Here is a 287,059-nt window from a genome sequence, read left to right as displayed (position 1 = left end):
CCTGCTCACCTTAGCTCTGAAGATTGTTTGGGGGTGTCGCCATTTGGAAGATAAGGGTACTGTGCAACAGACAAAGTGAACGACATGAGGGTTACAAAAAGTGTGTGGGATTGGGGAAATGCTCATCATCAGGTGACCTGAAGTGAGGTGGGAGTGATGATGGAATGTACTGATAAGACGGGAAAAGTCCATTTAGAGTCAGTCTTTGAAAGGTCGCAGATGCAAAGTCAAGGAGTTCTGCTGTTACTCCTCAGGGATTAAGTATAATGCTCGAAAAATATTATTATTATCACATCAACAGGACACACAAAGAGATAAAAAAGCATATAATCATATTAATAGATGGTTAAAAAAAGGTATTTTATAAAGTCCACTATCTACTACTAACAAAAAAAAATACTCTGTGAACTGAGATTAGAATACTTTCATATAATAAAATATCTATCCCCAAATACCAATCGATATTAACCTTATCAGAGAAATACTGCAGTTAGAAAATATGATGGGAAAAGTATCCTCTACACACTTTCAATATAAATACGTAACATGCACACATATATGCATGTACATGTATGGATATTTGAAAATAAACTTAACAAGGAATACGTTAAGGTGTAGGAGAAAAAATGCTAACATTCATTGGGAAACATTTAGAAGACTAACGATAGAGCATTTTCCTGAGACAGAGATAACAGTATAAAGACATCCAGTCCCCCAAAAATTATAACCAAATTTATAAGTTTTTTATTTAAAAATTTTCTGAAACAATAAATGCATGGGGAAAAAAATGAGATAACTCTGAAAAAGAAAAGCAGGGAGAGGGAATTGGTCCTACCAAATGTCAATATCCCCTGCAAAGCTACAATACTTAATACAGTGTACTACACCTGCAAGAAACGACAAATCCATGGAAAGTCCTGAAAGGGCTGACTGTACATTAAGTGACCAGGGTGAAAATAGGATTTTCTGTTCAACTTTGGTGGGACTTGTGAAAGCTAGAAAATTCCTCAAATGGCATGCAGCTCTCTGCCTCCAAAGGATGGAGACTTGAACCTGACCACTATTTTAGGGCTGCCAGTTTGTTTCCTTCTGGTAAAACTTCCTGAATGATCCTTCAGTAAAGCAAGAACCAAGTCAGTGTTGGGAGATTGACTGTGAGAAAAAAACACCAACAAACTGCTCATCGAATACCCCCCAGCCCTGTGGCCCCTCCCCCAAGTTGCTAGCCGCTGGGTGGGATCATGTGACCAGCTCTGGCCAATGGGCTTCTAGAGAAAACGACATGTGCTATTTCCAGCCCCAGACAGAGAAGAGCCTGGCCTGACCTTCCAGCTGTCTTCTCCTGCCATAGCAACCGAGGAAACCAACTGTTTAAGATGGTGTCCTCACAAATAAGGATGCCTCCGTCAGAACGCTGCCTGCAGGGAGCAGAGTCTCCCACTAACACTTACTGGACATGCAGTGTGATTGAAAAACCAAACTTTGTCATGAGAAGCCACTAAAATACTGGGATTCATTAGTTACTGTGGGATACCCCAGCCTCTCCTGACGAATAAGACCAGTCACCTCCATGTCAGCATTTCAAAGTAGTGGTTCTTAACTCAGGTTACACATTAGAATCATCTGGGAACTCTGGGGACAATGCCAGCTCCCAGACCCCTCTGAGAGCTTCTGACTTTATCGCTCCAGAGCGTGGCTCAGGCAGCAGTAGTTTTCAGAGTTTCCCAGACAAGTGTACTGTGCAGCTCCAGTGAAAAACCACTGCTTTCAGTTAAGATGCTAAGAATTCTGTAAGATAAGATCACATGTAGTTCACGGTCAGGTCAGCATCTGCTCTACAGACTTGGTTCTTCCCACGAGCCTGTTTTTCACTATGGATTTCTGCCGCCCTGAGCTTGCATACCGTTGCTGACTTTTTTTTTTTTTTAATTTATTTTTGGCTGCGTTGGGTCTTCGTTGCTGCGCGCGGGCTTTCTCTAGTTGCGGCGAGCAGGGGCTACTCTTCGTTGTGGTGCGCGGGCTTCTCATTGCGGTGGCTTCTCTTGTTGCAGAGCACGGGCTCTAGGCGTGCAGGCTTCAGTAGCTGTGGTGTGCAGGGCTCGGTAGTTGTGGCGCATCGTCCTAGTTGTTCCGCAGCATGTGGGATCTTCCCAGACCAGGGCTCGAACCCATGTCCCCTGCATTGGCAGGCGGATTCCTAACCACTGAGCCACCAGGGAAGTCCCCCATTACTGATTCTTGAGAAGCGCATGTGTGCTTCTGTGAAGATTTGGTATCAGGCATTCTGAGGCTGAGATCCAGGGGGAAAACACCACCTTTGCCCCATGTTAGAGGCACCTCTATAAATAGGAAAGTAGGGCCTGATATGGGAAAATTCAACCTGGAGTGTCCAGTCACGTGTTCTGCACAGAAAGCTATTCAGAACTAAGACCCTCACGGCATTTGGAGGCGTGCAGATCCTGCACTGCTGTGTTCTGATGTCATCTGCCTGTTGGGGTCATGAGGGAAGCTGAGACTGGGTGGGGTTTCTGATGCAGGGAGTGAACATTTCTGCTGTCATCAGCCTGGGACCAGGTTTCTGGTAGCGCAGGCAGGCTCACAACCCTCTCAGAGAGGTGTAAGTGGGCCCCACTGCATGAGGCAGGCTGAGAGATGGGCAGGGAGACTGTTCTATCAAATCACGACTCTCCCAAATGTTTAGTAAAGTCTCATTAGAGGCACAGACTGGTTTCTGCACCACTTGGGAAATTAGGGGTCCTGGTCCTAATAAATATGTCTCCTCTCCTGTTTCCCCACATTCCACAACCTCGAAGCCTGTGTTCTTCGTAATCCCCCTCACTCTCCCCAACATGGAGCTGCCCCGCAGATCTGCAAATACCTAGCCTGCACCTGCTACCCTCCCTTCCTGGACCAGCAGCAGATACCACGACACAATCCCAGCGTCCTTTGCCGCCAAGCCTGCCCGAGGCCTTGACCTTCTGATCACAGGAACCCAGGCAGCATCCGCCTGCTGGTCATTGTTGGGAACGGCCACCCGACACGTGCTTTGATTTCAGGAACGTGGTGATGCCAGCTAGACGCAGCAGGCTCACCTGTGTAAACATCGTCTAGGGCCGCTTTCGTGTTGCAAAAGCAGAGTTCACAGTTGCAGTGGAGATTCTATGGCCCACAAAGCCTAAGATAGTTACCATCCAGCTCTTTGCAGAAAAAGTATGGCGACCCCGCGTAGGTAGAGGCAAGGCATGTTCAAATTTTTTTCTCCCAGAATAATAAAGTTGTCAATAAACTTATAGAGTATATGTTTCTATTCACAAAAAAGAAGTGTAAATAGAGTCATCTGAAATTTAAAAATAAGGGACTAGAGATATCTAGTGATTGTGAGAGTCAAATAGGACTAACCTCAAGGGTTACTATACCTAGTTAACTCAACCTTGGTTGGAAAACTTACTTTAGCTCTCTTCCTAGAGCCTCCTTGGGCTGTGTTTCTCTGGTGTCCGGTCTTCAAGGCTACAGGGAGTCCGTGCTGGGGACGCTAGCCCTCCGCAGGAGGATGCCAGCACAGGGGGTTGCTAAGAGCCCTTCCAGATGGGCACTGTGACATCACACCTCATCTTTCCCTCCCTGGGCTCAGGGTGGGAAAGATGGAGAAAGATCCAGCAGCTTTGCCTTCTCCATCTGCCCCCTGACTCCCACCTTCCCATTAGGATGTGGTTACCAGGGACGCTCAGTCCTCTCAGCTCCCAGCCCCTCTAGGTCTGGCCCCTGTCCTAATGAAGAGCTAAGTAACATCAAAAGCATTGGCTCAGCCCACCGCTGCTTTTCATAATCACTGCCCGTCCCCAGCAGCAGCTTCAAAGCTGCCTCACCCTTCAGAACACATTACTCACATGAAGCTACACCCTCCCCGTGTTTTTCAACGGTGATCTGCAATGCAGATCTCCTGCCTTGTCTGTCACCCACACAGGCACCCCCTCTCACTGCCTGCAAGGGGGAACTCTGATGCAGCTGGTAACTATTAGCCCTCACCTGTGTGATCAGGAGACTGGGTTAGGAATCAGGAACCCCATCCCGCTTCACAAACAAGTTGCAAGAACTGTTAGGAGATCAAGGCTGGTCCTCTTCTTATCAGACAAGTAGCTCAAAGCCTCGCCGTGGGAAGGGGAGGTCCCACCTTGAAGGAAGAGGCCTCCACCCCCAGCCCCATGGCCTGGCGAGCCTGGAGAACCTGCACAGATTTGAGTTCCTCATCCCAATTGATGACCATTCCTTCCCCTGATCGCCACGTGGGGTCAGACCCCAGACGACTCGAAAGCAAGACCGGCAGATTTGGGCTGTGTCTCGGCAGGGTCCTGGGGTGGAGGGGTGTTGCAGACTCTTCGTTTCTGCAAATTGATCTTTAACATCCGCAAAATGGCCACGAGCTGTCCCCAAGTAAATCCTGGCTCACCCCAAAACACCTGCAGACTTTAGATAGTCTCACACCCCATGCTCTGATAGTCACAGCGAACATGAACTTCACGGGGTCGCCACTTTCAACCAGAGCCAATCGCAAGCTTGCTCACCCTGCCTGGCCTCTCACTCCTTCCCAAGGAAACCACCATAAAGGTACTTGCCCACAGCTCCGGTCTCTCCCTCTGCCTCATAACCAACCCCGTGCTTCCTTTGGGTGGCCCTATGTGGCATGCAGTGTTCTCCTCAGGGAACTGGGTATAAAATTATAAAGCTGTACACCTCTTTCTGGTTTCTTTTGCTCTGCATCAGGCCTCACCATACCCCACCCAAATTCATATGGTTTGAGCAAGTGCAGACCAAGATTCTCAACCTGTGACAGCCAAGGGGTCATTAACAGAGGGACAGGAGTGGAGGAAGTGAATTGGAAGTCAGGAGAAAATTCCAAGAAAGAAGAGGATCTTACTGAAAAGAGATGATCACAGACTCAATTCCTTCCCTTGATTTAATAGGCTTAATAGATTAGTTGGGAATTGGCTGGAGATGCTTTTCACCCAGATTTCAGGGAGGCACATAATGTGACAACCTTATGAAGATGTTGGGGCGATGTACATCCTTCCAGGTGAACTGGAAACCAACTGACACTCTAATAACCAAAGACTATTGATGACAGGCAGTTGTCACCTGGAAGGCGGTCAGAGACACTCACCAGACTGCAGCCGCAACTTGGGGGAAGGGGTGGAAGGTAAGCTGACCTAATTTGCAAACGCCATGAAGTTGAGTACAGAACTCAACAAGCTGGACGACGAAGTCGGGATCCATGAGCCTCTGACCTGGACAACAGCACAGCCTCGTGATGGAGCACAGATTCCCCGAACTGAGTCTCCCTGGGCTCAAATCCCAGCTCCGTCACTTACCAGCTAGCTATCTTTGGCAAATCGCTTGGGCTCCAACCGTCACTAAGTGAGTATCTCCCTCATTAAATCAATGGGTGGGAGGGGAAGTGGGGGGCGCAGGGACGGGCAGTCTCTGTTGAAGTGCTGGAAAGCCGACACGGAGGCCCTGTTCTAGACAGGAAAGCAAGGCATCCACGTGACTCTGAGTCCCTCAGGCTTTGTCTATAAAGAGAAGCGTGACGTCTGAAAGTCTGATGGTTTTCCGTGTTGGCCAGGAAGCCCCCAGGTGCAGAAGCCTGGCTTGGAGAGTGAGCCAGGTGAGGGGTGGCAGCCGTCACCGCTCGTGGGGCTGGGAGCACAGAGAGAGCCGGCGTCAGGCAGGTGTGGCCTGTTGCAGGGAGGGGCAGTCTGAAAGCCCCAGAGGGAGCGAAGAGGAGGTGTGGGCTTCTGCATGGGTGGACTCCCAAACCCAGCAGTGGAGCAGAGCAGGGTGTGGTCTGGGGAATGTCTGGGTCAGATCCTCCGTCACCATCACAATCCCAGGAAATGAGACATCCCAGCAGAGTCAGTGGGCAATTCTAGGCTGACGTGTTGGCAGCTGGTCCTGGGAGCTGGGCCAGTGCTTAATCTCACTGCCGGGCAGCCCCACCAGCACCCTAGCTCTAAGTGAGGCATGAGTCACTTTCGAGAATGCCACTCCCCTTCAGTCCTAAAAGCCCAGCGTGTGCTGACCACAAGACGTGATTAAGACCCCAGCCCATCTACTAGTTGTATGATTTGGGACAAGTCACTTAATACTGGGCTGGCCAAAAAGTTTGTTCGGGTTTTTCCGTAACATCTTACGGAAAAACCTGAACGATCTTTTTGGCCAAGCTCAAAGTGTGCGACTGTGTAACGGGAATATCCTACTTCCCAGGGCCACTGTGAGGATCAGATGAACTCATTATAGTAAAATACTTAGCACAGTGCCGGCCACAGAGCACACTCAACAGTAAATGCCTTCCACCTCCTGCTTCATATTTTGCAGAAGGAGCCAGAGTGGGACACGTAGCAGGGAGTTATTGCTTGTACACAATTCATTCTTCACAGCTAATTAAGCTGAAGAAGCCTGGGAATAAAGTTTGAAACAAAGGTGAATAAAGTTCTTTGCCCAGTCATAAAAGGGGGCTTTGGGGGTGAAGGGAGTTGAGTGAAACCTGAGACAAGAAGCCCATCACCATGGCCTAGAAAGAGCTGGACCGTTAGGACTACAGTCCTCCAGTTGTACTAGTTGTCAATCCCTACCTTTGAAGTTGCCCAGGGACCACGGAGGTCCCATCAGGGGTGGGAAAGCCCAGACAGTGCCCCTAGCTAGCAGAGGTTTGCAGAGCTCCAAAGCTCAGCTCCCAACCTCAGGCCACTGGGGCCAGAGCTGCCTATCCTTGGTTGCTGGGACTTACCTAGGGGGCTTTTGCTTTCCATTTGTCTTTGGCTTCCTTAGTATTGCTCCACATAAACTGGTAAACGGGATGCGTCTGCCGAATGTCAGCCATCTAAGTTGTTTGAACGTGTGTACCTTCCAAAGGGGGAGATCCCGGAATTCCTGAACCCTGGGTGCCCTTGGAGTTCATCTAGACCTAAGAGATTCCTTCAGAAAGCAGTTAAAGAACTAGACCCTCACTCACACATAACTGCCTATTCATACGAAATTTTCTTTACATTTCACAAAATCCCCCACCACAGATCCATAGATCCCACATTAAGAACTTCATTCGAGCCCTTCGGGTTGCAGATTGGGCAGCCAAGGTCACACAGGGTATAGTGGCAGAACCAGGGAGCAGATTTCTCGCCGTGCCTCTTAATACTTGTATCCAGAGAGGTGCCATCCTGGCCAAAAGGTGGGGTCATCTGCATACAACCTCACCTATGCCTCCTACACCTGGGAAAACAGCTGGGCATCTCGCCAGCTGCCAGAGCCCTTCCTCACCACTAGGTGGCGCCTGTGCCATGTGTTAGACTGGAGTTACAGACAAACACCCTGGAAAATCAGAGATGCTCCACCTACCTACCCCTCCTGATTACAGATGGGTAAACTGAGGCCAAGAGAAAGCAAAGGACTCCTCGAGTTATTCTGAGACATTATCTTCCTCCTTTATGATATACAGTCTTCCCCTTCCAGTCCCAAAAGGCATTTCGACTAGAATCAGTTTCCACGATGGAACCTTGGGTTTCATGCGGAACAGGATTGGGGGAACAAGGCTGTCCCCAGACCTCCAGACTAAGCGAGCAGGGCACAGGCCTCTGAGCCCCTCGCCTTGTGCTGCCACCAGACCAGCCCCATTGTACCTGTTTCATATACTGGGCTACTACATAAAATGTCATGTGAACAAAGGGTTCTGTGGCTAAAACAGTTTGCAAAGCCCTGGTTTCGGTGGACGCTGAGGATGGCTACGGCCCAGGAATTCCACAACTTCACTCCAAGAATCTATGTGGCTTCAGACCTTTAATAGTTTCCAAACTGGCAAAGGCATGCGGCCCTCTGATAATCTGGAAAAATTCTGGGGAGGCACCCAGCCAGCCGGGGCAGAGCTGGGACTCAGAGCAGGCAGGTGTCCTGACCTGAGGCCAGTGCTGGGTCAACAGCATCCGCAATGCAGGTTACATGAGCACCTGCTACGCCCCAGGGCTTGTCACTGTGCTTACTCAGCGTCGTCATGTCTCTTCTTTAATCTGCTTCTCCCAAGGTTCAGCACTGTAAGAATTACCTCCCCGTGTTACAGATGAGGAAACTGAGGCTCAAATGATCTGTTTAAGAGAGAAAAAATAAGGCACATATACTCAGGGATGGAATTGCTTTGGACTCCCAGTTTCTCCAGAGGAACTCGAGAAATGGAAGGCTTATACCTGTGGTCCAGTAACTGCCCTGCCCCGTGAGGATGTCTCTCCACCCCTCCGCACGTGCTCAGTTCTTCCTTCCCTCCCTCCCACCTGGCCATCCCCAGCCATACTCTTTTGTTTGTTTGTTTTTTGGGCCGTGCTGCACAGCATGCAGGATTTTAGTTCCCGGACCAGGGATTGAACCCGTGTCCCCTGCAATGGAAGCACAGAGTCCTAACCACTGGACCGCCAGGGAAGTCCCAGCCATGCTCTTCTTTACATCAGTCAACCACTAACAGACATGGACTCCCGGAAGCTTGAGGCCTGAATCGGGCAGAAAGCTACCCAAGCCCCACACGCCTCCCCAACTCACCATGCCTGCAAGTTCACCACTAAGAGTGTCAGTACTTGGGGCTAAAGTCTCTGGAAAGGCACACGTTTTAATCTAAAGTCAGACATCAGTCAGATATTTGAATCCCAGAGTGAACGAGTATCCAATCCTTTCCAGAGAGCAAGGAGAGAAGAGAAAAACTGTATGAAAGTTCCTGGAAAACCAGAGGGGGTCCCTCCTTAAGGAGGAAGTGTGCAGGGTGCAGATGCTCTGAGCACCAAGAACTATCCCCATTGACTCAGAGGGGCGCCCTCACCCCCCAACGCTCACATTTTTAAATGTCTGTTCAGGGCCAGGCCCTGTGCTGGGTGCAGCTAGAAACACCTATAAGATGCAGCTCTTGCCCTTGGGGAAGGGAGAAGCACATAAATACTAAACTAGGTGAGGGGCAATAATAGAGGGTCCTCCGTGGTCCTGTGGAAACCCAGAGCAGAGGGCATTTCCTCTCCTGGGGACTCAGGGAAGACCTAGAGACTGGCGTGGAATCAGGAAGGATAAGTTTAGGCACTTCCAGTTTTCATGGGACCTGAAGATCATACAGGTGTGTGTGTGTGTGTGTGTTTCTGGCAGGGGGAAGTGGGAAGCCTCTTAAGTAGAAGAATACAAAACCAAATTTGAGTAAAAAATCTAACATTGATTTAGAACGAGAAAAGTAATCACAACAAATTATGATTTTTTGAAGCTGGAATATATTACCAACTTCACAAAAATCAAAACATAGTATTTTTATTAACAGAATGTCTGACATCTTTAAAATACTTCTGCCTGCATAATCTTTGACAGCCTCTGCATAGGACAATAAGTTGATAAGATCAATTTTTTTGGTAGGGAGAATATAGAGATAAATCAGTCTTTCCTCCAGCATGGTGGATAAGAACAAAAGTTTTTTGTCGTTTGATAATGTCACAACTTATTATTTGCAAAGTCAAATAAAATTTTAGGATTGTTACCTATTTGGGAAAACTATCAAGGATAGCAGGGAAGTCCCTTAAATTCTCTTTATTATTTTATTTTATTTTTTTAACATCTTTATTGGAGTATAATTGCTTTACAGTGTTGTGTTAGTTTCTGTGAATCAAGTGAATCAGCTATATGCATACATATATCCCCATATCCCCTCCCTCTTGTGTCTCCCACCCCTCTAGGTGGTCACAAAGCACCGAGCTGATCTCCCTGTGCTATGCGGCTGCTTCCCACTAGCTATCAATTTTACATTTGGTAGTGTATATATGTCCATATTATTCTCTCACTTCGTCCCATCTTACCCTTCCCCCTCCCCGTGTCCTCAAGTCCATTCTCTACGTCTGTGTCTTTATTCCTTGTCCTGCTCCTAGGTTCATCAGAACCTTTTTTCTTTTTAGATTCCATATATATGTGTTAGCATATGGTATTTGTTTTTCTCTTCTGACTTACTTCACTCTGTATGACAGACTCTAGGTCCATCCACCTCATTACAAATAATTCAGTTTCATTTCTTTTTATGGCTGAGTAATATTCCATTGTATATATGTGCCACATAATCTTTATCCATTCATCTGTCGACGGACACTTAGATTGCTTCCGTGTCCTGGCTATTGTAAATAGAGCTGCAATGAACATTGTGGTACATGTCTCTTTTTGAATTACGGTTTTCTCAGTGTATGTGCCCAGTAGTGGGATTGCTGGGTCATATGGTAGTTCTATTTGTAGTTTTTTAAGGAACCTCCATACTGTTCTCCATAGTGGCTGTATCAATTTACATTCCCACCAACAGTGTAACAGGGTTCCCTTTTCTCCACACCCTCTCCAGCATTTATTGTTTGTAGATTTTTTTGATGATGGCCATTCTGACCGGTGTGAGGTGATATCTCATTGTAGTTTTGATTTGCATTTCTCTAATCATTAGTGATGTTGAGCACCTTTTCATGTGTTTGTTGGCAGTCTGTATATCTTCTTTGGAGAAATGTCTGTTTAGGTCTTCTGCCCATTTTTGGATTGGATTGTTTGTTTTTTTGATACTGAGCTGCATGAGCTGCTTGTATATTTTGGAGATTAATCCTTTGTCAGTTACTTTGTTTGCAAATATTTTCTCCCATTCTGAGGGTTGTCTTTTTGTCTCTTTCATGGTTTCCCTTGCTGTGCAAAAGCTTTTCAGTTTCATTAGGTCCCATTTGTTTATTTTTGTTTTTATTTCCGTTTCTCTAGGAGGTGGGTCAAAAAGGATCTTGCTGTGATTTCTGTCATAGAGTGTTCTGCCTATGTTTTCCTCTGAGAGTTTGATAGTGTCTGGCCTTACAGTTAGGTCTTTAATCCATTTTGAGCTTATTTTTGTATATGGTGTTAGGGAGTGTTCTAATTTCATTCTTTTACGTGTAGCTGTCCAGTTTTCCCAGCACCACTTATTGAAGAGGCTGTCTTTTCTCCATTCTATACTCTTGCCTCCTTTGTCATAGATTAGTTGACCCCATGTGCGTGGGTTTGTCTCTGGGCGTTCTGTCCTGTTCCATTGATGTATCTTTCTGTTTTTGTGCCAGTACCGTACTGTCTTGATTACTGTAGCTTTGTAGCATAGTCTGAAGTCAGGGAGCCTGATTCCTCCAGCTCCGTTTTTCGTTCTCAAGATTGCTTTGGCTATTCGGGGTCTTTTGTGTTTCCATACACATTGTGGAATTTTTTGTTCTAGTTCTCTGGAAAATGCCAGTGGTAGTTTGATAGGGATTGCATTGAATCTGTAGATTGTATTGGGTAGTAGGGTCATTTTCACAATGTTGATTCTTCCAAACCAAGAACATGGTATATCTCTCCATCTGTTTATATCATCTATAATTTCTTTCATCAGTGTCTTAGAGTTTTCCACAGGTCTTTTGTCTCCTTAGGTAGGTTTATTCCTAGGTACTTTATTCTTTTTGTTGCAATGATAAATGGGAGTGTTGCCTTAATTTCTCTTTCACATTTTTCATCATTAGTGTATAGGAATGCAAGAGATTTCTGTGCACTAATTTTGTATCCTGCTACTCTACCAAATTCATTGATTAGCTCTAGTAGTTTTCTGGTAGCATCTTTAGGATTCTCTATGTATAGTATCATGTCATCTGCAAACAGTGACAGTTTTACTTCTTCTTTTCTGATTTAGATTCCTTTTATTTCTTTTTCTTCTCAGATTGCTGTGGCTAAAACTTCCAAAACTATGTTGAATAATAGTGGTGAGAGTGGGCAACCTTGTCTTGTTCCTGATCTTAGAGGATATGGTTTCAGGGTTTTTTTTGTTTTTTAAATTTATTTACTTATTTATTTATTTATTTATGGCCGTGTTGGGTCTTCGTTGCTGCGTGTGGGCTTTCTCTAGTTGTGGCGAGTGGGGGCCACTCTTTCATTGCAGAGCACGGGCTTCCCATTGCAGTGGCTTCTCTTGTTGCAGAGCACGGGCTCTAGGCACGTGGGCTTCAGTAGTTGTGGCTTGTGGGCTCTAGAGCGCAGGCTCTGTATTTGTGGCTCACGGGCCTAGTTGCTCCACGGCATGTGGGATCTTCCCGGACCAGGGCTCGAACCCTTGTCCCCTGCATTGGCCGGTGGATTCTTAACCACTGCGCCACCAGGGAAGCCCAATAGTCTTTAAAGTCTATTTTGTTTGATATGAGAATTGCTACTCCAGCTTTCTTTTGATTTCCATTTGCATGGAATATCTTTTTCCATCCCCTCACTTTCAGTCTGTATGTGTTCCCTAGGTCTGAAGTGGGTCTCTTATAAACAGCATATGATATGTATGGACCTTAAATTCTCTTTAAATTGATGGCTCCCATTAACAACTTTGTTACCGATAGATTTTGGTAACAGCATATTGTAAGGTTCACATTATCTTTGTCAATGTCACTATTTATTCCAAATCAGAAAGAAATTTAAATCTTTCCCACATATTTTCATAGGACTGCTCCTCTTCATTAATTGGATGATCAAAACATCCAAGAACTAATTCATGGCCTGTGCTGAAAATTCATCTCTTCATCTTAATGAATTATATGCTTTAATTCACTCCCCAATGCCAGAATGATTTCTGTTAATTTTGTTGTTCATCTTTAAAGCTTTTGTTCCATATTCCATTTATTTTTATTTGAATATTCTCTCTGTTCTTTAATTAACTAATTGAATGATGTCAAAAGAAGGATACCTTCCTATATGTACAAATCAGGAGTCTGTGATTTCTCATTTGTTTTATGGAAACATTCCAAAATGTCTTTTCAAACTACAGTTAAAATGGTGTATTTGAGTTTTATTAAATTGTTTTTTTTTGTTTGTTTGTTTTTGTTTGTTTTGTGGTACGCAGGCCTCTCACTGTTGTGGCCTCTCCCGTTGCGGAACACAGGCTCCGGACGCGCAGGCTCAGCGGCCATGGCTCACTGGCCCAGCCGCTCTGCGGCACGTGGGATCCTCCCGGACCGGGGCACGAACCCGTGTCCCCTGCATCGGCAGGCGGACTCTCAACCACTGCGCCACCAGGGAAGCCCTATTAAATTGTTAAATAAAACTTTTGTATCTTGTATCAGTGTTTGAGTTCCTCTTCCAAATCTTAAAAAATATGTTTAGATTCCTCAAAACATCCCGAGCCCACCTTGCAAGGACTGAAGCGTACATTTGGGGGTTCAAACCAAGGAGAACTTGAGTTGGGGGTACATGTAGTTTGTGCTAGTAAGGTTCACTATCAATCTGATGTAGAATTAAGTCACTGCAAGCTGTCTCCGTGTCGGGGGCCTTCCAGGAATATCCCCCTGGCAGCTGTGCCTGTGCTCTCGGTTTCCTGACCCCAGAGTACAGGGCCAGGGGATGCATCACAATGGGAATGTGTCAGGTGGCTCCTCCGATGCCATGAGGACTGGAAAATAACCGCTCTTTGACAGCAGAATTTGAGAAGTGTTCTGAATCCAACACCATCTCGAGTTATTTCTGCTCTCCCCCTCTTTAGGCATGGGAAGCGACCCCCACTTGGGCAGCGCTGCTCTCACGGGCAATGGCTCGGCCAACAGGAAGCAGAGAACCTGCTGGCGGCACGAAGCGACACCATGTTATGTGGGGAGGGTGCTTTATGGTCCAGCAGACACTTCGCCACGTTTGGCTCTTGGATTCAGCCCTCACATCCCTGGGAGGCAGTCAGATGACTCATGTAAACTGGTTAACAAGGCCCAGATGCCACGAGTCACCCTCCAGGGCCATAAGAGCTGGGCCCAGTGCCGTCTAGACGATCCTATCAGTTGTCATGGGACCCCTGCGTTGAGACAGTTTCAGAGGATCGGTACCACCCACCCTCAGGGGGCCCCCCTCAACTGTGGGGCCGCTGTCCTTCCCTCCCCCAACCCCCCCAGTGCTCTCCACCTTCAGGCCACAGGGCCCTTTCAGAACATTGTGCAATCTCAGTCGACAAAAATATCTTGACTTCTGGTTCTCTGCTAAACCCAAGAGGACGTCGCCTACTAGAAACCACTGGGGTCACACAATGAGTAAGTTATCAGCATTAAAGAAAATGGATGGTGAGGGCTTCCCTGGTGGCGCAGTGGTTGAGAGTCCGCCTGCCGATGCAGGGGGCACGGGTTCGTGCCCCGGTCCGGGAAGATCCCACATGCCGCGGAGCGGCGGGGCCCCTGAGCCATGGCCACTGAGCCTGTGCGTCCAGAGCCTGTGCTCCGCAACGGGAGAGGCCACAACAGTGAGAGGTCCGCATATCGCAAAAAAAAAAAAAAAGAAAGAAAAGAAAATGGATGGTGAAAAAGACTTCAATCATGTATACCTTGAGACCATTCGTCCCATGTATTCAAAATTATCTGAGGCTCAGGGGCACAGCAGCACAATTCATCTCTAGCGGGGTCCCCTTTGACATCTCCCAGCTTAAGAGACACCCCTTTCCAGGTGCTGGGCTGCGTAGGGGAAGGGGAGAGGGCTAGTGTGTCCTTTGGGAAGCACGCATCTTAAGCTTTGTGAGCCATGAAATTAGACGTGCTCAGCTCTCTGGGGACCTCATCCCAGAAGCTTCTATCCCCGCCCCATGAGAAAGTATAGGAAGAGCATTACTGACAACTAATTAATTTCCCTGGGTGGGGGTGGGAGGGGGAGTCACCATGTGGTGCTCAGTCAGGAGGGGTGTCTCCAGGTTGGGGGTCTGGTGTGGGGAATTGATTGGGTCAGATCACAGGAGGCCGTGTGATCAGGGGCCCTGTGTGAAGTTCCAGTTGCCATGATTTTTAACCCATCTGAAGCAAGAGAATGTGGAATTCACCCCAGGTTGAGGGCTTCTCAGATGGTAACGTGCACACACATCCCTTGGAATTTTGTGAAGCAGATTCCGATTCAGTAGGTCTGGGGCAGCCTGAGATTCTGCATTTCTCTCCAGCCCTTAACAGCATCATCTAACAGGCAATGCTGACACTGTTCTGGTCCAAAGAACACACCCTGGATCTCGAGCCTTGGTATCACCCTTAGCCCTCCTTCAGATTTCAGAAACGAAGACCCAACGCAGCAATACATAAATAAAGAAACAAAAAAATAGATAAATAACATTAAAAAATGGGGGTAATCACAGAGTTGTAGTAAAGAGTGAATGAGATATGTATAAAGCTGCGGCGAATAACAAGTACCCAACAAATGTCAGTTATCATAAATAGTATTATAATTTAGTACTAGAATCAGAAGCTATACTAAAATTCAATCTGCCATAAAACTGTTCTCCAGCTCCAGGAAGCTGTTTTGGACCCCAAGGTTCATTGCACTCCTGTATCCCTCTGCCCTTTGATATGGGTACTGTTATTATTATCCCCATTTTACAAATGAGACCACTGAGGCTCAGAGTGGTTGATGACTTGCCCCAAGGTCACACAGCTAGTAGATGATGGTACCAGAACTGAACTCAGGCAGGCTGGCCCCAAAGCCCATCCCTCTCTCACACTTATCACCTGTTGACTCTTCAGAAGCTCTGTCAATTGGGATTTGTTCTCCCCATTTTATACGTGGAGAAACAGGCTCAGAGAAGTACAGCGAATTCCCCAAGACGGCACAGCAAGGGAGAGCAAGGGAGATGGGGCTCAGAATCAAGGCTGACTCCAAAGTCAGTGTTTTTCTACTCAAGGTGGGGCCTCAGACCCAGGGCGCTTTGCATCTTCACAAAGCTAGTGTAAGTTGTTTACAAAGAAATGGAGCCTTTTGGAGCGCAGCCCACAAAAGGAAATAAGGTTTGTGCCTTTGTCATCCAACCGTGGTTGCCATGGTCTCTGCGTGCTCTTAGCAATTAATTACCACTATTAATTTCCACCATTACCCGGCTTATTGGATTTCTTCTTTTATGTCTGTTGCTGGCTCTGTGGCCGGGCTATAGTTTAGAGAAAGGGCAGCTGACCCGTTGCAGAGGTGAGTCCCAGCACAGTCACCTGCCTGCCCCACACAGTGCCAGAGGAAACAGCCCAAGGCTGGGCACTAGGACAGCTCGGAGAATTGAAATCTCCCTGTAGCCACGCCTGGGGTGGACTTGATGAAGATTTGCCGGATACAGCCAGCTATCGGTCACTTCCAAACAGTGCTTGTGGTGCAGTGTGGGAGAGCCCTGGGCAGGGAGTCAGAAGACCTTGGGCGTCTCCACTGCTGATGAGCTGAGATTGTGTTCTCAGCGCAAACTCCCTGCCACGTCAGCTTCTGCCCCCACCCTCTGCTGCCCGGCCTGGGGATCTGACACCTGCTTACACACAACTTTAGGGGAAGGAGTGGGCAGTGAGGCTTACCTTGACCCCAGCCTTGCACGGCCTCCGGGCTGGGGGTTGCCGTCCGGGCTCAGCGGCTTCACTCGGCGCTGCAGAACCCGGGAGGACGTGTGGCCTCCATGTCACCCCCACCTTCCTGCCAACGCCCTGGTGTGGCGGGATGAGCTGACACCACAGGTGCTGGTGGAAGTGCCTTCCTGGGACCAGAGCTGGGCCTGGCTGGTGGCACCCAATCCTGAACAGCTAAAGGGAGGAGCGTGAAGGAGCAGAGGCTGCCTGGAGTGAAGGGAAAAGCCAAGGCCAAAGCCAGCCGCTGGGACGGGGGCTGGCGGCTTCCCCTGTCCCCAAGTCCGCCCTGTGGAGCCCTGTGGGCTCAGGGCCGGGGAGGGGCTCGGGGGAAAGGCATGCCAGGCCCATGGCAGCCCACAGCCGGAGACCAAGGAGGGAAAATGGGGGGCAGTGGAGATCGACCTTTGGCAAGGGAGCAGTGAACCCCTCCAAGGTGGTCCCAGGAGAGAGGGGTCACCTGCCAGCCCAGCACGGTGCCAGGGGAAGCAAAACCACGTCTGCCTAATTCCAGAAGAGGTGGTTCCTGTCCTCAGGAGCCCACGGGGCAGCCGGCTGGCAGAAGAGGGTGCGGCGCTAGGGGTCCAGGGCAGGGTGTAATCCCAGAGGAACCCAGAGGCAGAGTGAGGGGCCCAAACTGAGACGGGGGATCCAAAAGTCGAACCTCAGGCCTGTGAGCTGGTCCACGTGGGGTCCAGGGCTCTGAGGTCAGTGTGATCCCAGGAACGACTCAAGTCTGGGGCACCCACAGCCAGGGCGGCGCGCTAAGGGGTGTCTGGTGCTGAGTTGGTTCAGAAATGCAGCAGGCCGGAGTGAACAGGAGCTGGGGAGAGAGAAGGGTGGGCTGCCCCCTCCTTCCCCCCAGACACAATAGCCCTCCTACACAAGGAGAGAAGGGTCAGTAGCGATGGCCTGGAAAGAAACACCTCGAAACACAGTGGACGTGGGCACCTTCCATGGAGAGGCTCGGCTCTGGGGCCCAGAGAGGGCAAGGAACCCACCCAAGGTCACCCAGCAGGTAAGTGGCCGAGTTAAAGTCAGATCCCACAACACTTGGCCCCCTTCCCCGTAATAATCTGGGATGGGGAGGGCTGCCCTTTCTCTCACACACAGGCAGCAGCGCTGATAAACCCTTACGTTTTAGCCTCGCTGCCTTGCACAGAACCTTTCCCTATCCTACTGCTCGTGATCTGTCTTCTGACCTTTATTATTAATATTCATTACCTGGAGCAGCCTCTAGCCTCGATCTCAGGTAATGGAGGCCCCTCTCAATTCTGTGAGGTATTTTGTATCCCTCTTTTGTAGATATGGAAACTGAGGCTCAGATATTTATGGTAACTTACTCAAGGTCCCAGAGCCAACAAGTAGCAGAGCCAAGCTTCAAACCCTCCGCTGAGACTCCGCCAAAGCAAGTCAGCATATCTACATACCTTCTGCCACCGAGGAGAGACCTGTGACTGCCCTGCTCTGGTCCCGTCCTGGCAGTGCACACAACCAGAACGCAGACTTTCAATCTCTGCTTTTAAAAATTGCTAACCTCGGTGTGAAAAGGCAAACACTCTGATGCCAACCTGCGTGAATGCTGAAAATCCTGGGGATCGGGGAGAGGCGTGGCCCCTCTGCTCTGGAGGTCCCCCCAAAACAGAACACTGGCTAGACCTCCCTCAGGTCCAAGGGGAGATAATCCCCCGAAACAGGAAGCATCACCTCCCACCAGTCCACTCTTCAAATTTTCTCTGGAGTGGGGACAGGGGTGGCCAGCCCAGGGGTCTGCACAGCAGAGGGTCTTTCCTCAGAAAGGCTGCGTGTATGGCAGGCACGTAAGGCTTCAGGAAGCCTGCGTTCAGTCTGGCCTTCGTGAGGAGGCAGGGTGGCCGAGAGTCACGCTCTGAACCTGCCTTGCTTGCATGTCCGAGGGCAAGAGAAAGACCTGCCTCAGAGAACTGAAACAGGTGTGAGTCAGATGCTGCACGCAAAGGCCCCGGGACAGAGGCTGCACTGCCTCATGTGTGAAATGAGAAGAGGCATGGGAAACAGCCTCAGGGCGAGGTTGCAGATGAGCCCAGTCGAAACCGTCAAAGATAATAGAGGTGTGCCTCCTCCTGAAAAGGGTTTTCAATATCTCTTCTTAAATTTTGAAAATTTATTTCCAATTCCAAAACAACCCATCTTTTTTTTTTTTTTTTTTTTTTTTGCTGTACGCGGGCCTCTCACTGCTGTGGCCTCTCCCGTTGCGGAGCACAGGCTCCAGACGCGCAGGCTCAGCGGCCATGGCTCACGGGCCCAGCCGCTCCGCGGCATGTGGGATCTTCCCGGACCGGGGCACGAACCCGTGTCCCCTGCATCGGCAGGCGGACTCTCAACCACTGCGCCACCAGGGAAGCCCCCCCCCTTTTTTTTTTTAATTTTTAAACGTAAAGCATACAGAAGAACACTCACTCAAACGACGTTAGTAAACAACGTTGCTAACCCCGCCCCTTCCTTCTGTGTATGAAGCAGGAGGTGCTCCGTCCACCCCCACTCGCTGCCCCAGAGGTAACAACTCTTACACTCTGGGGGTTCTTTCCAGACCTTCTTCTGTGTTTAAATCAACATGTGTTGACATGTGCAGTAGATCAGTAATGGTCAGAGCATTCTAAGTACCTGCTGTCTCTTAGAATAACAACCGATACGCATGTTAAATAAAAAACAAATTCTAGGGATTCCTTGGTGGTGCAGTGGTTAAGAATCTGCCTGCCAATGCAGGGGACACGGGTTCGAGCCCTGGTCCGGGAAGATCCCAAGTGCCGCGGAGCAACTAAGCCCGTGCGCCACAACTACCGAGCCTGCGCTCTAGAGCCCACGAGCCACAACTACTGAGCCCGCGAGCCGCGACTACTAAGCCCGCGCACCTAGAGCCCGTGCTCCGCAACAAGAGAAGCCACTGCAATGAGAAGCCTGCGCACCGCAGCCAAGAGTAGCCCCCGCTCACTGCAACTAAAGAAAGCCTGCGCACAGCAACGGAGCCTAAATAAATAAATAATTTTTTTAAAAACGTCTAAAGTTTTAGAATATAAATGTAGAGAAAGAGTTGCCTATCAGTGGGTTGACTCTGTCCAGCTTCCTCCTCCTCTGCGCCCCGGGGCAGTGGGCAGCCGGGACCTGCCGGGAGGGGCTGTGACTCAGTCTGACCACTGACCCAGGTGGGTGGGGGAAGGCTCTCCGGAAATGTCAGGAGTGCATCAGGGGAATGTGGCTCATCTATGTGGCATCTGCACCTGCCTCTGGGGAGCTCCAAGAAGTGCTCTGAACTGAGCTGACAGGTCCATTAGTTACCGGCTCTGGCCGCATCTTATGGGGCTGGCAACCCAGCCCACAGCCAGCAGGAAGACACACCCAGATCTGCGAGGATCCTGCAGGGTGAAACAGGATACTGTACCTATGCTGACGATCACAATAAATACCAATTGCTGAGGACTGATACCAGGCCAGGCATTTTGGGGCAGGATTTCTTTTAACCCCACAAGCTCCCTGTTAGACACCTATGACTGAGCGCATTTAGAGCTAGGAAAATTGAGGCTCAGAGGAGTGAAGGCACCAGCCCAAGGTCACATGAATAGGGAGACAGCCCACATTCCCATCACACTCTCTGTGGTCGGAAGGCACAGTGTGCTGTCTTTTCACATCACCCCATAAGGAAGATACTTTTCTCCCCCACTTGACAGATGAGAAAACTGAGGCCCAGAGACGTCAAAATCCACACCCTCCCATCCCGAAAAGCCCTATTCCTCCTTCCTGAACCCCAGAGTGGGATGGTGCTGGGGAAGTTCAGAGACGGGCAGGTTGCATAACATCCCTCGTTCTCCGCCAAAAGCTACAAACACCCACTTTCCCCATTCACGAATCTGGGCAATGAGTGGTGGGAGCTGGGAAGGATATTTTAAAAAGTTGTCTTCAGTCAGGGAATCTCACAGGATAATTATATAGTGAGGACACCAAATTAGCAGAGACAGGGGACCACCAGCTGCGGCAACCACGCACCACTGCCTACGTCCCCACATTCGTAGCCAGCTCCCGGCTGGGCCAGGCAACTCTCCCTCTAGATCCTAAGTACACACAGGACACGCAGAGACCGCTGACCACGAAACTGAGGCCCCAGAGGAGGAGTTCCATCTAGAGGTCACACAAGGACAGGCACAGGACCGAGGGTGGGACCCCCAACCCCAGGCCTCCAGACCCACCCAGCCTCTCCGAAGCCAAGAGCCAGAAATAGACTCTGCTTGGGCTTCAACAGTCCAAAATAAATGTGTGTACAGCTCTTTGAGTTGTTACCATGGTTATAGATAACAAGGGCCAAGGCAAAGCACAGCAAATTAGTTAATGATGAGAGAGAAACTTCCAACAGTGGCACATTCTGCACAGATTGCTTTCCTATTTCGGTGGCAAGCCAGACCCCGGTGGCAGGGCAAGTGTTGGGAGTGAGCGGGAGAGTAATTATGGTGGGGGTGAGAGCAGGCCTAGCGAGTTATTCCCCGCGGTCCCCACCCCTCCCAGCTCCCTCCATCACCCAAACAGCATGTGAAAAACCGGAAGGCTCACATGATCTCTTTCAGCCCTGCTTCCCAGGCCAGCCGGAAAGGTGGTGGCTGTGTTCTCTCCAGGACCCACAGGGTGGCAGCAGGTGGCCCTTGGCAGGGTGGGTGGTCAGGTCTGAGTAAGAGGTAGGAAAGGTTAAAAGACTTAAGCCTCCCGGGAGGCCTGGGTTGATCACTGGGGGAATTTTCTCTGTGTCCTCAAGCTCCTGTATCACCTGCTTCCTGTCATTATTGTGGCAGTTGTCTAGAAAACCAGCTGCAGTGACTCCCCTCCTGCTACCCAGGCCTCTTTGCAACTGATTTTGCAGCTCCTCCCACTAGGAGGAGGAGTCCCTCTTCCCTCCCCTTGAATCTGGACTGTCCTATTGACTGGTCTCGACCAATGGAACGTGTTGCTGGTTCGTGAGTACTAAAGTCTTTGTCTCTGACCCAGGAGTCTCGTGTCTTCTGCAGGCATTCCCTGAAATGATAACAGGTTAACTTATTAGCATGTGCATAGGGTCAAATCAAATCCTGCCTCAGGGCCACTGACAGCCTCCATTCCTTCAGCCTGGAACACTTTTCCCTCAGCCGTCACTTGGCTTTTACTCTCTAACTTCCTCCAAACCTGTGTGACTCCTGGTCTTCTAAGAAGCAAATGCTGAGATGGGGTTAATCATGTGAGGTTTTTATTGAGGGAAATGCCTTTATGATGGGAAATAAGGATGGAGCAGGGAAAGACTGGGGTTGTGGCCTGATGGTGACACAAGTCTGACCCCAAGGGAAGGACAGGAGAGAAGAAAGAAGGCAGAATGGAAGGGTCCTAGAGTTTGGCATACTCTCAGGAAGTTTCGGCAAAATCCCTGAGCCAAGGTTTGCTGACCGTGGGTCCCTGCCTCCCAGGAGAGGGCAGTCATTGGCAGGAAGCAGCTGTGGGAGACGTAACCTTCACACAAATGCAGCAGTGGATTTCAAAGCTTAGATAACTGTGACCCTCAGTCAGGGATGCTCTCTGTAGTAGAAAGCCTGCAAGAGTCATTCTATAGCCATTAAACCTGTTCCAATGCCCCTTTCCAACAGGCCTTCCTTGATCATTCCATAAAAAGAGCAAATCTCCCTCTACCATCCCTGTCCTTCTCCCCCACCTTATGCTTTTCTGATTGCACTTGTCACCCACCCACCCATCACATAATTACTTGCTTACTTATTAACTTTCCCATCTCTTGCCACTAATAAGGTAAGCTTCATGGCACGGGAATTTCTGTCTGTTTTTTTCACTACTCTATCCCTAGGACATTGAATAGTGTCCGGCACTCAAAAAAAAATATTGAATGAATGAATGAAAAAAATAAATGTTTCCTTTTAGGTATTGAAGGGTCACTTTCGATTTGTGTAACCCCACATTACGAACTGAATGCTTGTATCTTCCCCAAATTCACTTGTGGTAGCTCCAAAGCCAAATGTAATAGTATTTGGAGCTGTGGTCACAGGGTTAGATGAGGTCATGAGGGTAGAACCCTCGTGGTGGGACTAGTGTCCTAAGAAGGAGATACACCAGAGAGCTCGCTCCTTCTCCCTTCACACACACCGAGGAAAGGCCGTGTGTGCACACTGCGAGGAGGTGGTCATCTGCAAGCCACGAGAAACTGAATCAGCCAGCACCTTGATCTTGGACTTCCCCGTCTCCAGAGAAATCAATGTTTATTTATTTTTTATTTTAAAGCCACCCAGTCTGTGGTATTTTGTTATGGCAGCCTGAGATGACTAAGCCATTCCCAAGTCCAATGTTAGGTCACAGGGTGGAGCCGCGGTAAATTTTTCAGACCGCTCTGAATAATGTTCTGAAACAAACATACTTTATTCTCCATAACTCTGTGTGTCAACAGGAAGTGGGGTTGCCTTTCTGGTGGCTGCTGCGAGTTGACGAGGAGACGCGAAACTGCATTTGTGGCTGGTCGTGGCAGGTATATATGAGGAAGGGAATGGGGAAAATATTTTTTGGTCAAACATCCCATCCACGTAACTTTCCTCTCAGAAAATTCCTGGGTCATCCTGGACACTTTCACACGACAGTGCCCCGGAAGACATGAGGATAGAGGGAAGTAGGCTGGTTCTGTGGTCTAATCAGCCCCTGAGCTCTGGGGCAGTTTTCCCTACTTAGTTGCTATGGCAACAGAATCCAGCTACAGGTGCCCCCCTGTCACCAACACTAGGGCTAGATTTCCACTGCATCTGAACACGCCTGTCAGAGTGGGCAAGGCGGAAACAAACATGGAAAGGCTTTGTGTGGTCTCAGGAAATTCCAGGTGGCGGTTAGGAAGCAAGTCCAGGCTGCAGATCTGTGGACTTTCCCTGCTGGATGCCCAGATCCCTGGGTGTGTGCACAAAACCGCAATGCTGCCCTCTCCTGGCGGCAGGCACTGCTGTGCACGCTAGAGGTACCATGACTCCCCTACTGGCAAGCACTGGTGGGTGCAAAATGCAGGCGGGACACTTCCTGCAGACCCCGCCCACCACTGCCACCACCACCCCTGCTTCCAGCAGAAACTCACCACTTGCCGCAGACCTAAGGCCCATCTCCCGGATCTGTTACTTGTTCCCACGTCCACCTCCAAACCAAGGGCGGGAGTCAGGGCTCTGTCCTGCTCCCGGGTCTGCTGGCCCATGTGACACCTCCCACGACCCACTCTGGCCCCAGCAACCTGACGTCGCCAAGGAGCCAAAGGGCATGTCGGGATGTGTCACTCCCAGCTTGCCGAGTGCGGGATCCAGGCTCTGTGGTCACTCACCGCTGAGGCCCTTGGTGAGCTCTTCTCTCCTCCTCCCTTCCCACAGGAAGAGCCAGCCAGCCCCCTCCTTGCCCCCCAGCCACTGTCCTGGGCCAGGCCTCTTTCTGCTCCCCACCTGGACTCCTGCAGAGCCTCCTAACCCATCCCCCCTGCTACCACTTTTCCCTGCCTGCTGGGCCCTGAAGCAGCTTGCCCTCAGGGTTTCCCAACATCCTTCATGAACATGACTTCCAGCTCCTGGTCCCACACTCTCTCCAGCAAGGCCCCCAGCAAACAGATCTTTGGAGAACAAGGTGTCCCCAGTGCCAGGGGTAGCCACGTGGCAGCTCTGCCCCAGCCAGGCCACCTGTTATATCAATAGATGTCATCGTGGTATTTTTTTTAGCAGTGAGACCACTTATGGCTGCAAGTCACAGAAATCCAATACAGAACATTCCACACGTTTACTCTCTCATGGAAGAAGCCCAGAGGCAGGGAAATTGAACTTGATTCGTTCAGCAGTTCAACATTATCATGCACCCAGATTCTTTCCCTTTTTCCTTTCTGCCATCAACAGCTTGAGGTGGCTTTTCTCTCTCCCATCCTGGTCTCAAAATGTCTGTCACAGCTCCAGGCATCACATGCAGACCAGCAGCAGAACAGCACTTCTTATCGCTCACCTTTCAGAGCAAGAAAATCTTTCCCAGAATTCCCCTGGTAGTCTTCTTGTCACATCTCATTAGCCAGAATTGTGTCCCAGGCCCATTCCTAAGCCAATCACCGATGACAAGGGGTATGGAATTACCATCACCACGATTGGCTTAAAATTGTAAAGAGCCACGCCCCTGGGGTATAACCTGGCCCTGTCCACCTGCTACTGCACTAAACTGAGGTCTGTAAGCAGGGGAAAAGGGGGCGGCTGCTGGGAATGCAATCGCATGGTCTCCCTCCATATTCATATTTAACTGGTTCCAAGCAGGTGTGGCCAGTGCCCTTCCACAGACAAGCCAGGGCCCAGGTTCTTCCCATCTATCTGGGGGAAGAAAAGGACCAGTGACAAGCAGACACTGAGAACAACCATTTTGAGCCAAGAAATGATGAATGCAGAACGATGGCAGTGATGGTTAAAGTAGAAAAGAGAAGACACATGCAAGAGAAATTTTAGAAATTTTAGAATTTAGAATTTAGAAATTTTAGAAATTAGAATCAAAGAGTCTTGGCAACTCCTTGGATGTCGACGAGGTGGGGAAAAGGGAGTGAAAGATGACTTGGAGTTTTCCAGCCAGGATACTTTTGAGGATGGTGGAGCTGTTGGTGTTGATCCGGCTGGACATATTTTTCCTGGATAACTAAGGAGGGCAATGTGCCTGTATAACGGACTTGACAGCTTTGAGGGTCTTTTCATGCTCATCCGTCTCACTTGTTTTGCACAGCCACCCAGCAAGGCAGGCAAGGTGGGACAGGTAATGACGTTCCCATTTTACAGGTAAAGATGCTGACACTTGTTGGCAACATGGGCCTCAGGTCCTCAGTGTGAGGGAGCCTGGAACTGGGGCAAAATCTGGGCACCTGTACGGGGGAGTCAGGCTAATCTTGGCTGGGATCTCTGGATTGCTGCGTACCGTCTTTGCCCAGACTGCACCCGCCTCCATGTTCTGGCTTTAAAAGTTGAAATTTCTCTTTTCTCTGTCATTCATACCAGAGGTCCTTTTGTTGGTCAATTTCAAAGAAACTGACTTCCTTGTGCCGTATTAACCTGACATTTCTGAAGCATAGTAATGGGGAATTTTTGTTATTATCTCAGAATGGGAAAGGACTTTCTAAGTATAACAAACTCAGAAGCTGGGAAGGAGGCGGGGAGGGAGAAAGGGGAAAGCAAGGGAGGGAAAGTCTAATAACTTGGTAGTAAAAGTAACATTGCAAACATCACCATAAACAAAATCAAAATGCAATCTAGGAAAAATACAGTATTTGCAACACGTATTACAGACAAAGGGCTAATTATCCCAATGGATAAAGAGCTCTACAAATCAGTCTGGGATAAAAAAAGACCAGCAAACAAATAAGAAAGTGGACAAAGGATATAAACAGATTTCAGAAAACACAAATGTTTCTTGAACCTATGAAAATATACTTAACCTCAAATTAAATGCACATGATAAACCATTTTTTTGCCAAGAAGCAAAATGATTGATACTGTCTTGGTGAGGGTAAGAGAAACAGGAGTTCTCCTAAATTGCTGACAGAAGAATGAATCGTAATGAATTCTGGAAGAGAGGCGATATCCATCACTAGTATAAAGATATACACCCTTTCAGCCTAAAATTCCACTTCTAGGACGTTCTCCCGCAGAAATACTTACACACGTGCCAAATTACAAAAGTACAAAGTCATGTTGTTGTCTGTAAGAACAAAAGATGGAACACTTCTTAGAAGTCCATCAATTGGAGAATGTTTTTTCTTTTTTTTTTTTTTCTTAATTGGAGTAGAGTTGATTTACAATGTTGTGTTAGTTTCAGGTGTACAGCAAAGTGAATCAGTTATACATATACATATATATACTCTTTTTAAGATTCTTTTCCCAAATAGGCCATTACAGGGTATTGAGTAGACTTTCCTGTGCTATACAGTAGATCCTTATTACTTATGTATTTTATATATAGTAGTGTGTATATGTCAATCCCAATCTCCCAATTTATCCCTCCCGCTCCTTCCCCCCCAGTAACCATAAGTTTGTTTTCTACATCTGTGACTCTATTTCTGTTTTGTAAAGACGTTATTAAATGACGATACATCCATCTAAAAAAGAAAGAGCTTTGACTGTGCTGATACAGAATAATCTCCCGGACACACTAACTGAAGAACAAGGTGCAAAACAGTATATACGGTAGAATCCAGCCATGCAAAATAAGAAAGCATATGTAGTGGATTTGCACAGAGATATGTACAACTTCCCTTGAAGGATAAACAAGAAACTGGTAACACAGGTTGTCCCTGGGGAAGGAAACAGAGTGATTGGGAACAGGGAAGCAAGAGAAGACTTTTTAAAAGAGTTTATAGTAAAAAGTGAGTTGCCCCCACTGCCCATGGCACAGTGGGCTGTGAGGGTGCTACTCCATTTCTCCCCCTCCCTCGGCCTGGACTGTCCGGATGCCCAGGACTCCACTGCTGACTCGCCCAGGGCTGCCAGGTGGGCAGAACAGTGCCTTAAAGACCCGCCTCTGAAAGGCTGCTGTTCTTTTGGGGCAGGGATATGGGGCGGGGGGATAAAATCCTTCACGGAGCTCAGTTTCCAAGGCCTGCCAGGTGCCACTCCCCGCCCCCATAGCCCCATCACTGCCCTGACCCTGCAGTCCCCCTAACGCCCCCAACCCAGGGCCTGAGCTGAGCCCTATGTAGGGTGGGGCCTCCACCCTGTTCCATCTCAATGCTCCGGCTGCGGGGAGGTCCAGAGGCTGGGCAAGGTTGACTCCTTCCCCACCATCCAGCCCAAAAGCTTCTCCTCCAAGGGTGAGTGCTGCAGGTGTGCACAGCTCTCGACTAGCAGACTGTAAACAGCCTCCCCGAGTCCTTGATCATCTCCCTTCATCCTCACAAAAACCCTGTGAGGTAGGTACTATGTTGAACCCATTTTGCAGACTGCAGAGGTTAATTAACTTGCCCGACATTATACAGGTGGGTCAGCACAATACCAGACCCCCGCTCTGAAGGGCCGCACTCCACACCACGTATATCTGTGCACAGGGACTTCCCCTGAACCCCAGCTGCTGGAGCTGGAGCTGGAACTCTGCCCAGCTGTTTCTACCGCTGACTCCCCACAGCCTGCAAGCTAGAGCCTGGGTTAGGATGAGGCTCAACAGCCACGATGTCACAGGGACCCTTGCTGGCCATGCGGGCCTGGGCGTGGACCACAGTTACCACATCCGTGAAACGGGTTAGTCTTGCTAGAGGTCAAGGAACTGGTCTACGTGGCATCCTTGTCCCCTAATCCTCTAGATCTTTGTTTCAAAACAAACAAGAAAAGAAGAGGCAGCTACAGAGAAGGCCTTTTAAGAATTGAGGTATGATCCAGTCTACAGGGTCGGTGCTCCCTTTATGGGGTGCCTGGCGCTGGCCTTTCCAGGCACTGTCCTTTGGACAAGGTCAGTTGTGAGTTTGTGCCTACACCAGGAATACCTAGGAAAGCCCTTCGGCAGGCTGAAATGCTAGAGATGAATAGAAACCATTAGAACTGCAAGGGAAGGCGTGTGCCCAGGACCTGCCTCGTCACCTGGGAGAAGAAAGGATGAAAATGCCCATGATTCGTAGCCTCCCCACGTGCTGGGCCGAGCACCAAGGGCTTCACATGCACCGTGTCATTTTACCCAATAATGGAATAATGCACAGTCACTAAAAATGAGACACATGTGTGAACTTGGAGAGATCGTGTATTTCTTTACTGATTTGCATTTTCTAATTTTTTACGACATACAGCAAAAAAGTACTATAGAAACTTAAAGTGGAAAATACATGATTGTCAAGGAAGCTATATTTCTCTCGGTGGGAAGGGGCGACTATGCTCTGAATTCAGGGCTCAACCGAGCATAACCCTGAAGGGCCCTAAATTAATGCAAAGTTAGGCAGTTACTGCACCTGCTGTGTCACACAGGGACTGTGATTGCCCCTGTTGCCACGTGTTTGATTTCAACTTTGATTAACAGAAAACAGGCTTGGCTGGAGGCACAGAGACCAGTCCGGAGGCTACTGCAATGGGAAAAGAGTAAACGCGCTATTAGACCCTGTTGCCATAGCGACAGCACAGCAAAGCTATTTTGTTGTTAACTCCTGAGAGAAAAGGCAGGACAAAAATTAATGTGAAGTTATAGTACAATTGGGACTGTGGGTGTTTAACCTCTTTCCCCTACTCCTATGAGTACAGTCAGCGTGTCCCCAGCAGCTGTAGCTACGCCCTCTCTCTTCTAGTCCAGAAACCATATCTGAACGAGCGACAATGCAGTATTTGGGGATGATCCCTAGAACAGCGCTTTCAAACCATACTAAGAATGCCCTGGGGACTTTGTTAAAATGCCGAGTCTGACACAAAGGCAGGTCTGGGATGAGGTCCAAGATGCTGCATTTCTAACAGGCTCCCAGATGATGCTAATGCTTTTGGTCCACGGCCCACACTTTGAGTGGCAAAACCCTAGCTGAGAGGGTTAAACCTTTATAAAGGAAGAAACCAGAACATGCATGTCTTATTACCTGCTGTCTCCTCCGGGTCTAGCATGGTATCTGGTACAGAAGCATGGAGGAGAAGGATCAGAAGCTCAATACATGCTATATGAATGGACAGGTGGATGAACAGATGAATATTGGATTCATTCACAGGTTGATACTGGCCATCTTAATTGAAAAGTTAGCACATACCCATGGCAAAACGTTAAACGTTATGAAAGAGCAAATCTTCCTCCATGGCTGAGCTTCTGGTCACCTGTTAATAGGGTTTTACTTATTTTATTTTATCCTTCCAGAAATTACTGTTAATATATCGTTTCTTTTCTTGGCACAAATGGGAGCGCACTACGGGCGTTGCTCAATCTCTCATGGGTTTTTTCTCTTAAAATATATATTGGAGATCGTTCAATATCTGTACCCGTAGATCTACTTTATTCTTTTCAACAGCCATATAGTATTCTATTCCAAATATATTTAATCACTGCCCCTTTGCTGGAAACTCCTGACCTTACAAATCTTTTGGCATCTCACACCATGCTAAAATAAACACCCTTGTATATATGTATTTGTGCATATGTGTATATGAAAGTTATATGTTGGATAAATTCCTAGATGTGGAATAGTTGGGTCAAAGGGTGTGTATATTTTTATGATGCTAGATAACGTTTAATTGCCTACAAAAGAAGTTGCACCAATTTTACACTGTCACCAATATTGTATTAGAATGTCTAATTCCCTGCACTTTTAAACACGATCCATTTTTTAACCTTATCAACCTGATAAATGAAAAAAGTCCTTGTTTTCATTCGATTTCATTAAATATGAATGTGATTGTGCATATATTCATGTTTCTATGCCATTATATTAACTAGTAAAGTGTTATTTTATTTAAGAAAGTTACCAATTTTTGTATATTGAGTTGGGAACCAGCAGCCTTACTGAATTCTCATACTGTTTCTAGTAGTTTTTTTCAGTTGATTCCTTGGGTTTTCCAGTTACATAACCATAGCATTTGGAAATAATATCAATGTTGTCTCTTCCTTTACAATTTTTAAAATCATCTTTATTAGAGTATAATTGTTTTACAATGGTGTGTTAGCTTCTGCTGTATAACAAAGTGAATCAGTTATACGTATACATATATCCCCATATCTCCTCCCTCTTACGTCTCCCTCCCACCCTCCCTATCCCACCCCTCTAGGTGGACACAAAGCACCAAGCTGATCTCCCTGTGCCACGCAGCTGCTTCCCACTAGCTATCTATTTTACATTTGGTAGTGTATATAAGTCCATGCCACTCTCTCACTTCGTCCCAGTTTATCCTTCCCCCTCCCCTACAATTTTTATACTCATTTCTTTTCTTAATGGTTCATACTCTGGAAAAACTATCAGATAACAGTGGTGACCGTGGACATCCTTATCTTGTTCCTGACTTTAATCATGTTAATGGGTTTCCATCAGGGACTTCCCTGGTGGTCCAGTGGTTAGGATTCGGTACTCTCACTGCCAGGACCTGGGTTCGATCCCTGCTTGGGGAACTAAGATCCCGCATGCTGTTCAGTGTGGCCAAATTAATAAAACAAAACAACAAAAAAAATGGGTTTTCTTCATTAAGAATAATACTGACTTTGGCATGAGATATATATTTGTTTTATTGAGGAAATACCTGTATTGTTAAGAGTTTTCCCAGTTCCCATTTCATAAATCTGTTTTAAAAATCAAGAATGATAATAAATGAAGTACAAGAAAACACTGTCTACTATTGAATTATTTTTAACTTCTGGAGTGAGCCCCTCTTGGTTATGGTTCTTTTTCTTTTTTTAAAGATTTTTTTGATGTGGACCTTTTTTCTTTTAAAGTCTTTATTGAATTTGTTACAATACTGCTTCTGTTTTATGTTTTGGTTTTTTGACTGCCAGGCATGAGGGATCTTAACTCCCAGACCAGGGATCGAACCCACACCCCCTGCATTGGAAAGCGAAGTCTTAACCATTGGACCACCAGGGAAGTCCCCTTTCTTTTCATTGTTTCCATTTGCTATTATTTGATTAGGATTTTGTATTGCTCTTCATATGTGAAGTTCATCTCTATTGTTCTTTTTTATGCTTCTTTGGATTTGAAATCCATATCATGCTGGCTTAAAGCAAAAGCTGTAACGCTTCTTTTGAAGTCCTCAAACTTTGTATGAAAAACACTTGCAAAGTCATAAATGCCCAGCAATGGGGGGGTGATTAAATTTCTTTGACTAGAATGCTATGAGGCTGTTTAACTGTCTCAGCTGGGCAGACCGGGGAGGGGGCAGCTCTTTGGCAAATTTCTCACTTCATTCCTTGACAATCCATTGGTTGGCTTCAGTTCTATCTATAACACAACCAATTTTGGAAATTTACGCTGTCCAAGAGAATAATCCAGTTTTTTCATATTTGTTTACATAAAGTAAAGCATTTTCTTAAAACTTATTTAATTTCCTCCGTATCTATGATTATTTTTCCATTCTTATTTCCAAATTTATATATTTGTGCTCTCTCCTCCTTCTTGTCTTGTGTAGGTTAGCTAGTGATTTACCAATTTCATTATGTGTATATTTTTATTTCAATTTATCTAGCTCTTGGATTTATGTTCTGGTGTCCTATTTTCTGAGCCAGTAATTGGTTTTCATTTTTATAAATCTCTCATTTCTTTTCCTTACATTTGTTTTTTCATTATTTTTCCAACTTCTTGGGTTGTCATAACTACTTCTCACCCCTTCGTGTTTAGGAATGTAGGACTCCGAGAAGAGCTTTAGCTGTGTCCTCAAGATCTATGCTGTCCAATACAGTACCTACTAGCTATTTACATTTTAATTTATTAAACTGAAATAAAACGAAAACTTCGGTTCCCCAGGGCATTAGGCACATTTTAATGAGTCAATAGCCTCACGTGGCTAGTGGCTCCTGTATCAGACATCCCAGATGCAGAACGGTTCCTTCTATGGGACACCGAGACTACAGAATGTAACATATAGTTGTACAGGTTCAAACGCCTCCAGTTACAAGTGCCATAAACCCAACTCAAACTCACTGAAAGCCCTAACGAGAAGCATGCGCTCAGTACCTGCGAAGCCCTGAAGTACAGCTGGCTTCAACACAGCTGGATTTCCTGCTTCATTTCTCTCCATCTGCTGGTTCTCTTTGTCCTGGCTTCCTCAAATCATATCATCAGGGTTCTTTTGCCCTCTCCCTCTCCCGGTTCTTTCTCTCTGCTTGGCTTTTCTCTGCTTATCTTAGCCATGCAGTACAGCATAACAATGTAGCATAGCGGCTAAAGCCTCGAGCTACAAAGTCAGACTTCCTGAATAGGAACCCTTGTTCCACCATGAATGTAAGTGATACGTTACTTAACCCCTCTTTGTCTCAACGTTCTCAAAATGAGGACATAGTAAAACCTATTTCATAGAGTTGTCGCATAGATTAAATGAGAGAAAGTATATCCAGCACTTCGAGCAGCACCTGGTACATAGTAAGTACTCACCGAATACTAGCTGTTGTACGAGTGAGTCATGTTCTCTGCATGTGGCAGGCTGTTTGGCCACTGGCATCTGCAGGCTCACATCATCCATGCCTCGTAGAAAAGAGACAGTCTTCTCCATTAGCTGAAAGATCTCAGCTGGGGCTCTGGTAGCCCAATTTGTGTCAAACGCTCATCTTTAAAACAGTCACCGTGGTCCAGAGCATGGTTACTCTTCATGGTAGAGGCCTGGCTCATGTGCCCCAACTCTGCAGCCAAAATAATATTAGTCACCATGATTAACAATCCCATCAGGGATTTCCCTGGCGGTTCAGTGGTTAGGACCCCATGCTTTCACTGCCATGGCCTGAGTTCAATCCCTGGTCGGGGAACTAACATCCCGCAAGCCGTGTGGCACAGCCGAAAAAACAATCCCATAAAAACAACAAAGTTTGAGGCAGAGATAGTTTCCCAAAGAAAAAGTGAACTACTTTTATCAGAGAAAGGATGTGGAAAATTGTGCTGAGTAGTCAGAAACTCAAGCAGTCTCCTACCTACACCCCTTGAACGCCCAACAGGTGTACACACACATACGTGCACATATACACACATTTCTTCCTCTGCATATTGTCTTTAAATGCCCACCTAACACGATGCAACTATCCTACATACATCAAATATATATCAACGCTTGTGCATTTCTCGCAGTCAGATCTGGATGTGGCTCCTAATGGTCACACAACCTATGATTAAATGATACATTTAACCATCCCTAAACACAGTATACAATGGTGGAGAAATAGTGGTACACACACACACACACACACACACGTACACCTGTTGAGAAAAGGAAAAAGGGGAAACCAAGAAGCACAGTCCCCAAACAATAGTGTAGGCCACACCCTCTATACAAGGGTTACAAGGGCTCCAATGTCTAGCCATGGGGTGAATTTCTTGGTCTATCACTATGGGTGCCCCCAATTTTGCACACTGAGAAAATCTCTTGTCCATTATTCTCCATGACATCAGAGATTGGGGAGATATTTCCCTTCTGAAGAATATACTGCCCTAGAAGCCTATTTCCTGTTGGATGACTAAGGGGTCCTGGGAGTTTCCTTTGGGTTTAAGCCATCACAGACCCACTTTGCCAGTTTGTGGGTATTAAATTACACAAACTCGTTTAAATTTCTGATCTTCTGCCAGAAAAATTGTTTTCTAGTGTCTCCTTTGAGCTGGCATTCCCACAATAGAAATCCTGCCAAGTTATGGTCTTTGAATCTGAAGCCCTCTCTTGTCATTTCTGTCACTTAAAAATAATCCTTCCAGAAAACTTGGACTGAACTGACCTTTAGTAAATAGACTTCTGGTGCATTCTCATGTTGAATCTGAATTCCTTCTGAAATTTTTAAAGAACAACTTGATTTAAGTGCACTTGAAAATAATACAATGAAAACATTTTCTAAGATATCCAAACCTCAGTTCCTTCATAATCACATGGAAGCAGGAAAACCCACCCACACTCCAGAAGTTCAATGAGGAATAAAGATCTACTTTTTGTACAATATAAGATGACTGAGAGGCACAATCAATAATTATATTGTCAGCCATTCCTGCCATAATAAGTCAGAGTCAAAGTTAGTTAGCACTCTGTTTGAAAACCAAATAAAATGTCAGCGTATTAAACTTTGGGGCACTGTCTCTAAAACTGGAGTTCAAACTTCATTCATGTCTGTAAGAGACCAATTTCCCCACCCACCCTTAATCATACATGGGTGTCTGTACAAAACAAATACGTTCATAAGTACATAAATTAACCATACTTCTGTTGGATGGATATACTCTCATTTGACAGAGCAGTCTGGCAGCTACCTGGTTCTTTTGATCAGCACGGACAACCGTAGTGATCAGGGTTCCTGGCTGCAAGCAACAGAGACTGTGTGTAGCTGATTGAATAGCAAAGGAGTTCATCAAAGGATGGTGCATTGCTCTCTGACCTGTTGGGAAAGCTGAGCCTGGAGCCTAAGATTTCCAGATCAATGAACAAAACCACACCACAAAGCTGTCTTGTGGATGAAGCCTCCCTCACTGCTGCCACCTCCACTGTCCCACTGTGGACACTCCACCCTGCAGTCACCCCACCTCCGAAAGTCAGGTGTCTCGCCAGCACCTGCATCGGCAAAATGGATACCCAGAGCCCCTTCCTCACCTTCCTCTCTTTCCAAATAGAGCCTCAAGTAGACGAGTCTGATTAATATATATGAGGTCATGTGTGTGTGTGTCAGACACCAAGCAAGCCGGGGAAATAAGTTTTCAAGGTTCTCATTTAGGGAAGAAGATGGGACTTGTAAGGATGGAAATTCTCTGAATGTAGCAACGTGGCTCAAAAGGTTACAAGAATCCATAAAATGTGGTCAATGCCCACTACCATCATCAAACTGCATTTTTAGCCAAGAAATCCACATCTGGAAATTTAATCGGACAACTGCCAAAATCCTATTATCTTTAGGAGTTATAGAGATCAACTCCCAGAAGCCTAGAGACTATTTCATGGATAAATGCAATCAAGACCAAGAAATCTCTCTTCCTTCTTCTCCCAAATCTCTCTCTTTTTTTTTTTTTTCGTGGTACGTAGGCCTCTCACTATTGTGGCCTCTCCCGTTGCGGAGCACAGGCTCCAGACGCGCAGGCTCAGCGGCCATGGCTCACGGGCCCAGCCGCTCCGCGGCATGTGGGATCTTCCCGGACCGGGACACAAACCCGTGTCCCCTGCATCAGCAGGCGGACTCTCAACCACTGTGCCACCAGGGAAGCCCCTTCCCCCAAATCTTAAGTTGGCTCTAAATAAACCACTATTGAATGAACTCCATGATGAACACGTTTGGTTTAGAGAGTCCCTGCTCTTTACAAAATGATAACGGGACATTTCTTCCAGTCAGAGAATTTGAGACTTTTTTGGCATTCAGGCCTCCATTTACATCTGGTACACCAGGTTGGTTATTCTTAATGTGGTCGGTCACCTGACTTAGAATCGCCCTCTTTTGGTTAGAAGGGGTCCCTTAAAGCCTGCTTCCTTGGTGCCTTTCTTCCCCCTTCTGAATATCAGAAGCTGCAGCTAAATCTCAGTTTTGATTCCAGTGCTCGATCTGATGCACTGGCTTTTCTTTAGCATCTGGATCGATCTTCCAATGCATTCACCAAGATGGTGGCAGGTGACAGATCAAGACTTTTCTCAGAGTCTCTCCTTGGGAGTCATGGTCACCACGGAAGCCACTGTAAGAGGGAACGCTGTCTTCTACCCCATTTCACCTCTGACTACTGGTACCTCCACAGCCCTCCACTGAAAGCAGATTAAGTTATGGTTGATAATAGAGAAGATTTGTCAGTCCTCCTACGGAGATAGGATTCAATATGGAAGAACAATGTTATGTGGAAAAGGGTGGGTTTTCATTTGCATACCATGATCAGTGAAGGCTCTTCTGGCGCATTGTGGTCCAAATTCGATATGTAGGTTGAAAGAGACCAGACCAGATTCTAATTTCTACCTCCCCTAACTCAATATCGCAAACACAAGACAAGAATGAATGAGGTCGATTTGATCATGTATATTGGTGGCCTGGACCACACAAACCTATTTATTTCTTTTTCTTTTGTCCTTCAATTGATTTTAAAACACAGTTAATAAAGGCAACAATCTCCTGCCTTTCCTCTTCCCATCTCTATATTTTTAGCTGATCTGGCATTTAACTCCATTTCGCGATATAATCGGTTTCCACCACTATTTCTTGATTTATCAATGGATTGCACGGTTGAGTTTTTGCTATATTAGATGAGGATGTGGCTGTCTAAAACCTCTCCCTTCCCTTCACCCTTCCCCAACGTCTCGATAGCCACAGCACTAGTTAGGGATCCTCTTTTGGTTACTTTTGTAAATGTGAGCGACAAAAGGATGCTGTATTTCCTTTTCCATCAGTTCCTTCCCCTTTCTAAGATGAGACGCTCAGTAACCCTTGCTTCCCTTCAGCTACTGATATTTTCCCCTCCCTCTGTGTTTCTATTTTTGCCAGCTGTACTTTTACCTTTGCGTTTTAACACCAGTAGCAGGAGCATCCTGTTCTGAAACAAAAATTAAGTCGTCTTTACTTTGTCTACAGGATGTAACTAAGTGCTGAAATTCAATAAGCAGTGTTTGCCTACCAAATTAAAATAGCTAGTGGGAAGCAGCTGCGTAGCACAGGGAGATCAGCTCGGTGCTTTGTGACCACCTAGAGGGGTGGGATAGGGAGGGCGGGAGGGAGATGCAAGAGGGAGGAGATATGGGGATATACGTATACGTATAGCTGATTCACTTTGTTATACAGCAGAAACTAACACACCATTGTAAAGCAATTATACTCCAATAAAGAGGTAAAAAAAAAAAAAAGCAGTGTTTGCATTCTTGTGGTTCTAGGACAATCATTCACTGCTGAGTGAGGATTACTGCTCACTCTTTCACACCTATTTGTTTCTCCTGAAGTTTATCAGTTTATATTATTCTCCATTTTCTATTATCAATATTTCCATTTTTTCCACATGCTCCATAATATCACCTATCCTATCAAGTCACCCTTTTCCCCAAGGATCTGTCTCACAGAGCAGTCTGTGCAACCTCCCTCTGACTTTCTCTTCACTGCTTTTCTGGGTTGATTTCCTAAGTTTCCTGAACCCCAGGTCTTTGCATTCTTTGGTTTACTCTTTGGCTTTGCTGAAGCACATTCTCAAATAGCTTCCCCCCAAAAAAATGGATGTAGGAAGTAACATTTCAGGGTCCCTGATTGTCTGAAAATATCTTAATATTACCTTCTAATTTCAGTTTGGCTGGGTATAGAACTCTAGGTTAAAATCGTTTCCCTCAACCGAAACAAGAAATCACACAGACTGACGGCAGAAGCAGATATGAGACTCCAGCTGTCTTCTACTAAACCAGACATTAAAAAGAGTTCAAAAATGTTATTTTTAATTAAAATGTCATTTATGTTAACATATAATGGGTTTATTATTTTTAAATGGATTAATACATTTTAAAATGTTTAATAATAGTAATTTTCCCTCAAAACTTGGAAGGCGTTGTTCTATTTGTCCAGAATCCAGTGCTGTAGATGAGAAAGCCACTGCTAATCTAACTCTTGTTCTTCTTGAGATAACATGCATTATTTCTGGAGTTTTTTAAGCTCTTCTTAGTGGCCTGACATGTCACAACAGTATGGCTAGGTAGTGGTCTTCTTTCCTTGTTCTTGTCACTTGGTGTGCCCTCAGCTCAGGGAAATAATCTTGCATTATTTTTTATTATTTCTGTCTCTCTGTTTTCTCTGTTCTAGGTTTCTGGAATTCCAATTATTCAGATATTGACCCTCCTCAATTGATTCCCTCATCTTTTCCTTCTATTTGTCTTTTTATTCAACCTCCTAAAGTATTTCTTCATGTTTATCTTCCATCTCTTCTTTTGAACTTTCTTTTGGTGATATCATTCTTAATTTCTAAGTGCTTTCTTTTTCCCTAACCATTACTTTTTCATGGGATTCTGTTCTTGGTTAATGAATATATCTTCTAGAGTCTCTATGGATTCTAATTCAAGGTGTGTGTTGTTTTTTTTTAAGTTCCCTTTTGTTCCCCCAAATTAATCTATTTTTTTCTAGGGTCATTTTTTTCTGTTTCTTTGGTCTCTCTCTTTCATTCTGGAGGATTTCTTCAAATGCATGATGGTCCTTATTTTTCATATGCAAAGATGAAACAATAAGAAAGCTGAGAGAGAGTTCTATGCATTCCGGTGGCCTTGTTAGCTTAGGGTAACAAGCAGGAAACCAGTTGGTGATCTACAAGGGTGACTCCTACACACACCAGATGGGATGTTCTTGGCTCAGAGCCACTCAATTTCTTTAGAGAGAGCCCTCCAGTGTATTTTTCTTTTTTCTTTCTTTTTTTTTTTTTTGATGGTAGAAAGTGAGATTTATTGAGTACACTGCAAGGGAGCAGCTGGCGAGATCAAAAGAGGGTTTGTGCCTGGGGGAGAGACACTGGGCTTCTTTTATGGTCCCTTCTGGTCACCCTTGGGTTAATGTTCCACCCATACGGTAGTTAGGTCTGGGTGTGTCGTTGCTCAATCTTCCTGGCATGCTGACTGTTTGTAACTGCTGGTAATTTTCCATTAGGGGAGGGTGGGATTGTCTTATCTCGAAAGGACCTCCCCAGCCTAAGATGGCTGTTCTATTGTTAAGCTCCACATTTCTCCCCTGACAGATCAGCAAAGTCAAATCATTGACATCTAGGTGATGACATCATCTTGGGCTACTTCCTGCTGAGAAGCAGCGACATGGGGTCCCGGTTAGCTTTGCTGATTAGCCGTGGGGCTATGTGAGTGTGTGTGAATAGAAATTTTGGGAGCACTGTTCAAGAGTAGCCAGCTGTGTTGATGCTAGGGGTTGGAATCCTTATCTTGTCACCATTTGTAGCTTGATGGAATGAAGTCAGTTTTGTGGCAACTCATTTGAAGTATTAATATCTGGAGATGTTGGCGGATCAGGATGGATGGTCCTCAAGGGAGGGTGGAAAGAGAAAGGGGATCTCACAGTGTGACTGGATTCGCCCTGGACAAGCTGCTGCTGCCTACTGCGCCAGGTGTGGAAGTTAGGAGTCCCAAGGCCAGGGCCAAAGGACACTGCCACCCCATTAGGCAGGGACGGTTGGTCGGTATGGGACCAGGTTTCAGGTCTGCCAAAGAGTCGCCTAGTCCAGGACGCACAATCCCTAGTCTCCAGGGACCTCAGGCCGTGGGCAGTGTTGGAGAGGAGAAAAGACCATTTCCAGAATGTACCCCTTAGGGAGTCGGAGTCCTATCCGGAGGCCTTTGGGTCCCACCAAGGAGTACCTTCAATTGACTCGGGGACCTTCAATTGCCCTGAGTCAGCAGGCCGATCGCTACGTGTTGGAAGATGGATCGGAAAGGGCAGAGAGAGGAGAGAGAGGCCTCCCCGTATGGACCACCAAAATGCCACAGAGTTCGGCAATGGCGTCAGCAACGCGTGTGGTAAAAGAATTTACCAAGCCAGAAGTGAGGGTAGAAAGCGAGGGTTATTGAGTCCACTGCAAGGGAGCAGCAAGTGAGACCAAGAGGGGGTTGCCCCTCCACTGTATTCCTTTTTCCCCTGAAGGACAGACTCCTGAATGTGTGTATACAGTCTGGGGTGATAGAAAAAGGGGGATCACTTCTTATAAATAAATATGTTCACCCACTGAAGCTTACCCCCCTCTGTCATGGCCCTCCCTGCCCCTGCCACTCTTCCGCCCCCCCCATGAGCTTGGTGTTGGCCCCTTAGCTCCAAAAGGGGATTGTACCAGGAGGTGGCACTCAACAGATGACCGTCTCTTCACGCAAACTGTGTCTGCTCCATGAAAAATCAAGTCTCTACTTAAAGTACCTTCTGTTGACAGTGTAATGACTTTTATCAAAAGAAAAAAATAGATTCTCTTCTGCCCCCTCTCCATATTATTTTCTTCTCTTTATCCTGTTTCTCCTCCTCCTCGCCCTCCTCCTCATTCCCTCTTTCTTCTCTGAGCCGTAAGCTGGCCAAGAGCAACCGTTGGCACTTGCTTCATTCCTTCTCAGGCCTTCAGAGATTGTTAAAAATAATAAACTCCCAGCTATTGCTGATGGTGGCACTTGCGTGTTCACAATCCATCAGGTGGCATCATTTAACACTGCGACAGCTTCATCATAATTACCAAAACCAAGGATTTTATTATACGTTGAGTGTGCTCCTGCCATATGGTTTTGAAAGACAAGTCATTTCTCAGAAGAAAGACTAGTTTAGGAAATGTGAATGTTTAAAATTCCCCCACAGCGTTATAGCTTTTCGAAGTTCTTTTGCTTCCTAATATGAGTTTCTGGCATCTTACTTCTCTTGCCTGAGGATGCATTTGGACTGCAATCCTGTATGTTCAAAACCTCTCAACCCCGCTCTCTCCAGTCTTTGGGCAGGCCTGTAACTTGGGGTCTGGGCCAGGCTCTGACATCAGCCCAGGTGCATATCCCTGCTTCTGGACTCTCCTTGCCGCCCCTTCTCTGCTTTTTGTCTAAATGTCAACAGCTCAGGGCAGCTCAGTTCTCAATACATCCCTTGGGAAAAGCCTCACTGGCTTAAGTTCCTGGTTCCATAATGTCACAGGTCCTCAAGTTTCCCAAAGCTTGAGAAAAGATGCTTCCACCAGGAGACATCTGAAAAGTGGGAAACGTGGGAAATCTGAAACATGAGATTACCTTAGATTAGATATTTTTTTTCAAAGATTTAATGTAATTCTATTCAGTGTTTATAAAAGTCAGAATGGACCAACAGCTCAATGTGAAAAGACTCCACCTGAAATATCTGAGGGGCTTGGAGGCCAGGCAGGAAGCTGAGCTCAGAAATACAAAAGTCTCTTTCAAAACTTTGAGAAGATAGTGCTAAATGCCAAGGAAACAAGAAAACAAGCGTGCTGGTCTCGCCTGTTGAGGGTCTATTGCATGCCAAGCACTGCTGCATGCTGGGGGCTCAGGAGTAAACAGTAAGAGGAAGCTGCTCTTTAAGATCTTGTATTCTACCAGAGAGAGGTTAGGAAAAGAAAGGAAGGAAAGAAGAGAAGAAAAATGTCAGCTGGAGACAAAAGAAGCAGAATCAATTCTTGGGATGTTGGAGTTTTCTGTCTGGACTTCTCCCTGGATCCTTCTCAGGCAGTGGCAGTAGGCGGTTATAGATGAACTGAACCCAGGGTTTCTGAAATAAACTCTTTAAGGGACATGGCCACAATATAGAGAGGTGCAGGCTGGCACCGCAAGACCCCAGGGGTGTCATCCACACAGGTGACAGTGGGAATGGCGCCCCCTGGAGTTGTGACTGGTACCTAGGTGTTCCCTAACTTGTGAGATGGGTTGCAGACTTAGCATCTCAGGTCTAGGTGTTGATTCTTTGTTTTCCTAAAAAAGCAAAGGAAAAGACCCTCCACTATTATCTGGTCCAGAACTCCAGAATCTCCCAAGGCTGTTATCGGAGGACCGCTTCCAGGGCTGATTCTGAACGGAAGCCTCACCTTCCTTGGGGCAGAGTAAATAAAGGGAAAGCTGGATACAGTTTCCTTCTCCTCCTATAATTCCCTGGCAACTTCCTCCAGAGCTTTTAACAAAACCTCATAATGATATACTTCATGAGTGCTGTTTTAAATGTTTGGTTCTGGTGGGCGTTGGGGAAATAGAATTAAAAACAAATTCTCCTCCCAACCCAGGAAACCTCTCCATCGAGGTAGAAAAGAAAGAAAACAATTTTATTATTGAATAAGCATTAAACCAGAATGCGATGCGCCTCTCAGGCAATCCGCTAGGAGATAGCAAAGACAGAAAGGAATCTCGTCCTTTTATACGGCCGAGTAGATACAACCAATTACATACACGGTCTGAAGATAAACAATAACTAGCCCTCAAGTAAAAAAGACTTCACAGCATCATTGGTCACACATAATTCATCTTAACTTAAGATGAATTCACTTGGTAGTTGGGGTAACCCCCTGTGTTAGCTAAGTGGATTTATCCAAAGGAAAAATTAACTTCTCCTACCTTTATGACAGGAGGTAGTTTTGCAGCTTGGAGGCTTCTGTCCTCCCAGAGAAACAGGGAGATAAGGGCACCATCTTCCTCAAGCCTGGCATTTCAAAGAGATGGTTCCCAGATCCCTGAGAAAGACATTCCTGCTCATAAACCTGGCAAGAGGCTTATTTAGCTTTTTAAAAAGATTTGCATACATTTCAAAGAGACAGAGGAACAATTACAAGTTTCCAAAGTAAATGCTCTAAGAAAAGGGAAGGGGAGAAGTCTCCTCTTGCTTCAACAGGGAGGCGTAAGCCTCTTATTTTTAATTTGTATTTGTCTTTACAAGGGCATGAAGAAACTATTGGCAAAACTTTGGTTTAAAATGGTTCTTTTAAAACTAAATTATGAAATTCTTCTGAGGGGGAAAATTTTCAATTTCTTAAAGAAGACTCTCAAGGGGAAAGGAAAGCCACTACTCTTGGTGATGTAAATCCACTTTATGCAAAATAGTTTGAGCATTTTTAAGTAGCTTTGAAAAGTCGGCTATTGCGCAACCAACAGCAGTTGCTATGGTAGCAAAAGTTAGTGTTATTCTAATCTACTTGGTGATGAAGTGTCTGGAGCTGCTGCTCAGTGCGGGAAGCCATGTTCTGTGTGTGGAGTTGTTCGTTTTTGCACCATATTATGGGAGGAATAAGCTGAGGAGACTGTGGCAATCAGGGTGGAAAAGGAGGGCAGACACAACGTGAGGTCTGAGCAACCGTGAGTCAGAAATGAGAGAAACCCTGAAAATTAGAAGCGCTTGGGTTCCGTCTCTCTAACCAGTCCTTACTGAGGACTGGACTAGGGTTGGGATGGGGAGAACGACTGAAGGGTCCCCGTGTGTTGCACAGAAATGTGGTGATTGTACACACAGGGCCTCCTCCAGCCCCTCCAGCCGCTCAGCAGGCTACACCTCGTTGCACCCATTAGGACCTGAGGACTTGTGAAAGCGAAAGGGACATGTCCGAGGTCACAGAGCTGGTGGCTGAGTGAGGAACAGAATCTAGGATCTCGCTCTCAGAATGGGAGGAGCTGGCATACTGATGTGAGAGTAAATTCGGAGAAGAAACCCGTTCCACTGGAGTGTCGTTGGTGAATTTAGGTTCACGTTATCTAGAGAGAGACGGACAAAACAAAGAGAGAAAGCCAATAGCACAGATGAGGGCTTCACTAGAATGTAAGTCACAAGGGGGTGAGGATTTTGTCTGTTTCAGTTAGTCCTGGCCTTAGAAGAGCGCTGGGCACACAGAAGGGCCTCAGTAAACGGTGGCTGAGTGACCGCTACAGGAATTCTTGCAGCAACAGATGGCTGAGGGAAGAACACAGTGGGAGTTTAACTAGGTGGATTTAGGGTCTCGGTAAAGACTAAAACAGCACACATCAAGAGCCGTGAAGAACTGCCTAAGATTTGATCCTACTTGCAATCTACCCAGTTAGCCTGTCACGGTTCCATGGGTGCTGACACAAGACACAGGTCTCCTGGGTCAGAGCAAAGGACTTTGGGACTCATAGTAATAGCAACAGCCAGAGAGACAGTGGGGGTTTTTGCTTGGTTGGATTTTTTGCTTCCACAGGATGACATAAAGAGGTCTAGGTGACAGAAAGAATGCCACGTGACACCTGCATTTGAGGACAGGAACCCTGAACTTAGGGAACCCGAATCTTTTTTAATTGGCAGTAAATATGCCTGCCCTTTGCTCCAGAGGCAAACACAGTCTTTATCTTCCAAGGCCATTCACTGTGTAGATATCATTGAAAAACAACAGCCTGGAGCAAACAGAGAAGCCTCAGCTTGTAAGACAGGCAGAAATGTCAAAGTCCCACAGAGAATTAACTGTGAACAATAAACTAGCACTATTTTCCCTCGCTGGAGGATCACCGCTCTACGTAATGATATTGAGAACACCCATGTGCAGAGGAATGTCAGGGTAAACAATGATGGAGCCGCAAAGTGGACAGCTTGCCTGAGGTCTGGGGAGGAGTTTGGGAAGATATTAAGTTTTGATGTTGTAACCATTCATCAATCAGATTCATATGGATAAAAGGAAGGAACACAGAAATGACCTGTGATGGAAGCTTAATTCCATAAGTGCACGGGACCTTAAGTATCTTAGCCTGGATTCCCCCCAAAGCTTCCATGAAGACAGTCTATTTGGGAATTAATCCCAAAAAACAGAAGTGAAGGAAGGTGGAAGTAAAATGGGGGAGAGGGGAGAGCTGATCCAAGGATGTGTTATCAAGCTGGCCACCTATGTGGGCAACAGCGCTCAGTCCCATGGGGCCTTCTGAGGAGCCGATGAAATGCATCCAGAACGATCTTCCTCGGAGATCAGAGAAGCCTGTATCCATTGGCTCTGTCCCCCACTGATCGTGAGAGACAACTTGCCTTGATCACCCAGGTTACACACGTATGAGTCCCGAGCAGGATCCTTGGGTTTCCTGGGCCTGAGGCAGGAAGCAAGAAGCAAGAAGCTTCCAGATTCACTTCTCACTCTCACAGTCTAGTCTCAAGAGTCTGCTTGGTGGGGAACCCAAACTAGGATGTTCGGCACCAGAAGTAGCCCTAGGAAGCAGACCCTCAGGCTGGGATCCTGGAGTTGGACCTCTCACTGGGCGGGGGGCAACAAGGACCTGAATTCTGGTGCTAAGCATGGTGGTGAGACGCCCTGGCGAGCTGCAGCATCCCAGCGCTACATAGGAGGAAGGGGACGCACAGGCTGCAGTGCTGGCTCCGGCACTTGTGAAAACAAGGAATGACAGTCCTTATAAAGATAATGGCAATGACAGTGTCCACAGCCATGGAAACCACAAAGAAAGAAAACAGCAGCCTCTCCTTTCCTGCCAGACCTGTGTATTCTAGCTACTGGCGACACAGCTCTGCAAACAGCTCATCGGTTCATGTTGCATCCTGGAGCTCGTCCTGCCAGCACTGCAGGGTGTTGTCCCAGAGCCAGCACTTTGGCTAAGACTTGGACAGAGCGCTCCACTGTTACGTTAGGCTGGCTCCTTCCAGCTTATGGGGTGTGGAGGAAGACCAGTGGAACCCATTGTGTGTGCCACTGTCAACCCTCCTTTCTTCCGAAAAATGAGTCACTCACGCTGAGCCCATGTCATTCAGAATATCATGCCAGTTCTGCCAGTCCACAGACGGGAGTGCTGGCAGACATACTGTAGACAGGGCAGGCAAACCCTTATCCGCCGTAGGTAAAAATCTAAAAAGCACAAATTGCTGTCCCTTTAGGCGAAGAAGGGGTCTGATGTGATCAACATATTACCAGGCCGCTGGCAACTTTCCTCAAGCAATGGTGTCTTCTCTGGGGCTCATCATCCGTCTCATTTTTATTCCTATTGGTCTGTGACAATTCTTACTATACTGATATTAACAACTTGGCGTATATGCTATAAATATTTCCCCCAGTTCTATTTTGCCTTTAAGTTTTCTTTTCTTTTTTTTTTTACGGTACGCGGGCCTCTCACTGTTGTGGCCTCTCCCGTTGCGGAGCACAGGCTCCGGACGCACAGGCTCAGCGGCCATGGTTCCTGGGCCCAGCCGCTGCGTGGCATGTGGGAGCTTCCTGGACCGGGGCATGAACCCGTGTCCCCTGCATCAGCAGGCGGATTCTCAACCACTGTGCCACCAGGGAAGCCCTTGCCTTTAAGTTTTGTTTTTGATGGGTTTATAGACAGAAAAGTGTCTCCTTTTTGCTTTTGGTGAAATCTATCAATATTTCCTGTACGGTGTTTGCCTTTGTTGCTGTGCTTATAGAACTTTCCTTATTCTGGGGTTGTATAAATAGTCGCCAGTATTCTCTAATCTACTGATGACTTCTTTCTCCTACCCTCTTTCTTTTTTAAAAAAAAATAAATTTATTTATTTTATTTTATTATTTATTTTTGGCCGCATTGGGTCTTCGTTGCTGCGCGCGGGCTTTCTCTAGTTGTGGTGAGCGGGGGCTACTCTTTGTTGCGGTGCACGGGCTTCTCATTGCAGTGGCTTCTCTTGTTGCAGAGCAGGGGCTCTAGGCACGTGGGCTTCAGTAGTTGTGGCGCATGGGATTTGCTGCTCTGTGGCATGTGGGATCTTCCCGGACCAGGGCTCAAACCCGTGTCCCCTGTGTTGGCAGGTGGATTCTTATCCACTGCACCATCAGGGAAGCCCCCTCTTTCTATTTTTTTAACATTTAGATGTTTCATCTTCTGGTGTGAGGTAGGGATCTAACTTTTTTTTCCCCAAAAAATGATTAACCAGGACTCCTAACACTGTGTCTTGGATCACCCAATCTTTCGTCACTGGTCTGAGATGCTGTCATCTTCATATGCTAAGTTCCTCCAGGTTCTTGCTCTATGTCGAGACTTTCTCTTCCATTCTACTCATGTACCATTCTGTGTGCCAGGTCTAAACTGTTTCAGCTGTCACAACTTGATGCACTTTAGTGACTGGGTGGGAAAGCTTCCTTCTTTATTAACCATCCCTAAAGTTTCCTGACTATCCTTGCACATCTGTTTAAAAGAGGATTCGAGGGTCTTCACGTGCACTGAGAGGCAAGACGGGTGACCAAACCACAGCTTAGATTATTCACTCTCCCAGCAGTTATGGAGGGCTCAGGAACCTCCGAAAAGCTATTTTTGCCGAAGTCTGTAACTGCGGGAGTCACAAAGTCTCCATGTGCAAAGGGGAGCTGGAGAAGGATTCATTCACAGAGAAGGATTCAAGATATGCAAGTCCCTTGCCCCACTGGACTCCCAGAACAAACAGAGACCCGCTAAACTTGAGGGAAAAAACTGTCCACCCATGGAGATGACCAGGAAATGGCCACCAACTCACAAGCAGGCAGGTCTCCAGCTTGGGCTGCGAACTGCCACTAAGTAGGGAGCTACCAGATCCGAAGGGGAATATGGACCAAAAATGTCAGGCCTGGACAAGATGGAAGAGTATGTTGAAAAATCCATCTTTTGAATCGGTTGGACATTTTGACATGTAAGAGATATTCACAGTGTAAGAGTTGTAACTTCCCAGAGGGACAGAGGGCAGGTTGAGACCCCTGCTGCATCTAGAGACGTGTCTGACTTTTTCCCTGTCAAGTAGGAGTTAAAATTGAAAAGAGGACAAGAATGCTGTTGTCACAGAAGCAGGCTGTGCAGAAACAGAGACCACGTGCACCTGTCTCATCCATTTGCTTGTGATTTAGCAGCACTTCCGAAAAACTGTAATACTGCTCAACTGGAAAAAAGTGGACTCACTGTACAAATCTTGGGAGATTTTACTGTGAGCGTGTGTTTGCTTTAAATGAATACAACAGATCTGATTTTTTTTAACGTGCTTTGTTTTTCTTCACAGGCTATTACTGATCAGGAAATAATTTGTTTCTAAAGAGATTCTTTGTGGGACTTCCCAGGCGGTCCAATGGTTAGGACTCCACGCTTCCACTGCAGGAGGCCCGGGTTCAGTCCCTGGTCGGGGAACTGTAAGCCATCGATGTGGCCAAAAAAATAAAAAATAAATTTAAGAACAAGTGATTCTTTATGGTCTCAAAGTCATAATGTTAACAGCTTTTTGAACATTTTCATTATGAAAATAAAGAAAGAATTTAGGAAATCTAAATTCAGCTTTATAAATCTGGATGTTTACTGGATTCTTTTTGCACCTCATTTAAAGGCATGTGGACATACACGGCGATTTGTGAATAGGATGCGTGAACGTTCGTTTTATAAAGTCTGTAAAGGGACATGAACAAGGATGCTTAGTATAGTGTTGTTTAAAGTGGCCAGGGGTTGGAGGCCAACAAGGTGTCCATCCCTGGCAGAATGAAAAGGTGGAATGTGGCGGATGCACATCATGGAATGTTCTACAGCAGTTAAAATCGAAAGGTCAGTTGTTCATATAACTACATAGATAGATCTTAGAAACACAGAGCGAATGAAAATAAGAAAGAAACAAACACCAGTAACGACAATTAAAAATACATAGGTAGGACTTCCCTGGTGGCACAGTGGTTGGGAGTCCGCCTGCCGATGCAGGGGACGCGGGTTCGTGCCCCGGTCCGGGAGGATCCCACATGCCGCGGAGCGGTTGGGCCCGTGAGCCATGGCCGCTGGGCCTGCGTGTCCGGAGCCTGTGCTCCGCGGCGGGAGAGGCCACAACAGTGAGAGGCCCGCGTACCGCAAAAAAAAAAAACAACAAAAAACAAAAAAAACATATGTACCCAACGACAGTGCACATTTACAAGATACATACATAAAAAGCAATGCACATTAAATATACTAGAATGGTCTCCTGTGGGGAAGAAGGTAATGAGAGTGGGGAATGGGGATAAAAAGGGAATAAAAGAAAAAAAGACTATTTTATAATAATTTTCTCATTTCTTTTTCCTTTATGTATACTTCATATTTAAATTGTGGTTTTTTTCCCCCTTCTAAATCAGGAAGAAAGCTTCCCACCCACAAGATTCTAGGCAGAGAGATGAATATTCACCATCTAACTTTTGAAATTGACATTTATTTTGTGATTCAAGAAGAAAAGGTGGTGGGAATAAATAACATAACTGGGGAATTTAATCCATAAAATTGGGGAAACAAATTAGGTTTTATTAATAAAATTTGAACTGGGTACATTCATCAGTTGGGGGGATTTATTTCGTTGATGATTTTAATTTGGATAGGGAGAGATTTTCATTAGTGACTTTGCTCGTTTTTATGGGAATTAAGTTTTTTTTCCTTGTACTTTGGGTATGCCTTCACCACTGGATGCAAAACCCGTCACTCAGACATGACATTTCCATTTGGTGGTGATTTTTGCACACCAATAACAAAGGAACTCACTGAGAAATCCCACAGGATGATTAGCCTCTAATACTGCATTCTGCTTCTGTTGCGACGCAGCCCTGGGATTTCAGCGGCGCCTGTGTCTTTTCTGAGCTGGCTCTGAGACAAGATTGTTAGCAGCACCTGGGTCCAGCCGAGCCTCCTGAAGAGGTGGGGTTTCCAGCTCAGACAGGTTGGGGGAGGGATCTTGAGCTGGCCTATGACTCAGGGCTCCCTGTGCCCTGGCCTGGGCCAGGCTCACAGAGTTGGGCATCCCATTCTCGTTCTTGGGTGAGAAGTCAGCACTCCAGAGCGAGGCAGAGAACTCACCTCACTGCTTGCTGAGACACTCGGTGGCATCTGTGGGTGGCGCTGCAGGGCAGCACCATCAGACATGCTGCTACAAGGCTTGCCGGGGCCTTTCAGCAGGGCAATGCCCTCCCAGGGGAGAGGCACTTACCTCTCTGCCACCCCTACCAAGCCCCGAAACAGGCGGTGTTGGTTGCCCTCATTCCCCACTTCCTCGAGCTGAGTGTTGAGTGTCTTTGGGTAAGTATCCCCGCGACTTACGGAGGAAGGGGGGACAGAGTCAGTAAATTTCAGAAGCCATAAAGATGCTTATGGTATGCGGTGCGGTACGCCGCTAAGTTTTATGCCAAAACTTGGTGGCGTAAAACAAAAACATCTTTGTTTGCTTGCGATTCTGAGGGTCAGGGATTCAGATACAGCATAGATGGGTGGTTCTTCTGCTCATGTACTATCCTTGCATTGGTGACTGGGCTGACTAGGAAAGTACAAAAAGGCCTCACTCACCTGTCCAATGGCCCAGTGCTACTCCGGGTGGCTCTTTTCTCTCTCCATGTGCTGGTTTCTTCATATGATCTCTCTCTCCAGCAGGATGGCTTGGACTTCCTTACAGCATTGCAGCTGGGCTGCAAGAAGAAAAGCACTTACTTATCAAGCCTCTGTGTGCACCACGGTTGCTGATGTCCCACTGGCTAAAGCAAGTGACACAACCAAGCTCAGAATCGACGTGGGAAGGGACCACACCAGGATATGAGTACAGTAAGTCTCCTACGTATGAACCTTCAAGTTGCAAACTTTCAAAGACGCAAATGTGCCCAGAGAAAGGACAAAGAGAGACAAGAGGAAGAAGTAACTGAAGAACCGAAGAGATTCACGACACAGGAAATGGCAAGGGGATTTTCTGTATTTGAGGAGGCACCATTAATTTTTGAGGCACAGGACCTGAACGCAGAATGGTATACAAAGGTTGCAGCAGCCATTCAGAATGCAATCCAGTGCTACCGCGTCATCTATGATGAGAACAAAAGAGCTGCTATCCAGACATCACTGGATCGTTTGTTTTCAAGAGGGTAGATAGAACTGAATCCAGTGAGGAACCAGAACCTGTGCCATCCACGTCAGGCGTGAGTGACGTCGCAGCTCGCCCTCCGTCTCCTGTTGCTGACGATCCTTCAGCTCTACCATCTCCCACCTCCTCTCCCTCCTCCAGTCAGTAACGCTTCTTGCCTGTTCACTCCATGCCAGCCCCTGGATGCCAGCTGTTGTACTCTACTACCGTACGTTTCAAGGTACTGCACTGTAAGAGTCAAATTGTTTATTTTGTGTGTGTGTTTCTTTGTGTTTTATGTAGTATTTGTGTGCAAAATATTTTAAACCTATTACGGTACGGTACTATAGAGCCGATTGTGTTAGTTGGGGACCTAGGCTAACTTTGTCGGACTTACAAACAAATTGGACTTACAAATGTGCTTTCGGAATGGAACTCATCCGTATGTAGGGGACTTTCTGTACTGGGAGGCATAGTTCTTCGGCAGCCACCAAAGTACCAGTCTACCACAAGTTCTAATTATAGATCTTACAGCCAGGCAAGGACAGCCCAGGGATACAAGCAGAAGGAACTCCTTGTTATCCCGGAAAAGTCTGGAGTTTTATCATCTGCTAAAGAGCTCAGCCAGCTTGTGGCATGTGGCTCCAGGGTAAGCACCAGTATGGCCTCTCTAGCCAATAAGAAGCCTCTAGAACTGGGAGTGAATGAAGGTGTCCTGAACCAGCCCCAAAGCACCAGTTCCATGAGTCTGGGGTGAGATCTAGGCACCAGAGTAGGCAATGGGAGGATGAATGCCCCAGCTTCCTGCCCCTTAGGGGCGCTCCACACCACCTCCCAGAAGTCCCCCGGAAAGATTGAGCTCTAGATGCCACAATGTCATCTGTTTATTTAATGGTTCCCATCCTTTCCCCGTCTTACTCCTCCACTTACCTAGCAGAGCTTCTTCCCAAATAAGCCACTGATACTCAAATTGGGCCTCAGGGTGTGCTTCTGAGGAACCCCAGGTTAAGACATTGAGGGCTGTGGGCCACTGCATGATCTCAAGAGTCATTCCCAGCTGGAAAAGTCCATGATCTGATCAGGGATGTGGAGAGGTGGACCTGGCATTATACAGGCATAGGCTTGAGCCCCTGCTCTCCGGCTCACCAATTCGGTATAAAGAGCTTTTGTTTTCCAAGACGGTCACCAACAATCTATCTCATCCTTGTGTGCACACGCCATTCCTCCCATCAAGAGATGAAGTCTATTTCTCCTCTCCTTTGATTCTGGGCTGGCCTTATGCCTTGCTTTGACCGGGAGCGGGGCGGGGGAGGGATATTCCAGAACTTCTGGACCAGACTTTAAAAAGCTTGTACCTTCTACTCTTTTGTCCTCTTGGAAGCCAGCCGTCATGTAAAAAGCCCTGCCACCCTGCTGGAAAGACCAGCATGGAGAAACAGGGGCCCAGTCAGTCCCCAGCTATTCCAGCGGCTGGGCACTGGGGGATTTTGAGACGTCCAGTTGAAGATGTAAAAAGGGTAGTAAGATACAGTTAACTCCTCTGTATTTCTCTGAATAAGAACCAGGCCTTTCCTTCGTTGCTCGGGCAAAGAGGAGGAGTTTACGATTGTAAACGGCAAAGCCGTGTGCGTGTACGGGTATGCGCGTGTGTGGTGTGTGGGCTGAGTGAAACAGGCCGTGCAGTTTCCCGCGCCCTCACAGCCTCCCTCCTACAGACCAGGCCTCAGCCACACCTGCCCTCTCGATGCCCAGACTGCTAAGTCATCAAGCCTCCAGCACGGCCAGGACCTCACTGTGCCAGCGGCTAATGTAGCACTGGAGCCCAGCAGGGGAAGCCTTTCTTCCCTCCGGAACCATCCTAGGATGCTACCCGCTCCTCTAATGCAGTTAAGGTTCTCCTGGAAGATGCCCTTCCCTGAACCCCCTGGAGGGGTCGCTGCTTAACCTTGCACGCACGCACACACACACACACACACACACACACACACACACACACACACACCTTAAGGTCTGGAAGTTGGGTCCCTGTCCTCCGTGACTGGGTATCCACGGCTCCACCGCACCACCCGCTGCAGGGCCGGTAAACTGGAGTGGTGAGTCTAAGCCAATCACAGAGCTCCCAGTCTCTTGCTAGTGATTGGTGTAGGAGTGAGCATGTGAGCCAATTCTGGCCAATGAGATGTGAGGGGAGGTCTGCTCAGGGAGTTCTGGGAAAGGAGTCTTTGCTCCTGGGAAGGAGACTCTCAGAAGGCGTGGCTCTTCTCTACCAATGAGCACTGATGGGCCTGGGTGATTCCTGGAGCTGCTGCAGCCGTCTTGGAATCATAAGGGTCAACAATGATTGGAGGAGGCTGAGGCAGAGAGATGGGAGGAACCTCAATAATATGATTATATTTTTGAGTCGTATTAACCTGAAAGCTCTCTTGCTTATGGACGTTTTATCAACCGAGATAATACAAGGCAGTATTGTTTGTTTGTTATCTAGACTCAAAGACACCCTAGTGAGGCAGCCCTGGGCTTCTCCCACCTCCAGGAGGCGCTTCCCTGGGACCCTCCCCTGTGCACTCAGGCACCTATGTAGATCCAGAGGGTCAGAGGCCCCCTGTGTGTCCCGCTGCCAAAATCTGCCTGCCAGATTGAATACCCGCTGCAGAACAGGTGTGACTCTGACCCTGAGGTCGTCCTCCAGCCAAAATGGGTGAGGGCTGCTGATGCCTGTCTTCCAGACCCCCTTGCGTGGCACTACAAGCCCTGGCATTTCTCTTTAGCCTCATTTTCAAACCCGCTTCACCGCACTGTCTCTGCTTCAGACACACGGTTCATTCATTCACTTAACAAAACCTTTCTCCAACCCTTGACCTGTGCCTGGCATTGTGTGAGAGGAGAGGACACATAGGAGAAGCAGGAGTTGCCTCAGCGCCCAGGGAGTTCAGGCTCTAGTGAGAGAGCAGGGGTGTACATGACTGCAGTATGAGATGCCAGGTGCTACAAGAGACGAGTGTGTGCACGTCAGAAACGTAAGGGAAGCGTCTCAGGGAAGCAAAGGAAGGTATCACAGAAAAGGTGACACTGAGATGGGTGAGTTGGGTGGGTGGGAGAAGGACATTTACTGCATCCTTAGCAGCCTCTGTTCCTCAGCCCCGTCATGCAGACTCAGGGCACTGTGCCTTTGCACTGGCTCTTCCCCTACCTGGAATGCCTCTCCCTTGCTTCGCTGGCCTGGAAACCCCTCCAAGGTCCAAGTCATACAGTATGTTCAGTGAGAAGCTGTTCATGACTCCTGTGGGAGTGTCATGTGCTCCCCTCTGCTCCCACATCTTTGCACTCATTTCATTGTGAGAATTTGTTCCTGTTTTATTTGCTTGTCTGTTCCTTTCATCAGACTGTGAGGAAGGAACCAGTTTGTACTCACCTTTATATACCCAGCACCTGGCCCAGTGGCTGGCGCATACTAGACATCTGAAAAACAGTTGCTTTCTGCCTATGCCCTTTGTCCCCTCCCAGCCATGTTTTCCAAAGGGCTGAGCAGGCTCTAATATGATTGAGAGAAGCAATGACAGACTATAGGAAGTCCTGTCTGCTGGGCAGGCCCTAAAGGAAGCAGTCCAACTACCAAGGCAAGAGGAACAGCCTTCAAGACCTTTCCATTCAGGGCCACCATGTACAGTGGTTCAGGTTGTTTACTGCACAAAGACATTGAACCAAGGGGTTGAGGTGGGGGTGGGGGATTGAAATACAGCCAACTCTCCATTTGCCAACCTTTTTGCCTTTGCACAGTGTTGCATCCACCCAAAAGGGCACCTTTTCTTAATATCCACAAAAGTCCTATGCAGAATAGCCATAGCCCTTGTCCGCTCGTGGCAGAACCCTCACTTGTCACAGGGCTCCCCTGCCAGCCCCGAGCCTCTAGGGTATCAGGGCGTAACCTGAGAGTTCTTGCTGAAGGACAGTTCCGATGAAGAGAAAACACCATTTGCCATAGCGCTATTGCTCTTGTTTATACTGTTCTGTTTTCTGGAAATTATACAAAGATAATGTTGCCTAGCCTGCAATGTACATCGTGTTTGCTTTCAATCATGAGGGAAAGTGTGATTCTTACCATAAATGATAAGCATCAGTTACATGGGTCAATACAAAAAAGATCCACTGAGGGAGGTGAAGTCAGATACAAAAAAAATAAGCACGCAGAAATGCTCATCTTAAGGACCCAGACAGTTACTAAAGCTGCATTACAAATTTAGCTCTGAATTTCCTGGAAGCCAAAGTTCAAGGGCAATCTTGATCAGTTACATAATCTTTCATTCAATCAACCAAACATCGTACCAATACTGATGGCTATCTACTTTTTGCCAGGCACTGGGGTGGGTGGAGGAGGAAAGGCAATGGTGACAAGACAAGCATGAGTCTTGTCCTCATGGAGCTTACAATCTACTGGGGAAAATAAATTTTTGAAAATACAAGTAAACAGACAAATAAGTAAAATGATTACAAATTCTAATACATATAATGAAAGCAACAAATAAGGGTCTGAGAAAGAGAATAAGGGATATGGGGATTTCTGTTTATAATAGAGTGGTCACAGAAAGCCCCTCTAAGGAAAGACAAATAAGCTGAGGCCAATTGGACAAAAAAGGAGCCAATCATCAGAAAAAAGGAAAGGGGGGGCAGAGATGGGAATAGCATGTGCAAAGGTCCTGTGACAGGAAAGGAATTGGAGAAAAACCTACCATTTACTCTAGGTCACACATTTGATAGCACTGATCCACTTCATCATTCTCCTTACCATCAGTAAGAGTCTGATTCCCTGGCTGCTCACACTTTAAGGCATCCTGCCCTAACAGGATATATTCAAGAAGCCTCATGTCAGTGTAATCACCCCATATCCCCTTCTGCAGATTCAGCCAAGCCATGCCCCAGGCACTGGCCCAGTTCAGATTGGAGGCAAGGGAGTCTCAAATAGCTCGGATCCCCACGGGGTGAGCTTAGATATGCAATCACCATTCCCGTCAGTCTAAGCCAGTGTCCAATCTTTTTTCTAAATTATTTTTTATTGGAGTATGGTTGCTTTACAATGTCGTGTTAGCCTCCACTGCACAACAAAATGAATCAGCCGTACAGGTACAGATATCCCCTCCCTTTTGGACTTCCCTCACTTTTAGGTCACCACAGTGCATTAGGTAGAGTTGCCTGTGTGATACAGTATGTTCCCATCAGTTGTCTATTCTATATAGTATCAATCATGTATATGTCAATCCCAGTCTCCCAGTTCCTCCCACCCCACCCCTAAGCCAGCGTCCAATCTTTGACCCCTGGGATCCCAAGTGACCCAGGCCCAGAGCCCAGGAGTTCTCCTAATTAGGATAACGGAATATTTATAAATAATACATGGGGGTTTCCCTGGTGGCGCAGTGGTTAAGAATCTGCCTGACAATGCAGGGGACACGGATTCGAGCCCTGGTCTGGGAAGATCCCACATGCCGCAGAGCAACTAAGCCTGTGAGCCACAACTACGGACCCTGCGCTCTAGAGCCCGCGAGCCACAACTACTGAGCGCACGTGCCATAACTACTGAAGCCCGCGCACCTAGAGCCCGTGCTCCACAACAAGAGAAGCCACTGCAATGAGAAGCCCGCACACCACAACAAAGAGTAGCCCCCACTCCCTGCAACTAGAGAAAGCCCACACACAGCAACCAAGACACAACGCGGCCAAAAATAAATAAATGAGTTAAAAATAAATAAATAATACATAATGCCTGGGGGCCCCTTGTACGTTCTCTGCATTCTTGCCCCTCAAACCATGTATGCTTGAGCCGATAACACCCACACCAGCCATGCAAAGAAGCTAATTGGAACAGAGAACCCTGAACAGAGTTTGCTGTGACTTTCCTTCCTTCCTTTCTTCCCTCCTTCCTTCCATCAATCATTATATGCTACCTACTCTGTGTAAGGTCCTGTGCTTTCCATACTGAGAGGGTGTGGATAGGGTGAACACTCAGCCCGGACCTTTCTCCCACCCAGGCTCGCCTCTCCATCTGGAGTGGCTGCCACCCATCTCCTCTGGACCAAATTCCATTCCTCTTCCAAATGGAAGCTGTCGTCTTTGGCTCAGCGACCTCTATGTGCCAGCCATCACTCTAAGCACTGGGGTAAATCAGAGAGACATGGTCTGCCTTCAGGGAGCTTAAAGTCCAGTGAGGAAGGCGTTACACTCATCACTCCACAAAGCGTGAAGTCACTCCACCCGTGGTGCGGGCTGCGCAAGGACACCACAGGGGCCTCTGAGAGTATAGTGAGGTGTCTCAGCCCCTCTGGGGGGTGCAGGGAAGGCTGTGCAGAGTCTTCAGTAGGTACCAGCACATGGGGGTTTAATGTTCCCATACTGGGTCAAAAAATAGAAAATATAACAAATAGAAACAAAAACAGAGGGGACAAACCCAGACCTGCCTCGTTAGCTTTGTTCCCCCACAGCTGAAACTTTGCAAGACGCAGACCCCAGGGCTTCACAATGTGCCTCTGTAGAAACGATCCCACCATTAGCAGCAGGTTCCTGGGTTCGGGTCCTGGTGTCATCCCCTTCCTCACTGTACTGCCCTGACTTGTCTGTTATCATCCTCTCTGAGCCTCAGTTTCTCTGTCTACAGAATGGGGGCAACAACTCCCCCACGGGGTTGGCAGGAGAATCAAATGAGAGAGGCTTTCTACACGGTACAGGGTACGGGACTGGGCTTCACTCCTCCCAAGGTTCTGATCGCTGTGACAGCCACGTGTTCTCTCTTGTCATTAAAGGCACTCTCTTTCAGAAAGTCCCAGAGTGTCGGTTCTGTCGACCCCCGGACGTGCTGGTGCACAGCAGTGCTCTGAATGTGCCCCTCACAAAGCTACAAGATTCCTGCCTCAGTACGAATCTCCTGTCCTCTCTGTCCAATTCTGATTTGACAGCCTGCTCCAAGTATCTATTTGATACTGTTGACAACCAAAATAGAAATCCCATCTCCAGCTACCCTGGATACAGCTCGTCACAGTCTTTAGAAGACAAACTTGGTGATGGGCTTGCTTAGAATTCTTTCTAGTAAAGGAAGGAGTCACAGAAGCTAGACGTTGTGTCCCTTCATCCAGGTGTGCGGCAGAGGGAGGCATGTTAATAGACTGGGGGACAGGTGGAATGGCCCCTTTTGCCAGGCAGAAAGCTATTCGCTAGTCATGCCTGTACTGTGCTCCGGCATAATTTTGCTCAGATGAAGAGAAGCCGTCATTTAAGACAAATCTACTCTGCGCCAGGCCCTGTGCTAGGCCTCCGTGTCCAACACCGCTCGTGTTCACAGCCACCCTGCAAAGTCAAGACTGTCGTGTCCATTCTATGGATGAGGAAACCGAAGCTTCAGAGAGGGTTAATAATTTGTCCAGGGACTTCTCTGGTGGTCCAGTGGGTAAGACTCTGCGCTCCCAACACAGGGGGCCCAGATTTGACCCCCGGTCAGGGAACTAGACCCCACATGCTGCAACTAAAGATCCTGCGTGCCACAACTAAGACCCGGCGCAGCCAAAATAAATAAATATTTTTAAAAAATAATAATTTTCCAAAAAGTCACCCAACTGCAGAGTGCTAGGGCTGGGGTTTGAGCTCAGGTGTCTGGCTGTCCCTGCCCCAAGTTCTGCTCGCAACACCACTCTCTCTCTGCCTCAGTCATGGGCATTTCCCATCCCTCCCTACTGTCCTTGGCCTCTTTGGATCCTGGCAGGCGCAGCTGGTACCCGACCCCTGTGAGACCCATCGTTGTTAGACAGACTCAGGGAATGCTGGGCTGAATGTCCCCAGGGCCCCTGTGTCTGTGCTGACCCAGTCCCTGCTTTGATGCCGACTTCTTAGCCTGACCTTTGCCCTGCTGAAAAAATCAGGAAGCCTCTGGAACCCACAAGCTGGAGTCTGCCCCAGGCCACCTGCTGATCTCCTTCTGCCAGTCACCATCCCTCAAGCCCTTTAACTGGCCTACACTTTCAGTCGCCCTGCCACCAGGATGGCCTCCAGCATCGGGGCATGAGCTAGACCACCCTTTGGACCCTGGAGCTCAGGCAGCCCTTCTGTCTTGTTTCAAGTCCCAGACTCGTGTTAGCAGAGGTCCCCCTTTAGAATACCCTGCCTTTACTGACATTTCTCTCTGCCTATATCCAGCCCCCAGGTGTAAAGGCAGGAACCATCGCCTGGCAGGTGCTCTGCAAGGAACAGTACTCAACTAGACTGCTGATGCAAGAAGGGTCTTTACACCCATCCTGTCTACCCCTACACTGCAGAGAGGAGACTGAGGTCCAGGGAGGGGAAGAAGCACAGGGACAGGGTAAAATTATAGACAGAGTAAAATCTAGAACCCAGATCAGGTGGTTGCTGTTGATTATCAGGACATCTAGTTACGATTAGCATCTGGAATGGTTTACAGAAGATAATGCTATAAAAATGTGGGGCTAGGGTCCTGTGGCCAGACCAGGGCTTACCTATATATGTTTTTCACCACTAGAAAAATGTACCCCTTCTTCAGTCAGACCCAGCTCCTCACGAGGGCAAAGGCCCAGCAAGCAGACCAAGGACTAGATTTCAGGTCCTACTTGCCCCTTCAGCTGAGCATGTTTGTGCAGTGAAGCACCTGAACAACCGTACATGGCGGCCTTGCACATATAACACTGAAATAATTTGCTTAACTGCTTCTTCTACCAGAATAAGGGCTCTTTGATAGTGGAGTCCTGTTTCATTAACTGTTGTATCTGTCTCCATCTTGGTAAAAAGCCTAGCACATAGGTGCTCATGGAAGCCTGCTGAATAAATGAACGGATGAATAAATGATTCACTACTTCCCTTTGTAAATATTCACTTAAGCGACTCTCATTTATATATTACTTAATTTTCTTTAAGTTTTAATAATGTCCTCCATCTCAGGGTACCCATGCAACATGAAAGCACTCCTCCATCACAGGAGTGCTGAGAAGGTAGTTGGAAGCAACAATAGTTTTCTTATCTCCTTGGAGAAGGATACCAGCTATTACTGGGGTTTTATAGATGAGATCCCCACTGTTCTCCATAAATTCATGTGTCTGAGCTTCTGTCTCCCTGGTTATGCATTGCTGGCTGGCTGAAGTTATTCTGGGCATTTCTTCAAGTGTCACTGGTAACTTAGAACTCACCAGTGACAAGCTGGCAGATTCACTTACAGAATGCAGCTCTTGAAAACTACTAATGATGCCGTGAAGAGACAGGAGACAGGAACCAGCAATATTTGGTCTTCGGTTTAAAGCATAAATATCTGAAAATGAGAAATTCCTTGGAGCCAGCCTCCCAGATGGAACATTTAGTACTTGCTTACATAAAGAGCTACAGAAGCCAAGAGGTCAGGGCAGAGCTGCAGCAAGGGGAGTGCCTAGGACCCAGGGGGAGTGTGCACTGCGGGGGTGGGGAGGTGTCAAGAGCATTGCCCAGCTGACCGTGAGCGATGAAGGTTGAACTTCCCTCCATCCACTATCCGTTCACTCGGCTCAGATCAGAGCACAGTGCCAGGCACTGTGGGGAGGACTTCGAATGTGGCAGGATTTTTAAAATGAGCAAATTGGTGGTGTTTTATGAGATTGCAGACTCATCTGAAAGAGGAAGCTGCAGAAAACAAAATGAGAGGAATCTCCCCTTTCTTCTCTCAAGAGAGCCAGAAGAGCTCTCCATGAGGTCTGCCCCAGGGGAACGAAGAGAGGCTTTTAATTTGTCAAGACTAGGCTCTGGGCACAAAGAGCTGGCTTGTCTGGCATGGGCAGGGGGTCTGGGATGGACAGGAAGAGGCTCAACCCTCTGAGAGACCCAGGTCTCCCTGAGATAGGGAGCCAAGGGGTGTTGGGAGGGGTAGTGCTATGCTGGTGAAGCTAACGACCTGCCTTAGGGCAGTGGGGATGGGTCTTGATTTGCACTGTTGACCGATTTCTGTGGTGTAAATATTTCCACCATGACTGACGTCAGGCCACCAGCTTCATGTCACTGCATAGGAAGCTGGGAAGAGGGGAGCAAACAGTCGGCTCTCACAAGCCAGTACAAGCCTTCTACAGCACACCAATGACACGGCAACATGTGCCCACCTCCACGCAAGTCCCCAGGAGGGGGCGAGACCCTTTACAGGGTGGCCCATGGGTGCCAGGGATTGAAATCCAAGCTCTAAAGACCTCGTGAACTATTGAAAAGATCTCAGAGCCTGGCTCGGCCTGAAGGAAGAGGAGCCACCCTTCCTTGGAATGAAACATTTGGACTTGAACTTGAGACTCCAACAGTGACCATATGGGACTGAAGAGCACAAGCTTTGCTGAAGTTTCTGGTTTGTGTAAACCGTCCTTGCTCACCCTAAGGAGGGGGTGCTCCAGGCAATGACTCAACCATGGTGACTGGGAGCTCACAGCCATATTTAATTTGATTTACAAAAATAAAATAGCCGGATGGTTCTCACATATGACCGAGGGGATACAAATTCATACAGCAACAAAGAGATGGCTGAGTCCTTCTGACTCTCAAGGGCTTATACCTTCACGTTTCTCAGCTTACGAGAGAAAATGAAACAAGTATTCAAATACGCCCAATAGAATGTGGTGTGGACCACAAGAAGGATACCAATATAGTAAAGAAGACTGTCACACATTTCTATCTGACTGCATTGGCAAAGAGTTATACACACAAGATCTCCTTTCATCCTTCTCAGGACCTTCAAGATTTTGCAAGAAAATCATTTTCAATCTAAAAGTCTATTCCCAGCCAAATGATCAAGACACTTTGAGCCACCCAATACCTCACATGTTACACCTCCCACACACCTTTTGTTTAGGTAGCAAATGTAAAACAAGAAAGAGGAACACACAGGATCCAGAAAGCAAGGGATTCAATCCAGAAGAGCAATAAGGAGAAGGCCCAGGAAACTGTATCCAGTTGTCCTAAAGAGCAACCAGGAGAGAGAGCGTATGAGAAACCTGTAGACATTGGTAGGGAGAAAAGCAGGCAAATGAAAGACAAGGCAATTGTTAACTCCAGGACAAACAATGGGAGGGTTGTAGGAGAGCTCGGTACACATCTACCACAACCAAACATGAACCAATGTCTATAACTGATAAATGATATGATATCCATGTAAACGTATGATTTAGAGACATGGTAAATGTAGAGGAACGGAGTCAGAGGATTTGAGGGTAGTTGCCTCGGGGGAATGGAACTAAGGACCTGGAGAGAGGTGGGATACTACTAACTTTTTAAACTATGTACATTCATTATATCATTAAACAGAAATAACAGCTTTGAAAAACCTATAGTAAAAAAAGTATCATGCAATTTGTAATATGTTACACAACAAATTTTAACACACTAGAGAGAAGCAATATAACCTCTGTATCTGTAATCCGTAATAAGAAAATGTTATAAATTTGAATTTATAAAATAAAATTTTAATCAATTTTTTAAAGCCAAGGCCCTAAAGGCATAAACAACAGACTTAGAAACATTTATGATGGGTCAGAGACTGTTTTTCTCTTGTATGTAAATATTTTACATTTTTTATTTCAAAATAATTATAGACTCACAGGAAGTTGAAAAATATTAATAGTATGAAGAGGTCTGGTATAGCCTTCACCCAGTTTCCCCCAATGGTTATATCCTGCATAACTATCTTACGATATCAAAACCAGGAAACTGACATTGGTATAGTGTGTGTATAGTTCTGTGCCATTTAACACACGTGTAGATTTGTGTCACCACCACTATAATCAAGACATAGAACTATTTCACCACCACAAAGACTTCTCTCCTGCTACCTCTTATTCATAAAACATGGCAAACACTAATCTGATTTCTATCTCTATAGTTTTGTTACTTTGAGAGCATTATATAATGAAATCATATAGCATGCGACTTTTGAGATTGGCTTTTTCCATTCAGCATAGTGTCCTTGAAGTTCATTTGAGTTGTTGGCTACATCCATAGTTTATTGCTTTTCTTTCTGAGTAGTACTCCATGGTACGAATTTATCACAGCTAGTTATTCACCTATTGAAGAACGTTCCACGTGTTTCCTGTTTTTGGCTATTGCAATAAAGCTACCATAAGCATCTCTGTACAGTTTATGTGGACATACGTTTTCATTTCTGGGGTTAAGTGTCCAGGAGTGTGGTTTCTGGGTTGTCGGGTGAGCACATGTATAGTTTTGTAAGAAACCGGCAAATTCTTTTCCAGAGTAGCTGTAACATTGTACGTTCCCACCAGCAATGTATGAAAGATCCAGTTTCTCCACATCCTTGCGGGCATTTGGTATTGTTCCTCTTTTTTCTTTTACCTCTTCTAATGGATGTGTTGTGATAGCTCATCAAGGTTTTAATTTGCATTTCCCTAATGGCTAGTGACTTTAAACATCTTTTCATGTGCTTATTTGTCATCCGTATGCCCTCCTCCGTCTTCAGTGAACTATCTCTTCATGGTTTTTGTCTATTTTCTAATTGTATTGTTTGTTGTTTTACTACTGAGTTTTGAGAGGTTTTTTGAAATACATATTCTAGATATGAATCATCTGTCAGATATGTGGTTTGCAAATATTTTCTCCCCGTCTGGCATTTATCTTTTATTTTCTTGACAGAGCCATTTTCAATTTTGATGCAGTCCAATTTATTGACTTTTTTTTCTTTAACAGATCATTCTTTTCTTGTCATAGGTAAGAACTCTCTACCAAGCCCTATACCTTATTTTATCCTATGTTTTCTTTTAAAAGTTTCATAGGTTTATATTTTACAATTATCTATGATCCATTTTGAGTTAAACTTTTATACACAGTGTGAGGTTTAAATTGAGGTGTATATTTTTGCCTATGGATATACAATTGCCCCAGCACCTTTGTTGAAAAGACGATTCTTCTTCCATTGAATTGCTTTGACATCTTCCTCAAAAATCAGTTGATTGTACTTGTTTGGGTCTGTTTCTGGATTCTTCTGTTTCAGTAGTCTATGTGACTATCTCACCACCAATATCACTCAGTTATATAATGTCTTGAAATTGGGTGGACTGATTCCTCTCACTCTCTTCCCCTTCATCCTCCTCTTCTCCCCCTCCCCCTCCCCCTCCTTCTTCTTTTGAATTGTTTTAGCTATTCTAGGTCCTTTGTCTTTCTGTATAAATTTTAGAATGATCTTGTCTCTACTACAAAAAGTCTTGCTGGAGCTTTGATAGGAATTGTGTTAAACCTGTATATCAATCTGGGGAGAACTGACAGCTTAATAATGCTAAAACTTCCAACCCAGGAATATAGCATGTCTTCATTTATTGATATTTAGATATTCTTTGATTTCTTTCATCAGCTTCTGCTGTTTTAAGTATACAAGTCCTGTACATATTTTGTTAGACTTATACCTAAGTGTGATGTGTCAACTTGACTGGGCTAAGGGATGCCCAGATAGCCGGGGAAACATTGTTTCTGGCTGTGTCTGTGAGAGTGTTTCTGGAAGAGCTTAGCATTTTGAACCAGTAGACTGAGTGAAGAAGATAGACTGCCCTCACCAGTGCTGGCGGGTGTCATCCAATCTATTGAGGGCCTGAATAGAACAAAAAGGTAGAGGAAAGGCAAATTTGATCTCTGCCTGAGCTTGGACATCCGTCTTCTCCTGCTCTTGGACATTGGCTCCCCTGGTTCTCAGGCCTTTGAATTCGGACTGAATTATACCACCAGCTTTCCTGGTTCTCCAGGCTAATACACTAAGCATCTCTCTTTTTTGGAGCAATTGTAAATGACACTGTATTTTTTAATTTTGTTTTTCATGTATTTATTGCTATTTTATAGAAATACAGTTGATTTTTTTTTTCAGTTGATTTTTTTAAGTTGCTCTTGTATCCTGTGACCTTGATGCCCTCACTTATTCTGAGATTTTTTTCTTTGTAGATTCCTTGGGACAGTCCATGTAGACCATCATGTCATCTGCAAATAGGTATAGTTTTAGTTTTTCCTTTCTGATCTGTATGCCTTTTATTTCCTTTTCTTGCCTTTGAGCGATCTAGGACTTCCAGTACTATGTTGAATTGTTCAAATAAGAATTAACACCAGTTCTATACAATCTCTTCTAAAAAACAGAACACTTCCCAATTCATTTTCTAAGACCAAAATTACCCTTATACCAGAGTCAGACAAATACAATTCAGAGAATGAAAACTACAGATCTCCTTCATGAATAGAGATACAAAAATTCTTAAAATATTAACAACGAAAATTCAGCAGTATATAACAATAATTACATGCCAGGACTAAAAAGGGTTTCTTCCAATGACGCAAGGTAGTTCAATACTTGAAAGTCAACCAACCATATTAATAATCTAGCTTATCAATAATCTATCATATTAACATGCTAAGGAGAAAAATCCCATTTTAATATCAACTGATAGCAAAAAAGCACTTATTTGAATGTATATTTGCCTTTTTCACTTGCCAACCTATTGTAGAATGACCAATAAAGAAACCTAGAGAGCTCGATTTTGAGATGTCAGAATCTTTTGACCCACTTGGGTGACCCTGGGGATGGGTAGAAGGAGGAGGGAAGGGTAAATGCTCTGGCTAAAAGCAAGATAGATGGTGGGAAGACCCTTACGTGCTGGACATAACAAGAACCCAGTGCCATTCTGGACTTGAGTCCTAGGGGTCCATAAAGCTTGGAGGAAAGTGTTGGTTCCTAAAAGGAGCGCAAAGCTCGCCTCTGCCCACTCTCTCCTACCTCAGTGCTCAGAATTGCTGGAATCCAGTCCCCGGCAAGAGAAAGTCCACACTTTTCCTTAAGAGGCCGTGCACCAGAATTCATCCCAGGAAACATCAATAGGATGTGAAGGGTTTGAACAGTCTGAAGCAAAAGCCTCTTATCTCCCACGGGCCTGTGACTGATTCAGTAGCTGCTTCAAGACTGAGAGGTCCCAAGTCTCAGGCAAACATCAACACACCACAGCTAAGAAAAGTCCCCTCGCAGGTTCCACCTTCTTCCCTGACAGATGGCAGACGGCAACCAGTGACCCAGAAAAAAGACAACTGTATCCAAAGCTCAGAGTTTGTTTTGACACAACTCTGGGTCCTGCCATCGGGTTCATGGCCCTTCGCATACCTCTGTCATATCTGTCATCCAGGTCAGACAAAGCATCCCACGGTGAGGCTCTGAAACCCCATCCCAGGGATCAACAGCATTTTTTCCCACGATACGTCACACCCCCTGGGTGTGGAGGAGGGACACAGCAGGGAAGCCATCAGCACCCGGCACAGAAGCTCTGTGGACACCTTGAAGTTGCCGTGTTTGGACATCACCTGCCACACACTCGCATGTGGGCTGTCTCAAGCAGTCACTTCCCCCTTTCTGAGCCTCCATTGCTTTATCTGTCAAGTGCGTTGGCAGGAAGAGGGATCTCCAAGGGAGCCTGCAGCTTCACCGCTGCAGTTTGAGCCACGCACGGCACATACAGAAGGCAAAGCCATTCCGTTCACATCCCTGGTACTAAGGCGACTCTGGACTATTACATGAGCAAGAAACAAATGTCTACTGTGTTTGAACCAAAATCTTTTGGATTCACTTGTTACGGAGCTCAGTCTATACCAACGCAGGCTCTGAAGCTGACCTGGGGATTCATTCTCAGTGCCTCTGGGCCGTGAGAAAAGGTTCCTCTGATATCGCCCAGGGTTCTTGGCCTTCCCCAATTAATAGAAATTGACTGGAGTCCAGACAAGAAATTCAGGCAAGGTTTTATTGGGGCCCCTGCTGCAGCGTTGGGGGGGGGGGTTCGTGAACAGCAGCTTCCCTTGCTTGTTCGCTCCCTCAGTGGGAGTGGGGAGCTTGCTCCTTATATGGGATGAGGGTAGGGGTGTGTCCAGGGGTCGGGCCAGAGGGGTGGCTTAGGTGTTTTGCCCACCCCTTAGGTGGCGTTGTGTGCAGGGGGCATGCGCAATACCCTGCTTTTGCTCCCAACACCCTGTTTTTACTTCCGGTTCTTCAAAAGTGGCAGTTGGGATTTTTGGCCTCTTTGTATCTTTTGTCCAGAATTTGACCCAACTGCGTATGCACGCAGGTATTTTCAGTCCCTTATGGTTTCGTTATATTCTGTTGCTGGAGGAGAGGTGTGTCCAGGTGCAAGCACTGCAGCAAAGGGTCCCAGGTCCCAGCCTGTCTCACCTCCTCCTTCCCCATGTGCTCCAGGAATTGTACAAAGTGTAAGGTTCGAAAGGGTGGGGACATCCTGAAAAGTTATCAAATGATTATCCAATTTGGTTGCCTCAGTTATAACAAGGAATTCCCTCCTTTGTTTTTCTTTCTTTAATTAAAATACGAAAAGAGCCTAATGACACTAGATTGATTTTTAAACCACTCTGACTTCCATTTCTTAAAATCCTCTCCTACTTTGGACTCTGCACAAAGCTACCCCAAAGAATCAATAATGGAAGCTTGGAACAATTTCTCATCTAATAACTCAGTAAAATCTCTCTTCCAGAACAATCTAGAACATTCTAGAACTGTAGCACATGGAAAGATACACTCTCTAAATAGCAGAAGATATGCCTACTCTTTTAAGCACCAGTTTTTAACCGAAGGCATTTCTCAAACCTCTTTTCCTGTCCCTTTCTTATTTCTTTACTATAGAAACTTTTTTATTACAAAAAGTAGAAAATTAAGATTTTTAAAAAAAGACTATTGAAAGAAAATTGGATCAAAATGAGAAGCAGAGCACATATGCCTCCTCCCCTCCCACTCCTCCAAAATGATTCAATCAAAAGATCAGATTAGCTGGGCCTGATTCCAATGCAGGGGGTGGTGAATCTTTGACTTATTGTTCATACTCCTCCATGGTTATAAGTCAGTCCTAGCCCTCTGTATGTCACAAAATTTGATCCAAAGAAAGAATACTGGAGAGGCGAGAATGGTAAACTAAGATCCCAGAGACCTGGATTCTGGTTCTAGCCAGCCATGGACTATCCGTGTGATCTTGAGCATGTCACTCTCCCAATCAAAAGATGAGGCAGGGCTTCCCTGGTGGTGCGGTGGTTGAGAGTCCACCTGCCGATGCATGGGACGCAGGTTCGTGCCCCGGTCCAGGAAGATCCCACATGCCGCGGAGCGGCTGGGTCCATGGGCCATGGCCGCTGAGCCTGCGCATCCGGAGCCTGTGCTCCGCAACGGGAGAGGCCACAACAGTGAGAGGCCCGCGTACCGCAAAAAAAAAAAAAAAAAAAAAGATGAGGAGGTTGGATTGAATTCTTCTTAGGTTTCCTATCAGCTCTGAATCAGTTAGGGTCCAGCAGGAAACAGAGCGAACATTCAAATTGGGTAATTTGAGAGAGGATATAAAAGGGACTCTTTTATATAAAAGGGACTCTGTCCAAAGGTTTGGGCTGGGAGGAGGGAAACCAGAGAGAAAGCGCCATCCTGGAGTAAGTGCCACCCCAGGTCCTGAGCAGCTGGGAGGGGAGGGAGCTGTCGCTGGAACCCAGAGGCAGGGCTGAGTGGAGAGCACCACTGACAGCAGGGCTGCTACACCAACCTCACTCCCCACTGCAACCAAACCAGAAGCCCTTGACGGGACTGAGACCAAAGACTGATGCCAGCCTCCCGGGGCACAGAGCAGGCCGAGGAAGAGTGGAGAGCAGGTGTGAAGTGGCAAATGGGAGATGCCCGGCACGAGCTTCTTACACTGGTGGTCGGACTGCCGCACTGTACTCTGTGCTCGTGGAGGGCTGAGATCTGCTTTACTTAATGGATGGACAACCATATGCTCAGCTCACACACAGGCCGAATTTTTGCTCCTGATTCTCGATGGGCTAAGAAGCCTAACAGCCAAGTTCACCAGAAGGCAGTATACAGCATATATGCAGAGATGATGGACGATGGCCCAGGGGGCTTGTCTCTGGTTAAATCAGAGTCTTGGAGCTGTGGTTTTCCCTTTGGCTACTCAGAGGCCCTTGATGTTTGCTTCCTGGCCTGCTACTGAGCTCTGGATGTTAGCAAGTCCCTGAGCCACAGGGACACTGGACTGAGTTAGAAAGGAATATTGGCTTTTTCAGCCCTGGTGCTCACAACCGTGCCAACAGCTGTAACTTCTGTGCACAGCTGCCAGTTGCCCTGAACAGAGACCAGAATTAGAGATTTGTCCTGAAATATAACTTATTAAATTAAGCTGCTAGATATTTGTCAAACTCCATACTCTGTGAACAGAATACGTATCTTCTTTCCCAGGGGCCATAGAACAATCACTAAATTGACCATATACAGGGCACAATAAAAACAGTGAGAAACTTCAAAATGTAGAAATAATACTGACCACGTTCTCTAAGTACGATATAATAGAACCAGAAATATGCCAAAGCAAGCAAAAAATCTACTTGGAAGTTCAGAGAGTCTTCAATTAAACTTTGAAAAGTATCTGCCTAAAAAATAAACTAACTTCAGAATATTTTAATAGAGTGATAATCAGGAATTTATATAGCAATCCTAGTGGATCCAGAAAAAGTCTGCACTTGAAAGAAAAGGCGTGGGCTTCCCTGGTGGTGCAGTGGTTAAGAATCCGCCTGCCAATGCAGGGGACACAGGTTCAAGCCCTGGTCCAGGAAGATCCCACATGCCACGGAGCAACAAAGCCCGTGCGCCACAACTACCGAGCCTGTGCTCTAGAGCCCGCGAGCCACAACTATTGAGCTCACGTGCTGCAACTACTGAAGCCCACGTGCCTAAAGCCTGTGCTCCACAACAAGAGAAGCCACAACAATGAGAAGCCCTCGCACCACAACGAAGAGTAGCTCCTGCTCGCCGCAACTAGAGAAAAGCCCGCGCACAGCAACGAAGACCCAACGCAGCCAAAAATAAATAAAATAAAATAAATTTAAATATAAATATATATATATAAAGAAAAGGCGCAATCTTAAATAGCTACTAAGCAAGAAATAATAAAAATAAATAAATTAAGCATTCAAATAAATTAAGCATTCAAGAAGTTAGGAGAAAACAACAAATCTAAAGAAAGTGGGAGGATAAATTTAATAAAGATATAAGTGTATATTAATGAGCCAGAAAAGGATAGAATTAACAAATAAATTTAAAGTCTTAATAATAAAATAGTTAAAACATTTGCAAGAAAAATCAGATAATATACAAACACAAAATCAGCACCTATAATAGAGAAGTAACATAGATGGAGAAAATTAGCAAACTTGTAAGCAAATGTTTGGTTCAGATCTATGTAATAAATTGGAAAATATAAATAAATGGTCTTGGAAGCTTAAATTACCAAGATTAACTCAGGAGAGATAAACAAGCCAAGTAAACCAGTGATAATGTAAAAATCCACCATGGCCAAGTGGGTTTTATCTAAGAAATACAAGAATGCCTAAATATTGGGAAATCTATTCCAATTGTCTTCTAGTTTAAAAATTAAATTTTTGAAAACGAGAAGAATTCAGGACAGCAGCCTACAAAATAAATAAATAGCAATAGCTTTCTTATATACCAACAATGTCTTTTTTAAAAATAGGAAAAAAAGTTCATATTTTCATTAGCAACCAAAAAATATAAAATACCCACAAATAAATTAAACAAGAAATGTGCAAGATATATACATAAAAAAGAAACACATAAAATTCTATCCGAAGATTTTGAAGGACAAAAAATTGGAGTGATGTACCTTTTTCTTGAATAAGAAGACAAAACACTGTAAAAGTATTTATTCTTCCTAAATGAATAGATATTTTCAATGTCATTCCAGTCAAAATCTCAAAGAGACTTTTCTGGAACTTGACAAAATGAGTAGTAAATTAATCTTGAAGAATAAATACAAAAGAATATTTAGGAACACTGTAAAAAAGAAACATGAGGAGGGTGTTTCTCTATGGCCAGATTTCAAAATGGTTGGTAAAGCAGTAACAAACAAAAATCACTGGTATTAAGAACAGACAGACAGAACAATGGGACAAAAAGCAGCATCTTGAAATAGTCCCAAGTATTGACAAGAATTTGGTATATGATAAAGATGCTACTTCCTATCAGTGGTAGAGTTTGGATTATCCAATCAAGGGTATTAGATCAACTTGCCAGATATGTGGGAAAAATTAATAATAAGCCGATCCCAACCTCACTCAAACACCAAATGAGTTAAAAGTATAAATGGAAAAAAATAAAATTATAAAACTGAAGAAGAAAATATGGGCAAATATGTTTCAATCTTGAAGGAACTGGCACAAGAGGGCAGGGAATCTAAAATCAGAAACCATAAAGAAAAAGATGTTTACACCCAAGTTTTAAAATTTCTTACAATCCATATAAAGACATATACAATATATAGATATAGAGCATTAAAGACAAGCAACAGACTGTGAAAATTATTTGCAACACATAAAAACTGCTGGTTAATATCCCTCATACATAAAGCACTGTGATAAATGTACATGAAAAATATAAACACAACTGAAAAAAATATATATTAAGAAGAAATTCCCAAAAGGAATGTAAATAATTATAAACATTAAAAAAGTCTAACCTCACAGCAATTTAAAAAATGAAAATCAATACAAGAAAGGAATATCATTTCTGTTCTTTCAAAACAGGCAAATATTTAGGAGATGGATAATATCAATATCCAAGATTGACAAAGAAATGGAGAAATGGACAGTCTCATCCCTAGGGACAGCCATGTAAAGAATAAAAGCTCTCTTTGGAAATCTACTAATAGGTACTAATGTTTCAAACATATGTCCTTTTAACCTAGAAATGTCACTTTCAGGAATTTAGCCTAAGGGAGGGAAATGTATATACAAAGATATTAATTGCAGCATTATTCCAAAAACTATGACTTGAAAACAACCTAAATGCCCAATCATAAAGACTCTGTTGATTACAATTTGTAGTAATATGAGATGTCCTCACATACTGTTAAGTAAATAGAGAGTAAGAGAGAGATTGAGATTATAAAATAGCGTGTGTTATAGAAGCCTATTGTGGTAAATATATTAGCAAAGAGAAAAGTCAAGGACATTAAATAGCAAAAAAGAAAAATCAATGGAGGAGTTCTCTCTTTATTTTCTATAATGCCTTAATACTTTACAAAAAGCCTGCATTACACTTATAATCCGACGGTATAATATGGCTATTTTCACTGGCCAGAAAGTAAAGGTATAAACCCCTGACATCTGCATGTGGATCCTGGGGCAAAGCTAACCAATTAAGCCCAAAGTTGGAGTAGTGAGCCCCTACCGACAAAGCTTCCATTTCCAAAAGTCCTCTGACTCCACAAACTTAATGCTTCATTGTTTTAAGTGATGCGAAAGCTACATTTTTCTTTCAGAGTATGTTGTCAAAAAATCAAAGGTCCTCTAAATGTTACACACACACCATACATACACCTCTCACGTGCACATCACACCACTCAGATATTTCCACACACACAACAGACACACACGCACACACCGCCCGGAGATCCTCTCTTCCCAGGGCCTAAAGGCAGGTCAGACCCACACAACACCCATGTCAACAAATGCCCAAGCTGACCTCTAGTCTGAAGGCTGGCGGAAATCCCCCCATGAAGACTTCTTAGGATTTCCTAACCATTTAAGTCACCACAGAGCACTGAGTAGAGTTCCCTGGGTTATACAGTAGGTTCTCATTAGTTATCTATTTTACACATAGTAGTGTATATATGTCGATCCCAATCTCCCAATTCATCCATAGCTGATTCAATTTGCAGTGCGGCAGAAACTAACACAACACTGTAAAGCAACTATACTCCAATAAAAGTTAAAAAAAGAAAAAAGACTTAATAGGAATTTGGACTAAGTGATGTCCTTGTCATTAGCTGGCCATTTCTAAATGCAGATATCAAACCCACCAAAATACTCCTTAATCCTCCTTCTTGTTTCCTTATCTGCAGAGACCTCAGCCCAGAGAGCTGGAAGTTGGGAGACCCAGAGAGGAAAGTCCTCTGGTCGAGCAGTCAGGACACCCCATCACAGCTCCTCCCTGTAAGACTCTGCGAACGTTGCTTCCACTCTTTTTTTTTAAGCATTTACAAATATTTACTACATACTGGGCCATAAGACAAGTCTCGAGAAATATCCAGGAAATGATATTACATCCACATTTATAGATTTGTACAAAGCTATGATTCAGGGGAAAAACAAGCTAACCCTATCAGTAACAGGTAGCATTTGGCCTATGATGATCAGTTTTTTTCATTTTTAAATTAATTTTTGTTGGTGTATAGTTTCTTTACAATGTTGTGTTAGTTTCTGCTGTACAGCAAAGTGAATCAGCTATACGTGTACATATATCCCCTCTTTTTTAGATTTCCTTCCCATTTAAGTCGCCACAGAGCACTGAGTAGAGTTCGCTGTACTATACAGTAGGTTCTCATTAGTTATCTATTTTACACATAGTATCAATAGTGTATATATGTCAATCCCAATCTCTCAGTTCCTCCCACTCCCACCTCCCCCCTTGGTAACCATAGGTTTGTTCTCTACGTCTGTGTCTCTACATCTGTTTTGCAAATAGGTTCATCTGTACCATTTTTCTAGATTCCACACACATACGTTAATATACGGTATTTGTTTTTCTCTTTCTGACTTACTTCACTCTGTATGACAGACTCTAGGTCCATCCACGTCTCTACAAATGACCCAATTTCGTTCCTTTCTACGGCTGGGTAATATTCCATTGTATATAGGTACCACATCTTTATCCATTCCTCTGTTGATGGACATTTAGGTTGCTTCCATGTCCTGGCTATTGTAAATAGTGCTGCAATGAACATTGGGGTGCATGTGTCTTTTTTTTAAATTTTATTTTATTTTTATTTTTGGCTGCATTGGGTCTTCATTGCTGCGTGTGGGCTTTTTTCTGGTTGCAGCGAGTGGGGGCTACTCTTCATTGCTGTGCACGGGCTTCTCATTGTGGTGGCTTCTCTTGTTGCGGAGCACAGGCTCTAGGCACACGGGCTTCAGTAGTTGTGGCTCACGGGCTCAGTATCTGTGGCACATGGGCTTAGTTGCTCCGCAGCATGTGGGATCTTCCCGGACCAGAGCTTGAACCCGTGTCCCCTGCATTGGCTGGCGGATTCTTAACCACTGCGCCACCAGGGAAGCCCCACATGTGTCTTTTTGAATTATGGTTTTCTCTGGGTATATGCCCAGCAATGGGATTGCTGGATCATATGGTAGTTCTATTTTTAGTTTTCTAAGGAACCTCCATACTATTCTCCATATTGGCTGTATCAATTTACGTTCCCACCAACAGTGCAGGAGGGTTCTCTTTTCTCCACACCCTCTCTAGCATTTATTGTTTATAGAGTTTTTTGATGATGGCCATTCTGACCAGTATGAGGTGATACCTCATTGTAGTTTTGATTTGCATTTCTTTAATAATTAGTGATGTTAAGCATCTTTCCATGTGTTGTCCAGGACCAGATGGCTTCCACTCTCCAGCCTCAGTTTCTCCATCTGTGAAATGGGGTTATTAACCCTTGTCCAAAAGCCTTATTGGGAGGATGCAGTGAAACAAGGCAAAGCCCAGATGCACTTTGTGATGCTCACATGGACCTCTTCTCCACCTTCGGGGAAGAGTTGGGCTCTGGCCTGGTAGACAACACACATGATAGCTAGACGTGCCCACCTCTGCCCGCTATGGCAAGACATGCCTACCTGCTTCCTGGCACCCCCACTCCAACACAAGCTGGAGCCAGCCTGGTAAATGATGTCTCCTTAACCAACTCCCCTGAGGGCCTTCCAAGGGCCCTCTGGCTGGAGACCAGGGCAATGACCAGAGGGCCCATTCACAGGCTCTGCTCAGGCTTCTGCTGACAGAGATTGGAGAGAAAGCAATATGAATGGAGCTCAGATGGACATAATCAAAGTGCCAGGGCTGCTGTCCCCTCCTCTCTCTGACCTGGATACTTTGAGCCAAGCCCAACCACCCAGCATGGTCCGACCCACCAGGAATTCCTGGAGTTCCCACCAGGAACTCCAAAACCAGCAAGAGGGGGCCATTTGGCCGACTCAGTGCCAGCCGTGGGGAGGGAGGAGGGGTTGAGAGGGGATTTTCTTCATCCAAGCTTCAGATCCGTGGTTCTCAGCCTTGGCTGTGCGTTCGAATCACCTGGGGAGCCTTCTAAGTACTGATGCCCATGTCCCACCCTCAGAGGTTCTGACTTACCCATCTGGGGTGCAGCCTGAACAAAGATATTTAACAAACCTTTCCAGGGGCTCTAAGTGCACCAAGGTTGAGGCCCACGGAAGTGGATTCAGTTCTTTTCCTGATTTACACCTCTTCCCCAAACCCAGGGGAAAATGGTTTCCCTCCTGCCAAGGGCCCTATACGGAAGGAACCCTTGGGCTGGTCTAAGCTCCAGAAAGCAGGGACTGTGTTTTGTTTATCACCATGTCCCCAGTGGCCCAGCCTAAGCCCTGGCACAGACTAGGGGCTCAGTGAACACTGGCGGGATGAGGTGTATGTAACTGAATGAGTGAAGTAATGAATGAATTCCAGTGGGGACAGGCTACCAAGTTCAAATCCCGCCCCTGCCACTTTCCAGCTGAATGACTCTGCACAAGTCACTCAACCCCTCCACACCTCCGTTTCCCGTTTCTGTACAATGGAGCTGATGAGGGGTCGGGGGGGGAGGGGTGGACACTACTCCATAGAATTGTGTGAGGATTAAACAACTTAGCGGATCTGAAGCACTTAGAACAGTGTCCCTTCCCTGACGCTTCCTTGGCCTCTGTATCAGGCTTCCTAATAGAAAAGTTTACACGAAGAGAGCCTGGATTAGGAACCTCACTTCTGGAAACTCTGCTTCCATAAAGAGGGCAAAAGAGAAGTAAAGGTGGTCACAGTATAGGGACCTTCTTGGGAAAATCGAGACTAAATAAAGAAGCTTAGCCATCTCCCTTCTTTGCTTTCATTATTCGCGAAGAAAAATCAGCCTCACCGCGTCCTTAGACAGTTCCCAAGCCCGGAGCGTGGGAACCGAGAGGGAAGAGTAAGGTTAACACTGTCAATCTCTTCCTCGGTACTGTCCCCACCTAAAAAAGGCAGGCTTGCACCGTCGTGCCCAGGACCGGGGCAGGTCCAGTTCAGCCACAGCCGGGTGTCTCTCCGTGGACTTCCCTGGGCCTTCCCAGGGCTACCTGATTCCCAGGCCCTTCCCTCGCTCCAGACCAGGGTGTGTGCATGTTGCCCGTGGGGGAGGAGGGGGCCCCGCAGGTTCTGAAAAATGGTGTCCTTTCTTCCTTCCTCTTGAGGGCTACGCGGCCGCCTATCCTCGCTGCAAACAGGCCAGGCCGGGCTGGGCGCCGCTCCCGGCCCGGGCGAGGCCGCTGCCCTCTGCGGCAGACGGCGGTGCGCGCTCCCCGCTCCAGCGCCCCGGCTGCCCGGCGGCCCGCGCGCCCTCCCGGTGCAGCAGGCGGGCGCTGTGACGTTCTCGGATAAATGCCGTGTAACTGTGTAGGCGAATGGGAGCTAAAAATAAGAACGGAAAATCTATCATTAAGGTATCATTGCGCCAGCGCAGCTATTTGAAGGCTCCCATGGTCCCTGGCGCCTGCGTTTGAAGCCCGCCTTCAGGCTTTGGAGGGTATTTGCAGAAAACTCCCAGCAGCGGCTCGCCGGCCAGACCTCAGGGCGCAGGGGGTGGCGCCCGTAATTATGGCAACACTCAAAATAAAATAAAATAAACGCTCACCTCCCCCTCCACATCTCCGTCTGTATTGTCCTTAGGTCGCTGGGGAAGCCACCAGAAGTGGGGCTGGATGCTGAAATGAATGTGACCTGGCCGATTACGCAAATATTAGAACTGAAAGCTCTTTCAGCTCTGTTTCGCCATCCACCTTCCTCCATCCACCACGGATTAGAAAAATAAAGTACCAGGAGGAAGCCTTTGGAGGAGAAAATGACAAATGGGACTTAACCCCAGGTCTACAGTGCGCCGCGGCGGGGCGCAAAGACGCAAACTCCCGGGATGGCGAGCCTCTGGTGTTCCACTGGGTTAAACGAAAATTGATCCGATTTGCTTTTTAACACCCGAAGGGGAGAAGAGGATATCAGGGGAGGGAGGACAGGATTTGTTTATGCGTGTGCGTCTGTGTGTCCGGGGAGGGGGAGGAGGCGCCAAGGTGCAGCCTGCGCGCGGCTCTGCGCCTCGGCGGGCTGCGTGCGTGTGTCCCTGTCCGCGCTGCTAAAGCGGGCTCTTCGAGGGATCGGCGTCACATGACTCCGCCTGCCCCTCGCCAGCGCGCAGCTCGCCAGTCCCTCAGTTTGCCCGGCGCCAGGGGAGGGTCGGGAAGCATCTCCAGGGCCCGGGGGCTCTGCGAAGCGGGGAAGAGGTTCTGGAGGGGAATGGTACATCTGGATTCCAGCAGCCGCGGCTCGGCGCCAGATCCCGGACTGTAGAAATTTGGGGGGAGGGGAGAGCGAGAAGGAGCGAGCGAGCGCCTGAGAGAGGCAGCGCGCCGCACGGACAGGGGCTGCCGGGTGCCGCGCGGAGAAAATGTAAGCGCGTGGAGTCTAGCTGGCCTCCGAGCACCATGCAGAAGGGGATCCGGCTGAACGATGGCCACGTCGCGTCCCTGGGACTGCTGGCGCGCAAGGACGGCACGCGCAAGGGCTACCTGAGCAAGCGGAGTTCGGACAACACAAAATGGCAAACCAAGTGGTTCGCGCTGCTGCAGAACCTGCTCTTCTACTTCGAGAGCGACTCGAGCTCGCGGCCCTCGGGGCTCTACCTGCTGGAGGGCTGCGTCTGCGACCGCGCGCCCTCCCCCAAGCCTACGCTCTCGGCCAAGGAGCCTCTGGAGAAACAGGTGAGGCCAGCGCCGCGTCTGACCTCCCAGCGCCCGGGCCGCGGCCCTCGGGGCGCAGGCCCTTCCGCCGGCCGAAGGCGCCCGAACTTTAGTCCTTCTACTCGGCGCCCTCGGCGAGAAGGGAGGGTTGGCCTAAGCGGGCAGTGACCCCGCGGTGGCCAGAGGGGGCAGGGACTGCGGACAGGGAGCGAGTGTGGGCTGCGGCTGCCCTTCACCCGGCGAGCTCGGTGGGAGGCGGGCGCAGAGCGGCCGAGACGCGGAGACGCGGAGGGGGATGAGGCGCGGAGAGAGATGGGCTCCCGCGGGAGACGTAAGCAATGAATGTAGACCCACATCCAGCCAGAAATGGTGCTCCCACCTCCACTCCCACCCGGGAGAGCCCCGGACCGGGGAGGTGTAATTCCCCGCGCTTAGGCACGGGAAGGGCGAGACGGAGGCGTGCGAGCGCCGCGGCCCCTACCTCACCGCGGCTGGGAGCGAAGAGGAGCCTGCGCGCTCTCTGCCAAGTTGGGAGGCTGCGAGGCCGCAGGGGTCGGTTAGGTGCCATCGACCGGTGGCGCACTCCCAGCCGGCCCCGGGCGCAAGCGACAAACCGAAGGGTTCCAGGGACCTTTCTGATGCGCCGGGGCTGGCGCCAGGGCCGCTGCGGAGGCCGCGGGACAAGTGGGCGCATCTCTCCTCCTCCGCCCCCTGCGCCTCCGCCACCGCCGCAGTCGCGGCTCTAGCGCTGCTCTAGCGTTTCCGGAGTTGCGAGGCTAAAAGGCCAGGCTCGGATCTACCGGGGGGCCTGGGCGGGGCGCGGGTGTGCCTTTGGTGTGGAGGGATGGGTTAGCACCTGCGGGTGCCGAGCGAGAGCACCAGACAGCGGGAGTGCAATTTTTAAGCTTGATGCGCTCTCCAAAGGCATCTAGTCTGTCCCCCTCCTCTGGGAAGGTAAAGTCAAAGATAGTGGATGCTAACATGTCACCGCTGGGAGGACCTGCGATCCATGGGGACCCAACCAGCTGGTTATTGCCTACATGAGGTCACTGAGTCCAAAAGAGAGAAATTTACTTGCCCAGTGTCATGCCAGGAGTTGAGGCCACCTTAAGGTTCTGAGAAGATAACCGGGGGCTCAAAAGCCATTACTGCAGGCAGACTGGTGGTGATTGAATTGGCTGAAATAAAAGCATCCTTGAAGTCGCCCTCCTAATGGTCGAGACAGATCTGAGCTCAGTCCCCGCAGCACATCTCTTCCTTCCCTGCCCTCAGCCCAGAGGTACTGTGAGATGATTTCGAAGGCTGAGAAAGGTGGACAGGAATATGTGAGGGTGGGTCTCTGGGGATGGCAAGCCGTGTGGCAGGTAGGGGCTCCCAGATGGAAAAGCAAAGCAAAGAGAAGGCAGCTTCTTAAGCTAAAGGCACAAACGGGGCCTGGAAGACACCTGGGAGACCCAGACCCAGGCTAGGCCAGAGATGCCCTCTCAGCCCTTGATAACCTGCCCTTTGCCAGCCTTCCAGAACATTATCAACACTTGTTGGCCAAAGTCCACCTGTACTACCAGTGGCCTATAGCCCCAGCTGGCGCCCATCCTCGGCCCCCTACCCCAGAGCACAGAGCTGAGCTCCCGGGCAGGCAGGGAGAGAGGGCTGAAGGAAGCTGAGTTGTTGGGCACACAGTGTGTGCTCTCAGCCCCTTGGACGCAAAGCCAGAAACAGGCCTGAGACTGAATCACAGCTCTGCAACTTCCTGGCTGTGTGACCTCAGTTAACACACTAAACTTCTCTGAGCCGCTGTTTTGTAAGCAAAATGGAGGTAATAACACCTATATTTCTGGGGTTTTAAGAACACAAATAACATGTATGGAAGTGTGCTCACGGTCCATTTTAGTTTGACATGATAAATGTTAATTGAATCTGAATTATACCCACCTGAACAAGGAATAGAGGTCTGACATAAAATGTTGAAGCTGAAAGGAACCTCAGAGAGATTGTACAGCCCACTCCCATTTTACAGACAGGGAAACTGAAGAGCAGATTGGGAAGAAATTACCTACCTGTTTCTGATTCAGTGGCAGAGTCAGACCTAGAATTCACCCAATGTCTAAGAATTCCTGAAAATGAGATCTTAACGTTGATTCCAGATCATTCACCTCTTGGCTCGGGTGTTGAATCTTGCTAACAGTGGATTATGGGAGGGACAGGAGTGCAAAACCACTTGACCATGTGCACATGTGGTCTGAGCTGTTTCCCCAGAACACCAACAGTCAGAGATCCTCAAATGTGGTCCCAAGAGTAGCCCTCCTGGCACAAGAGAACAGAAGAGGGTTGGGAATAATAGGGGATGGTCTGGTGCTGCCCAGCTCAGGTGCAAATTTCTGTTAAAGATGTGTGCTTTGCTTCGTACACTTATAGAGATGTTCCATTTGACTCCAGACCAAGAGTTTGGCTCGTATGGAAAAGTAGATCCCGTTCCTTTGGTCTGCACGTGTCTATAAAAACTTCTCTCTTTTTCTTTTCTAAACCTTTGAGTAAAATTGACGGCCTCTGCAGCTGCTCCATGTTTCTCCTTGAGGGGGAGCCCCCGTAGCACCCACAGAGCACCCTCATGAGAGGCCCAGCTCCAAGCCATTCTGTGACTGGGTTTGCCTTGTAAACCGCAGGAAACCTTGATTCAAAACCTGCTGGGCATGTGGCAGAGAACCCATGTTAGGAGGCCTCAAAGAGGCTATCAGTTTGGACTGGCCAACATCTAGTGAAGACTTGGTTTTAGCAGGATGTCATTTTTATCCAGGCCTGAGCAGGCAGCTTCCATCTGGAGGGGCCTGAGATGGTTTCTCAAGAAATAGAAACCAGGTTTTGGCTGGGAACCACCCGAATGACAGGGATGAGTCAGGGACAAAGCACACAGTATGTGCTCAGGAGACTAATTGAGCTGAACTTACTGGTGTCGCTTGTCAATTCCACATTTCATGTCCTGAGGACTGACTGTGTACCAGTCCAGGCCCAGCGTGGGGTCATAGGCCCAGGAAGCTGGATGTCACAGTCCCTGGCCCCCAGGGAAGATGAACACAGATAAAGATGGTACCTTACACCGTGAAGAGGCTCTAATAGGATAGGATGCTCACCTTACACTGTGAAGATGCTGTAATAGGAAGGGCTCTCAGGGTGCTCTGGGAGCCCAGGCCCATCCTAACGTGATGTGCTATCCTCTGGCTGCTTCTACACTGCTCTGACGGCGTCTGTGGTAGCTCTGGCCTGGAATCCCGAGGCCTCCTGAGATCGGAGGGGCACAGCCGCGCTCCTGTGCTGACTGACAGTTGCAAGCACCCCTCCACACGCTGGCCTGAGCCCTGCTTGCTCAGCCCTGACCTCCTCACCTCTGACCCTACAGCCCACACACTGAAGGCCCAGAGGCCCTGGACTTCGAATTTGGGTTCAGAGATTGACCCTTGGGGTTCTTGCCCTGCTTAGGCATGGAGTCACCCCACACTGGCTTTTCCCACCCTCACTCCCAGCCCCCCGAAACAGAGCTTCCAGACGCAGCTTCTCAGTGGTGGACTTGACCAAACCAACCCCAGCACTCCCCTTACCGCCCCCCCCCCCCAGACTCTTCCTGATTCCTGTCAAACAGAAGAGACACAGATCCCTTCAGCCGGAACCTCAGCACTGATGTGGGCAGAGGCTCCGGAAGCTGGCGGTGCCCATTAGCACCTGTTATCCACCCAGTAGGTGGCTTTCCCTGGAGACAAGAGGAAGTCCCTCTCCTGGTCCTCATTCACAGGACACATTTCTGGTTGGCCTCGTGGATACCTGTTCACAACAGCCCTAAAGCCATGAGTGTGCCCGGTTTACAGATGAGGAAACAATCTCACCAGCGCCACCCAGCAAGGCAGCCACTGAAAGGCTCTCTGGCTTTCTGTGCAGTTGCGCTGTCTTCACCACAAAGCCTGCCTGCCTGTTGCTGTAGCACGTTCAGCCCTCTGGGCCAATCAGAAAAACACAAACGTGAATGTAGGGGAGTAAGTGTACTCGAAAAGCAACCCCCCCGCAGACACAGGGACACAGGGACGTCATGCACACACGTGGTACCAGCAACTCAGCCCACGATCCTTGCACCTATGGAAGGGCCAGCAGGGCTGCCCCACGGTTCCAGACCAGGCCCAGCCCGGCAGGTGTGGGACCCCAGGGGTAAGTGTGTGGGGTGCCCATCTCCCCACCCCAGCCCCCAGATATTTCTAGCACTGAAATGAGGTTGAAGCAGCTCAGTAAGGACACCTTAATTGGGACAAGGAAGTACCAGGTCCCTGCCCCTCTGCTTGGCGACAGTGGGATGAAGGTCAGAAGCAGACTGTACACACACAAGCCTACACTAAAATCTCACTGCCATTTGTGCGTGCCGTAAACATTTTGGCTCTCGGTGTGAAGCCCATGCTGGGTCTTGTGGACACAGAGAAAAATCAAACTTAATCCTTGTCTTCAAAGGGCTCACGGTGGAGTAGGGCACTCTCCCTAGACTCACTCCCGCAGTAAACACCAAGTGCGAGGAATTCTCCATCCTAAGGAGTCCGGACTCTCCCCCTGCCCCTGCCTTGGTTCAGGAGCTCACAGTGTCAGGGTTGATGTGTTGAACTCGCTCACATGGTCCCATCTCGCCCCACGCCAGTCCCCTGCCACACAGCAAGCCACCAGAGTGAGCTTCTAAAGGGCACACCTGACCATGTGCTAAGCCACTGAAAGTGTCACTGGCTCTCACTGCCTTTAGGAAAAACTGCAGATTCTCCAACATGACCTGGAGGAGCCAGCGGGCTCCGGCCTCTGCCTGCCTTGCTAACTCTGCCCCATCCTCCCATCCCCCTCCTTCCTCACCTTACACCTGCCTCCTCTTTCCCACCTCAAGGCTTCTGCAGCAGCTGCTCCCTGTGCCTGGAATGATCCCTGACTCCCCCCAGCCTTTAGTGACCAACTTCTCCTCCTCCTAAGACCTCCCTTTAGGTCTTAGCCTAAAAGTCACCTCCTGAGGGGCTCCCCTCACCGCAGGAGCTAGAGGAGCCCCAGGTCCCCCATCACAGGCAGGGACAACCCTCTCTCCTTCATCCACATCGCTCATCAGGTTGGGATTAATTGATGTATTTGGCTGGTGGTTTGTGAAGGGTCTTCCTTCCCCTTAGAAGTAAGGGTCAGAGTGCATGTTTTACGTACAATACCTCCCCTAATCGTCCCAACAGCCCTGTGAGGTTATACCTGGTAACCCATTTTTGAGATGACCAAACTGAGGCTCAGAGATGGTAAGCAACTTGTTCAAGGTTACGGAGAGCATATGTGGCAAAGCTGGCATGTGAACCCAGGTCTACCTGACTCTAAAACCTGAGCTCTCCAGGCACAAGCACAGCATAAAGACTTGGGCTGAGGGACTGTGTGAGTTTACCATCCTCTGCCGAGATAAATGAAAAATGAGGGAGAGAGAGAATTAACAGCAAGCGGAATGATGCGACTGCCTCTCTGGTGACATCTGTGAAGCAGCTTTTGTTTCTGCTTGGGTTGGAACCTTGCACCTCGAATCCCAGGAGTCAAGGATAAACACCCCAAGGCAGGCATCCACACCCTGCAGTCCCGTTTCCCTGGAATCCGTGGGAGCCTGGAGCCGGCGCCCATGTGTACAGAGCCAAGAACAGGACTCAGCCCCCGATGTTTATGCAGGAGAGTTGGTGACGCGTGCACTTGAGGGGGGCCCAGAACACTGCCAACGCCCAAACACCTCCGTAAAGGCGGCTGTCGTGCAGGGAGCAGCTGGGAGCCTCGGACTCCCCCACTGCCCATCATCCGCTGCTCGGAGAGGAGGGCGCAGCCTCGACTCCCAGCTCATTCACTGAGGGGTTTCTCTGTCTCTGGCAATGACGCAGCCTTAGGTAAAAGTTGTGGGTTTCGAGCCACACAGACTGGCTTTGGATCCTGGCTCTGTCACCTCCTACCTAGGGAAGGTCTTATTGCTCTCTGAGCATCAGTTTCCCCATCTGTGAGGTGGAAACCGTAACACAGCCTCCCCGGCAGCCCTGTTCTGAGTGTGGTACTTGATGCTATTGGTAAAGCCCTAGCGTAGCACCGTAGGTCCGATCAATTCACGGTAGCTGTTGTGGCTTCAGCTTTCACCTTTAGGACAAGGCTGCTTCTGCATGAAGCAATTACCCAGATCACCTGGGTCTCTGGCAGGTTTGAAGCGAGTCAACACGGAGCCCTGACCCTGGATCTAAAAGTAGGATGGTAAATCTTATCTCAAATGGCCTATGGGTTTCTGAGAATGTCTGAGCAAGCATGCCCCTGAAAGAGAAAAAATGGCTGCAGGAGTTTCCTTCAACCCTGGCAGCCACACCTTCACCCAGCCCCATGGATTTCACCTCCTAAATCTCTCTCAGACCATCCACTCTTGTCCCTCTCTTCCTCCAAGGCTCTAGTCCAGACAGCCATCATCTCTTGTCTGGACTTAGGTGGGGGCCTCCTAACAGGTGTACTGGTCAGCATGAGTGGCATCATGCTGCAGTAACAACCCAGCCCCAGATCTCCATGAACACGACAGAGGCTTATTTCTTGCTCATGCTTTAGGTCCCATGCGGTTGGCAGGAGGGCACTGCTCATTGTGATCGCTCAGGGACCCAGCCTGATGGAGATTCATCCTGACACTTGCCTCCACAGTCACCACAGCCAAGGGCAGAGAATGCGGCAGATCTCTCCCTGACTCTTAAAGCGCCCCCCGGAAGTGACCCATGCTGACCACATGACCACAAGGCAGGTCATGTGGCTTCAGTTCAGTGGTGGTGGGGACGTGCAGACCCACCACGTGCCTGAAAGCAGGGCTCTAGAGATGCTGGGAGAACCGTCTCCCTACATCCGCTGCGTCCCGCCATCCCCGTGCCTCTCCGCAGCCAGACCACTTTCCAAAATGCAGATCTGATCACACACACACACACACACACACACACACACACACACACTCGAGTAGCTGAGGAGAAAGGCAAAGGTGCCGTCTTGATGGGTTTAATGACAGAAAGCAGAATCGGTGCTCACGCTTACAGGGGCATCTCCTTCCAGCCTGGGGGCATCAGGGAGACTCCGCCAAGAAAGGGACAAGTAGGACAGGAGATGTAGGTTGCAGGGTAGGCAGAGCTGGCCCCTAAAGCCTGTGTGCAGGCTACAGAGCGCAGAGGGGGGCCAGCACAGGTCTCTCCGCTAGAGACGAACTGCTGTGATCTCTGTGCTGGAGAGATCACGGCAGGGTGAGAAGAGACAGAAGGACGACCCATCTGGAGGCAGGAGGTCAGGTCAGAGGAGGCTGTGGAACTGAGCAGTAAAAGAGGCCTGAATTTGGGGAGTGCCGAGCACTGAAGGTCCCCCCTCCACTCCCATCCCAGCCGGTCACTGCGGCACCATGTCACTGAAACCTGGGCTTGCGCTGTGCTACAAAAACCATCCCAGGATGCACCCCACAGCCTCTGGGGCTTCCCACCTCCCGGACTCGGTGGGCAACGGCAGGGAGTGTCAAGTTCTCATCCCGTGAAAGCACCAGGTGCTGTCCTACCATACCTTCTCCTCCCGCCACCACTCAGATAGAGCACCTTTGCAGCTTACAGAGTCCTTTTCAGGCTTAGCATTTCCGGTAACCACCAAAGTAACGCTGCTGTTACTGCAGTTCTACACAGGGGAGAGAGAATCCCCATTTGGCAGATGAAGCTCAGATAGAGGGAGCTCATCTCCCAACAGATACCTGAGTGTCCGTTGTGCCAGACCCCGAGCTGTCACTGCTAATAAACGTCAGCCCTCCTCGTTCTAGATTGTTCAGGTCAGTGGACATCCAGGCCGACTGTTAAATTCAGCAATTTATACTTAAAGACCAGATCTTACTAATCCAGCAAGGCTAATGCAACTTCTTTGCCCTGAAAAAAAGAGAGAATTATTTTCCAGAAGATACTTCCTAGTTGAATTTTGATTTTTTTTTCAACTTGGAAAATCTAACTCAGACCTTAAAATAAAATTCATTTTAGAAGAGTGAATGAATGAATTTTTAGCAAGCTTAGCCAGTATTCCAGAAACCCATCTAGAAATTCAGACAAGCTTGATCTAGATTGACTTTTCCTCTGTCAGACTATATGAATAAAATATAACCAACTTTATTTAATTCTCTTAGACTCTTAGCCACACTCAAGAAATGAGTGAAGTAGTTTGGAAGCACCTAGTCAATCATGCAGCATTCTCTGCGTGCCCACTCACCTTGCCCCGAGCCTGCCGCTGCCCTTCTACCCTCTTTCTCCCGCAAGGGACCTTACCTGCCCTCCGGCCACACTGGTTGTCACCTGGGCTCCCCACACCTCTGGTCAGATCCACAGGCTTTGGGGACCTGGGGGAAGGGCTGGTGTTCCAAAAGGAGAGCCCGTACGGTGTGAGCACAGGTGAGGAGAGGCAAGTAAGTAATTACATCTGAGAACTTCCTGGTAGCCTGGACAGAAAAGGGAAACAAGCTGGTTATGGGACACCCATTGCCTCCTGGAAAGACGTGGTGCAGTTCCTCAAGCATGAGCACTTGTATGTCCAGGGGCTTTCATAAGGGGGACCAGTGGGGAAGTGATGACGATCTCCAGGGCAGAATCACTGCAAGAACAGGGGCCCACCCCATCGGTGGCTCCCGTGGGCTCTCAGGGCAGGCTAAGCATGTTTGGTGGAGATCACTCTCCAGTACGCTGGACCGCTGGGGTCCGAAAGAGGAGTGTCCTGGTGACCAGGAGTGCAGGGTGCAGGTTGGAGAACCTGGGGAGTGGATGGCCGGCTGGGCCTCTCAAACAGCCACTGCCTTTTATTTTAAAATTTTAGAATTGGGACTTCCTTGGAGGTCCAGTGTTTAAAACTCCATGCTGTCAATGCCAGGGGCACAGGTTTGATCCCTGGTCAGGGAACTAAGATCCCCACATGCCACGTGGCATGGCCAAAAATAAATAAGTAGGTAGATAAAATTTTAGAATTGGTAATATATTACCATGGTTCGACATTGAGAAGTTACAAAGAAGTGTACGTTGACAATGCTCGTTTCTGCTGCTGACCCCAGCAATCCAGTTCTCCTCTCCAAAGGATTTTGATGTTACCAGTTGCTTATGCATTCTTCCAGAGACATTATATATGCAAATGTATGCATTATATATGCAAATATATGCAAAGATGTATAGCTCTATGGCCATATATATGCACATCTGTATAATTATACAAGTGGTAGCATACTACAAACACTATTCTACACCTGTTTTTCTCACTATGTTGTGGAGATCGTTCGTTCTCTATAAGTATATGGATCGTCCTCATCCTCTTTTACAGCTGCATAGTATTCCACTGTGTGGATGTGCTGTAGTTTATTTAGCTAATCTCTCGAGGGACATTTGGGTAATTTATAGTCTTTTTTTAATTACAAACAGAGCTGCAATTAATAAACACCTTTGTGCATAGGTCATTTCTAACAGAAGGTGAAAGGCAGACATGTCCAGACTGGAATTCATTCCTTCTTTCAGCAAACGTCTAGAGAGGCTGTTGGTGGGAGGGGGAAGGGCAGGCTTGTTGACTTGTGATGACAGATTGAAAGCTGTTCGTGCAGGACCAGCCAAGCATGACATCTGTGGCTGTGGCTCATGGGGTCTGGAGTAATGTACATGGAAACACAGACCATTCAGCAGCAGAAGCTTGGAGGATGACACAGTCCCCCAGGCCACTGGTCAAAGCACTGCCTAGTTCAAGGCTGACTCTGGGAGGGAGGGACTTTCACTGGGCTCTTCAGCTCTGACATTCCTGTCTCTCCTCCCACCTCTGTTCCTGTCCCCAGGGGGCAGGCAGGGAATAGAAGCAAGCGAGTGATAAGGTGTCCAGGAGGTCGGTCCCCGGCAGCAGCTCTCAGCCCTGGGACTCTTAGGAGCTCATACGAGATGGGGGTCTGAGACAGGCGCTCATCCTCGGGTCAGAGCAGAGGTCATGGTGCAGTAACCAGGCCCTGGGAAGGCCAAGACTTGAGAACCCAGAGGCAGAGGTCGGTGAAGCGAGGCCACTCAGAGCAGGGGGCAAGAATGTCATGAAGTGGGGTGTCCAGACCCTGTGCGGAGCCATACTAGCTGAGCCACAGCCATAGGGCAGGATAGGTGGGGCCACAGCCATAGGGCAGGATAGGTGGGTCTTTTCTGGATTGGTGTGGGAGCACCAGTGGGGCTGCTCGAAGCCAACACTTCTGTTGAGCAGGGCCATTTGGGACATACTGTGCCCAGTGAAGCCCCTCTGTGTGGCCAGCATGAGGCTGGTGCAGCCAGAGCGGGGAGGGAGCAACGCTGAGAACCGTGCACGGTGCTGCAGAAGCCCTGAGAGAGGGCAGAACACACTCCCAGGGTGGCCTGGCCCAGGTAAGAGCGGGATCTCTCCTGCGAGAGCCAGAGAGCAGACAGGCTTCCCCTGGGATCTCAGCGGTGAGAGGTGGACAGGGACCTCAGGTGACATCCCAAAGATGGACCAGGAGGAAGGAGCCAGGACCCAGTGGGGGAGAAGCTGACCCTGCCTGACCAGGCCACCAGAGTGGACCTACTAAGTGGAAGGGGTGGGGTTGACTGAGAGTGATGGCATCCATCCTGCAGCTGACCCCAGCCCACCTCCCTCTTGGAGGAGACAGCAAGCAGGGGCCCAGACAGGACAGTGGGTCTGGATTCTGGTCAAACAGGATGAATCAGAAGGGGGCAAGACCAGGCGCAGGGAGACCACAGGGGACAGTGGCCCGGGTGGGAGATGAGGGAGCCTGGAAGCAAGCAGTGAGTTTGGCAGAAGGCAGAGTTCCAGAGATATCCAGAGCAGAGACCCTGGCGACCAACTGAATATCAGAAATGAGAAAGAAATGGGAGCCGAAGGTGATGGAAGGAATGCCCCGAATTGCTGATTCGCCGTCATCCTTTGATCTTGGCACAGCTATGACTCCAGTTCCTAAGCCTCTCCCATGCCTCCTGGGTGTGTGCACGTGCATATGGATTGGTTTGGTTTTGTTTTTTTGAGGGGGGTTAGTTTAAAACAACAGGAATTTATTCTCTCACAGCTCCAGAGGCTAGAAGTCTGAAACCAAGATGCCTGCAGGGCCATGGTCCCTCTGAAGTCTGGAGGGAAGAACCTTTCCTTGCCTCTTGTAGCTCCTGATGGCTGCCAGCAGTCCTCGGTGTTCCTTGCCTTGTAGACACATCTCTCCAGTCTCTGCCTCCCTCTTCACATGGCTTTCTCCCCTGTGTGCCTGTGTCCACATTTCCCTCTTTTTATATATTAAGGCCTCTTCTTATGAATCTGGTATGACTTCATCTTACCTGGATTACATCTGTAAAGACCCTGTTTTCAAAGAAGGTCTTTTTCTTAAATTTGTGTTCCAGTAGAATTCATTTACAATGTTGTGTTAGTTTCAGGTGTACAGCAAAGTGAGTCAGTTACACATATACATATATCCACTCTTTTTTAGATTCTTTTTCCTTATAGGTCATTACAGAGTATTGGGTAGAGTTCCCTGTGCTATACAGTAGGTCCTTGTTGGTTATCTGTCTTATACATAGTAGTGTGTATATGTCAATCCCAGTCTCCCAATTTATCCCCCCCGCAACCTGTCCCCCCTTGTAACCGTAAGTTTGTTTCCTACATCTGTGACTCTGTTTCTGTTTTGTAAATAGGTTCATTTATACCATTTTTTTTAGATTCCACGTATTTTCACCTAAGGTCTTCTTGACAGATTCCGACGAACATGAATGTTAGGGGGAACGCTGTTTGTACACGGGCATGTGAATGCACATGTATGTGGTTTTCCTAGTAATTGTCCACTGATAGGTTGATTAGACCCATCTCTTGGACTTTGCAAATGATTCAGTTACTTTAAAAACCATCATGAGCCCTTTTATGAACCCGGAGCTTTGACAACATCATCTGTTTACAGAACCCTGTGAGATGGGTAAGAGCCTCCCCTTTTTGTGAAAGAGAAAACAAGTCCACAGAAGTGAAGAGACACACTGGAGACACCGAAGCTAAATAATAAATTTAAACCCAGGCGACTCCAAAGCCTGGTATGTGCCCCAACTCCAGGGTCCCAAAGTCCCCGGAACACTGGTTTTCTGGAATGTTGGTAGATCCTCCCCAAAATGAAAACAAAAGGGTTCCGTGGTGGGATAAGTTCTGGAAGAAGGTCCTACATTGCAGGACTGTTCCGTGCCTTTATGAGGTGAGTGGGCCTCCTCTCCCTGAAGAGATATAAGCCTCGTTCATGAAAAGCCAGTGCCCACACCCTTCCAGCCAGCTCACTGCCCAGGCCTGAGAAGCAGATTCAATGCCACCTGCTTTACGGCTTTTGCTGTTAATCAATTAATGAATAAGCCGGGCTCCCATGCCATGCTGAAAAATGCATTCAGTCACCCATTCAAGGAATGAAGGCTATTCCATGCCCAGGCCGAGGAACAGTGCCAGGCTCTGGGGATATTCCTGGTCAGGAATCATTTATTTGAAAGGAACAGGAGCCTATTCAAAGCAGCTTAAGGTTTTTGCTTAAGGAGGACTCTTGGAATAGTTACAGTGATCATTAATGGAACCCAAGGAGAAACCATGTGTCTGGGTCTCCAAGGCCTGGACCAGGAACCATGTCTCTCCGCCCCACCTTCCCCAACTCCCACTCTAGTTACCAGGTCTCCCATCTCCGCTTTTCTCTGAGACACTTCCACTGCCTTCTTTGTCATTTGTACTTAGAGTTCAGCACACGCAGCTCATTCATTTGGTCTGTCTGTGTCACTTCCAAATAACTGGGAACTCCTGGCTGCATAGTGTCTATGGCTGCGCCAGGTATCGGCTCCAGGACCGTGCATCTCTAGGAGAACATGGGGGGATGGGGGGAGGGGAAGAGGTGCTTCTGCTGCAGACATTGCTCCCTCTTAGGGGTTCCCAGCACTGGGTGAACATTGCAACCAACTGGGGGGCTTTGAAAAATACCAGTGCCTGAACCGTGTCCTCTCCCTGTTCCCCTTCTCCCACGATCTGCTTTAATGCATCTGAGAAGGGGGCTCAAGCATCCGTGTTTTCTTAGATTCCCAGGTATCCCTAATGTGCACCCCAGATTCAGACTCTCTGCTGTGGTAGGAAAGACAGTAGAAAGGCATTACAGGACTTCCTTGACGGTCCAGTGGTTAAGACTCTGAGCTTCCATTGCAGGGGGCGCAGGTTCCATCCCTGGTCGGGGCATGAAGATCCCGCATGCCACATGACGTCCCAAAAGCGGGAAAAAAAAATCACTACAAGCTGATAATGGCTTTGATGGGGAAGGACGGGGGCAGCACATTTGACAGTCTAGAAGGAGCAGGAAAGAGATACACTAAGACCCGATGGTGTGGAGTGCCCGTGCCTTGCAGAAAGCATTCAGCATCGTGGGCTTTCGTGTGTGTCATTGATTACCATGAGGTGGACAGTGTCTGGGTTACAGTGGGGACTGAAAAATATGGGTTGAATTCACGAATGAGATATCATTCAGGTAGAGAGTTAAAGGTGGAGAGAACTTGATTTTTCATGATTGAGGCCACTTGTGCGTAGCAGACCAAGGCAAGTGTTAGTGTCATGCCCATTGGCCAGAGGGAGATGCAGAGGTTGCCCAGAATCCCTGGCTCTGAGCAACAGAGCCAGACCCAGACCCGGCTGCTGGGACTTCCACCTCCTCCACCTTTTGTAGGGTGACCAAGCATCCCGGTTTGCTCGGGACTGTCTTGGTCTTAGCGCTGAAAGTCCTGTACCCGCGGAAACACCTCAGTCCCAGGCAAACTGGGATGGTTGGTCACCGTACCTGTCAGTGGTTTCCCAATGTTCTCTGTCCTGTGGAGGTGCCGCAGCCCGGCCAGCCGACTGGGACAGGCAGGAGGCAAGGGGAAGGCCAAGCAGGCAGGGTTCCAAGCCTACCTCCCCAGCCCGCAGAGGCTCAGGTCTGCTTTAGCTGTGCTAGATAGAAGTTTATTACCGTACAGGCACTTGGGACTTTGGAAACAAAGGCCCATCCTGAGGCAGGAGGGGGCGTAGGTCCAGCCCACACAGGCATGGGGCAGCAGCATTCAGTTAGTGGTCAGGTGATACAGGGCAGAGAGAGGGCATGCTGGGGACCAGGCATGAGCTGAAGCCCAGGATCGCAGCCTGGTGAGGCCCCAGTTCTAAGTCTAGTACCTCGAACCCAGATGAGGCCACAGGTGTGCTTCTAGAACGTTTCCTCCAGCCAAGATAAGGACCCGAACATGCTTCTGGTCTCGGCACAACCCCAGGTGTGATTTCTGAGTCCCTTCCTAGGAGTTTGGTGGTCCCAGGTGTAGTTTCTGAATCAATCCCTCTTAACCTGCTGAGGCCTCAGGTGAAGGTCTAGACCAGCGAGTGGCTCTCCACCTTGACCACGCATTAGGATCACCAAGGGGCGCACAGGCCACACCCAGACTAGTGACAGCAGAGCCCAATGTACAGTCAGGGTTGAGACCCGCTGGGGGAGATACTTAGCAGCCCAGGTGAAGCCCCAGGCTCTGCCCTGAACCTGGTACGGCTCCTGGAGTCGTTTGGGATCGTTCTAGGGGTCTGATTTTGATGCTTAGAGGGTTTCGGGATCCATCTTGGGACTCCTGGTGGAGCCCCAAGTCAAGGTATCCACCTCTCACTTCAGGTCCAGGGAAGCTCTGGGGAGGCCCCAGGTGGAGCTCTGGGCCCATCCCTGCAGCCCTGGTGAGGCTCCAGGAGTAATTTCACCAAGTCTTGCTTCTTCTTTAATGAAGCCAGGGATGGTCCATTGGTGGTTTCTGCTTCTGTTGGATTTCCAGATATGTTCCAACAACTCTAGTTGGGCCTGTCAGGATTCCACATTTGAAATGTGGGTTCCTGGAGGAGGCCCCTGGGTTTATTTCTGAATTTATCCCACATCCTTGATCACATATAGTGTGTGAGTCCTGATCAATGTCCCAGGGAGGCCTCAGATGTGGCTCTGTCTTGACTGGAGAGTTCTAGAGTGCCCCAGGGCTGACTCCAGAACAGTGCTTCTGTTCTGCAGAGGGGTCCAGCCAGCACCCACATGAACCCATATGGTCACATCGTTTTGGCAAACATGGCCAAGCTCTTGTCCCATGGTCATGCTGAGGCCCACGTATTGTTCTCAGTGAGTCCGCCAGACTCCGAGAAGCTTTGAGGGGGTTCTGGTTGGGCAGAATGCCCAAGGTGTGGTCCTGCTCTCATCACAGCAGCTCTAGTGGCCCCAGTTTGAGCCCGGTGTCCACTCTGCCACTCTGCAGTGGTTCACCTCTGGCCTCGGCACGTCCTTGTAACTCTGGGAAAGCCCAGGGGTGGTTCAGCTTTCAAGGGTGACCTGGGGTCTGTCAGAGCTCTGATCCAACACCAGCTGAGGTGATGGGGCTGTCTCAAGAGCTCTGATGGTACCCAGGGTCACTGTTCATCCCTAGAAATGATGGATATTGATAGCATTTCCCCAGAACCCCCAGAAACACCCCATTCACCTGCTAGACCACCAGCCTTGTGAGATCCTCAGGCAGTTGCTGGCAGTGGAGCTCCAAGATCTGAGTGGACAGTAGGTACCCAGGGAAGGTGTGTTATTCCGGCTTCTCTTCTTTCCAGCCATGTGGGCTCAGGCAAGCGGCTTCACTTTTCTGCACCTCAGGTTCCTCTGCAGTAAACAGATAATAATACCTGTTCCACCTGGTGAATATGGGAATAAATGAGATCATGGGAAACAAGCATCTGCGTGTTCACCACCTCTCTAGAGATGGGGAAAGTGCATAGGTGGCCACCGCAGCTCGGGCTTTCACCTGCTCCCTCGCAGGGGGAGGACAGCCAGTTACCTGCTTCCTAGGAAAGAAGTGAGAGACATTGACTCTGCAAAACACACACACACACACACACACACACACACACACACACACACACACACTTCTGGCTGCCACCAAGAACGACAATTAACAGAAAGACAGTCATGTCAGCGGAAGCTAAAAACAAGTTTACGTGCTCCATCCTGCTGTTCCCTGCTGCCTGGGCCCCGAGGGACGGAGGGACAAGGGACAGCGCCCACTGACACAAGACCGCACCGCGGCCTGCGGTGCATCTTCTGAATGGGCAGGCCTCGGGGGCCCTCTCTGCACCTCACTGCCTGCCTCTCTCCTCCTAATTTCACCAGGACCAGACCCAGGAGGCCTCCGCAGGTGGGGCCCCCAGCACTTTGCCTGTGCACCCTCTCTCTGGCTGAGCCAGCTTTCCTCTCCGCCCCAAGGCTGACACCCCCGACCCCTGTCTGCAGCCCGCAGAGACGTGGCCTACAGGCACACAGGGTCTGCATGTCCACCCCCCACCCCTGACCCCCTGACACCTGCCCTTTATCCTGCCCATGCCACCCCCAGTCTATGGCATCCCCACCCACCTAGTTGCTCCAGCCGGAAACCTGGGCTTTCTACTCTCCTCCACCCCATCCCGCCACTCAGCTCCACCACCCAGGCCCCGCCCCCTGCCCAGCCTCCTCCCTGGCATCCTTAACCCCACTGCACGGCCCCTCCTACCCGCAAGCACGCCTTGCGCTCTCGATTCCATCAACTGAAATAAAACCTGGACCAACCAACGCCTCATCCTCTGGGAAGGCCTTCTGCTTTCCCTGGGCTGAATCAGTGGCTGGCTTTCTCTGGGCCCTTTTTTCTTACCTCCATGACAGTAATGATCGTTGCACTGTGTTCATTATAGCAAACACTTGTACTTACTAGATTTCGGGCATTGTTCTAAGAGCTTTACACGTATTCATTCATAGAACGATATTACAGATGTGTGTCTCTCGTTGGCTCCTCTGCTTCCCTGGGAGCTCGGGCAGCAGACCCCACATTTGAGCAGCTCTAAGTCGGTCACTGCACCCAACACGAGCTGGCTTCCGGTGGGCTCTGCTCGGGTCTATCTGTTCATTGCTCTAACTCCAGGACCTAGAAGAGTGTGTTGAAACATTTGTGTGGAGTGAATTAAATGCATGCTGCCCTGAATTGATACCAGGTCCCGAAAGGGGATGTTCTCTTGGTGTGTTTTCTCTGCCTTTCTCCCGGCATACCTGATGGTTTAAAAGTGGCTTTTTTGCAGTTTGTTGGTAAATAGGACTTTGTGGGGTTTGCTTCCTTCTTACAATAGCCTAAGCGTAGGTTCTGTTACATGGTACAAAGCCTGCCTTAATAGAGAGTTTGAAACCGCTGAACAGAATGGCGTTCCGATGATCACGAATAATGAATCCTTGCCTAGCAGATGTGGCAATGAGCACTTTGCAGAACGGCCAGATCGTTAACGGGAGACGCTGCCGGTTCCGTGCCGATCGCCCTGGTAATCGGAGCTGTCTTCTTCTTGGTGCAGCACTATTTCACGGTTAACTTCAGCCACGAGAACCAGAAAGCCTTGGAGCTGAGGACAGAGGACGCCAGGGATTGTGACGAGTGGGTGGCAGCCATCGCTCACGCCAGGTATGTCTCGCCCACCCAAAGGCCCCGTCCTGAGCAGACTCAAACCCCAGGAGGGAAAGGCATGGAGGAGGAGGAGATGGGGGGAGGATGGAAGCTGTAAGAAGGGCATCTTGACAGGCCCGCCCTTAGAGCCCCGGAGCTCTGGGACGTGCCTCCCTGGGGTGCACAGGGAACCAAGGGCCCTGAGGTGCAGCGTTACAGCCTCCTGCCCCCTTCAACCAGATGAGCTCCTTTTTTTCATACTAGGAGAACTGAGTACAATTTGGTTGGATTACAGGGCTTTATAGCCACCAAAGGCTAAGACCACCAGGGTTCTAACCCGGATGCGGCAGGAATGGACTAGTCCTATCTTTTCTCTGGGCCTTGGTTTTCTCATCTGTAAACTGAAATTCTGTAAAGCTCGGATGTTCAGGGATTCTAGACCTGCTCATCCCTTCATTCCCAACAATGTGTACCCCTCTCTGGAGGGATTCACTGGGCCAGGTGGGGAGAAAAGCAAAAGGAGAGTGTATGCTGCAGAGAAAATGGGGGCTCCAAGCTGCGTTGAGTCTTCCTGGGTCTTGGGGAAATGATGGGCTTGTGGGCTAGGGTGTGGCCCCCAAGCTAACAATCCCCTGGCAAAGCTAAGTACTGTCAGGTGGGATGGACACCCAGACTCACCCCTTTGAGCAGTAGATCTTTCTGGCTGAGTGGATAATGGTGTGTTCCTGTGTCTACTCTCCAGTAAAGTGTAAGCTCCTCGGGGCAGGGACTAAGTAGGATTCTTTGCATCCCCAGGGCCTTATAAAGGTATAGACAAGTTCTCAGCAGTGTAGATGGGAAGAATGCAAAGATGAATGAATGGATAGAGATTGGATGTTGAGTTTATATGTGGAAGGTGAATGATGGATCAATAGAGGGTAAATGAATGATAAATGGATGAGTGTTGAAAGTATATGTGAAGGACGGATGGATGGATGGATGATAAATCGATGATGGGTAGATGAATGTTGATGGGTAGATGATGGATCCATCAGGTGAAGATGGATATAGATAGATGGATACCAGAGCCCTTCCTTGAGCCTTGGATCAAGCCAGCTGACCAGAAACCATTTATTATGGCTATAGCACTGACCTTGACCCTGAGGTCAAGCCACCTCCATCCCTATCCTCAAGGAGTGTCCAGTCTAGCTAATGGAGACTAGGTTCTCACCTATGAATCAACAGAGTCAGGCTCTGAGTGTGGTACTGGGCAGACAGGGATGGATGCAACACAGGTATTCCCCCAGGGCTACCCCAGCCTAGTCAGGAAGACACTAGACAGATGTACAAACAGCTCCGGTGCATGAAGGCCGTGTTAAGTACAAGGCACCATAGGAGACATCTTCAGGGAAATGGGGGAATCTGGGGGATCTGGAAATAGGGCATGTCATGCTATGGGCACGTCAGCCCCTCCACCAGCCCCCAAAAAGCCTTAAATAAAGGCAGTGATCTAGGAAAGACAATTCCAAGAAAAATGAAGAGACAAAGTTTGGATGTCAGAAGGCTGGTGAGGTTGGACATTGGACTGGAACCAGATCAGAACGATCTTGAATACCCAGCTGAGATGTTTGAGCTCTCCTCTGTGAACCGTGGGAGGCCATCAAAGGTTTTACACCAGGATGATCAGAGCTGTGATTTGGAGTGGAAATTGCTGGCATTGTGGAGAAGGGAATCAAGCAGGAAGAACCCAGATTCAGGGAAAGCAGCTGGACCTCAGGCTCCCAGCACTAAACTAGAACCAATAGCAGGGCTGTTTTGAGAACCAAATGACATTATTTATGTGGCGGGGCTTTGTAAGTGTTGAGGTATTATAGAATTCTACTTTGGTGTATATTCTGGATAACCAGGACTACACTGACTTCGAAAATCAATTCACACCAAAATTTTCTAGAGACAGTGAGATACCACTACCTGTAGACTCTACAAGGGCTGAATTGAAAAAAACTGACAGTAGCAAAATTGGAGAGGGGGTGGAGTAACCATAAATCACATGATGCTAGTGGGAGCATAAAGTGGTTCAACCACTTTGAAAAATTGTTAGGCATTTCCTTTAAAAGTGAAACATACACCTACTCTGTGACCCAGCAGTTACACTTCTTAGTATTTATCTAAGAGAAACGAAAAACATCTACAAAAAATCGTGTATGCAAATGTCCTTAGCAGCTTTTTGCACAATAGTCCCAAAACTAGAAATAACCAAGGTGTCTATCAACAGACAGATGTAGGAAGGAATCTTAATACATCCATGCGATGGAATACCGCTCAGTAATAAAAAGGAAGCCAATGGGAGGGAGGCTCAAGAGGGAGGGGATATGGGGACATATGTATGCATATGGCTGGTTCACTTTGGTGTACAACAGAAACTAACACAGTATTGTGAAGCAATTATACTCCAATAAAGATCTATTAAATATATATTATATATATATATACATAAATATGTAACAAAACAGTTGAATTTCAAAGTCGATAGGCTGCGTAAAAAGAGCCAGACACAAAGTAGCACATGCTGCCTGATTCCTGTTATATGAAAGTCTAAAACAGGCAGAACTCAACTGTGGTGATAGAAATCCAAACAGTAGTTGCTTGTGGGATGGGGATTGACAGGGAAGGGGCACGAGGGAACTCCCTGGGGTGATGGGAATTTCCTTTATCTCGATTAGGGTGTATGCATTTATCTACACGGATCAAACTGTTTATTTAAGGTCTGTGCTTTCCATTATATGGGCATTAATCCTCAAATTTTTAAAATAAATTCTATCTATTAGAGTGTTTTAGTTCTCTACTGCTACAGAACAAATTATCACAAACTTAGCAGCTTAAGGGACTCCCCTGGAGGTCCAGGGGTTAAGACTCCATGCTCCCACTGCAGGGGGCGTGGGTTCAGTCCCTGGTCAGGGAACTAAAATCCCACACGCCATTGTGGTGCGGCCGAAAAAAAAAACCCACAAACTTAGCAGCTTAAAACCACACCCATTGCTCAGTTTTGTAGGTCGGAAGTCTGGGCTCGGCTGTGGTCTCTGCACAGAGACCCATGGGCTGAAATCAAGGAGTCAGTCAAGCGGGACTCTTACCTCGAGGTTCTGGAGAAATCTCTGCTTCCAAGCTCACTCCTGTCGTTGGCAAAAGTCAGTTCCTTGTAGGACTGGTGTCCCTGTTTCCCTGCTAGCCGTCAGCTAGGGATGGCTCTCAGCTCCACGAGGTCCTGCCTTCCTTGCCCTGTGGTCCCCGCCATCCTTAAGCCAACAACGGCTCACCAAACCCTTCTCCAGCCCCAAATCTCTGACCTCCCCTTCTGTAACCAGCCAGAGAAAACTCTCCATTTTCAAAGGCTCATGTGATTGGGTCAGGCCCACCTAGAGAATCTCCCTGTGTTAAGGTCAGCTATGCTGCATAGTATAGCCTAGTAAGAGGAATAAAACGCATCATAGTCATCATCCCAGAGATTATGCAGGGCTTCGAAACCAGGGCAGGAAACTTGGGGCTATCTTAGAATTCTGTCTGCCACAGAGAGGGGACAATGATTCTTTAAGCAACTCACTAAACTGGAAATTGGTTCCAAGTAGCCCATAAAATCCTAATCATATGGGGGTTTGGGGGTTTTTTTGTTTTTTTTTTTTTTTGCGGTACGCGGGCCTCTCACTGTTGTGGCCTCTCCCGCTGCGGAGCACAGGCTCCAGACGGGCAGGCTCAGTAGTTGTGGCTCACGGGCCCAGCCGCTCCGCGGCATGTGGGATCCTCCCGGACCGGGGCACGAACCCGTGTCCCCTGCATCGGCAGGCGGACTCTCAACCACTGCGCCACCAGGGAAGCCCGACACCACCTACCTTTGAACAAAAGCCTCTCGGAACTCACCATCCTTTAGGAAGCCGGGGGGACGTGCCAGCTGGACATGGTTTGTCTCCCCTGGTCAAGCCCAGGGGTCTGAGTCAACCCACTGGCCTCAGAGGAGTGTCCTCCTTTGGGCCTATAGGGCTGGGACGGGGGTCACAGTGATGGTCACCAATAAGGGAAACAGAGTCCCCTTCCCTAGAATAGTTGTCACCAGCCAGTCTGGCTCAGGTGCAGCTTGTCAGGCACCTCCTGGGCCAACAGAAGCCACAGGCCCTTCCCTAGGCAGCCGGCTGTGTGACCAAAGGACAGACGATAGGCTCTGAGCGTTATTTAACCTCAGATCGTGTGCACCATGAGAGTGTGTGCACGTGTGTGTGTCAAGGGAGAGACCGGCTCTCTTCCACAGCAATGTTGAGTAGTAGGTATGCTTGCACGTACCTAATTTAGTTTTTATTTCCATATACATAGTAGATACATGGTATATACAAAAATAAGCACTGTGGTGTATGAATAGGTATAGAGACACAATGTATTCTCCCACCGTATGCATAATAGTCTAGTATTCTGGGATGCCCCTGTGGTATGCGTATGTACAGCAATGTATAAAATGTAACACCGAGTGTGGCTTGTGGCCTGCATCTCAGCGAGGAGAACTAGATGCAAACCAGACAGCCACGTGGGAGTCCTCTTCAGGGACTGGAGCCTGATTCCGACTCCACCTTTGACGCTCCTTGACTGTTATTTGGGGGCAACTCACTTCCCCTCTCTGGGCCTCAGTTTCTTCATTTATAAAATGAGGCAGTTGGCCTTTCGTGATTCCTGAGTACCCTTCCAGCCCTGCGAATCTGTGCATCTATAAAGACAGTGTTGCACAGAGATGTGGATGGACCTAGAGACTGTCATACAGAGTGAAGTAAGTCAGACAGAGAAAAACAAATATCTTATATGAACGCATATATGTGGAATCTAGAAAAATGGTGCAGATGAACCTGTTTGCAAGGCAGGAATAGAGACACAGACGTAGAGAACCAATGTATGGATACCAAGGGGAGAAGGGGGGTAGGAAGAACCGGGAGATTGGGATTGACACATACACACTATTGATACTACGTATAAAATAGATAACTAATGAGGACCTGCTGTATAGCACAGGGAACTCTACTCAATTCTCTGTGGCGACCTACATGGGAAGGAACTCTAAAAAAGTGGGGATATATGTATACGTATAGCTGATTCACTTTGCTGTTTAGCAAGAAACTAACACAACATTGTAAAGCAACTGTACTCAATAAAAATTTAAAAAAGAGACAGTGCTGCACAAAGAGGTGTATTGATGAGAGGGGGGAGGGGAAGGAGAAGAAGGAAGAACACGGGGAGCCGGAGTGGGGAGGGAGGGAGGCAGGCAGAGAGGGCCGGTGAAGGGAAGAAAGGGAGGTGCAAACAGACCAAATTGTCCTGCAGATGAGACTCTGTCTCCCCATTTTGAAGCACCAGGGCGAGTGCCATCGCTGAAAACAAGCTACTGAAGGCTCCGCATTTTCACACCCCCTGGAGCGAGGAGAGATGAGGTGGTGTGAAAATGGATTCCTTCATGCTCTCAGTTGAAGTTCCTTTGCGAGTAAAGACAATTAAGCCTCTTGGGAAGTTGGGAAAACATTAAAACCTGATCATTCTGGTTTAAATTCATTATAATAAGAGATGCACAAAAATCCTCATTTTAACCAAGTAGTACTGCAGACCGAAGAATTCTCTCCCTGCCCTGCCGCACCCTCCCACCTTCAGGGCACAGCTGGGCAGCCTCCTTCTCTGACACCATCAGGGGACCACTGCCTACCACTTTGCTACACAGCCCCTTTCATAGAGCAAAGCTGTTTCCCACCCTCTGCCTCCTGACCTCTTCACCTCAAACCTGGGGGTCTGTAGGGAAGCTGTCCTTGTCCCATTTTGCCATGAGGGTCACAGGGACTTAAAGAACTTGTGTAACACAGCTTCTGAGTCTGTGACGAGAGCCAGTGTCCCTAAACTGGCGCCCCCCTGACTAGCCACATCCAGGGTACCTGGAAGGTCATGTCAGTAGATTCCAGACTGAAAAGTGTCCCCTCCATTTAAGTGGGAGATGGTTGGTGACCCCAGAGAGGGACCCAGTTCCTGTGGGTGCTGGGGCCAAACGCCAGCCCGCAGAGGGCTGAGGGGTGAATGGGGAAGAGGGAACATGGGGATGATGGGTGCGGCTGCTCTTCCAACAAGCCTCACCTTGAAGGTGGAAAAGAGGGGCAGGAGTTCAGGGGAGGGTGGAGGAGGGCGAGGGCACATCCTCATCCTAAGTGGGGAGTGGCTTGAGGCTTCGCATATGCTGAGGAGAAAAAGCCAGTGGAGCTGTTAGGCGGAATCTGATGCACAGAAGTCCTGCGGAGGGGTCAGGGGCTAGGGATGTGGCGGGGAGGGGGTGGTAGTTACCACGGCACTGGCACACGGCACAGAGCTTCGTGTGTGTCCGCAGATTTCATCCTCACGGCAACTCTGCAGGGTATGGACTGTCATCATCCCCATTGTATGGATGAGCAAACTGAGGCACAGAGAGGCTGAGTGACCTCTCCAAGGTCCCTCAGCTAGTGGGTGTGGGAGCTGGGGCTGAGCCAGGCAGATTAGGTCCGAGCAGGGATGCTGCACTTGAGACAGGATGAGGGTGGGCGTGCCGTGGGGCTGGCGGGAAGTGACGGAACAGCTCTGCACATCATGCAGGCTGTGACGTCAGAGCAGGACCGCCTGCAGAGGACTGGGGGTGGGGGTGGGGGGTGGTGAGGAATGAGGTTGAAGGGGGCCGAAGCTCTGGGGTGGGTGGGGAGCTGGCAGGGACACCAGAAATGTTTCAAGGCCCCGCTGAGGTTGGAAGGTGGGAAACGGGGGGCTGCCCACTGCCGAGAGGGGGACACAGGAAGGAAGACGAGGGTGAGCGCGAGGAGGAGCCCAGGATGCGGGCAGAGGGGAATCTTATGAGATCCTATCTGGTGGTCCTGGGCTGAAGCAAAAAGGGAGAGGAAAGATGGGGGCCAGGGAGAGGGGGGACTGGAGACCTCGGCCCCCAGACTTCGTTGCAGACACTCCCAGAGACCAATAAACCTGCCCTCCGAATCTGTGCCTTGCAAGTCTCCTGCCCCTGCCCCGGTGGGCACCCCTCCCTGGAATGGTGAGCTTCCCTTTCACAGCCTCTCTGCCCTGTGAGACTGGACCCCATTTATAGAATCGGGTTTCTCCCCAGCTCTGACACCTTCAAATGCAGGTGTTGTGGGTATCAGGGAGAAGCCAGGCCTGTGACCTTGGGCAGCCCCCGGCCCAGCTCATCTTCCAAGTCCCACCTGCCTGCCCTCCCCCTCGTCGTGATGCTCTGCAAATCTGAGACATGTTCATTTACACAAAGGCTGGGACCACTTCTTCTACCCTCTGATCCTTTGGGGTACTCTCTGATCTGGCCCCACCTAAACACCCAGCCCCATTGCTAATTACCCCCAGCACAGGCCTTCCACCTGAGGCTGCCCTTGGATGGGCATGTGCCCAGAGCACTGGGTTTGGAATCCAAAGACCCAGATTCCGATTCTGGTGGGAGAGAGAGCTCCGCCTCCAGGAAGTCTTCCCTGATTACAGGTCCTTGTTGCTGGCCTGGCCCCTCTTCTGATTCCTACAGCACTAACAGCCTTTGGTGCATGAGTTGGCACCCAGGTGTACTGCACAGGTTCTTCAGATGTCTCCCAGCCAGTGCAATGTCTGTGCCCGACTCGCCTCTGTGTGTCGTCCATTCACTCAGTTGCATCCATGCAATAAATGTTCACTGGGCTAGGCCCTGGGCAGACAGGAGTAAGCAGCACAGGCATAGTCCCTGCCATCAGAGAAGGCAGGGTCTCCTGAGGAAACAAAAGTAACCGGACACCCCCAATCAGTCTGGCCAGCGCTATGGTAATAGCACCCCGGGAGTACTGCAGGAACACCCTACACATTATGGAGGGGGGAGGGAAGACTTCTGGGAAATGACATTTCAACTAGGACCTACTCTGGGAAAGAGGATGGAGCTAGCCCAGGGAGAGGGGGGAGGAGGCATGTTTCAGACAGAAGATCTGTCTGCACAAAGGCCCAGAGGGTGAGGGCGGTTGGGCAAGGTGAAAACAAGACCAGGTGGAGGAACCAGATGTCAGAGTGTGAGCCGGGAGCTGGGGAAGGGGCCAGAGCCATCAGTAGCAGCACAGCAGCCAGGTTAAGGCCTCGGGCACTGTGTCTGGCAGTCAGGACCTTCTCCTAAGTGCAGTCTGTGGGGAGCCCCACTTCTGGTTGGATCTCCAGGGGGCCAGGAGGCCGTGGCTTACCTGCCGTGTTCCTCTGTCCACAGCTACCGGACCCTGGCCACGGAGCACGAGGCATTGATGCAGAAGTACTTGCACCTGCTGCAGATCGTGGAGACTGAGAAGACGGTGGCCAAGCAGCTGCGGCAGCAGATCGAGGATGGGGAGATTGAGATTGAACGGCTGAAGGCAGAGGTGACCGACCACCTGGGGAGCGGAGAAGGCTGGCGGGGGGCCCGGGCTTCAGACCTCAAACCCGGGCTCCCGCAGGGTCAGGGAGGCACGTGATGGGCAAGAGGGACCCGCTCCAGCCACGGCTGTGCCAGCTTCCAAACTTAAAGTCAGCGATGCTGGCAGAGCGGGAAGGTCCTGGGGTCAGATCTGGGGTCGAAGCCCACCTCTGCCACTTACAACTGCAACCTGGAGCAAGTCCTCCAGCCTCTCTGCACCTCCATCCTTAAAACAGGCTGTTTCTCCCTAGCTGACAGGGTTGTGAGGATCAAGTGAGATCATTTATGGGCGAGTTCCTGGTTACTCTGCTGACAGCCACATGGGCGGAGGGGGTGAGTGCAGGGCCAGAGGGTGGCTGGTAGGTCCTTAGACTGTGGCTCGGGCTCAGCTCCAAGGCGGTCCCTTCCCTCTGCCTGTCACAACTGTCCGGAGGCTGAGCCGTTGCTAGGTTAAGCCTTCTAGAACTTCACCACTCAACGTGTGGTCCATGAAACAGCAGCCCATTAGAAATGCAGAACCTAGGGCCCCACCCAGCTCTCCCAAATCAGAACCTGCACTTTAACCACATCCCGGGAGATTCTCATTTATGGGTTGGCCAAAGAGTTCGTTCAGGTTTTTCCATAACATCGGCGGAAAATCCCGAACAAACTCTTCGGCCAACCCAATACATTAAAGCTTGGGAAGCGCTGGCTTTCAGCCCTCAGACACCCCTTCCCAGCTGTGCACGCCGCCACGCAGTGATCTGATCGCCTCTCACCCCCTCACTTCACCAGCGCGCTCAGAACCATCTGGCTCCCTCACACAAGGTCTGCGACTCTGAGCCGAGGGGGGGAATATGAAAACACAGATCCCTGCAATCGGAGTTAGCTGCATAATTTGCAGGGCCCGATGCAAGGTGAAAATGCAAGGCCCCGGCCAGCGTGGGGGAAGTCAGTCTCCCCTTCCCACTCGCCACGGCCTCCGCCCATCGTGGGCAGGCCACCGACGACTTCAACCGCCAACTCCCCTAACCTCTGCACCACGATGCACTCAGTATCTAGATTCAGGTGGGCAAGGGACCCTTGCCAAGTCACCCACTTAATGCACCAGGCAGTATCAGCCCGGGCAGGACAGTTGTCTCCTCGCCCTGCCCTGTGACACCACAGGTATGCACAAGACCCACCTTCTCTGTACCTACACCAGGCCCTGCAGAGGGTGGAGGCGGACAGTGAGATGTGTCTGCTGGGCTGACTTGACCCGTTGTCACCCAGACAGAGGGTTGCAGAGGCCTGGGTCCCAGGATGCCGGGGTATAAGGAATAGGCAGGGAGACAGGAACACGCATGAGCTGAGGCTCCAAGCCCCTGGGGTGTGCCCCATGGTCCCATCAGACTCACTCACAAAACGCAAATTCAGAGAGAAGATTCTTACGAATTTCAAGACAGCAACTGCTGTCTATCACCTTTGCAAGAACCAATTGTTACATTTTCAAGAATTTTGCAAGCTAGTTATTCAACCTTTGGTAGCTTCAAATGGGCTGAGCTAGGAATGCCCACCATGGAAACTGGCAGGTGCTACCAGTCAGAGGTTTTCTTTCAGAGAGCTGGTCATGAAGCATTTACCGATACCCCATTGTCTACATCTTTTTTCCTAATGTGCAGGACCTGGTGCAAAATAAAACTGCAGGGCCCTTAAGAATCTCAAAGCAGCAGCAGCAGAGCTTTAAAGCAAGCGTTGGTCCCTTCTAAGCCTGGAGCCCTGCAGGGGTCACACATCCAGGAATCCAGCCCTGTTTCTACTCCCAACCCTGTAGCCCCCACCCCTAGCCCTGGAAGTGACAGGAGATCACATCCAAACAAAAGCCTGCAGAAAGCTTTACCAGGCGTAACTATCCACCTCTGTCTTAGTCTCTTTTCTCCCATCTAAACAGCCCTGTTAGGCTTCATCTTTCATAACCCAAAGGCTCTAAGGACCATCTAAAACAAACGGAATGTCTACCTCTGAGAAGAATCGCCCCCCCTCCCCCCACCTCTAGAATGCTCAGTTTGGACCATTTCATTGTTTGGTTGGTTGGTTGGTTGGGGTTTTTTTGGCCGCTTTATGCGGCTTGCGGGATCTTAGTTCCCCGGCCAGGGACGGAACCAGCGACCCCTGCAGTGGAAACGCAGAGTCCTAACCACTGGACCGCCAGGGAATTCCCCCATTTCATTGTTTTAATAGCTGTTTTCCTCCCATTTATGATGGGAAGTAAATTCGGAGAGTGAAGACAGGCCCTAAAGGGCAAAATAGGAGTTTAGAGGTAGTCGTAATATTTTATTGGCTTGGAAGCACTCAGGATCCTGGGCGGCTGACACTGGAAGAAATGGAAAAGATCTTTAGTTCAGGGTTTAAATAAAAATTTAGGGCTTCCCTGGTGGCGCAGGGGTTAAGAATCCACCTGCCGATGCAGGGGACACGGGTTCGAGCCCTGGTCTGGGAAGATCCCACATGTCGTGGAGCAGCTAAGTCTGTGTGCCACAACTACTGAACCTGCGCTCTAGAGCCTGTGCTCCGCAACGAGAGAAGCCACCGCGATGAGAAGCCCGCGCACTGCAACGAAGAGTAGCCCCCGCTAGCCACAACTAGAGAAAGCCCACGTGCAGCAACAAAGACCCAACACAGCCAAAAAGAAATTAAATAAATAAATAAAAGAACTAAAAACATTGAAAAAAAAATGTAGCCGTGGGATCGGTTTTGCAAACAAACTTCAACATGGTACCCCACTTCATAAACTAGGTCAGTGAGGGGACTACTCTGGGAGAAGTAAGAAAGGACGGCCGTGACCCCTCCCATGCAGCCCCTCCCCAGGCCCCCTCTCCAGGGCCCACCCTGCATGCCTTGAGCCCCGCTTCCCATCTCCCCCTTGCCATCCTCGCCCCCACCGCCCTGGCACACAACACCCTGTCATACCTGTGCCTGTGTTCACACACCCCCTCTCAAATTCCCTCCATCCTGTAGCCCACCTGTTGGGCTCTTTGTCCTTCAAAACTCCTTCCAGGTAGCCCTTGCCGCTTTCATGGTGAGACCTTCCCATTGCAGTAGGTACATACCTCGCTTCTGGCCTCTCCTTGTCCGATTATAAATTGCCTCTCTGGGGGTCTGACCCCCTTCTCAGGCTGAAAGGTCCTCCCGGGAGGGGATCTGACTCATCCACCTTACCCAGTGGCGAGCTGTGTCTCACCAGTACCCAACCCAAAGACTGCATCAGGATCCGCTGGCGGTGTTGGCACAAAGGCAGACAGAGATGGACACCCACTGGGCTTGGAGGAGACCAGAAGAGATCAAGAAGGAGGGAGAAAGAACTGAGCTGCATGGCAAGAGCTACAGAGACCTGCAGGAAAAGCAAGAGCTACAGAGATCGTTAGTAAAACCTTGGAGGCTAACAAAAAGGAAAGAACCTGGATTAATTCCACTATCAATGACTGCACTGACGAAATGCATTCTGGATGAAAGACACTGTCTCCAGAGGGGGGAGTAGGATGGGGCAGAAGCCCATGCGCTATGCCTCAAAGGGGTGTGGCAAGCAGGGTTTTCCTCTGATGGGTCAAGGGGGCCAGACCATGGGTGGCCAGTGGGCGGGGGCCAGCGGAGACACCAGGCTTTGAGCCAGCTCAGACAGCTGGAGCTGGACTCTAGCTGGCAAGTTGGGTGTGAGCCAAAGTCCCCACTCTGTATGGCCTTCATTGACAGGGGTCAGCTGAGCAGACCCTGAACATCCAGCAAGCAAACCAGGGTCCAAGGCAAGTCCATCTCCAGAAGAGACCTGCCAGGGTAAGAGAAAGGCTGCCTCCGTGAGCTCACCGGACACTGGCTCCTGGCAGGGATGGGCTGTAGCCCAAGACTTCGGCAGGGTCCCCAGGCTCACAGCCCTCTAGAGCTTTGCCCCCCAAGCCTGATCCTTAAACAGAGACTCCAAGGCTGCTGGCACTGCCTGTGCACGTAGCATAGTACCTGACCTAATTGCATCTATTTTTTGCCCTGGTCCCTGCTGAGTAGATGTCCTGGAATGCCTCTCTCTGAGACAAGCGCCAGTTTTAAATACAGACCACACACACACACACACACACACACACACACACTGCCATCCAAAAGAAAAAAAAGGTTTCCGTGTGCAAATCTCAAAACTGGCAAAGAAAGCAGACTGGCAAGGAGGTGACAACATCAGACCAAAGGTGGGCATTGACTGGGCATCCTTGCATCTCTGAGCTCTCCAGTAGCCTGCCTCTGTGTGTGTGTGTGTGTATGTGTGTGTGTGTGTGTGCGCGCGCGCACACACGTTCCTTAGGCCTTTAGAATACAGATCAAAGAATCAGCCTTTATTTTAATGTGCAGATGTTCCCAGAGAATGGAGAGAAAAGGTGGGGGGGAGAGAAAAAAGAAAAGCCCATGTCGGTGCTGAATATTTCTCAGATATTTTCAGCCGCTCTCCAAGCACAGGCCAGGGTAATTTTAGCAACCCGCAAGTGGAGAGCGGGTAACTGTTCCATCTTGCTTTCAAAGTGCTCAATTTGCTCAATTGTGAGAGCCCATTCATTCTGCACTTCAGCAAGTGGCCTTGAGGGGACAAAGCCACGTGCTCTGAAGAGGATCGAGGGGCTCTGGCTTTGTGGCAGTGTTTGTGGATTCCCCTGAGCTGCTATCTTTAGACGTGTGGGGCTTGATGACTGCAGTATTTTCCTGTGGTTGAGGTTTTCGTTGCTGCTGCTTTTCTGATCCTTTTGAAAAAAAACTTTTTTAATGAAACCTCTTTTATTATTTTTTATTTATTTATTTTTTTGCTGAGCTATGCGGCACGTGGGATCTTAGTTCCCTGACCAGGGAGGGAACTCGTGCCCCCTGAAATGGAAGCGTGGAGTCCCAACCACTGGACTCCCAGCCAGAGAGGTCCCTGCTCTGATCCTTCTTTAACTTACTTACTTATGTAGCCAACAAATATATGTTGAGTGGCAGCCGAATGCTAAGGACCGGGAGCCCAGGAATGAATGAAACGGGGTGGTCCTTCGCCCACAGAGCCCACAGCCGCGATGGAATACATAGGCATTGCCTGCATTTCCCCGGGAAAGTCCGCAGGCCGTGGGAGCCTTGTGGAGGACCCCCAGCAGAGACTTGCGGACTCGGGGGTGGCAGGAAGGAACCCACCCAGGGGCTACACCACAGGCCCGTCCACCTGAGCAGTGCCAGAGGCTCCAGCCACAGTATGGCTAAAGGCACCCCTTCTCCTGGTCACCACCCCGTTGGTCTTGTTCTTGCAGCTGGGCCGACCTCTCTGATCCCGAGATCTGGCAAATGGAGATTCTTAGATCAGCTCAAACGTTCGTTTCCAGGGCTCTTCCATTTCTCTAGGCCAGCAGTTTCCAGGTTGTGCTCCAAAGAGGGCTCCAAGTCAGAGAAGTGCTTCCGGGTTGTCCCAGGACGGGACAGCCAAGCCAGCAGCGCTTTCATCTGAAGTCCTGCTGGGGCTCCAGGACGGTTTTGTTTGAAAAAAATAATGGGACTACCCAAGTGCCCACCGATGGATGAATGGACGGCAACATGAGGTCTGTACATACGACGGATGTTACTCAGCCTTAAAAAAGAAGGAAAGTCTGACACATGCTGTGACATGGGTGAACCTTGAGGATGTTATGCTGGTGAAATAAGCCAGCCACAGAAAGACAAATACTGTCTGATTCCACTTAGGCGAGGTCCCTAGAGGAGTCAAATTCATAGAGACAGAAAGTAGAAGGGCGGGTGCCAGGGGCTGAGGGAGGAGGGATGGGGAGTCAGTGTGTTTTGTTTTGTTTAGGCTGCACTGTGTGGCATGCGGGATCTTAGTTCCCTGACCAGGGATCAGACCCACACCCCCTGCAGTGGAAACGCAGAGCCTTAACCACCGGACCGCCAGAGAAGTCATTAAACTCATTATTAAACTCATTAAACTCATTATTGTTTAATGAGTACAGAGCTCGGGGAGTTGAGAAAGTTCTGGAGACGGATGGTGGTGACGGTTGCACAACAATGTGAATGTACTTGATGCCACTGAACTGTGCACTTAAAATTGGGTAAAGTGGTAAATTTTATGTTATATATATTTTACCACAGTAAAAATTTGAAAGTAAAGGGACTGATGGTTTAGGGAATAAGGAAGAGAATCACAGATTTGGACCAAAGCTCCCAGATTACAGATGGGTTGCCTGCAGCCCAGAGAGTGCCTCGCCCAGTGTCACTCGGAGTCAGAGCCCAGCTGCCCTGGACCCAGGTGGACAGGGTCCCGGTCCGGTGCTCACTCACCGACTTCTGGCTCGAAACCTCCCACAGAGCAAAGGACATGAGCTGCAGTACCACTGGTCCTTGGGGAGCACGTGGCAGGGCGCTCACTCACCACACCACGCCTGGTGGCAGCCGGAGGGGTGGGGCTTCCACCAGCTGGTGCCGCTCGGCCCCTGCAGCTGACCTGTGCTTCCATTGCAGATCGCATCCCTGCTCAAGGACAATGAGCGCATCCAGTCCACCCAGACTGTCACACCCAACGACGAAGACAGTGACATCAAGAAAATCAAGAAGGTCTGTACCATCTCTCGGGGCTGGCAAATCTGCCCTGGTCCTCTTAGAGAGCCCCCTGGCACAGCCCAGGGTCTGCAGTGTCCACCTACTGTCCCACTGCTCCCGGGCGTGCCACTCCCACCTCCGCTCCAAAGGCAGAATCAACAGCCCCTCGCCCCAGACCAGCACCTCGTCGAGCCATGTTTTCTGGTTGTCTCTGTGAGGTAGGGTGGTTCAGCCCATTTGACAGATAGGAGAACTAAGGCTCAAGAGATGAAAGAGTAGATAGAGCCAGGGCAGGAACCCAGGCTGTGAGACTCACATTCGAGAGCTTTCCTCACAACCCTGGGCAGCCTCAATGAGACCCCAGGCCACACGTCCACTGTCACAGCCCTGCATGCCCGCCTTCCCCCCAGCTACTGTCCTGCAAACACCTCCTCCTTTCATCCCCGGCAGACGTCAACATGGGAGCCGGCCTGTGTGACACCCCTTAGCTGGCCCCACTGGTTTTACACTATTAGAGGCTAGGAGGAACATCTCAGAAGGTATGAGAAAGCTGCCCGGTGGCAGAGAGAATGACCAGCACCATAGGCCACCCCATGGAGGGGCATGTGGAGAGGAAGAGTATGGTCTGTGTTTGCAGCTTGCCAGCCTTGAAGCAGGGGAGCCTGACTCACCTTAAGAAAAACACACGAAACCAGAAAATTCTCCTTGTTGAGAGCGTAAAAGGACACCAGCGCCATCCAGACCAGAAAACTGCAAACTGGCATCCCACAGGCCAAGTTCAGCCTACCAGCATGTTTGGGGTTCTTAGCCCACACGGTGTTTCTTTTTTCCCTTTTTAATTTGTTGCCAGTGCTTTAAAAGCTAAACATTTCACATAAAAATATGTATTTCTGGTTTCTCAAAAATAGGAAGAGCTAACATTCATTACGCACTTTCCATGTGCCAGACACTATTCTAGGAGATTTATGCAGATTAATCTGTTCCTAACTAAAAGCCCTCTGAGGTTTTATTATTATCTGCGTTTCACATGTGGGGTTGCTGAGGCACAGAAAGGCAAAGTGACTTCCCCAGGTCACACAGCTAAGTATTTGCAGAGTGACATTTAAACCTTGGCCACCAAGCTCCAGAGCCCACATCCTTGGTCACTGGGACACACGATCTCTTGGAAAAGCAGAAGGTCTCACAGCCCGGGCCCACCTCCCGCACATGGTGACTGCTGGCCCTAGGCCAGGTGCTCTCCCATTAGTGCCCACCCAGCCGGCTTCAGGATCTATAGGACCTGCCGGGCCCCCATGGACATTGGGATTTGCCACCAGTGCCACCTGGGGTCTGAGCCAAGCCCCGCCCAGGCAGGGATGCACTGGCCTTCCTTCTCTGCCATGGCCCCACTGGGCTTCCCGGCCCGTTTTGCAAAGCCATTCTGGTTGGAACATTTTTTTAAGTACCACCTGAAATGCACCTCCCTCCTTTTGTTTTCACCCTCCTGGGGCCTCAGAGCAAGGCCCTCCTTTATCCAGAAAAGCTTTCTCTCTTCAAGGAGATCTGTCGTGCTGAGGCCAGGCCTCTCCTCCCCAGGGCAGACGTCCTTGGCCAAAGGTCTGCACCCGGATCGTTGCATCTGCTGTGCATGGCCAGTGCCCTTTGCAGCTGATAATATTTTGATGAGTGCCTTGGCAGGTGGCCCCTGGATCTCCAGGTGCCCCCACCCCAGCACCGCCCAGCACCCTTGCTCCTGGGGCCCTGGGGCCCTCCCTGTGCAGCCCCTGAGCTTGCACACAGCTCAGCAGCAGGGATGGTGGGGAGCTACATGGTGCCTTGGTTGGAAGCGTGCATATCTTAAAACAGTTCTCTGTGTCTGTGAATTGAGGCCCTTCCCAAGTTCTTGCCAGAACGAGGCCAGGCCAAGCAGCCCGACTCCAAGTTGGGCAAGTCAAGTGTCTGTGTTCATTTCCCCGCGGAGGTAGAGGAGAGGCTCCAGGCGGGCGCCGATGAGGCCCAAGCATGAGATTAACTAATTTGCCGCACTGAATTTGATAATCGCCCTCTATCCAGACGAGCTTTCATTGAAACTTCGGGGCTTTCAGGCCAGTCATTAGGCAAGAAGAGGTGTGAGCCATGCCCAGCACAGCCTGGCAACCCTCTATGCTCAAGCCCCCTCCCGTGATGGGGACTCAGGGCCACACTTTTCCTCCTTCGGAGGATGTTGCCAAAGCAACCTGGGGGATGTGGTTTAAATGCAGAGGGCCGGGGCAGGGCCTGGGGGTTTGCATTTCTAGCAAGTTCTGGGGAGATGCTGATGCTCCCGTGCAGGGACCTCACTTTGAGTCCAGCCGTCATCTCATTAGCCCCATGGCACAGATGGGAAACGGGCTTAGAGGAACCAGAGGGCTTGCCCGGCACCACGCAGGCAGAAGCACCAGGCCTGATCTTTTGCCTCAGCTATTTTCCCTACGTGCCCGGCGTGGGGGACAGCAGGGCCTTGGCCCCTGCCCTCGGGGCGCTCACAGCCTGGAAGGACCAGAGCAGCTGAGGCTAACGGGAGACCCTCCCGCTGGTCTCGGCGCCCAGGTGCAGAGCTTCCTGCGGGGCTGGCTGTGCCGGCGCAAGTGGAAGACCATCATCCAGGACTACATCCGGTCGCCGCACGCCGACAGCATGCGGAAGAGGAACCAGGTGGTGTTCAGCATGCTGGAGGCCGAGGCCGAGTACGTGCAGCAGCTGCACATCCTTGTCAACAACTTCCTGCGCCCACTGCGGATGGCCGCCAGCTCCAAGAAGCCTCCCATCACGCACGACGACGTCAGCAGCATCTTCCTGAACAGGTGAGCACCCTGAAGCCCAGCGCCCCCTCCCGGAGCCCTTGGCTGGGGCGGGAAGAGGGAGCCTAGCCGGCACTGAACTTGGACACGAGCCCTTGACTAGTCCCCGCCAAATGCAGAGGAGGAAACTGAGACCCAGAGAGGAAGGAAGCTGCCCGAGGTCCCATGACGAGAAGCCAGTGCCCCAGCTACTGCAGGCGGGAATACAGACAGAGGCCCACGTAGTATATGTCTAAACTAGTGGTTCAACTGGGGCAATGCTGGGAGACATGTTTTTTTTTTAATTTATTTTTTGCTTCAGAAGGATCAAGGAGGATCCATGGCTGGCAATCCCTGGGAGGCAAATTTTTTTTTGAATTTTATTTTGTTTACTTTTTTATACAGCAGGTTTTTATTAGTTATCCATTTTATACATATTAGTGTATATACGGGAGACATTTTTGATTGTCACAACTTGGCGGGGCTGCAGGGGAGGGTTTGCAACTGGCATCTGGTGGGTAGAAGTCAGGGAAGCTGCTGAACATCCTACCGTGTGCAGAGCAGTCTCCCACAGCAGAGAATTCTTCCACCAAAAATAATCGTGCCAAGGTTGAGAAACCCTGGTTTAAATGTTTACAAGTTATAAATCAAGCTACAGAAAACCACATGGGTTCCGTTCTTCTACCTTCATATCACCGTCGTAACGATCTAGAAGCCAGGGCTAAATTTTTAGAATCCTGAGTCCCCTTAGCGTGGGGCTATGTATCACACTACCCACATATCTTACGAAAGCAAGGCTGAGCTGATGGCTGCCCTTCTGCTGTCAACCTCTTTTTAAAAGTCTTAGGAAATGGTTTAAATGAGCTTTTTGGTAGGCATGAAAATGGGGTAAACTAGGTAAAAGCAACAAATATGAAAACCTATCAACAGAGTGCTAGTTACAAATGATTCTCGATCAGGAATTAAAGTAAATCACTGTGTGCTCCAGGTTGTTCATTCAGCTGCATTTCTTTTAAAGTATCCATCATTCCAGTCATTTCACTAATTGCAGCTGGCCCTCATCCACGCCCTCTGCAGAGGTGTTTGGGACCCAGGGTCGCCTCCCCTGTGCCCTGCTCTTCCCCTTTACCTGCCAGTGTGCTGTGACGGGTTTAGGGACCTGTGGGACACCCGGAAGGAGATGGGGTAGAGGCAGTGGACGTGGGTCTGATTCTGAGAGGTTGAGCCGGAGATGCTGAAAGTCACTGGGAGAAGGACAAGGACAGGGACATTGGGATGCTGACACCATGGATGTGGATGAGGTGTCGGAGTATGGGGACATGGTGGGGGTGGGGAGCAGGGGGAGGGGAGTGGCTTTTAGCCTCATTAGACCTTCTAGAAACTGAATCACTGGGCCTTACAAGGTTGCTTTTTTTTTTTTTTTGCGGTACGCGGGCCTCTCACTGTTGTGGCCTCTCCCGTTGCGGAGCACAGGCTCCAGACGGGCAGGCTCAGCGGCCATGGCCCACGGGCCCAGCCGCTCCGCGGCATGTGGGATCTTCCCGGACCGGGGCACGAACCCGTGTCCCCTGCATCGGCAGGCGGGCTCTCAACCGCTGCGCCACCAGGGAAGCCCAAGGTTGCTTTTTAATATACATTTCAAACACAGTTTTTAGAGAGTAAATAAATGCTTTGATTTCTTTATTAAAACAAAGAAAATAGGTATTATTGTTTTGTGAAGTCAGGTAAGATTTTCTCCAGAAACTACAGTTGGGTCTTTTAAACTCAATGACCTGGAATTTGGCTAAAAAGTGTGAAGAACTTGTTTCTTCCTGAATAAACTCCGGACAGCTCGGCTGGAGTCACAGCTTCTCAAGCGTGAACGCTGGGCCTCACCCCGAGCTTCTCAATCTGTAGATCTGGAGTAGAGCATAGGGATTGCATTTCCAACAAGTCTGTAGGTGCAGCTGCTGCTGCAGGTCCCAGAGCACACGGAAATGAGAGGCTTGAGGTAACCGCAGGGGACTGCCTGTATTGGAGGCTCGGCCACGGACCTACCTGAGAAATACTTCAGGAAGCATTGTAATAGCTCTAGGTTGTTTCTGCTTTCCTTGCATTTTAGGCCACACTTGCAAACTTTTGGTGACCGTTTATCATAACCACTAAGAGAGAAAGTTGCCCTTTTGTATTTATTTAATCTTTGCATCATTTTGTTACACTGCATTCAATGGAATTCTTTTCACCTGTAATCTTTGGTTAAGAGTATTCAGACCAACTCACAGAATGTGTTCAAAAGTTGTTTGAAGAAAATCACAACATGGTTTTATATTTTTGTCTGTTAGTCACTGCATGGATCAGATCAGATGCCTTTAACAGAATAAACAGGAGGGAAGAAAGTCCCCTCTTTTGCTGGTGTCCTTCTAAGCCCCTGCAAGGCCTGTTTCTCCTGTTCCACAATGTGCCCAAGGTTGACTGTTTCCCATCTTAGCAGTCTCATTGATCCTGGTCAAAATAGCCCCAGCCTGATCCATCTTTAAGGCCTCCAGAATATGGACTCTAGCGGTCCTCGGAAACACTGACCAGGGAATGGGACCTGCCTCTTGTAGGTGTTGGAGAATCAGATGAGAGCTCACGTAAAGCATCTAGTACAGAGCCCAGCATAGCCCAAGTGCTCATAAGAGCTAGACATTAGTACAACAAGAAAGCTTCACTATGATGCACCCTGTGAGAAACTGAATTCAAATCTAATGTGGAGGGAGCACTTCTCAACTCGTTCTGTGAGGCCAGCATTACTCTAATACCGAAATCAGAAAAAGACATTATGGGGAAAGAACACTGCAGACCCCTATTGCTCGTGATCATAGATGCAAAATATTATAAAATCGAATCCAGAAATATATGAAAAGGATAATACATCATGACCAAGTGGAATTTATCCCAGGAATGCAAGGTTGGTTCAACATTGAAAATTAATCAAATATGTTTTACCGTATTTTCTTACAATATTGAGTAAGAAGAACCAATGATCCTATCAATGGATGCCAATCTGAGGTGACTGGCTTCTCTCCACCCCCTGGCCCCTGTTCTCCATCGGGAGCAGGTCGGAATTCTTTCCTTCCCCCGGGGCCCGGGGTGGGGCAGGAAGAGCTAGAAAATTACTGCCTTCTAATCATTCACCCCTCACTATATGATCCACTGGGTACATAAGAGCGTAAGCTTCACTGTCTTAACCTCTGTGCTTTTTGTGAGCACAAAGAACGGCTGAAATTTTTTTTTCATTAACTGTATAGCAACCCTGCACAGCACTTTGCGTGACTGAATGTTTTGGACTACACTCACCACGTTAAGATGGTGTTTTGTGGGGCCTGCTTGGTGCCAGGCTCTCTGTAAGCACTTGGCCTATGTAATTTCCAATCCTCAGAGATACCCCATGAGGCCGGTACCAGAGATCAGAGAGGTGACGGGGTGTGCTCAGGGTTCGGGTGGGCTGTGATTTTAACCCAGTTCTGTTTTATGTGAAGGCCTGTGCTTCCCCCCATGCTGCCCTGTTAAATAATGGACCCCCATCCTCCTTACCCCCATGCCTGCTCATCACAGCCCAGGTCTCAGCACGTACTCCTGCCCACGCCTGCACTGTCGAGAACTTTCGACTGTACGTGAGCCCAGCCTTCCCTCTTACCGTGTAGGTGCTGTGGAGGCCGGATCCGGGACATGAACCGTCCAGGTCTCCCTGCCTTGGGCCACAGCACAGAGTCTGTATGTGTCACAGGTCAAGGGCGGAGGCTGCCAGCCCACTCACTAGAAGGCATTTCTGCACATAGCTTTCCCTTGGATTTGCATTTAGGCTGAAATGTACAGTCACATTAGACACCTGATGCCAATTTGGTGACTTCATTTGCTGGAGTTCTTTAAAAGAAGTCCTTGAGAAGAGAGAGGCCTCTCTCCAGGTTGGCAGATTCACGGAGGACGCTGCCGAGCTGGGGAGGGGGTTAATTGTGTGCTTCCTGAATGCTGCGGGGGGAATCTTTGAAGGAAACGTGTGCACCAGGTTATGTTTAACTGAAACAATGAGCATATACTCTTCGGCAATTTCCCTTTAATAAAAACCATGCCCAGCAACGTGTGCTGGGAACCACAGGCATTGCCCCGTGATGAGAGGCATCCCGCCTGGGGGACAGATGGTTCCTATCTTGATGCCCGCTCTTATTGACTGGCAGAGGTTGCCTGGAGTCCTGGGTGGAGAAGAATGATGAGGCTCAGTGGGGGCGTGTGCTGCCATCGATTCGTCTTGTCTGCATGGCCTGGGGAGTGAGGAGGGACAGGCACAGGGTGAGGCTGGAGTGAAGAGGCCTGGTTCTGCCCTCCACGGGCCAAGCCCTGTGTACCTAGGACCAGCCTTGGGCAAGTCACACTCCTTTCTGGGCTCAAGAAGGGAACCAGGCAAAATGAGCACTTCCCAAAGCAGACAAGTCACTTCCTCTCCCTAGAATTCTTCCCACCCTACTGTCGTTCCTATTTTCCTTATGACAGCTGTCTCCTACTCTTTTTTTCATGTCTTTCCTTGGATGTCCCTGACCACCCCCATGCCCCTTGTCACCATTGGGTTATGTTCCCTTGTTGTGTGCTTCCAGGGCCCCCATGCTGCCCCTTTTGTAGCATTCATTGCACTTAAATAATGATTTCTTCTGTGCATAGATTCCCTGCTGGACTATAAGTGTGCGGGGCCATAGAATATAGTTGCCCCGGCTGTGCACTGCACAACTCAGGGACAACATTCACATAGACTAGGGATCAGCAAACTTCTTCTGTCAAGGATCAGATAGTAAATATTTTAGGCCTTGTGGGCCAGAGGGTCTCTGTCAAAACTAGGTGGTCTTAGGCAATCCTAAATGAATGGGTGTTGCTGTGTTCCAATAAACCTTGACTTATGGACACTAAAGTGTGAATTTCATCTAATTTTTACTTATCGTAAAATATTCTTTGGATTTTTTTTCAACTGTTTAAAATTATAAAAAGTCCTTCTAAGCTTACAGGCTGTACAGAAACAGAAAGTGGGCCAGTATTCTATATGGCAAGATTCCATGTCGTAAAGACGTCATTTCAGCCAAATCATGCTATACACTCAATATAATTCCAATCGAAGTGCAGCCTAGCAGAGTGATTTTAATGTTCAACTGAAGGAGTAAAATTCATGTAAATAGATAATAATGTTCTGAAAAAAACAATGAAAGAAACATTTCCTACATTAATTAAAATGTATTATAGGCCCATAAATATATGAAAAGTAATGAAAACAGCGTGAGACTATTGCCAGAACAGGCCAGTAGTCCATCAAAATAAAATACAAAGTCCAGAAACAGACTTAGGCATGTATGAGAATTTAGTAACAAAAAAGGCAGCTTAGCAAAGCAGTGAGAGCAGCTGCAGTATCTGATAAATAAAATGGGGCAATTGGCTACAAACTGAAAGAAAGATTAACGTTTATATCCCTGACTCACATCCTACACCAAAGTAAACTCTAGGTAAGTATTTATGTGTAAAAATGAAAGAGTAAAATAAAATATAGGTGAGTGTGCATGCAGTCTAAGAGTGGGAAAAGACATGATGCCTCAAGCAAAAACACAGAAAGAAAATCTCACAGGGCAAAATGGAAAACCTTCCAAAAACACCAAACACAAATCGTTGGGCAAATAGCTGAGCAAAAAAATATCTGCAATGTATATGTTAAGATTATACACTTAATATGGAGAGTTATTTTAAATTAATAAAAGTGAAACTAGTAAATGGACATGACTTGGCAGTTCCCCAAAGAAGCAATTCAAATGGTCAATACAAAGGAGAAATGTTCAACCAACCCACTGACAATGATTTTGTAAAGCAAATCGAATCAAAATGAGATTATTTTTTTCTTATCAGATAGGTAACAGTGGTAGTTTCTGCGTAGTAGGAGGACAAGTGAAATCCTCACAGTTTATAGTACTTTAAAAACGGAGGCTTCAGGCTTCCCTGGTGGTGTAGTGGTTGAGAGTCCGCCTGCTGATGCAGGGGACATGGGTTCGTGCCCCGGTCCGGGAAGATCCCATTTGCTGCGGAGCGGCTGGGCCCGTGAGCCATGGCCGCTGGGCCTGCTCGTCCAGAGCCTGTGCTCCACAACTGGAGAGGCCACAACAGTGAGAGGCCCGCGTACCGCAAAAAAAAAAAAAAAAAAAAAAAAAGGAGGCTTCATCTATTATATTTTTATAGTCCCAGCTTATGATGTTCCTAACGTGCTACCCTACAAGTCCATGCCGTGAATCCCGCACAGCGCATCCTGCAGCCGTCTGTGGGAGCTGCCCGGGAACGGGGCCCTGAGTCTTGCTGTGGCCGGTGCTCGGGGGCATCCAGAGCCTCTCAGCTCCCCAGGAACCCCTGAAAGTCCTCCTACCTCCACCCTGCCCCGCATCAGGGCCCACGTTCTCCCTTCTGTGCACTTTCACGCACCCCCGGACGGGTCTCTTTTGAAGTTTTCTAAGGGTCTTCCCGTGTGGACGACTAAAGTTCTTCACATTGGTACAGTACATGTTTATCTATTCAGTAACTAGTTCAGGGGCCACAGACAGGAAGAAACCAGCCCTGTCAAGGGTGAATCTGTCACAGACTTGTTACCTGAAAACTGCAAATGACTTCAGCCATCAGGCAGGGCCCCTAGTCCAGAAATCACGGTGTCACCACACCTTGGGGGGCCTGTTCTTTTGGGACTTTAGGGAGATGACAGTTAATTCACGGTAATGAGAGGAGCCACTCTCAGGAATGAGAACTCGGGAGTGTTTCTGCTACTTAGATACTTGTTAAAGGCCCTACCGGTTCCAGCCCTTCTGCACATCCTGTGGGTGTGATGGGGTTATAGGCTCTGCTCTTCAGCCGTAGGTGCCGTGTTCTGTTCTCTCTCCGCACCACCACCTCTCACCTCCCTCACCCCTTTCTCTCTTGCAGCCCTCCCTTCTTTTCTTTTTCACACCCTTTTTCTCCCCACCCACCCTGTTTTCTCTGCAGAGTGGGGTGCTCAGGGCGTTTCAAACTCCTCTGGGGTCAGGGAGCCCCGTGCCTCCCAGGCCCACCGTGAACATGAGGTCCCAGGCCCCCATTGGCTTCCTGTGTCTCACAGCTCAGGGGCGTCTCTGCGCCCGCCCAGCGCCTTCCACTCCCTGCCCTTGTCCTGAGAGTGTGAGACCCCAGGATGGGGGTTTGCCTTCAGGACACGAACTCCTGGGAGAGGGGACAGCACCCAATGACAGAGCCAGTGGGGACTTGAGGGGGCCAGGGAAGCCAGCAGCCGGAGTGCCCCCTCCTCGGCCGGCTTCACGGGCATTTGACTGCACGCTTAGAAAAACCGTGCTTAATTTGAGGCTCTGCTGTCACCATCCTGAAATTCCTAATCATTGGTTAACCAGGGGCCGGCGTGTTTGTTTTGCGTTAGGCCCCGTAGACTGTAGGGTCCATCCCACTGATGGGGTTTCTCGTGGGGTCTCACCTGAGAAGGTTTGCTGCTATAGTCCCACAGGCAGTGACAGCCCCTGCCCTCTCCCCTGGGGCCCCTCAGCTCTACTGAACTTCGGGGGAGGGGACACCTGGAAGGAGAGGAACTCCTGGCCGGAGCTTACCCTGTGCTTTCTCTTCCAGCGAGACCATCATGTTTTTGCACCAGATCTTTTACCAAGGCCTGAAGGCCCGCATCTCCAGCTGGCCCACTCTGGTCCTCGGTGAGTAGCAGCCCTGGCAGAGGTCTCCTGCCCCTCCGCCCCCATCCCCACCTGAGAAGTCCCTGTGCAAGGGCCACACCTCCTGGCTGCTGGTACTTTTGTCCTTCCCGAATGTAACAGAGCGGCCCCTTAAAAACTCACAGAATCCCTCAGAGGGAGCAGAAGAGGAAAGAGAAGTTGGCAAAAGCTACATTTCTAGGAGGAAGTGATATATTTTTAGTTTCTTATCTGCTTTTCCCTTTTAAAAATAATACATAGGTACCCATCTGAGAAAATCTGAGAATCCAGAAAAGTAGGAAACATTTAAAAATATCAACGTTTCTGCTTCCCAAAGATAACTACTGTAAACACTCCGGTGTGTTTCCTTCCAATTTTTTTTCCTATGCATAGATCTTGGGGTTGTTTTTTTTTTCTCCATTTTACATAATTGCAAACATACTGAATATAGAATTTGAATCTTGCTGTGGGTTTTTCTTTTTTTTTACTTAACATAATTGCATAAGTGTTTTCTCAAGCTGAAAGTATGCTTTTTGATGGCTGTATAATGTTCCAGTGCCCTGTGAGTCTGCCACCATCTGTGTAGCCATCTCCCTTCGTCGACTCTTAAAGTTGTTCTACCTTTTTGCTACTAAAAATAATCATCCCTGCGTGTAAAGTTGTCTCCATGTTAGAGAGCATTCCCCTGAGACAGGTGCCCAGAAGTAGAATTACTGAAACAATGGGGATGGACTCCCCGCCGTGTACACATCGTCACCTTGCTCTCCAAGCCCTCACTCCTGGGACTGATGTACAGGAGTGCGTCCCACATCCCGCCCCTCCCACACTGGGTACCATCTTCCTTTCACTTAATTCAATAGGAAAAGGTGAGTGTTGGTGTCACTTCCACTCTGGGGTCGAGGGAACAGGCTCAGGGAGGTGAAAGGACAGCTGAGGCTGAAAAGGCTCCTCTGCCCACGGGCCAGGAGACTTCCAGGGGCAGTGGCACCATTTTGTTTTTCTCCAAGGTCAAAATAAGAAGCAGCCCTAGAAAGACACAGGCTGCACTTTCTGTAGTCATACAGCTAAAGAGGTTGTCCACTGGGTAGTTGGATGCCCTACATAAGAGCTCCCACTTAGAGTTTGTTCCAAGGAAAGCTTGTCTTTCTTTTTTTTAAATTTTATTTTATTGAAGTATGGTTGAATTACAATGTTGTGTTAATTTCTGCTGTATAGCAAAGTGATTCAGTTATACATATATATACATTCTTTTTTTAATATTCTTTTCCATTACGGTTTATCATAGGATACTGAATATAGTTCTCTGTGCTATACAGTAGGACCTTGTTGTTTATCCGTTCTATATACAAAAGCTTACATCTGCTGACCCCAACCTCCCCTTCATCCCTCCCCCACCTCCCCTCCCCCTTGGCAACCAGAATTCTGTTCTCTATGTCTGTGAGTCTGTTTCTGTTTTGTAGATAAGTTCATTTGTGTCGTGTTTTAGATTCCACATATAAGTGATATCATATGGTATTTGTCTGTCTTTCTGACTTACTTCACTTTGTATGATCATTTCTAGTTGCATTGTCTTTCTTTTTAATGGGGTTAGTAAGCAGAGGTTTTAGAGGGTCCATCCCATCCCATCACGTGTTGAAAGGCAGGTTTGGGCTTTGGGGAGCTAGAAGGACAGGATGTTAGATACCCAGGAGGTTGAGACAGACGGAGGGTTGAGCAGGGGGTCCACCTCACTGAGCCAGGGGCTGCAGAGCTGGGGAGGTCTGGAAGGACAGGGACACAGGGACAAAGGGGACAACAGGTGAAGGGACAGAGACTCAGGAAAGCATATCATGGGGTGGAAAGCGCTGGAATGGGGGAGTTGGAAAGCCTGGTTCCAGGCCAGCTCCTGACTCACCTCGTGACCTCTGACAGGTCACAGTCACAGGTGGGACACTCTGGGAGGGGGGCCCCTGGGGACCCCTCAGCATAACAGCCTGGCAGAGCCAGGGCACTGGGGGGAGCGGACTACAAAGCATTTACAACAGGGGCCTCAGCCACCCCCAGGGAAGCTCGGGAACTGAGGTGGCCCTTCAGGGACGTCCCCCATCGAGGCAGGGGCCGGCCTTCACACCCCGACCTGGACCTGTCACTGGGCTCCAGCTTGTGCAAGGCAGCTTCCTTCAGCTGAGAGCAGTTCCCAGCAAGGGCGAACCCAGCTGAGAGCCACCCGCACTGGTGGCAGCTGGGGAGCAAGTGCCTGGGTCCACCAGGGGTTCCGGGGGACACACCGCAGCACCCTCTATACCTGCTTTCTCTGACCTCCGGTACACAGGTGTCAGACTAGACAGGGCTCTATCTCAAAAACCTGTGAATCTGCTGTGGTCTCAATGCCTGGGGCCACCCTGTCTGGCCTAGGAGAGGGCAGTGGTGCCAGAGTCATCTCCGACGACTCCGGTGGGGCTTTGAGCCGCGCCCCGACCTCCCCGGGTGGGGCTGGGGGAGCCGAGGGCGCCCCCGCTGCCCGCTGAGTCCCGCCTCCTTCCAGCCGACCTGTTCGACATCCTGCTGCCCATGCTCAACATCTACCAGGAGTTCGTCCGCAACCACCAGTACAGCCTGCAGATCCTGGCGCACTGCAAGCAGAACCGCGACTTCGACAAGCTGCTGAAGCACTACGAGGCCAAGCCCGACTGCGAGGAGAGGACGCTGGAGACCTTCCTCACCTACCCCATGTTCCAGGTGTGCCCGCCCCCTCTGCCAGGGCGCATGCGCGGGAGAGCTGCGGCCGACTGGGGGCCGGGGCGCGGAGTGCCGAGGGCCACGGCCGTGCAAACCCCCGGCGGCCTGGAGAACGAACGGGGTTAGGACCCTCCGCCGACCCTGGCTGGGGGAGGCCGTGCAGGAAGTGAGGGGCAGCTCCTGGTCCTGAGTCCATCTCCAGGTCCTGCCTTCTGCGGGGCAGAACCTCAAGCTCTGGGCTCTCGTCCCAGACAAGACCCCAGAACCTCAAGCTCTGGGCTCTCGTCCCAGACAAGACCCTGGAAGAGCCTCCAAGTTGAGAGAGTCTGGGATCAGAAGTGCAGTGGGTGTCCTTCCTCAGCCCCGCTCGTGGGGGTCCTCGGAGCTGAGAGCCCCCTTCTCTGCCCACCCTGCCCCCCCATCTGTCTACCCTGCTCTGTCTCTCCGTCTCTCTCTTGCTTCATCGCTGTCTCTCTCTCCCTGCCTCTGTCTCTCTGGCCCTCTGGCCCTGTCCCCGCCTCTCCCCACTGCAGATCCCCAGGTACATCCTGACGCTGCACGAGCTCCTGGCCCACACCCCTCACGAGCACGTGGAGCGCAACAGCCTGGACTACGCCAAGTCCAAACTGGAGGAGCTGTCCAGGTGAGCCCCGCGGGGGTCCCAGCCGGTGGGCAGGCCCCGGCTGAGGGTGCCCCCACCCGGGGTTTGCCGAGCCCCAGATGGGAAAAGCTCGTGCTCCGGTTAGGATTCCGAGGTGGGGGCACCCACAGCTTGTCCCACCTGGAAGCCGGGTCCCCAGGAGCAGTCTGAGGGGTTTACAGCTCCGGCCCAGGTGGGCACCCAGTGAGATAGGATGCGGTGTACGCTGTCCCTGGTACAGATGGGGTCCGAGGAAGGGCCCTGGGCACTTAGTGGGCCCATCTCCCAGGTCAGGGATCTGCCCAGGACTCGCAGGCACTCTCTGCCCATTTCCTCGGTTCTCCAGTGTCCATGTGTCAAAACCGGTGGCTTTAGGAGCCCCAGGGGTCCTGGGTGTCGGGCTTTCATGTGCCCCAGGCTCCGTTCAGCAGCAGGCAGTGTCCGTCGGGGGACAGGCCATGGTTGGGCCACCGTCAGAGGCCGCAGCCCCCCCTAGTCAAGGCCCTCCCCTGTCCTCCCTCACTCCCCGAAGCCCAAGGAGTTCCTCGCTGCACGGGCAAGAGCTAAAGGACTGGAGGGAGGCACTGCCACAGCCCAGGCAACAGGGGACACGGCCACACCAGGGGGTGGCCGTGGAGGTGAGGACTCTGGAGTTTTCTGAAGGTGGAACCTCCAAGAGTTTCTGATGGATGAGAGGTGAGGAGAGAGAGAGAAAATGAAAGTCGAGGGTGATTCCAGAGTTTTCTGCCGAGCAGCCAGAAGGATGCATTGCCGTTGTGCAAGATGGAGAAGGCGCCAGAGGGGCAGGTTTGGAGGCGGGCGTCTTCCTCACCGCGTTGGAGTTTTACTTGGGGGTGTGTTGGACCTGAGATGGACAACAGCGGTGGAAATGACAAAAAGGGAGTCGGTGTTTGACTCTGGAGTTCAGGGAGCCAAGATATACCCGATCGTCAGCTCGGAGATGGTATTTAGAGTCACAAGGCTGGTGAGATCACCAAGGGAGTGAGTTTAGGTGGGAATGAGGTATGAACCAAGGGCTGAGCCTGGGGCCTCCACCGGTGCAGGCCAAGAGGTAAGGAGGGGCCTTGTGGTCAGAGATAGGAGGCCAGGAGCTGCAAAGGAGGATGGGTCTGCCCGGTGTGGGGTTCAGCCCTCAGCCCTGCCCGGGGCCCTGCCAGCCATTCAGAGCCCTAAAAGGCTGCCCAAGTCCAACGAGTGGCAGCCGGTGAGGCCACGGCTCCCGGTTGGACAGAGGGAGGACCAGGGCAGGGCACAGGCCCCAGAGCGCAGGATTAGGGAGGAGATGTAATCAGGGCGTGATTGCAGACAAACAAAACCATCAGGGGGCGTAGACCCCAGTTCTCTCATGCCCCAGGGAGCCAGATCCTGCGTACTCTTCCCCAAGCAGAAGACTTGGGACCCCCATGAGGCTGTGAGTTCCTCGACACCGCGGGATGCCCTGTCCCACTGCAGGCAGGTGTGCAGGCAGCACCCCAATCCCCTCACCCCCCACCCCAGGTCCTGGGTGTACAGCCTGCTTTTCTTTTGTCCCCCTGATCACCTGCACCTGGCCCTGAACCCAGCCCGAGCAGCACAGAAAAGGGGTTTCCCATCACGTGACAAGGGCCCTTTCTTCCTCCTGGCGCCCTCCCCTGGGCCCTGAGGAAAACTCCAGCCCTGACAGGAAGCCAACAACCAAGCCCTCCCTGGCAGTGCTCAGAACCCTGCACCCCTCTCCCCTCGGGACTGGCTGTCTCCTACCTCTGGCCTTTGTCCCGCTTTGTCTCCGGAGCCCCTAACTCCTGGGCTCACTGATAACCCAGGTCCTCACTTCCGGTTCCCCCAGGAGCCTCAGGCCCCGGAACTCCGGGCTGCCTTCCTGGAGCCCCGCCCAGCACCCCCAGCTGCGCGTGCAGTGGCGGCCCCTCCAGCACAAATCCCAGCCTGGGGCCACTGACCCTGAGCAGCTGAAGCTTATCCATGTCTAACAGCAAAACTAGTTTTGCTACTTTGGAATCACCCCCTTCTATTTTAGCAAATCTAGCCTCAGCAAAGTCCCCACCCTCATCAAGAGAGAGGGTCCCGATTGCCTTGGACTACTTCCAAACATGAATCCCTATCCATGGAACTGCAGATGCCCTGAAAGGTGCCTCCCTGTCCCATGTCTTTTCCAGAAGAAGGCTAAGGCCTGGGCTTCTGAGAAGAGCATCGCTCGGGCCCGGGTTGGAGGAGGGGCACGTGGGTGGAGAACCGCGGCTCCTGAGGCAGAGACCGCATCTCGATGCCCCAGTCTGATACCCAGAAGAAATAATGAGTCACAGTACACCACTTACGTTTTTTTTACAATACCATTTTTGCAGCCCTGATAATGGCAATGATCACCACCCTTTATTCCAGCCCCTGTCATGTGCCAGGCATGAGGTCAGCCCATGAAATGCATTATTTTCCATCCTCACCCCAACAGTCTACAGATGGGGAAAGTAAGGATTAGAAGGGTTGAGTAATTTGTTCAGCATCGTGTTGATTCCAGTAATCACAGCTCCAGCTCCACCAGTGTCATCTCTCATTGTTGGAGGGTTTAAACTGGATAATGACTGTGAGAGAACTCTGTAAGCCACACACACATTAATCAGCTCTCTTAGTGGTCTTAATTGTGGAATTTCATGCATCAGCAGACAAAGAGGAGGCTTTGTGCTTTCCTTAGAGTAGGTGGGGTACTTTTTCCAGACCCCCTCCAAAAAAAAAAAAAAAAGATTCACTACTTTCCTAAGACTCCTGGAGACCCATCCAGGGTCTTAGCAAAGTTGGCAGTTCACACCTACCTTTTCCCACCAACGCTCTTTAAAACAAAAACAAAAACAAAAACAGTTAAACAGTGCCACCTGCTGGAGAGGAGAGGTGTTGCAGCAGTCAGAACAAGGACAAAAAGTTGAGAATTCATCTGAGAATACAGATGAAGGGGCAAGCTGTGTCCTGCTTACTTCCCGGTCGTGCCAGAGCCTATAGAAGTAAACTGAAGTCAGTCTTCCCCTGAGCCAGCTGGATTGCCAGGTGCTCCGAAAATAAGCCATTCCAGAACCCAAACATTAAGGAAACAACCCTTTAAAGAGTGTGTAGGGGGAAGAAACAGCAAGTACTAATTGCCCCGAGGCAGGAATGAGCTTAGTTTGTACTTTGGATGGAAATAAGGCCAATAGTGGGATGAGGGGCAGGGTAATGAACAAAGGTTGTCCCCTCTACTCCCATCTTCCTCCAGTTCTGCTGTCTCTCTTCCATGTGGTTCAGACTTTTTTTTTTTTTTTTTTTTGCGGTACGCGGGCCTCTCACTGTTGTGGCCTCTCCCGTTGCGGAGCACAGGCTCCGGATGCGCAGGCTCAACGGCCATGGCTCACGGGCCCAGCCGCTCCACGGCATGTGGGATCTTCCCGGACCGGGGCACGAACCGATGTCCCCCTGCATTGGCAGGCGGACCCTCAACCACTGCGCCACCAGGGAAGCCCCAGACTTTTTTATTAAGTTTATTTCAGCTTCACAATCATTATTGGTAATCACGTGCCAATTTTTTAAAAGTTTTTATTTTATTTATTTATTTTTTGGTTGGGTCTTAGCTGCAGCACGCACGTGGGATCTAGTTTCCCAACTAGGGATCGAACCCGGGACCCTCTGCCTTGGGAGCGTGGAGTCTTAACCACTGCGCCACCAGGGAAGTCCCCGGTTCAGCCTTTTTAAAATCAGACAGACCTGCTTCTCAGCCTCCTTGGGCTGTCAGAGCATAAAATGAGATCACGCCTGTAAAGTGCACACACACAGCGGGCACTCAAGAGATGCGCGCTCTCTCCCCTTTCATGACAACAGGTTCCACCTGAGAATCCAGGCTCTCTTCTGAGGTCTAGCCAGAGACACAGCATTCCCTGCACCCTGGGAGGTGAGGGTAGCCTGTCTCTGATTGTTGTTTCCTGTCCCCACAGGATAATGCACGACGAAGTGAGTGAAACAGAGAACATCCGGAAAAACCTGGCCATTGAGCGCATGATCATTGAAGGCTGTGAAATCCTCCTGGACACCAGCCAGACCTTTGTGAGACAAGGTATGGCCCGTGCGCCCCGCCTCTCCCACCCACCACCAGGCTGGCCCCAGCAGCGAGAGGCACGCGGCACTTAGGACGCCACCAGTGGGTTGGACTGCTGCGTGCCAAAACCTGCAAGCGTGATTGCAGAGTATTCCGGGCCTGCGGGGGGAATGCGACAGCTACATGTGCATGTCGGTATCTATAGATATCGATGCTGGTATTATTGGTTTTCACAGTTTCCTTCTCCCCAGATGTAAACATAATTCTTCCCAGATGGTCTTGGTTTGTCTATTGTACATCATAGTAAAACATTGACATGTCCTTTTGGGGAGGGAGTAGGGGGTGGAGGATGAGGACAGATTCCAATTGGCCCCATGAATCACACGCATTTTCAGGGTCCGAGATGGAGCTGGCGTGGGTCAGTCCCTCTGTCCTTTGCTCGGCATCCTGCGCCTCTTGGGGGAGGCCGTGGTCCCAGTGGTCCTGGGTAGGGTTCCCTTCACCCTTGGGCCTCAGCTGACCTTGGGGACAGTTTTGAGGGTCACAGCCCTATTGAGAGGGGCAGGAGAGGCTCTCTGTGGCCCAGGGGACTGACTTCCAACTCGGGGATGTCAGAGCTGCGATGCCTTGAAGGTTCAGATTCCATGTCCTATGGGAAACTCAGCTTGTGCTCGCGTGCCCTAGAGGTGACTCCACCTCGGGATGGACCTCCCGCCTTCCTTCCGTCGAGTTGGGGTTCTCTGACTAGATGAAGAGCTTCCCAGCACCTCCTGCTGGTCTGTGCAGCTGCCTCTGGCCCCCGCTGCCCTTGGCCTGAGTATCCTCAATGTGGAGTTTGTTCTGAGCCCCTGTGTCCTTCCTACAGGCCCACCCTGGGACCTGCTGAGCCCAGAGCCAGCCTAGCCTGACTCCCAGCTCCCCCTGAGCTGTGCTGTGCCCAAGCTGGAGGTGGCCGGAAGAATGACCTATCTTGGGGTCAGCAGTGTCCCCAGAGACCAGAAATCTGCTCCATCACCCTGAGCCAAAGCAGTTCTTCCCCTCCTGAGGGTGGGGAAGATCAGACAGGGGAACCCAGCAAGCCCTTTCTCATTTATTCAGTCGTGCTGCCACCACCAAGGACACCTGCCCTATTCATGCCAGGGCAACTCAGGTCTCCAGGGATGCCCAGAGAATAGACTCTGCCCCGCCCTCCAGAACTGACTGTGCAGGGGAGAGAGAGTCAGGATACAGGAAAGGGTTCTGTGCAGTGATGAACGTGGGCAGGAGGCAGATGGCGGCCCAGAGCAGGGCTGGGGAGAGTCAGGGAGGGCTTCCCGAAGAGGCGGCACTGGGCTCTGCAGCAGAGCGTGCTGTGACCAGTCGGTCATGTCTGCGGTGGCTGCATGTGACAGCAGGTGCCCAGTGGATCTTGTTCATCCCTCTGGGCCAGAGCCAGCTCCCCGCTTGTTCAACCTCCTGCCACCCCCAGACCTCAGCCCAGCCCTGCATTCTCACCTCATGGGCCATGTCCTTTGGGGTTCCTTTGCTTTCCAAGGCTCTGGCCCTGGCTGGGAGGTCAAAGGTCCTGCATGGAGCTTCTCTCGTCATTCTCCCCCAAAACCCCACCACCCGGCCCTGAGGAGGGGCTGGAGGGAGGGTCCAAGGTGCGTGTTTGCTACCAAGAACTAGGATTGCCTTGTCGCACTGCCCTAGCTGCTGGCATCGCAACCCCACCTGCAGCCTCAAAGCCAGGTCAGAGGCGGAGGGTCATTCCGGTGGATGCACTCAGGCTCTCTCTCCTCTATCCGCAGGCTCCCTCATCCAGGTTCCCATGTCTGAAAAGGGCAAGATCACCAGGGGGCGCCTGGGGTCTCTGTCCCTAAAGAAAGAGGGCGAGCGACAGTGCTTCCTGTTTTCTAAGCATCTGATCATCTGTACCAGAGGCTCTGGTGGGAAGCTTCACCTGACCAAGGTAGGGACGGCGGGAGCGAAGCTGCTGGGGCTGGAGGTCAGACACCGCCTTTACCCTAGGGGTCCCGACTGACCCTGACCTCGGGGCCCAGGGTGGACCGGGGTGGCAGAGACGCGTGAGTGTGCACGCATGCGCCCCGGTCTGACTGGCGGCTTGGAATGAGAAGGCCACTGACGGATTTTCTACTGGAGAAATCGTGGGAAATGGGAAAGCGAGCACGAAGACCCCTCAAGGAGCCCCCAGAGTTGGGGGCTGGGGCAGAGGAGCCAGGGGGTCCAGACAAGACCTTCAAAGGCCCGTGTACGTGTATCTAAGGGGCCGGGGAGGATGGTGGCACCTGGCTGAAGGCAGAGCAGCAGCCAGAGCCTTTGTCTCATTTCGAACCAAAAAGAGCTCAGAGGGCTTCCCTGGTGGCGCAGTGCTGGGAGTCCGCCTGCCGATGCAGGGGACACGGGTTTGTGCCCCGGTCCGGGAAGATCCCACATGCCGCAGAGCGGCTGTGCCCGTGAGCCATGGCCGCTGAGCCTGCGCGTCCGGAGCCTGTGCTCCGCAACGGGAGAGGCCCGCGTACCGCAAAAAACAAAACAAAACAAAAAAAAAACAGAGCTCAGACAGCGCCCCCTCTTGACGCCTTTGGGCACTCACTCTGCCAGCACAAGACTCTGCACCCCCGGCAGAATCTCCTGCTCCCCGGCACAGCACACGGCTTATCCCGCTGCTGTGAGCTCACGATCCGGTCCCACCTCTGTCTGCTACATATGTGTGACCCTGGAAACATCCCGTGCCTGTTCACACCTCACTTCCTCATCTGCAAAACAGGGATGACTGTCCTCAGCAGAGGCGTGCACAGATGCAGGCAGGTGCCCGTAAATCTGCTCTGGGAAGTATGAAGCCCTTGCCTCTGTAAGCGACAGTCTCCCCGGCACTGCGTCCATCCCGTGGAAGATCGCTGCTGAAGATTTTAAATCTGAACGCGCTGTGGCCTGGAAAGGGCCAGAAGGTGCCCTTAATTAAGCCAGAGCATCAGGGAAACCATTCTTCCAGACCCTGGATGCCTGGCCCGTAACCTCCTGCAGAGCTAATTGATCAGGCAGTGGCTTCAGGGAATATACTGCTTATGTTAACATGTCAACGCATTAGTTGGTCGGCTGCACAAGAGGCAATTAATTTACAAACACTGAAGACTCCAGTTTCAACCAAATTATGTATCAAGGAAAGCCGTCATTATTTACTAGCTCTGGAGTTTCTCCTGGGAAGATCTCTGTCCAGGCTGGGGGGATGGTTCCCCCAGCAGGTGGGGGTCAGTAGGGGCAGGTTGAACTGGAGACTTCAAGACGGCTTTTTAGTCTGAAAGCACGTGCTTTTATGTTTGTTAGTTTTATCTTATTTGGGTTTGGGGGGTTGTTTATTTGTTTGTTTGAGTTTTCAAAGTCTCTTAGCATATTGGTAAAGAGCATGGAATCTGAGAGCTACTCAAATTCTAGCCCTGCCACTTACCAGTGGGTGACCTCACCAAGCCTCAGTTTACTTACCTGCAAAATGGGAGTGAACGGCTTCCCTGGTGGCACAGTGCTTAAGAATCTGCCTGCCAATGCCGGGGACACGGGTTCGAGCCCTGGTCCGGGAAGATCCCACGTGCCACGGAGCAACTAAGCCCGTGCGCCGCAACAACTGAGCCTGCACTCTAGAGCCCGCGAGCCACAAGTCCTGAGCCCGCATGCCACAACTACTGAAGCCCACGTGTCTAGAGCCTGTGCTCCACAACATGAGAAGCCACCGCAATGAGAAGCCTGCACACTGCAATGAAGAGTAGCCCCCGCTCGCCGCAACTAGAGAAAGCCCGCACGCAGCAACAAAGACCCAACATAGCCAAAAATAAAATAAATAAGATAAATAAATAAATTTTTTTTTTAAAATGGGAGTGAAAATACCTACTTCATGGGAGTGCTATGAGACTTAAGTGAGGAAGTGGGTGCAAAACACATGGCCCCATGCCTGGTACATTACATAGTAAGTGCTCAACAGGTAATAGTCGTTGTCACTCTTAATTATGTAGTATGAACTTGTACTAATAATAATAATAGCAAGCCTTTGCATGATGATTACTATGAGCCAGGCACTAGCCCAAATACATCATGTATATTTAATTCACAGAACAACCCACGGAGGCAGATGACTGTTACTTTCCCTATTGTATAAATAAGGGAACTGAGGCTTCTAGAAACAGCCAGCAAGTGGCAGAGCAGGGATTTGAACCCAGGCAGTCTGGCTCCAGAGTCTGTTCTGAAACCAAAGCTAAAATTCAAACCACTTCTTGTTAAATACTGCCATTGGAAATCGAATGCCTTCAGTCCTCCTAAAAGGGACCTGCTACAACTCCCCAAGATCTAAAACTACCGTAAGAATTTTTTGGGACTTAAAGTAAGAGAAGGTTAGAGCTAGATGGGTTTTGGAGATTACCCAGCCCAGTGACATCAGTGGTCAGGTTAAGGCCCAACAAGGCCTGGGGGGCTCCCCCAGGGCCACCAAAGAACCAAACAAGAAGCAGAATGCAGGATTCGGGGGCCCACTCTTGATACTTTCTCCAGGTCCCCCTCTGCCTTCCAGGTGGCAGCCTGCCCTGCAGACATTTTCATGTATAGATTAGCCACATGGGCAGGTTTCTGTTATTGTCAGTTATTATGTTATTTATCTGTTGCTGTCCCCCAAATGGAGTGCCTTTTTTTTTTTTTGGCCGCACCACATACAGCATGTGGGATCTTAGTTCCCAGACCAGGGATTGAACCCACGCCCCCTGCAGTGGAAGTGTGGAGTCTTAACCAGGGAAGTCCCCTGGAGTGGCTTAAAACAAACATTTGTTGTCTCAAACGGTTTCTGCACGTTAGGAAGTCAGGACAACGTGGCTGGGTGGACATATGTAGCCCAGGGTTTCTTATGAGGTTGCAGTCAAGGTGGCAGCTGGGGCTGCAGTCATCGGAGGCTCGACTGGGGCTGGGATCCTTTTCCAGCGTGGCTCCCACACATGGCTGTTGGCAGGAGGCCTCGTCCCTCATCTGTAGCCCTCTCCTCATGACACGGCAGCTGGCTTCCCTCAGAACGAGTGGTCCAAGAAACAACAAGAGAGCAAGCAGGAGGCTGCAGACCCCAAAGCTGAACACCATCACTGCTGCTTTATTCTCTTAATGAGAAGCAAGTCACTAAGTCCAGTTAACACTCAAGAGGAAGGGAAGTAGCCTTCACCTTTTGAAGGATGGGGTATCAGAGAATTCGTGGACGTGCTTTGCAACCAGCACAGTGGTGGTAACTTTCATTTCTCGCTACAGGATCAAGGGATCTCACACCTAAAAGATGCTCAGACACTCAAGGCTAAGAGGCGTTTTTCCAGACATTCCTAATAATTAAAAGCCAGCCACTGACCTTGAGCTGGGAACAGGCCCATGAGGCTCTTTCCAGACTCTGCCACTTACCTACCAGGTGACCTTGGGCAAGACGTTTAACTCCCTGATTTCATTTCTTCATCTGTAAAATCGGAATAATACCTGAGACAGGTCTGTAAATTGGTCCTGTTTCCCTGTTGGTAACATGCAGGGTTTAGCCTAGAATGAGGGAGTTCAAACTTCAGACTTAGGGCTACCAGGTGATGCCTCAGAGCCGCTGTAGGGCAAGAAAAGGCCGTGCAAGCCAGGTTCTAACCCCTCCACCCCCAGCCCGACCTTGGCCCTCCTTTGGGGAAGGCGTCTCTGAGCAATCCCATTTGAGCCACTTCCCTGGGCTTCCTATATGGAGATAAAGTTCTTCAACTTGAAAACCAAAATGCCCACTTGGCATGTAATGTCCACACACATATGTGCGTCTATGTGGGTGCTCACTCCTCACCCCGATATTCTGGAACTCCGAAACTAGCACCTCTCTCGCTTTGATTCAAGGTGGTCCCTGCTCTTTTTCAGAATGGAGTCATATCCCTCATTGACTGCACTTTATTGGAGGAGCCAGAAAGCACGGAGGAAGAAGGTAAGTGTGCAAGTCACGTGCAAGCCTGCGTGTGCTCACACAGATGCACACACACTCACCCTGAAAGGTTGGACCCGGGCATTGGTTTTTTTTCTTGGGAGAAAGGGAGGATGCTGGACCCGGAGAGGCTGGTCCTGGGTCTTTAGAGAAGGAGCTCTCTGGCCCTGCAGGTGACAGCCTCCTCCCCCTTCCTGGTTCCTTCCAAGCTCCTTGGGTCCCTGGACTCGGTGCCATTGGGTTTGGGGGTCACACTTCTCAGCGAGCACCCCTCCTTCACGCATCAATGTGCTACACGCACAGTGCCTCACTGGGCCACGAGGAAGAGGCCGGGGAGGCACCGGGCCTGTCTCTGTCCTCCAGTGGAAACGGGTGGGGTGTGCAGGGACACACGTGCCACCACCAGAGGGAGTGCAGGGGAACGGTCCCCCGCAGTGGTGTTGGAGTGACCAGGACGGGAGGCAAGACTTGGGGAGAAGGGAGCATGTGAGTGGGGCCCCAGCAAACCAGAAGGGGCTGGGCGGGGAGCTGGGGGAAGGTGGTGCCCAGGTGCTCAGAAAGCCGCTGTGTAGGGGTGTCCATGGCATTTCTCTCCCCAGGGAATCAGAATTGGGGGATGGGCTTATTATTTTAGGTGAAGGGGTAGGGTCACTACTGTCTCTTGATTGGACCAAAGTTGGTCCTCGTCTCCCTCCTTCACTGGCCCCCCAGCAAGGCTCTGGAGGCCCTCCCCTGGGGGTGCACCAGCTGGACTCTCCGTCTTTGCCTTTCCCCAAGGTGGGGCTCCTCGAAGCAGGGCTGTGTCTGAAGGACCCCAGATCCCAGTCCCGGCATGGCTTGGGCTCGGGCTCAGGGTTTGCTGGGGGCGTAGTCCACATACACACACACACACACACACACACACACACACACGTGCACACGCGCGTGCCCTGGTCAGCCGCAGCGGGAGCTGGGCTCTGCACCCTTCGTGACCCGCCACTGGGGACGGAGCCAAGCGCCCCCCACCTGCCCCACCAAGGCAAAAATACATGTGCAGCAATTTACCTGGAGCTCTTACCAGCATGATCTTCAGTCTTGGCCATAGCTGGTCCCGATTCAAGTGGAACTGTCAGTCCCCAAAGCCCTTTTCCCCCCAGGGCCAGGAAAGGGAGAGAGGCGTGGCCCCATGCATCCCCCACTCAACACACAGACACCCCACTTATGAGGAGCCACCGTCATCCCATCCTCGAGTCACCACACGGAGCGGGCTCTCCAGTGCCCTCACATTCTCACGTGTCAGCACTGGAAGGGTCGGGGACCTCAGAGCCGTCACGCCCCACTCTGCTTGTACAGGAGGACGTCTGAAGCCCAGAGCGGGAAGGGTATCACCCCAAGGTCACACAGCCAGCAAGCAGAGACCAGAGCTGTAGCAGGCCTTCCACAACATTCCACCCCATTCAGGGGACCCCTGATGAATGTGGCCGTGTTGCAAGGAATCTCTGAACTGTGATCTTAGTCTTTCCAAATAAAGAGTTCAAGGAATCCTTCGGGTTAAGAGCAGTAATAAAAATACCTAGAATTTACTTTGGCTTTGGGGAGCTCTCAACTGAGCTAAATGTCCAGCTGGGTCCATAAAAGCTTAGGATCTAAAGTTCTCCTCCTGGCCCCTGTATCACCTTGGCGTGGCTGGAGGGCCCAGCTGTGAGGCCAGTTCTAGACCTTGCTTAGCCGCTGCCCGGCTGGGGGTCTTATAAACTCCTCCCTGGAGACCTCAGCTCCCCGTTGGCCTAATGAGGGTAGAGCCGACTGGTGATTCCGAAAGGCTCTTCCAATGCGGCATCGGAGCTGTCCCTGTGTGGTTGTAAGCTACTCTGCGCTCTAGGTCTTAGTTTCTCCATCTTTGAAGTGGGGATTCCTCACCTTAAGAAAAAAAAAAGATGTTCTGAAACTAGCAAGTGGCCTGGTGCCCTACTGCTGCCTTCACCAGTGGGGCGAGGCAGGTATCGTGCAGTCGTTTTCCCACTCAGAAAGGCCCACACTCATTCGGCTAACTCCGTGTTTTGCACCTGGAAGCCAAAGGATCCGGCCAAGACATAGACCACTTGGATTTTAAGATCGGGGTGGAACCAAAGGATTCCCCGCCCTTCACAGTCATCCTCGTGGCCTCATCCAGACAGGAGAAGGCGGCGTGGACCAGTGACATCAGCCAGGTGAGTAGCATCACTTGTCCTTGAAAGCAGGTGGTCCCTTCATGCCTAAGCTGGTGGGGGGCGGGAGGCAGCTACAGGGTTCTAATGGAAAAGACGTGAGTATCTCTGCCAACCAAGGCTGAGCCCAGCTAGCTGTCCAGCTCGCAGAGTCCCCTGGGCCCCCCGTAGAGTGTGGTCTGGGAGCCCCTTGCATCTGGATCATCCCTAGGGCAGTTTTTAAAACTCCAGATTCCTGGGCTCCCCTCTGGTCCCCTGCAGATTTACTACATCCAAGTCTCTGGCACGAGGCCTGGGAACCTACGTTTCGGCACACGCCCCAGGCCATTGGTACCACAGAAAAGTCTGAGCACCGTGACCCAAAGGTGCTGGATGTAGCAGAGCCAGGAGAGAAAGCAAAGGGCCCGCAAAGCCCGGAGTCCGCTCTGCAGGAGGGAAGGTTTGCCTGCACCAGCAAACCTTTGTCACCCCACTGGGAGAGTCACAGGAAGCACAGACCTCCCAGAGACCAGAGAGCAGACCCAGAGGGCTGCAGTCACTTGCAGGACCAGGGCAGAGGTCTGAGTCTGGAAAGAGGCTGTCGGCAGCACCGGGCTGCTGGCCCAGGACAGGCCTCTCCTTGGGCCCAGCCGGGGCCTGCAATGGGTCAGCCCAGCCCCGTCCCAGGAGCACAGGAACCTCTCCAGACCGCCTGCCCTCTGCACAGTGGAGGAGAGTATTAGGAGAGCAGCTGATGGTGGGAGGAAGGGGGCAGCGAGGCTGGAGATGTCCCCCTTTCGGGGGAGGGGGCCTGGGAGCTGTGTTTATGGAGAACTGGGGGGCAGAGCCTTTACTGTATTTCAGGGCAGTCCCCCCACTCACTCCCTGCCCCTCATTTTTAGGCCTCACACCTGGGCTGCCCTGCCTGCCCAGCGCGCCGCCCCGCAGTGTGGCAGGGTGAGGACAACTAGTAGCAGACGTCTGCTCTTTCTCAGTCTTGCCCTCCCAGCTTCCAACAACCAGCCTGAGGGCTTCCCTGGTGGCGCAGTGGTTGGGAGTCCGCCTGCCGATGCGGGGAACGCGGGTTCGTGCCCCGGTTCCTGGGGGATCCCACATGCCGTGGAGCAGCTGTGCCCGTGAGCCATGGCCGCTGAGCCTGCGCGTCCGAAGCCTGTGCTCTGCAACGGGAGGGGCCGCAACAGTGAGAGGCCCGCGTACCGCAAAAAAAAAAAAACAAAACAACCAGCGTGCCCCGGAGAAAACTGAAAAACTGGAAGGCTCGAGCATGGCCTTTTCTAGTCCTCAGGGAGCCATCAGAGGCTCAGGGCTGCTCGCCTGGAGGGTACCCCCCGGGCCTGTGTCCTCTTGAGGGCTGCATTGCTGATACCACCAGGCGTCAGGGCCCCCCAGGCCCACTGATGCCTCCAGGCAGCTCTGATCGGTGGCCAGGCGAACCAGAGCTAAAGAGAGTCTCAGAGTGTGCAGGTGGAGAAAGTGGGCTGGGAAGGGCCACTGACACAAGCCTTCCTCTGGGGCCCGCGAAAAACTAGGGGTCCTGGCCCTGACCCACTGTGCCCGCCTCTCTGCTCTCACTTCCCGGTGACCTTGGCCCCTACCCGCACGTACGTATCCTCAAAACCAGAAGATACTGTGATGTGACCCTGCAGAGTACCCCATAGCCCGGGCCAAGGAGAGACCCTCTCTTGGCAGAAATGTGAGAGCTTGGGGCAGGGGGCAATGAGAAGGAAAAAGTGATGTATCTCTGTGTCTTTTTTGTTTGGGTGCGTACTGTTTATTCAAAGAAAGATTTGGATTTTGAATTTTTTTCAGAGGCTGAGTAAAATGTACAATCTCCTCCCTTAGTGCTGGCAGCCTTGCCACCCCCAGGCAGGATTTTTACTATGGAAAACCGTCTGTGGCTTCAGGATGTGGGCACTGTGGTGAGCAGAGGACGGGGGGGCAGGACGGCACCCGCTGAGCCGGCCTCCCAGGACAGAGGCCCCAGGGCACTGTGGATCTGATCTTGTCCTCGCTGCTGGACCTCAGAGGTCAGCCACAGAGTGGCCAGGGTCAGACACTTCCATTTTTGCAAACAGCCCGAGGAGGTAGGAATGATTATCCCCATTTTGCAGGTAGGGAAACTAAGGCCCAGGGAAGTCGAGTACATCCCCAAAAGGTCACCGAGCTGGGGACTTGACTTCCCATCAGAACCCGAGGGATGCTGTGCGTTGACCCTGCCCTTGCCTGGACGACGCCCTCTGACCTTGCATCAGGCCGGGACCTGCGAAGCCTCGCTCGGCAGAACCGCCGCTGGGCCTGGGTCTCGGAACGGAGACGGAGGCTCTGACCCGGGGGTCCTCTCTCTGATTCCAGTGTGTGGATAACATCCGGTGCAATGGCCTCATGATGAACGCATTTGAGGAAAATTCCAAGGTCACTGTGCCGCAGATGATCAAGTAAGTGCCCTGAGCCCCCTCTTGTCCGGGCTGAGCTCCAGAGACCGAGGCCCACACAGTGACCACAAGGGGCTTGGAAGATGCCGGGGTTCATCTCTGGGGTGTGTTAGGTGTTTGATTTCAGTTAACTTCCATTTGGTTGATGGCTTTGGTTTAGTTTTTGTAATTGTTTGTCTTGAAAATGTGGATTTTCGTATTAAACTGTTTAAAGTAGAACATCAGGAATGACATTTCATGCACTCTGTTTTTTTTAATAACCATTTTTCTTTTGTTTGGGCAATGCCAGGGAGGAAGGGCGAGGGGGCTGCCATCCTGCTGAGCTCAGCTCTCTGAGCCCCTCCGGGCAGCGCAGCCTCCTGGCCTGCACCAGCCCTGCTTCTCCTCCAGCATCTGCTCGCCTGACCCCCTCACGGTGCCCCCCAGGTGGCCCACTGGTTCCCTGGCCTCCATCTGAACCGCTGAATTCCCAGCTGCTCTGCCCACCTGGCATACGCCAGGACCCAGCTAACCGACCCCAGGCGTGTTGTCCTGCCCAAAGCAAACCTTGGGGACCCACTGCCTCTTTGCTACTTGAAGTGCACACTCGGGGGAACTGCAGGCCGTTATGTAGTGAGGGTGTGAAAGGTCCCACCCACCCCGTTTCGACAGCAGGCCTGATGAAGCGAGCACGCCAGCAGCTAGGAGCTAGCCCAGGCAGGGTCGTGTACGCCAGAGCTTTCAAGCATCCGGCTGAGTTTATGAGGAGTAGCCCCACCCCACCCCATGGCTACATTGTTTAACAGCCGAAGGTGCTCGAGCCCAGAAGGAAGGTCTGGACTTGAAGGCATGAGCCCTGGCCCACAGCTTCTGCTCTGTGTATGACTATGGACAAGTCACTTAACATGTCTGAGCTCGGGTCTCTCACCTGTTAGTGGGAGATGATAACACCCACCAGCCTACCTCCTGGATTTGTTTCAACGATGAATTTAAAAAACCACATGTAGAATGATGGTTAAATGTATAGTGGGTACCTACTTACCTTCTGCAAAGAGTGCGTATTGAGGCAGTAAAAGTGAGCAGATGAAACCAAAATAAACTCACCTGTGAAAGAAAAAATAACAGCATTTTAAACTATGATGGTGATAAAGGGAATGGAATATCCAGGTCAAAGTGACAACTCCAAGGACCTGTCGGCTCCCAGACTTAAGCGTGGCCACCTTGGCAGGAGTAGCCCATGGGCAGCGTCCCACTGCGAGGGCACCAGGGAGCAGAGATGAGCAGACGTGGCCTCCGTCCTCAGGGAGTTCTCCATTTAGTGAGAGAAAGAGACACATAGAACTCGTAAAACGCTAGCGGGTACTACAGAATAGAATTTGTATGACGCTACGAACAAGGGTTCAGAGAATGAGTGACTCGTTCACCTGGCACAGCTGGGGAAGACTTTCCCAAGAAGAGGACATCAGAACTGACCTCAAAGGATAAGTTAGGGTTTGCTAAATGGAGGAGCGGGAAGGGCATCCTGGGAAGAGGGAACAGCATGTGCAAAGACGCAGAGGCAGCGAAGCACATGGTGTGTTTGGGGAACGATAAAACGTTCCATGGGGCTGCAGGGTTGGGAGAGTGGTATGTCCTGTGGGAAATAACCTTAATGCAATTGTGGCCTCCAAGTTCACTACCAGATAAACTCTCCCAGAGGTCTTGGAACAGAAAGACTCGCAGACCCAATTAAGATGCTTAACCACACAGTCCAGTGAATCAATTTTAAACACTTAGTGAGAAACTAGGGGAAAGAGAAGGGATAGTAGGTTAGTGCCTGTTACACGTAGTTGCATGAGCTAGTTACACCGTGGCCATTGTCCAGCCTCTCTCCCTGCCCCATCTACCTTCCTTGCTGGTGGAGCAGCTACAAGGACCAGAGTTGAAGCTTGATCAGTGGATCCAAGGGCACACGTTTGCTCTGTCTGAGAAGTCGGGCCAAGTATGTCTGGCCACAGTGGCAGCTCACCAGTTAGACTGAAGAAGAGCTACAGGTTTATCTATAGTTCTGGGACAGAGGGTAGAGGGTCAGAATGGATGTCGCCAGTGGGTGGCTGACTTAAGACATGAATATTGAGTGTACGCTATGCCTCATGAATATCAAGTGTAGCTTGAATATTTAGTGCACGCTTGGTCCTTCCACCCCTCCTGTTTACATTTGGCACATGAATGCTTTACTTAGTGTATATATATGCCTGCCATGGCTCACAAGCTGTTTGCTCCTTCGTCTGTCCTCCTTTTTTGTTTCTCTTATTTTTTATAGCACAACTGTATTTTCTTAAACAATACAGCGGGCTGAAGAGGTGGGCAGGAGTCAGATCATAGTAACGTGACAGGTGAGGAGTTGGGTTTTCTTCTGTAGGTGTTAGCGTTGCACCCAAGGCGGTGACGGGCGCCCCCTGGTGGCCAGGGATAGAGTGGCAACAGAGAGCCTGCCTGGAAAAAGGCATCAGTGGTATAGCTGGAGGGTCCGTGGCTGGGGGGACATTCCCTAGATGTGTTCCCCGTAAGCCTCTGAGTTTCTGGCATGGTTCCCATTTCAGATACCCCACCCTGTTGTCAGACTGAATTAAGAGCGTCCTGATTTTTGGTTTGCAATACAAAGAAACATTTAGTCCCATGCACCCTGAGTATGCCTGCTACCCTCCCGACACACTGCATCCTGGCCCTCTGGTGGGTAGATGCTAGTGGCAGCGTTTGAGAGGAAGGTCCCAGAGAATGAAGGTCATCAACCACCAGCAGCCCAAAGATCCAAGAAGTCTCATTCCGTCTGCCCTGGGTCCTGAGGCTCTGCCCCAACATGTGACCTCAAGGACAGTTAGACCCAAGGCGGGGCACTCCCCCTGCAGAAGGAAGAAGAGGGAAGCTCTTTCCAATCAAGCCCAGGCCTCTCGATGCCTGGGAGACAGGAATGCCACTTGGAGTTTCATCAAGAAGTATTGGGGGGCTTCCCTGGAGGTCCAGTGGTTAAGACTTTGCCTTCCAGTGCAGCAGATATGGGTTCGATCCCTGGTCAGGGAGCTAAGATCCCACATGCCTCGCAGCCAAAAAACCAAAACGTAAAACAGAAGCAATATTTTAACAAATTTTAATAAAGACTTTAAAAATGGTCCACGTCAAAAAAAAAAAATCTCAAAAAAAAAAAAGTATTGGGAGAGCAAAGAGAGAGGCAGGGCTGAATTTACAGTCAAAAGATGCTTGTGTTGTGAGGGACCGAAAACCCCTTCTAGCAGGGCTGGTAAATATCTAACACACGAGCCAGCCATTTGGATCAGAATCCGGAATCCGTGGCAGACATTACTAATGGGTCACGGCAGTCTTTAAGGCTGAGCCTGTAATGGTCAACACAGCCCCAGGCAGGTACTCCCAGTCTGGCAGAACTGGTATCCAGGATAAAAGCTGTTTTTATCACTGCTTTATTGTGCCGTCCCATTTTACAGATAGGGCAACTAAAGTCCAGAATAGGTTTACGTAACATCGGAGTTGCCAGAGGCACCATCACCAACAATGATTGTGAGGCTTGCGACAGAGAAGAAGGGGGCAAGGGAGGTTGATAGAAAAGGGAGGACTTGGGACTTCCCTGGTGGTCCAGTGGTTAAGACTCCCCACTCCCAATGCAAGGGGGCTCGGGTTCGATCCCCGGTCGGAAAACTAAGATCCCGCATGCTACATGGTACTGAAAAAAACAACAAAAAAACAAAAACAATAAATAAATAAATAAAATAAAAATAAATCTTTTAAAAAAATTCCATTAACCCTTGGAAAAAAAAGAAAAGGGAGGGCTTTTCTCACTTTCTCTACCCCCCTCCAGCGGCAGAAGGAGCCCAAAAAGAAGGTGCTAGAAGCAAACCCTTGCCAGAGGGGTCCAATAATCACCACTGAGGATGTCAGGTCTAGGCTGGACGCTTCGGGATCCATGGTGTGTGAGGAGTTGCACTGTCCTTCTAGAAGGTGCAGTCCCATGGTGGGGACCTGGCTTGAGTTAAGGGAGTCCTTTCACCCAAGGGCCGAGGGCAGCTCTCCAGGGATGGTGCCACTGCGTCCTTCCCATCTGCAAGTACTTTCTCCTGCCCACTGTCTTTCAGTTTTGCTTCTCTGCAACTTTTCTTCTTCCTTTAGAGGTTTGTAGTCAACTGGCTGGATCCCTGTCTGTCTATTCCATGCCGCTTACATTTTCTCTCCTCACCTGAACCTCTCCACCTTCTCTGCATTCTGGGAAAATTTCTCAAGTTGGCTTCTTGTGTCACTCATTTGATTTTCTGAGTCTCTCATCTGCTGTTACTTGCATTCATGTCCTCTGATTCAACACTCTTGTCTTTCGTTTCCAAGAAACCTTTCCGATCTCAGATGATTTCCTCTTCCTGGTTGCTGCTTGCGGTTCGGTCAATGCAATATATATTCTCCTGAATCTTGGTGAACAATAAAACAGGTGTTTTCTGAAATGTTCTGTGTCTTGCAGCAAAGCTACCTTAGAAGGAGTCATTCCTGTTTCTTCAGGATTGTCTCTTTTCAAACTGAAAGAAGAGAGACCTGTGGATGTTCAGACCCAGCTCAGCCCTCAGGTCCTCAGCCCACTATGGTCTGGTTGACCACCAGACGCCTGTCCTCACGTGTTGGCAGCCTGAGAGGAATGGGACTTGCTGCCACCAGGTCCAATTTAGAAGGTCCCAGAAAAGGACTTGGATTGCTCTGGCTTGGGTTATACCCTCACCCGATGCAAAAATCACTTTGGCCAGAGATGAAGGACTTTGATAGATCTGATCCAGGATGACTGCTCAGCCCTGAGGGTTTCCCTTTTAGTCCAGCTGATGTGACGCAGGCTATGTTAATTGACCTAATACTTTAAGAAGCAGCCGAGGTGAGGTCAAGGAGGAGATGACCTCCCTCTACAAAGACTGAGAAGGTTGAATAAACTGCTAAGGATTCCGCCCTGCCTTGGCACAGGGGCCGCAGGTGTAGCTCTTCATAACTAAGGGAGGAGAGACGCCAGCAGATTGCTGGCAGCAGGAGCCACTAGTAACAAAAATGTGTAAGACTTTTAGACTTAGAAAAAAAATTAGACCTTTGGGGATTGAATTAAGCTATTCATCATATCTGCTGACACTTGCTCATGTAGGTTTTAATTTTGGATTGTGAGCTCATTTTCAGTGGGGGGTTTATCTTTGAATGTCTTGTAGAGCCTGGTTGACAGATGCTCTTCCTGAAAGGTCTTGCATTTTTTCCACCAGTTGCCCCAGGAGCATTACATCCTGTGACTACACTAATACTCTTTGGGCTTCCCAGACCACAAAGATAGTAGGTATTTGTCTCCCAAAACCACTGGAAGGGCAAATAATACACTCTCAAGGGAGCTTGACACCCTCCCCATGCTTCCCCCCTCACAGCCTGGGCTAAAACAGAAAACTTGCAATCTTCCTTTCCTGGTGGGTAGATTTTTCTAGGCCCCCTTTCACTGAGCCTATAACCCTTCAAGGGTCCCAGCTTTCCATGGGGGTCTCACTCCAACTCCCTCCACCCGCAGGCCCAGGTCTGGTCTACTCTGTTGAAACCAAGGCACTTGGTTTCCAAGAGCAACAGATGCCCTAAAGGCAGCTAAAGCATCAACCGGTTTCCAAATGTCTCTTCAGTTTTGGCCCCTGGAAATGTCCCGTATATTTTTTGCCCCTAGTTGTTTTTTTTTTTATTGAGATATAATTCATATAACATAAAACTCACCATTTGAAAGTGTACAATTCAGTGGATTTTACTCTATTCACTGTGTTGTGCAACCATCACCACTGTCTAATTCCAGAATATTTCCATCACCCCAAAAAGAAACCCCATGCGTATTAGCAGCCACTTCCAGTTCCCCCCTATTTCTACCCCCTGGCACCCACCACTCTACTTTCTGTGTCTATAGATTTGGCTCTTCCGGATATTTCATGTAAATGAAATCCTACAATGTGTGGACTTTTGTGACTAGGTTCTTTCACCTAGCATGTTCTCAGGAGTCATCCATGTTGTAGCATATATCAGTATTTCATCCCTTTTTATGGCTGAATATTATTCCATTGTATGGGTAGATCACATTCTGTTTATCCTTTCATCAGTTCATAGACATTTGGGTTGTTTCCACTTTGGGGCAATTATGAATAACGCTGCTCTGAATATGTGTGTCCATGCTTTTGTGTGAACGGACTTTCTTCATAGCTTGTGAACATGGCAGCACATTATTTTTAAGTTTGTTATATTTCATCCAGCATTTCTAAGAGTTTTATAATGTCAGGTCTTCAGGTATTACTGGGAAAAAGAAGTTGCAGCCCATTTTTCCTCAACGTCAGCCTTCCAAAGCTTTCCTTGTTCCCGTCACAAGCCACCCCGTCCTTCATCCGTCCCTCCATCCTTGGCTGTTGGTGCGCTGGGGAGACAGTGATGGGTGTGCCGTGGTCCAGCCCTCGGGGAGCTCGCAGCCCGGTCGGGGAGACAGCCACGGACTCAGACACCTTCAGACCCAAGTGCCTTCTCGGTCCCTCCTCCCTCCTCAGGTCCGACGCCTCCTTATATTGTGATGACGTGGACATTCGCTTCAGCAAAACCATGAACTCCTGCAAAGTGCTGCAGATCCGGTATGCCAGCGTGGAGCGGCTGTTGGAGAGGCTGACGGACCTGCGCTTCCTGAGCATCGACTTCCTCAACACCTTCCTGCACTCCTATCGCGTCTTCACCACCGCCGTCGTGGTCCTGGACAAGCTCATCACCATCTATAGGAAACCCATCAGTGCCATCCCCGCCAGGTGGGCAGGCCTCCTCTTCCCGGGCCGACCCGCACAGCTTCTGGGCTCAGGAGGGAGACCAAGCTCGGCAGCGGGCTGGAACCTGAGCTGGGGGGATGAGGCCCCCCCCCCGCCCCGGGAACCAAGCCCGCCCTTTGCAAAGAGGTCGGGGAGGGCTGACCTGCCTGACGCTGCTTCTCGAACCCAGCTTTCTCCATCTCCCACCCCGGGCTCCTGGGGTGGGGTAGAGTTTGGGGGGCATCGTCTCCTCCACAGGACAGGGTTTCCCCACCTTCCCCATTTAAGAAAGGAAAAAAAGAGGAGGGGCGGAGTCAAGGGAAGAAGGGAGGGAGAGAAAGAGACAGTGAGAGAATCTTATCCCCTCTCTGCTTCGACCACGTCCTGCTCTGGAGAAGAGTCACTTTTTGCACACTTGGGGTGGTTTTCCACCTGTGGAGGGCTGGCCACCTGAGCCTTGGCTTCAAGGCCATCTTTTCCATCTGTGTTGTCACAGCTCAGCCCTGTGGGGGGGCCACCTGGGACCAGAAAGGTCAAGAGGCTTGCCCCAGGGCTCCTGGAAGTCTGTGGCAAAGTGGGGACTTGAACCCAGGGCCCTGGTCTCGTTGAGCCCACACGGCCACCCCTGTCTGAGTCTGGGTGACAGGCAGGGTGGAGGTGCCCCCCTTGCATTCCTTTCCCACCTGTCCTCCTCACATCCCAGCTTTAACCAGCCTTCAGCTGCCCACCCCCAGCCCGGCCAAGCTTTGAGGGGCCTGGTGGGGTCACTGTGAACCCAGGGTCCCTGCCAGGTTAGAATTCTAAGGGCAGGCACATCCCACACGGCAGGGTCAGGCGCTAGACTGGCCGAGACCCGGGGCCAGCCCAAAGAGCCAGCCTCAGAACTTCAACATTTACCAGTCCAACTGCTGGGAACCCAGCTTAGTGAACAAAGACCTTTACCCCCATCTCGCCAGATGATTACCCAGCCAAGGGTAGTACCAGCGAGGCACCACGGGGGCAGGTCAAACCCAGCAAGACCCTACCCGCAGCCCAGTTTGAGATGGGTGAGGAAGGTAGCTTTCAATTCTCACCCAGCAGAGGGGAAAGTGAGGCACAGAGGAATGAAGGACCTGTCTGAGGCTACCCAGCAGTTGGTCAAGTTCAGGGACCCTGATCAACCTCACTGCTCCAGGAGGGGCCTGCCAGGAAAGGAGGAACGCCAACTGGTGCTTTCCTTTTCTGCCTGAACCTCCGCCTTGGATGTCCCTAAGTCCTCCCCCACCCCCCACCCACCCCCGCGGGTGAGACTGCGGCTGGGGCCTCGGCTCTACAACACCAACTCCCAGGGCCGCCTGGGGGCCCGGCTGGTCCCAAATGGGAGCCCAGGTTACAAGGAGGGGGCAGGGAGGCCTGCAGACTAACCATTCCCCCGCCCGCCCCACGCCTCTGCTGCCCGCAGGCCAGCTGCCCAGAGTACACCTCCGTCCCCTCCCCCAGCCCCTCCGTGTCCCCCTCCCCCCCAGTGCTGCAGTTCACCTGCTGAACCTCAGCAGCTGGCTTCCCAGGGCTCTGAGAGAGCAGGAAAAACTGCCCCATCCAGGATGGAGTCACGCCTGAAAAGCAATCGAGGTCATTCCTGAGGGATCCAGCAGGTCACCCGCCCCGCCCCCCCCCACCGCCGGAACCCGGGAACCCCCTGGGATTCCACCCAGCAGGCAGAGCCTGTAGTGGGAAGAGGCAGGTTCAGCCGTACGCCTTGACCAAACCCCTTCACCTCTCTGAGCCTGTTTCCTGTCTGTGAAATGGGAACACCAGCACCTTCCCCCTGGGGCAGCCGTGAGGATTCAGAGATGAGGTCTGTCCCATGCTGAATACATTCCATGCACACGAGCTGCTGTTTGTGTTATCATGTGTGTATCACCTGTTCCCAACCCGGCCCTGAGCTGTGGGCCCTGCCTGCAGGCGGTAGGAGCGTGGCCAGGGCTGCTGGGAGCCTCCCGCCCCCCAAGTTTACACCTGAGGCTGACCAAGCGCCCAGGTGGGCTGGAAAGGACACTGGGTTTAGCGTCAGGAGGCATCAAATGAGTCATTTCCCATCTCTGAGTCTCAGCTTCATCCATAAACTCTCTGGACCTGGGTGAGGAGGACGTCAGAGGTGCTGGTGACACCGAGCCCGTGCGGGGGACAGAGAGAGGTTTCTCAGAAGCCTGCAGGTCAGGAAGACCCGCAGCGTCACGGGTCAGCTGCTGCTGCTGGCCAGAGGGACACAAAGAGGGAGCATCAGGCAGGCCTACCGCGCCACCACAGTCCCTGCCCGCCTCCCGGAACAGGACACTTGGGCCTATAGACACCTGGCCACAGCCCATTGAACTACCCGGCCCCTTTGGCGTGGCCTCCTCTCAAACCTGCCCACTCAGAGGACCAGCCCGGCGGTCAGGGAGCATGAGGATGAGGGAGCCGTTGCTGCCCCGCTGACCCCCCAGGAGACGGGGGACCCCCAGGCCTGGGCCGGCAGCCAGGCCTACACTGACCGTTTGTTTTCATCCCCTCCCTGGCCCTCCCCCCAGGTCATTGGAGCTCTTGTTCGCCAGTGGCCAGAACAACAAGCTCCTGTACGGCGACCCCCCCAAGTCGCCACGCGCCACCCGCAAGTTCTCCTCACCCCCACCCCTGTCCATCACCAAGACGTCATCCCCGAGCCGCCGGCGGAAGCTCTCCCTAAACATCCCCATCATCACGGGCGGCAAGGCCCTGGACCTGGCCGCCCTCAGCTGCAACTCCAACGGCTACACCAGCATGTACTCGGCCATGTCGCCCTTCAGCAAGGCCACGCTGGACACCAGCAAGCTGTACGTGTCCAGCAGCTTCGCCAGCAAGATTCCAGATGAGGGCGATATGAGCACTGAGAAGCCCGAAGAATCCTCCGCTCCCAGCAAACAGAGTGAGTGGATGTGAGGGCCAAGCCGCCCCTTGCTCACGGGCCCACTGAGCCGGCCCAGCCCCACCGGGAGGCTGGGGGATCCTGGCCAGATGGTGGTGGCAGTGCAGAGCCTGGGTCGGGGAGGGGCAGGCAGAGATGCCCAGGAAGTGGGATGAGTGTCCCTCCCGCTGCCCTGATGACAGCTTCCTCTTGCATCCTTGTATCTGTCCGTCTCTGCAGTGGACGTGTCCTGGGCCAGGCCCCAGTCAGGGCCTAGGAGAGAAGAGGGCATCAGATGGGGCTCCTGCAGGCCGGGGTTCACGGTGTGGCTGAGGAACAGGACCAGACACGGAAACAGGGGCGCCTGACGCATGTGGTGTTAGAGGGGCGCTTGAGGGACCCCGAGCACGGAGTGGGGACGCCGTCGGGAGAGCCTGAGAAGGCTTCCTGGAGGACCTGTTAGATCTAGATTTGTCACCAGGAGGAAGGGAGAACATTCTAGACAAAGGGAATGGAGTGGGCAAGACTGAGAAGCAAGGAAAAGCGTTGTGTGTTCAGGCAACACCGGGAAACTCAGCACACCTGGAACACCGGGTGTGGGGCAGTGGCCGGAGGTGGTGCCGGGCAGGCTCGGCCCTCCCTGCTCTCAGAAGCCCACCCATTCTAGAATGGCATTTGCTGGGAGGCTTGTCTGACTGTGTCTTAGGCTGGGTCAGCCCACATCCTGGGTGACGCCAGCCTTGTCTTGGTTAGCACACATGTGCATACATACACACAGGCGTGTACACACACGAACACACAACCCTGGGCTGGATGGAAGCCCCAGCCTTCGAGGAGGAGGCCTTTGAAAAACATTTTAAGATGGTCGGAAGTTCTGTCCTCTGAGTTGAGAAGAGGGAAGTCAGCAGGACGACCAGCAGACGGCAAAGCCGGGGAGGGGTCAAGCCCCCAGGAGCTTCCGGTACCAAGTGACATTTACTGTGGCGCATACAGTAAATAGGGGACAGGCGCAGCCGAAAGTCAGTAACCAGTGTAACAGCCGACCAGAGAGCCCCACATGCCGTCCCGCAGGAGCGGAGGACGGAGCCCCTGGCAGGGCAACGTCAAGGGGCCAGAACTCCATCTGCCACAGCCTGCAGTGAGTCCAGGCCTGATGCGTGACAAGATGTGATGCGAGACGGTCCTGAGAAGTCATCTCATCTCATCTCACACTTTTTTCTTTTTTTAAAAAAAATGTATTTATTTTATTTATTGATTTTTTGGCTGCACTGAGTCTTCGTTGCTGCACTTGGGCTTTCTCCAGTTGCGGCGAGCAGGGGCTACTCTTCGTTGCGGTGCACGGGCTTCTCATTGTCATGGCTTCTCTTGTTGCGGAGCACAGGCTCTAGGCGTGCGGGCTTCAGTAGTTGTGGCACATGGGCTCAGTAGTTGTGGCTCGTGGGCTCTAGGGCACAGGCTCAGTAGTTGTGGCTTGCGGGCTCTAGAGCGCAGACTCAGTAGTTGTGGTGCACAGGCTTAGTTGCTCCGCGGCATGTAGGATCTTCCCGGACCAGGGATCGAACCCGTGTCCCTTGCATTGGCAGGTGGATTTTTAACCACTGTGCCACCAGGGAAGCCCCTCGTACCGGGCTTCTTGACCAGTGATCCAGGTGACCCTGAACCTGTCTAACTGTGCACCAGAGTTTGTGTGTGTGTGTGTGTGTGTGTGTGTGTGTGCATGCACACATATGGACATTCTTTTCTAAAGAGGAGACCTATAGCTTTCTTTGGCTTCTCACAAAGGTCAGGTGTAATTCCACTTACTTTCTAGTTGGGGAAACTGAGGACCAGAGAGGTGAAGAGTTTTCGACCAAGATCTCACCACGCCAGAGCTGGACTTTTGATATAATTCATCTGCTTTCCCCGAAGTGTGAAAACCATGAGTCTCCGAAGATTCAGGGGGACTGTCCAAGCCAGGACACTTTTGATAGTGACCGGGTGCGTGGGACAAGAGGTATAAAGCAGGATTTTATATCCTGGACGGTCACCCTAACTAAGATGCTTCACACGGACACCAAAAAAGCGGGGCGTGGGGTAGTACCTTGCTACCCAAAGTGTGGTGGTCCGTAGACCAGCCTCGCGGGCATCACCCCTCCCGGGCCCCACCCCAGACCTCTGAACCAGAATCTGTATTCTAACAAGATCCCCAGGTGTGCCCATTAAGGTTTGAGGAGCCCTGGCAGAGCAAAAGCCACCTTGGAGATTGACAGGTCCATCAGCAAGTAAAAGGTCTGATGGGGCCCCGTGGCAAATGAAGATGTTAAACTGTCCTCAACAGGTATATGCCAAACCTACTCGGTTTGCCTCATTAGATTCTAGACCGGCATGTAAAAGTCATGGACGATTTGAGAAACATCAAATTGTTTCCTTCTTTTCTCCCAGGCTCAGAAGTCTCCATGAGGGAAGAGTCAGATAACGATCAAAACCAGAGTGACGAAGGTGACACTGAGACATCACCAACCAAATCGCCAACAACACCAAAATCGGTCAAAAGCAAAAATTCCTCAGGTACAATCCACCGACCCGAAACCACAGGTCAATTCCAGAGGACAGGTACCATCCAGGTGGGGAGAAGGTGGCGGGTCAGGCTGAGGAAAGGCCAGTGGGGGTCACGCCTGCTGTTTTATGAGTGACTCCTAAGTGCAGGAACCCAGCTGCACTTCACGACCCCGGGGGGCTGCAACACTGGCTGGTAAATCCTGCTTTTCAACTCAGCAGAATCACTCCCCTGACCTCAGACAAGACTACCTAACCCACCCAACGCAGATGGGCAGGAAGGCCCAGCATTTGGCCTCATTCATGGAAAGATCCAGGTTCAGAAGGTGTTTCCTGAGCTGCTGCTACATGTCAGGCTCTGGGCCAGACTCTTTAATAACATCCGACACCTTGCAGCGGGGCCGGGACATTCCTGTTTTTTCATCTAAGGGGAAAGTCTCCGAGAGGTTGTGGTGATGCCCACCCAAGTCTCAGACTCATGACCCTGGAGGGTTCTCGGGGAGCCGCTGGGTCTCTGGTTCCCGTTAAGCACTTCCCCACATACAGGGGGGCTCTGAGGTACCCAAAGGTGAGGCATAAGCTTATGGAAGCCCCTTGTCCCACATACAAGGTGCAGCCTGAACCCCGAACTCCCCCAACCCCCCAGGCCCTCTGAGGAGACCCAGTAAGTCACAGGGTCACCCACCTGCAGAGAGAAACTGCCCAGACACACTGCAGGCCTACCACAGCCCCTCAGGTACACGGAAGCAGATCTCACAGACAGCCAGATTCCAGAAATCAGCTTTGAGTTTTAAAGTCAGTCATTTGCGCCTCACTGCATAAGTGTTGTTACTTTCTCCTAAGGATGGATTGCTCTCCAGAGACTTACAAGCTGAAGCTTAAGGTTTCTGGAGTGAGATTCTGCTACTATTACTGCTAAAAAAATAATGATTATTATTAATTGCATTGATATTCCATGGCATATATATTGGGTCGGCCAAAAAATTCATTTGGGTTTTTCCATAAGATACAGCTTTTCACACAATACTAAGTACTTTCATCTGTGTTAACTCTTTTCATCTTTACATCCATCTTTTGAAGCAGGTGTTAATATCCCTATTATCCAGAGATTATTTTGACTCAGAGAGGTTAGGTAATTCACCCAAGGCCACACAGCTAGTACAGGGGGCGAAGACTCAGAGTGCGGTGCTCTTTCCACCCCACCGTGCCAGGGAGACCGTCAGTATGAGTTATCCATGTCAGACACTGGACAGGTTATGTGTTCATTCCAAATAGACTGAAAGGGAAGAAAACTCACAATGCTGTCCTCAAGCAGGGCTGTGCCCAGCTGGGCCTAAGAGGTAAAGGGTTTGGAGCTGCAGAGGGATGGAAGGGGTGGACGGTGGTGGGACCTTCTCAACTCAGCAGGAGAAACAGAGGGGGGCAGGGGCTTTCCCTACTCTGAGGCAGCCCTGGGGTGACATGGCATGGCATGAGCGTGTCCCTTCCCGGGGACCCCAGCAGGGGAACAGACCCCGCTGCACCGCCTGACAAGCCGTGGGTGCAGTGAGCACAGCCAGCCCGTCTTGGGCCCCTTCTAGCCTCAGGACCCCTGGTTTCCTGAGCCGAGGGCTGGACCAGGAAGAACTGACGAGTGGTTCCGTGCTCTCCACAGAGTTCCCACTCTTCTCTTATAACAATGGAGTTGTCATGACCTCCTGTCGCGAGCTGGACAGTAACCGCAGCGCCCTGTCAGCAGCCTCCGCCTTTGCTATAGCAACTGCAGGCGCCAATGAGGGCGCCCCAAACAAGGAGAAGTACCGGAGGATGTCCCTGGCTAGCGCAGGTACGGGGATCGCTCACGGCTGGTGACAACAGCGTGGCCCCAGGGGCTTGTCCCCCTTCGAATGTGGAGCGACTGCTGCCCCAGGCTTGTTGTGTGCCGAGCCTCCTGTCTGGAGGCCCCTTCCTCCCCACCCACCCCCTCTGCTACTCCAAACCTCTGCTCGGAGTCAAGCCCACTGCCCACGGGAAGCTCGGCCATCCCCACCGCCTCCCACTGCCACGACATTGGTCCTGCAGAGAAGGGGTCCCGGAGGGCTCTGATCCAGTGTGGCCCTGTCTGGAGAGGCTGCCAGACGCCTCCAGCCGCCCCTGAAAGGTGCCAAGGTCCGGGAGGGGCGGGTGTGTACGGACGGTGTCCACAGAGAAGTTGTGACATCCAGTCTCACTGGTCAGAACCTGGGATGGTTGTCGCATATTTTCTCATCCCCTGCCCATAGCCCACCCGCCAGCAGCCATGCGGGGCAGCCCGACTTCCCCAGATCTGGGGTCTGAGTCTGGACTAGAGGCCAGTTTTGTTTCTTATCCTCACGTCCCCACTCTTGCCTCTGCCACATGTGCCTCCAGGCTTTCCCCCCGACCAGAGGAACGGAGACAAGGAGTTTGTGATCCGCAGAGCGGCCACCAATCGCGTCCTGAATGTGCTCCGCCACTGGGTCTCCAAGCACTCTCAGGTGGGTGGGACTAACCCCGGGGCGGGCTGCTGGGAACCCGAGGCCACTGACCCCAGGAGCCAGCCACCCTGATGTTCTCGGGAGGGCCTGCTCAGATCCCCTACAGGGGGACCTAGGACATTCCAGGGGACGAGGGGCCTCTGCTCTCCACCTCTGTCTACAGCAGGGATACCTCCCAGAGCCTGGCCCAGGGGTGTAGTGGTCAAGATCAAGGGATGGTCCTTGATCTTGCCCAGTGCCTTCTACCTCTGGGTCTGGAGGTTCCACTGACGCCCGGCCAGGCAGCTAGGGAAGAGGGGGGTGAGGCGGCAGCCTGCCGTGGGCAGGAGCCGAACCCTCAGCCTCCTCCTGTGGCCGGGCCGGGACCACCCCAGGGCAGCTGGAACAGTAGCCACAGCCGCCCTCCCTTCTTCCCCCCAGGACTTTGAGACCAACGACGAGCTCAAATGCAAGGTGATCAGCTTCCTGGAGGAGGTCATGCACGACCCGGAGCTCCTGACCCAGGAGCGGAAGGCTGCAGCCAACATCATCAGGTAAGGGCTGAGGTCGGCCTGCTGGGATGGGGCCCTGCGCTCGGCCTCCGGACGGCTGGCCAGAGGCAGGGAGGCGAGGAGGGACAGTCCCAGGCCGAAGGACTGCCTCAGGCAGGTGTGCTGGGAGGATCTCGGGGCAGCCAGGCTCTCGAGTGGGCTATCCATGTGCAGTTCTCCCCTCTGCCTGCCCCCGTCAGGCCTTGAGCCCCTTGAGGCAAGAAGGGTGTCTGCTTCTCCATCCACACCCACTGCGAACACCTGTCTAGCCCATTGCCGTCCTGCGTGGTAGCCACTAGCGACATATAGGTGTGAAATCTCAATTAATTAAAATTAAATAAAATTTAACATTCAGTTCTGGGACTTTCTGGCGGTCCAGTGGTTAGGACTCCGAGCTCTCACTGCAGGGGGCTTGGGTTCCATCCCTTGTCAGGGAAGATCCCACATGCCACCCAGACAAAAAAAAAAAAAAGAATATCATTAAAAAAAAATAAATTAATAAAATTCAGCTCCTTGGTCACACGAGCCACAGGTGGCTGGTACCTCCGTACTGGGCAGCATAAAGAACATTCCCGTCGTTGAGGAGGGTTCTGTTGAACAGCACCGGCAAGCCCCTGTTTCTAGGTGCTCAGGGAATGTCTGTTGAATTGAGTTAAATTGTCCCCAAACCTGTCCTTTTTCCTCCTGCCCCAGACTGCCTCCCCTGACGGAGGTCAGAGGTCAGGTGGCCCCACGTCCAAGCCCTGCTGGCTCAGACAGTGACTCGCTGTGTGACCTTGGGCAAGCCCCTTCTCTGAACCTCGTTTTTCTCCTCTGTAAAATGGGCGAACAGGGCTTCCCTGGTGGCACAGTAGTTGAGAGTCCGCCTGCCGATGCAGGGGACACGGGTTCGTGCCCCGGTCCGGGAAGATCCCACATGCCGTGGAGCGGCTGGGCCCGTGAGCCATGGCCACTGAGCCTGCGCGTCCGGAGCCTGTGCTCCACAACGGGAGAGGCCCCAACAGTGAGAGGCCCGCGTACCGCAGAAAAATAAAATAAAATGGGCGAACAACACCCACTTCCAGGGCTGTGGGGAGGCTGTGGTGAGATCATACGGATGCCTCTGCAGGTCTTTCAGGGGTGTCGGGCGCAGGCCCCAGTCCACCCTCCGCTCCCATCCTGCTGACTCAGGCTGCCCTCCGGCCCTGCCCAGGTGCACGGGCTCGCGGTCAGGCCTCACCTCCTCACCTCTTGCCTGGCTCCGGCTGCCCCTCTGTGTCCTGCCGTCACGGTCTCTGACCCAGACTTGCAGCCACTTTCCTGCCGACAACCCAGTCTGCAGTCTTCCTCCAGCCAGACCATCCGCTTTGCTTTCCCAAGGCCCGTGCTGCAGGCCCCGTCGTTCCTGCAGGCTCAGCGTCCTAGAATCTCTTCCACACCTCCCTGCCTTCAGTACCTGCCCCCTAGACACACACGCACACACACGTATGCATACGCGCACACACACATGCACAGAGTCAGCCACCAGGTCCCCCAGGCACCTCTTCCTGGTTCCCGGGAGGCTTGCAGGGCTGTGCCAGGACCCTGAGCCTATCGGCCAAAGTCCCCCTCGGTCAGGGAGCTTGTGTGGGATGCTGCCGGGGTGCAGGGGAACGAGCCGGCTGTGCTGTTGGGCAGCCCTGGTGTGGACGGTGGACCCACCGAGCCCCAGCTGCGGGTCTGCAGGTGAGATTCCTCTGAGCCACTGCTTCCTCGGAGGGAGAGCGCCAGTGACTCAACCAGGCCCCGCAGCCTCCTGAGCGTCCCCCCAGCCCCAGCTTGGCTCTCAGGCCCATCCCTGGGATTCACGATTGCTGTCGGAACGAGGGCGCAGCACTTTGACCTGATTCCGAGGGTCCACCCTCATTCCCCACCACTGCTTGGGACCCACTCGACTGTACTCAGCAGCCCATCAGCGGCGTCCCACCTCCGGGCCTTTGGCCCCCACACTGCTGTCTCCCACCATCCTCCGTCTCTCCCGTTTGGGCAGCTTCCCAGCCCCTCCTGGCCTCTCTGATCCTCCAGTCCTGAAGCTCCTTCCCCTCCTTCCCCCCATCATCCCACAGGCATGCAGGAGCACGGACCACATGCCCAGCCCCGTGCCGGGTACCAGAGCTACAGGGACAAATCGGACATCACTCTGCCCTCAGGGGCTCCTGGCGGGTCTAGAGGTGGCGGGGGGGGGGGGGACAGGCACATACACAGCCGTTTCAACATGGGGAGCCTGAGGCTGAGACCACAGGAAGTCCCGGGGCTGAGGGAGCCCTAGGTGGGGACCTTGCCCAGCCAGGGAGCTGAATCCTGAAGACAGCCCATCAGGAAGTCAGTGACGGGCTTCCCTGGTGGCGCAGTGGTTGGGGGTCCGCCTGCGGATGCGGGGGATATGGGTTTGTGCCCCCGTCCGGGAGGATCCTGCATGCCGCGGAGCGGCTGGGCCCGTGAGCCATGGCCGCTGAGCCTGCGCGTCCGGAGCCTGTGCTCCACGACGGGAGAGGCCACAACAGTGAGAGGCCCGCGTACTGCAAAAAAAAAAAAAGAAGAAGTCAGTGACAAGAAAGGGGAAAGGGGGCTCCTGGCGCACGAAATGGCAGAGCACAGACAGAGAGATGGGGGGGCCGAGACCGTGGGGCCTTGCGCGATAGGGTGGGGGTGGTGCTGCCCCAAAGGCTGGGGGTGCTGAGCACATGGGGCTCATTGTGCTTTCTCGTCCCATAGGACTCTGACCCAGGATGACCCGGGGGACAGCCAGATCACGCTGGAGGAGCTCACACAGACGGTGAGCCAGGCCTGCCCCCTTGCTCACTGGCCAAGTCTGTCCTTCCCTGGCCTGCTGGCTCCTGGGATCCCCACCCAACGACCCCTTGATGGAGTTCAGTCACCCCCTGTATTGGTTTCCTAGAGCTGCCCTAACAAATACCCCAGACTGGTGACTTAAAATAACAGAATTTTATTCTCTCATAGTTCTGGAGGCCCGAAGTCTGAAATTAAGGTGTCGCTGGGGCCGTGCTCCATCCAAAGGTTCTAGGGAAGGACCCTTCTGGGCCTCTTCCGGCGTCCGGTAGCCCTGGGCATTGCTTGGCTTGTGGCAGTGAATCTCCCATCTCTGTCTCCATCATCACATGACCATCTTCTCCCTGGGTGTCCCTGCATCCTCTTCCCTCCGTGTACGTCTGTCCCTGTGTCCAAACTTCCCCGTCTTATAAAGACACCAGTCATACTGGATTAGGCCCACTCTTAATGACCTCATCTTACCTGAGCACATCTATAAAGACCTTATTTCCAAATAAGGTCACAGTCACAGGTACCAGGGTTTAGGACTTCAGCATATCTTTTTTTGGGTGGTGGGGAATTCAACCCATAACACCACCACCTCCATTTTCTTCCTCCTCTGTCTCCCATCCCTCCCCTGACCCCTCAACTCTCTCTGGTCGCATTGTCCCTGGAAGGAGGAGGGTAGGAAGTCAAGCCTTCAGTGTATGAGCTGCCCCTCTGCGCTGGAGCTGTGCTAGTGCCTTAAACACGCTTATCAATAGTGCTGCAAGTTTATATCATTATCCCCACCTTCCAGAGGAGGCAGCTGAGGCAGGGGTAGGGGGAGCGACCCAGCCCAGGTTATGCTAAGTGACGGAGCTGGTGTTCGCACTCAGAACTCACTGCACACGCCACACTGCCTCACCTGGAGGGGACAGGATGCAGTTGGCCACCTGCCTAGAAATGAGGGGACCCCGGGCAGAGTTCACGGTAGCGTTCCATGCGGTGGAAGGGGACGATGGTCTGTGGGCTTCCAGGGCCTGGCTGGGCCCACTTTTATTTCCAGGTTGATGACGTGCCACCACGAGCCACCCCAGAGCCCCAGGCCCCTGCCATCCACCACTGCCGCCAAGGAAGCTCAAAGCCAACTCCGACCTCCCTGGAGGTGGAGACCGTGCAGGCCCCTCCGCCCCCGCTGGCTCGCTTCTCAAGCTGGACGAGTGACGTCCATTCTGTCCCAAGTTGCCAGCGTGAGGACTTGGGCCTCTGGGTTCTGAGCCCGCTGCTGCCCTCTTGTCCCCTCTCCTGACTCCTGGAGCTCGTTCTCCTGCTCGGGGTCGGGTGAGGCCATCCATGGAACACGGGCGCCTGCCTGCACCTGGCCCCTGAGAGCAGCACTGCAGGACTGGTACCCCAGGAAGCCACATGTGCCCCCCGCAGGGAAGCTCAGGGGAGCAGCTACGCTCTGCTCTTGTTTCCCAGTAGGCGCCCGACTGGAATGTTTACCCTTCAAGAGCCTGAGGGCCTGTTCCTTCATGAAGAGCTGAGGCTCTTCCAGAGCAAAGCACTGCCCGCCGAGCTGCCCCCGGCCCTGACCTGGTTCCCAGAGGCCAGAGGGCCTGCAAGGGGCACGTCCAGTGTGGAGGAGGCCCCACGGCCTCACCAGAGAGCAGAAGGGCTCCCTGCTGTGACGGCCTTCCAAGCCTGTGCTGCCAGGCTCAGCCCTCACCTGGCCATGCCAGGAGGAAGCAGGGGGAGCCGCCCCTCCTCCTTGCCCAGCACTCCTCCTCTGTGCCTCTCCACAGCGCTCAGTGCCCCCGGCCACGGGGCCACCCCACCCTGGCTCGCAGGCCACTCCCCAGGCCCAGCCTGGCCCTGGGTCCTGACAGTTCAGCCATCCTGGGCCTTCAGGAGCGGGCTGAGCTCCCCGCCTGCCGCCCCTGCTTCAGAGGCTGGGGGCTCCTCCCCATGAGCCTCCTGACCCTGCAACACGGTGTCCCAGGAGGCACCTGCTGCTCTCGTCCCCACGTCCCCGCTGCCTTCCTGAGAACTTGTCCTCCCCTGTTGGCATCGTGTCCCTCACACCCGGGCTCCTGCATCTGGGCTTCTGCACAGAGCATTCCTGGCCCAGGGCGACTGTGTCGGGGGATGCATGGACCCTCACCACACACACACACACGCACACACACCACACACACACCACACACACATACCACACACACCACCACACACACACACACCACACACACACACCACACACACCACCACACACCACCACACACACACACCACACACACACCACACACACCACCACACACACACCACACACACACCACACACACCACACACACTACACACACTACACACGCACACACACACACCACACACACACACCACACATGCACACACACCACACACACATACCACACACACCACACACCACCACACACACACACACCACACACACCACACACCACCACACACACACCACACACACATACCACACACACACACACACCACACACACACTACACGCACACACACACACACCACACACACCACACATACTACACACACACACACCACAAACACACACCACACAAACACACACCACACACACATACCACACACACACACCACACACACACACACACACACACACACCACACACACACACACATACCACGCAGAGGCTGGAGGAGGAGCCCTTTCCTTGGCTTTCCCACACTCTGTCCCTGCTCTGGTCCTGTGACTGGAGCTCCTGAAGCCAGGGACGTGTTTTCTGGTCTTTCTGTCTCTGGTGTCTCACGGGGACCTGGCAGGGCAGTCCTGGACGACTGTTTGCCGAGAAGTGGGAGGGAGAGACTCCGTCCAGGAGCGGGGGCTTGTTGCCTTGATTCGGGGTCGCCCCACTTTCCCTGTGATCAGTGCAGCTTCCAGGGGCTCCGCCGGCTGGCCGGGCCCTCTGGGCAGGGTAGCCGGCCCCTCTCCTCCCTCGCAGCCCTGTTGGCCCCAAGGGGGAGAACAGGGGCGTCCTTGGTCCTGACTCTCTTCCCAAGACTGCACAGTTGTCCCCTCCCCCTATTTTCTCTAACTCCCTCCAGCCTCTCCCAGATCCAGCAGACTTTCCAGAGGCCTTTGTGCCCTGGGCCTCCTCTTGTCTAATCCCTGACGTGGGGACACTGGCCCCCTCGCCAGTGCTTGCTGAGGATTTCCCCTGATTGGGGGGCTCAGGTAGTGGTCACCTTTAAAGGTGGTGTCCATGGTGGCCCTGGGGGCGGGGGCATGGTACCCAGGGCTAAGGCAGACAGTTGTCTTCTGGGCGCAGGACGGGGGCACTGTCCCAGGAGTCACTCACACCGGTGAGTTCTTCTCTGCTAATGAAGGTTAAAAGGAAATTTTATGGGGAATTCCCTGGAGGTCCAGTGGTTAGGGCTACACGCTCTCATTGCCGAGGGCCCGGGTTCAATCCCAGCTGGGGAACTGAGATCCCACAAATCCTACAAGCTGCACACCATGCAGCACAGCAAAAAAAAAAAGAAATTTTATGGAGCCAGTTGTGGACCCAGACAGGACCTGAAGGGAGAGACGGATCACAGCCTGGAGTCGGACGGCCTGGGTCCCGGTCTCAGTCGGCCTGTTTCTGGCTGATTGCCGTGGGCTAGTCATTAATCTCTGGGTGCCTCTGTTGTCTCGTCCATGCTCTGGGGGCAAGTGATGACCAAACGAGTGACCCTGAAGCACAGCACAGGCCTGCGCGTGCACGTATACACACACACACACACACACACACACGGGGCACGACAGACAGTGACTCCCAGCCCCCTCCATCCCGTCCTCATCTCCCCTCGGCAGGTCTGCCGGCGGGGGTCCTCCCCAGTCACGCCCCACCCACCCACTCACCAGAATCGAGGTGGAGATGCCCTCCAAGAAGTGGCCAAAAAGCCAGAAGGTGTCCCTCATGGACCTAACTGGGACCTTGCTCCTCTCAGGCTGAAGGCGTGAAGGCCGAGCCCTTTGAAAACCACTCAGCCCTGGAGATCGCGGAGCAGCTGACCCTGTTGGACCACCTGGTCTTCAAGAAGATCCCTTATGAGTGAGTGGGTGCAGGTTCAGACACCCCACCCTTCCTCCTCGGGCACCGTCTTTGGCTGAATCCCCATCCCTGAAGCATGAGCAGTAGATTTCCAGAGCTGCATGGATTGATCCTCCACAGCTTGAAACAAAAATGCATGTGCCGGCAGGGATGAGAGAGGATCCCATCCCCTTTCCTGTCCCCAAGTTCCGTCCTTACCTACCAGCTACACGTGCATGCCCGCGCGTGCACACACGCACACACACACACACACACACTTTTCCAGAAGCATCTCTAATTCGGTGCTCCTTTCCTGGAGGTCTAGAAAAGGAGTATGTGTTCACGTATGTGCACACATGTACATGTGAGCAAATGTGCACACACGCATGAGTGTGTGTCGGTGTGTATGCATGTGCAGGAGCAGACTCTGGGGGGACTCTCTGGACTTTGAAGCAGCCCCAAGGCCTGGTTGTTACCTGCTCTGGCCTGTAGTCAATCACCCCCAGCTGTTCGTTGTAACTATGCCACCTACATAATTTTGTACCACCCTTTATTCGCCTAACGGTACACCAAAATGGTATCTATAAAGACACCGTTTTTAATAAGTGCACAGTATTCCCCAGCAGTGCACTAAGCCGTGGGCTTGTTCCCAGTTTTCACTTTTATATTTAAAGCTGGGGTAAACCTCCTTGTAACTAAATATGTCTCTGAATTTCTGACAATTGTCCTAGAATAGTTTCCTGAAGTTGGAATCACCGCTTCTGAGGTTATGAGTCATTGTAGGACTTTTGATCTCTGCTTTCCAGAAAGGTAGCCCCACCTGGCACACACAGAGGCCCCCACCGACTGGGGCACTACCTCACCTAGACAGAGAGTGTCGACAGTTTAGAAACCTGCCGCATCTCCTGCATGTAGAGACAGCAGTTATTTCTGACAGCAGTTATTGCTCCCTCCTGCCCATGGAACTGTCCAGGTCACTCTCACAGTCACTATCAAATAAGGAGCTTCTCCTGGAGGCCTGGCTGGTCTATGGTCCCATGAGGTCACCATTACCAGAGCACACTGCTGGCTTGGCTTGCAAGCTCCTTTATACTTCCATCTGGCCCTTTTTTGTGGCCTTCTGTCCTCCCTGTTCTACAGACCAGCTTCTGCAAGGTGACTTTAAAACGGGAGCTCTCCCATTCAGAAACTAGATCCAAAACAAGATCTAATGTGCCCATCGCACCATATCTCATTTCAGCCTCACAATAACCCTGTAAGAAAAGTATTGTCACTATTCCCGTTTCACAGATGAGGACACTGAGGCCCCGAGATATCAAGGGCTTACCCAAAGCCACACATCTGGTACGAGGCAGAGCTAGACCTGACCCCAGGGTCCCTTCCTCTCCAGGGCTCTGCAGAAAGTTACTCCCCAGAAATGACAACTTCAAAAAGCAGAGAACTCAAAGCAAAGAAATCAGCAAGGCAAACCTAACCTCATCTACCCTGGGTTTCTCCCTTTCTTCCTACAGGGAGTTCTTCGGACAAGGATGGATGAAACTGGAAAAGAATGAAAGGACCCCTTATATCATGAAAACCACTAAGCATTTCAATGATGTGAGTATGGGGGTAGGGGAGCGGGTGCAGTGACTTTCTCTGCAGGTTTCTCTTCGGTGAGACCCTCTGAACGGGCTGTACACCTGGCTAGAACCAGACCACCTGGGTCCTCTCCAGCTCTGTGATTCATGGGCACGATAATTTCATTTAAAGCTCACGCCCATCCTAAAAGATGGGGGCTGTTATCACACTTTAGATACAAAGAAGCCGAGACTCTGAAGGGCAGACACCTGAGGTCTCCTGACCAGTGTCTGGTAGCTCGTGGCCTTCCTCTGCGCTACAGCCCCAGCCAGAAGGAAGAAATCTCTCCCGGCAACTTCCCCGCATTTGCCCAAGCTCCAACCCCTGTAGCCGCAGGGACCCGTCTACCCCCAGCCTTGTGACAGCCTTGAGGGCATTTGCACTCAGCATCTTCATTCCTCTGTTGATGAATTTAACCATCAACACAAGAACTTTTGACGGCCAGAAGTGGAGGCATATGAGTCCACTTGTCCTGACCGCCTGGTCAAGGCCGCATCACGTCACACACAGCCGGGGACGGACCTTCATCCTGGGAAGGTCCTCGGCAGCTGGAGGAAACAAGGAGGACCCAGGTATTGCATCTCAGGGGAGGAGCCCGACAGGGAACACAGCCGTAGAATGGAGAGCAGGATGCATAGCAGGAGAGAGGAAGGGATGGATGTGGGCGAGGCCCCAGGAAACACACACAAGGCCTGAGTCGGAGGACACCTGACCCAAAAGTCCAACCACAGCACCAGGCAGCAAAAAAAGTCCCTCTCCGGGGACTTCCCTGGTGGTCCAGTGGTTAGGACTCCACACTTCCAATGCAGGGGGCGTGGGTTCCATCCCCGGTCGGGGGGCTAAGATCCCACATGCCGCACCGCGCGGCCAAAAATAAAAAGTCCCTCCCTCTCCCCCCCACCCCCTCCCCCAGTGTGTGCCCAGGAATCACGTAAGTAAAAGGTGAGACTATGAAGTGAGCATTTATTGAATGTTGACCATGTGCCAAGCACTACGCCAAGGGTTTCGTAAGCATCATCTCATTTCATCCTGTTATTCTCATTTTTGTCTAATTCTCTGTTGTGGATGAAGAAACCAAGCCTCAAGGAAGTTAAAGTTCACCCCCAGTCATCAGCAGGAGAGCCTGCTTTGAACCCCCACAACCCACCTCCAGAGGGCTACCCTCATTCGCTACCTGGCATTTGGCCATCTCTGTTAAAATCCACCTTCCTTTGTTTTCAGGTACACAGCGTGTGTACCTCTTTGAAGGTGATATTCACGGCCTGAAACTCTGTTTCTTAATCTCTCCCTGACACAGGGTTTGGTTTGGTTTTGTTTTTGCTGTTTCCCAGTCCTGTTGTCTTTAATTCTTTATCTTATTGATTGGTACCGGCTAGGATCTCCAGTATCAGGGCTAGAACTAGGGTAAGTTGAACGAGGTGCTCAGGGGGCAAAATTTAAGGGACTGTTCACCCTTGAGTGCATGCACTTGCACCCTGGGTGCCTCCAGACCTGGCCCTTTATGACAGTGTTCAACAGAAATGGTGATAGTGAATCTTGTTCTTGGTTTTAAAGAGAATGCTTCAATATTTCCCTGCTTAGGATAATGTTTGTTTCTTTATCAAGTTAAAGAAATTCTTTTTCTTATTCCTTGTTTGCTCGTAGTGGTTTTTACTATAAATGAATACTGCATTTTATCAAAATTTTTTCTGCATCTATTGAGATGGTCGTATGGTTTTTCTCCTTTAACTCTGTTGATGTGATGAATGACAGTTACAGAGTTTTCTCTAATATTCAACCATCCTTGTGTTCCATGGACAAATCTAAAATATTCATGTTATATTAAACAAATGGTTGTGTAATTTTTCCTTCTTGTATTTTCTGGATTTGGTATCAAGATTGTACTGGCTTCATAGAATAAATTGGCAGGTATTCCTTTTTTCTCTCTTCTCTGGAAGATTTGACTACTCTATTGCTTTAAAAAAGTTATATAACATATGTAAAACTGTTTTGAATTCAGTGTTTTCTTTATGGAAAAAAAATACTACTTCAATTTAATTAAGGTTTATAATATGTGTGCTATTTTGTACTACCATTCCTCCCGGATTCTCTTCAGTAGTTTTCCCTTCTTAAATAGTTTTATAATTCATTCTTCTTTATATGCATCCCTTAGAAATTTTTCTAAAGAAGAATATTTCTGGGTGGTAAAGCCCTACAATTTATATTCATCGGTAACTGTCCTTTAATCACCTTTATGTTTTTTAATAACAAGTCGTGTTTTTTGTACTTTTTATTTTTAAATAATTATTGATTCATAGGAAATTGCAAAGAAATGTACAGGGAGGTCCAGTATTTCCTGCTGCCCCAGTTCCTTGTGGTTGTAGCTCCCTGATGTTTTGGCCCCAGCTTCCTACCCCCTGGCTGCTCCAGGTCCAGTCCACATTTAGTTTGTTTGTGTGTATGTGATTGTTTGCTGTGCAGGGGTAGAGTAGTCCTTGGATATGTGAGACCAGGGACGCCCCAAAGTGTGTGTCCTATCCAAGCTTTAGTTGTATGGCGGGAGTTTCCCTCAGAGCTTGGCTCTTCTTAACTCTCTGTTCTTCTGGATAAACTTCAGAATTACTTTGTCAAGTTTTCAAGATAACTCCCATTGCATGTTTTATTGGATTGCATTAAACTTGTACATTAGTTTTGAAAAAAGACATATTTACCTTTCCATTTTGGGATCTAATCTTTTCCTTCATTAATCAATTCTTTTATTACCTTTGGTAATAAAAGGTATTTTTATTTATTTTTCATGTAGCATCCTACATAGTTCTCATTACAGGTCCCAGGTAATTTACAGATTCCCACTGGTATTTTGAAGATGGTATCTTTTTTCATTGTATTTTCTAATTGGTATTGATAATATATAAAAAAAATTATTTTTGTATATTGAGTCTTTAACCAGCTACCCTAATGAGCTCTGTTGGTTGTTCTGGCAGTTTTCCAATTCATTCTTCCAGGAATTTTCAAACAGACAATCATTTAATCTGCAAATAATAGTGATTTATCATCTTTACAATACTTACTCCTTTTACTCTTTTCTTATCTTATTGCATGGGCTTAAAGATCAGTAACTTGATTGCTTCAGAAATCATCCGCAATGAGGACATCAATGCGAGGGTGAGCGCCATCGAGAAGTGGGTGGCCGTGGCTGACATATGCCGATGCTTACACAACTACAATGCTGTTCTGGAGATCACCTCATCCATGAACCGGAGCGCAATCTTCCGGCTGAAAAAGACATGGCTCAAAGTCTCTAAGCAGGTGCGGGCAGGAAGCCAGCTTGGCCTGATGGTCTGGGCTGGGGCTGGGGCGGAGAGACCAGAGGGCCACCATCCATAGGTGGATGAAGGACAGGGTGAGGGCCAGTACTCCCAGGTAAAACAGAGAACCTCTTCTCCTATTTCACCTGGGACCAGATGTCAGGCCAACGGATGTGGCACTAGGACCTTGTGGGACTTTAATTCCCACTTGAATAATCAATATGCCAAAGTGGGATATAGGACAGTGATTATTGGCCCCAACGCTCTTTTCCTTGAGTTGGGACAAAAGAGTGGTGACTTCTTGGGGATCTCAGTCCAGATCTGCAGGTTACCGAGATGGTGGCCAGATGATCCTGCAAGTCCTTTCCTCGGATGTTGATTTCACCAGCCCTTCTGGCCCCCAGAGAGTTAACTTGTCCCTGTTACCCATTAGATAATATGTGATCTTAAATATGGGCTTGATCTTTATTCACTCAGAACCTGATTCTGAAAAACCATAAGGTGGAATCTTCCTCAGGAACAAAGCTCCTTGCCCTGGGGTCACGAGGAGGCAGATCTCCTGAAAGGAGAGCACAACGGGACACTTAGGCCACCTCCTTTCTGGGTGCACTGGATGTCCCAGCCCCAGCCTGCATGTTGGCAGAAAGCTGGACAGTGACCACCAAGGGACAGGGTAAACCTCCAAAGGCACCAGTAACTTGGTTATAGTGTCTCTGGTCCTACAGCCAGGTAGGCTGTGTGGGGCCCAGGGTCTCCAAGGGGCCTGTCCCATCTGGACCGTTCTGGACTTACCCCCCTCATAGTTCTGTTTCTCCCCTGCCCCTCACTACTCTCCTCGTGCCAATGGCAGGGCATGATTCTACTCCCCAGGCAGGCAGCAGGTCCATAAATCCCTCCTACTTAGATAAGCAGCCAATCTCAGGACAGCCCTGGGACATCTCTGCTGCCCTTCCTCTGCCAGCCAATCACTGCAGCTCCAGATTCCAGCAGGACTGCAAAGTACCCCTTCCATCCAATGAGGCTGGGCCTCTTGCTTAGCACACAGAGATGCCAGGGTCAGGACGAAAACCAGAAGATGTCTCTCTTGTGAGCGGGCTTCTAGAAAGAACAGAGGCTGGAAGTGCGGGAGCTCAGGTGCGCAGACACATCTGGCCACACGTGGCACACAGTGTCGTAAACTCCTGAAGTCGGGTTGAGCAAGGCTGCCACAGAACCTCTAAGTCATCTAGGCTGGTCGGCCTGTCGAGGTTCAGACGTGGCTATGGGCAGAGTCTGAGGGACCCATTTCAGGTCAACATCTTTCTTCTCCTGCCCTATTCCATCAGAATGATGTCATCTTTTCTAGAAGCCCACAGACCAGGCTCCATTTTCCTACCCCATTTCTGGGGGTGTGGGAATTTCTTGGCTTCATTCCCCAGCGTCACCCTTATCATAGAGTTGGCAGGGAACTGCCTTGACCATCCTGAAGTCTTCCATTCTCTGAGGAGAGTGCAAATGGAGAGCAGTTAGAGGTCAAGGTGTGTGATCTGTCCTGCCTTCCGGGATGTCATTCAAGACCTAGGGCCAGCCAGCCTGGTCCAAAAATCAAAGATGCCTCTGAAAACACATCTAGGCCTGCACCCTCTGTGGCAGACTGGACCACACTGGCTTCCCCCAGCCCTTCAGTTTGCGCTATAGCTGTCCGTGTGCATAGTGCCCGGCTCCAAGAGCTTCTGGGTAGCCATGGCCGTGGCCTGGTCAACACCAACCAGGAACAGTTCACTGTCCCTCTGCAGGTATCCCATAGGCCAAGATGGCCACATTTCTGCAGCTAGTTTTTTTTTATCATTCCCTTCCATGAGCCAGCCCAAAGCAGAAAAGCCTGTGTCCAAGTCCAGTCTAGCCTCGGCAAGAGTCAGAATTAGTTTGGGGTGTCCGGTGCCTCCCCTTTCTTCTTCCAACCTCTCTTCCCATCCTCTTTGAAAATAAAAACTTTCCCTCGGGAAAGGATCAGATGATGCATCTCTATAGGATGATGCAGATGACTAATGCAGTTATATGTGCTTCCTCTCCCTGGAATGGTTGGATTTCAGTAGAGACATAAGCCTCTCTTTGACTAACTATACTTTTTGGCTTCTTTGGAAGGAGCAGCCTTGGCCATCCAGAAGTCTTGTCTGGTGAACAGGAAAGGATGGTATTTAAGAGGCCATATATAATCATCTTTCGTCCTGACACTATTTCCAAGGCAGGCTCCTTGCTTGGTCTCTGGTTTCAGAGACGTGTTCCAAGTGCTCCCATATTTCGGCTCCCTGGTGTCCATACTCCAGCAGAGATGCCCAAGGCCCCAGGGGGCCTGCTAGCCCAGTGAGCCTCAAAGGATGGAAGCTCCTGGCATGGCCAGAAGGTGCTTGAGCTGCTTCAAGTCAGAACACACTTTCTAAGCAGCAGCTGGGAAAATCCAGTGGCCTCCCAGGATACACATCTCCTTCCTGGACAGAGAGCAATAACCGGAAGAGGAGCAGACACACACCTCAAGTAAGCACGCAGGTGCGGAAGAAATCAAAGTGTGCCCACCTCAGAGCCACGAATTGGCCCCAAGTGTACGCAAAAACCCCACCCACCAGAATATCCTTTGTACCTTTTCATGGTCTCTAAGCGTGGTGATGCTACGTGGCTGTGTAGCTTTTATGTCACCCACAATTCTGGACTGTCTGAACGAGTATTGCCCTTAAGGAACACCTGGACCTACCCTCCCGTTTTCCAGATACGAAGGTCAAAACCTAGCAAAGTGAGTGGAGCGCTACCTTGCCCACGGGCGTGCTGAGGGTGGGCGACAGAGTCCACTGAGGGCTCTGGACACTCAGACCCCACATCTGGCCTCAAGCTGCAGCATCTCATGTCTCTGCAGGTGGAGGGGAAAGAAGAGGAGGCAAGAGCACAGCTCTGGAAAGAGATTAAGTGCAGGAGGGCCGTTGAGAGCCTGGGGTGGAGGTTGGCCTGGGCGTCTGAGAAGGGTCATCGCAGGTGAAAGCAGAATCACCTGCCCTTGGCTTGGCGGGGCTCGTTCCATCCTGGCCTGTGGCTCTTTCACCAGATCCAGAATAAATGTTTGCTTTGAGCGGGGTCAGTCCAAACCAGGCAGCAAGACTTCGGATTGATAGGAGGGACCGAGCAGATAGGTGTGCTTTGCCATCCTTTCTCCTTGAAGAGTGCACACCAACCTCTTCTTCCATCAGAAGGAAGATTTAGCTTGTCGTCTTCCGCAGGCAGTTTTCTCAGATAAAAATTAGACCCGACGATCAGGGGTGTACTTGGCCTCTGTGGCCAGTGTCCCCTCCAGGCTGACTAGCCCCTCTGGTAATAAGATGCACGGCTGGTCTCCGGCCCGATTTCTCAACCACATTCTGGATTCTGAGGATTAGAGCTGGAAAGGTGGTCACTAGTCATCTCCCCGTTTTATGAATGAGGGCGCTGAGGACCTCAGAGGTGAAGGGGTTTCCCCAGGTCATGCAGGAGAAGCACAGAGCCAGGCTCCACCCAGGACATGCTCTGTGGCACACAGCTGGTCCCTTAAGACAAACTCCAGCCACCCAAGTTGCTCCGGCCTGACACGTCGGCAGGGCCTGGCCTGGTCATTTGGCGGATGGGACCCTTTGCTGCAGGGTTTCCCCTTCTCCATCAAAGTCTTTTCTCCTTTGATGATCAGTTCACCTGCCATCTATTTTTCTTGATTCTTAAATCTGGGTGGTGCTCCTGATATAGCAAAGTGAAGGTATGAGAAGATGGTCACATCTTTTGGGTACAGTCATTAGAAAGATCGTGATGATGAAGCATCGGCCATGCCCTGTATCGGGTCCAGGTCCCTGGAGTTACCCCCACCAAGTCCCTCCCAACCACCCAGGTCTCAGGACCCTGACACTGGGACCCTCCTGACCCAACTCCCATGTTTCTGAAAGATGTATGGACACGGGCAAGCAAAACAAAGATCCGTGTCTGCCTCCTCAGGAGTCCAGGGTCAAGTCCCCAGACCCAGGAAGTCCCCAGATCCCCGTGCCCTATCTCGAGGAGGCAAAGCGAAGCCCCGGAGTGTGGGCCAGAGTCGCGGGCCTTGCTGTGTGCTGTGTGCTAGTAAATACTTCTAATTCCTTCTAGACAAAAACTTTGATTGATAAGCTCCAAAAGCTTGTGTCGTCAGAGGGCAGATTTAAGAATCTGAGAGAAGCTCTGAAAAAGTAAGTGTGTGTCATTTTGTCACCGTTATTTTTTAAATTGGAGAACCACACTGCAGAGGCATTCACGTGCCACCCCTGGCTGGAGCAGGAGGTCTGTCTGTCTGTCCATCTGTCTACCCACAAGACCGACCCCTACACATCCCAGACCCCCAGGGCAGGTCAGCTTTGTCCTCCATCTTCTACCAGAGAAATTCCAAGGTGTCAGGGCATTTCCCGGGAGAGGCACAGCAATAGTCTTGAGACGTGCAGTAGCTGTGATGATGATAATAGCGGTGCCGGATTCCTTGATTCCAAAATGCACGTTTTATTTTACATTTTACCATTTCTGACATCAGGATACATCTCACAGTCAGTGTATTTGTTTCGTATGATTGTGTTTCCTTTTTGTACTGGATAATTAGCCATCAAGACAAGAGTGCATTTTACACACAATGGCATCTTGGAATCGAAGAAATACGGTTTTACCAGTAATTTACACCTTACAGTTTGCAAAGTTTGTGCCCTGCCTGGCCATGGTGTGTGCAGCCCCATTAACGCTGCCTGGGAGGTGGGCCTTCTCAACCTCGGCCTTCTTGTCCTTTAGACCAGGATTTTGTTGGGTTTTTTTTGCCACACCACGCGGAATGTGGGATCTTAGTTCCCCAGCTAGGGTTCAAGCCTGCGCCCGCTGCAGTAGAAGTGCAGAGTCTTAACCACTGGACCACCAGGGAGGTCCCTAGACCAGGACAGTTTTTGTCGTGGGGACTGTCCTGTGCATAGAAAGATGTTTCTCAGCATCCCTGGCCTCTACCCATGAAATGCCGGTGTCTGCCCCGCGCCCCCCCCCCCAGTTATGACAACCGAGAAGGTCTTCAGACATGGCCAGCTATCCTCAGGGAGGCAAAATCGCCCCCGTTGAGAACCACTGTTGTGAGACAGATTCTCCCATGATGTTTCTCCAGACAAGGACACAGGAACTAGTGGCTGGCCCAAGGATTTGGGGCCATGGTGACAGAGCCGGGCCTCGGCCCAGGCTGGCCTCCCAGGCCAGTGCTCCACGGTTTCCCCGAGGTTACCTCCCATGAGGGTCCAGGCCAGCTCTCCCAGGGCAGCGGTGACTCGGCCCGTTGGTACGTGCTGTGGCCACGTACACACGTGAAATGTGGGTTTGCTCACTCTGGTTAGACGCGCACTTGGGGTTTCTCCACTAGTCTCTGCCACTGTGTTCCCCTCGGGCACTTGAACATGTGCCCCGTTGGGCTGGCCCTCACCCTCTCTCTCCCTGCCTGGCTGGCTACTTGCTGGACTTTGGAGAGACCCTGGGAGACCCCTAGGGTCCCGGCTCCTTATAGAGCCCGGGAATGCCTTTCCTCCCTTCCGCGAGGGATCACGTGCTCACTGCCAGTACAAGGCCACTGAAGTCCGCGACCACCCAGCACGTCCAGCCTCGCCGGTGGCTCTGACACACCACACACCCGCCCTGCCAGCCCCCGTCTGCCTTTCTCGTTTTCTTCCTGCCGTACCTGGTCTGTCCCTTGTGCCGGCTCCGTGTGCCATTGCCTTGACCATCTCCACTTTATTTGTGTCCTCAGACAGATGTTCCACCCATCTGTGCTGTCCGGCCGTCTCTCCTCCGCCTGGGCTCTGCGGAGCCCCTGTGGACTGTGCTTGCGGGGAGCTGCCCCCCCCGTGCATTCACCAACCTGTCCGTCCGCCCGCAGGGTGCTCTGCTCCATCAGCCTCCTTCACATGGCTTCCTCGTCCACCGCCGCCGCTGCCTCCACCGCGTCCGTGGTCCCCCATTCTGTCCGAGTCCCCATGCTGACTGTCTTCCCTCTTTCAGGTTACCCGTGGGCCTATGTAAGTGCCTCTCCCAGACGCCTCTGCTCCCTGCCACACGGGGCGGAGGTGGCCTTCGGGCATCTGGGCGCTAAGACCTTTATGCAAACCGGGTTCCTGCCTTATGGAGATCTAGGCCAAGCCAGGCAGGGGAAGGACAGATTGGGGCAAACGTGTCTGCACTCTTTCTTCGGAGGCACTGAGGTTTATACTTAGAGCGGTGTTGTGTCAGGGTTTGGGGGTCGTCTCACCAGGCAGGGGACGGGCCGGAGGGAGTGCAGTGAGGTGGTGGGCACAGCTGTGACCCCCCCAGACAAGGAGCCCGTGACGGACCCCACCGCGTAAGTCCTCAGACCCGTTCTGAGGTCCTGGGCATCCTTTTTCGCCTGTCATTATATCATTCAGCCTAGTGCCAGCAGCCGGGCTAGCACGTGACCTTTTCCCTTTACCGCCAAATCCTGCCTCCCGTCCCCGGCCACTCTCTTAAATATCCCCTGGCCCACCTACGGTGCTTCCGTCCCCTGCCCGGGCGCCCCCAGATGAACGTTATCTACCCTTCTCATTCCCCAAACCACACCCTGGTCCAACCCCTGAGACTGTCCGCTCCTCTCAGCCACCCAGGGACCAGAACCTTCCCACAGCTCCAGCCAACAACATGTGGCTGAGGGCTAACTACGTTCGGCAGTAAAATGCGGCCGCCAGCTCCTTGGGGGCCAGTCCCAGTTTTGCCCGTCCGTCTCTGACGGGCTCATCTGCACTTTTGTCTTTAGCTTGACTAGGATGCCCACGGAAGGAACGCAGGGGCCGGGCTCTCACTGCTAGCTGCTGCCATGAAAGCCCTTCCCGTCTGTTCCCGTCAGTGGAGGGTGGGAACAGCTCTGGAGGGGCGAGTCTGCCAGCGGACCAGCAGGCCACCACGCAGCCACCTCCAAACGGGGGGAGCATCCGTCTATCTACGTGGATATGATGGATCCAGAGTCCTGGAGTTCCAGAGTCTCAGGGGCTCCATCTTTATTTTCCGTCTGTGGCCCCAGAGCAAAGCCCAGTCTCTTGCTAATGAGACAACAGAGCAGGGAGTATCCAGGAGGCAGAAAGCAAGACTGGACCCCGAGTCCCACCCACACTGCCCACACATTGCCAAAAAAAAAAAGAAAAAAAAAAATTTTCTTTTTCCATAACCTGAGTACCCGATTTCCCTGCACCCCATGCCAGCACCGAGACCTGTAAGAGAGAGCAGCCCGTCCCACAGCTGCGACGGGGTGAAGGAGAGGGCTGACCCGTGCCGTCACCGCCCGTTTCCTGGGGTCAGGTGGAGCGCCCCTCGGGCAGCTGCATCTCGCTTTGTCGCCGGTACCAGTTAATTTCTTTCATCCCCCTTGACATCAGCAGGAATTTCTTGGTAGAAACATGAAGTGCGGGGGCCCCAAACAACCACAGACAAGATCCAGCTGTCAGGTGTCACCCCGTCTAGGCCTGCCCGGAACGCCAGGAGCAGCTTTTAGGATGGGGGACGGGGCACTTTTCTTTCTCTCCCTGAAACATCAGACACAGGCATGGCGGGGCTGTGCCGAAAGAGGAAGCGCTCCCCCCCACACAGTTTCAGCCTTGTTGGCCCCGCCCTGATCCAGGGCAAGGCTGGATCCCTCCTGACAGGGGCCAGATGCCCACATGGAAAGTTCAGAGCTAGCCATAGGTTGGGTGTTTTGCCTACACGAAGCCCCTACCGTGCTCCCCTGCTCGCTCAGATGCTCAGCACGGTCTGTCTCCATGCAGTGGGGCCCTTTGGGGGCCCTCCACCAGCCCCGTGTGCCCCACACCTGTCCCCACCGCCCCCTACACTGGCCACTCCGACAGCCCCATATATTTACCTACGTGGCTCTGGATTTGGGTTGGTTGGGTGTGCGTGTGTGTGCGTGTGTGTGTGTACGTGGTTGAATTAAGAGTGGTGTTCCCTGGACCCCTCACCGTGAAGGTAGGAAACAGGAACAGAGTTTGGTGCTGGGGCTGGCAGTGCCACTTGCCGTGACTAAATTGCCCGTCCATCACCTTTCCACAACTGGATCAGAAACCCCAGTAAACACCTCAGGGAGATCCACCTCCCTGGGAGACCAAAGGACTCCCAGACTTTTTTCACTGGTCTGGGTGGTCAGAGCCCCTGTGAGGCATCCGGAAACACCCTGCGTCCTTCAGTCATTCACAGGCAGCGAGCAGCACCCAGCCTCCCCTTCTGCCTCTATCTGAGATAAGAGGTCCTTTGAGCTCTGCGGGCTACCTGGTTCCCATTAAGGGCAGGGGGAGTGCGGCGCCCCCCAGAACCTGCCGGTCAGCACAGTGCCTCAGCCGTCCAGCTCCAGAGCGGCTGCTCAGACCTTTGAACTCTTTCTCCATCAGATCCACCAGCCTGTGCTCCAGACTTGGAGTTTGACGGAAAGGAAGTGAAAAGCCAGGCATGTAGAAGTCATGGACTATAATGGCCAGAAGGACCCAGAGAGGTCTGCCAGTGACCAGTATGATTCTTGCTTTTTTTTCTTTTTCACAACTCACAGTAAAAAAAAAAAAAAAAAAAAAATTGCATTTGACAGTGTGACCCTATATACAAATGCATATATGCATAACAGCAACAAAAATTTCACAAAGCAGTTTTAGTCCATGCAATGAACCCAGATATCATCTATTCTCTCTTTTTTTTAATTTAAAAAAAATCTGGTCAACACTCACCAAATTGGTTTTAACACCCATGAAAGGGTAAAGACCGACAGTTCAAAAAACATTTCTCCTGCTCACTGTTTCCCAAACTCCAAGCATCCACCTCCTTCAAGACTTTGCCGTATCCATGTGTCAGCTATATTTGCACTTACTTAATGGTCTCCTTTAAATTAACTCACTATTTCCCAGAAATACATTTAAATAAGAAGGAAAACTCTATACAGCAAATGGGAAACCAGCGTATTTGCCATAAATACACAGGTTACCATAAAAAATAAATACAGTGAAATCAAAATAATATTATTAAATTCTGGCCAGATCCTGGTGTTTCCTGAGTGAGACCTGTTACTATTTGTTCAAAAAGAAAAATAGAGGAAAACGGCACGTGTTAGAAAGTGTCAAAGCTATGCTGTCACCAAATGAGCTCTCTCCTTGAGCAGTGGGTGGGGGGAGAGGGGAGTGAAAATCTAATGTTTCTTATCATATGAATCAATTTATTTGAACAGTGTCTGGGCATCACCTAAAATCAACTCTCAAATCACTTAAACTTGTCTTAGCTAACATCAGTTCTCTGGTACGAGGGGAACCTGAGGACCAGAGGGGGAAAGAACTGGCCTAGGGTCACACAGCAAGCAGGCAAGGGACAGAGGCCAGGTTTCTGTTCTTGCTCTACCATCCTCCCTGCCTCCCCTTCCTCTGGAGTGGCAGGACTGTCACAAGGAGACAAAGGTGAGATGGGCTAGAAAGGCGGGTCCCTGTACCTGTGTGCTGAGCTGAGAGAAGGCTCCGGAACACTGTTTGAGGAGTCCCCTGGGTGAACTATCTGGAGCTCTGCCAGGGGAGAGTGACCACTGGACCCATCACAGAGTCACCCCCTTAACCTAGCACCCCACCCAGAGGCACCAGAACAAGTTGTGCAGGAACAGTAACAGGAGCCCCTGCTTCAGAGCCACAGATCAGAGAGGTCCGGCCCATACTGCTGCGTACCATCCCCATGAAAGCCATCCCCCAGGAGCCACCGGTCCTGGGAGCCGTCTCACCCAGTGCCCCCGCCCAGAAGCCGAATCCAGGATGGTGATCTCAGAGGGCAAGGGTTCCCTGAGCTGGCAGCCCAGTGCTTGGGTGGGCAGAGATCCCAGTGGGGAAGAAGTAAAGGGAGAGAAGTCTTGGGGAAAGAAAGAGACAAGGGGCTCGGTGGGGTGGCTGGTGGTGACTGGCAGGAAAGGGCACGGTGCTGTGAAGTCCCCCGGGATGTGATTCTAGGGCGGGATCGGGATGGAGAGTTTCAGGGGAGAGACAGAAAGGAAAGGCAAGCTGGGAGGGGGCTGGCGGCCAAGCCCCAGGGCTCCATCTGGGAGGGAGAGCGGAGAGGTAGAGGAGGGCCTTCTGGCTTGGGGTGGGAGGGGTGATTGATTGAGACGCCCCAGGCCCCAGCAGGCACCATGTCACCCCCACCACCCCGGAGGACTGACCCTCACACCCAGCTGGCAGTCCGAGCCCCAAGAGCTGCTATGACTCTCGGCGAATAGAAATCTCTTTCCCTCCAGCAAAGCGAGAGATGCATGCGGGGTATTCTGTTCTTGGTAGAGGCTCGAGCTTTTAAGTGAAAAACTTCTGTTAACGCCATTTGCTTCAAAGTTGTGACCCACCCTGTGTCCCTTACCTGGGGATGTACCTCACTGACCTGGCCTTCATCGAAGAGGGGACGCCCAACTACACGGAGGACGGCCTGGTCAACTTCTCCAAGATGAGAATGGTGCGTTCCCCACAGCAGGGCGGGGCAGGGGTGGGGGGAACATCAAAACCCAGACCCAAGCCCCGTGCTCACCCGAGCTGTGCCCGACAGTCCTGGCCAACTGGACACGGCACACGCACTGGGGAGCCTGAACCTGGCTTCTCCAGTAAGAACAGTCACTTCCTCAAACGAGCAGCTAGCATCTGGCAGGCCCGGAGCCAGCTCTACCTGCATCTCCTCCTTTAATGCCCACAGTCTGAGGGGTGGGTGCTCTTGTTATTCTCCACCTTACAGGTGAGCAGGCTGAGGCTTGGAGTAATCAATGACCAGCCCAAGGTCACCCCTAAGGAAAAGGCAGAGCCGGGTCTGGGGCCCAAGCCTGTCAGACTCCAAAGCCTGCCCCTTTATTCGCACCCCATCCATTACTGTTCAGATAAGCACTTGCGTTATGTGGCCGCAGCAAAGTCATTTCTGCAGCACCTCCTAAGCAAGTAGGTTTCCAGTTTCCCCAGAGGAGTCTAGACCCTGAGAGGGGAGATGAGGATCCTTCCAGCAGGGAGCCTGCTTTCCAGCCAACCTTCTCGTCTTCTCACTCCAACTAGAGAGCCTCTATTTGTGTCGGTTCTGTGTCATGGGGTTCCTCCCGAGATTTTGTTCAATAGGTAAGGTTTCTCTGTCAAAGGCAAGTTGGCAGCACTGACCTGGGAACAGGATGGGGGAGCCCCTTGGTGTGGTCTTGCACGTGGTGGGCACGTAGAAAGTGGCAGAGGCCTTTAGCTGTTGCTGGAATTGAGGGGGGCTGTTTTAGGATGTTGGATAAACCAGCACCACTGATCAAATGATATGTTCTTCTCTTAATCACATAGTATAATTAACCTATAGATTCTTTTTTTTTTTTAGCAACAAAAATCACTCATTTATTTTCATTACTCAGAGAAAATGATTGGTAATTTTCTTTTACTGTATTATCTCTGAGTCTTTAAAACAATTCTTTCTTCATCATCTATCATGTGACCCTACTAAATACACTTTTTACCTTTCAGAATATGCATCTTTTTTATTGAAGTATAGTTCCTTTACAATATTGTGATAGTTTCAGGTATATGACCTAGTAATGCAGTATTTTTATAGATTATGTGACTGGATAAAGAAGATGTGGTGTATACACACACACACACACACACACACACACACACACACACACACACACACACGGAGAAAGAGGAATGTTATTCAGCCATAAAAAAGAAGGAAATTCTAAGAGGTACAAACTATTGCTTTGGCCAAAAAGTTCGTTCGGTTACTGAATACGTTGTTCAGTAAAGTTCTTGGTAAAAATGAAAAATGTGTCTTTACTTGAAACCTAACGAACTTTTTCGCCAACCCAATATTATGTATAAAATAAGCCACAAGGTTATGTTGTACAACACGGGGAATATAGCCAATATTTTATAACAGCTATAAGTGGAGTATAACCTTCAAAAATTGTGAATCACTATATTGTGCACCTGGTAACATAGAATATTGTACATCAACTATAGTTCAATAAATAAATCAATTGCAGGAAATTCTGCCATTGGCAACAATGTGGATGGACCTAGAGGGTATTATACTTAGTGAAATAAGTCAGAGAAGGACAAATACTCTATGTCATAACTTATAACCTGTAGATGTATAGATTCTTACCAAGTGTCAGCCTCTGAGGCAGGTGGCTGGTTTAAAGAAACTCTCGCTGCCTCAGTGGGGTCTCCCAGGAGGTGAATTAAGAGACTGACTGCAGACATGTCTGTGGATGTCCCTTCTGTTGTGTGGCATGGGTTGGGGGGAGGGGGGGTTGGGGGAGGGGTACTAAGAGAAAACTGTCTTCCAAACCCCTCCTTCCTTCCCGCAGATATCCCATATCATCCGAGAGATTCGCCAGTTTCAACAAACTGCGTACAAGATAGAGCACCAGGCAAAGGTAAGCCAGCAGCATTTTCAGTCACTTCCGCTTTTTCACAAGGGCTCTGGCTGCACTGCCTTCCTCCCTGCCTTTTCCGCTCCACACCCAACCACTTTCTGCCCCGGAGTTCCCTGGGCCCTCTCTTTTAGGAAACCCTTCTTGTCCCCTGTCCCCGGACCCGCCCTGAGTTCCCGCTCCTTTGGACTGCGCTTGTGCTAATCTTTCAGCTCCTGTCTGATTTTTACCTGCCATGGGAAGGTTTATAATCATGTCTGACCTCCCCTGAGGCAGGAGAGGCAGTGTTTATCACATCTTTTCGAACTGCTCACCAGTTTCAAAATTCACAGCTAGAAAGGGCACACAGCAAAAAGTCCCCCAGCCTCCAAGTTCCCCTCCCAAAGCCAACCGTATCATCCATTTTTTGTGTGTGTATGCAAACACACCCCAACTTTTTTTTTACTATAATGTATACTGTAGCATACTATACATTGCTCCAGCATCATTCTTTTTTCCCTTAATAACATATCTTGGAGATATTTCCTGTTGAGGCAGAGGCATTCTCCTTCTTCCTTACAGCTGTAGAGAAATTCAGGTATTTATTCGATCCTCTATACTGATGGACATTTAGGTTGTTTCAGTCTTTTGCTGCTATAGGCAAGGTGGGGGAGAAAACACCTTGTACATTCGGGAATCAGAGGGTGCTGTGAGAGTGTGAATCCAGGGGCCTGTATTGGGGTTGGGGGACAGGGCCCATCTGAGAAGCACAGAGACCACAGACGGCAGCTATGAGTAGCCTCAGACAAGCCTGAACCAGGTGGGACTGTGGGCTTCTAGAAGGATCTGGAGCCGTGTCCTAAGAAGAGTGGGAAGCCCTGAAAGGAGCTTACAGGACTGGATTAATACGCATTTTTTAAAAGGTGGTGGGGCTGTATGGAGAGAGGTTGGCATGTTAGTCTCATTTCACTACTCAAACCCTGTGCCGTTAGCCCCATTTTACAGTTAAAATAACTGGGACTTGCTAATCCAGACTCTGGCTCCGAATCCTATGACTTTTTTACGCTGCCCAGAGATGTATTTGCTTTCCATCCAGCTTCTTAACCTCCTAGTTTGAAGTTCACAAAAGATATCCAGCCCCAGACACACTCCTGAACATACCAGAAAATCAAGCTCTTAGTATTTTTCCCTTCTACCTTCCTTTGTGATAGACTTGCCCTGTTTCCTGCCATGTTCCGTGAACTCACTATCTGTCTTATAGCTGACAGCCACAAAGAGAAGAAAAATCAGTGGGTGAACCAATTGTGCCACTTTTTCCTTGTTCGCTCATTCGCTCAAGTATTTACTGAGCATGTACTGTGTGCCAGGCACTGTATTAGGCCTTGGCCCCTTCTTAAACTAGCCCTCGAGCTCCATATGCAATACAAATACATGTTACTGCCCTTCAGACTCTTTTCCTTAACAGCTTTGCAGTGGTGGGATTTGCTGCCAGTCTCCCGCTAAAGCAAAATTTTTAGGGAAACAAATACTCATGACGGAGGAAACTAACTAACCAGTCTGCTGATTCCCAGAGTGTTTGGGAGGGTTGAGATTTTGTGCTCTAGAAAGGGCTGTTCACAGGAAGCTGCTAGCTATTTATAAAAGTCTGGTCTATTTCACATGGCTATAAAATCGCCACATCTTTATCAGTGGGTATGAGTTAATCTAGACCGTGGTAGCTGAGATTGTCTTCCTAGAGGTGCTGGGCGAGAGCCACTCATCAGACACAATAATCATTTCATCTGTGATTGGTGATCAGCGTCGCAGGAAGCCGGTTCCGTCCCTCACAGTAGCAGAGGGTCCATTAGCAAAGACGCTCGCAACAAAGACTTGATTTTTCTCAAGCAGCTCAGATGATTCCCAATTACGTGCTAAGAAATATAATGTGTTTTCTTCTTTCTGCTCTGAGTTTCTGTGGAAAAACATGAACCTCCGGCTCCAAACAACTGACAAGTCAATGAGCCTGGGAAGATGCTTTTCGAAGGGCGGGTGGGGTTTGCCTATGAGATCTGGGCTCTGATCTCTCATCGTACACTGAACACACAGGAATCCAGCAAAACACTTGAGAGCAGTGTGAGGTGGGGAGGGAGGAGGAAGGAGAGTGATTGAGTCCACGAGGTGACTCTTCCTGATTTTCCACTCTGAGATTTTGCCCTGGAGTGAGCCTCATGAGACGAAAGCCTCCTTAGACGGCCTCAGTTTCCACTGTCTTCTCTCGGGTGAATCTCTCTCGGTGTTACAAAACCTGGTGTTTAACTACGTTTTTCCAACATACAGAAACATTGAAAGAATTGTGAACACCCGTACATCCACTACCTAGATGCTACAATTAACGTTTTAGATATGTAGATAGAGATGTTTTTTTAATATGAGCCCCAAATATTTCACCTAATGTTCAACCAAAGAAACGGTGGTCAAGAGTAATTTTGACTATATGTGATTTTATATTACTGTGAAGACAAAAAAGGCAAAAAATAATACTAAGAAACAACACTGCTTAATGCATCTTTGCCTCATGTGCAAGCCTGACACCCCTCCCCGCCTCCACCCTAGTGCCTGATTCCCGGGAGACACCCGACGTCCACGTAGTATTATGGAGGTCCCATAGCCCTGCCATTCCTTTTTCTCTTTTCCTTTTCTCAGGTAACCCAATATTTACTGGACCAATCTTTTGTAATGGACGAAGAAAGTCTCTACAAGTGTTCTCTCCAAATAGAACCAAAACTCCCCACCTGAAGCTGTACCCAGCCCACCGCCATGGACACATGCTATATGATATTGTACATAGTCGTTTGGTTTCTCTGGGTTTTCTTCTTTAGTATGTGCTTCTCCAAGAATACAAATCCGTTCTTGTTCTTAGATTCCTGTAGAACCAAAATATGAATCTCTGCACCGGTTAGGACTTGGTCCACGCACCCCATCCCTCGTTTCCTGCAGTGCCTGTTTCTTTGAAACAATTGTACTCTTAGTCTGTTCTTCCCAGCCCCTCACTCTCCCCCAAAGGGAAAACAGAATCCGTGCATACACGAATCTTTGGCACCAGTCCTGCTTCTGTCCGTCCCCAGCCCAGGCCCCTGGGTTGAGCTGGCCACACAGCATCCTCTGGCATGTTCCATGTAGCTGTTATAACAGGGTGGGGGGTAGGGGGGAGGCGGGAGGGGGAACCGTACCCTGAAGTCCAGTCATCGACAAATCTTCCCGCTGACGGTGATGCCAATTTCCAAAGCAGCTTTTTCAGCCAAAATCGCAGGTCTCAAAACTCCGTGTCTCTCAGTGACCTGGAGGGAAAGGAGTCCTGTCCGCTGAGAACCACGCCCTGCGACACTGAGGCCACCACCTCGTTCAGGCACTACGTCGCTCCTGGCTCTGAGAATAAAACCAGGTAGCGTGACTAGCAGTCTCGATAACCCTGGACAAGGCCCTGGAACTTCCTGAGGAAAACAGAATCACGACACAAAGTCATGTCGACTTCTGCCGACGGCTGCCCAGCATTCACTGCGAGTCGGGAACACACAAAAATGTCACTTTTCCTCTATGAGCTGCCTAACGGTCACTACAAGCTTACGTTGAGTTGCTCCAAGTCTGTATGCCTTGTGAAAAAAATAGTACCACACTGTAGAATTAGGAAATCAATAACCAAGTGTTTTTATTGCATATACTGTAGTCCTGTCTAAATGCCTTCTAGCAGGAATATAGTACCGTAGTGCTTATTCTGTGAATATTACCATCTATTTTTTACATTGTACAGTATAGAAAACACAGGTTAACTCTGAAGTGGCAGGCATGCTCCACTCTGACAAACAGACAACTTTTGCTGTAAGCAATACCTAGTGGTATGAGAATTCTATTTCAAGTCCTACAATATTTCAACTTACAGCTTGTTTGGAAAAAAAAAGAAATTTCCGTTTTTGTAAAAATATATGTTTCCTGATTACCTCTTGCTAATAAATCTATTCTATCTCAGGGTGAACGGCGGAATTTTGACGGGTTTCATTGATTCACGCAAGGGATATTTGCTGAGCACTTGGTCCTTATCAGGCCCTGGGCTCAGACCAGAGATCTGGAGCGATACGGGCAGAATCCCTGCTTTTGGGGGGTACTCAGAATCTGATGAGGGAGACTGTTGATGTTCTCTATTGCAGCAGGAAAAAATACCTCCAAAACTTAATGTGATGGCTGAAAACAATCTTTCACAGTTCTGTGAGTTGACTGGGCCCAGCTGGTGGTTCTTGCTTGGAGTCCCTTGTGAGGTGCCGGTCACAGAGCAGGTGAGGCTGGAGTCATCTGAAGGCTCGACTGGACGGGGTGTCCAAGATGGTGCTCTCCCTTAGCTGGGGGCTGAGCTGGGGCTGTCAACCGGAGCGTCCTCTCCACGTGGCTTGGGCTTCTCACAGTATGGCAGCTGGGTCTGAAGAGCAGCCTTCCTAGAGACTCAGGCAGAAGCTGCAAGGCTTCTTCTGACCTAGGCTCAGAATTCCCAGAACACCACACCCACAGTGTTCTATTGGTCAAGCACGTCACCAAGGCCAGCCTGGTCACAAGGGGAAGAGAATCAAGCACCTCCTCTTGATGGGAAGAGCCACAAAGAATATGCAGCCACCTTTAAGCTACTAGAGAGACCGTTTGAGCCACGCTGTCACGGGATGGTGCAGGAAGTGCCTTGGGGACACCACGGAGGAAAGGACAGTGGTGGGGGGATTGGAAAAAGCTCTACAGAGGTGTAAAGATGGTGTGGGATAAGTAGGGATGATTTTCCAGAAGAAGGTGGCGGGGAGGACATGCCGGGCAGGGAGACCAGCGAAATCCCAGAAGCATGAAAGAATACACTTGTTTGGGGAAGAGCTAGTATAGGCGTGGCCCCAGGGAAGGCACCCTGGTCCTCCCCAGACCCCTCCTCACAACCACCCATGAAGGGTGGGCCCAGAACACGACCCTCAGTGACGGGCATGAGGCCCGCTGGGAGGCAAGACCCTTTTCCCTGGGAGCTGCAGCCAACAGGCTCCATGACTGCTTGTTTTCTTCAGACACAGAAAAGCAGTTAAGGTTGCTGGGAGGATTCAGTGTGCTGCTACAAGCTGCTACCCTGAGGTGATGAGCACGGGACAAGCACTTGCTAACCATGAGCTATCTGTAGAGCCCTGACTGTTTCAGGTCATCTTAGGCACTGTGGACTTAGCCATGAACAATGCAGTCAAGGTCCCTGCCTTGGGACTTCCCTGGTGGTTAAGACTCTGTGCTCCCAATGCAGGGGGCCCGGGTTCTATCCCTGGTCAGGGAACTAGATCCCACATGCCACAACTAAAAGATCCCACGTACCAGCAACTAAAGATCTGGCGTGGGGCTTCCCTGGTGGCGCAGTGGTTGAGAGTCCGCCTGCCGATGCAGGGGACACAGGTTTGTGCCCTGGTCCGGGAAGATCCCACATGCCGCGGAGCGGCTGGGCCCGTGAGCCATGGCCGCTGAGCCTGTGCGTCCGGAGCCTGTGCTCTGCAACGGGAGAGGCCACAACGGTGAGAGGCCCGCGTACCGCAAAAAAAAAAAAAAAAAAGTTTTGAAACTAGAGAGAGGTACTGCACAATGTTGTACAGTGTTGTGTAGGTATTAAATGTCTCTGAATTCTACACTTTAAAATGGTTAATTCATGGGACTTCCCTGGTGGTCCAGTGGTTAAGACTCCACGCTTCCACCGCAGGGGCCACGGGTTCCATCCCTGGTTGGGGAACTAAGATCCTGCATTCCACATGGTGTGGCCAAAAATTAAAAAATAAAAATAAATAAAATAGTTAATTCATGTTATGTGAATTTCACCTCAAAAGAAAAAAAAAAGACAGAAAGAACTGAATGTAACTGTCTGCTCATTAAAAAGTGCTCCAGATATGATCAGAAATTATATCAGTTAACGGGATAACTCTGAATTATATGTTTTAAAATGGTTAGTTGTATACTATATTGATTTCACTTCATTTGAAATAAAAAAAAAAAAAACAGTAAAAAAAGAAAGGGGGGCAGGGGGTTGTTCAGAGAGAGCTTCTTAGAGGCACTGTCCCAAACTGGGCCTTGAAGGGCTAGAAACCCAAGGTTTCTAGCTGAGCAAAGAGTGGGGGGCCTGGGTGTCTCAGATGAGGGACAGTCCGAGCGATGGCTGAGCAAGTCTGGTGAGGCGTCCAGGGAGAGAGGGGACCAGGCAGGTGGCAGGTGGGAGGGGCCTGCCGGGGTCCCTGAGTGGCTGGCCGGGGAGTCACCAGAGGTACCACAGCAGGGCTTGATGGTGAAATCAGACAGACTCCCTCTGGCCCAACCTGACTCTATTTTCATTCAGACAGCCCCTTATCAGCACTGATCACAGCATACGCCATAATGTATGTTCAGTGTGCAATTACTACCCACACTCAGATCAAGTGACTCGTGGCCCAGAGACAGTCAAGACCCATTTCTTATTGCCGGCAAGGGAAGTCAGGTATGTCCTGCTCACACAGGACAGGGTCCTGGCAAACCGGCTGCTCGCCTTCCAGCTCTGGAGCCTCCCCACGGCCCCAACTGCTGTGCTTTCTCTTTGGTTCCCGCCAAGCCTCGTGTCCACCCACAAACCCGTACACCCATTCTTGCTTCTCTCCAGCCCTCTCACGGCACCCGGAAACCTCATCAGGAGGGGAGTACAGCACCTGCAAACCTCTCTCAGCCAGGATCCGAAGCCCCTCACATATCACCTTTAAAGCCACCAGCGTTTTATCGTCTGACTCAATAAATAACAACAGCGACTGCTACTGCTACCGTTTCTGTCCAACTTGCAGCGTGTCAGGCTCTGTGTCTGAGCTCGAGCTCCTGGGTATTTTTACCTCCATTTCACAGAGGAGGGCAAGATACAGGAAACCTGATTTTCAAAATATTTAACCACCAGTATGGCATGAGTACTGACCACTCAGACTAATGGCCAAAAGGGTGCAAACTTGCTGAAAATCAACGAGCTCTGCAGAACACTCTCCAAAATAGTAGAGGATGAAGCATAACAGTGTGTGATGCAGATGATTAATTCAGGAGATCAGGAAGAGGAGGTTTCTGTGGAGGCAAGAGGACAAGGCAGGAGGAGGGGGGTGGAGGTAGGGCTGTGCCCAGAACAGGGAGCTCACCTGTGGACTGGTGAGGAGTGCAGTGGCAGTGGACGCTGCAAACAGAGTAGGGATATATCATAGAAGGTCTTAAGTGAAAACAAAGGAGTGTAGACGGGGAGAATGTGTGAACAACAAGTGACTGAAGGAGGCCCTGGAGGCAGACACGCTCTGGGCTCCAGCCCCTGAGTTCCTGCCTCCCGCAGATGCAAGAGTGAAGCAAACCGAACAGGGATAAGTTTCCCCTGCACAGGAGTACAGGGGCTTACAGAAAAGTCCAGAAACTGGTGCTCCGTCATAGGGCCAGGACGAGGGTGAAAGAAATGAGACATACCCTCTCAGGTGCAACATTTAAGGGAGGGCCAAAAAACTCAGTCATGATATTTTTATTGCATAATATTTTAATGCAGTATTTTAAAATAACAAAAATTAATGCAAAACCCTATGATGAACAAAATATCACACATGAAGAAACAAAACAATGACAGGATAAAACCCTATACTTGCTCAACATAACCTTACTGGCTTCACCCCAATCCTGGCCATAATGAAACACAGCTTCTGGACTTTTCTGCAAGCCGTCACACTTTCTTGGATGTGAATACAGCATCTTCAGGGCTTAAAACAAAACCAGTGGTGGTTCCCATGTTCCCTGACTTCTTAGGGGACAAACAACGCCTTCTCATGCAGTTGGAGGACATTGTCAGGCTGACTTCTCTGACTCAGGGCAAGGGAAATAATCAAGATAGCTAAACAGGATGTCTCCTCATCAGCAATGGAGCTAGCAAGAGATCCAACTTCATATTACGATCCAACCGAAGTTGCTCTTTGATGCAGACTCATACACCTCATGCATTCGTTACCTTTCCCACTCTACAAACTCTCTGGTCACTCATCTCTATATCCACTGATTCATCCTTCCACCCATCCCCATCTATCCATCCAATCCATCCATCCATCCGTCAGTGAGGCTTCTTCTGACCCTGCCTCCATTTATTTTTTTTTAATTATTATGATTATTATTATTTTTTTTTTTTTGCGGTACGCTGGCCTCTCACTGTTGTGGCCTCTCCCGTTGCGGAGCACAGGCTCTGGACACGCAGGCCCAGCAGCCACGGCTCACGGGCCCAGCCGCTCCGCGGCATGTGGGATCCTCCCGGACCGGGGCGCGAACCCGTGTCCCCTGCATCGGCAGGTGGACTCAACCACTGCGCCACCAGGGAAGCCCCCACCCATCCATCCCATTCATCCATCCATCCATCCATCCTTTCTTCTTTCCAACCAAGCAACCATTTAGTCTTTCAACCATAAAGCCATTTTCCCGTATATCCATCCATCCCTACTTCCATCCATTCATCCACTTCTGCATCCTTACAGACCGTCATCCACCCAAACCACTTAACCAAACCTCTGCTTACCTACTATGTAAAATCAGCATGTGGGTGTGAAAAGAGCTTCATCACCTACCAGCAGAGCTACTTAACTTCTCCAAATCTAATTTCTTTATCAAGAACGTGGCTGTGTGCATTCTCAAAAACCTTCACAGGGCTGTTATGAGCATTAAAGAACAAAATCCCTGTAAATGGTAGTTATTGTAAATATTACATTATTCCGGCAATTATTATTATTATTACAACATGCTAGAGGTAGAGGGCAGAAATATAATAAGTCTGGTGAGGGGCCCAGTTTTCCTGCCGGGATGCTGACTCTGACAAGTGATCTGGGAAACCAGTTAAAGCCGTAGGTAATAGTTGGGGAGGGGATAACGTTCTGAGGGGAAGAGGGGAATGACCAGCAGATTTGGCCTAAAGAAAAAGCATCAGTGGAGGTGGGGTGGGCAATAATTCCTAGAACAGTAAGAAGGAGGCGCTGACTGAGGATTTCAGGAGCTGCGGTTGGGGTTGGTTGGATGCCTGAGCTCTGCTGATGCGTCAGGGAACTCTAGGCCTGGACAATCAGGAAGGCAGGCAGGCCTCCAGGCTCAGTTTCATTCACCTGCTTCCGTGGAGCAGCTGCCCACTCCTGTGGAGAACTCTGGACTCAGTTAGCCAGGGGTTCAAACCCCAGCTCTCTTACTGATTAGTTGTGGGACCACAGATGCGTTACTTAAGTGTCTCAGTCACCTCATCTATGTCATGGGGGAAAACATCAATAGAATTAAGAAAGTTCATTCATGTAAAGCGCTCGGCACTGAGTCTAACACATCCCTAGAGGAGATAATGACTCCTGGGTGTGGAGGATAAGACCTGCTCTCCCCTCTTGCCCTCCCCAGACTCCAGAAGTGCAAAAATGGGGCACAGGAGCCCGAGACCAGGCCCAGCCCTCTATCACCAGAGACACCAGTCAGCTCGAGCATTTCACCTGATGTACTGGTTTCCTATTGCTGCGGACCAGATTACTACAAACTTAAGAGGCTTAAAACGATGCAAATTTATTACCTCACAGGTAGAGAGGTCGGAAGTCCACGTGGAGGGACTTCCCCGGCAGTCCAGCCGTTAAGACCCCCATGCTTCCACTGCAGGGGGCACAGGTTCGTCCGCTGGTCGGGGAGCTAAGATCCTGTTTGCCACGTGGTGTGCCCAGAAAAAAAAAAAAAGTCCACGTGGATTTGGCTGGTTCCTCTGCTCCAGGTCTCACACAGCTGAAAGCAAGGGGTCAGCAAGGCTGCCTTCCTTTCCGGCGGATGCCGCAGGACGAATCTGCTTCCAAGCTGATTGAGGTCGTTGGCAGAATTCAGCTCCATGTGGTTGTGGGGCTGAGGTCTCCGTTTCCTTACTGGCTGTGGGCTGGGGTCATTCTCAGCTTCCAGAGGCCACTCACAGTCCTTGGCTCAGGGTCCACGTCAAAGCCAGTCATGGTGGGTAGAGTCCTTCTCGTGGTTCAAAGAGCTCTGACCTCCCTCTGCCTCATCTCTCTGAGCCTCCCGCTTTCCTCTTCTGCTCTGAATGGCCACTGTGATTACATCAGGACCTCTCAGCTAATACAGGATAATCCCCCCAAATCAGCTGATTTGAAGCCTAATTCCACCTGCAAAGTCCCTGCCCAGCACCCTGTAGATTGTGTTCGATCAAATAACTGAGCGATGGAAACTAGAATTCTGCCCACCATTCCTGGCTTGGCACTCTGTGTCCAGCACCAGTCCTCAACCTCCCCTCTGTGGGAATACAGAGGACCAAGACCGCAAAGAAACCCTCACAGAGGTGACGCCCGGCTGGAGCCATAGGAGTAGATGAACTCACCAAGAAAGTGGCTGCAGGGAGCAAACGATGGAGAGAGAGCCCAAGACTGAGCCCGTATTTGGGGTGAGTCACTATTATGGTGCCGTGCTTGGGTCCAGTGTTTTACCTATAACTAAACTGTAAAACTATATTTAGCCACTCTGGGAGGCAGGGCACCTACTCCCATTTTACAGATGAGGAAACTGAGGTCCTGTGGGGGCGAACCACTGGCTTAGGTCACATGGTGAATCTGTAGTAGGACTAGAACCAAACATTAGTCTATAACTGACCAGGCCAGTGCCTTTCATATCTCAGGCCTTCTGGAATGAACCACAAAGGAGGGTCACTGGAGACCCAGCACAGGGAACGAGTTTGGGGTCTGAGGTCTAATACTAGGGCCTTCGGTCCTGCCACTCTCCAGGTGGCTCAGATGGGGAGAAAGATGAGGTGGTTCCTGCACACCTGAAGGATAGGCCATCCCAGAGGCTGGACACCTTTATCCCAAAGCCAGGGGCTTAACTTTCCAAATAGCAACCATGCAGGGTCTTTTCTCAGACATTTGCCTCAAAGCACACCCAAGGGGCATCCAGACAGGGGCTGATTTATAAACTGACAAAGATCTGCTTTATCTGAAAAGACAGTGTCTGCTGGCACTGCTAACCTTCGTGCAGATTCAGGGCCCACCCTGAGCCGTCACCCTGAAGCCCTGTAAGTGCCGATTCCAGAGCCATACCCAGACCGGCTAGTCAAATCCCAAGACAGAACTCCAGGAATCTGCTTCCCCAGGAGCCTCACAGGCAGAGTCTGGGTGAGAACTAGGTTTCCTCCTGTCTGAGGGAGGGAGACATAAGACAGCTCAGATCTGACAGGCCAGCCCTAACAGGCTCTGACCACACCGAAATGCCTCGGGCTGCAAAGGAGCAGGGTGAGCAAGTGCAGTAGGTCAAACCTGGGTTCAGACTCCCTCTGCACGCTTCCTGGGAACGTTACCATCAACTCTCGGAGCCTCAGTTTCCCCATTTGTAAAATGGCAGGTCCACAACCTGCCACTTGGCAGGGTGATGACCTAAGTGAAGAACCTGGTCCCACTGGGTGCTGCAGGCAGGTCTGATCATCCTCTCCTCTCCCCTGAAGCAATCCCTGTGCATGTTTCCTTCATTGGAGATGTTCGTTGTTTTATTTATCTCACACCCAGACTCTTATAAATCATTTCTTCCTTTTTCAGATTTGCAAAAAAGAAAAAATGGCTCTACAGCTGCTAATAGGACTTTCTCAGCAGAAAGACTTTAGACTTTCTTGGGGGGCGGGCGGGGCTAGGGGTGGAACAAGCTCATAAAAACTGCTATCTACTTCCTCTAGTTTAAGTTCATCCCAAGGCTCAAGGGACGACCAGGGGAATGTGATTAATGAGGATGGGAGATGGGGGCTCTGGGGTGGGGACAGGCACCACCCTCGCCCATAGTGCCTGCCAGTCCTGACAGACCGGCAGATCTAGGACCCCGCCGCACGGAGCGGTCCAACTCTCCTCTGCCCTTCCTTGCAGAGAAGGAGAAAGGGGAGTGATGTGGCCAGGACGGGAGGTCGAAGGTGCTCCACTCCCACGAGCCTGGCGCTCCGGGCAGTCCTGCAGGGTCCCGCCTCCTCCCCCCGCCTCCCGCCTCCTCCCCCCGCCTCCCGCCTCCTCCCCCCGGCCCCGCCCCTCGCGCCCTCCCGCCCCCCCGAGGCGGCTTTTGGCTGCCTGCCCCGCGGCCTCCGGAGCCAGTGCGCCGGCCGAGTCGCAGCCACCGCCACGATGTGGGCCATCCTGCCGCTGCTCTGCGCCGGAGCCTGGCTCCTGGGTCCCACCTCCTGCGGCGCCGCCGACCTGGCAGTGAGCTCCCTAGGTACGGGGACGAGCGCCCCCGGAAAGGGGCCCGGCAGGTCGGAGAATCTGGGGACCTTGGGCGGGTGGGGACTCTGGGCTCGGGAGCAGCCGGGCAGCGCATTTCCCAGGCCCGAGGCTCAAGGGCTCTGCGGGTCGGTAACAGGGATCCAGCCAGGGTGACCTGTGTGACGGGGAGGGGGGCGGGAGGAGGGAGAGGGAGAGGTTTGGAAGGCGGGCGTCTCGCGTGAGCAGAGGAGCGGGTGGCTAGGTGCCCAGGGTCCCCTTTGCTCGGGGCGCTGCAGAGACTAGTACGCCACAGTAGTCTGCGGCCCCTTCTGCCCTCCACCCCCCATCTGGAGACTTAGAGGACGTTGATCTGCCCGTGCCGGAGGCAAGCAGGGACTTTCCAGCCTTTCCTAGTAGCTTCCAGGGACTTGCACATAGGGGATCCCCAGAGGTGCCTTGAGAGCCTGTCTGTACAATGGGCTGGACGGGCTGTTTGGAGGAGTGACTTGCACTTAGAGCAGTAGCAGTTTTAGCCCCTGAAGACTGAGGGTGTTTGTTCCAAGGGCTCAGGGTGGTAAGGCCCAGCCCCAGGGCTCCCCCTTATGGCCAGGTGGGCTGTGAGTGGCCCAGCTTCATGCTGTTCTTACACCCCTTCTATTGCTGGGGGTCCAGCCACCTCCCCCGGCTGAAGGCTCGCCCCTGCAGCCTCCCTCCTGCCCTGCCACTCCCCACCCTCAGCCTCTGCCCACTGCCCACAGGCTCTGACCTCAGCAGACCACCAGCCCCCTCACCCTGAGGACAAAGAATTGTAGCCAAAGAGCAGCCTGGGGATGGGACAGAGATCACTGGGGCTGAATCTTTTCGACCAGAATCTTGCCTTATTCCTCCCGACCCATTTGTCCAAGGAAGTCCCCCAGTCTTGCAGACCTGGGAGGACGCCCAGCTCCAGCTCAGTCCCAACCTAAGGAAAACCCAACTGCCCCCAAGCCAGGGCTTTGCTTTACCCTGGCTGTGTCCTGCGTGGAGGAGGAGGGCTGGTGCTGGAAGCCGTCTTAACACCAAAGCAGGGCTTGGTAAACTTTTCCTTAGGTAAAGGGCCAGATAGTAAATATTTCAGGCTTTGTGAACCACACAGGCTCTGTAGCAGCTACCTGTGTTGAAAGCAGCCATAGTCAGTGTGCAAATGAATAAGCGGGTTGTATTCCCGGAAACTTTTACTTATAGACACTGAAATTTGAATTCAAATGATTTTAAGGTGCTACAAAATGTCATTTTTTAAAAACCATTCAAAAGTGTGAACACTTTTAGCTCGTGGGCCATACAAAAACAGGCTAATCCCTGTTCTAGACACTCCCACGTGGTCCCCGAGACAGGGCGGTACATAAAGGATGTGTGCTTTCTTCCAAAAGTCACAATGGATTGAAATGGATCTATCTGAGGTTGGGGTGAAGGGTCACCAGAGATCTTTCTCGCCCAAGATCATCTCTGGCTTTTTCTTCTGCTGACCTCCAGCGAATGAGAACAAATACTGGGTTTTCACACCTGCTTGTTGCTTTTGAAACCTCTGGAGGCAAACACTGGTCAGTTGTCCTAAACTCCATCTGCCTTAAATCTGTCTTGCTCTGAAGCCATCCGCTGTAGCAGGGCCTTAACTAGGATTTGCAATCCTCTGAAACCCCACGCAGGGCGTATATTGGGGAAATGTGCATTTCTTCCCCAGGGAAAATGGCTATCACTTGCTTTCCGGAACAGATCTGTGACCCACAAGGGGAGATCCTAAATTCCATACAACAGTGATCTTCAAACTGTGGGGTGTGGATCAGTGGGGAAACACAAAAAAGTTCCAAGTGATACCGGCACAGACAGGGAATCTATTTCCAAACCCTTTACTTCCAAGAGAAGAGAGGACCTCACCAAAATATCAGCTGCTGGGGTCCTAGAAATAGTGTTGCGTAATAGAGCACCATGTGATTTGGGGCGTAGGAAGGAGTGCAAGGAATTGAGTGACATTGCTCTAAAAATTGCCTTCTGTTCCCAGAAGCAATAAGCAATGAACAATCCTGTTTATTTGAGCAGAATTTCTCAAGCCTTTTAAAGGGCTGAGGCAAAGACCAGAATTAATGCTAACCCATTCAAGAAACTCGGTAATATTCACCCATGAATATATAAATCCATGGGGGGGGTTGTTAGTAAAGTTTAATTTACCTCATTAAGAGATGCCTTTCCGATACAAGTTTACTTTTTATGTTTAACAAATACTTTTCATAAGGTATGTTTGACATGTTTTAATCAGTGTTAATAATGATGGTGATGATGATGACTTAATCCAGAATAAATTTTTATAATAGTCAGAGGCATATGGGTCACAGGGAGTAACAGTAATTTAAATTTATACTTTCCGTTCTTGTTGTTGCATAAAAGGATGCTAGAGCGACCAAGTATAAACAGATACTCCCTTAGGGTAAAATTCTGTGAGATGTGGGTGGAGATGGGAGTTCAAGGAGAAAAAGAAACTATCTGAAATATCCAGCTCTTGTAGAAGGGCTTGTTCATGTTACTGATGGTGGATATCAAATCATGATGGTATCATGGATCTTTCTGGCCAGCTTTAAAAGAATGATGTAACAGTCTTATTTTTATATGTCATTCTTTACAATAAGCTGGAATACATCCTTTGCAGCTATGAACATTTGAAGTGCAGTTTTTAGATAGCTTAAAAATGTACAAGGGTGGATATAGCAGGGGTCTACAAATGACTGGCCAGCCCGTTTTTTGTAAATAAAGTTTTATTGAAACAGTCACACGCCTTCGTTTTCACACACAAGGGCAGAGTTGAGTAGTTGTAACAGACTGTAGAGACAGCGAAGTCTAAGATATTTACCATCTGTCCCTTTAACAAAATTTTGCCCACACTTGGGATATATAGGTTTTGAAATTAACTTCTTCCTGAAGTATAGCGCAGAAAAAGGCACAAATCATTAAATATGCATTTTAATGAATTTCCATAATCTAAACATACTCGTGAAACCAGCACCCAGATGAAGACATAGAACATCACCAGCACCCCAGAAGCCCCCTCTGTACCCCCACTAAGGACCACCACTTATCCTGACTTTTAATACCATAGGTTAATGGCATGTAGTTTTTCAAAATTAATTTGGAGTACAAAAGCGGTAAGAGTTTGAGTTCCTCTTCACGTTCAGCATTAGATAACACCATTTTGGGTGCTTTAAATTTAGCCCAGTTCCCTAAAATGCAAATCAGTTCTGATGTGCCCTACTTGGCTATAGACGTTACTGCGAGACACCCAGGCCTAATTTTTTTCTTTTTTCTTTTTTCTTTTTGCAGAGACGTTTCACTTTAAGTCATGGATGTTGCAGGTCAGTGTCCAACTTCTTTCTGAAGTTCTTCACTTCACTAAGTTTCCTGTTATCAAACGAAACTGTGCTGGATTTGAGATAATGAAGAGGGATTTTCCAAGCCCATCTCCCTGGGTCTTTCCCAACCGAGAATTGGTCAAACACTGGGAACGATTCAGTTAAGTGAATTCCTTCCAAACAGTGGTCCCCAGTGATGAAGTTGGCTAGCAGCCTTTCAAGCCTTGAGATTCATTTCTGTATTTTGTATTCACGTCACATTGTGTGTTTGCTGCAAAATCAGTTAGAAAACGCTAGTGTGCGTATTTTTGAAACATGGTGATGTCTGCCATTAACTTGACCTAGTACCAGTTGCGGCGTCCAGAGGTGACCTGCACTTGGCAGGTCCTTCACCAGGACCTCTTGGTCTCTTGGCTGACTCTCTGGCAGCTGCATGGGCTTCATTCTGGCCACAGGTCCCCAGAGGCAGCGGGCGGGGTGGGGGGTGGTGTTGCTTTGTAACTTCCTGACTTTCACCACAGAGACCCAGGGCAGTGTCCTGCCTGTGATACAGATTTGGCCTGAGAATCGTGGCAGAAAGAAAACCTGCAATCCTCCTCTTAGAAAACAAAACTGTCTCCCTCTGGTGAGCTGCATCCTGTTTCTGTGACTTATTGCTCATGTGTTTTGTTTCAGTACCAAAAGAAATACAGCTCGGAGGAGTACCACCACAGGCTGCAGGCGTTTGTCAGCAACTGGAGGAAGATCAATGCCCACAACGCCGGGAACCACACATTCAAAAGTACCGTGGGGACACCTTTCCTGCGGGCTTCTCGCCCATGGCAGGAGGGAGCATCTCAGACGGGGAAGGAAATCAATGAGTGGTGCCACTGATTAAAGGGCCCACCAGGGGCTTGGGGTGGACGGAGCAGCAAGCCAGGCTCTGAAGCTGGGCTTGGCTGACCTCAGATTCTGGCTCCGCCATTATTTTCTGAGATTCAAGGGGTTGTAGCTTTAGGACGATGCTGGTACCCCTGGATGGTTGTGAAGTTTACGGGAGGTGTACAGAAGCCCTGCCCTGTTCCTGCCATCTGTGGGTCCAGCCCAGATGCTAAGCCCCTGGATTGCTGTCGGGGCAGCCTCTTTAGAGACGTGCCCTGGACTCGAGCAGCCTCTTAGGACATCTGCCTTCCCTCCGGGTTAGTTTCACTAGAAACACACACACACCGCGTTTATACTGAGGGCTCAGAAATGACGGCAGAGTCAGCCAAGTTGGTGTTGTGGGCAAAAGCATGAGGTGGAAGGAAACCAGAGCTTGAATCTCACTTCTGCCCAGTATTGACTGTGTGACCCCGCTCTGAAGTTTTACTTGACTGTAAAGTAGAGAGGATAACGCTCCCCTCGCGGGTTAGGAAGACTGAAGGAGGTGGCAGGTGGGCAGGCAGTTGGCGCAGGTGTGCTGGTTCTGTACCCTGCCGTTCACCAGACTCACTGATGGGGTATCTAAAAATATGGGTGGCCAGGCCCCACCCCAGACCCATTACGTCTGCATCTCCAGGGTGCAGCCCAGACATTTGTACTGTGGAAAAACTCCCCCATGGGACTTCCCTGGTGGTCCAGTGGGTAAGACTCTGCGCTCCCAATGCAGGGGACCCGGGTTCAATCCCTAGTCAGGGAACTAGATCCCGCATGCATGCCACAGCTAAGAGTCCTCATGCTGCAACTAAAAGATCCCACATGCCGCAGCAAAGATCCCGTTTGCCACAGCTAAAACCTGGCGCAGCCAAAATAAATAAATAAATATTACAAAAAAACAAAGAAAGAAAGAGAAGGCAAGCTCCCCAGGGAATTCTGAAGCACAGTGAAGTTGACCTTGGTATATTGAATTACAGTTGAACAATGCAGGGTTAGAGGCACTGACCCTCTGCACCGCTGAGAATCTGAGTATAATTTACAGTCTGCCCTCCATATACACGGTTTCTCTGTATACCCAGTTCCTCTGTCTCCACGGTTCTGCATCCAAGGATCCAACCAACCTGGGATCATGTTGCACTGCAGTATTTACTACTGAAAAAAATCTGTGTGTAAGTGCATCTGCCCAGTTCAAACCATGAGGTTCAAGGGTCAACTGTAAAATCAACTATACTTCACTAAAAAATAAATTAAAAAAAAATTTTTTTGAAAGGGTCAACTGTACACGACATTTAAAAATTTAAAGGAGCTAAGTTGCAGGGGGCTATAAATCGGACACACGTGAACGTGGGGTTTCATTAGTTTTTCTCTTTATTAGTGACTTACTGAGCTCCTCTTTTTTGTTGTGTTTTTTTGTTTGTTTATGGTTTTTCCTTCTCTTTTTCAGTGGGACTGAACCAGTTTTCAGACATGAGCTTTGCTGAATTAAAACGCAAGTATCTTTGGTCAGAACCTCAGGTGGGTGTTATTCATTGTGACCAAATCTGAGTCTTTTCGCTCAAACCTTTGGAATCAGCTCATAGCCCGCTCTGCTTCCAGAGCGGTTCGGCCCCTCCCCAGCTGCAGCTGGGGGGCCCCCAGGTTCTTGGGGGATCCAGACATGTCAGCTCCCAGCAGTTCGTCAGTCCATGCTCATGGCCTCATGCAGACCCCAAACTTAGAGTTGCTGGAGAAAATACAGTTGCCCCTTAAAACTGAATTTCGGATAAACAACAAATAATATTTTAGCATAAGTATATCCTAAATATTGCACAGGACAGACACTACAGACTTATTCATCATTTATCTGAAATTCAAATTTAACTGAGTGAACTGTATTTTTATTTGCTAAATCCGCCTACCCTGTCCTAACTACCCCCAATCTGGGCTCCCAGAAGGACCTGTCATTTAGCATTTGGAACCAATGGGTGGAGGTGGGATGGTTCTGACAGCTACAGTCTTTCTTATTCTCTCTTGGTGATTCCACTTTAATTACATACTTTTCCATCAAAACGGTTTCTCTTCTTCCCCCTGAAAAAAATGTAATTCGTTGTTTCAGAATTGCTCAGCCACCAAAGGTAACTACCTTCGGGGTACTGGTCCCTACCCACCCTCCATGGACTGGCGGAAAAAAGGAAATTTTGTCTCACCAGTGAAAAATCAGGTATGCATGACAGTCCCCACCTTTCCCCCCCAACACACCAAATGGCCACATTCTCAGGCAGTATGCCAGGAAGAAAAACTCAAAAGAATCCCAAAACACAGAGAGTATATCCCCAACTCTTTTTTTTCTCATCATCTCTCTAGCTAGCTGCCTTCCTCTGAAAGGCTGGGAGGTCATTGTTTTTATGGATGGCTCTGGGGGATAAAAGTGTATTTCTTCACTGGGCTGAAGTTTACCCATCCCCCTTGTTCCACCCCACTGTGTAAAGTTCCCCGTTGGTCCTAGGTCTCTTCTACAGTCACCCAAAACATCACGTTCTCTGTGCCCTTTAGTAACTGCACACCGGGACCCCGTTCCTATTGCCCACACATCTTTTCTTCCCCGTCCTCCATACGCTGCACGAGGCACCAGGGCCCAGCCCCTCCCTGGCTGGCTGCTTTCCCACAAGGGAGCTGCAGGTGGTTAGTGAACAGAATGGAACCCAGCGTTTCAGACCTGTTCTCAGGAGCACCCCCGCAGGGCACAGCATGCCTGGCGAGGGGAGTGGCGGCGTCTTCCCCGCACTCACAGAGGTGAGGACGCGGCCGCTGGCTGGAGGGTCCCAGCACATTGCTCTGTCCTGGAGAGACTGGACCCACCCCTTGCTGTCCCCTGGAAGTGACAGTGCAGTGGCCTTCTTCAGGAAGATGCCGACCTCTCGATCCCAGGAAATACAGGTGAAGGTTTCCCTCCTGGAAGCACTTTGCTTTCCACTGAAACTCTCCATGAGAAACATTTTCTCCCTTTCCTTAAAGCCACATGGCACAGCTCCAAATCCTCCCAGGCTCACTGGGTTCCCAGAACCTACCTAGTGATCTAGACGTTTAAACCAGCACCCGGAAGCCGAGACAAGTCTCCCCTCCCAGCAGTCGGAGGGGTAGAATGAAGTCAGCCCTCTGCCCCAAGCCCCAAAGGCAGCTTTTAGACCATCTGAGAATTCCACTACCGTTCAAAGCAACAAGCGTTAAATGTGGAAGCCCGAAACCTGCTCACCCTGTGGGCAGGTGAGAAGGGGAAGTCTGCCAAGAACGTTCTGGGTCCTTGTGTTAACTGACCCTCGGGCAGGACGGAGCCCCGGGGTGGAGGGGCCAGAACAAGGCGATTACCCTCATGGGTGTGTGTGGTCTCTCACTGTAGACACCATGCGGTTACAGATACGGCGACCGGATCTGACATTAGCTCAGCAGCCTTGAGGGTTTCTCACTTTACAGAGGAGGAAGCGCTGAAGGTACAAGGCAAGCAGATGACAGAGGGCCCTTCCATCCAGGTCTCTGCTCAAGGCCAGTGCTGGCCACTCGGCCCTGCCCTGCCTCCTGCAGTGGCGGCCAAGCCCAGCCTCTGACCAGCCAGAGACGCTCTGACCAGGCCCTCCCTCCCTGCCGAGGGAAGGCTTTGAGAGGAAGAACTGGAGCCCGGGGTAGGGTGAAGGCTCTTTCCAGGGAGACAGCAGTGAGGACTCAACAAGGACAGCGAGGACAGGAATCTTAGGAGAAGTTTCAGAAGTAAAATATGGAAGACTGAACCAGCAAGGGGCAGAACAGAGACCAAGATGCGGCTGAGAGAAAAACACAAACAACAGCTAATATTACGGAGCCCGTGGGGTAACTGCACGATGGGCAGGATCTCATCTACCCCTCTGACAAACAGCCCTGTGAGGCAAGCACGGCTGTTCCCATGTTACAAATGATGAGACCGAGGGTCAGAGTGGGCAGCAGCTCGCCCAGGTCGCATGGTGGGTGTGGAGCAGAGCTATGATTTGAACCAGGCTGGCAGGCTCCAGCGCCCGACTCTGAGCCCTCGGGAGGCGCCGGGAGGAAGGTAGCCGGGCAGCGGCAGTGACCGTGGAAGAGGACGGGGAGATGGACGGGTGGGTCAGGACACGCAGAGTCTGAGGGGTTTGGGGCGTATACGGGTGGGATCATCTGGGAGACAGGGTGTCTGGGCCTGGGTGGAGGTGAGAGCTGAGCGTTTGGGGAGTTGTCAGTTTAACAGTTGGGACTGTGGGTAAGATTGGAGGTGGAAAGGTGAGAGAGAAGCTTCTAGAAACAGGACTCTGGCGAGTCCTTCTTTTGGAAGACAGTGGGAAGAAGAGGAATCAGCATAAGATTCAGAAGTAGAGGGACTTCCCTGGCGGTCGAGTGGTTAAGACCCTGCGCTTCCACTGCCGGGGCGTGGGTTCCATCCCTGGTCGAGGAACTAAGATCCCGCATGCCAAAAAAAGATTCCAAGGAACAGAAGAGCACAGAGTGGGGTCGGGAGGGAGGGCTTTGGCGTGTAGGCCGGTGGGGGTTGGTAGCGGGGGGCCAGGACTGGGAGTGCACGGGCGCTCGTCAGCGGTGGCGGCTGCTGCTTCCCCTGTGCGAGCCTCGGCCTCCTCGTCTGCAACACGGGGAGAAGGATGCCGGCCTCGCGGGCCTCGTGAGGGTCAGCGTGGACAGTGTGGGCCAGGGCTTTGTCAGCTGAAGTCACGGGAGCCCGCGGGGTCCTGGCCCCTGACCTCCCTCCCCCTCCCCTTGGCCTCTAGGGCAGCTGCGGCAGTTGCTGGACCTTCTCCACCACCGGGGCCCTGGAGTCTGCTGTCGCCATAGCAACTGGGAGGCTGCCCTCTTTGGTGAGCGATCAGCCATGGTGCTGGGGGAGGGATGCGGGAGAGGGGCTTCTTTGTGGCTTTTGCTGACAGTGCCATTTCAGTTGGACTTCAGGTGTCCCAGCCTCACGGACATGCAGCGTGCAGACCTCAGCTGACACTTCAGAAGGAATGAGGCTTGTTGAGGAGATGGCCCAAGGGCTCATCCCTGGGTGGGTCGGGGTGTTCCTCGGTGTGGCCACCTGGGGCCTTCCGAGAGCAGAGCCTGCCTGGGAGGCAGCCCTGTAGGAGCTGTGGCCCCTCTCAAGCTGGTCACCTTCAGGCAGGGAAGAGCGAGCGGGGACCCCTGAGCCCCTGGAGTGAGGGGTGACTGCCCAGCCGCTGCCTCCTGTGTGGGGAAGAGGGGCCGGCAAGGCTGGTGAGGGCCGCCAGGAACCGGCTTGAGGGAAGGCCTGTCCCCTCCCCCTCCCATCTGCCACCACGGGACCCCAGGAGCCACACGTACGTGCACACCTCCAGGGCCCCCCGTGTCCTCTCACCTGCCCGCTTGGCTGCCAGGCCGTCGCTGAGCTTCTCCCCGACAGGGGCCGGCTGCTGGGGAGACAGCCCTTGCCCTCCGGGAGCTTAGCATCTGGTGCCCTTGGGCCCCGGGCGGGCGGGGCCGCAGGCGTGGGTCCACTCGGGAGGCAGGGCGCTGGAGGCGCCCAGCTCACCGGGCGTGCGTTCCTCCCTCCAGGCCGAGCAGCAGCTGGTGGACTGCGCCCAGAACTTCAACAATCACGGCTGCCAAGGGTACGGCCCTGACCGGGGTGGGGGGGGTGGGGTGGGGGTGGGGGTTGGGGGGGCAAAGCCCCTGCTCATTTCCCGGGGTCACTTCTGTCGGGCCTCGTACGGGCCGGGCACTGCCACAGCCTCTGCCCTCGGTGGGAGCAAAATCGGCCCCGCTTGTGGAGGGGGAAGGTCACCTAACACGCCCAAGGTCTCTCAGCTGGAATGGGCAGAGCTGTAATGCAAGCCCAGGCCTGGCTGGTTCCAAGATCCATCCTTGTTCCCTGGTGTCACCCGGATTTCACCCCATAGCACACTTGGCCTCACCGGCCACCAAGGCCTCTGGCGAGTGGCCAAAAGAATTAATAGAATGAGAAGCACATCATCCTCCAAAACCACGATCCACACACAGGTGTCTGGTTGGCCTTTCCACAGGTTCTCTAAAGCTCGAGCCACCCCAGCTTGGCAGGCCGCGTCGAGGAGCTTTCCTGTAGATGTGGTGCAGGGTTCAGGCATAAAGGCTGCGTCTCTGCTGGGCCTGCTTTCCTGGCCCTTTTTTTTTTATTATTTATTTTTTTGGCCATACCACATGGCTTGCAGGATCTTAGTGCCCCGACCAGGGATCAAACCCGAGTCCAGTGAAAGCACTGAGTCTTAACCACTGGACCGCCAGGGAATTCCCCCGACCCACGGGTTCTTAGGGATTTACCCACGTTTCTCTGTGTCTCCAGCCCTCATCTCCTCCTCACGTGCTCTGAGACCTTTCCTCGGGATGAGCGGCTTTCCCAGAACATACGTGTGTAAAGCCAGGCCCTCGTGCTCCCCTAGGGCACGCTCCCAGCCTCGCCTCCGCTCACCTACCTGCGGCCCATCCCTCTCTCGGGCGAGTCCTGGGAAGGCCCGGTGCTCCACCTGCTCTGACAGAGCCAGCACGAGGGCCTCCACGCTCGGGCTGCGTCTGGGAGTCGGGGGTGAAGCCACGGCCTAGTTGCTGGTCCACCATCATATCATGGTTAGCCTCATGGCTTTTTGGTCTCTTTCCTCTTTGCAACTTATAAACACCACCCGTCACAGGTCTGAAAGGGCATCCTGGGGCCCCACCATTTTTCCGAGGGATGTTTGCTTTGGTTTACTTCATTTTTTCGTTCATTCAGCAAGTACGACAGCACCTGCCCTGTATGTAGGCACGAGCTGATGTTCTAGCTGTGCCGCAGGTGGGGTGGTGACAGATGCTCTGGACAAAACCCAGAAGGGACAGGCGATTGATGGGGAGTCGTGGCTGGATAGCTGTTGAGTCTTCTTTACTCCAGGAGGCAACACGAGGTGGAAGATCCACCTTTGGAAGCAGATCCTGGCTGTAGCTCTGGGGCCCTGGGCAAGTTGTTCAGCCTGTCTGAGCTTCAAGAAGTAACAGCAGCTACCTCCCGGGGTTCTGAGGGGTTGGAAAGTCACGTTTGCAGAGCACCTGCCCAGGCGGGGCCCAGTGGGCACGGTGGTGGCAACGACAGTCAGCTGGGCAGATCCTGTCGGGTCCTTTTCCTGACAGAGCGAGGGGCCTGGCTTCCAGAGGTCTCTGTCCCACGGAAGCACGTGTGGCTGGACCTTGGACTCTCCTTGATAGCCTCTTCTGAGTCTGTTGAGCTGTATCCTGAGGCCGGGCAAACAGGGTGGCATTGCTAGCCCCTCGGAGACTTCTCTGCCCCTGGGACATGCCCCAACCACGGCCTCCCAGCCCTGCCAGGGCAAACGTCTCCAAGCTCCAGCCCCTGCAGGCCCCGCCTCCATCGGGGCCAGTCTCAGGTAGGCACAGCTGTGTATGCTTCTTGCAGGGGTCTCCCCAGCCAGGCCTTCGAGTACATCCGGTACAACAAGGGCATCATGGGTGAAGACACCTACCCCTACGAGGGCCAGGTAACTCTGGGCAGCCTGGGCTCCGTCTTCTTGATCTGCAATGCTCCCCATCTCCGTTCTTGTCCCAGCCTCAGAACACATCTCTTCCCCTGCACCCCCCTGGAGGACTCCCCACTTCCACCCGGATTCTCAGAATTGTCTCTTGCAGCTCACTTTTTCCCCTCCTCTACTTGCCCAAGCCCCAGCTGTCAGCCAGCCGGGGGGGCCTCTTACCGCCCTGTGTGTGGCAGCACCGTCAGGCTGCCCCGCCCTGCCGTGAGTGCACCGGGACGCCGTCTGTTGGCTTCTTCCCTCCCCGTTCGTGCGGACAGCACTCCTGGGCCCACACCCACTTTGTCCAGGGCCTCCCCTGCCATCACCTCAACCCCGCCTTTGCACGGCTGGGCACCTCGACTGTCCCACAAACCCGGGATTCCTCCTGTATCTCCCCTCTCGGCGATGGGAGGACCACCCTTCCCTAAAATGTCTTGGCGGCCAGTGGTCCGTTCTTGGGGCGGCTCCCTGACCCAGACCTCACCTCAGTCAGCCTTCTGACCATCTTAGACCTTCTCGCATCTGCTCCTTTGGTCCATTCTGTGTCCCTGCCTGCACTCGGACCTTGGCTTCCCTTCACCCTAGATCACTGTGGGTGCCCTCTCCTTGGCCCCCCACCCACCCACCCAGGGGCCGCCAGAGTGGCCTCTGAGACTCAGCTCTGACCACACCCTGCCTTGTTCAGAACTCTTCAAAGGCTCCTCGGGGCCTGCAAGAGAAACTCCAGACTCTTTGGCCTGCCTTTCGAGGCCTGCCCTCCCCCCACGTCGCACAGATCTGTCTTCCCAGTCTTGGCTTTTACTTCACTCTCCCCTTCATAAGCCTTATGCTCCCACCCACCCCCAACTTGCTGGTTCCTAAACGTCAGGTCCTGCCTTCTTGTCATCCTGACCGTCTCTCCCGCCTCAGAAGGGTTTGATCTTCCCTCCGTGTGTCCTCTGCGCCTGCCCCTTGCAGGTGAAGTTCCTTGGGCTGAGACTGGCCCCTTCCTTATGCTCCCAGCAGGTGCCATGCGAGCCCACCTCTGCCAAAGCCAGCACAGGACCCTTTCCTCCCACTAGACTGTGAGGTCCTTGAGGGCAAGGAGGCCTCTAGTTCCCTCACAAGTGACCTCATCACCCAGGCCCTGGGACCTGTAGCTTTCGCTTTATAAATGTTATCAAATTGCATAGGGGAGGCCTGAAGTCTCAGCCCGGGGCCGAGCATCCCTAACCTGTATCCCATGACCTTTGCCACCCTGAACAGGATGGTGAGTGCAAGTTCCAGCCCAGTAAGGCCATTGCTTTTGTCAAGGATGTAGCCAACATCACAATGGTGAGTACCGATCCTTCTCTCGGATAGGGAATGTGTTCTATCAGGAGGCCAGTCTCCACTGCCGTCAGAGGGCCAATGGGCACTGCAGGGCAGCCTTTCTGAGCAGCACATCACTTTGATTCAAGAGTTTTGATTATCCTTGAATCTCAATCACCATGACGGGGGCAGGATGGAAGACAGGAGGGAAAGAGCAAGAGACTAGCATTCGGGTGCTCTGGTTCTGACCTGGGTCTGTACAACTCTTCCATCTTGTGTTTCAGTTTTCTTGTCTGTAAAATGCAAAACTTAATCCCCATCCTACCAAAGAGGATGTGAGGATGTGTGTGATGTCGGGTATGTGTGTGAGAGATGGAATGTGAATGCACGGAGTTTGAATGTGTGTCAGTCAGGATAAACCAGGTTATGCTGCAGGAACAGCTCCAGACTCTGGATGGCTTAAAACAATCAGATTTTATGTCTCATTCGTGTGACGTGTCCCTTGGTTTAAGCAGGGCTGTTCTCTGTGTCATTGGCTTCACTCCAGGACCCAGGCAGACGGAAAGAGTGGTAAATTATGCATTGGCTCTTAAAGCCAAAACAAGTTATACAGCCACACCTAACCTCAAGTAGACGGGGAAGTCCATAACTTCAGTACAGTACAAACCGTACTCTGTCCGAGAGGGAGCTGGAATAAGTGTGAACAGCCCTCGTGACTCCACTGTTTGCATGTTTGCAAGCACGGGCGAACATGCATAAAGAGTGAAAGAATATTTCCACGGGTGTGTGTAGGTGTGACGTGTGCTGATGAGAGCAGTAGGCTGAGGGTGTGTGCCCACAAATGTGTGCATAAATCACAAACATGATGACTGTGTAATGACAGTAGCTACCATTTAATTAAAGCAGGCGCCATGCAGTCAGCAACAGTAATGAAATTTATGGAGTGCTGACAGGAGCTATACCAACCACTTAGCATGTATTACCAAGACAGCCCTAGGAGATAAATGTCATTATCACCTTCATTTTATAGGTGAAGAAAGGTTCAGAGTGGTTAAGTAACATGCCCAAGGCCACAAAGCTAGAAGTGGAAGCTGGATTTGAACGGAAACCATGTCATTCCAAAATCTACACCCTGTATTTGGGATATTTCTGACTATGGTAGATTTATCTTCAAACAAGAGCCAGTGGGCTTCCCTGGTGGCGCAGTGGTTGAGAGTCCGCCTGCCGATGCAGGGGACGCGAGTTCGTGCACCGGTCTGGGAAGATCCCACATGCCGTGGAGCGGCTGGGCCCGTGAGCCATGGCCACTGAGCCTGCGCGTCCGGAGCCTGTGCTCCGCAACGGGAGAGGCCACAACAGTGAGAGGGCGCGTACCACCAAAAAAAAAAAAAGAGCCAGTTTCTCTTAGATACACTCACCAAGGGCTGACCGACTCTGGCCCATTCGTATCCCATTAGGCAGTGAACCGGGAGCTCAAAGGTATCCCTTTTGCCTGGTGCCCAGGAGAGCCTTGCCCATGGCACCTGCAGGGCCCTAAGAGCAGGCCAGCACTGGCGTCTGGCCCTCCTTGGCAGGGCCGAGGGATGGCCACAGGAACGGCAACTCCACGACATGCTCCCCCTCTAGGCGGGCAGGCCTCCGTGCCTTCCTGGTCTCATCTGCCCTGACCTGTCTGTGCTCACGAGGCCTTTTCTGAGCACAGGAAGGGAGCGGCTTGCTTATCAGGCAGCCGTTTGCTCTTTGCAGCCGTGTCACTGCCTGCCCCTCCAGGGAGGCAGGACGGAGGAAGGGCTGGTGCCCCAGCCCCTCCAGCCTGACCCTCCCTCAGCAGAGCCCTGGCCTCAGCTCACCCTCATTTCAACTCCCTAAGTCTCCAGCCAGGGGAATGGCCTCAGCTCACGCTAACCCAGTGGGTCCCAGCAGGGATGCTTTAAGAAATCCTGCTGCATGGGACCCACCCTGGAGATGCTGATGTAATCGTCTGGGGCGCAGCCTGGGCACTGGGATTTTGTAAAGCTCCCCCGGTGATTGCAACTGCTGCTCTCACCCAGTCTCTGCAGCTCTGTTCCAAAGCCGCAGCCTCCAGGAAGCCTCTGACTTCCTCATGCCACCTTCCCCACTGGATGGGGATGCATCCTCCTCGGGCACACACACACATTTCTACCACCGTCTGGGCCTTATCTGCTCATGGACTTCTAACCCCTGAGTTCTACCAAAAAAAGCTCCTTAGACTGGCGTTGTGGGTGCAGGGGTTCCTGCGGGTGGGAGTGGGGGAGTCACACCCATCTCTGCACCCCCTGGTCCATGGGAGGGCCTTGGCATGTGCCTGTGAGTGAGCGAGTGAATGAGTCCACGCTGTACCCTGGGCCTGACCCGGAAGGGTGCAGGATTCCCTCGGAGCAGAGCAGGGAGGGGGAGAGAGAGGAGCGCACGGTCCAGCCCAGCAAAGCCGAGGGAGGTCACAGGGGAGCCAGGATTTGGGAGGAGGGGCCCACAAGCCAAATAAAAAACCCCAAGGATCCCGGCCATTCAGGCGCAAGAGGGCAGGGGCCCCCATACCAGCCCCCAATACCCAGGGCTTGGCTCTGCTGTAAGGAAGGGCAGCTCCCCCTTGGCGGCAGCTTTTTGGCCTAAAACAGACTTCTCTTCCCTCCTCAGAATCATCGCTTTGAGCCTCTGTCCCCTACTTTGGGGCCAAAGGGCCATATTTCACAAGTGGGGTGGGGAGGTGGCAGAGGCCACGTGTGTCCACCTGTCGGCCCCTCTGTCCACAGAACGACGAGGAGGCGATGGTGGAGGCGGTGGCCCTGTACAACCCTGTGAGCTTTGCCTTCGAGGTGATTGATGACTTTCTGATGTACAAAAAGGGTGTCTACTCCAGGTGAGCCGGGGAGGGGCTGGGTGGGCATTTCGCACCTTCCGCCAGTGCATCAGCCTGCAGCCCTGAAGGTCAGGATCCACGGTCCCCAAGTGGGAGGAGGAGAGGTGGTCACATGGCTGGTCAGGGCTGGGGTCCCGGCCCTCATCTGAGCCCAGAGCTCACCCTTCCTCAGCAGAAGAGCTGCCTCTCGTGATGAAAACCTGTGTTCAGAAATTTGAAGATGTGAAATAGGAAATGGCTGCTCTCAGACACCAGAATCCCGTGCTGAAGCCTCCACCGCAGGGTTTTTCAGGAAGCCCGAGTTCTCTAACACTGGTGTCGTCTCACCCAGGCCTCTTGCCTGTTTTGCAATGTGAGTTCGGCCACTTCCGGTAGCATCTCCTTCATGGCCCCTTGTCATCTGGCCATTCCGACGTGCAGGTGTCCTCCAGGGCTTTCTCCTCAGCGCTCTGCCCTCTTCTCACACACTCCTTGAACTCCACGGCCAGCTGTTTGCTGAGAAATTCCAAGTCTCCATCCGCCAGCCTGGTCTCTGCCGGGTGTTAGACCCACAGATCTAAGGGCCTCGCCGCAGCATCAAGCTGGATGGCCCGTGGAAACTTGAGATCCTGCATGTTTCCGTCCCTCACCAGACGCTGCCCCATTAACACTGCTCAGAAGCGTGCCCTCCGCTCCCTCCCCGTGTCTGTGCCCACCGTTGCCTCCTTCCTGCTCTGTCCTTGTGCCCTCACCGCTGGTCCGTCCTCCACTCGGAGCCAGAGTCAGCCTTCGGGAACACCCTTCTCACCACTCCAACTTCTCCATCCTCCAGCATCTCCCCATCTCGTGTCTTAGCTCGGCCAGGGAAACCCTCGTGATCTGGTCCTTCTTTCTCCAAGCTCATCTCCCGTCAAAGCCACCCGCGTCCTCCCTGTTCCACCCCGTGCCCCTGCCCCACTGAAGAGCTCATAGTTTTATGCGAGTCCCCTGCCTCCCCAGGGAAGCCTTGCCCCTGCCCCACCCCGTTCCCACCTGGTTGGATCCCCTTCCTCGGGCTCCTGTCAGCCCACCAGCCGTCACAGCCCTCGGTCCACTGTATGGAAGTAGCCTCTCTGCCATCCTCCCTGTCGAAGGAGGCGTCCTAAATCCAGGAGCAGAGTTTTGCACGCTGCTGGTGTCTCGCACCTCGTCCCTGGGCCTGGCACGTACCAACAACTCAGTTACACGTCGGCTCAGTGATCACATGACCACTGCAGTTTGTCCTCTTGAAATTTTCAGAATTTCCTCATGAGAACCAGTTCACTAGCTAAAATGAGAAACCTGTGTAATTGTCCCAAATACAAGGTAATCTTAAAATTACATACAGTGGCAACAAAGCAATGCCATGTGAAACTCCAGCCGGACACTGTTGCCCTCAGAAGGTGCAGCAGGAGGGCTGCTCTCTCCTTGTTATGAAAGAGGCATCGGAAAGCGTCAGGTGTCAGAGCTGGGCCAGCACCACGCTAAATCTCGCTCCTTTGGGTGAGAAGAACCCAAGGGGCTGAAGAGAATACTTCTCTTTCCCTGTGACTAAACGAGAGTTAATTCACCACTTTAACTGCCTCCCAGGCCCCGCTTTGGGAAACCTTGCTCTAATTCACTTCTTGGATGTGATCGACTCACCTTTTTTTTTTTTTCCTTTGGCTGTGCTGCACGGCAGGCCGGATCTTAGTTCCCCTACCAGGGATCCAACCCACGTCCCCTGCAGTGGAAGCAGAGTCCTAACCCCTGGACCGCCACAGAAGTCCCACATATTTTCCATATTTCAAGCCTCTTTCATTTTCACTTTCCAGTACTTCCTGTCATAAAACTCCAGACAAAGTAAACCACGCAGTCCTGGCTGTTGGGTATGGAGAAGAAAATGGGATACCCTATTGGATCGTGAAGAACTCTTGGGGTCCCCAGTGGGGAATGAAGGGGTAAGCAGCTTCCAGGTCCCGTGTGCTGGGACGGGGCGTGACTGCTCAGGTCTGGGGGCCCTCAGAGTGTGCAGGGGGTCTCCTCCACCTCAAATGTGGCTTCCAAGAAGGGGCTGCTAAACAGAGCCTTTAGCCCAGGCCAGGAAGAGGGGAGCGTGAGGATGTAACCCTCACACCCCCAAGAAGCCTCCAGCAGCCCCTCTCCCATCCTGGACCCCAGACTTTGATGACTCTGTGTCCGGAACAGGAGTCCATTTGGCTCAGGAGGTTCTATGACCACCACTAGGAAACAGTTCACAACACAGGACGCTGCTGGGACTAAGCCAGCACCTGGGAGGGCCTGTGGGTGAGAAATCCAAGCACCAAGTTTACCTGATGGCTGACAGCCCCTCCTTCTAGAATGGGGCTGGAATCAGGTGGCCTGGGTACATACCTTGATGGGACTTTGTCCCTGTCTCTTCTCTAAGACTCCGTGTCCTCACCTGAAAAGGGGGTTTTCATCTGTTACCCGAGGGGTCCCAGTGGTGATTAAATAACTACATGAGGGCCTAGGCAGAGCTAAGAACGGGGCCCTCAGCAAACTCTGGGACAAGTTAGATATGGACAGAATAAGGAAGAGAGTTCAGGGGGCAGCCAGGTGGAGGGAAGGAGAAGTTACTCACAGGTCAGAGATTTCCTGGTGGTCAGATAAACCCAGTACTGCTGTTTTGTGAGCAAGTTCAGAGGGCCTAATCCCTGGAGTCAGACCTTGGTTCCAGAAGGGCCTGTGGAGAGGAAGCCGCCAGCCACGCCTCAGCCCCTCCCTCTGTGCAGGTACTTCCTCTTGGAGCGCGGGAAGAACATGTGCGGCCTGGCAGCCTGCGCCTCCTACCCCATCCCCCTGGTGTGAGCCGGGGCTGCAGCAGCAGCAGCGACTGGTTGGTGGATGGAGGGAGGACCGGGCAGCCTGGGGCCTAAAACCCTGCCCTGGAGGAAGTGAGCGGTGGGAGACCCCCCGCCAGGGCCCCGAGCCTGGAAACCCAAAGAAAACAACGAGGAAGAATTCCATGGAGCAACAAGCCCACGCACGTCTTCTGACACAGAGGTCACCACCAGCCACGTGCCTTAAGCATGGTTTTTAACTGACTCAGCGCCACACGGACCAAGAATGTTTTCTTCCCAGAAGGGCTGCTTTTCCCATTTGGAGGAAGCTCCACTGACAGTCTTTTCTGTGGTCTTTATTGAATAAACCTTCCGTGAGCACCTCCCCGAGTCAGGCTGTGTGCTGGGGCCTGGGCCTGCCTCCGGGCCCTGGCCTCCTAAGAGGGAGGCACCGAGGGCTGGCCGGCTCTCTGGCCGGGAGGACGGCGTGGGTGCTGGTGCCACTGTCTCCCAGAGGCGGGACCCGGGAGGAAGAACAGGTTTCATTTGAGATCTTGACTGTTCGTCCCCACGTGGGGAAAGAGGAGCTAGTGTGCCAGGCCCTGGCAGAGCCAGGATTCAAACCCACGACACCAGCCAGGAAGCCTGTACTTCTCCACGGGACCTCTCCCATCCCAGCTTCCTGCTCCTACTGCCCTGCCCCTCCGCCTGGGACTGCCCCCATCTCTTCCTCCCCTGATGCTCCCGCCACCTCCACCATTCCTTCTCTTGAGAAAATGGGGTCTCCATCCAGAGGGTGGCCGTGGAGTCTCTGCTGCTTCCCGATGCCTCTGGGCTCCAGGGAGTAGGGTCTGTGGCACGAGTTGGTGCTGTTGGTCCTACAGTTCACAGATGTACCTAATAAGAAAATCTTTCATGTCATTTGGGCCTCCTGGAGAGCTAACAGCTTGAGACTTGTTATTTTCATGACAAGCCCTATTTAGACAATGCAAGTGTGGTTTAATCTGTTACAAAAGTCTAGTAACATAAGACACCACAACAGTAAGTCAAGACAAAAGCCAATCACCTTAATAAACAGTAATCGGATGAAATTCAATCTATTTTATTCTAGTTAATCTACTCTAGATTTTTAAAAAACACTAAATGAAATGAAAGCATAATTCCTTAATACAAGAAAGATCCCCAAACCCGGGGCAGTGGTATAAAAGGAGTTCCATTAAAGGCAGACAGGAACAAATAGGCCCAAGATCAGTACAGTTGCTTAACATTAATCTGGAAGGTCTGGCTGCTGTGGTGAGGAATAAACCACATTAATATGTGCGGACGGTATAATGTGGCTGAAAACATTCAAGAGGATATACATCAAAACTCAGAACTAATGGAAAGAGTTCAGAGAGTGGCTGCTTACCAGACACAAAAAAATCAAAATCCTTCAACAAAACTCAGAAGAAAAGTATTTTACACTGTAGCAACAAAACTAGTAGCCAGGAATAACCACACACACACACGCGCACACACACACACGCGCACACACACACACACACACGTCCTACATGAAGAAAATGATTAAATTACTAAAAACTGTAAAGGAAGACTTGAATAAATTGAGAAGCATACCATATTCTTGAATTTGAACGATTAACATAAATAGATTCTAGCCCCAAATAAAAATACAGGTTTGGTACATTTCCATCTAAAATCCCAATATAATTTTTTGATACTTTCTATTTACCTGGGGGAGAAAAAGCCCAAGATGGATTTTATAACTGAGTAATGAAAATGGATTTTTTCACATATCAAAATGTATAAAATGTCAACACTTAAAAGAGTGTATCAGTTAAGAGTAGACTAACACCCAGATTATGAGAATTCTATACATAAGTAGCAGACACAAATCAATTTCTACTATTCAATAAAAGGAGCTAGGAAATTGGACAGTATTTGGAAAAACAACTTAACCTGAATCTTCACTCAGCATTATATCATTTAAGTAAAGTTTAAAAATTTTTTAAGTTTTAGTTTTACATAATTACTGTGAAGGTAATACAAAGAGTTTCCATATATCCCACACCCAGTTTTCTCTATTATTACTATCTTGCAATAGTATGTAATATTTGTTGAAATTAATGAACCAATATAACCAATGTGTTATTAATCATCATATTTTTATTAAGTCATTCATTTTAGAGAAAGATTCTGGATGAGGTTTCAGAGAAATTCAAATTACCACAGAGAAGCAAATAACCATTTTCAAAATTAACCTCATCTGGGGGGGTTCCTAGCTCATTACAGATTATGGGCTTGGACCTGGATGCAGGCTTTCTCTCCACAAGCTCCCAGGATGTCTGCAGCCCTCAAACCCACAAGGTGATCATGGATCTCCTATAAAGGGGGCTTGCAAAGGCCAATTCCCACCCTCTCCTTCAGTTACCAAACAACTACTGAGTGTCAGCTGTTTGCAACGCCCCTCTTACACCAGGCTCCTGGGAGAATACACAGATGCTCCCGGCATCCCCATGGGCATGACTGTTGTGAAACAGGAAAAATGACCCATGCTTTGGTGCTGTTTGGATTTAAGGTTCTATCCAGGCAAGGTTCTATCCAACTGGGATGAAAACATTCCAAATGCACTTGAACTCCAAGGATCCAGAAGACAGTCTGGTACAGGGCAGAAGCTGCCTCATTTGTCTCAGTCACCATCTCTTGACCCCTCCACATAGGCCCTGTGCTGAGGTCTAGAGATCTGAGGTTTACGGTACTCATCTTTGGCCCTAAGGAGCTCCCATGCTGGGGGAAAAAACAACAGAGTAAAAAATAAAACAACAACAACAAAATATAAGGTCCAAAGATGAAAAAGAAATGTATCACAGGAAAACCACAGATCAATGTTCCTTATCAATATAGATGCAGAAATCCTCAATACAATGCTGCAGGCAAACCAAATCCAGCAACATATAACGAAGACTACACACCGTGGGTTTATCCCAGGAATAAAAATTTGGTTCCACATAAGAAAATCAATGTAATATACCATATTAATAGAATATGGTATATTAATAAAGAACAAAAACTGTATCTCAATAGACACAGAAAAAGCATTTGGAAAAAAAAACATCACCACCCCTTCATGACAAAGTAGTCAACAAACTAGGAATAGAAGGGAACAACTTCAACCTGATAAAGGGCAGCTATGAAAAACCCACAGCATCACTCTTATGCACGGTTGTATCAGAAGTCCTACGTGGGGCATTTAGGCAAAAAAAGAAATCAAAGCATCCAGAATGGAAAGGAAGAAGTAAAACCATCTCTGTTTGCAGATGACATGACCTTGTATCTAGAAAATCCTGCTCTTGGAGGAAGATGCAGACACAGCCGCAGCCCCAGTGGAGCCCTGGACTGCCCACTTCTGCTCCTGATTCACAGCTGTGCTCTTCCATCTCCCTGAGGAACAGTCTTTCAGGAAGCCGTGACGCAGCCACAGCTTTTAAAGATACCGGAAAGACACCCACGGAACCAGAGGTGGCAATTCACCGAATTAGAATTACCCTGACCAGCCACAGTGTAAAATCTTTGGAGAAGGTGTGTGCTGTCTTCATCAGTGGTGCAAAGGCAAAGAATCTCAAAGTGAAAGGACCAGTTCAGATGCCTACCAAGACTCTAAGAATCACTACAAGAAAAACTCCTTGTGGTGAAGTTTCTAAGATATGGGACTATTTTCAGATGAGGATCCACAAGCAGCTCACTGACTTGGCACAGCCCTTCTGAGATGGTTAAGCTGATTACTTTCACCAGTACTGAGCCAGGAGTCAAGGGTTGAAGTCACCACTGCATATGCTTAAATCAATTATTTTGAGAAATTATGTTGTTTAAAAAAAGAAGAAAAAAAAATCCTATGGAATTCACATACACAACACAGAAACTACTGAAGTTAATAAACAACTTCAGCAATGTTGAAGGATATAAGATGAACACACAAAGCCAACTGCATTTCTATACACTAGCAATGAACAATCCAATTTACAACAGAATCAACAAGAATAAAAAACTTAGGAAAGGATTTAACGAAAGATGTGTAAGACTTGTACAATGAAAACTATAAAACATTATTGAAAGAAATTAAAAATGATCTAAATAAATTGAAAAACATCCTATGTTCGTGGATTTAAAGACTTAATATTGTTCAGATGGCAATACTCCCAAAACTGATCTACAGATTCAACACAATCCCTATTAAAATCCCACCTGGCTTCTTTGCAGAAATTGACAAGCTAAAATTCCCATGGAAATGCTAGAGACCCAGAATAGCCAAAACAATCTTAAAAAGGAGAAGCAAATTTGGAGGACTCACTTATCCCAATTTTGAAACTTACTACAAAGCTACAATAAAATAAAGACATTGTCGTACTGACATAAGGATAGGCACAGATCAATGGGACAGAATTGAGAGTCCAGAAAGAGACCTATACATTTGTGGTTAGTTTTCAACAAGGGTGCCAAGACAATTCAATGGGAAAAAAAATAATCTTTTTAACAGATGGTGCTGGGACAACTGGTTATCCTCAGGCAAAAGAATGAAGCTGGACCCTTACCTAACGCCACATATAAAAATGAACTGAAAATGGTTCATAGACCTAAATGTAGGAGCTAAACTATAAAACTCTTACAAGGGGCAAATCTCCATGATCTTGGATTTGGCAATGTTTCTTAAATATGATACTAAAAGCACAGGCAACAGAAGGAAAAACAGATAAATTGGACTTTATTAAAGACTTTTGTGCTTCAAAGGACACCATGAAGAAAATGAAAAGACAGCCCACAGAATAGGAGAGAATATTTGCAAATCAAGTATCTGGTAGGGATTGAGTATTAAGACTAAAAAACTACGTCTCAACAATAAAAACACAAATAACCCATTTTTAAAATGGTTAAAAGATTTGAATAGACATTTCTCCAAAGAAGATGTAAAAATCACCAGTAAGTACATGAAAAGACATTCAACGTCATTACTCAATAGGGAAATGCAAATCAAAACCACACTGAGATACCACTTCACAGCCACTAGGATGGCTATAATCAAAAAGATGGACAATATTAAGTGTTGGAGGATGTGGAGAAACTGGAGCCCTCATACACTAGTGATGAGAATGTAAAATGTTGCAGTCACTTTGGAATAGTTTGGCGGTTCCTCAAAAGTTAAAAACAGTATTACCATCATGTCCCAGCAATTCCACTCCCAAGAGAATTGAAAATATATGTCCACACAGAAACGTGTACATGAATGTTTATAGCAGCATTATTCATAATTACCCAAGTGTGGAAATAACCACATGTTCATCATCTGACAAAAAAATAATGTGGTATACTCACACAGTGGAATATTGTTCAGACATATCAATAAAAAGGTGAGATACCACGTGTATAAACTTCGGAAACACTATTACATTGTGCAAGTGAAAGAAGCTGGACATGAAAGATCACGTATTGTGTAATTCCATCTACACAAAATGTCCAAAACTGGTAAATCAACAGAAACAGAAGGTAGATTGGTGACTGCCACTGGCTGAGGAAGGGGAGGATGGAGAGTGACTGCTTATGGGTCTCGGCTTTCTTTTGGGGGGTCTTAAAAATGTTCTGGAATTAGATTGTGGTGATATTTGCACAACCTGGTGAATATACTGAAATTCATTCAGTTGTATACTTTTAAAGGGTAAGTTTTATGGTATGTAAATTATATCCTTTTTAAAGAGTCTAGGTGTGTGTGTTGTGAGGGATTGGTATGGGATGCTACCCATACAGTTAGGCACTGGCTCTGCCCCCAGGAAACCAGGGGCTTCACAGATGAGACTTTTGAGCCGAGTTTCACGGGATGAATGGGCTTAATGAGGAACGAGGCAGGCATTCCACGTAGGGCAAAAGCATGTTCAAAAGCTCAGGAATGGCAAAGAGCACTGCAGGACAGCTCTGTATAGGGGCCTCTGTATGACAGGAAGTTGGGGCTGGGAGGTAAGAGGAGGCAAATGCCACACCAGTGAGTCTGGGAAACCCAGAGAGTGACAGGCTCCTGTGTGTTTTGCTTAAATCAAACAGAAACATTTGTAGAAATTCCAAAGAGAAAATCTCAGTTTAGTAAGCTCTAACTCTCCATCATGTTTTATTTGGGTAAAGCATTGGGTTTTTCTTTGGGAAGCCATGCCTTGCCCCCGTTAATCCCTAAGGTTTTACTAGAGGGACTCTATACCCTCACCCCCACCCCCAGGACCATGTGACCTAGGCCTTGTCAGTGACACCACCTCATCCTCCCAGCCACAGTGATTGGTCCAGGGAACATCACAGAGCTCAAGATGGGCCACTCAGAGGCAATGAACAAGGGATTTTGTGGAAAGCATCAAAAGACTCTTCTGGTGATCATTTTGTAATGTATAGAAATATCGAATCAATATGTTGTACACTGGGAACATGGTGTTAGAACATAGGTCAATTATACTTCAATTTTTTAAAAAAAGGGTGTGGAAGTAGATTCTCCCCTGGGGCTCCAGAATGAATGCAGCCTGCTGACAAGTGATTTTATCAATAGTTTCAGTGAGAGTGACTTCTGACCTCCAAAACTGTCAATAATAAATGTATGGTGTTTTAAGCTAAAAATAAAAGAAAAAAAAAGGGACTCTCTTTCCCTGGGTGGCTAAGTTAGTAAGACATAACCAGTAGCCTTCTGTTTGGCCACTCTGCTGAAATGTGGAAATGCCAAGAATGAAATGAAGCTAAAATGGAGGAAAGCAGATATTCCAGAGAACACTGCTTGAGCATCTGGACCAATGCCTAAAGCTTTGAAGCACCACAAAGCACCTTAATGCCTGAAGCTTTTCCACAAAGTTTTTAGTTACATGAGCCAATGAATTCCCTTTTTAATTTGAGCCAGTTTGAGTTGCAACTAAAACAATCCTGATGAATGCAGTAGGCTATGTTTAGACAAACAAGTCTGTACTCAAGACCTAAAAATATCAAGGCACATTAATTGTGGAAGATCAGGGCCTATCCTTGCCACCATCAATATTACTGTAGGTGAACTAGGCATCTCCTCCCAAGAATGTGTCTGCTCGTGACAGTGACATAACTTACATGGCATTTGTATGAGCCAGTGCCACATCTGGCCTTTAGGAAGTGCTCAGGAAAAGAGGGTTATCTTCTACTCATTTGTCCAAGAACGAAGTGTGTATTAAGCCCACAACATGTGGGACTTCCCCGGCGGTCCAGTGGTTAAGACTACGCACTCCCAATGCAGGTGGCACGGGTTTGATCCCTGATCAGGGAAGTTCCCGCATGCTGCTCAGCATGCCTGAAAAAAAAAAAAAAAAAAAAAAAGCCCCCAACATCTGCCCCGCCCTGCCCCGCCCTGCCCCAGGAGGCAGGGAAGGCACATGGCAGGGGGGCAAGTCAGGTCTAGGAGCTGCATTTACAAACTCACAGGCTTCCAACTGAGTTTTCTTTCTGCCTTCTCTGAAGACAGCACAGGGAACTATATTCAATAGCTTGTAATAAACTATAATGGAAAAGAATCAGAAAAAAAGAATAAAGACATATATGTATATATATATATGCATAGCCAAATCACTTTGCTATACACCTGAAACTAACAAAATGTTGTAAATCAACTATACTTCAATTAATTTTTTAATCTAAAAATTTTTTTAAAATGCCAAGCTGGTATTAAAAATTAAGCAGAATGGAAGGTATACCTGATTCCCACCAGCAGTTACTTCAGTGAAGTTTTCTGACTCAGAATGAAGTTTAAAATTTTAATAATTGTTTTTAGCATTCAAACAGCATTCAGAAAGGCAAATGAACTGGCAACAGAACAAGTAAACACATGAGTTTAGCTGAAGGCTGTGTGTCTGCAGGGACTGACTAGGAAACAGCCACCCTGGAGGGCAGAGAGGGAGGGATTCTGCTGGCTCATTACCAATGAGTCAGGGCTGCAGGCCAAGTCCCCTAAGGGGATGCCCAGCAAGGGCGCCCCGGCCTGCCAAGTCTAAGGCACCTGTGCCTGGCACCAAGGGAGCAGAGGTGGTAAGAAAGGAATTCTTTCCCTACAGTCCTGTGGGGCTTGAGAGTCCAAGGACAATGCTGGTCTGCTGCCTGCAACAAAGAGCAAGGTAAAAGGCCCACCCGTCTTGGGAGTCAGCACGTTACATCAGCTTGTTGCATATACAGTGACATTTTTTTATTGGTTTTATTTCACAAGCTCCATTTGCCAGGCAATGCACCTGGGTCATGTACAGCATTCACTCTTCACAGCACCCCTATGAAGTAGACACTACTATAACCCCCACATGCAGGTGAGGACACTGAGGCACAAGACGGGTTAAGCAACGTGTCGCACATCACAAAATCAGTAAGTGGCCGGGTCAGCATTTGCACACAAGTCTGTGCTCTCAGTCCCTCCACTCTGCCGCCTCTTCAAAGAGGATTTAGAATCCTTGGGATTCTTAAAACCTTCTAAAGTAATTTGAATATGCGCTTAGGAGACCTGGCCTTGCCCCTGCGGGCCCATGGGTGGTAGCTGGGCACTATCCATGTCTGCCTGGGGTTTCCCTCCTCCTTGGCAGACAAGCCCTTTCTTAAACTCTCCTCGAACTACCCCACTGAGGTGTCCTTTCTCTTGCACCCTGGCTGATACAAGGGGGTATCTGAAGGGTAATATTTACTTTATTTTTATAGTTCTTGGTATATATATTTTTAAACATTTTAAACTAAGTATTCTAATGCAGAGTGATAGAGAATTTGAGTCTTAAGCTAGAAACAGAGAATGGATGTTTATTATGGGAAAAATCCTTTGACTAGGCTTCCATGGTTATGTGCATCTAGAAGCAGCAAGTTGTTCTGGGGAAAGATGATAAACATAAACAAGCCGCCTGGTTTGCTGTGTGTGGTTCAGCAGATTGCCTCTCCCTGGATTCCAGTTCAGGGCGGACGTTTGCACAGGAACCCAGAGGATGAAGTTGGGGCAGCCATCGGGGTAGTCTGGGGTGGCCCTGAAGCAGGCACCTGGCAGGAAAGGCCCTTAAGGTGACTCCCCCTGGAGAAGGGCAGATGCCCTGGAAGCTGACCCAAATTCAGAATCAACAGGTTCATGCAACAGCTGAGGGAAGCCACTGAGGACTTAGGGACCCCGGCAGATGTCCTGCTCTGAGGAAGGAAGGCTGAACATGTGACAGCCAAGAGAAGTTGTTCTAGGGCACCAGAGTGGGCTGTCACAACCCTGTGCATGTGTCCCCAGAGAGTGGGCAGGCCCATGGACCATGGGGAAACCTTCACTTACACCAGCGACACCTGTGGTCACCACGGTCAATTAGTGTGCACATCTAATTTTCTGGTGTCCCAGTCCAGCTTGGGAAGGACTGACCCCTGGAATTCTTTGACATCCAGGGGAAGGATGATCTAGAGGGAGGTATAAGAATTGTTGCTTATGGACATAAAGGCTTGAGCATCACCTGGAAAAGTAAAGTGAAGGAGTGTGCCCCAAGTTGGTGACACAGGTCATACCAGGAACCTCCAGGGTCCCAGACCAACCCGCCCATGGGGGCATCTTTGTCTCCAGCTCTGGGACCAGGAAAGGTAGGATGATGTCATCCTTGAATAAAAACACAGAGCTATCACCTATGCCATGAACGTCGTGGAGAGCATGTTGCCTTTCCTGTGCATGCTCACCAAGGCGGGTAGGGTGGGGTAAGTGCGTCAATGCTGGTACCACTGCTAGACTCACAGGATGATGAACTCAAATCAGAGCCACAGCTCTGCCCATGGATAACTTCATGCCAGAGAACATCAGATAAAGGAGCACCAAACCCTCAAGAGGTCTGTCTAACCTTGATCACTCCCAGGCACAACACCCATGAATCCCACCCCCCAGTCCCTCCCAAGGGCAGGAGACATCCTCGCAGGCTCAGCTGCCCTCCAGTCTCTCCCAAGGCTGCATCACAAAACACATCCATCTGTTCTTCTGAAACCACCCACTTCATCTCTCATTTCTTCCTCATTTTCAATTCCTGCTTTTCTAATTATTCTCAGTATCTAAATGTCACAATATAAAGAAGCAATACTTATAGAGACTATTTTACTTCGGTTTCGTTTTTGCAGCTTTCCCCAATCTGATTCTCCCCAAAGGCTGCTGGGACCAGCCCAGCCTGGCTACCCCACTGCACGGCAATCTGACAATTGGCTTATCAAGACAGCAGGACGGTTGAAGGTGCTGTCCTCCTTCCTCTGGGTCCCCACGGGGCTGAGTTTCTGTTTCCTCTGTCCTGGCCCCAGTGGAACTCAGACGTGTCCATCTGTCCATAGGGAAAGGTGTGGAAGGACCTGCACCACAAGGCTAACAGTACTTAACTTGGAATGTATGTGAGGAAGAACAACCAACAGCCTTCTGGGTTATTTGACTTTCTTTCAAAAAAGCACATACATCTTTTGTAATGAGAGTTCTGGGGCTGTTAATCTGGGGCTGTTAATCACATCCCTCTGCTTTATTGCTGGATCTCACAGCCAAGGGAGGGCGCTTCTTGCCACCCCACCTCCACTGGCCTGCCCCACCGCACCCCTAGTCTGGACATTCCAGCCTGCACTACAAATGCAGAGGAGCAGGGGTCAGGAGCAGGGAACGTGGTGAACTTCAGACCCACCTGAACTCTACAGGTGGGTCTGAGAGAGGGCCAAAGCCAGCTGGAATAACGACCTTCTTGCCATTTTAAGCAAATCAAGACAAATGTGAAAGAAGCTACCTTGTGTCATGTGGAAGTGAGTGAGGGGTGAGGGAGGAACAACTTTCCTTCCCCAAACTCCTTAAGAGGGTCAACCAGTTGGCAACACCTATTACTATCCTATGGATAAAGACAGCAAACCGGAGAAGGAAGCTTCTCCTTAAAGTCATATTCAAGGAGTTTTGTGGGTTTTTTTTAAAGCTCTGTTTAAGAAATCTACATAATTATCTGTGTATATATCTGTCCCCTCTCACTTATTCTCAGCGTTTGCCACAGAGGAATAAGGGAGGGAGGGAAGCTCTCAATATTCTTAACTGCAAACAAGCCATTGAAAACCCTTTCTTGAGTTCAATCAGTTAGCTTAATATTTGGCTCCTAAATCAGTTTGATCCTGACCTGGTTTATCTTTCTCAAAGGTGACAGTGCCCTAATTTCCAGACAGAAAATATTGTTAACCCCTCTCCTTCTCTTCCCCTGCCCCCAATAAATTACTATACAGTGAATCTCTAGTCTAGTTTTTCTCAAATAGGATCTTGCACTGAGATTGTTAAAAATGCAATTACATTCTTACTTTCAAATGATTCAGAGAAATGAAAGTGTGTGGAAGAGAGAACATGTGTACACAAACATGGCAAAAATATTAACAAAAGGTAAATCTTTTTTTTTTTTTTTTTTTTTTTTTGCGGTACGCAAGCCTCTCACTGTTGTGGCCTCTCCCATTGCGGAGCACAGGCTCCGGACGCGCGGCCATGGCTCACGGGCCCAGCCGCTCCGTGGCATGTGGGATCCTCCCGGACCAGGGCATGAACCCATGTCCCCTGCATCAGCAGGCGGACTCTCAACCACTGCGCCACCAGAGAAGCCCCAAAAGGTAAATCTTATAGGTGAAGAGTATACAACTAAGTATTCATCCTACTATTCTTGCAACTTTTCTGTGGGATTGAATTTGAAATAAAAAGTTGAGAAAATTTTAAAATAAATAAAATCGGCAGTTATGAACCCCATGTTGAGCCTGCTGACCCACATCTCTGGGGGGCAGGGCCGAGAATCTCACCATTGCCCTGGACAATGCAGTCTCAAATGGCTAAAAGAAAATATGAGGTTAGAGAGCAAGCAACAGTTAGAAAGCTCACATCATACAGATGGGTTCTGGACTCCCACACACATCACTAACCCACTCGAGTTACTGGGAGAAAACCTAGAACTAGCAGAGGTGCCAACCCTGTAAGCTGTCCTGACCCACCAGGAATGGCACTGAGGGTGGCCACATTGGGGCCAGACACAGGACCTGCCCCCATAATGCTCTACGTATTTGGGGTGGGGCTAGGAACCTCGAGGCATCTGTGTGACAGCAGTGCTTCCAGGTCAACAAGGTGGCCTTGTTAGCAAGTGGGGGAACCTCTGGAATTCAACCTCTGGTCTCAGCCTATTCTTTCTTTGAGCTAAGTCACACCTGCTGAGCCAGCTTCTTGCCAAACCACAAAAGGGGAGGAAAGAAGATTCCAGAGCTGACTGATTTCTGTCTCTCCTCTCGACAACTAGTGTAAACAGAGAGCTATTCTGTCTGATCACAATGTCAACTCATCTGTAAAAAAAAGCACATAACAATTGTCTGAGACGTTGTGTCAACCTATCACCAAACCTTCCTATCTCAGATGAAGAGACCGAGGCTCAGACAGTGAAGTGACAGTCACCGCCAGGGGAGGACAGAGCCAAATCTGAGCCCAGCTTTGGGCCAGTCGATTTCATGTTTATAACCATTCACAAGAATATATGGACTGTATGGGAGAACAAAGAAGAAATCACAGGGGGTACTCCTAGAAGCAGAGATGAGATGCCTTTTAACTTCAAGAACTTCCACAGTACAAAGGTGAGGGATAACACAGGTCAAAACCTCTCAAGGAGGCCTACATTTTATCTGGGGGAAGGAGCTCAAATTATAGGCATTGTGAATAATGTTGGTAAACACCTCAAAGTAAACAATTAGCAGAAAGCTAGCTGTCACACAGGTAAAAAACTCCCTCAATGCTCAAAATTAATAATAATAGTCTATGAAAAGCAGAGAAATAGTCACGTGAACCTCTAACTTTTTAGCCAGAACTCAAGAGGGCAAACTACCAAAGCTGCTGTGGATTAAAGGTAGATAATGAAGCCAACCTTCTCATTCCATAAAAGGCCAAACAAGAAAATCACTCACCTGAACAATCACTGTCTAAATACAAGAAGGAATACACAACAAATGTTTTGTGATGCATCCACACAAGCACACTGCTCCTTGAAATTTAAAGAAAAAATTTATTGAAGATCTGAAAAACAATTTCTAAAAGATTGACTTTTCCAGAAAACTGTAGCTACACAATGCATTGCGTCTATCATGTTAAAACGTGCATTAGACACAAATACAAAAACCATGAAACAAGCCACCATTCTTTGACAATCTGAGCAAAGATAAAATGCCTAAGGAACAACATGGATGACTTGCAAAGGATGGGCTCTTTACTGTAAGCACCATAAAAAAAAGGGGGGAGCACAAATGGATGAGTGTGTTGTTATACACACTGAATTGAACCTTTGGCACTAGGAATCAGAGCATTTTGTCATATAGCATTAACACATATTATAAAAGTGCGTAGTGTCAAAGGAATAGAACCACCAGCATTCAAAAGCAGCTTTGTCAACTAAGCAATAAAACACTCTACAGTACGTCTCTCTGTTGTCCATCATTGAATACACTGGTAGCAACTTTGAAATGAAAAAAAAAAAAAAGAAAAGAAAAAAGGAGCTGTAACCCCTTTTATTTTCTGTTTAAAATCAAACAGAAAACAAACATCACTTCTGTTATACACTAACATTTCCAAAGTACATCATTTGTACAAGAGAAGGACTAAGAAACAAAAATGTGTTTACAGAGATCCAAACAAGAGTGAGTATAAGCGCCTCACACAGCTTTCCGATGGTACTCAGGAGGAGCCACTTCATAATCGCTGGCACTAAACAAAGTTGCAGAGTTCTTTGCCAGGTATCTAAAAATGAAATATTCATTACAAGCATGAAAAAGAATCATATTTTGATACCAATCTCTTCTTAATTATATACAGAAGCCACACAAAGCACTTTAAAATATACTAAAATAATCACAACCTCACAGTAAAACTATGTAATTATAACTCAGGTAAATAGGGTTATATACCAGACAACAACACAAATAAGGATGGAAGTCCAGAGTTACTTCCCTTATTTCAAATAAGCAAAGAACAGGAGTCACCAGAATACCAACCTGAGCACTTGGACTACCTTTAAGAAACAGGTGTCGTTAGTCTAAAAGAATAACATCTAGGTGTTTTCTTTAGCTCTCTGAAATCATATTAAATATAAATTCAGAAATTGACCAGTATTTCTCAAGTTTAAACTTGGAATTAACACCATAAAAATCAAAGGGACCTGAAATGTCCAGTAGTGGAGCACTTTCATTTCATAAAGAAGTGGGGGTAGAGAAAGGATATTAATTCATCATTGGTAAAACAAAGACTATAAAGCTGTTTAGATTCCCAGGTTCACGTTGGTTTTAAAATTATTATAAAATACACGGTGCCATTTTAAGAAAATTCAAACACAGAACTATATAAAGTAGCAACGGAAAACTCCTCGCCCAAAACTATGCCCAGGAAACAACTCACTGTTAAGTATGATCCTTATTTTTCCAAATCTGTTCCAAAGATTGAAAGTGTTTCTCTACAAATCAGAGGAATCATACCATACTCTACTGCAATTTATTTTTTTTAAACTGACACAACATGGACATCTTTCTTGATTCATATATTTAGACCTACCTCGTCTATTAATAACGGTTTAAAATTCTTCACCATTTTCTTTTTCAAATGCAATAAACATGCTTGGAAATCTTTGTGCATTCAAGTATTTCTACAGGATAAGTTCTCAGAAGCCTAACTGTCTGGTCAAAGGGTAAAAAGCACATTTGAAATTTTTATATGCATGCCAAAATGCCCTCCAAAAAGCTGTAAAAAGCAGGATTGCCCTTTCCTCCATTTCTCCAAAATTATAAGCCAATCGACAAGAGATGTTTTAATTATGTTAAACATATTTTAATGGCCTTTTTACTGAGACTTCTGTGAATTTCCAATGTCTATTTTTCACTGGTTTGGTCATCTTTTTCATATTAAGAACTCTTCTTTGTGTTAAAGATACCAGCCCTTTAACATGTATGTGTAACATACATTCCCTTCATCTTTAAGAGCTTACATTTGCACTTACATTGTTCCATTAACAATGTATCTACTCTTGTACCAATACCATACGTTGTTGTTTAGTTTTATAATAGTATCTATATAATGTCAATCTATCACAGAGTAATTTTCAGTACAGTAGACTAATTCACGTTTTTATTTCAAGCATTAATTTTTAGACTTACTTTAGAAAATCATGAAGATAATTCAGTAATAAAGCAAGGCTCTTCTCATCCAGAGGTGTATAGGCCAACATTGCTCCAATACGTACTATTTAAACAGAAGAATTTAGTCAAAGTTACATCCAAGGTAGCACTATAAGCATGTATTTTAATTACATGAGCAAATGCAAAAATCACTGATTCCTTTAAAGTATATGATTTTAGAAATCGACTTTGGATTTTACTATATTAAATAAAAGTTCAAACTGGAATTAAATCATTATTTTTAAAATGTTATTTTATGTTACCACTTGATATAAATTAGGAAAGACAAAAATATTAAAGGCTCAAAGGAAAAAAAGTAAAATTGTTTTCTAAATGGCAGTATTACCAAATAATCTCAGTAGATGTGGCGCTCCATACACCTGGGACATGGGCGCATCAGGGTGATCTGCGAGGATCTCAGCATACTGTGGTCTCTCAAATTTGTAGAGCAGCTGAGTGCCCAACATTACATTGAAGTATTCCTTGATCCCTGCCACAACTTCATTAACAGCATACTCCCTGATAAATGAATAAAAATATTTACCTTCAAAGCAGGTCACTGAAAGGAATTGAGAGATGAAGATTAAGTCAACTAACTTAAGGGTAACGAATTAAAAGGTTAAACTAGTGACCCTGAGCCTCTACTGAACAGATTTTTAAAACAGAGATTTAATAAGAAGGCAAGAAATCAATTCCAAAAATAGACCAGTGGTGAGCAAACTATAGCCCTCAGGCTAGGGATGGTTTTCACATCTTCAAATAGTTGTATTTTAAATGGTTATATAGGTACTTAGATATAGCTTCGATTTTACCTGCAACATTTACTTATCTGGCCCTTTAAGAAAACATTTACCAAACTACAGTAAGGTTATCACCTCACACCAGTTAGAATGGGCATCATCAGAAAATCTACAAACAACAAATGCTGGAGAGGGTGCGGAGAAAAGGGAGCCCTCTTGCACTATTGGTGGGAATGTAAATTGATAGAGCCACTATGGAGAACAGTATGGAGGTTCCTTAAAAAACTAAAAAAAAAAAAAAAAAAAAAAAAAAACTAAAAATAGAACTACCATATGATCCAGCAATCCCACTACTGGGCATATACCCAGAGAAAACCATAATTCAAAAAGACACATGCACCCTAATGTTCATTGCAGCACTATTTACAATAGCCAAGTCATGGAAGCAACCTAAATGCCCATCAACAGATGAATGGATAAAGAAGATGTGGCACATATATACAATGGAATATTACTCGGCCATAAAAAGGAACGAAATTGGGTCACTTGTAGAGACGTGGATGGATCTAGAGACTGTCATACAGAGTGAAGTTAAGTCAAAGACAAATACAAATATTATATATTAACACATATATGTGGAACCTAAAAAATGGTACAGATGAACCTGTTTGCAGGGCAGAAACAGAGACACAGATGTAGAGAACAAACCTATGGATACCAAGGCGGGGGAAGTGGCTGGGGTGGGATGAATTGGGAGATTGGAACTGACATATATACACCACTATGTATAAAATAGATAATAAGAACCTGCTATATAAAAAATAAGATTCAAAAAAAGAAAACAAAAAAAGAAAACATCTGCCAGCCAAACTCCCTAAAGCAATGAAATTCTATTTTACTAGTTTCTGATGTTTTTTTTTTTAAACTTATTTATTCTATTTTTTATTTTTGGCTGCGTCGTGTCTTCGTTGCTGCGCGCGGGCTTTCTCTAGTTGAGGCGAGCGAGGCCTACCCTCCGTTGTGGTGCGCGGGCTTCTCATTGCTGTGGCTTCTCGTTGTGGAGCACAGGGCTCTAGGCACGCAGGCTTCAGTTGTTGTGGTGCACGGGCCTTGTTGCTCCGTGGCACGTGGGATCTTCGCAGACCAGGGATCAAACCCATGTCCCCTGCATTGGCAGGCGTATTCTTAACCACTGCGCCACCAGGGAAGCCCCTGATGGTATTGTTTTAAAGTACACGTTTCAGATAATTTATTTAGAAATAATGTTTGAAATGTCTTTGGGTATACTTCAAAGATATGTATATTCTTACTTATTATCTGTGTTTCCTCGAGATTTCTTGTAATTTGCATAATCCTCTAGAATGGAATCCACATTCTTCTTGGCAGGAAGATAAAAGAGCTATGAAAACAAAAATACACTTGAATACTAATATCTTCTTTTTCAAAGGAAAAGTATACTGGAAAAGCTTTAACGCAATAAGAGATGACCTAATAGTATTACAAAATAGAAAAGGGCACTGTTCAGCACTTAAAGCATGGCTAATATGACTAACTAAAAATTTAGTTTTATTTAATTTCAATAGCCAAAAGTGGCTAGTGGTTCCCATACTGGACAGCACAGCTCTGAAGACTCAATCTGTTGGACACATTACACTATTACTATATATGGAATACACTTGCACATAAATTTACCTCTGTGATATTATCAAGTCATCATGTATTATATAGTATTATGTGCCAGACCCTGTCTGAAGCACTTACCTGAATATTCTCTTCATCCTCACATCAGTACTATGAGGTTGGGACCCATTATTCCACTAAATGTAAACACTAAAACACAAAAAGGCCGGGTAACTTGCCCCAACTCAGTAAGTGGTAGAACTCAGCTAAACTCAGCAGTTTAGCTCCAGAGGCAAATCAAGAATCAAACGAAGTCCACATTACTGTACAGTATATGACTGATGTCTATGAAGTTTCGTAATCCTCACACAGTTCCTACTTCTCCCCTACCCCTGCTTGTGCTATTTTAGAAATTGGTTCTTTTGTCCTGTAGAGTGCCTCATTCTGGACTTTGATGACTACCCTTGTGATGTTACATACATACCTCGTAATGTCCCTATCTCCTGTACACAAGTAATTAGACCTAGGATCTTGTCAGATTCAGGTTCTTTTTAGAGGTCACAAATACCATGCAGCCAGTATTACGTGCTTCCTATTACATTCCATTAGCAGCAACATATGAGACAATATCCCATTTTCAATGATAATTAAGACAGGAAATAACATGCTTGCTTCTATGGATTTTCAAAATAATGTGTTCCTGCCCTAGCAACTGCCAACAATGAGTTATCTTGACCTTTAAAAAAAAAATCATTATAAACTCATGGACTTTGATATATGTACTTTATTTTAATCCCAAGTCCTTTCTGATGATCAAATTATTCAGTCCCTGAATTAAAAAATACTCATCATACTTTCAATATTCAAGTCTATAAGCTTTTCCTTTAGAAAAAAATTTTTTACAGTAGCAAGAACATACCACATAGATTACAATCTGTGTAGCTTTCAAGTTACCTGTTTTTGCCGGGTAATTAAGTCCCAGTCATCAACAAGCCATGGTTTTAGTTCTTCAGGAATCTTTACTTTAACTTCAACTCTGTTCATGAATGTTTCCTCCTAAACAGAAAAAAAGGAAGAGTATTAAACATCTGTCCTTTCTTGCTGCGTAACAGCTCCAAGTGTTTTCTAAAGGCTTTTCTGAACCTTTAGAGCCTCTGGGTATAATCATTTACTCAAATGGACTGCTGGAATTGTCATTTCAAAACTGATAAGTGGAAAGATCATATAGCTAACTCCTGGGAGGAAAGAACCTTATCTTGATAGTCCATTCAATGTCTTTTCATGTGAAAGCAAATATTCTTTAGCAAATTTCCTTTTCCTCTATAAATGACCACTCCAACTTGATGCATTTTAACTTAGTATTTTCAAATTTACTGATTTTGAATAGTCATACCTCCAAAGACTAGCCCAAACATGACTATCTTAAAGTTACATCTTTAATACAGAATATTAAATGTACTGTCTTCTAATCTGTCTTCAATAACTGCCTAAAAATACCTAATTTTTAGAACATACCACTGTTTTAACCTCAGCTTCAGAAACGTAAATGACGTTGGTTAAAGTTTTAAAACCCCTATTTTCAAAATCATAACTTTGGAAATTATAAACATACTAAATTAGAAACGAGACACTGTATTCACTTATGTAAGAATCCTACACTATTGTACCCACACACACATGCAGAACTGACAGGCTTTCCTGGCACTTTTTGTGGCTTTACTAAATCATCTTGGGACACACTAAACCATTTAATGTGACCTAGCTAAGCCTATTCAGTCTAATACCAAAGAAATATTTAGTGGTGTACATGAACACAGAGCTTCACAATGAACACCTGATGATGAATTGGGGGTAAAATCTAGCAGGAACATATCTAGTGCTACAAGTGAAATAAAGATGTATACAAATATATCCTTCATCCAAAAAAGGGAAGTATTTTCACTTCAGTAGTTAACCATGTTAGCAATGCTTTTGAGACACTCAAAGTTCTATGACTTACTGTGTTGTAAAATGACAAGATTAAAAATTCTAACATGCTATATATTCATATATATATATTCATATATATATATTCATAAACTTAAGGAAAAACTCACATTTTCAACAGTAGGATCTACGCGGGCCCTTTTCTTCCGAGGAGGCTGAGGTGTCTCACTGGTACTGCCACCATCTCCATTTCCAGGTGCTGTAAAAATGTGGGGGTCAGGAAGGGGTATTTTTAGCTTAATAAATGAGAAACTCTAGGAAACTAGTTTCATGACATACCCTATTTTGACTTTTCCATTACACTGATTTTACTTAAATCTACATTAAAGAATCATATTCCTACCAAAAATATAACTTTTATAAACAGCTCTACCAAACATCTAGTACAAAGCGACATTTAATAATATTACCATCTTACATTTATTTTTAAAATGTTATTGTCTCAGGAACAGTCATTAAGTAACATGAAAATAATAAACGCTTACAGGCTTCTCCATGGTAGAAAGAGTATGAGTTCTCTACTACTATGTACCTAACTCTGTAACATTGCTGTGACTCCTATTTGAGACCATCAACATAAGCTTACTCTAAAACTTCATAACTTTAAAAATTTAACAGTGAATTCAAAATGCAAATGTTATAAAAGGCAAAATAATTTAAACAAAGTTAATATTCTTACTTTTCTGTTTGTTCTTTTTTGTTTTCCTGAAAGGAGGGAAGAAAAAGAGGAAAGATAATTATTGCTAGTAAAATTGCCTGTTTAAATTCCTTTTACCAGGTTAAGTTCATAGAGAAATACTGCCTTGTTTGCTAAGATCAGGCAGCGATCTTATTTCCTGCATATTCTCATTCACTACTCAGACACAAGGACTTTTACTGATAGTTGGCTAAATCTATATCTCCCTCCACATACTAGAAAACCAAACCAAAACCACATCAGGAAACTTGCTTCCAGGGTTATGTTATTCGTTTGTAAGTTTATAGCATGTTAAGTGATAAAAATATACTTCGTGATAATATTATTAGTTCCACAAACACAAAAAAAAGCTCCAAAGGTTAAAATATTTTCTCCCAATTACTTTAGTACAGCATAATTTGATTTTAGATTTGTATGTTTCAGACCAATCCATTACTCCACTCTCACTGGTCCAAATTCTTTCACTTTATTTCGTCTCAACTATATTCCTTCCACTACCACACCAAACACTCTGTTCTCCCATTCGTAGAACAAAGCTAATGTGTCTTGGTTATCATCTCTAACAGCAACTTAACTCGTTTATTTATATACACACTAACAAAGAGTAAATTACTAACTTTGATTTTATACATAATTATTTCTGTAATACAAGGAAAACAGTTTACAAACCCACGATTATAGATTCTGCCTGGAGGGACCATAAAAGAACACCTGAATATTTTTACTTTTCTACAGCTTTAATACTTACGAATGTTAACGACCTGTATTTATTTAATTTAGAGCTTGGGGTTCATTTGATGACTCAAAATTAACTTATGTTGGTTATAAACACAAAAATCTGGCCATCTGATATTACAGGTTTTTCCCTCCTTCTCTAAGGTTAACTTCTCTAACACTAATATTTGTTGGACAGTATTTCTGAGTCAGATTAAACCATGAACTTTTACATGTAAAGAACACGTGCGGACCAAGAGAAGCCAAGAGCCCTTACACTCCTTTCTTACCCAGTCTATACCAAAGAATTAAAGAAAAAATACTGACAACTGAGCTCAACTCTAAAGATCTATAAACTATACTTCAATGAATACCAGTGGTGTAAAAACTCTTGCTTCAACCTTCTTGCTTGTATTAATTAAACATGCACGCTACTTTCTCAAAGTACGCCAACGGATTTCATACAATAAATAAACTGCTGGTGTTGTCTGACTTCCTATTTCTAAGCCTCAGGACTAAATGTTATAATCAAAATATGAACTGTTAGATTCAATGTACCTGAAAGAATAACAAGCCCAAAGTCATTCTTGAGAAAAGTCATTCCACTAAATAATGAACAACCAAAGTATGCTTGGAAGCCAAAGCACTAACAAAATTCACGTATATTCACTATTAGTTTATAAAGAATAAGCGCCCAACCTTAAGGACCTAGATGTCAACAAAGTAAAGGTAAATCTGGTTCTCATATTTTCCAACCAGATGCATACATGTTTATGTATATTCAGAGAAAGCTACAGAACAATTACCAAACACTAAAGATGGTGTAAGGTATAAAACTAAACATTAAATATTGTATCAAAATCTCAAATCAAAATGAAAGAATTAAAAAAAAATAAATCTCCAGGTTTAATTACTCAGTATTTTTATTTTAAAATAGATCTTCTATTCTACCAGGGCAAAGCAATACTTAAAATTACATGATGCCTTCCTAAGTACTCAGATTACAATCTTATCAAAGTGTCAACGTTCCCATTAAAAGGAAGACTCCTTGAGAAAAAGACTCACCCAAAAAGGTTAAAACCCCAAATATTTCAAAATGCATCATTACCTTCATTACTATCACCTAATTTTTAGGTAGTAAAGTCAGACTAGTTAGGTCTAAAAGCAACAGAATATAATCTCAAGGAAAACATACTTCTCTTAAATCATATTTTAGAGCACGTTACTTTTGATCCTTTGAAAAGAAGCACATGACGGACCACTCATTAAACCTATCTGTTCTTAAAATATTCAAGTGGCAAGAAAAAATGATCTTTTAATAAAAGTTATGATTCTTTATTTTCTTTTATTAAGCTACCATTCCCACACTGGCTTTCAGGTACATAAACTTACTACACCAATGTGTATATGCATATGACTTGCACACATAGGCTTATTACCAAGATGTTCTAAATCTTAAGCGTTAACAAGGAATGGTTTTCTTTTTCTTGGGGGTTGAGAGGAGGGGGGATGATTTGAAACCTTAACATCTCACACAGTTACCATGGGTTTCAAAAGGGGAATTAAAACTAATACACATATTTAGCACTACTGAAAAAGCCAATCTATCCTCCAATCTCAAAATTTGTGTCCTGATTATTCAACACTATACTTGTAAAAGAAAACACATTATATATATACATATTTAATATAACTTAAAAGAAGCATTGTAAGGGACTTCCCTGGTGGTCCAGCTGTTAAAACTTCACACTTCCACTGCAGGGGGCGAGGGTTTCATCCCTGGTTAGGGTACTAAGATCCTACATGCCGCCTGGTGCAGTAAGTAAATACGTAAGTAACTAAATAAATAAATAAATAAATTTTAAAAGAAGGAGGGTTGTGAATGTACTTAATGCCACCCAATTGTACACTTATAAGAGTTAAGTGGTAAATTTTCACGTTATGTATATTTTACTACATAAAGGAAATATTCCTTTACTAAATAAAGGAAAGGTGGGGGGAGAAAAACTGCTAAGGACTCAGTATGTAATTAAGGAATCAGTATGTAATTAACAGGTATTTTCAGCAACCCAACACCAAGGGGATTCTCATTGGCATTTTTCCAATCACAACAATGTTCCAGTTTTCATTTTCAATAAATCCTAACAGAAGACAATGTGTGTCAAGTTTGAGTTTCACAAACAGTATGTAAAATTAAAACAAAGATAGAGCTTCTTACACTTCAACATTTTTCTGTTGCAGACCAGAAGTCTTCTTTCCAGGGGCAGCCCCTCTCATCTTCCCCTCTGCATACTGCTCCCTTCAAAAATAATTTCAATAAAATCATCTTAAAATGAATATTTATGTGGAAAAATAAATTGATCACTTGATTCCATTCTGAAATTTATATTCAAATTGAAGTCCCGAGCCTATACATATTGTGGTACAAAGTTTTTATTTAACGAGTTCAACAGAGAGATAATATATTTACAAAAATCAATTCAAGAAAGGAAGAAGAGTAAAAAGGCCTAAGATTCGGCTCTTCTATACTTATGAAAATTAAAATAAATGTAAAAAGTGACAATAGATTCTCATATAACTGAAAATTCCATTTGTTTTAAAATTCACCAATCCCAATGTTTTTTTTAATCTGATCCCATTTTATCATTTCCATTTTCTTAATATTTCAGTTTTGAAATTAAAACAATTACTCGATAGACCAGTCTTTCAGGGTTCCTTTTCTCAATGTGCTTTCAGAGGTGAATAACAATGGGGAACCCCCACTTCCTTTCTTATTCCTCCCCCACCAAGTGTACCTTCCAAACAGCCCAGGAGATAAGACCGTAACAATCAGTATGCAACTTCAGAAATTTCCAACAACATCCTGCTCTGTTTTCTACCTACCTCTAAGGACAGACTCCAGAAATGATATGTATGCTACTTCCTTTCCCCAGGACAAGCTTTTCTGATCACTTGAAGTCAAAGTCATAACACAGCAGCTGACAGGTCCCAAGGATCATTTTAAAGGCAGGCAGCCAACATGACTTCCATTGTGGATTTCATTTCCAAAAATTAACTTACAGGCATTTCTCCTCATATTCATGTTGCAAAACAAACTTACTGATTGGCTTTTTGAAGTTCTCGTTGTTTCTGCAAATTGGTGTCCACGTATTTGAGTACTCTGCTTTCTGGAACCCATTCATCCCAACTGAAAAAGAGAAAAGTTAAAATATCATTCAAAACTATTTCATTATTAACTCAGACTGTCCTCCCACTATGTTTTTTTAGAAATACAAGAGGCAAGACTTTAGACTTCTCTGAACTAATCTGACGAACTGGCATTACAAGTTCATTCTCAACTAAAGTGAAAATCTGTTCTGTAAAAAGGCAGTAAAGGGACTTCCCTCGTGGTCCAGTAGTTAAGAAACCACCTTCCAATGGAGGGGATGCAGGTTCTATCCCTGGTCAGGGAACTAAGATCCCACATGCCACACGGCAACTAAGTCTGCACACCAGAACCACTGAGACGTGCACCACAACTAGAGAGCCCGCATGCTGCAACTACAGAGCCCACGCACCACAACTAGAGAAGCCCGCATGCCACAATGAAAGATCCCATGTGCCACAACTAAGACCCAGTGCAGCCAAAGAATAAATAAAAGTTTTTTAAAGGCAATAAACATATTCTCAGAAGCAACATTCCAAATCTAAACTTCGAGTCCAAAAAGAGATTATTCAAATTGTTTTTTTAAATGGCATAAAAGCATGGCATTTAACATAAGAGCCCCTAAGCAACTATCCTTACAGAATAAAGGTACCTAAAAGAACTTTAATTCCAAAAAAACCATGAGGCACAGGAATCCATAATAAGCTGACTTCTTAAAGAACTAAAACTAACTGGCTGGTTGCCTGTGATACAGAACTACAGAACTCTCTGTGCCTTAGTTTCACCCGTAAAATGAGGATAATAGTACCTATCTCGTAGGATCGTTATGAGAATTAAATAATACATATAAAACACTTGAGAGTTTGACATAAAAAATAAACACTCAAGGTCTGTCAGAAACATATTAGGAGGTCTACAATACGGAATACCATCTAGATCAGCTCAGCTAAGACTGTAAATTGAAGTGTTACAATGGTTATCACTCACTCACAAACGAATACACCAACTTTCGAGGCAAAACCATTCTTGGTGTTCTAAACATCAAAAGATAGAACCAACCACTCTCTTAAAATATCTAGTTGCTAAGGCCTTCTGGCACTTCGAAAAGCTCCTTCAAAACAAGATCTTTTTTTTTAATTTTATTTTATTGATGTATAGTTGATTTACAATGTTGTGTTCACTTCTACTATACAGCAAAGTGATCCAGTAATATGTATATTTACATTCCTTTCTTATTCTTTTCCATTATAGTTTATCAGAGGACACTGAATATAGTTCCCTGTGCCATAGTAGGACCTTGTTGTTCAGAACAGGATTTCTGATGTGGCTTTTTTTCCAAAGGGGAAAACAAAGATAAGGTATTTCTTAGGGAATGCTGAACTTTTTGTGCAAATTTTTTCCTCCTGCTGATGGAGCTCCTTTAGTGACACAAAGAGATGTATCCTCAAAGTCTTTTATTTAATAATTTCCCACCTTTGACCTCTTATGTAAGACAGCCAAAAGAAGAATAAAAAATAAAAAGCAATCCTCAACATGATCTCCTAGAGAAAACTTTAAAACATGCATTTACCTAGAGGTCAGGAGGGGGTGGTGTACTGAGGGAGCTCCTTCAGGAACAGGAAAAAGTGCTACAATATCCTCACGTGTCTTCAAAGTTTTTTCAGAGCGCCTGGGCCTCACAGCACTTCTGATACAGACAGCATAGTACAAAGTAATCTCAGTAACTAGGTGTAGAATTTAGCTTAAGCTTTAAGATTTATTTACAAATATAATACTTAAATGTCTGTGTCAACAAATTCCAATAAGGTTTTTGAGAATTTAGAAATATCTTACTATCTATTGTGCTTTTGAAAAGTATACATTTACTGAAGTTTAAGAAAATTCCAGTTTGGAGATTGAGCTTTTGTGGTATGCTTTTCGGAAAGTACAGTATCCTATGAACTGTACTCAAAATGAGGATCTTATTCTTATACCTGTTCCAATTCTCTCTAAATTAAAGGGAGCTAGCAAATTTTTATTTACCACAAAGTTCTATTTTAGAACCTTGCAAATTCCTTCCCCCGATATAAAATGCATCTAAATAAGGACCTTGATCTAAAAACCAATTCTTGAGTTTCCTTCACATGTCAGGAGCTGAAAACCCTTGCTGAACCACAGGAAAATGAAATGACAACATCTTTTGCTCTGAAGAACACCACTACTAGGGTAGTAACTGAAGGCCAAATATCCAGAAATTTTTACATATAGCTCAAGCATAAAAGAATCTCAGAATTTTCTAAAGGTAGCTTGTCATTAATTCCCAAAGTTACAATAATCCATGGCACTACTTACACAGCACTAAATAAAAACATAACATACTTGCTGGGTATTTGAGCAACTCCTCCTCCTTTCTGTATGGATTTAAAAGCTTCTCTAAATACTTATTAAAGATCAAAAATTTCAAAATTCCTTATATTCATCTATACACCAAAACAACTACAAAAAACACATCCTTGGTAATATTCCTCAATGTCTACAAAGATATAAAGATCTCCAATATTTAGTGCTATTTTTTCCTTAATTCTTTTTACAAGGAGTAATATATAAAATGAGACAAACAAAAAACCAAAAAAACTGTGTACCCTATCATTTATTTGTTACTAGATAACATAACAAAGGAAACAAAGGTTTATTTTCAAGCAACACTATCAGAAAATGCAAGCATTTTATGTATTTCCACAATTTCTTATAAGCTACAAATGCCACTTAAAACCCAGTCTTCACACTGTACATACCTACATGTAATTTTATAGAAAATATTATACATGAAAGAATTAAGCACAAAAGCTGTCTTCACTGCTATTAAGATGAAATCCTAAAACAGTTACAGTGTACACGGGGATGGGGTCAGATCTATTCCATGCATTTGCTATTTGCTTTTCTTTAATTTCCTAGATAGACTTCCCATACATGATATGCATAAATAAGATATTCTATTTCCTATAGAGAACTGAGATTCTCTTTATATCTTGATATACTCTCAACTTTACCTGACGTTAACAGAATATTGATATATAACATATTAAGTCTAGTAAAAGACTGCAATACAGTTTTAAACACTTCATTTTTTTAACAGGGAAGAAAAAGCCATAAACTACACTGGGATCCAGAAGATAAACTTTCCTGGATATTACGCTCAATTTAGCATTAATCCTGAAATCCCATTTAAAATCATAGACATTTACTTCTATTAAGACCAAAGGAGGGACTTCCCTGGTGGCGCAGTGGTTAACAATCCGCCTGCCAATGCAGGGAACACGGGTTCGAGCCCTGGTCCGGGAAGGTCCCGAATGCCGCTGAGCAATTGGATCCATGCGCCGCAACTACTGAAGCCTGCGCGCCTGGAGCGCGTGCTCTGCGGCAGGAGGGGCCACTGCAGTGGGAGGCCCGTGCACCACAATGAAGAGTGGCCCCCGCTCACCACAACTAGGGAAGGCCCGTGCACAGCAACAAAGACCCAGCACAGCCAAAGATAAATAAATAAAATAAAATAAAAAGAAAAAGACCAAAGGATTAAAAGCCCACAGGGTCACTGAGTTACTGTATTACCAACATATCATTATTATAAATATTTTAATTATCATTAACTGGAAAAAATCATTTGTTGAATGCACTTTTACACATTTTACATCTCTACCTTTCTACAATTATACTAATGGAAGAAAAAGTAAGGGTCTGGTATTTCTTCTTAGCTAAAACCATTTTGTGATAAAATTTTCTAACTAATAAATAAAACTAACTGGGTTGGTCACCTGGCTATGGGACTGTATGAAAGACGACCAAAGTCACAGAGTCAGTAAATGTCAAGGAGAAAAGCTCCTTCCAAAGCAAGAGTATTCATCAAATCAGATGGCAGTGCTCACTTGGAGAGCTACCAGAGTATGGCTACCAGAGTATGGCTAAGGTGACACAAAGCTTTAAAATCTGCTAGAAAACAACTCCTCAAGCACTACACTTTCTGGCAGTACTATTTTTGAAGGACAAAACACCATTAGTAAAATTAAAATCCTCTCATAGTAAAAATTATAGGCTACTCAATTACAAGCACCAAAAATGAATTAAATTATCAAATGTGATATTTATGGGCCCCAAGAAGAAGGACCCATCACTGACAAAGAGCTCCAATGGCTAAACATTCTAGAATGTGTTCAATCTATAACCACTGTCCACTCCCAGCAACATCAATATCACTTCTAAAAAAGAAAAAAAGTTTTAACTCTTTGGGGTGCAAAATTAGGTTCTGTAACTAAATTTCTGTACCTCTGTTAGGTCATATGCCAAAAAGTGAACCACACGAATTCACTTTGTTAGTATTTAATTATGCTTCTAAAGTTCAAAACATGAGCTGGTTAATACTTCCAAATCAGGCAATCTTTTTCCTCCTCCCCCCGCTTCTAGGTAGAAAAAGCCAACTAGCTTTGAGTATAACTGCTTGAAATACCATATGTAATCACTAAGTTTGTGTTAAGGCAAAAAACTCAAGCTGTCTTAAAATGTACCAAACCAGAAAATAGTTGGGCTAATTATTATTAGACATTATACCAGAACACAAGAAATACTCCAAAGAATGTAAAATAAAATGGCTGTAGGGGACTTCCCTGGCGGTCCAGTAGTTAAGACTCCAAGCTTCCAGTGCAGGCGGCGTGGGTTTGATCCCTGGTCAGGGAACTAAGCTAAGATCCCACATGCTGCGCAGTGCAGCAAAAAAAAAAAAAGGCCGTATACCCTAATTTCTATTCTATTTTCATCACACTACAAATGGTTCACCTTTGCCTCAACATGTATTTACATTAAAACTGCAAGAATTAAGAAGCATATGCTTGTTATCAGTCTACGACACAAAGCTACCTTGTTAATTATAAATAAAACATTGCTTTTAAAGATCTAATACTCACTTTTTATTCCAACCACTGTAATGTATAAAGTATTTCACTTGTTTATCCTTTATGGCAACCTTTACACACTGAAATAAAAAAGAAAAAGTTCACTTAGAAATACTGAAGGAAATAAAAAAGACTACCTGGATAATTTTCAAGTAACCAATCTTTCAAAGACAAACTCTACACTTAAAACTCTCTGGTGGCCAAAATGAACATAATAAGATGCAACTCTTTAAAAGAACATTATTTAAGCTTTCAGACTACTTAGGTATTCAGAGTTATAAAACTGCCGAACAGTCTTAAAATTTGTTGGAGTCAGTCCAACAAATGTGAAGAACCATAAGCACAAAAGGTCCCCCTAAAACCTTAAATCACTGGGCTAGATAAGCTATCCAAGAACAGCTAATGAAAACAGTATTTGTGCTTTCTCAAAGTCCAACTAGCCAAAAGCTACATTTATTTCAAAAATAAATTCAGCTGAAGAATTATTAAATTCTTTTAAAGAATTAAAAATAATTTTGAATAATTTGAATCATTAAAAAATTTCATTAGTTTACACAAGGCAATAGCTGTTCTGCTGCAGATTATCAGCAACTAGCAAAGTGACAGATGAAAAACATCTTGTGTTCTTCTTAAAAGCAGCCAAACAAATTGGATCAAATCATTAGAAGTCATTAACTATGAAAAAGTGAGGGCTGTCTGGATTTAAGTTTTTATCAGATGCAAATCAAGAGAACCACAATAGTTTAAGCTATTTCAATCACCATTTAAAATTGTTCACTGGAGTGTTTCTGCTGCCAGAGCAGAAAAATCTGCCAGTCCAGTAGTTTGTCAGAAGTTGATACAACAAAAAAAAACTTTGACTCAGAATATATTATAAGCTGCAGCGGTATTATACCATTAAGATATACGTGCACACACAAAAAGTTCTTGACCATCTCCATGAATCCAGTTTCAGCCATTTAAGAACTTTAAAAACATACATCCACTACGTATTCAAAATAAGTAAAAAGTAGTGAAAATGGTTAGTCACACTGACACTTTAGTCTTATTTTCAGAGACATATTCACCTAGAACATATATTGAAATTGCCTTTAAATATTATACTGTTCAGCATACTGTTCATTTTTTAAAAACTACCACTGTAAAAGAAGTTGACACACCTTAAATATTTGTGCTAAAAAAGTTACCAGAAACAAAATACTAAGAACACCTTTGACTTCGTAATGCATCATCCCACTTACCTTTGGCTAAATGGAAAATCAGTTATTACCTGAGCACAACACTGATACAGAGAAAAGGGAAAGGGAACCCCCCCGGAACCCCCCCACAATTCAGACTTTGCCAAACAATCCAACAAGTAAGTTAAATGTACTCATCTTAAATGTTAGTTTTTACCTTTAATGTAACTACTCAGTGCTTACTCAGCACATTATATTTGCAAATAAAGTTAACTTTGGCAGTATTTTCTCCCAAGTCATTAACTACAAAATGCTATTTTGCTCCCATTAATAGTCAATATTCTATCTTTCCCCTCAAATGCTCTTTCCAACTACTGGACCTTTAGCAGCTCAGTAAGATGAATGGCAAGACAGCAATGCTTTATAAGACCCACTAAGAAAACAGTAAGACATCCATAAAGAGAAGATGAGGAACTATGAATCTATGAAAATCTATGAAAAAGGTAGCTCTCACTAAAGCTACCAACCATTGAAAACTGATATTATCCAACCAGTAATTTCAGCCAACTTTTCAAGAGAAAACAAGTTTAATACCTTTGCTTCATAAAGAAGAGGCCCATGGAAGCACAGCACTCTCTCACCTGTAAAAGTAAAAAAGACAAAAAAAAAAAGTACTGGGTTAGTTGTGATTTATCTTCATATGTAAGAATATGCACATCTGGTTGTGATGGAGAGCCGTCACACTTGTACCATGGTATTCCTCAAAAGAGTAGGCAAGTGGGTAAGGCAATGCATCCATCAACGCTTCAGATCAAACTTCAATACAACAAAAACACCTTAGCAACTGATGTAAACAACAAAAAGTAATCAGGATATCAATCTATTAAAATCATCAAATCATCTATCATCTGCTAAACAAATTAAATCTACTGTAGCTATCTACTGGCAGAATTGGTTTATTTTTCAATGTACTGATACATGTGGTATTTAAAGACATCTTAAGTTTAGGACCTTATGCTCTACCTATTCCTTCTCTGCTTCCAACCGTCTTAAACTGATTAAACTAAGAAAAACAATCTGTGCATAAAAATTTCAATGTGCATCAGATACAGCTGTTTTTTTAAAAAAAGAGGTCCCACTATGTTCATGCCTTCAGTGTGTTCAATGATGTTCTGGGTGTTGGGCTGCTTCAATGGGAAAAAGTAAAAAAAAAAAAAAAAGAAAAAGAAAAAAACCCAGACAATTCTAACCTTTGGAACTTACACTCTGTGTTGCATCTACCATTAAGACTTGCAAGACTAAATAAAATGTTAGGGACTGGAATAAGATCTGGAAGACACCCCTGCTCATCAGACAAATCAGGCAGGCAATTCCTGGCAGTACCTTAAAATACCATTTGATTGTAGAAGAAACAGACTTCTCACATTATTTTTGGTCCACTTGATTTCAACAGGCCCAGAGGTAACAAAAATGCCAACAGAGTCAGCTCTTTCAGCTCTAAAGTTAAATTAAAATAGCCTACTAGCTCATTTCTGAAAAGACTACAGGGCAGTATAGGTGACACTGACATGTAACCAAACAGTTCTGCACAATTTACTGGATTTCCTATTTTAACTATCTTCATAAGCAGTAAGAAGAGTGACTGATGAGCTACTTGGGAAGGTCACAGGGAAGGGCCCATGCTGAGGAAAGCAATTGGTACCAAAGCATAGAAGAAACATGACAAATTCTTGTGCAGTGGTCCACTCTGAGGAACCACTGCCTGAGGCTACTAGGCCTATGCAGAAAAAGTGGAGACTAGAAACAAGGAGACCAAAGACTTCTCCCAACTGTCAGGGATAAGAACAGAAAATAGGTATGAATCAAAAGCAGTGAGGAGGACAGCTAAGCCAAAGTAGAAACACTTTAAACTGACTTCCAGCATGGTGGGAGCATTAATGAGAAAAGGAAATGGAGGGAGAGGTTTCTGATCAATTTTGGAGTAAGTTACAGTGCCTACAGGACATCCAAACTGGAGCCATCTGCTAAGCAGTTGAGTACACGTGTCTGGAGGGCAAGAGAAAGCTAGGCTGGAGCCACTGCTGAATACTGTGGATAAGAATGAGACCATGGGGATATAGATAAGGTATAGGGCCTAAAGAGCAGCGCCAAAGATCAGACCTGTGTACCCAAATTTAACACTCCAGGTACTCTCTAAAGGTACCCTGAAAATGGCCTCACTCCCCTCTCCCTCCTTTTGGCGGCTGCCTCCAAAGACAATTGCACTGAGGCTAAGACCCTTTGACCTCCATTCTAGCTACCTGGCCCTAATATCCTGTTGAAAAAATATACAGTAAGTTGAAGAGCATGACCCAGGATAACAAATGCCTATTTTTTTCATGGAAGTGTTAATTGGGGACTGTTAATTGGGTAAGGAGCAAACCACAGTCTCAGGTATTTTCTTTAAATCTTTCTTCACTCTTAATCCTTTCTAGTATCAAACTACAAAGGTAATTTTGCCCAATGCTCTAAAATTCCAAGGGTGACGCGATTCCAATTCCCCATCCTCCCACTCGTTTGCTTACTGGGAACATTACTCAAATTCCAGCATCAGTCAGTCTCCTAACAAGCTAAGAGTCCTCCCCCAGACAATGGGCTAGTTGCCCAATAGCTTTCTTTACCTTATGCTTTAACATTTCAAGTGGAAGACCAAGTCGAGTGCAAAACAGTCACTGTGCTTAAAAACTGCTTATAACATGTTGCACCATTATTAAATAAAAACTTCCAAGTTTAAAAGAACCATTTAGAAAAAAAACTGTTTCTGATCATTCGTATTTCCACCATTACAGAAGCTCAATTCTTCTGCAGTGTTATAATTCTGTGAGTTCCAACAGAATATTCGTTTTTCCTTACAAGATATTCTCTGAAAATGTCTTATAAATAATTATAATTTCTTAAAGATGGTTACAACTTTGACACAAGAGTAGAAAACATGTCTGGAAAGTGGTGGTAATGGTAAGTGCAGAGACTCTTGGGTAGCTTTCAAAACCTTACAGATACACTAGTTCATACTCTTCTCTAATTCACCACTATAGCAGCACATGGATTCTCCTTCGCTGTTATCACTCTTACCATCCCTCTAGTTTAGAACTAAAGCACTTCCTCCAGTAAGGCAACCTTAACTGTCGCACACCTGGGTGATCTTCCTTTCATATCCTACAGTGGGGATTAATTTTTTGTGCCATGGATCCTTCACAGTCTGGTTAAGCCTTTGGGCCTATTCCCAGAATTTTTCTACAAACACGTAGAACAGTATTACAAAAGAAACCAACTGTATTGAAATAGTTACCAAAACATTTAAAATATCACGTTCTATGGTTTTATATGAGCTTCTTAATGGATATAAGCATTTAGCCACTGATCCAATTACTACCACAACTCTGAAATAATGACGAGCACACATTTCGTCTCAATGTATCTCCCACCACTGTAATGCTGGGACATGAAAACATCCAGTTGATACTACTGTGGTTTTTTGTTTCTTTGTTTGCTTTGCTTGTTTTGTGGGGGAGGGGTTCTAATATTCACAACTGAAAAATACTAAATTTTAGTTAGACAATAGAAACCAACACTTTTTCCCGTTCAAGTTCACGGATCTTCTGAATTATAAACACTGACCCTAGATTAAGAATCCCTGCTCCAAAATATCTGGTTAAAAAAAAAAAAAAGGCAATCCATAGAAGGTAGTCACACAGCTTCTCAGCGTCAGAGAAAGCAGGTATTAAGAGTCAGTCATAGCAGACACACGCTTAGAAACATCTTAAATATTCCACAGAGTTACAATATACTTGGGTTTTGTGTAAACGACTAATACACATTAAAGTTTGAAAATCGCTACAACAATTTTTTGCAGACGTCTCGACATCTACGGTAACTAACACATCCATAATAATGAAAGGGAATTTTAAAGTGTTCTTGCTTGCCTCACAGAATTTTACTTCCATTTGAGTTTACTCCTAAACCTCCACTTTAATATAAATGATTGGATACGTTAATTGTGGAAATTAAAGAGCTGTCTTCTTCGACGGTTGAAATCAGATTCTACCGTCGGCCAAAACATGTCGATCAAAGACAATAAAAACTCAACTTTCAAATCAGTTAACCAAATATTGCTGCAATTAGTCAAACAACTGCTGTACTTAAAAGATAACAGCAAGGCAATGGGACTTCTAGGTGGAAACATAATACCGCGTTCAGGTAGCTTTTATTTATTGCTTTACAAGCAACCGCACAGCAAGAGCGCAGTCACATCCCCATAGGATCTTGGCACTCGGCTTTTCGGTAAGCAAAGAGACGCCTGCCGGCAACACAAAGCCGACCCAGACGCTCGCGCTTTTTCTCTCCAGTTCCCACCCACCTCCCTGGGGTAAGCATCGGGGAACCGGTTCCCGCGCGGGAGCGGGCGAAGAAGGTGGCGCTGTATCTGCCCTAAAGCAGCGTCGGCGGCCGAAAGCCGGGGACCCAGGCGCCGGCGGCCATGATGGCGCGGCCATCTTGCAGCAGCCATTTTACAACGCAGTTCTCCCGCCCCGAAACGCGAAGCCCACCCCCCCCCCCAGCCGCAGCCCGGCGGCTCCACCGAGCGCGACCACCTCCGGGCTCGAGGCCCCCCGAGAGCGCCAGGCGTTGGCCGCCCACGCGGCCTGGGTGCTCCGCGCTGGCGCCCGAAACCGCCGCCGCTGACTCCCCTCCCCCACGCCACATCACTTCCCCTGACGGCCGCCATGGCGCTCCAGTCGCCTCCCTACAATAGGCTACTGTCTCCGCGCCCTCTTCCTCAGAACAAACACTGCACTAAGGCTTTGCCACGCGGCAATGGCTCCCTCCGCTACTCTAACGCCTGCCTAACGCTTTCGCTTCACAAGGTATTTTCTCCTCATGACGCACCGAAATAACCCGCCGCAATGCGCTTTCCCCGCACAAAGCCCTGTCCGCCGCCTCCTCTGGGCGCAGCCCTTGCCACCCCCGACCCCCAAACCTCAACCACCCCGAGCCCGCCTCCCTCTCCTGCGCCGATAGATGCCTTTTCCCCAGGAGCTTAGACTCACCCTCCTGGAATTTAGGCTTCGGGTCCTGCTTCGGCGCCATTTATAAGTGATTCGCCGCCGCCGCCGCCTCCTCCTTCTCCCACCACCCCCGACTACCGCCCCCTACTCTCTACCCCACCCAACTGCGCGTCAGACGCGCCGTCAGCCACCGCCAACTCTACATCCTGGGCCCGATTTGCCAGCGGCCGCAGACCTCACAGCATCGCGACCCGCGCAGCCGCCGCTCCAGCCAACGGTTGCCCTCCGCGCACGCGCCCCTGCGCCCGCGCCGCCCCGGGGCACGCCGGGATTGGTAGTTCCCGGGCGCTTGAGGCGCCGCGGTGTGGGGGAGGGGTGGCGGCCTCTTCCCACCCCCTACCCCAGGACCGCCTGGGGTTTTTAAAGCCGGGATTTGATTTTGCTTGTTTGTTGGAGCGAGGGCAAGGGAAGGCAGTGCCTCAGTTTAAGAATGGGAGAGGCCCAGTTGCGGAGGCCCACGGGCAGTACAGGGCCACAATGATGTGGGCTTTGAAATGGCCTGAGAGAAAAGGCTGCTTCCTGAAGCCTACTTTCAGTAGCATCTCGAGTAGTTTCCGCCTAGAAAAGTTTCACGGCCAGCAATCTGGCCAGAAAGGGGGTAGGCAATGGAGTCCGCGTCTAGAAGTTTCGTTGTTTAGCAAGCTCACTGACAGTTTATTTGGTGGGACTGACGGCCATCTGTCGGGTCCTGCACCTCCCCTTCTCCAGCCTGGGTCCTGCGGAAATGAGGACGGAGAGGGAGACACTAGGCAGGCTGTGGGGGCGAGCTCTGGCTTTTTGGGGTGATGTACTTATGCCCGCCGCCCAAAGAGGCTACCGTGAATAATACCAAGTAATACCCACGCTGGGGTTCTGCACCTGTCCTGTGTGTGCACTTTTTGGTCACCTGATGTCTTTGAACTGTTACTGAGTACACACACGGTTTAAACGAATTTCCTCGTGTCGTTCCCCTGTTCAAAAAGTCTGTAGTTTGCTCACCTGCAAAATGGGGAGAATAAGACCACCTTTCCATCGGTGTACTGTGAGACTTGCATGGAAAGGCTCAGTGCAGCGCTGAACAGTGAATCGACGCTCAGCAAACGTTAAGGGTGATCAATCCCAAGGTCCTTAGCTTGGCATTTGAAGTCCTTCCACAAACAGTCCCCCACCGTCCTCCAGGCTTTGTGCTTGTCTCCATGCCTTTTCTAAACCCTCCCCTGAGCATGCTATGCACCCCATGAATTCCAGACCCCTCTCCATTTATCTGACTCCAGTTTCTTCTTCAGTCTTGCCTGAACACAAGCCCTTCTTTGACCACAGAAACCCACAAAGAACCCTCACTCCATTTGTCTGCACCGCATCTGGTCTGTTCCACTCCTTAGAATATCAAAGAAAGGGGCAAGGGCCTCTTTGTGACCCCATCACCACACCAAAACTCTGAAGTATACTTCTTTTAACGTTTTGAATACAGAATATTTTAAAATAATTCAAAATTCAATAATTCAAAATAATTTTAATATAAAACTGAAGATAGTGAGACTTCTCTGGCTGTCCAGTGGTTAAGACTCCAGTTGGATCTGTGGTCGGGGGAACTGAGATCCTGCATGCTGTGCAGTGCAGAAAAAAAAAAAAAAGAAAACAAAAACAAACAAAAAAATTGGACTGCTTGGCTAATCTCTCTATGCTCTTTCCTTATCTGCAAAATGTACCTCATTGCCTTATTCTGAGGATAAGAATCAGATAGTGTGCATGAAGCTTTAACAACAACAACAACAAAAAGTGAAGATAGTGAGAAGTCCCTTTCCCACTTCAGTCCCTCATCTGCTCCTTCCCCCACAAAGGTACTACTATTGTAAGTTGTTTGAGTATCCTTGCAGTTTCTTTATCCTAGCACCCTCATTGTGTTCTTTCTCCATTTATATTAAAGTTAATTTTTTTGCCTTTATGTTTTAATTATGCAAGTAATATCTGAATATTTGAGTTGTACATGATGCAACAATTCAGAGGTATAAAATACAGGGCAAAACTTGAGGAATCCTTCTGTTTTCCCTCATTTACTTCCCCATCATTTTGCATGGACATTTTTGTATGCTCCCTAATTGTTTTTCCTTTTACCATAAATGGACTGTATATATTGTTCTGTGTCTTCTTTTTTTACTTCATAATATGGCTTAGAGGTCACTCCAATTACTTATGTGTCTATCTCACATTTTTTTTTTTTCTGTTTTTGTTTTTTTTTTTTGCGGTACACGGGCATCTCACTGTTGTGGCCTCTCCCGTTGCGGAGCACAGGCTCCGGACGCGCAGGCTCAGCGGCCATGGCTCACGGGCCCAGCCGCTCTGCGGCATGTGGAATCCTCCCAGACCGGGGCACGAACCCACGTCCCCCGCATCGGCAGGCGGACTCCCAACCACTGCGCCACCAGGGAAGCCCTCACATTTTTAATTGTTCGTGACATACTTCAGTATAAATAAACCACATTTACCTAACCTTGATTCTTGCTGGACATTTAGGTTGCTTTCAGTTTTTCATTTCATACTGTTAGAAACGTATGTCTTTCAAACTAAACCTTTGTGCCCATTGTTTTTATTTTTTTAGGCCCCTAGATGTAGAATTACTGAGTCAAAGACTGTGGGCATTTTAAACTTATTAAAGGCTTCATCAACTTAGATTTCAACCAACAATTAAAGATTTCAGCCTGTTTTCCCGTATCCACGCCAAACATGGTATTATCAGTCTCTAAAAACTTGTTTTAATATAAGAGGAAGTCATGTTGTGCAAAGGAAGCCAGACACCAAAGACAATATACTTTAACGATGGTGTCAGAAGTCAAGATAGTGGTTTGCTGGGGTAGAAGGGGGAATTGGCTGGAAAGGGGCATTAGGGAACTTCAGGGTGCTGGAAATGTTCTATAACCTTAATCTGGTGTGGTTACATGGGTGTTTACAAATGTAAAAATTCATCAAGTTGTACACTTATGAGTAATACACTTCACCATACCTATATTATACCATAAAAAAATCTTTAAAAATCACCTTATTTTACATTTTATGAAAACTTCAAACATAGAAAAATAGAAAGAATATATTACATATCATCTCGATTCAACAATTGTAAATATTTTCCCATATTTGCCTTATAATACATATATATGTGTGTGTGTATTGTGTGTGTGTGTATGTGAAGACATCAGGACCTATTATGCCTGATTTCTTCGGTATGTACTTCCGAAATAGAAAGTCATTCTCCTACATACCACAATACCATTATCACACCCAACACAATTAACAATAATTCCCTAAAATCATATAATTCCCATTTCACATTTCCTCACTTGTTCCTAAAATATTTTTATGTTTGTTTGCTTGTTGATTGTTTTTTCAAAATAGGATCCATTAAATGACAATGTATTGCATTTGGTTGTTAAATTTCTTAAGTCTTAAAATCTAGACAGGCAGTTCTTAAGGTAGGAGTCCATGGATACAATCAAAGGGTCCATGAACTTGGATGAGAAAAAAAATTACATCTTTAGTTTCATCAAATTCAAAGTGAAATTTAGCATTTCCTTTCATTATAAATGAAGGTAGCGAACCTTGAAAATATCAGCAGCACCTGTGGTTTTGTCGCAATAAAAATAAGATGTTTTCATATCACTTTAGTTCTTGCATATATCTTAGAGATATTATTTACAGTCATTACTTTGAAATTACTGTAGTTATTAGACCTGTTGCTAGATCTTATTTAATGTATTAAAAATGAAGCATGGGGACTTCCCTGGTGGCACAGTGGTTAAGAATCTGCCTGCCAATGCAGGGGACACACGTTCGGGCCCTGGTCCAGGAAGATCCCACATGCCGCGAAGCGACTAAGCCTGTGCGCCACAACTACTGAGCCTGCGCTCTAGAGCCTGCAAGCCACAACTACTGAACCCGCGTGCCACAACTACTGAAGCCTGCACGCCTAGAGCCTGTGCGCCACAATAAGAGAAGCGACCGCAATGAGAAGCCTGCGCACTGCAACGAAGAGTAGCCCCCACTCGCCACAACTAGAGAAAGCCTGCACGCAGCAATGAAGACCCAATGCAGCCATAAATAAATAAATAAATTTATTTTTAAAAAAATGAAGCATGTACATGACCATAGTATATCTGAAAGGTTTTTGTTTTTGTTTTTTGCAGTACACGGGCCTCTCACTGTTGTGGCCTCTCCCGTTGCGGAGCACAGGCTCCAGATGCGCAGGCTCAGCAGCCATGGCTCACGGGCCCAGCCGCTCTGAGGCACGTGGGATCTTCCTGGACCGGGGCACAAACCCGTGTCCCCTGCATCAGCAGGCGGACTTTCAACCACTGCGCCACCAGGGAAGCCCTATTTTAAGGTATTTTGATAACTGTATTTCAATATAATTGTTTTCATTTATAATCCTATGTTGTTGTTTTTTATTTTATACATTTAAAAACATTCTGGAAAGACAGTTCATTGGCTTCACTGGACGGCCACAGAAGTGGGAGGGGAGCCCTTGGCACAGAACAGGCCACCCACACACATACCCTTTATTGTTAGTGGTGTTAGTATTCGTTCGCTACATTTGCTTTTTGAAAACCCTGATTCTTTTGAATCTTTGACATTCTGCATTTGTCTGATTGTTTACTTGTGGTATTACTTAACTCATTTCTCTTTCCCTATATTTCCTATAAACTTAAGTTACATCTAAAGACTTGGTTAGATCTAAGTTGAATGTTTTTGACAAGAATATTTTATAGGTGATGCTCTGCACTTCTCACTGCATCACATCAGGAGGCACATGATGTCTGGTTGTCTCATTAGTGATGCTAAATTTGATCACTGGGCTAAGGAGGTTAAGATACTTTGGGATTTTGCATAATCAAACAGTATTTAAATTTATGGAAACTTAAAACTATATACAAAAGCAAAGTGAATTGTACAGTGAATCATGGTGTGTACTCAACACTCAGCCTCCATAGTTACTAACATATGGCCAGTCTTGTGTCTTTGGTACCCAATTATTCCTCCCCCACCAAAATACATACACACAAATTCCAAATATCATGTCTATTTCATTTCTAAACAAGTGAGTACATATCTCTGAAAGATAAGGGCATTTTAAAAACACTGTACCATTATTACATTTAAAAATAAATAATTCCATAGTATCTTCAAGTATTGATTCAGTGTTCAGATTCCCTGAGTTGTCTCATATAATCTCATGATTGTATTGTGTTATGTCACAGTGTAATCTTATGATTGTTTGATTCTAATCAGGATCCAAACACAGTCCATGCATTTCATTTGATTGAGTTCACTCTGTCTCTCTCTTTTTAATTGCCATTTACTTGTTGAAGAAACTGGACCACTGAGAATTAGCACACTTTCTTAAAATGATTTATTAATAGAATAGTTGAATATAAAGTCTCCAAATATGAGTTCCATGGGAGAATAAAATGTGTTTAACTTAGTATATCTTTGAATATATTCTTTTAGTACAAATAGTAATAAGTCAGTAGCCAACATAATAAGTCACCAGCCAACAATAAGAAGAAAATATAGTTCGAGATTGTGCTAATTTCTAAATGTTACGTCTGAAGGAGCTGTAATCATAATGTCCTCACTTGAGCTGAATTTACGTCCACATGTAAACAAACCATTGCTTTTCCTACAGCTTCAGAAATGAAAGGAAAGGAAATGAAAATGATGACAACATTTAATGTAAGTAGGAAGGGAAAGGAAGATGATGACAACACTTAATATAGGTATACTAAAATAAATTTAAAATCAAAATCACCTCCAGGGCTTCCCTGGTGGCGCAGTGGTTGAGAGTCCGCCTGCCGATGCAGGGGACAGGGGTTCGTGCCCCGGTCCGGGAAGATCCCACATGCCTCGGAGCGGCTGGGCCTGTGAGCCATGGCCGCTGGGGCTGCGTGTCTGGAGCCTGCGCTCCGTAACGGGAGAAGCCACAACAGTGAGAGGCCCGCGTACCACAAAAAAAAAAAAAAAAAAAAAAATCACCTCCAATAGAACACTGATTGCATTAGTTTCCTGGGGCTACCATAACAAAATACCACAAAATGGGTGGCTTAAACAACAAATGTAGAAGTCCAAGATCAAGCTTTTTGTAGGGTTGGTTCTTTCTGAGGGCCCTAAGGGAGAATCTGTTCTAGGATTTTCCCCTAGCTTTTGGTTGTTTGCTGGCAATCTTTAGCACTCCTTGGCTTATAAACTCATCAGCCCAATGTCTGCCTTCGTTTCACATGGCATTCTCCCATGTGTCTAAATGTACATTTCTGGGTGCATGCCTATGTCCATAGTTCCCTCTTTTATAAAGACACCAGTCATGTTGGATTAAGCGTGCATTCTACTCTGATATGACCTCATCTTAATTAATTACATCTGCAACAACACTACTTCCAAATAAGGTCATATTCTGAATTACTAGGGGTTAAGACTTCAACATATGAATATCAGGGAGTCGTAAATTCAACCCATAACACTGATCTTCAACTTAAAATGGATGTATATTTAAAAGTAAATGTATCTTCATTGACTTCTCATCAATTTACCAGTTTGCTTTTTCTCTGACAGAGTTTGCCTTTTGAAAAATTCTACTTCGCCTCCCATCACCTAGAGATTAGGTATTCCTTTGTAATAACAGCAGTATTTAGAGAATCTTCATTTTCGATTGCGAAATTTTCCATGTGTTTCTTCCAAAGTCTGAAATTGTATCTTGAACTGATGGTAATAACATACAGTAATTTGGAGAATGTTTGAGAATTGCTGGGAATGATGGAAAATATTTAAGACAAGGAAAGAATTTGCAGCTGTGAACATAAAAGCAAAGTTTTGCCCTAAGAAATTGAGTTTATTTAGGAAAACATATGAAGGAAAAGATAATCCCTTGCTTTGAGATATGTTTTTTTTTTTATTGCAGTATAGTTGATTTACAATGTTGTGTTAATTTCTGCTGTACAGCAAAGTGATTCAGTTATACATACATATATATACATTCTTTTTTATATTATTTTCCATTATGGTTTATCACAGGATATTGAATGAGATATGTTTTGAGACTCCAAAATTGCTGCAGGAAATATGTTCAATCTGGATCAGTAACTTAGGAAAAAAAGGATTAAGAAAGCCCTGTGTCTGTTCACAATAGCTACCTGATTAGCTAATCACTAAAACAATCTTACAGTAGTTTAAACAGCCCGTAATAATCACTAGCCCTTCCCAAAGGCACAAAGTAAATTAATTTACTTAGAGGAATTCAAGGATATGAAATTAATGTGTATAGTGTGAATCAGAGCTGATCTCCAAACTAATTTTCAGTATCGCAGAGCATAAAGTTAAAATTACACAGTTCAAACATTTTATCAGAGATCACTTCAGCAATATGTATGAACCCTACAATTTCATTAATTTTTCATGTCTTCTATTGATATATCCTAACCTTTGGCATTCCACTGCCCTTCAAATAGACCACTCAGTAACAGATATTTTTCTACACAGATAACCTTTAACTGTGTAATTATAACATGAAATTGTTTTCTAGTTTTATTGTTCCCTTTTTTAACTTGTTCAGTCTTAGTAGTTTTTAAAGTGTTGAATTGTTTGAAAATACGAAACTCCAGATTGAAGTCAGTTATGTGTTGAATTGCTTGAAAACTAAGGTTCTCTGAATTGAGGTTAATTATTACAGGTGATATGAAGAGCTGCCACCCAATGGTGGCTCAAACCCAGGACCTTGAGATTAAAAGCCCCATGCTCTACAGACTAAGCTAGCTGGGCAGTCAAACATGATCCTTTTTCTAGGTCTTTTCAAATAATAAGATTATTTAAACTTGTTCCAAGACATATTTTGCATTTAATTTTTTTCTCATAATTTTTTGGGAAAGTTTTTTACTATTCTCAAAACTGTGTTTCACTTCTGATTCTGTGCAAAAAAACTCTTTCTGTTTAATAGTGTCAATGGCCCTCTAGAGGTCAAGCGGTAAAGCAGGCTGATGCCGGCGACCCCACACTCCAGCGGGGGGAAAGGCAGTGGGCTTGGGGTGCCTCCCGTGTACCCCGAGACCCCCGCTGGCAGAGCGCGCTCCCCCTTCTACAGAAGATCCGAATCCAAAGCGCAGCTGTAGAGCTGGCTGGCCTCCCGCGGCCCCCGCGTGACTTGGAGGTTTCTGGCATTTTTCAGTGACACGACGGTGGTTGAACCAATCCATGCCCCATTGTTCACATAATAGAAGATCATTAAAAAGCTAACGCAGTCTCAGAAATTAATTGAATTAATTACGGCGTTTGCTCACACACAGAACTAAAAGGTAAAGACATTTATCCCATAGTCTGATAGCACATCTGCGTGGGAAGGGACCATTATTTCAAACCTTTCCCCACCAAAACAAAAAAAATTAAAGATTTATTCTGCTTTTCTAGTAGGAACTGTAGTTCCCAGTAACCAGAGTCCCAGGTGATGAGGGAGCGCTCTACTTTATAGGGTGGGGGAAAAAAATGTAGGATTAGAAAAAGCATAAATCGGCAAACCATTATAAACGAGGGTTATCCGGGGACTTCCCTGGTGGTCCAGTGGTTAAGATTCTGCACTTCCACTGCAGGTTCCAGCCCTGGTGGGGGAACTAAGATCCCCCATGCCACGTGGCATGGCCAAAAATAAGAAAAGAAAAAGAACCGAAAAAACGAGGATTAGCCATCGAGGTTAAACCATTGCGTTAATAGTTGATAAGGGTCACACAGGGTCAAAGCAACACTACATGGTTACTTCCTAGATGCAGGGGTGGGCATCTAACTGTAAAACGGAGGTATCAGGCTGTCATCATCCTGAGAAATTAATCTGAGTTTTGCTAGTGGTTTACTAATCTTCAACAAGATTGTGTGTCTTCAGTGGTGACATAACCTGAAGTACACAAGATCAATGGTTATTATTCTAGACAAAAAATGTTTTGCGTGGATCTATCAACCACTAGATATTACTTCCAGTTTACAGGAAATAGGGATGAGGAACTAGACAAATGACAGCGCAAGGAAGCAAGCAATAGCACTAAATCAGAAAGTGGGAAATTCTGTAGGACAAATGGCCCTGTATCCTTAAGAAGTAAGCACTGTATTTTTAAAAAATGACTTTTGCTAGATTAAAAGAGATACAGTGGCCATAATAATCAGATGCAATAGGCGATCCTGGATTGGATACCATTCTATACTGTGTTTCTTTTTTTTTTAATTATGGTAAAATAAACATAAAATTTACTATTTTAACCATTTTTAAGTGCACAGTACAGTGGCATTAGTACATTCACACTGTTGTGCAACCATCACCACCATCCATCCCCAGAACTATTTCATCTTCCCAAATTGAAACTCTGTACCCATTAAACAACTCCCTATTTTCCCCCTCAGCCCCTGGTAACCACCATTCTACTTTTTTTTTTTTTTAATAAATTTATTTATTTATTTATTTACTTTTGGCTGCGTTGGGTCTCCATTGCTGCGCTCAGGCTTTCTCTAGTTGTGGCGAGTGGGGACTGCTCTTTGCTGCGGTGCGCGGGCTTCTTATTGCGGTGGCTTCTCCTGTTGTGGAGCACAGGCTCTAGGTGCGCAGGCTTCTGTAGTTGTGGTGCGCGGACTCAGTAGCTGTGGCTCACGGGCTCTAGAGCACAGGCTCAATAGTTGCGGTGCATGGGCTTAGGTGCTTCGCAGCATGTGGGATCTTCCTGGACCAGGGATCGAACCTGTGTCCCCTGCATTGGCAGGCGGATTCTTAACCACTGTGCCACCAGGGAAGTCCCAAATTATGCATTTTTAAAACTCCTTAGACTCCCCTGAGAGTATCATTTTGGTCCTCTCTGGTCACAGCCTGCAGCTCTCGTGTAGAAAAATAGCTCCCAGTCACTGGAAGGCTTGCCAGATAATTCTCCAGAGCTGTGTTTCCCATTTGTAGATATTTGAGTCATTCACATTGTATTTCTAGAATATAGGTGATCATTCAAGTTAGAAGTTAGTCATTTTTAAAAATTTTTTTTAATTTAATTTATTTTTTTATACAGCAGGCTCTTATTAGTCATCCATTTTATACACATCAGTGTATGCATGTCAATCCCAGTCTCCCAATTCATCACACCACCACCACCACCACCCACCTCTTTCCCCCCTTGGTGTCCATACGTTTGTTCTCTACATCTGTGTCTCAATTTCTGCCCTGCAAAACGATTCATCTGTACCATTTTTCTAGGTTCCACATATATGCGTTAATATATGATATTTGTTTTTCTCTTTCTGACTTACTTCACTCTGTATGACAGTGTCTAGATCCATCCACCTCTCTACAAATGACCCAATTTTGTTCCTTTTCGTGGCTGAGTAATATTCCATTGTATATATGTACCACATCCTCTTTATCCATTCGACTGTCAATGGGCATTTAGGTTGCTTTCATGACCTGGCTATTGTAAATAGTGCTGCAATGAACATTGGGGTGCACGTGTCTTTTTTTTTTTTTAACATCTTTATTGGGGTATAATTGCTTTACAATGGTGTGTTAGTTTCTGCTTTATAACAAAGTGAATCAGTCATACATAAACATATGTTCCCATATGTCTTCCCTCTTGCGTCTCCCTCCCTCCCACCCTCCCTATCCCACCCCTCCAGGCTGTCACAAAGCACCAAGCTTTTTTTCTTTTAGTTGCCATTTTAAATGGAATATTCTCTTCCATTATGTCTTTTAACTTATTTTTGTTTATACATGAAGGCTGTTTTTCCTGTATGTCAATTTTGCATCCGTTGTATTTATGCAGTTCATAGACTGTGTCCAGCTCTCTGCCTCCCCCTGGTGGGGATATGGGTGCATTGCCCGTCCTGGCCCTTGCAGTTGGATGGGCCCTTTGACTAGTTCCAGCCACAGGGCTGGGAACACAAATGAGGTGTCACTTCTGAGCCAGACTGTTTGATCCTTAGTGGGAGATGCTCCAGGGCTTTCTGTGCCTCTGCTGCATTGATGGGCAGTTTTAGGAGCAGCTGCTCTGTCAGCCTGAATCCTGAAGTGAGAAGGTGTGACATGAGCTCGCTGACCTACAGCAGAGTTGTGGGCTGAGCAAAAAGCAAACCTTTGTTGTGGTGGCCTCAAGGGTTTGGAGGCTGTTGCCATACATAGCAGGTATTCCTCTGTGAATGTCCATGTCAGTGTGTTTATCTTAGCATCTTGTGGTAATTTCTGCTTTATAAAGTTTCTACTTTTTATTTAATATGCGTATATTCATATTTCTTATGTCTTGTTTTCATATGTGCCTGGGATTTGTTTTAACCCGGTCTGGTAAGACACACACACAGAAATGACTGTCATGAAGCAAGAAAGTTTTACCGCCAGTTCCCTAGAGGCGGGAGGCATGGCACACAGGGCCACCCAGAGAAGCACCTTCTGGCCGGAAGGCAGAGGGAGTGAGAGGGACACAAGGGCATAGGGTTTACTGTGGTTTCTGCAAGAAGGAGTGGGCAAGGCAGGGTAGGTGGGTTTAGGGTTGGCTGCTGTGAATCACTGCAGCAGGCTCCAGCGTGAAGGGTGGCAGTGAGCTGTCTCTGGCCTTGGGTGATTGGTCCAGAGCATGAGGGCCTGACAGAGGAGGGGGTTGGGGGGGCTGGGCTCTGCATTGGCTTGTTTTTCATATGAAAGCCATGCTTGCCATCACTAAGGATTACAGAGTTCTGAGAAGGGCGATCTCTCCCATGTCAGCAAGACCTCAAAAATACAGAAAATAAAAAGCATGATAAATCTACCTCCACTGTGGACTGAACCCTTCAGCATTATCAAATGGCCTCCTCATCTCACTTAATGCCTTTTGCCTTAAATTCTGCTTTGTTCAATATAAGATCATTACCCCTGTATTGCCTGTTGTTGTTGTTGTTGTTATAGTTTTATCTTTGCCTAATAAACCTGATGAACCATGGTTCCTCCCCTTTAGCTGTAACCTTTGTGAATCACTTTGCTCTAGATATATCTCCCATACACAGCATAAGTTGGTCTTTGCTTTTTGAGGTAGTGTGAAAATCCTTTTTTTTTTAAACAGCTGCACTAAACCTGTTTAAATTTATTGCTATGACAGATATGGTTGGTCTTAGTTCTGTCATATTATATTTTCTATTTATATATAAACGTTTAAATGACTTTCACTATATTTTATTAGCTTTCTATTTTTTATTGAAGTATAGTTAACTTACAATATTGTGTTAGTTTCAAGTGTACAGGAAAGTGATTCAGTTATATATATATATATTTATATATAAATAGTTACATATATTTATATTATATATAAATACATTATATATTTTTGTCAGATTCTTTTCCATTATACATTATTACAAGATATTGAGTAGACTTCCCTGTGCTATACAGTAGGTCCTTGTTTTTTATCTATTTCATATATAGTAGTGTGTATATGTTAATCTGAAACTACTAATTTCTCCCTCCCCCCCACACCTTTCCCCTTTGGTAACTATAAGTTTGTTTTCTGTATCTGTGAGTCTATTTCTGTTTCGTAGATAAGTTCATTTGTGTCATATTTTAGATTCCACATATAAGGGATATCATATTTGTCTTTGTCTGACTTACTTCACTTAGTATAATACTCTATCTCTAGGTCCATTCATATTGCTGCAAATGGCATTATTTCATTCTTTTCTATGGCTGAGTAGTATTCCATTGTGTATGTATACCACATCTTTATCCATTCATCTGTCAGTGGATAGGTTGCTTCCATGTCTTGGCTATTGTAAATAGCGCTGCTATGAACATTGTTTCCCTTTTCCTTAGAGTTGGTTCCAATGATCTGCCTCAATAAAACTAGTTTATATCTTATTCTTCCTCCCTTTCTCTCTTCTACCATCCAATTCAGTTAGTAGTATATCACTCATACGTTTTTAGTGTCTTCCTTTGTACTATTATATATGTTCACATATTTATATTTGATCTGCCAACTTCAAATACTATTTTGTACAGCCGAAGTGTCTGTAAGTGTGTTCTACTTTCTACGTTCTACCATTTTCATTTATTGCACCATTTTTATTTTGGCAGAATATTGACATTCTCCTCTGTCATTTGTATCTGTACCTTTGCTTTTGCCTAGCTGTACAGTTAAATACATTTACTGCTGCCTTAATTTCCCTTTGCCAAACCTCCATGCATTCTTGGTCGGCTGGGACTCATCTAGTAGTTTTCTCAAGAAAGATCCATTTGGCTAATATTTCCTGAACTCATATACGTTTAAAGTGGTTTGTCTGTAACCTTATCCATGAAGAAATAGCCTAGATGGGTATAAACATTTCCTAGCTCACACTTCTTTAATTCTTTCAGTATCTTGTAAAGATGGCCCCATTATCTTCAGGCATTGAATTGGGCTGCCAGGAAGTATGTTACCAGCCTGATCGTCTTTCCTTTTTGCTGAAATAGTCAAATAATTCTCTTTATCTTTAAAACATAATAATGTTATAAGGCTATATCGTGGTATTGATTATACTAGGACAGTTTCCTTATATACAATGTGCCCTTTCAATGTGTAGGATCAAGTATTGATGTCAGAAGTTCTATTGCTGGTCTTAGATTTCTCTCCTAAAACTGCCATCCCATCTGCTCCTCACTTTCCCTCAGTTTTCCCTGATTGGATACCCAAGATCACTCTGTGATGGCTATCCATTTTTGGTTTTTTTGTTTTTTTTTTTTTGCTGTACGCGGGCCTCTCACTGTTGTGGCCTCTCCCGTTGCGGAGCACAGGCTCCGGACGCGCAGGCTTAGCGGCCATGGCTCACAGGCCCAGCCGCTCCGCGGCATGTGGGATCTTCCCGGACCGGGGCACGAACCCGTGTCCCCTGCATCGGCAGGCGGACTCTCAACCACTGCGCCACCAGTTTCTTCTTAATTAATGAAAGGATATTGAGGAGATTGTTCATTTTTAATTGTTTTAGTGTTTCCATTTGTGTGCACATATTTTTTTCTGAAATTATGAGATAAAGCAGAATATATGTGCATCGTACTATGTATTTTTTAAATTTCTTCTTTTGAGAATCAGCAGAAGAGGGAATCACAAGCCCCCAAAATATGAACCACAGTGCCTGTCCAATGTGATGTGATTTCACATGACAAATGCTTTTCCTTGTCTTAAAATTTCATGAAATTTTATTACCAAGGCATTTCGCAAATTTAATTAGCGTATTATTTTGTGGAGCTTGCCTGATTATAAGGAAATAATAAAACACCTCCCTATTTTTTAAAAAAGTTTTCATTTTTAATCATAGTTTTGAATTCTTTTTTCTTTTCCATTATTTTCGATTTCTTATTTGGGGCTCCAGTGATCTGTATGTGGCATTGCTTCACCTATAGGCTCCATCTACCATTTCCCTATAACCCTTTGTTTCTTTATTTCTGTTTCATTTTGCTCACTTTAGTAATTTTCATTTTTATGGTCCTTACTATGCTATCTGTACCTGTTTTCTCTCTGCTCCCTTATAACTGAACTTTATCTCTGAAATCATTTTAGCTCTTTTTTTTTTTCTTTTTTTCCTTGAGTTTAGTCAGCTCCCCTTTCACATCTTCCTGTGGGCTCAAATATCACTGCTTCGTCATTTTCCTTCATTTTAGTTTAGTGCTAAACTAAAGCACCACATACCCTTTCGAGAGACAAAACAAAATACACTGTTTAACTTGAAATTGAACCCCACTTGATGTTCCTCTTAAGACAATAAAAAATAAAATGAATTTAGAAGTTTAAAGCACAAGCACGTCACCAGTAAACAGTGCTAGAGGGTAAAATCTGTACCTGCTGGTACCCCAGTCACCTGCTGTGTGTGACAGTCACGAACCGAGGCAGTGCCCGGAAGGAAACATTTGTCAGGCAGCCGCCATCTCTCAAGGCTTTGGGTTGAGGTCTTCCGGACAGTCACACTGTCCTACGAGAAATACTATCCTTGGAGAAATACTGCTGGGACATCACTGGAAACACTCAGGTCGGCTGCAGGAGAAACATGAGTATTTCTAGCTGTGCAAGTTGCTCTTGCAAATCAGTGAGAATTCTGTGCATATAGAATCAGAGGGGAATAGAGATTGGATAGTCAACTATCATCTGTCATCGTTGAACATTCGGCCTTGAAGCTGAGGATACAAACTGTAACTAGATTGATGAGTATTCCCATAGAGATGGACTTAATCTTCAAAAGAGGGTATAAATTAAGAGAAGAAGAGAACAAGAAGCAAAATGGGGGCGAATCCATGTGCTTTAAGGGCAGGGAAAGGTGAAGGAGCCAGAAGAGGGGACATGGAGTGTTCAGAGTCACAGGACAAGGGGGCTGTTAAGATGTCACATTGGAGAGAGGCCTTCTGGTGTCCTCTCTGTGGCCTGGTGGCCTGCTGGTGTTTAGGAGATGGCATGGGTGACACCTGAATGAGAATTTCACATAGCACAGGAGAGTCTGTGGGGAAGAGAGTGAGGACCCAGCTGGTGAAAACACTGGCGAGGTGGGGAGGGAGGGATCCAGGAAGGAGGGCAGGTCCTGTTATGATGTCATGATGGGCGGGCAGGGGAGAGGGAGGTTTCAAGGGTGGTCAGTAGCCAGGAGCTGAAACAAGGTCAGATTCAAGGGAGCTGTGGTCCCAGAAGCTTAGGTTTTGATCAAGACAGACCTGGCTTTGAATCTCAGTTGTGTCACTTACCATCTAGATTTCAACCATAAGTGATAGAAGTTAGGTGTAAGCGAAAACTTATCACGAATGGTCCTAACACTGAGAGCTTCCCGCGTGATAAGAACTTTACAAACGTAGTCTCCTTGCCTCACTTACCCCACCTAAGAACTTTCATTAGGTGGATTTTATTATCCCAATTGCACAGAAACGTATCCCGAGGTTTCGTGTGGTGGCATGTGTATAGTCACTGTCACAGAAGTAGCTGGGAGGTGGGGCCAGGCCCAGAGCCTGAGTCTTGACTGCGCTGCTGACCGATCCCCCCGTCTAATGAGTGTGCTGGCTTCAGGGCTCACAGCCTGTGGCGCCCCAGTCACCCAGCTGTGAATTCTGTGTGGCCTCCGCCGGTTCCATCACTATGATGCTGTCACCAGGGTGGGCCTCGGTGCCCTTCCACCTCATCTTCCCTCCGCGTGACATCTGTGGGTACTCTCAAGACTTACAGTGGAGAAGATGAAAGGGGATCTTGAAATGTACGCTCTCTGAGCACCAAACCCTGCTCCCAGGCCACCAGGGCCCTCGTCCTGCCCCTCTCCTCTAGATTTCCTGTTTTTAGTACAACCTGTACAACCACAAGTGTCAAGCTCATCCCTGGGGCATCCCCCATCCGCACGTCTGTCAGTCACCACTGGCATTCCTGTTTGTCCCGAGCTGCCGTCTTTGGAATTGTGCAGAGCAGGAAGCAGATCTTGAGGGGCTCTGACCCCCTAAATGTCTGATGAGTGTGTCTGTCTTCCACCCGTCTTGCTTTCTTCCCTCTCAGTGGCCTCTTGGACCCTTTCCACGTGCACGGACCCTCGCGTCCTGGATCCTTGAGGAGTTCTTTAAAATCTTGGAAGCGACCATTTGGGAAGCATTTGGGCCTTGTGGACAGTGCCGCCCCCTCCTCCCCTCCATCTTCGCTCTCACCCGACACTTACTGGATCTCCGTTTGCTAAAAGGTGCAGCCCAGGTTAGAACCATAATGCTCACCGGTTAGGGATACGGGCAGGTGTGTAGCGAAGTAAGCAGGAGCCCAGGGCAGTGATGGGACAAGACAACAGAGGCCTGAGCAAGTGGGAAAAACCAGCGAGTGAGAGGTCCCTGGGTGGGAGAGTAGAGTTGACCGGCCTTTGCTGATGGCTGGACACGTGATTCCCAGCGTCGCCCTAGCTGATGCTCTAACAGAGGCACGTGGAGGGAACACCCTCTCCCCCCACCCTGGAGCTCTGGTTCACGGAGGCCACGAGTGATCACTGTGGTCCTGACTGCCTGTGATGGGAATGTGGATGGGGGGCTCTGGAAGGGTCTCCTGTAGGGAACAAGCTGGAACAGGAGGATGGGCTCTTTCCCGTAAGTGGGAGAAGCATGGTGGGCTGGCCCCTGGGAGCAGCAGCTGGGGGGCCACAGCTCTGCCAGGACTGGGTCTTGTGTCCACGGGCAGCCCTGCAGGGGAGACGCAGCTCGGTGGAAAGGACCGGATTGGAGGGTTCACATGCAAACCCCATGGTGTAGCAACCCTCTAAGGCTCACTTTCTGTTTGTGAGGCACCAGGACAGTGCCTGTTCCCCGTGGGGCTGGGGGATGATGACACCCCCGGCTCCACCCGGCTGCTCCACGTGGGCTGTTTCCCTTCCCAGCCGGGATCCGTTGTGCTGGTGTCATCGTTAATACGCACTCCCGTATTAACGTGTCTGCATTTCGTGATAGGATCACGGTCCGTGTGCCTCTCTTCCACCTCGGCTCTCCTTGACCTTCCTCCCGGACATGGGTTCAGCCCTCCCTGGGGCCCCTGCCACCCTCGGCCCTGCTTTAGAACAAGGTGCCCACCCAGGTCATCACCCCGGCTAAGGAATAATGTCCCTAAAGTCAGGGCCTTGTCTTGCCGTTCTTGGACCGTGCCCTAGAACGTGGGTGCCCATTTGATAGACACCAGCACTTAGACTTGAAAGTGCGTTTGTGGTCACACAGGCAGTGTATGTACACTGTGATTGTTAGTTGCGTGTAAGAGTGAAAGTGCACACTTGCATTTCTGCTTCAACTGGTTCCCCTAAACTGACTCTGTCATTGCTACCACCCTGCACGTCACAACTACTAACAGTAACAGGGCTGCTTTCCACCCACGTCCCCACCTGTCATCACTTACAAAAACACCCCCAGATCCTGCTGGGGTTTTGTAGAATAACCCGGATGGTTTCATTTGTTTGTCTTTCCCACTGAGATGTGCAAAGATGCTTCTATGGTGTCTTTGTTAGCTGACTGTGGAGGAAAAAAATATGATTAAATTGTAAATATCCATGTGATAGAAGTTAAACATTCTGGTTGATAGTATCACGTCTGTTGCAGGAAAAAATAGAAAGACCAGAGGGAGATGCTCAGATATTATTTTAGACATTGGAAGGCTCGTTCTATTGTCTATACCACATAATTCAGCGTATCGTTAGTGCATATAGTGAATACCTGCAATTCAGAGTCAATCAGGAGAGAGTAAGATTTTATTTGCTCTTTAAAATTAAAGCTAAGTTTTTAATTCTTTGCCTTTAAAAAGCGCATGATGCCTAATGGAATCGGATGCGGTGTGTGCTGCCTCCTTCCTTCCGTTAGAAGTCCACCAAGTCTCAGAGTCAGGGATTAGAGGCCCCACACCGAGTTCCAGCCCCCCATCAGCTCCCCCTCGTGCTGCAAACCCCCAGCACCCATCCCGCTAAGTGCTGCCTGGAGTGGGCACACCTGTCCTGCCTGGGGTCTCACCCAGTCCAGCGCCTGAGTTCTGAGGTCGCCTGCCACGGAGGCTCGCACACAGCGAGCCCCCCGGAGCCTCTGCCCTCCCCAAACTAAGCTTCAAGGAAAAGGTGAAATACTGAGCGAAAACCCAGAGAAAACGTGGGAGTTCTTTTCATTCTTTTTTTTTACTCTGTGTTTTGCTCCCCTCGGAGAGTAAGCTGTATGACTTGGTTTTCGGAGGCATGGAGGGTTCTGCAGGATGTGGGAATCTAAGGCCAGGGCAGTAGGTATGTCACCTACTTCAGAGGGAACATCAGGTGTGGGTGTGAAATTCTACTCTACTTCAGGTGTGGGTGTGAAATTCTACTCTTAGAGAGTACGCATCAGGCCATCTTACCCCTCTGAAAAATGAGAACTAAGACAAGGACCCTACTGTACAGCCCAGGGAACTACTAGGTTCAATATCTTGCAATAACCTATAGTGGAAAAGCATCTGAAAAAGAATAGATCTATATATGTGTATGTATAACTGAATCTCTTTGCTGTGCACCTGAAACATTGTAAATCAACTATACTTCAATTTTTTAAAAAAGTTTCTTTTCAGGGTAATGGAAATGTTCTGGGATTGTATAGTGTTGATGGTTGCACAACTCTGTGAATATACTAAAAACCATTGAGTGAAAAACCAAAAAAAAGAGGGAATTCCCTGGTGGTCCAGTGGTTAGGACTTGGCGCTTTCACTGCTGGGGCCTGGGTTCAATCCCTGGTCAGGGAACTAAGGTCCTGCAAGTTATGCGGCGTGGCCAAAAAACATAAATAAATAAAAATAATAGAAAAGAACATAAAGAAAAATGAACGAAAACTACTGGTGGGGAGTTCGTGAGTGAACACGTGCTAACAGAGACCCTTCTTTGCGTGATTCTCTCCTAGGATGTGACCGTTATTCATGCATCAGTATTGTAATCTCGTGTCATTTCTCATCTCCAGGCAAAATCTGGGCCCTGATGGCCGCTCTGAATGACCATGGGCAGCTCCGACGGGTACGCACAGCCAGTGTTTCAATCTGGGTAGTTTCTATCGACCTATCTTACTGTTCACAGATTCTTTCCTCAGCTGTGTAAAGTCTACCGATCAGCCCCTCAAAGTCATTCTTTATCTCGATTATTGTGGTTTTTTTTTTTATTTCTAGCATTTAAATTTGACTCTTTCTTATAGATTTTTTTCTCTCTTCAGAAATTAACCATCAAATTCTGCATGGTGTCTACCTTTTCTATTAGAGTTTTCAACTTATTAATCAGTTATTTTAAATCAGGTCTAATAGTTTCAACACCTGTGTCATATCTGCCTCATTCTGTCATTTGTCCCATCTCTTGTCAATGTGCTGGTTTTCTCCTGTCTTTTCTTGTGCCAAAAAATGTTTTGTTGAGAGCCAGCCATCTTGAGTAGGGCAATAAAGACTAAGGTATATCATTTTGATTCCTTTCCTTTTGCTGCATGGGGTCGGGATCAGTCTAGTCGGGACCTGATGCTATGCTGGTTACCTTCAAAGGCCTCTGGTTATATCTTGTGTTTACGGTAGCGATGGTATTTCTCACCGTCTGCTGCACGCTTCGTGCTGCGCCTCACTTCGGCAAGGGTCTCTCTCCATATTCTTGCCCCCTTTCTAGCATTAGATCGCTATTACTCGTAGCTTGTTAGCCTGGGTGTGGGAGGGGAGCACAGAAGGGCAATGCTTCTATTATTCTGATTAAGCCTCTATCTTAGGCGGGTGCTGTGTCCCTGGATCTGGGGGGAGGGAGTGACCTCTCCCAGCTATACTTCTGGTCTCAGCACAGCAACTAAGGGGCAGCAACTAAGGGGCAACTAAGGGGCAGCAACTAAGCCCGTGCGCCACAACTACCGAGCCTGCACTCTAGAGCCTGCGCGCTACAACTACTGATACCCAAACGCCACAACTACTGAGGCCCTCCCGTGTAGAGCCCGCGCACCGCAACAAAGAGTAGACCCTGCTCACCGCAACTAGAGAAAAGCCCGCACGCAGCAACGAAAACCCAACGCAGCCAAAATAAATAAATAAATTTATTTAAATAAAAAAGAGAGTTGTGAATCTGCAGTTTGTCTAGATTATTGTTGTTATACTGGTGGGACATTGCTCCTTCAGCTTTTTACATCCCAAACAGAAACCAGAGGTCCCCATTCTTTTTTGGAAAATAAGTACTGAAAATTGGATGCTGCTTCAGTTACCCCTTGTCCAGGCTAGTTTGAAATGATGCCTATATGTTTCCAAGTTAAAAGATAGGAGAGAGTTTTTTCAAAGGGGGAAAAAAGTTTGCAGGCTTATTTTGAAAAGCATTTGCTGTTCCAGACATTTGCCACCAGAGGGCGAATCGCCGCATCACTCCCCCTCTCACTGGGTGAGGCCAGGTTTTCAACAGGGAAAAGTAAGTGTGTAAAGTGACAGGCAGAAGCATCGGAAGTACCTGAGGCTCACAGAGGGCCTGTTCTCAAGGCCGCCCTAGGCTGTACAGCTACAGGTGGGGCTCCTGGGCCCTGCAGCCTCAACCCTGACCAGCGGCCCACACTGTGCCCTCTGCATACAAGATGCCTTCCGACATCCAGGCTGAGAGGCTGCCAGGAGCCTACTGGGTGGTCAGGCTTTAGCACCTTCAGGTGATTCCAGCCTTCGGCTTTGTGTATTGGGGTGGGGGGGGTCAAGGTGGGGAGCCCAGGAAGTCCGTTCCAGCCCAGCTACTTAGTGTAGGAATTCCCAGCAGCCCTTTGGCAGGGAGGCTAAGGGGGGCTGTACAGCTGTACTACTTTAGCTGGTTTATCTGAAACAAATAAACCAAAATCACAGTGGCTTCATGTGATAGAAGTTTGCTTCTCCTGCAGATAAAGTCTAAAACGGGTGTTCCTAATACAGGCAGGCCCCCTCCAAGTGGGGGGTCGGGAGCCCACTCCTGATGCCTTCCAGGGCTACCGTCATCAGAAGCCACCACGGTGGGAGGGGGTGTAGGGGAGAAGGGCCACCCACGCCTAACCACTTCGCCCAGGGCTTCCTCTCATGCCCCACGGGCGCAAGTCAGCACGTGTTCTTTCCTAACGCTAGGGTGGGGACTGGGAAATGTAGCCGGCCTGGGCAGACGCCCCTAAGGCCTCTGTCCCCTGGGAAGGTGGAGAGCCAGACCCCAAATCACTACACCCACAGAAACTGGCCCTAACAGATCATTATTCTAGAACAATGTTTCCCAGATTTGCTTGATTTTAAGACCCACGGAGGATGCTTATTTAAAATAGAGTCCTTGGGTCCGTTTCCTGGTTACTCTGGTTTGGCCATGTGCCTGGGGGCCTGGGGTGAGCACCTTTACCAAGCCCTATCTACAGAGGGAGCCTGTACCCCCTGCCCCCGCCCATGGGTGGGAAGCTGGGGCCAACCCCTCTCTGTTGTCGTGGTGACTCTTGGAACTATGGGAGTAGCTCCTGGGTATGGCCCACGGGAGGCTGGTCCTGAGCTATCCTGCAGCCCTCCCTGGGCATGACTACCCTGCAGCTCAGCCCTGGGAGGGGTGGCCTGTGTGTCAGAGCCACACCAAGGCAGGACTGAGCAAGCCAAGGCAGACCAAGCTGCCCCTGACCTCTCAAACCAGAGCACAGTGCCGCCCAGCCCCATCCAGATGAAAGGGAAAATCCTGAGCAAAGCTGTATTTCCCTTGTATGGGGCGTTGGGAAAGCGGGGGTGGAGGAAGAGGATTATTTGTGTCTCTTTAGCAACACTGGGGGGCAGCACTGAGTCAATGTTTCCGATTTCTTATTAGAAAATCAACTATTAATGGTATTCAACCTTAGATTTTATGCATTTATTATTTATTGATCTGCCTTTCTGTTTTTGCCATGGTACCCCTGCCATGAATATGGGGAAGTGACACCAGCCTCACAGCCAGCACCTGGGAGGTGGGGGCGGGGGAGGAGTGAGGAGGAGGTCAGGTAAACCTTGGGCAGGAGCAAGGCCCCCTGCATCCTGGACTGGTGCCTGGGGGCTCACTGCCCCCAAAGATGGGGCTCTTGGTGCTAAAGGAAAACAGCGTGTGGGAGGCCCCACGTGCTCGATCAGGACAGTAGAGAGGCACTCCAGGGTCAAGGATAGGCCTGAAACAGGGAGGCGCCCACCCGGGAGCTGTCAGCTCCTAACCTACCTCCCCATCTAGAAGGGGGCCTGGCCACACCTCCCTCCTAAGCCGGAGGGACAGCAGAGGCGAGAGCCCCTGCTGGAGGCCCCAGAAGGGTCTGAGTGGGGGCTCACCAGGACCTGCACCCGCACGTACCAGCCCCAGCAGCACTCACAGAAGCACCCGATTCTCCCCCCACCAGCCGCTGGCACGGAGGCAGGAAGCCAGGCTCCAGCAACCAAGCTGCTGGCCTGGCCGAGCCCCAGGCTGTGCTGCTCTGCTGGGGCCTGACCCTCAGGTGGGGCCTGCAAGGGTGCTTAGTGCAGCCCCCACGCGGCTGCTGCTCCGAGGGCAGAAATGGGGTAGCCGTCTCCCCATTCTCTGCCCCTGACATCAACAACGTCACCAGGGAGCCGATCCCACCAGGCCCGGAAGCTCCCGGCAGATCCCAGACAAACCTGTAGACACCCGCCTCCACCTCAGCCTTTCTGAGGTGGTCCCGGCTTCCCCGGAGCAGAGGCGGTACTCTGATGAGTCGACCCCTCTGTGCAGCGAGGGGCCCATCTCTCCTCACCGCCTTGTCTACCTGCACGTTCCCTCCCCGGAAGGCTCACTGGGCCACCCCAGAAAGGTTTGCCAGACTCCTGCTTGTTCACCCTCAGGGCGCTATTACCGCCTGACGGCATGAGCTGTATGTCACCTGTTTATCCTGTCCCTGGTCTGGTCCGGGATGTGAGCTCTCTGTGGCAAGGGCGACGGGGTCCCTGGGTCCCACACCAACACAGACTTGCTGCATGAACTCCCGAAAGAGCAGATGGGCCGGCAGCCCTCGCTCTCCTCCTCTGGGAGGAGATGGGTGGGTCTGGCCCCAAGCCCCCTCCCAGGTGACCTTGCTCCCTGTGCTGTCTGGCCTGGATTCTTCCTCAGAAATGGCAGAAGTAGTAATAGCTTTGTTTTGTCTGCTGCCCAAGGAGGGCACCTGCCTTTTGACCCATGTCTAGGCCAGGTCATGTCTCCAACTGCTCTTCAGGGTCCACAATAAAGAGGAATTTAAAAAAACTATTAGTGATGGTTTTGAAACCTCTGGCCTTAACGTTCCTACTGGCATAGATATCCTGTGTACACCCCCGTTTGGTTTCCTTAATCACGGAGACACCTGGTCTCAGGGGCCCTTTCCTGTCCTCCCTGGGGGTCGCGGGGTCTTTGAGCCTCCCATCGCGCCTTGGGCCACCTGGCACGGGTCTCTCTCTTTTGCGTCCCAGCCGTGATCCCCCTGAAGGATTCGGAGCACAAGCTGCTGCCTCTGCACTTTGCGGTGGACGCCAGGGAAGGGCTGGGAGTGGGGGAAAGACGACAACGATAACTTATTGGGCCCAGCTGGCCCAATAAGACCCTACCCTGTGCCCCCTCCCTCAACGCCCTATGGGGCGGGCTGTCCCCGTGCTTCCCGGGAAGGGGCTGGGCGCCGTGCGCCCCTGCTCCTCGAGGACGGCCGCTGGCGGGCGGGGTGCGCGCGGGCGAGCTGGGGCGCGTCTCACTCTGTGTTCCTCTCTCTCTAGCCTGATCCTGTCGCTAGAAGCCAAGCTGAACCTTCTGCACAGCTACATGAATGTGACGTGGATCCGGATCCCCTCCGAGACCCGGGTGAGCCTGGAGCGCGCCAGGACGGACCGGCAGGCGCACTCGGCTCGGGGCGGGCGGGCGGGGTGCATCCTCCCTCACGGGGGCCGCCCCGCGCCGGGTCCCAGCCCCGCCCGCGGTCCTCGCCGCCCGCGGTCCCCGCCGCCCCGGCTCTGGCTGGAACGCGGGCCTGTGTGCGCGTGTGCCTGCGAGTCTGGACGTAGGCGCGCGCTCCGGCTAGGGGAGTTTTTCTTCCCTTATTTTCTCGGGAAGGAGAGGACTAAACCCCGCCCACTCAGAAAACAAACCGTAGGCAAGTCACAACACAAAACTCTCTCTGCCGAGATCGGAACACGATGTGCTGCCACGGAGCGGAATTAATTATAAAAGTGTGTGTGGGTCCTTGGAAAAGGCAGGGAACCGAGGGCGTGACTCCTCGGCACCCCCTCCTTCTCTTCTCCTTCTCTCCCCTCCAGGAAAGGAGGGCTGTGAGAAAGGGGCTGGTGCCCCACTTGGCCCCCTCCCCCGGGGAGGACCCATGCTGGGCCCTGCCTCCAGATGCTAAGAGGGATTCGCTCTAAGGATCGGACTGATTTTTTTGTGATCTCAGTAGTAAAGTTCCAGGAAAAGGGATTTGTTTAAAAAAAAAACAACTTACAAATAATTGGTCCTCCCCAGACGTCAGTTTATTTAACCATAAACTGGGGCTCATAACGAATATTTTTTTAAGTGACACGAGGAAAGCAAGGAGGGCAGTGCCCGGCACACAGTCAGTACCCAGGACAAGCTGGCACTGCTCAGGGTGCTTTCGGACTTCAGCCTTTACGTGTATTTAATCTTCACAGGGTTCCCTGAGGCAGGTCCCGATACCCTATGTTACTGATGGCTCCAGAGTCCAGCTGCGTGACGTATGTCATAACTTGGCTGTGGGTGCTCTTTTCTAGCCTCCACGAGGGCTCCGAAGGCAGCAGCTCTAGCTCGAGAATCTCAGGCTGGGCCACAACTGGGGCTGGGGACAGTGAGGCCGGAGGCCACACTGCGGGGGCAGGGTCTGCCTCCATTTGCCGCGTGGGGACAGCTCTAACCTCCTCCCTTCCCTGCCCTCCCTCTCCCTCGCTGGCCCCTCTGGCGCAGCCGGAGTCCCCGACGGCCTCGGCGGGGGAGGACGTGTAGTCCCTGACCGACTCGCTGGACTCGGACCGCGACAAGCTGTGCAGCAACTCCAACAGCAAGAACGGCAAGGACAAGGAGAAGGAGAAGCAGCGCAAGGACAAGGACAAGACCCGCGCGGACTCCGTGGGCATCCAGCTGAAGAACATGGGCGGCCTGGTGCACGGCCCGATGAGCCGCTCCAAGTCAGCCAACGGCAATCACGGCGACGCGCCCGAGCGCGGCAAGGAGAAGAAGGCCAAGGCGCGCGCAAGGGCAGCGAGGAGGAGTCGGGAGCCTCGGCCACCACGTCGCCTTCGGAGAACACCACGCCGTTGCCCACGGGCAAGGCAGCAGGCGCGTCGCCAGCCGACAAGGGTGGCGGGCCCCGCGGCGATGCCTGGAAGTACAGCACAGCCGTGAAGCTGAGCCTCCACATCCTGCGCGCCGCCATGTAGGGCGAGCGCAAGTTCATCTGAGCCGGCCAGCTGCTAACCAGCCACCGGCATTAGTTCCACGAGGAGATGATCGGCTACTACCTGACCAGCGCGCAGGAGCGCTTCAGCGCCGAGCAGCGGCGCCGCGACGCCCCCGCCGCCTCCACGGCCAAGGGGCCGCCGCGCAGGCCTGAGGCCGAGGGCGGGCTGAGCCCCGAGCGCGCCTCGCCGGGCCCTCACGCAGCTGGTGCTCAAGCTCAAGGAGCGCCCGAACCCCGGTCGGCGGAGGGGGCACGGGCGGCGCCGCGCGGCGCGGCCTCCACGGGCCCCGGCGGCGGCGGCGGCTGCGGCAGCGGCGCGCGGGCGCCAGCGGACCGGTCCCCGGGGGCAGCCCCCTGGCGCCGGGGCGCCAGAGCGTTATCCACGTGGAGGCGGTGAGGCGCGCGGGACAAGGCGTGCTGCGGCCGTGGGCGTGCTGCGGCCGTGCGCCTTGTACCCGCGGCAGAGCCGCGAGCTGTCGTAGCTGAGCTACAGCCCGGCGCGCGCCGCCGCCCTGCGCACGGTCAACACGGTCGAGTTGATGGCGCCCGCCTCCCAGGGGCCTTGCCCGGCGCGGCGGGGGCGGCGGGCGCTGCCGAGCGCAAGTCGCAGACCTACGCCAACGGCTTCGGCTCGGCGCGCGACGGCCTGGAGTTCGCCGACACGCCGGCCGCGCGCTCGAACGGTGAGGGCGGCCCGGACGGCCTCGCCAGCGAGAGAAGTGCGCGTTCTACGGGCGCGCCGAGACCGAGCACTACTGCTCGTACTGCTGCCGCGAGGAGCGGCGGCGGCGGCGCTAGGCGCCCGCGGCCCGGCCCTGAGCGCGCGCCGCGGCCCCGCTGGCCGGGCTGTCCTCTCAGTGTTGTAGGTGTCTCCTCCGCTCCCTGGTCCACCGGGAAGCCGGCGATCCTCAGTACGTGCTGTGTACGTGTTTGGTCAAATGTTCCTAATGGTGCCTGAACCTACACTGATGCCACTCAGGTAGTAGACGGATAGGAAACAGCTATGCTGTTGGAAGTGGGTGTGCTAGCTAGCACCTGCCTCGTACCTATGGAAACTGAATTGCCATTGCAAGAGTATTTTTGTTCCTCAATAAGAGAAATAAAGAAATTTGCACCCCTTTGTTTTTAGAAGGGAGTGGGTTTTTTTCATGCCTCTTTGGGGGGGGCGGGGGCTTTTTTCTCTAACCCGGCGACTGACCTCTTACATGTAGCGGTCACCTGCGTGCGATCGGTGCCACCCAGGGTTTCAAAGCGAACGCGCGGCCCCGGGACCGCGGTGGCAGCTCTGCCTCGGGCTCCCTCCCACCTGTGCCCCTCCCGGGCCCCTGGAGGACAGGACTCTTGGCCGCCCGCTGGCGCCCTGGTGGTCTCTGTGGCCCTTTAGGAATACGCGGCTCCACCTCATAAGCGCAACCTCCTCCCACAGACCCCGGCTCGAGCGATATTCACACTGCCCTCAAAGCCGCGGGCGTCTGTAGGATGGGCACCGGACAACCTACCTCGCAGGGCGCGGTGAGATGTAGCGATCGCTCCCGGTGCCGGGCAGCTCGGGCGACAGGAGCTTTCCAAAGACACCTTGGGCCGCAAAGGCAAGGTTCCCAACTCACTATTTGGAGTTGCCCGTATATGAGAAAAGAAGACACCCTTCTCACATTTCCCCTTCAAAGACACTTCCGCAGTGAACCGTGGCCGGAGGGCGCCGTAGGAGGCGACCATCGAAGCCCCAGGAGAGAGGCGAGAACTTGACCCTGCGGTCACTGTGTAATCCCCGACTAGGCCTCCCTGAAACCCGGCCCGCGCCTCTTTCCAGAGGGAAGGGGCTGAGGGCCCCCGGGAAGGAAGCCCACCCCTACCCCACCCCCACCCGCATCTGTCTGGGATCAGCCAGGTGGAGGGGCGCCGCTCCCATCGGGGTCCCCTCCGCAGGGTGGGGGTAACCCTGACTGTGGCTGCAGAACACATTAGGAGCAGCCCCATCACGTCCCTATTTTATTGCCTCCTTACATTTCTTAAGAAAAAAAAAAGTGTCCTTAGTTACTCTCTTCTGAGCAGCAGTATGCAGCGTCTTCCTTCCAAGATTACCTCTGGAGAGCACCGCTCTTGGCCAAGGGCACTGAGGCGCTAAACCTGCCTCGCTAAGGGAAGATCTTGTTTCCAAGAAATACAGATACGATGGGTAAAATCCTCACTAGCAAAAGAATCGTTTAAAACCTGTGAGAGCCTTAGAATTGCCTCTAATAATCCCAAGAAAGAGAGGAGAAGGCGCCTCGCTTCGCTGTGGCTGTATCTTCAGAAAACACAGGAGGTAGACCATGTCTTCATTGGAGCCAGCTTCTTCTCCAGAAAGAATGCTTTCCCCCTGACATAAAGAGCTGCAAAAATGGAAAACACACACACACACAGACACACACACACCAAAAACAAACAAAAAAATGGGGAGGGGATTTTTTGTTTTACTTGTTTGAAGAATTATAATAAACTAATTTGAGTATCTCCTGTGAGTAATTCCTTTTTGTTTTTAGTAATTTATTCCAGTAATTTATTTCAGTAATTTATTCAGTAATTTATTCAAGCTTTACATAAGTGTTTCCTTAAAATTATTAATTACATAGGATCTTAAATTTTTTCAAAAGTTTTACTTTTCATGCTAAATAATACTTTCAATGTGTGGAAATTACTAACGTTCATGTCCGTCATATTACTGGGGTTTCTTCTGTTTTAAAAAAGTAGTTTTTAAAAAATATCTCCTCAAGACGGTTTGTGGCAGCTTTTTGGACTGATTCTTCACGTCGTGCTGACCAACTGCTTTGCCATCCAAAGCTGTGAGGTCACAGGAAATAAATACTGCTTCATGTGTAGACTCCAGCTCCTGCCCTGCATCTCACAGAAGGTGCAAGGGCCAGTCTGGAAAATGCTTCCCTGTGCGTTCAGAAGCCAAACACATACGCACAAGAAGTCAAGGAGGCAGAAAGTAATCTCGTGTTTGTTTTTTAATTTTTTAACATGAAAGCAGAAATTTCCAAAATTTATCTTTCTCATGCTCTCTGCCAGGTTAAAAAAGAAAGGAAGGGAGGGAGGGAGGGAGGGAGGAAGGAAGGAAGGAAGGAAGGAAGGAAGGAAGGAAGGAAGGAAGGAAAGGAGGGTGGCAGGCAAACTGAGAATAAAAATGGTCCATTTGTAGTACCAGAGGAAAAAGGAAAACCTTCAAAACCAGGCAGTGTAACTCCTAGGTATTATCAAAAAACAGTGACCTGGGAATTCCCTGGTGGTCCAGTGGTTAGGACTCCTCACTCACTGCTGAGGGCGGGGGTTTAATCCCTGGTCAGGGAACTAACATCCCACAAGCCACTCGGCCAAACAAACAAACAAAAAGAAGAGTCAAAAAATAAAGTCAAAACAAAACAAAACAACGGTGCCCTGTTCTAGCGCCTTGAATTTGTCACCTCCGCCCCACCCCCATCTGACATATGTGCCATAAATAAAGGCCTGAGATCCAGGCCCCGCCCCCACCAGGCTCCTCCCCCGGCCGCCTGAAAGGGCCCCAGTTTCTCCACCTGGTCACTGGCTGCTTCACCTGCGGGCGCCTGTGGGTGTCGCTCCCATCAGACAGGATGCCCTCCGTCCACGTAGTATACAAATAGCCGTTTCCTCTTGCGAGAGGTCTGGATCCACCCTTCCTCTAAACACTGTGAAAAACTGAGCGAGCCCACTGTTCTGTTAAACATGCTGGTCTGGCCCCGCATGTTCACAAGAGCTCTTTAGCCCTGGTCCCTGGCCAGACATCTCAGACCAAATGAATTCATCAGGCTGCACAAGAACTATTAGAAACTGCTGTGTTTTTCACATGTGGGTCAAGAGGTCCCCTAATGTCCTTCTATGACTTTGTGGAGCCCTTTGTGGAGCGGGGTAAAGGAAGTGGATTGGGGGCACTGGGGAAAAGGAAGATGGCCAGTCCCGATTCTAGAAAGGCCGTGAGCCCCACCAGGGTGCAGGTCCTGGACGTGGGCTGCGCAGCTGCCCTGCCTGTGAGCGACCTTCCCATCCAATCTGGTCTGGCCAAACTTCCCCTTCTGGGAAGGTCGAATGTCTCTAAGTGACAGCAAGTTTCCAGAAGAATCCCAGATACTTATAAACTCCGGTGGAGTTTATTTCAGTCATTTGCTTCACACTTCCTGCATCTGCGTCACCTGGGTGTATGATTTTTTTTTAAATAATATATTGTGAAAGGAAGGCATTTTTAAGGTTATTCTGTTAGTAGATTTTATGCTGTTATGTTGGTATTTTACAAGCCAAGTTTAAACTGTACTATAGAAATTATTTTTATATTATTTTCAGAATATGCCACAGAGCAATATTTTGCACCCTTTTATTGCCGCCGGGTTGTCTCCTTGGAGGGCTACCTTTAGGTGGAGTGGGGCTCCGCTGGCCTGTGGGGGTGAAACACTTTGTGCTGTTTGTTCAGATCCCCTCTGAAAGTGCAACAGTGTTAATGTCTCTTCTTTTTCCGTGGAAAGCTCGATTTGTTTTCTGTTCCTGGATTTGGGTGCTCCATTTTTCCTCTTAAATGAATACTTTCTATTCACTAAGTTACTGTGGACTTTTTCTTCCCTATCACCACCCATTGGCTCCAGTGGCGTTCCGAAAATTTGGGATCTGTTACTTTACAAACTTCATGTTTTCCAAACCGATTTGATTTATTAATCCTGGTAGTTTACAGTCAGGAATTTAGTGCCTGAAGATAGCAGGGGACACACCTTGAGGTGTGAAATCCTCTGGGCAGCACCCACCGTCTCCGGGGGTGGGTGGGGTGGGGTCGTGGTTACGTGGCTCTCACCCCCTCCCATAGCGACAACAAACTTATTTTGCAATTTACTCTACTTTGCAGAAATAAACTTAACGGATCAAAATATATTTCACGTTAGTTAAGAAAAAAGGGCTGTATCCATCAGTGGTGGGAAATTTGTGAAAGAAAAGAAAAGGCTTTGTCAAACCCATGTGTTCCATTCTCTGTGTTTTTTATGTTTACTAAGAGAAGCAGAGCGAAGCGCGTTTCGGAGGGTTTCTTTCTTTAGGACACGATTCGGTTTTCCTCCTTGCGGTGTGGACTTTACAGATGAAGTTCCTCGAGTGCTTCTTTTTTTTTTTCTCCCGATGCTTCTAATAAATAAGGAGAAAACGTGTGTTGTGGCCGAGCGGGCCCTGCCTTGTCAGACCTCGGCCACTGGGATGCTGCCTCTGTCCAGAGTCTGGCTCTGCTGTCACCTGAGCGCAAGCACATCCGGGAAAGGGCCCCACAGTGGCTGGCACCCCTGGCACCAGGGAGCAGGCACCCCCTTCCAAAAAGCCTTAAAGCGGTGGCTCTCTGGAGACCTCCGGGTCCCACCTTGCTCTTCAGTCCTAACTATACTGTAAACTCTTTGCTGCTGGAACTGGCCCGCTCTGGTGTGGGGCTCCAGGGCGGTGAGGAAGCCCAGCTTCATTCTTGCTTCAGCCACGTCCCCACGTCCACTCTCCAGCGAGGGTCCAGTGGGTCTGCTGACACGGGGGTGTGTCCAGGGTGCTTCATCCCAGGGAGACCCACAGGGCACTCATGACGACCAGGGGCCCCTATACTCCCCCCAGGAGGCCCGGAGGCTGCAGGGAGACCTCCTAGGCACCCCGCTTGGGAAGAGTTTCATGATTGCTCCCAGCAGTGTGTGAAATGGTCTGTTTGCAGTGATGTGGGTAGCTTTGTTTCCCCAAACCAGTCCTTCCTCCGCACTCCACCCCCAGCAGAGAAGAGAGAGGGGACTACCCTGCACGGACCTCTCAGGAATAAGTGCGTGTGTAGTCTGTGCAGTGTCAAGATGCCGTGCTCCCGCTCTCCCCCCCACGCTGACTTAACACAGATGTCACCACAGGGACAGCGTGGAAGCCAGAATCTCCCAACAAGGTGAGCAATGTTACTATTTCCATTTATTTTGCAAAATATTTTGCTGAAATTTTCATTTTTGCTCTTTGATGCTTGAAAAAAAAAAAGGAGTCCCACCAACTCTAATTATGTATACAAAAAATGATGTCCATTGCTGATCCTTTTTTATTCCTCCAAGAGAGCATCTCAAGAACACACACATACACACACACACACACACACACACACACACACACACACACACAGTTCTTTAACGTAAGATGAGGAGTACCACTGGCTTTTTAAATATAGGCTGAATATGCTCAAGACCAAAGCAAGCCATTATTTTAAAGAGGCTAAATTAGTGGAGCCAGCTCCTTACAAAGAGCACTCCCACCCCTGTACTTCTCCAACCTCTGCCCCAGGCACACAGGCCTGCCTCAGGGCCTTTGCACATGCCCTTTGGCCTGGAATGTCCTCCCCCCCACACACACACACACCCTCAGCCACGTGGCTCACCTGTCACTACCTGCCAGTCACTACCTGTTCCAGTGTCACCTCTGAAGGAGACCCTCCCTGACTTCTTTATTTAATAAGCCAACACGTCCCACCCTCCCCACGGCCTCCCTGTGCCTGTTCCTCTTGTGCATTGATCACCATCTGAGCGCCGCATGTGAATTATTCATTCATTGTATGCCTCCCTCCAGCCCCCACAGAATGTAAGCTCCACTCAGGCAGGAATTTTGGTATGTTTTGCTGTACTCCTGGTGCCTACAACAGCGCCTGACACATATTAGGTGGTGGATAAATACTTGTTGAAAAAAGAGAATGAAATCAATAATTTGATAGCTATTAAGAGGCCTAAAAATATCGGTTTCAGCCTTTATCAAATCGAGATTCTACTCTTACCCCTAAATGGGGAGAACTGTAGCTAATACAGCAGCCTGGCTACTTCTCCAGCCTGTGGTTCACAGCAGTCAGATGTGGCAGTGAGCACCAGACCTGATGGTGGCAGGTCTCCCCAGTAAATGCCCGCCCCGGGGCCCTCCCTCACAGTGGTGTCACAGGGACTCCACTGTCTACAGAGGGCCCTCTGGGAAAGGCTGAGGTGGGGACAGTTTCCTCCAGGGCAGCTCTCGTGATCACGCCCCCTCCATGAGGTCATCATGGGCCTGGACCATTCTGGAGAGTCCCTTATAATGGGTCCTTAGGACGCTGTGCCTTTGCAGTGGCTCCAGGGAGACAGGCCTTCCTTCCTAGAGCAAACTCGGTGGCCGCAGATGACCCAGCCCAGAAAAGGGAGTCACCACTAGCAGGACCCATTCTTGTGTCACCAAAAGCAGGCCTTCAGGGAAGGGGAGCTGGTCACACAGGTGAGAGGGGACTGCACTGACAAAGTTGGAGGCCCCCGGTCACCCCCTCAGTCATGGGTGGGTGTGTGCTGCAGGGGCAGAGCCTGGACATCACAGAGCCAAACAACACAGCGTTCTCAGCCCCGGGCCCCTGGAGACCCTCCAGCCCACCAAAGGGGGAGGGACGCTTCCTCCTCTGGACTTCCTGCCCTTGCGGGATGACCTTCCCAACTACATAACCTTGCTCCTTACTTCTAGATCATTTGGCCAAATGTGTTTTCCTCTAAGAGTTGTTGGCAAAACACTGTTACATGCTTCTTATAGAACCCTTGTCCTACTGTGGCCTGGTTAAAAGCCTTTGTCCTTCTCTTCATCCCCTTCCGTGTTTTTTTTTTTTTTTTTTTTGCGGTACGCGGGCCTCTCACTGCTGTGGCCCCTCCCGCCGCGGAGCACAGGCTCCGGACACGCAGGCTCAGCGGCCATGGCTCACGGGCCCAGCCGCTCCGCAGCACGTGGGATCCTCCCGGACCGGGGCACGAACCCACGTCCCCTGCATCGGCAGGCGGACTCTCAACCACTGCGCCACCAGGGAAGCCCCCCTTCCGTGGCTTTGATATCATTTCTCTGGATGCCATGTTTTAGGGTCCCCCATTTGGGGAGGGGGATATGAACTCCCTCGTAGCACCCCCCAGCAGACAGTGAGCGGGCCCACACGTGTGTGTCCCTTTGCTTGAACTGCCAAATAAACAAGGTCCCTTTCATTGCTGCCCTGACCGACAGAGGGGGAGAGGACAAGCTTTCCAGGGCTGTCCTCTTTGCCCTCGCATACCTTTCTCCAAGGCAGGAGCCCTGCAGCCTGTCCAGTGCTTTCCACTTGCCGGGAATGGAATCCAAACACCTGCCTTGGGGTGATGACTTGGCAGGTAGGTGGGAGCAAGCAGTTTGTCTCCACTAACTTATGATCAGAACTAGTAAAGCCACCGTGAGCAGGGTTGGAGATGGGCCGTGGCAGAGCCGGTCACCATTCAACACCCCGAGGAAGCCCCCAGACCCTCCACCACCCACGGAGCCCATAGAGCTGCAGGGGACTTCCCTGAGTCTGCGCTCGGAGTCTGAACCCTGCTAACCCTCAGCTTTGAGCGGTGGGTCTCATTTAACTGATGGGTGTTGAGGTGTACTTGCTTGGTTCCTTCCAACATGCATTGGCAAGTGAATGTAGTGCCTCTGTTTTTATCCCTTTTTTTTTTCTTTTACTGGTTCAGTTGACGGATTTGGGGATGAGATACATTACTTTGTTTCCCCGGTTAGTTGGTACCATGGACAAAGGAAAACACTGTGGATTGGGATTCCTTGACTGTGGCACTAATGAAGTTTAGGGCCAGATCATCCTTTTTTGTAGGGGACGGTCCTGTGTGTATTGTAAGATGTGCAGCAATGTCCTTGGCTGACCTCTACCCACTGGATGCCAGTAGCTCCCTCCCCCTAGATGTGACAATCAAAACGTCTCCAGACATCGCCAAATATCCCCAAGGTGGTGGGGGGAGGGGAAGAGTCACTGGTGTAGGTGAATTCTTCCGGCTGTCTTTCAGTCCAAAAAAGCGATAACCATTTGTTCTACTCAAGCTCTGTCCGCTGGGATGATTTCCCTTCCCCTCTGTCTTCCAGGGACACTTGACATTGGGGCTGTCATGCCCTCAGCCTGTTCTCAGCTGGAGCCAGTGCATCATGGAGAACCATCTGAAAGCACGCCTCCTTGGCCATCTGGTCACTGGGAACTTCCCAGAAGGTGTCGATTGAGGGAGAGAGGAGGCCACAAGCAAGAGGACGTGTCACAGGGTCTGAGCCATCTGTTCATGCAACTGACGTGTGCCTTCTGGGTTGTCTCAGGCTCTCACGCACCATCTCCACGAGCTAACAGTTTGCAGCCGAGTAGACCCGACTTCTCGGGAGGGCGGGACAGATCACACCCAGTCCATAATGCACTGAGCTCAGGTCTGCAGTCCACTGATGTCCCCGTCAGCCATTCAGTCCCCACCGGGACCCAGTGGTAGCCAGGAGCTGTTTCTTGGAGATGAGAATACTCACATGCAGAGGAGGGCCTGGCTTTGTCCAGAACCCTGGCACTCTGCTCGGTGGTCTGCCCCCTGGGCTCTCTGCAGCATTGCTGTTGGTCACGAACACTGAGTGCCACTGGGTCTATTAGGAGATGAGGTCCGGGAGCCCCACTCATACCTAGTGGCCTTACAGGTTCGTTGGTAAAGGCTTTGGGAGGGCACAGCCAAATGGCCGACAGGTTGCCTTCGAAATCCAAAAAATTTCTGCAAACGTCGTCCCTCCTTTTTTAGGTATAACGACATCTCTTTCACTTTGTTGGGCTGTCCTGAAACACTCCATGGTCTCCCCGAAGCTTTGTCAAGGTGATGGGCCCCCGAATGTTTGTGGGGGGTTTTCTCCCTCTTTTGTGTGTCAGAAAGGCAGGTGTGATTTGCACGAGGATGCCAATGGTGGCTCCAGCCTGGCGTTCTGCAGGGCCTCTGCCAGCTGTGCTGTGGCAGAGAGCAGGAAGGTGGCACAAGCCCCAGGCGCCCCCAGGCACGAACAAACTGTTTCTGGTGGTCCTTGCAGATGGACAGGGAGAACCAAAGGTGTCCATCAGCGCCCACGCTGTGGAACGATAAGGGGATGCCTTAGGAACGCACTCAAGTCACTGATAGCCCCACGAATCGCTGCGATTCCCCCAGGATGAAAATTAATCGCCTTTGATTTATTCTCCTGGTAGGGAGGGGAAATGCCAGGACTTTCACTTTTGTCCCATGTCTACCAAAGTAGCATCCACACCAAGGGGGGAGAGCCGACGTGGAGGCTCAGCCAGCGGCCGAGTATAACCCCTCCAACCGCGCATTGGGAACTGGGGAGATGATCACAGACCCGCCAGTGCCCTGGACACCCACACTTGGGATAAAACTCTTTTTATCCCCTGACCTCCACAAGCCCCCACTTTGACCGTGGGTCCACAGGGCTGTTTGTTTTTGCGGTACGCGGGCCTCTCACTGTTGTGGCCTCTCTGGTTGCGGAGCACAGGCTCCAGACGCGCAGGCTCAGCGGCCATGGCTCACGGGCCCAGCCGCTCCGCGGCATGTGGGATCCTCCCAGACCGGGGCACGAACCCACGTCCCCCGCATCGGCAGGCGGACTCTCAACCACTGCGCCACCAGGGAAGCCCCACGGGGCTGTTTTTAAGTCACCAGAAATGAGTGATAACCCAGAGCCAGTGCTGAGTACCCTGAATTGTCAAAGTGTCCCCATCCCCCATCCTCCGTGGTTAAAGGGGAAGAGTCATTTGTCAGAACACGTCTGTCCCCGGTCACAGTGGCCCTTGGGAAAGGTCTCAGGCCCCTTGGAGAAGGTCTGCAGGGGATGTGCAGTGTCAGCTGGGTGATACGGCAGGGCTTTCTCGGGCAAGCCAAGGGGCTCTAGAACTGTGAAGTGGCTCAGACCTGCCAAGTCCATCAACGGCTGTGAAACTATAGTGTGGCTACTTAAGCAAGGAATTTTGCCTTCCAACCAGAAGTGATTTTTAATAACATTAATTTTATTGAGACATATTTTATGTACAGCCAAAGGCACAAATATCAAATATACAGTTGGGTGTGTTTTGACAGAAGTCTCACCACCAGCACAGTAAAGACGCAAACCCCACCCCCGACCTAGTGCACCCCACCCCCTAAAGCAGCTCTTATCCAGACCGCTCTAGATTTGCTCTGTCCTTACAAACGTACAAAGCGAATCAAAAGATGTACTGTTTGGTGCCAGTTCTCATTTGTTCCACAGGTTTTGGGGATTCACCCATATTGGTGTGGGCATCAGTCATTTGTAAGCTTTTTATTGCAGGGCAGTATGACCGTACCACGATTTGTGTATCCATTTTCCTGTTAATGGACAGGTTACCTCCAGTTTGGGGCTATTATGAGTAAAGCCACTATGAGCCTTTGTGAGCAGTTTGTGGACATAAGGTTTCACTTCTTCTGGATACATACAAAAGAAGCGAAATTGGCAGCTCACAGAATGACTGCATATTTCACTTCATTAGAAATTTCCAAACAGTGTTCCAAATAGGCCGTATGGTTTTCCAATCCCACCAGCAAATGGTTTTGGTTACCTGAGACACCAGCATACCCTGTCCATCTTTTCTGGAGCCCGTGCAGTAGCCCCCATGGCCTCCCAACAACGCCCCTCCCTGGAGCAGCCCGGGTGGATGTGGACTCCCGGCGCACACAGGGTTTTACAAGCCTGCATCGGGCACGTGCGCAGAAGCGCGGGGCTGGGCAGGCCCCGTGGTGTGTTTGCACAGACCCGAGCCATCTGTCTCTCCTGCTTCCCGACCCCACCTCCTGCCCCCTTTCTCTTGGAGGCTGAGCTCCGTCTGCCCTCTGCCCTGGTCAGACTCATGCACGTGCATCTCCTTGGTTGGGTGTTTGGCTCCTGGACATCAGGACTTTGGTCTGATTTGCCTCAATGCCCAGGCGGCCCAGTCCATGGGTGTGACTGGCACTTTTTCCCTCCTTATGGAAGAAGAGCCTCCCTCTGTGTGCCCAGGTGAGCCCAGCAAGAAGCCTCCCAGGGCATGGGAGTGACTATGTGCTCTGCATTTCCCAGGGAGCGGCTGGGAGCACGACACTGGGGCTCAGCTCGGCTCCAAGCGGGGATCTCTGGGTAAGGAGGACCTCTCAGGGGCTGCAGACAGCGCCATTGGCCCCAAGCTCCGTGCTTGTCCCGGACTTGCCCACAGAGGGGAAGCTGGGGGTTTCAGGGAGGCCTGTGTCCAGCAGCTGGTGGCGCTGGCCAGTCCTAGAGGTAGGGGGCCAAGAAGACTATCCTCTCTGGCCTCTTCACCTCCACCTGTCAATCACACACCCCGCACGTGGGCCCCAAAAGCAAGTCCCCGCCTCGGCCCAGGCTGCCCCCCGGGAAGACAGCATGTCCCTCCCTGCACTACATTCAGCTGTCCCTGCCCTCTGTCCCCCTCCTGTCCGAGCTGAACACACATGACTTGTACAGTGCTGTCTGCACTTTCAACCAAGGGCCAGCACCCGGACCCATTCTGGCAGGACAGGTGCCTTAGAACGAGCGCTGGGGTCGTGGCCAAGGCACTCTGGCAGAGGGATGGGGACAGTCCTGCCTTCCCGGGGCCCCCTCTACCATGGCAGAGCCCCGACATCCATCAGATCCAAATGTGTGGTCTGAATGCTTGAACTTCCAGATCTCAGTAAAAGCAGTGCAGTTGCTGGGATGAGGGCTCACTATGGGAACTGGGTCGGGAGTGGCCATGTCTCGTGCCTTCTGCCTCTGGAAAGCCCGGCAGGCTGAGGAGGGGGCCGGGGAGGGGAGGACAGTGAGCCCCAAGGACAAGCAAGCGACTCAGAGGACGGCATGGGTGTGAACACACAAGGGGCCAAACTGCTTCCTGCCTGTCGGTCCAAGGATTAGCTTCCATTGGGGCTCCTGTTCTTTTGGAAAATAGCTAGCCACGATCAGTGACACAAGAGGGAAAGCCACCTAATGCCCGCCACAGAAGGAAGGATCCCCAGGCAGGATGGTGCAGGCCGAACCACAGCCAGGGGAGGTGAACGCAAAAGCTGATAGCTAAGTCCACTTCTGGAGCAGACAGGGTCCCCTGGGGGAGGGCTGGACCACAACGCACAGCAGGAAGAGCAGAGAGGCTGCTGCCTGCAATGCTGGAGTGAGCGCTGGACCCTCCCGGGGTGGGCACCCAGCAGGCACTGGCCGGTGGGCCAGCTCGTCTACACCGCAGGCTCCAGAGGTTTTGGGATTTGTGAGGAAGGAGAGATCTTGTTGCTGGACCCAAGAGGATGTTGTGTGGACAAGTGAATGTGGGTGAGGAGGCTGCCACCCTGAGGGGCAGCACTCAGCTGCTGTTAGCCATGGCTGGCCCTGGAGTCCCCCTGCTGTTTCTCCCTTCTCCACCTGGAAGCTTCTGTCTAAGGCGGACCTCGGAGATATTGCGGGGTCAGTTCCCGACCATCACAAAAAAGTGAATATCGCAATAAAGAGAGTCACATTATTTTTTTGGTTTCCCAGTGCATATAAAAGTTATGTTCCCATGCTGGAGAGGGTGTGGAGAAAAGGGAACTCTCCTACACTGTTGGTGGGAAGGTAAATTGATACAGTCATTATGGAGAACAGTATGGAGTTCTCCATACTGTATGGAGGTTCCTTAGAAAATTAAAAATAAAGTTGCCGTATGATCCAGCAATCCCACTCCTGGACATGTATCCAGAGAAAACCATAATTCGAAAAGATTCATGCACCCCTATGTTCATAGCAGCACTATTTACAACAGCCAGGTCATGGAAGCAAACTAAATGTCCATCGACAGATGAATGGGTAAAGAAGAAGTGGTATATATATACACAGTGAAATATTACGAAAGGGGAAAGCGGAGAGGGATAAATTAGGAGTTTGGGGTTAACATACACACACTACTATATGTAAAATAAATAAACAACAAGGACCTACTGTATAACACAGGGAACTATACTCAATATCTTGTAATAACCTATAATGGAAAAGGATCTGAGAGAGAATATATATATGAATATATATGAGATATGATATATATATGAATATATACGAGATGAATATATATTCATATATATGAATATATGAGAGAATATATATATATATGTGTATATATATAAAACACTGAGTCACTTTTTTGTACACCTGAAACTAACACAATGTTGTAATTAACTATACTTCAATTAAAAAATCATTAAAAAATAAAAGTTACGTTACCAATATACTGTAGTCTACTAAGTGTGCAATAGCATGTGTCTTTAAAAAACAATGTACATACCTTAATTTAAAAAATACTTTGGGGCTTCCCTGGTGGCGCAGTGGTTGAGAGTCTGCCTGCCGATGCAGGGGACACGGGTTCGTGCCCCGGTCCGGGAAGATCCCACATGCCGCGGAGAGGCTGGGTCCGTGAGCCATGGCTGCTGAGCCTGCGCGTCCGGAGCCTGTGATCTGCAACGGGAGAGGCCACAGCAGGGAGAGGCCCGCGTACAGCAAAACAAACAAACAAACAAACAAAAAAATATACTTTATTGCTAAAAAATGCTAACCATAATCCGAGCCCTCAGCAATAGCAACATCAAAGATCCCTGACCACAAGTCATCCTAATAATATAATAATGAAAAAGTTTGAAATATTGCCAGAATTACCAAAATGTGACAGAGACACTAAGCTAGCAAATGCTGTTGGGAAAACAGTGCGTATGGACTAGCTCAACAAAAAATGCAATAAAGTGCAGTGCCGTCAGAGGTCTGCTGTCCTGTGATGACCACGACACATGTCCAGTCACTGTGTCCACCCTGTGAGGTGGGCCAACAGCAGTGTTAGTAACGGGATGTCAGAGCCAGAGGATGCCACATGTTCTGGTCACAACAAATACTAACGTCAAGGAAACTGTGTCTGGAGGTGTGTTTGGTTGATGGTTGGTGGCTCCTGTGCTTATAAAAAAAGGCTTTGCTGCGTTTGCAGGACTTTTGGCTTTGTCCTTAGTTAGGGTGGGCGAAGCTGCTTTTAAGTTGTAAACAGAGACCTATATTATGATAAGAAAATGCAGAGAGTTATTTTTTTTCCTTCCACTCAGTCTTGGAGGGCTTTTAATTGCTTTTTGTTTTCTGTAGATAGATTTGAAGCCTGTAAAAGAAGAAAGCTAAAGGTCCTGGGAAATCTAAATTACACTGACCCAAACCGGGGGCTAACATGACCTTTGGATCTGGGACTAACTCTTAATCTGTTGAATAATCATTTTAAACTTCTACAGTGGTAAACATATTAATCCTGCCCTTCATACGCAGCCCAGCTGGAGACTACATGTGATTTTTGTGTTTGCTTCTGGGGCAGAGGGAAGGTAACCGGCCTGCCTCTCCGGGGACAGACCAGGCCAGGGTGCATTGGAGGCACAGCCAGCCCAGCGCTGCCCCCTGGTGGCCAGGGCCGCCACGCGGGGCCTGAGGCTCCCGGGAGGCGGTGAAGGATGGTCCCCCAGGCCGAGTCTGCTCTCCTGAGATGTCAGGAGCTCCACAACAGGGTTTTCATCGTGTTGTTTCCTTTACACTGTGGGGCGGGGGAGGACATGACAAAATACTCCGCAAATTGATTTTAGTAAACCAACCAATTCTCCTTTCAAATCTAATACCTTGACCCATTGATTCTGTAGGTCTAGATTTTGCTACAGTTGGTGATCCGTGATCTGAAATATGTAACCGACTCTGGTGCACCCAACAGTAACTAAATCAGTAGTTTGGACTCAACACAACATTTTGTTTATGATGAAATAAAGCCCAGTCTCTTTGCCACCGACAACAGTTAGGGAAATGCCTAATCCATTCATTCCCTGCTGAGAAATAGAAATGAATAATGATATCAAACACATCTACTTCAAAAACAACTTGTTATTTAAAAATAATCAACTCCTTCAGTTAGATTTTTTTGATACCATGTGTTGAAAAAAATCCCTTTCTGGATGCCTCAAAGAGAGATGCAATAGATATAATCAGAAAGCACTGCCTCCAGAGGAAAAATGCTTTAAAAGTGGTTTTAATGGTCTCAGGCTTAGAGCCCCTTTGCATATTTTTTTAAATTAATTAATTAATTTATTTTTGCTGTGTTGGGTCTTCGTTTCTGTGCGAGGGCTTTCTCTAGTTGTGGCAAGCGGGGGCCACTCTTCATCGCGGTGCGTGGGCCTCTCACTATCGCGGCCTCTCTTGTTGGGAGCACAGGCTCCAGACGCGCAGGCTCAGTAGTTGTGGCTCACGGGCCCAGTTGCTCCGTGGCATGTGGGATCTTCCCAGACCAGGGCTCGAACCTGTGTCCACTGCATTGGCAGGCAGATTCTCAACCACTGCGCCACCAGGGAAGCCCCCTTTGCATATTTTTTGAAGGCACCTCTCCATCACCAAGAACCCCCCAAAAAAGCTAGGGCCCTTTCCCACTTGGTTAATGCTTGTGATTATTCCCTGCTGCAGGGTTTGTGATTCTGGTAGCCACATGGCAGGTGCTTTGTGACCATGGATGAAACCCATCGGGCACCCACTGCTGCGGGTGTGCTGAACCCCTGGATGCCGAATGGTGGACAGTGAAAACAGTGGGTAAGGAGAGGGCAGAGGGCCCCTGGGCAGAACGTGGCTGGGAGGAATGCTTGTTGGTGATCCCCGTCCCCCAAAAGCGGTCAGGTTAATATTTGCAAGGATCCTTTGTCTTTGCCTTCTGTTATAGACAGAATGTTTGCATCCCCCTCAAAATTCATATGTTGAAATTCTATGCCCCAATATGATGGTGTTTAGAGGTGGCACTTTTGGGGGTGATTAGGTCATGAGGGGGGAGGCTTGTGATGTGATTAGTGTCCTTACAAGGAGAGGCCAGAGAGCTGCTTCTCCCCCTCCCCCACTCTGCCATGTGGGGCACAGCAAGGAGACAGATAGCTGTCTGCAAACCCGGAAGCGGGTCTTTAACAGAAACCAGATCTGCTGGCAGCTCATCACCAGGAACACAGCCGTGGAAGGCTTCCCAGTGCCCAGACTCGACCCGGCCGCTCGGGTTCCTGAGGGCAAGGCCTGTGGTCCTGCTCCCCCCACTCCCCTCCCCGCTCTCCCCCTTGGCTTGGCCTGGAGCTGAGAAAGTGCTCAGTGAACCTCTGCTGGGGGAGAAGCACAGAGAGGGTAAAGGAACCAGAAGCCCGGCCAGGGGCAGATGGAACACCTGGGGTGGGCGCCTTTCAGGAGCACTGGAGCCAAGGCCCAGGAAGCCCAGGGCGGGAGCGGGTGGGAAGCCAAGCTGGGCAGAATGAAGACCAGTAGGGCTGGGAGGACTGATGCTGGGAGAGGACCCACCAAGAGCCACCCCCCAGCAGGACAGAGGTCCTGCAGGAAGAGGCCCGCACAACACCTCCCAGTCAGCTGCTTCGTGGAGGAAAAGTGAGCCTCAGACAGAAAGGTCTGGGTAGGGTGGGCAGATTTCAAAAGAAAAAATAAAATACAGGATGCCCAGTTAAATTTGAATTTCTGATAAACAATGAATACAATTTTTAGTATAAGTATGTCCTGTGCAATATTGACAACATACTTACACTAAAAACAATTTTCCATTGATTTTCCATTCAAATTCAACTGGTGTAGGAGTCCATTCAGGCTACTAGAAGAGAATACCATAGCCTGGGTGACTTATAAACAACGGG

The 287,059-nt window shown here is 49.0% G+C and overlaps 4 protein-coding genes across 8 annotated transcripts; 3 read left to right on the top strand and 1 right to left on the bottom strand.

Moving 5' to 3' along the window:
* The first annotated feature begins 76,739 nt into the window (after window positions 1-76,739).
* RASGRF1 (Ras protein specific guanine nucleotide releasing factor 1) lies at window positions 76,740-180,572 on the top strand. Its single transcript, XM_060170828.1, has 27 exons — window positions 76,740-77,015; window positions 94,410-94,516; window positions 102,750-102,897; window positions 109,401-109,493; window positions 112,047-112,300; window positions 119,915-119,994; window positions 122,516-122,709; window positions 123,243-123,352; window positions 127,318-127,436; window positions 129,209-129,369; window positions 133,317-133,380; window positions 135,430-135,566; window positions 137,916-137,998; window positions 144,538-144,786; window positions 147,333-147,706; window positions 150,107-150,232; window positions 151,875-152,045; window positions 152,609-152,715; window positions 153,136-153,248; window positions 155,979-156,039; window positions 160,007-160,110; window positions 161,601-161,685; window positions 164,797-164,994; window positions 169,125-169,204; window positions 175,367-175,484; window positions 177,355-177,423; window positions 180,082-180,572. The coding sequence occupies exons 1-27, from the start codon at window positions 76,740-76,742 to the stop codon at window positions 180,172-180,174; spliced, it is 3,774 nt and encodes a 1,257-aa protein (XP_060026811.1). The 3' UTR covers window positions 180,175-180,572.
* Window positions 180,573-189,511: 8,939 nt separating this feature from the next.
* Window positions 189,512-208,793, top strand: CTSH (cathepsin H). Of its 3 annotated transcripts, none has more exons than XM_060157175.1 (12): window positions 189,512-189,645; window positions 192,981-193,012; window positions 193,685-193,790; window positions 195,348-195,418; window positions 195,999-196,103; window positions 198,667-198,753; window positions 199,466-199,521; window positions 201,327-201,408; window positions 202,687-202,755; window positions 205,506-205,612; window positions 207,424-207,549; window positions 208,363-208,793. In XM_060157175.1, the coding sequence occupies exons 1-12, from the start codon at window positions 189,555-189,557 to the stop codon at window positions 208,436-208,438; spliced, it is 1,008 nt and encodes a 335-aa protein (XP_060013158.1). In that variant the 5' UTR covers window positions 189,512-189,554; the 3' UTR covers window positions 208,439-208,793. The 3 variants fall into 3 exon arrangements, with proteins under 3 accessions (XP_060013158.1, XP_060013168.1, XP_060013174.1); XM_060157185.1 differs by having other exon boundaries at window positions 189,586-189,682; XM_060157191.1 differs by lacking the exons at window positions 189,512-189,645; window positions 192,981-193,012; window positions 193,685-193,790 and adding an exon at window positions 193,851-194,187.
* Window positions 208,794-221,436: 12,643 nt separating this feature from the next.
* On the bottom strand, window positions 221,437-243,813 carry MORF4L1 (mortality factor 4 like 1). 3 transcript variants are annotated; one of them, XM_060157145.1, is made up of 13 exons: window positions 243,701-243,813; window positions 239,208-239,254; window positions 237,448-237,515; window positions 234,084-234,200; window positions 232,469-232,555; window positions 231,587-231,667; window positions 228,637-228,662; window positions 228,068-228,156; window positions 226,926-227,027; window positions 225,662-225,750; window positions 223,958-224,130; window positions 223,591-223,675; window positions 221,437-222,184 (listed from the first exon to the last, which is right to left on the bottom strand). In XM_060157145.1, exons 1-13 carry the CDS (start codon window positions 243,738-243,740, stop codon window positions 222,100-222,102), a joined length of 1,089 nt encoding a protein of 362 aa, XP_060013128.1. In that variant the 5' UTR covers window positions 243,741-243,813; the 3' UTR covers window positions 221,437-222,099. The 3 variants fall into 3 exon arrangements, with proteins under 3 accessions (XP_060013128.1, XP_060013145.1, XP_060013137.1); XM_060157154.1 differs by lacking the exon at window positions 221,437-222,184 and adding an exon at window positions 222,240-223,113; XM_060157162.1 differs by lacking the exon at window positions 234,084-234,200.
* A 24,521-nt stretch (window positions 243,814-268,334) lies between these two features.
* OTUD7A (OTU deubiquitinase 7A) lies at window positions 268,335-270,673 on the top strand. Its single transcript, XM_060170816.1, is given in 8 exon segments — window positions 268,335-269,338; window positions 269,341-269,747; window positions 269,749-269,789; window positions 269,792-269,862; window positions 269,865-269,946; window positions 269,949-270,101; window positions 270,104-270,253; window positions 270,256-270,673. Coding segments are annotated over 8 exon segments (1,560 nt in total). The 5' UTR covers window positions 268,335-268,798; the 3' UTR covers window positions 270,372-270,673.
* Window positions 270,674-287,059: the final 16,386 nt, after the last annotated feature.

The sequence above is a fragment of the Lagenorhynchus albirostris genome, chromosome 1 (assembly GCF_949774975.1).
Source record: "Lagenorhynchus albirostris chromosome 1, mLagAlb1.1, whole genome shotgun sequence".
Taxonomy (NCBI): domain Eukaryota; kingdom Metazoa; phylum Chordata; class Mammalia; order Artiodactyla; family Delphinidae; genus Lagenorhynchus; species Lagenorhynchus albirostris.
This window is presented reverse-complemented; position numbering and strand designations above follow the sequence as displayed.

Bases quoted from the DNA above. Each gene is read 5' to 3' on its own strand.
- RASGRF1 (XM_060170828.1), top strand. From the start codon at position 76,740: ATGCAGAAGGGGATCCGGCTGAACGATGGCCACGTCGCGTCCCTGGGA. The intron at 112,301-119,914 runs GTGAGCACCCTG...TTTCTCTTCCAG, and splicing joins AGCAGCATCTTCCTGAACAG to CGAGACCATCATGTTTTTGC. The intron at 127,437-129,208 runs GTATGGCCCGTG...CTCTATCCGCAG, and splicing joins CCAGACCTTTGTGAGACAAG to GCTCCCTCATCCAGGTTCCC.
- CTSH (XM_060157175.1), top strand. From the start codon at position 189,555: ATGTGGGCCATCCTGCCGCTGCTCTGCGCCGGAGCCTGGCTCCTGGGT. The intron at 189,646-192,980 runs GTACGGGGACGA...TTCTTTTTGCAG, and splicing joins CCTGGCAGTGAGCTCCCTAG to AGACGTTTCACTTTAAGTCA. The intron at 193,013-193,684 runs GTCAGTGTCCAA...GTTTTGTTTCAG, and splicing joins TTAAGTCATGGATGTTGCAG to TACCAAAAGAAATACAGCTC.
- MORF4L1 (XM_060157145.1), bottom strand. From the start codon at position 243,740: ATGGCGCCGAAGCAGGACCCGAAGCCTAAATTCCAGGAGG. The intron at 228,157-228,636 runs GTAAGAATATTA...ACATTTTTACAG, and splicing joins AAAAAAGAACAAACAGAAAA to CACCTGGAAATGGAGATGGT. The intron at 227,028-228,067 runs GTGAGTTTTTCC...TTTTCTGTTTAG, and splicing joins TAGATCCTACTGTTGAAAAT to GAGGAAACATTCATGAACAG.